Below are 288,358 nucleotides of genomic sequence, written 5' to 3'. Positions count from 1 at the left end.
TTCCAGGGGCTGTAGAAGGAGAATCAGGAGTAGTGCTGGGAGTCCCCAGGAGTGCTAATGCAGAGAGAAATGCCTGGGCCAACCTAGTTGGATGTAGCTCAGCGGCAGAGATTCTGTTCTGCGAAGATGCCCCCTTAGCTGCCCAAATCCACTGCTTGTTGGGACCCTCTGCATTCAGTCCCGTGGAAGGAGTCTCCTGGGAGCCACTACAAAGACTAAATGTGAAACATCAAATCAGTCTAATTCATATCAAAACTTCAGATCTTACAGAGAGCGATCTCTAACTTGGCTAAAAGAAATTTCTGGTCTGTTTGAATATTAACACTTATTCAGATTCCCTAAGGGCAGAAACTGTCTCATTCATTTTGTATTCTCAGTACCCAGCGCAAAATCAGTGCTTCATCATCATCATTCGTTGACAGAGCAGTTACTGAAGGCATTTTATTGTATTCCTCAATATGATATTCTACCCAATGCTGCTTTCCCAGTTTTTATAAGATATTAATGCATATGTAGCCTAGCAAAAATATACTATCTAGTTCTGATAGACTCAAAAACCTTATTTATAGAATTGCCTCTATTTGACCTATGTCATATGTAAAAGTGGCAATTCCATGTAATTCAACTTCAGAACTTAATTTAGTTTTATAGCATTTCTGTTTTTCAAGACATGTTCCTTCTAAAGAAGGAAAGAATTCTCCTCTACCCTCCTCAGGTCTCCAGCTGAGCCTAAGAATTAGACTGACATAAAACAGATTAACAGGAGCAAAGCATACAAATTCCATTAAATTTTTACATGTATGTGGGGACTTTCACAAGAGAATGAGACCCAAAGAAGTAACCAGAACAGGAGGCTTTTATACCTTTTCGACAAATAAACCATAAATTTGTGAACACTTGACAACACAAAGGCGTTTGGCCTGGGGTAGTAAATGATGAAGTAACTGGGAAGACACGAGCTTAACAAGGTTAGTTTGCACAGATTTCTTGGCCCCAAATTTCCCCATCTCCACTGATAAGAGTGTCTTCCTTCCCCACCAGAGTAGGGACGAAACCTTTCACTGGAGAATTTTACCTCTTACTTTCAGGAAGAAAATGGGCAATCAATGTCTTTTTTGCACCTACTGTTTCTTAAGTGCCTTTAATTCAAAATAATCACCATGTAAAAGTGGCATATATTAAGTTTCCTTCACCGCGTATATGTATAGTGCCTAATTTTCACTATGAGGTTGGTTAAAAGGAATATGCCCATTTTATGAGGAACTCCAGAGACGTGAGTTCCCTTCCCATGTTTACCAACATTGCTGACAAGGGTAAGGTTGAAATCAGCAATCTTGCCTCACTTAGCTCATTCCACCTTCCTACACTCTTAGAAGGAATAAATTATTTTTTTCTCCTTTCGTATGTGATTCTCTTTTAAAGATCATTAAATTCTGTGTGTTCATCAAGTTGGAAAGGACACTTGTCATTTTAAGACCTGATGGACCAAGATGCCATCTCAACACTGAAAATGCATATTTTCAAAAAGAGCACTAGGGCATGAAGTATTATAACCAAATAATCATTCAAGACTTTTAAGAGGATAAAAGTTCCAAATCCCAACCCCTAATGCCCCCCACTAAAAGTTGGAATAATTTTACAAGTGGTGACCAAGACTCGTGTTTTATGATTAGCCAGCCAAATAGTTGTTAGGTTTTAGAAATGACATTATAAAAAACTTTCTATACCAATCCTCTGGGAAAATTTCAACTGTCCAATTTTATTTCTTGCCCCCTCCAGAATTCAGTTAATTTACATAAAATATTCCTCTAAGCCACAAACCACTTAAACTTCTTTTTCCCAGAAGTAATCTTCCTATTACTATTTCTTATTTTAAAAAGAATTATGTTCATATGGAACAATTAATCTCAACAGCATCTGTTTTTTTTTTTCAGCAAGAAATTTAGTTCTTAAATAAGGATAACAATTATTCTCAGCTAAAAATCTGATTAAAGCTCATAGCAAAAAACAGTCTGTCATGGGAAAAAAAAAAAAAACTAAGTAAAATCTTTTTGGAAAAAAATACAGATAAACCTAAAACTAATGAACATTCCTTTGCATTTTACTTAAATTCTAAGCTAGTTTTATCCCTCAAAGATTTAAGTTAGTAATTACTTGAACTAAATTCTCCCAAACACTGAATTCAGATTTTATGTCAAAATCTATCAGGTTCTAACTTGTCTAAGGATTTTCAAATTGATTGCCCTATGATATTCAAAATCAAATTTTTATATTGTATTTTTCACAACAAACTTGAAATAGAGAATAGGAATGGGATGGATGAGGAATGGACCTATCTCATCCCTATTCTCTTCAGGGTCTTCCTACATGTAGACCCTACTCACTACCTCCTTTAAGGACACATATACAACCTCCTATCTATAAAATCCCTAGGAACAGATCATGTGTATGTAGGTATGTATGTTGGTTTCACTTGTCAATAAATATTTACTGAATATTATAAATATGTAGAACTATTTTAAGCAATGGAGATACAAGAATAAAAAAGAAAAACAAGGCTCCTGCTCTCATAGAGCTTATATTCTAGTAGGAGACAGATAAGCAAGAGGAAAAAAATAAGCAAGATGATCTTAGAGACTATCGTCAAGTCATTTAATTTATAAAGAGCAATCATTTTACCTACTCAGAAAAAATCTAACCCATAAATTATTTTGTATGTGATGAAATTATTTACATTTTTTAGAAATTTTAATTGAAGTAGAGTTGACATATAATATCATATTAACTCCAGATATACAACATAGTGATTCAGCAATGATATATACTATGTTTGCCATGATAAGTGTAGTCACCATCTGTCACCATACAAAGTTATTATAATATTATTAACAATATTCCCCATGATGAAATTTTCATCCCTGTGACATATTTATAACTGAAGTCTGTACCTCTTAATCCCCTTCACCTATTTTGCCTTTCCTCCATCCCCCTCTCCTCTGGTGACCACAAGTTTGTTCTCTACATGTAATGAAATTTTTATGAATACTAAATTTAAAAATTAATAAGGCTGACCTGTTACACTGAAGACACTTAAACTTATCTTTTACATTTTGCTGTTTCCCTTTTGTATTTTGGGGCCATTGATTGCTTTTTTCCAGTCACAGACATTTTTGTAGGCTGAAAGAGAGCCTAGAGCCTGGACACTGTGTTCATAGATCCCGGTGGATAAGGAGACTGTCCTTGTAGGCTATGTAAAGGTCTGTGTTGCATGCTGAGGGTGGGTAATGGGAAGATCTGCTGAACAGCAGGGGAGTCCACGTCCTGCTGCCCCACACAAAAGGACGCATGCTCCCATTAGCTACAGGGGCTCAATCCAGGGGCTATCTCTAACTCAGGGGCTTAGCAAAAAATTCTGAGTGGTTGGTGATTAGTAAGCTAAAGAGAAGCACATGAATGGAAACTGTGGAGTGGGGTCTATCCCCACTTTGAAATTACTGTAATATACATTTGTAGTGACTTTCATTAAAGTGTTTTTTTGCTTGCATGTTAATCAGTGTTAAAAGGTTAAATAGTTGGGGCACCTGGGTGGCTCAGTTAGTTAAGTGTCTGTCTTTGGCTCAGGTCATGATCCCATGGTCCTGTGATCAAGCCCCACACTGGGCTCCTTGCTCAGCCGGGAGCCTGCTTCTCCCTCTCCCTCTGTTGTTCCCCTTGCTTGTGCTCTCTTTCTCTCTAACAAATGAATAGTCTTTTTCTTAAAAAAGGAGGGGGGGTTAAATAGTAGCACCCTGAACTGTTGCCTCAGAAAGGGAGGTACAGTTAATGATGCTGCACAGGAAATGTCATGGCTGCCCTAGCACCATCAAGGAGAGAACTTATTTTCAGTTGTTCCCTTAATCAGGAAGTTACGTTTATCACACAAGATAGTTTTAACTCATTACTTACCAAGCTACCACTCAGAAAGCAAAGAGGGCACACCCCCAGGTAGAAACACAGAAAGTTGAAAAGGCTACAGGTTAGTTCAGGAAGACACCCCAGCTTTCTTATTCTATAAATCAGATGTGTGAGTCACACCCTAGCTGTGAAACCCTAGACAAGTTGGTCAGTATCTCTGAGCCTCATTTGCCTATCTATAAAATGGGATAATTATCATACATAATTTATGGGGTTGTGATCAGTAAGCAAAGTGACAAAGTGACACAATAAATGTTGACTGTTTTCAAAGAGAGAAGTAGCACCGTGCAGAAAATGAAATCTTTGAGCGACTAAAGAAGAAGTAGGCGCCTGGTGTTTTGCAGGTATATTATTTAGAAATTCTCATATAAAGGGGTTCCTGGGTGGCTCAGCTGGTTAGGACTCTGCCTCTGGCTCAGGTCATGATCCCAGGGTCCTGGGATCGAGTCCAGCATCATCAGGCCTTCTGCCCAGTGGCAAGTCTGACTCTCCCTCTGCCCCTCTTCACCACACGTGCATGCACACTCTCTCTCTCTCAAATAAATAAAATATATAAAAAATAAATTCTCGGGACGCCTGGGTGGCTCAGTTGGTTAAGCAGCTGCCTTCGGCTCAGGTCATGATCCCAGGGTCCTGGGATCGAGTCCCACATCGGGCTCCTTGCTCGGCAGGGAGCCTGCTTCTCCCTCTGCCTCTGCCTGCCTCTCTGTCTGCCTGTGCTCGCTCGCGCTCTCTCCCTCTGTCTCTGAAAAATAAATAAAATCTTAAAAAATAAATAAATAAATAAATAAATTCTCATTTCAGGGTCACCTGAGTGGCCCAGTCATTAAGCGTCTGCCTCTGGCTCAGGTCATGATCCCAGGGTCCTGGGATCGAGCCCCACATCAGGTTCCCTGCTCCACAAGAAGCCGGCTTCTCCCTCCCCCACTACCCCTGCTTACATTCCCCCTCTTGTTGTATCTTTATCTGTCAAATAAGTAAACAAAATCTTTAAAAAATAAATAAATAAATAAATAAAATACTTGAAAAAGAAATTCTCATATCAAAACTTTGTATTTGGAGGAAATTTTGAGCAATAATATAGAATCTGATAGTTTTATTCATAATTAGTAGTTAGATTTTGTTTTTTTTAAAAAGCAAGCCTCCAAATATCCTATCCCATTTCAGCACAGTTTGAATAACACTTATATCAGCAACTCAAAAATGACTTAAGTTTGAGAAAAGCAGGAAAAAGTGGAGTGCGGTTTCTTTTAGACCAATTCTTTATAGAGGAAAAATTGAAAATGGTTATTCAAACCATCAAGGTGTCAGAAACCCAATATTAGATGTTAAGTAATAGAACTGTAACCTGTACGGAGTTCTCATTCATTCTAGTGAACCCTTATGATGTATACTTAAAGTCTGATTGAAAGATTCCCTCAGATTACTGACATTGATGAAAACTTGGCCTGAATAAAGCCTTCTTGGTGCCCAGATGGCCCTGGCATCAACCAGGATAGGTTTTTTGTTTTTTTTTTTTTTTTTAAGATTTTATTTATTTCCAGGCTTCTAGTGGACTCTATTGCAATCTCGTTATTCTTCTATACTTGGTCCTGTTCCATGTGTTCCTTTTATGATAAAGAAACTTATATCTAGTAAAAGATCAACATTAAACATCAGCCTAGCAGAGCGTCGACAGAATGCTGGACTCATGATGGTTTCAGCAGACTTGACTGGCCTTCCCTGATTGACTCCAGGATAGGAAAGCAAACCTGACCAAGTCAGCACTGGATTTTCTTGTGGACCCAGTCTGGCTAGAACACAACTTCCAGCTACATGGGAAAATCGTGACTCTTGGAAAAGAGACTGCAAAAGCAGCATTTACTCAACCAACCTGAAAATGGATGCGTGCTTTTACAAAGGTTCTGAAAAGCTATCTAGATATTCATGTACATTTCTGTATAGTCAGCTGCTACATGGGTATTTTAAGAAGCAGTCTGGGAAGTCACAGCAGGAACCTGGCTTTTGTGTTTCAAAAGTACCAGCTTTCTTGAAGCTCAAACAGAAATAAAGGGGAAACAGCATCATTACCTGGCAGGTTTTTCAGAGTGACTCCAGCAGGAGTTCTCACTTTTCTAGCTCCAACATGCTTGCCTCCCCAGCCTTGTGGAATAGAATGCTATCTTGGCAGAACCTGAACCAAAAATAATGAAACGTGGTTTCAACATTTTCATGCCATTTTTACCAGGAAATGCTTTCACTGGGAGCATACTGGTCTCCTTAGAACATGTGTAACTCTTCTTTTGAGAACAGAACATTTCTTTATTCGGTGGCCTCAAGAGCCCTTTTACCTTCAGCTGGATGGAGGGAGGAAAGAAATGGAACTCCAGTGGAAAGGTAACTATACATCTCTGTCACACACTTTCTTGCTGAGCTACATAATGGTTTATAAGCTCTCAGCTGAGACTTACAAAAGTGTTCCCAATTGCTGGTTCAAGGTCTGTAGCCAGCTTAGAAATTGTTGAAATGTACAAAATAAATGAGGAGAAAAAAAAAAAAAAAACAGCAGGGAAGGAAATTCTAGGTCATGCTTTTAAGAGCTTCTGACCAGAAAAAAAAAAGAGGATGGGAACAATTTTAATTTTAATGTTCAGTTTTTTTGAGGGTCACAATACGTGCATCTCTGGGACAAATGATTCGATGATCGAGGAGGGTTTAAGTCTACATCTTACAAAATGCAAATACACTGAATGGTATGGAATCCTGCCAAATACCAATAATCCTCATTTGTGTGGCTCAGTTAAGCCTCTGTTGCCCTCTCTCTTGTAACAGCAGTTAAAAAAAGAAAAAGAATTTTGAGTTGAGGTCAAAGACAGGAGACAAAGTGATGGCACAGCAAGAATAGTATATTAAATTTTCAAGACAGTCCTAAAATACCTGAAAGGAACCTGAGAAAAATACTGCAGTGCCCTTTGGAAATGATATGCTCACGATGTCAGGTGAGGATACTCTGCTGTGCTAGGATATGGGATCATGGTTAGCATTTGTCATATGCACTATGGTTTTTCTATTAAGGGATTCAGAGCCTAAAGTTTGCCCAAACTGAAACATTCCTATCACACTGCATCTCTTCTCCCAACTCTAATCACCCAACTTTGATTAATTTCTATTCACCTCTCTGATCTTGGTTCAAACTTCACTTCCTTAGAGAAGCCTTCCCCAACTTGGCCTCAACAGAGTTGAGGGTCCCTATAATGTACTCTATCTCCAGAGAATACACTTCACAGTTGATTTTGTATTACGAATAAGGGATTAATGGCTGTTTCCCACCATCTCCTTAGAGTTCAACCTAGTGCCTGCCTTGGTAGCAGGTCTTCAACAGACATTGGTTAATGACTAAGTTTAGCGATGGATAGATAAATAAACTGAAAAAACAACAGAATGGAGGTGCTGAGGTAAATCGATCTCCTACCGAGAGAGAGAAGTCAACAGTCTTGACTCTGTTTCTAGACACAAACAGACCACCCTATGTTAACTTTTAAAATTTATATAGGAAATTCAGTAACATTATTTTCTCTCCCCACTCTATAGAATTTCTGAGGCATGTTACCACTTTTCTGCCCATCTTAACATTTAGCACAGTGCCCACCGTTAAAACACATCCATTCTATATGAAGAAATTTAAGTCTTATCTGCCATGTGGCATAATCATTCTGTACTTGGGATTGGTGGATCTCAGAGACAGAGAGACTTCAGAGAAAGGAGGCTGCTAAGGCAGATTTGGGACCTCCACATTTTCTTTTGTGGTATATGCCATGAGCGGCAATCACACAGCTCCTTGGTCATTTAACACCCTTGAGACACAGCACAGGACCTCTTCCTAAATGTGAATTAGCCCGGTTTTTTATTGTGCATTTTTTCAATGACCTATGGTAATGGATTCATGCAAAAACTAGTCATCTCTAAGGACTTATAGTTAGATGCTCAAAGCAGACCGCAAAACATAATTCTTCCTACCCTCACTCTTCTCCTTTCTGGTCATTACATAGCTGCGTAGAAGAAAGTACAACATTGAGGCAACTTCAGGGATGATCGTGGGGAGCAGTCTAACATCGTGGAATCCCAGGGATGCTAGTAAAAACAAACATGACTGAAGCCATAAGTCAACAGCGATAATTCTATAATGATCTAGCTTTCGAAATGGGAGATACTGGTATATCACTTATAATGGAGGTCTGATTCAATGCTAATTTAAGTGAACCACTTGGTCCTTACTTTGCTTTTGGGTTTCTGCAAAAAAATTTTTTGTAAAATGCAGGGCATACCATCATGATTCTCAAATTTTCAGACATATACAACCCTATTTTATGTGCAACTGTACAATTTGCATTGAAGTTATTATATACTACCTTCCCTTTTGCTCTTTTTTTCCCTACAGACAGAAACAGTCCTATGTGTTCCAAAGCCCTGTCTAAACAATTCACAGTAATGACGGTCTAAAATACTTTCAGAAAAAATATAAATAAATAAATAACTTTCAGAACCTCTTTATTCAAAAGGCAATTCACTCTCTATATTCTAAAATCACCATTAGACATAGAATTATCTTGACTTATCTGGAAAAAATATTTATAATACTTACTTGCTCATTTATTCATGTATCTAATAATTTTTATGGTAGAAATATACATTTTCTTCTAGGAATCAGTAGCCCCAAGTTTGAATTCTATTCTAGATGGTTCTATGATCTTTGAAATATAACTTAATAGCTCAGTAACTAAGTTACTGTAGAATTAAGGGTTTAGACTAATGCACTGTAAAGTTCCAGACCAGATTTGATATTTAAGATTAAGTAATTATAATAACTGTTGACAGAGATGGGGGCCAGGTATTCTGCTTAGTATCATATATTTTATCTCACTCAGTATCTCCAATAGTCCTATGACATAGGTACTATTATTATTATTGACATTTTACAAATGAAAAAAGGAGACACAGGGAGGTTATGTAACTTTCCTAAGATCATTCAGTGGGGCTGGAATGGAAATCCAGCTCTGACAAACTATTCTGCACAAATCAGAGGTCAGGGAGTGAAGATAAAATTAACTCAAATATTAAAGTCCGTCACTTCAGATAATCTCAGTGGTATCTCTGGTTATGAATATTATGGATTATTATGAATTATTCAATTACAGGGAGGATATTTTATGTCTCCAGCTCTGTATGACTCCTAGGTTATATTTGACCAACACAATTCCCATAGACTCTAGTCACCACAAGCCACCACATAGAAGTATGCACAGACTCATGTATGTATATGGACACACACACAGTTCTGGTTCAAGGATATTTACCTACTCTAAGTCTAGCTTACATTACATAACAGTTTTTTGTAAAGCAACCCTTACATAATAAGATTGATGTGTTTGAAATTTGATTTTTATAGAGGTACTAGTACTTTTCATTTAATTTCCACAGAAATACCTACAGATACAGCCACACACATACAGTCATTGGCCTGAAACTATTTAAAACAGTTTCTTATTACCAAAATTTTTTTTCTCTTCAAATTATTTTTGCTTAAGGAAGGAACAGACAAAAATCAAAAAGACTGAGAAATTATGATGACACAGAAGGAATCCAGAAATAGGAGTCAGAGGACTTAGATTTGACTTTCAAGCCATGTGACCGGAGCAAGTCCTCTTGTTGCTTCATGCCTCAGTTTTACCATTTGTAGCATGGGGACAATGACAGTATTTACCTCAACAGGTAGCTGGGGTCTTAATGAATTAAAAAATATTCTAAGAAAGCATATGTGAAGTTGCTTAGAGAGTAGATCTTAGTTCTCATCATAAACAAAAAGTTTAGGTTATAGGTTGAGTTTGGGTTAAGAGAATATATTTAATTTTGTTAATTAATCTTTAACTCATTTAAAGAAATTGTTGCTGGGAAGCCTGGATGGCTCAGTTGGTTAAGCCACTGCTTTCAGCTCAGGTCGTGATCCCAGGGTCCTGGGATCGAGCCCTGCATCAGGCTCTCTGCTCAGCAGGGTGCCTTCTCCACCCCCACCCCCCCACCTGCCTCTCTGCCTACTTGTGATTTCTGTCAAATAAATAAATAAATAAAATCTAAAAAAAAAAAAAATACCACATCAAGTGACCATCAGTTGAGATACACCATGGATGAAGAGATATAGGATGAGAGAAGACACCATGAATGACAGACAGTAAAAACAACAGTAGAAGGAGATCCACAGAGGTTCCATATATAAGAAGGATAAGTCATAGACTTTAAAATAACTGTTCTTACTATGCTCGAGGGCATAAGAAAAGCTATGGCAAGAATTAAAAACTATTAAAAAATTAAACAGCTGATGTGAAACAGAAGAAAAAGGGAACTCCATAACCAAAAATTGCAACAGAAATTAAGAACTCAGTGTTTGATTTCAACAAACTGAGCCGAAGAAACAATTAGTGAACTGGAAGATAGCTTAGAAAAAAAGGGGGGGGGGGCGCCTGGGTGGCTCAGTGGGTTAAGCCACTGCCTTCGGCTCAGGTCATGATCTCAGGGTCCTGGGATCGAGTCCCGCATCGGGCTCTCTGCTCAGCAGGGAGCCTGCTTCCTCCTCTCTCTCTCTGCCTGCCTCTCTGTCTACTTGTGATCTCTCTCTGTCAAATAAATAAATAAAATATTAAAAAAATATATGATAAAGCAAAAATGGAAAACTGAGAAAAGCAATTGTGAGACATAAAGGATATAGTGAAAACATTACTTACAATAATCAGAATTTCAAAAGGAAAGTAAAAAAAAAAAAAAAAAAGAATGGATCAGGTACTATATTTAGAGGTAATTCCTAAGAATTTTTCAAAAGTAATGAAACTGTTTAACTCACAGATTAAAGACCAATGGACTCCAAGGTGGATAAATTAAAAAATTTACATCTATGGTAGGCAAAATTCTGAGATGGCTTCCAAGACTCCTACCCCTTGGTGGATATACCCTGTATAATTCCCTCATACCCTGGCATATATAGCCTGTATAATCCCCTGTCATGATAAGACCTGTGAATATGATGGAATAATCCCTTGATTATAAGTTACAGAACATGGCAATGTTGACCAGATAGCTACTACCTGTAGTTATGCTAAATTATATGACTCACTAGTAACAAAATGAAGAAAGATTTTCCTGATGGATTTGAGTAAGTAAGCTGACATGTCAGATGGCCACATGCATAGGACCTGATGGCCTCTAGAACTGAGAGCATTCCCAGCTATTAGCCTGACACAAAATAGGGACCTCACTCTACTGCAAGTAATTGAACCCTGCCAAATCTAAATGACCTTGGGAGAGGATCCTGAGACTCAGATGAGATTGCAGCCCTGACTGAACCTTTCACTGCAATCTTGTGAGCCCCTAAGCAGAAGACCCAGTTAAATATGCCAAAATCATGGTTGTGTCTGTATTGTTGTAGGGTTTTACGTAACACTTTTCCTTTTCATTATTTTCTAAATTTTCTTCAATATTTTGTATTCGTTTTAGTATTTTAATTTTATTATTTCATACTTCAGTTTTCTGAAGATATTACAAATGGAATTTTTCTGAGTCAGGTTGGCATGAATTGGAAGTTTTCTTGAAAACATAGCTGCACCCTTTCTGATCTTTATTTTAAATATTCATTTCTAAATCTAATTGGAATCACTGATCTAATACCTTATCCATAGCTCATTTCACTTCAAATACAAAATACTTCTGGGCTTCTCCCCACAATCCACCACACTATTAAATGAGTACTTATTTCCTAACTCATTAAGTGACATATTGCTAGAAATATTACTCCAAATAGCAAATGGAAAATAAAACTCCCTTTGACCTTGTTTTGACTTTCATAAAGAAAAATGACAAATTTGAACATGCTTGTACCATATGACAATAATTAATTTCCTGGAAAGTGAAGTGCTCTTTGAAGATTAATGGTTCATTCATATAATAAAATTTATCAAATTTTTCTTTCATGGCTCCTGGATTTTGTTCACTGTTTAGAAAGTTTTGCCATGGGGGCGCCTGGGTGGCTCAGTGGGTTAAGCCGCTGCCTTCGGCTCAGGTCATGATCTCAGGGTCCTGGGATCGAGTCCCGCATCGGGCTCTCTGCTCAGCAGGGAGCCTGCTTCCTCCTCTCTCTCTCTGCCTGCCTCTCTGCCTACTGTGATCTCTCTATGTCAAATAAATAAATAAAATCTTTAAAAAAAAAAGAAAGTTTTGCCATGTAAAGATTATTTTTCTTTAATTTCTATATATATTCTTATATTATTTTTATGGTTTCAACTTATTTCCACATTTAAATTTGATCCACATGAAATTTGGTGGTAAAAATTAGTAAAAATCCACCTTTATTTTTTCCAATTTTCCTGACACAATTTATTGAATAATCCATCATTTTCTTAAAATGTATGTTTTATTATATTTTCATGTTTTCATTACATTTTCATATATTTCTATTTCTATATCTTGATTCTGTTTTATTTCATCAATCTTTATACCTATGTTTATTCTTATACCAACTGTCTTATTTACTGCAGCATAGTGCACAAGTTAAGAGCATCAGATTCTGGAGCCTGATTATTTGGGTTTGAAGCCTGGTTCTTCTACTTACAAGCTGTGAGACCTTAAGCAAATTACCTGACCTCTCTGTGCCTTGGTTTTCTTATCTGTAAAATGCAATAATAATAGCATGTTCTTAATAGGTTTGTTATAGAATCGCTACAGGATAGGGGCACCTGGGTGTCTCAGATGGTTAAGCGTCTGCCTTTGGCTCAGCTCATGATCCCAGGGGCCTAGGATTGAGTCCCACAGTGGGCTCTCTGCTCAGCTGGGAGCCTGCTTTTCCCTCTTCCACCCCTCCCTTCCCACACTTATTCCCTCTGAGTCTCTTTGTAAAATAAATAAAATCTTTAAAAAAAAAAAAAAAAACAAGAATTGCTACAGGATAACATTTAATATATATAAAGAACTTATAACCATGTATAGCATACAATAAATACTACCAAAAGTTTATTAAACACAATTTAACATCTATAACCATGTGCTGTTTTGTTTTGTATTATTTTCTGTAATTTTCTGAATATTCTTCTATGTTTATTTTCCACGTGAACTTTAAATGTCAAAGATTAATGTTTCATCTTTATTGGGTTCATATTAAACTTGTAATTTATATAGTATTGGTATTTTTACAATAATATCTTTCTCTCCAAGAACAAGGTATATATCACTACATTTGGTCAAGTTGTCCTGGGGGTCTTAGAAGCAATTTAAAATTTTCACAAAGATTTTACAAAATTCTCGAAGGTTTATTCATAGATTTTATATCTCTGGTTACTACTATAAATGTAATCTTTCCATTATGTTCTGGGTTTTTTGGTATTGTACAACCATTGCTTTTTGCATATTAACACAGTAATCGGCTACTTTAAGGAGTTCTTGTCTATTGCTTTTATTATTTTATCAGCTAATTAATTGGGGTTTCTCTATATATGGTTGTTAGGACTGAATTGTGTCCCCACAAAATATATGTGATGATATTTGGACATCGACCTTTGAGAAGTAATTAGGTTTAGATGAAGTCATGAGGGTAGTGTCCTTATGTCCTGGAGGGTCCCAGGCACCCCAAGAAGAATGAGAATATTATCTTGTCAAGACCGCTCAACCTGGGATGCCTGGATGGCTCAGTGGGTTAAGCCTCTGCCTTCAGCTAAGATCATGATCTCAGGGTCCTAGGATCAAGCCCCGCATTGGGCTCTCTCCTCAGCAGGGAGCCTGCTTCCCCCCTCTCTCTCTCTGCCTGCTGCTCTGCCCACTTGTGATCTCTGTCAAATGTATAAATAAAATCTTAAAAAAAAAAAAACAAACCACTCAACCTATGGTATTTTGTTGTGGTAACCTGAGCAGACAAAGATAATAGTCGAATCATTTCAAAATAATTGTCATTTGCCTCTTTCCTTCAATTTCCATACCTCATCTTTTTTTTTTTAACTCAATTGCATTAGCAAGAACGTCCAGAAAAATATTAAATATTAGTGATGACAGAACAGCTCTGGGGCACCTGCATGGCTCAGTGGGTTAAGCCTCTGCCTCTGGCTCAGGTCCTGATCTCAGGGTCCTGGGATCAAGCTCTGCATCAGGCTCTCTGCTCAGCAGGGAGCCTGCTTCCCTTCCTCTCTCTGCCTGCCTCTCTGCCTTCTTGTGAGCTCTCTCTCTCTGTCAAATAAATAAATAAAATCTTGGAAAAAAAAAAAAAGAACAGTCTAATACTTCTCTACTAAACATAATAATTAAGGCTTCATTTTCAGTTTTGCATAATGTCGCTAATAATTATTGAATACTTAGTGTATTCTGTGCCCTTCATATATACTGATTGAATTAATCCTCACATTAACACTATGAGGAGATCCTATTGTCTCCATTTTACAGATAAAGGAACTGAAGCACAGAGAAGTCATACAAAATGTCCGATATCCTCTTCCCAAAACAAGACTTGCACTAACTACAACATTATAGTTTTTGTTTTATGTATCTGTTTCCTCACTATTCTGTACTTGTGGAGGGTTGGCTTTCTTAAGACAAAGCCTGAATACATTACACATTCAGTAAATGTTTGCTTAGCAAAGGAATGAAGGAGTTGGTTTCTGAGAAAACAATGGATTCTGCTTTGGGGATATGACAAAAGTGAGTTGCCTGCAGAAAGTCTGGGCAATATCCTATAGACAGTTGAATGAACATCATGAGCTGGGAAAACATCTTGGCTAAAGCTAAGGTTTGCATTCTCAAATTCTATTTTAATTATGGGGCACCTGGGTGGCTCAGTGGGTTAAAGCCTCTGCCTTCAGCTCAGGTCATGATCCCAGGGTCCTGGGGTCCTGGGATTGAGCCCCGCATCGGGCTCTCTGCTCAGTGGGGAGCCTGCTTCCTCCTCTCTCTCTCTGCCTGCCTCTCCACCTACTTGTGATCTCTCTCTCTCTCTCTCTGTCAAATATATAAATAAAATCTTTTTTTAAAAATTCTATTTTAATTATGATTTTCTCATACTACCTAATATTAATTTTATATCTTATTATTAAAGATATTGAAATGCTAGTCAGTAGAGAATTCCATTTAATAGGAGCTTTGAAGTCATGAGAGTGGTTGAGAACACGCAAAGAGGACATGTAAAGTGAGCAAAAAAATGTGAGGAATAGGCACATCATGAAATTTCTCCCAGTACTGAGGATATGGCTAAACAATATGCCTAGGAAACAGGGAGGATAATTTCATGCCAACACATTTTCTTAACAGATTTTTCTCAAGAAAAAATGTATATATTTTTGAACTATTCTAGCCTGAACAAGAATACATTGTCTGGAAAAGAAATTTTTTCTCAGCTCCACAGGTACACTCTATTACCTTATCCTTCTCTTCAGTGATCCTTATTGTTTTTCCCACTGTTGGTTTTACTTAATCTACAGCAAATGCACTTACCTATCGCTTTATTTCCTGCTGCATTATCTAAATTTCCCCCCAGTGTCTTTACTATTCCTTCTGACACAGATAACCAATTCATATCTTAAAACCACTGACTCATCAGAATAACGTAAAACATGAAAAAAAAATTTGGCATTCAGTGGAGTTGCAGGCTCAGTGACGGAACCAGTTATTTTTGTTTTTGATTTAAAGATTTCATTTATTTATTTGACAGACAGATCACAAGTAGGGAGAGAGGCAAGCAGTGAGAGAGAGGGGGAAGCAGGCTCCCCACCTAGCAGAGACCCTGATGTCGGGCCTGATCCCAGGACCCTGGGATCATGACTGGAGCCAAAGCAGAGGCTTTAACCCACCTAGGTGCCCCTTGATGGAACCAGTTTTAATGAGAGCTACCAACGCAAGGTACAAGCCAGATGCCGGGGCCTAGGAAGTTTAGGTGAGTCAAGATCAAAGGAAACTCAGGCACAATGACAGAGTAAGTTGGCAGAAGCTAGACTTCAGTGACCTGTGTCAATTTCTGCATCTCCCTGTCAATACTAAATGCCACAACCATGGCCTCCCTGGAATTCCCAGAAAACATGTTTGTTCAGAACTGAGTTTAGCCACAGAATAGGGTTAAGAAAATTCTACTGTCAAATTTAAAATGTAAATGAATAAATGAATGAATGAATGAATGAATAACAGACTACCTTCTTTATCTATACCCATAATGCCATTTTGTCTGTTGAGTGATTTTTGTTGCTGCTGTTTGGAGTGGGGTGTGCTTTTAGAAATTTTTGCTGGGAAAAAAAAAAAAAAAAACAGAAATGCCAGTCAAGACTAGGTTAAGCAATAAGGAAATTTTTTTTCTGTTACATAAAAGGAAGTCTAGAGATTGATTCAGCAGCCTGGTGATGTTAACAAGAATACAAGCTCTTGGGCTCGTGGGAGGCTCAGTCGGTTAAATGCCTGCCTTCTGCTCAGGGCAAGATCCCAGGGTCCTGGTAGCCCCGCCTCCAGCTCACCACTCTCAGCTGGGAATCTGCTTCTCCCTTTCCCTCTCCCCCTCCCCCCACTCATACTCTCTTTCTTCTTTCATAAATAAATGAAACTTTAAAAAATACAAAGAATAGGGCTCCTGGGTAGCTCAGTGGGTTAAGCCGCTGCCTTCGGCTCAGGTCATGATCTTGGGGTGCTGGGATCGAGTCCCGCATCGGGCTCTCTGCTCGGCGGGGAGCCTGCTTCCTCCTCTCTCTCTCTGCCTGCCTCTCTGCCTACTTGTGATCTCTCTCTGTCGAATAAATAAATAAAATCTTTAAAAAAAAATAAAATACAAAGAATACAAGCTCTTTCCATTTTTTTTACTCTACTGAGCTTGTTTTTCCCTACTCTCCGAGGCCAGTCTACCTCAAGGCTGTGGCTGCTAGCCAGCAGGAACTAGAACAATAAGTTCCCTTAATCACGTTACAACAGGAGATGAAGAAAACATCTCCCCCAGCTGGAGATTGTACGATGCTCATTCTGTCAAATTGGGCAAACCTAATAAGACACAATAAAAGCTACTGGGCATATTCTATGTACTCATCCTCACTCATACTAATCAAGATCCAGCCCTAGGGTTTCAGATGGGAAAGATTTATGAAAAAAGAGAGTTTTATTTGAAAAGAGGGGAGATGGGAAATTGAAACTAATGGGTCCTTTACATCCAATCAGAAAATCTGAGGTAGTAATTATAGGCACAAATTTTGCTGTGATTTTCCAACCTAGTATATTCTGTAAGTTTATTGCTATATAAAATATTTTTATTGTATCTTAAAATATCTTAGTTTATCTGAATATATTTTACAAAACTACAGATTTTCATTTAAGATAGAGTTGAATATGATTCCATTACATTTTAGAGTCATTTTTTGACCAGAAAAAAAAATACAACTAATTTTCCAAGGGGAAAATGTATAAACTAACAGAGATCCAGCAAGCAAAAAATACGAGCTTCTGCATTACAAAAAGTAGAAAAATAGAAACTCTTTAGAATAGTTACTACTTTCAGGGGTGCCTGGGTGGCTCAGTTGGTTGAGTAGCTGACTTCAGCGCAGGTCATGATCCCAGGATTCTGGGCTGGAGCTCTGAGCGGAGCCTAGCATACTGCTTGCCCCTCCGCCCCTCCCTCACTCACACACAAGCAAGCACTCGCCCTCTCTCTCTCTCCCAAATAAATAAATAAGTAAACTCGTTAAAAGTAATTAGTGACTACTTTCTGAGTCAATCAGTGGCATAATTTATTTATTTCCATATTTCTTGTAGCACCTATAACCATTATTGGTAGTTTTCAAAATGATGTTAGTGCAGAAACATCTTTTGCAAATGAAAGCTTGCAAGAAATGCCAGTGTATAAAACAAGCAAAAGTGGAATTTCTCTGACTGAAGCAGCATTTCCACCTACTTTGTCTCCTTTCACCTTCGTGGATATCAGCAGGGGTGGGGCTGGCAGTGCTGTGAAGCAGCTCAAACACAACTGACCTATATTATTGCCAAATATCATGGAAGGAAAAAAATGTAGAGGGCACTTGGAATTAAAATGACATGGCAATAATGCTAATTTTTCTCTGAAGATTCAGATTCACATCCTCCTTACATTAATTTTACATTTATTATTAAAGATGTAGACAGAATTCCATTTAATTATCCAGGGCATGCTATATTGTGAACAAATATAGTAAAAATGTCCATGTTAGAGTATATGATAATGAAACACAAATAAACTTCTTGTTGAAAAATAATGATTCTTTTGTGAATGCATCATTATATATATCGCTCTTATATGTGAGGCTTTTTTCTTACCACATCATCTTATCAATTATGTACTGCAGATCAATTTCCTTCTAGTTTAATTATGATTTTGCTCACACACTTGCTATTACCAAATCAATACAGGAAAATATAATGCATTATAAGAAAACATGCCATTATGTGGTTGGCACTGTAAAAAATTCCAAATAAGATATTTGTTGGAATCACCATAACTTTTCTTCAACATGATAGAGTTTAGTTTACCCCTATATTTAAGTATTGTGTGTGTAGGAATTGAGATGGCTTTTGAGATTTGTCATGATTTAAGGAGAGCAGGTCAAGACTTATTCCTACACACACACATGCACACACACACACACTCACACACCAATCCTAGTGACCAATCATTGGGTCTGGGTGTCCTCAAGAAGAAGGGTAGTATATAACCTTGAGTAAGATAGCTATTTCTGTTGAGGATATTTCTAGGGAAGGTTCAGCTGTGAGTCAGCAGCAGCCAACTGTCTCCCTACACACACACACACACACACACACACTCACATGCACCAATCCTAATGACCAGTCACTGGGTCTGGGAGTCTTCAGGGAGAAGGGTGGTACCTAACCTTGAGTAAGATAGCTATTTCTGTTGAGGATATTCCTAGGGAGGGTTCAGCTGTGAGTCAGCAGCTGCAAACCTTCTCCACAGCTGGTGAAATGAATGTCTTGATCCTTAAGAGAGAATGGTGATGTACCACCAAATCAACTCTGACTCCAGCTCTTTCTTCTGAAAATTGATCATTGAAGAGAAAAATTAAAAATCCTAAAAAAGACCACAGGCAGTAATTTCTCTGACATCAACCATAGCAACATTTTTCTAAATATGCCTCCTGAGAGGGGCGCCTGGGTGGCTCAGTGGGTTAAGCCTCTGCCTTTGGCTCAGGTCATGACCCCAGGGTCCTGGGATTGAGCCCCAAATTAGGCTCTCTGCTCGGCGGGGAGCCTGCACCCTTTCTCTGCCTGCCTCTCTGCCTACTTGTGATCTCTTTCTCTTCGTGTCAAATAAATAAATACAATCTTTTTTTTAAATTAAATAAATACGCCTTGTGAGGCAAGGGAAACAAAAGCAAAAATAAACTATTGCGACTACATCAAAATAAAAAGCTTCTGTACAGCAAAGGAAATAATCAATAAAACTAAACAAAACTAAAAGGTAACCTACAGAATGGAAGAGGATATTTGCAAAGAGTACAAAACACCATTATTCTATTTGTGAAGAAGAGATTATATCTGAGACTTCTTGCCCCAAAATGAGGCTATTTAAAATTCTAGCCCAATTTGCTTTTTTTAACTGAAACTCCCATTAAAATATGCAGGGGGAATTTCACTCTCATAGCCAACTTACTACAAGGTTGAATCCTCTAACTATATATTTATACTAATTTCTACAAATCTAGAGACTTGGTCAAATTGGAGCTAAGGTTAATATATGTTTGAACACTCAGAGTTTTTAGATAGAGTGTCATAGTATTGACTAGAAATATCACTGATATCAAATTTGGGGATACAGGGTGAAAGATGGAGAATACTGGGTATGATTGGAGTCAAGTGTTTGGGCAAAGGAAAGTGTCAGACTCCTGACATCACGAGCCTTTAAATGAAATAGGTTCTTTCATTAAGAAGGTGTTCACCATAATGGAGATAACTCAGAATCCTGATATTCTCCTTTACAAACCAAGGATGCATAAAGCAAGCCTTACTACCTCTCTTTCTTTCTGTCTATATTTCAGTGCAGCTCATACTATTGAACAAACACTAGTTGTGTCACATGAAGCATGCACCCTTTTCTCCAGATCTAGATTTTTGTGTTTCTATCTTAATCATACCATTTGTGATGTTCTCATTGTCATAATAAATGAGATTTTATAGGACAGTTCCTTAACTATTTGGGGGTTACAGGCTCCTCGGAGTATCTATATCACTCAGGGTTCTATTTGTAAGCAATGAAAGCCAATTCTGCCATGTTTAAGTGGAATATTGACTCACTGAAGGAATATTGACGGTTTCTAGAATGGAGGTTTCAATATGGGAGGTAAGCAAAACTATGAGTTCCAAGACAGATAAAGGAAAATTTAAAGGATAAATATCCAATACAAAATCTCTAATGAATGTAGATTGTTCCCAGAAAAAAATATACACATACAATGTTTTTATTCATTTCTGAAGGTTCTTGAATCTTTAAGACCCACCTGTTTGACTGCTAGAGAAAAAAAAAATGGGTCCTCTTGGTGGTGGCTGTCCTCATTGTTTGAGAAAATGAATCCTGCTATACAATATAAAGCCTCCTAGAGAGAATTAGTTCTAATTTTCTAAATAAAATATTCAAACTTATTTATATATCAAGTTGAATTCTAGATGAGGAGTGTGGGTATAGCTGCATGTTTAAAATGAACTTATATAAATTACCTCTTCCCTTATGAGTGTTATGTCCATAAAATTCCTCAATTATCATCATGCTAATGAAAAGAATTTTTATTATTATCAATGTAACCATAATATTAATCAGGGCCCCCTGTGTCCTATCAGCTTTGAATCCTTAGCTATAAGCTGCATCATATATATATATATATATATATATATATATATATATATATATATATGTATATATATACACATATATATATATATTCCAGCTCTCAAAACTAACTTCAAATTAATTCAATTTTTTTTAGTTGAATCTCTAAATAAATAATAGGGAGGATTTAACTCACAATCAATGACAATATCTATTAAAACTTCCTCTCCTATTCTTCCTTCCATCAGATTCTCATATACCCTAGTTTCTCAGGAGCAGTGCTATCCAATAAAGTAGCCACTAGCCATATATAGCTATTTAAATTTAAATTAATTAAAATGCAGTGAAATCTAGCATTCTGCAGTCACACTAGCCATATTCAAATATTCAATAGTCCCAGACATGTTAAAAACAGAATAATTCCATAACTGCAGAAAGTTCTATTGGAAAATACTGCTTGAGGGCCTCTCACCTGAACAAAGCACTAGCCTCTTCCTGATACCCACCCAAGTAGCCATCTGCACCCCCAAACGTCCTCAGCTCTTTGAAATGAAATGGCACTCTCTTTCAACCTTTTTTTTTTCCTTTCTTCTACTTTAGTTCACCTCCTTTTCTACTATATTTTTCTAATTTTATACCACAAAGAGATACAGGGACTGAGCTGACAACAGACAGAAAGCTCTCTAAGAGAAATGCTAGCAGGGAGTCAGGCAAGAAACATTTACGTGTTAAGATGCAATCACATCAATATAACAATTACTATCATTTACTAAATGTTTTCTGATGCACTCATCACTTCTAAGATTCCGGAAACCCTTCAGAAGTAAAAGTACTTCAATTTCATTTAAAGAACAAAAATTAGGCTTGGAGAACCAGAGATAGATACATTATTTCCTCCCTGTAAGGCCCATGTTCTCTCCTCTCTACCATATTGTAGCTCTCTGAAGATATAAAAATGGACATTCCCATAGCAACACAAGCAGACAAGGGTAAAATTCCCAAAGATCTCCCTTAGATAGGTTAAATGAAAAGCCTCTGACACAAATATATTTTTGGATAAACTCTTGGAGGATAGAAAAACCTCCTTGATCATGTCCCAGCACAGTCTGGACATAGACATTTTAAAAATTCACAATTCATTATAAAAATGACTAAAAAATGCTTTCCATTTTGGACTCCCACAACGCTTTCCAACTCTTCCAGTTTGGTCTTAAAAATAAGTACAAAATGTATAATCAAATAAGCAGATGGAATAATGCCAGTTTTATCCTCATTACTGACAGTCTATGCAAAACCATCTGATTTTAATCTTCCCACTTGATTTACCTCATGTTTTAAAAATTCATCCAGCCAGTGAGGAATAAATGCAAAACAAGTATAGTGTTGTGTTTTAAGGCTTGCCAGGAATTCAAATGTAAGCATTACCAGTTTGCTATAAAAATCAAGGTAAGGAATGTTTTAATTCCACAAGCAAAAGCAGAAAGGCACTTATTTCCCCTCAAAAATCATGTTAAGAAAAAAATACTTTCCTCTTGTGGAATTTACGGAGAATATAGTTTAGAAAAATAAAACAGAAGAGAAAAGGGGGAAGACGGACCTTGCTAATCTCGCCTTTCTCCTTTTCCTAGTTCTTCAACACATTTCCCTTTTGCCAATAGTAAAATTCGTTCTTTAGAGTACATATTGGACCAAATTCCTGCCCAGAATATTGGTATTTATCTCCTACTAACTAAGGAAGTGGATGTGTATCCAGACAGAATTTAACACATATTCTTTAATCAAGGAATACAACACTATCACATGCAAGGTGAATTGGGCCGATTATATTTACTAGTGTCTAGGAGCTCTTTACAAGCACCGTATGTGATTTTAAACATTAATAAGAACTGCTGAATGAGGATAATATGATTTTCAAATACCCTTGTAAAGTTGAGTTGTTGAGTAAAGAAAGTGTTTAGATTTTACTGAGTTTTGATAGACTATATATTGAGTTTATCCTACAAATTATCACAGAACTAACATAGAAGACTTCCAACAGTGGGAAGAGACCACCACAGCTACTTTCAGGTTGTACCTAAGTCTCAGCTCAGCTGTGGTTGCATCTGTAACCCTGTTTTTTCCCAGCCTATTCTATATTTTTTTAACCTAACTACGAACCTGAAATATTTTCCAACTCTAATGCCCTGGTTCTGCACTTGGCAAAGCACTAAATCCTCAGGATTTTTGAACAATATTTCTTATTAGTTTACAAACTAAGAAATGGTTCAATACTATTCTAGAATTAGCATTAATAGGATGTCAACAAACCAAAAGTCTTTGCACTCAACTTACCTCCATTCCCTTTCCAAGTCCCACTCAATATCATGTCATCTCTTCCCCAACATCCATGTTCAAAGTAGCCTCTCCTTCCCTCTATCTGCCACTATCACCTACATCAAGTCTAATAAAATCATGAAGAAAATGAGTTTATTCCATGCTAATGGCATAGGAACTGACTAGAAGTCTAGAGATTCATGTCCCAGCAGTCAAACAAAGTGACCAACTTAAGCCAAAGGGGTCAAAAACTTCATCAGCAATTTCAATTCTTAAGTCATACTCTGGAAGACAGTGAAGTGGGCATCCCCTGGTTCCTAAGATCATGCCTCAGCTAAAGAAATGCAGAGCACCTTGATTTATAGACCCCCCCCAAACTGCAAGGAAATGGTAATTCCAGAACCAGAATCAAGCACTGTCCTGAAAAAGGGGGAATGCATAATAGGCAAATGTCCACTGCACCATTCATTTGACAACGCATCAGGCTCTGCCTACAAATGTCCTCTGGTTTTCATTCTCAAATGTTATTTACATTCCTTTTTATTACATAACGTTTGATGAATTTCTTATATTTCATCTTTCCTACTAAATTGTTAGCACCTCAAAGGCAAAAATAACATGTGCTTAAACCACCTACAGTACCCTGTACAAAAATAGGTGGTCAATAATAGTTTATTAATTTAATACAAGAAGTTATAATTTCTTAAAGGTTGGCTTTACATCACAGTAAGTCACTTTTGAGGTTTTTCAATAATTTATTTTGGAATCTTCTTAAAAAGTAAGGTTCTTAATATCTGCAGCTGTTTTTTCTTTCAAAAATATTTGGTATTTCTTTGGCAAGAGAAGCTGCTGGAATAGTTGTTGAGTATGAAAAGAACATGTCAACAAATGAGAAGCTTAGCATTCACACAGGGTTTATTTAAATCTTAAATATTTACTTCACACTCTAAAGACATCAGTCATTGCCAAGTAGGGAAACTGTGTCCAACATACTACAGGATCTAGGCTCCAAGAGTCAAATAATCTCTGACCACTTTCGCTTCTCCACAGAAAAACTGCCAATAAGACAAATTATAACCATCTATAAGGAACAAAAGTCTCTGCACAAGTGGTTATCAAACAGAACCCCAGAGGCATATTCCCTACAGCTGTCCTGTGTAGAAAAAGTGGCCTATGATGGAAATGTGATGCTTCCCTTTCCATTAACTGGCTGTTTCACCCTGGGTATTATTCTCTCCCTTTCATCTTGAGCTTCCTCTCATATAAAACAAAAATGCTAGATTAGGATATCTCACCCAACTCTACTGTTCTCTGTATCTGTTTCTAGGCCTTTCATCTTCAAATGAGCCCCAAATCATACTTTCCACTTAATAATAATAATAATGACTAACATTTATTGAGTTCACACTATGAACTAGCCTGAAAGTTCTACATAGTAGTTACTCTCATTTACCACAATCTTCACAGGCAACAATTATACCCATTTTATATAAGAAAAAACTAAGGTTGCAACTAAGTAGTAACTAACCTAAGTTCACAAAATGAAGAAGTTTTAGGGTCAGGATTCATATCCAGTTCCATCTCCCTGCAGAGCTGCAGCTATTAGTACACCTACAGCTTTGTAAATATCCTCTGTCACCATACATTAAGCCATATTAAATAAGTAGACTTGGTAGTATCAACTTAAGCTACTAACTACAGGCATAGTTTCAGTGCTCTAGCATAGATCAGTGAAATATCCACAAGTATTTTAATACTAGAACATGAATCTTTTCTTTTTTTTTACCATAGTAGTACATTATCATTTCTCCATCGTAACTCCTTCACTCAACAACACAACATTCAAATGTCCACACTGTGAAAGACAAGCAGGTGAGAAACTAACACAAAAACCATCATCATGCATAGAATGTCTATTTCCATGGGTTGTATCCATATGACGTGAGGCAGGAGACTTCAATCTCAATTACTTGAAAGTAGTAGCTGTGAAAATAATCTCAACATAATAAAGGCCTTATATGAAAAACCCACAACCAATATCATACTCAATGGTGAAAAACTGAGAGCTTTTACCATAAGGTCAGGAACAACAAAAGAATGCCCAATCTCACCACATTATTCAACATGATACTGGGACTACTAGCCCCAGCAGTCAGACAACAAAAAGAAATAACCAAATTAGTAAGGAGGAACTAAAACCCTCACTATTTGCAGAGGGCATGATACTATATCTAGAAAACCCTAAAGATTTTACTAAATAAATAAATAAATAAAACTAGTGGGACTTATAAATGAATTCAGTAAAGTCACGGGATACAAAATCAATGTACAGATCTGTTGCATTCCTATACACTACGAAGCAGCAGAATGTGAAATTAAGAAAACAATCCCATTTATAATTCCACCAAAAACAATAAATATCTAGGAATAAGCATAACCAAAGAGGTGAAAGACCTGTATTCTGAAAACTATAAAACACTGAAGAAAGAAATTCAAGACAGCGCAAAGAAATGGAAAGACATTCCATCCTTAAGGGTTGGAAAACAAATTATATTAAAATGTCTATACTACCAGAAGCAATCTGCACATTTAATGTAATCCTATCAAAATACCAACAGCATTTTTCACAGAACTAGAAAAACAATCCTAAAATTTGTATGGAAACAAAAAAGACCCCAAATACCCAAAGCACTCTTGAAGAAGAAAAATGAAACTGGAGTTACCACAATTCCAGATTTCAAGTTACATTACAAAGTGGTAGTAATTAAAGCAGTATAGTGTTGGCATAAAAATAGACACACAGATCAAAAGAACCCAGAAATAAACTATAATTTATCTTCAACAAAGAAGGAATTTGTATACAATGGGAAAAAGAGAGTCTCTTCAACAAATGGTGTTGGGAAAACTGGATAGCCACACACACAACAATGAAACTGAAGCATTCTCTTTTATCATATACAAAAATTAACTCAAAAGGAATTAAAGACCTAAATATGAGACCTGAAACCATAAAAATACTTAGAGAGAGTACAGGCAGTAATCTCTGACATCAGCCATAGCAATATTTTTCGAGATACATCTCCAAGGAAAGGAAAATAAAAGCAAAAATAAGCCATTGGGGGTGCCTCGGTGGTTCAGTGGGTTAAGCCTCTGCCTTTGGCTCAGGTCATGATCTCAGGGTCCTGAGATCCAGACCTGCATCAGTCTCTCTGCTCAGCAGGGAGCCTGCTTCGCCCCTCTCTCTGCCTGCCTCTCTGCCAGCTTGTGATTTCAATCTCTCTCTCCCCTTCTTTGTCAAATAAATAAATAAATAAATAAATCTAAAAATAAAAAAATAAGCTATTGGGACTTCATTAAAATAAAAAGCTTCTGCATAGCAAAGGAAACGATCAACAGAGCTAAAAGACAACTACCCAATGGGAGAGATATTTGCAAACAACACAGCTGATAAAGGGTTACTATTCAAAATACATAAAACACTGATACAATTCAATACCTCCAAAAACCAAATAATCCAATTAAAAAATATACAGAGATATGAACAGACATTTCTCCAAAGAAGACATACAGATGGCCAATAGACACATGAAAAGATGTTCAACATCAATCATCATCAGGGAAATGCAAATCAAAACCTCAATGATATATCACCTCACACCCATCAGAATGACTAAAATCAAAAACATAAGAAACCAGTGTTGGCCAAGATGTGGAGAAAAAGGTATCCTTATGCACTGTTAGTGGGAATGCAAACCAGTATAGTCATTGTGGAAAACAGTATGGAAGATCCTCAAAAAATTAAAAATGGAACTACCCTATAATCTATGAATTGCACTACTGGGCATTTACCCAAAAAATATAAAAACACTAATTCAAAGGAATGTATGCACCCCTATGTTTATTGCAGAATTATTCACAATAGCCAAGACATGAAAGCAGCCCAAGTGTCCATCAACCAATGAACAGATACCAAAGATGTGTACACACACACATATATACATATAGTAGTATATTATTCCGCCAAAAAAAAATGAAATTTGCCATTTGCAACAATATGGATAGAACTACAGAGTATAATACTAAGTGAAATAAATCAGCCCATGAAAGACAAATACCATCTGATCTCACTCATGTGGAATTTAAGAAATAAAACAAATAAGCAAAGGGAAAAGAGAGAGAGAAGGAAACCAAGAAACAAACTTTATAAAGAACAAAGAGTTGGTTACTAGAGGGGAGCTGGGATGGGGGGATGGGGAAAATAGAGATAGAGATTAAAGAGTACACTTATCATGATGAAAAAATAAAATAAAATTATTTTTTAAAAGTACTGGTTAGTTTTTATAAGCGATGTCTCTGGAAGGGAAGATGAAATCTGTGTTTGATTGTTTTTTAAGTTGAAGCAGGAGCTTTGCCTCAAACAAAATTGCACAAAAATTACTGTCACTCTCATTCTCTCAATACTGCCCATAGTTCCCTCGTTCAGTAATGCTTCTCTCTTTTCAGGCTTTATACTTCTGTCCTTTCTCTTTTTTAAAACCTTTCTTGAAAACTCCTGGGACACATAAATGTCTCAAGGTATTCAAGAATGAAAACAATTAAAAGATATGAGGGCTGAGGCCATCTGGCTGTTAAAATGGCTTAATTAAGAATATAGACTAGCTATGTCAACATAAATTAGTTGTTCCTTTCAGGAAACTTTGCCTGGGAAAGATAAAGCTGTAAACCAATTGGGGGGTGGGGGAAAAAGAAAAAAATCTTTGCTGCTTGCTTCAGGAAATTCCCACTGATCAATTGTCAGAGACAAGCATCTGCTCACCCTGCCAAACACTTGGTTATCATACCACGTTTACTTATCAGGGCTTATTTTAAGATCCTCAGTCACTAAGTCCATTAATCACAAACTATAGTATCACAAACTTTGCCCAATTCAAATCAATTCCTCATCTTGAAAGACCTACCTCAAGCCATTTGAGCTCTAACATGAAAGCCCTAAAATTATACCACTTCTGACTTCATCCTTCTGAGACACTTTTAGGACTGGTGAGATTGTGAACTACCTTGCAGCGAGTTCTAACAAATTTAGCTTTGCTTTATTAATAGTTCAACTGGTGATTTGGGGAGGAATCCAATAGCACTGTATATAAGGTGATATAACCCATGTTTCTCTAGATCACCGAAATCTGGCAATAAAACTTTCAAGAAATAATATTTCTATGACAAATAGCTAGTTGCTAAAACAGGAACCAAATATGCCCATCTAATCTGAATTGAGGGACTTCAAGTTCTCCAAAAAAACTATGCAACTGTTTCTAGAAGATGCCATGTGTGTCTCAACTTTAATTTTGAACAAGTTTTCTCAGTATCTACTCACTCCTGAGACTTCTGCTGCATTAAAAGTTAAGTGAAAGAAATGGCACTGTAGGGAGCCCAGCTTCTGCCTTGGCTGTAAAACTATTGGCATCCCCTAAAGTCACTGCCTTACTGCCTTACTGCCGACCATTTAGATCACCACGGTTTTAGCCTTCTGTAGCTGTTCCTGTGTTGAAAGCTGACCAAAATCAGTGCTGCACATATCACTGCTTCTAGAGCTGAAGTTAGGGAGTATTCACAGTGAGAGATGCTTCAAAAACTACAAGGCTACACTATGTAAGCCATTACCTGCCCCACATATGTATATGATCAACGGGAGGCCACACATCCTCATTATTGTTGAGCATTTGGACCATCAGGGAAACAAGCAGGATGCAAAGAACAAATGATATTTTACTCATTGATTCCATCTTTCATGCATACAACAAGCATTTGAGTGTCTTGTTACAAAAAGGAATTCATGAAGGGTCTTAAAGTGCTGGTATCCATCCAGTAGTTTTGGCATCCATTCACCACTCACTCCGTATTTACTGAGCACCTTCTATGTGTCACAGGCAGTGCAGCACTGACGATTAAATGGACAAAAACAAAAACAAAACAAACAAACAAACAAAAACAGAGAGTCCTCACCAAGCCTAAAGGTGGAATGGGAAAATAGATAATGAAAAACTAAAACAATAGAATGAGGGGCACCTGGGTGGCTCAGTGAGTTGGGCCTCTGCCTTCGGCTCAGATTGTGGTTTCAGGGTCCTGGGATCAAGTCCCGCGTCGGGCTCTCTGCTTGGTGGGGAGCCTGCTTCTTCCTCTCTCTCTGCCTGCCTCTCTGCCTGCTTGTGATCTCCGTCTGTCAAATAAATAAATGAAATCTTTAAAACAATAAAATAAAATATAGAATGACGAATTCAATGTAGGAGTAGATGGTAATGCAAGAGCAGAAAAAAGGACCTCACAACTAAAGATGCATACAGACTAAAAGTGAAGGGATGGAAAAAGTCATAAAGATGAAAGTTAAAAAAAAAAAAAAGCCAGGACAGCAATATTTATATCAGATAAAATAGACTTTAAAACTAAGACTATAACAAGGCACAGAGCAGGGCATTACATAATGATAAAGGGATCAACCCAACAAGAGGATATAACAATTTTTTTAAAATTTTTATTTATTTATTAGAAAGAGACACAGGGAGAGAGGGAACACAAGCAGGGGGAGTGAGAAAGGGAAAAGCAGGTTTCCCGCCGAGCAGGAGCCCGATGTAGTGCTCGATGTGGGGCTCGATCCCAGGACCCTGGGATCATGACCTGAGCCAAAGGCAGACACTTAATGCCTGAGCCACCAGGTGCCCCAACATTTTAAATGTCTATGCAGCCAACACTGGAGCATCTAAATACATTTATAAAGCAAATATTAACAAGCATAAAGAAAGAAATTGACGGTAATAAAATAATATTAGGGGACTTTTAGCATTCCACTTACATCAGTGGATAGATCATTCAGACAGAAAATCAATAAAGAAACAATATATTTGAATAACACATTGCACCAGATGAACGTAACAGTATATACAAAACTTTCCATCCAAAAATTAAAGAATACATATTCTTCTCAACCACACATAGAACGTTCTCCACAACAGATCACAGATTAGGCCATAAAACAACCCTCAATAAATTTAAGAAAGTTGAAATCATATCATGCATCTTACTGGTCATAATAGTAAATAAATCACAAGGAAAAAAATTGGAAAAAAAATAGAAATACATGATACTAAACAACCAATGGGTCAATAAATCAAAGAAGAGCTCAAAAAATAAATGGAGACAAATAAAAATGAAAACACAAAAATACAAAATCTCTGGGACACAGCGAAAGTGGTTTTAAAAGGGAAGTATATAGCAATATACCTCAAGAAACTGGAAAACTGCCTCAAGAAACAAGGGGGAAAAAATCAAATAAACAGTCTTACCTTATACTTAAAGGAACTGGAAAAAGAACAACAAAAATCCCAAGGGGTGTAGAAGAAAGTCAATAATAAAGATCAGAGCAGAAACAAGTAACATAAAGACTTTAAAAAAGGTGTGGGGGGGGTAAAATCAGTGAAACCAAGAGCTGATTCTCTGAGAATATAAACAAAATTGATAAACACTTAACCAGACTCATCAAGAAAAAGAGAAAGGATCCAAATAAAATCAAAAACAAGAAGAGAAATAACAACTGACACCACAGAAATACAAAGAATTGAAAAACAATACTAAGAAAGATTATATGCCAACAAACTGAACAACCTAGAAGAAAAGCATATAATCTTTCAAAACTGAGCTGGAAATACATAGAAAATCTGAATAGATGGATTACAAGTAACAAAATTGAATTAATAACTAAAACTACCAAAAAATAAAAACCCTAAATCAAATGGTTTCACGAGTGAATTCTACCAGACATCTAAAGAAGATTTACTACCTGTAATTCTCAAACTATTCCAAAAAATAGAAGAGGAAGAAAAGCCTCCAAATATATCCTATGAGCCCAGCATTACGCTGATAACAAAACTAGTCAAAGATACCAAAATAAAAGAGATCTACAGGACAATATACCTGATGAACATAAATGCAAAAATTGTCAACAAAATATTAACAAACCACATAGAAGAACATATTAAAAAGACTGTTCACCATGATCAGGTGGGACTTATTCCTGGTATGCAAGGGTGGTTCAAGATGTACAAATCAATGAATTTCATACACCATATCAACAAAACAAAGGATCTAAATCATAGGAGTATCCTAATCAATGCAGACAGAGTTTTTGACAAGACTTAACAACAATTCTTGATAAAAACTCTCAATAAAATGGGGCTAGAGAGAACATACTGCAACATCGTCCAAGCCATAGATGGAAAACCCACAGCTAACATCGCACTGAATGGTGAAAAAATGAGTTTTCCCTCTAAGGCCAGGAACAAGGCAAGGATGACCATTCTCGCCACTTTTACTCAACATATATAGTACTGGAAGTCCTAGACACAGCAATCAGACAAGAAAAAGAAAGAAGAGGCGTCCATATCAATGAAGAAGAGATTAAACTGTCACCATTTGCAAACAATATGATATTATACACAGAAAATTTTAAAGATTCTACCCAAAAACTGCTAGAAGTAATAAATGAATTTAGTAAAGTGACAGGATACAAAATTAATACCCAGAAATCAGTAGTGAAAAAATAATACCATTTACAACTGTACCAAAAAGAATAAAATACTTAGGAGTAAACTTAACCAAAGAGGTGAAAAACTTCTACTCTGAAAACCACAAAACACCGATGGAAGAACCCGAAGGTAACACAAACAAATGGAAAGACTGGAAGAAATATCATCAAAATGTCCATATTATCCAAGCAATCTACAAATTCAATGCAGTCACTATCAAAATACCAGTAGCATTTTTTCACAGAGATAGAACAAATAATACTATATATGGAACCACAGAAAACTGTGAAAAGCCAAAGTAATCCTAAGAAAGAACAAAGTTGGTGGTATCACAATTCCAGATTTCAAGATACACTACACAAAGCTGTAGTAATCAAATCAGTATGGAACTGGCACAAAAAAAGACACATAGATCAGCCCAGAGACCTCAGAAATAAACCCACATTTATGTGATCAATTAATTTATAATAAAGGAGGCAAGAATATACACTGGGGGAAGGATAGTCTTTTTAAATAAATGATGCTGAGAAAAGTGGACAGCTACATGTAAACGAATGAAATTAGACTACTTTCTAGCACCATACACAAAAATAAATTCAAAATGGATTAAGGGCCTAAATCCTAGAAGACAACATAGGCAGTAATTTCTCTGACATTAGCCATAGCAGTATTTTCTAGATACAACATCTAAGACAAGGGGGAGAAAAAGCAAAAATAAACTATTGGGACCACATCAAAATAAAAAGCCTCTCTATAGCAAAGGAAACCATCAAGAAAACAAAAAGACAGCCTATTGAAGGGGAGAAGATATTATCAGATACAGTTGATAAGGGATTACTACTTAAAATAGAAGTACCTGGATAGCTTAGGCAATTAAGTGTCTGATTCTTAATTTCAGCTCAGGTTGTGATCTCAGGGTTCTGACATCAAGCCCCACATGGGCTCAGCGGTGAATCTGCTTGAGATTCTGTCTCTCCCTGTTCCCTGTCCCCCTCTCCCTCCCCCTACTCACGCTTCCTTGCTCTCACTCTCTCTCACTCTCTCAATAAATAAAATATTTTTTAAATATATCCAAAATACACAAAGCACATACACAACTGAATATCAAAAAACTCCCAAACAATCCAATTAAACATTGGGCAGAGGACCTGAATAGAGATTTTTTCCAAAGAAGATGTACAGATGGCCAATAGACACATGAAAAGATGCTCAACATCACTAATCACCAGGGAAATGCAAATCAAAACCACAATGAAATATCACCTCACACTTGTTAGAGTCACTAAATTCAGGACGATAAGAAATGACAAGTACAAATGAGGGTATGAAGAAAAAGGAAGCCTCATGTACTGCTGGGTGGGAATGTAAATTGGTACAGCCACAGTGGGAAATAGTATAGAAGCTCCTCAAAAAATTAAAAACAGAAATACCATATAATCCAATAATTCCACTATTGGGTATTTACCCAAGGACAGTGAAAACACTAACTCAAGAAGTTAATATGCATTCCTACTGCAGTATTACTGACAGTAGCCAAGATATGGCAGCAAACTAAAGGTCCATCAATAGAGAAATGAAAAAGGAAAACGTGGTGTACACACACTCCTCCACACCCCACACACATCCACATACAATGGAATATTAGACATCCATAAAAAGGTAAGATTGTGCCATTTGAGAAAACATGGATGGACCTAGATGGTATTATGATAAGTGAATTAAGTCAGATGGAGAAAGATGAACACCATATGACTCCACTCATAAATGAAATCTTAAAAAATGAATAAAGAAACAGCAGAATTAGAACTATAAATACAGGGAAAAACTTGATGGCTCCAGAAGAGAGGAGTATGAGGGTTGGGCAAAAGAGGAGAAAGGAGAGAAGGGGATACAGTCTCCAGTTATGGAATAAGTAAGTAACAGGAATAAAAAGCAGAGCCTAAGGAATACAGTCAATCATATCGTAACAGTGATGTTATAAGTCAGATGGTAGCTATACTTGTGGTGAACACAGCATAATGAATAAATTTGTCAAGCCACTAATTGTACATCTGAAACTAATGTAACATTGACAACTGGACTCAAATAAAAAACAGTAAAACTTAATTTAATTTTTATTTTATTTTTTTTTTAAATATTTTACTTTTTATTTGAGAGAGAGACAGTGAGAGAGAGCATATGCGAGGAGAAGGTCAGAGAGAGAAGCAGACTCCCCACGGAGCTGGGAGCCCGATGCGGGACTCGATCTCGGGACTCCGGGATCATGACCTGAGCCGAAGGCAGTCGTCCAACCAACTGAGCCACCCAGGCGTCCCTTAATTTAATTTTTAAAAAGGAACAGAAAGAAGGTGAATCAATCAAGATTTTTAAAATCAGGAAAGAGTTCCTGGATTAAATGATCTCTGAAGGTTCAGAAGCAAAAAAGAGTATTATGTATTCAAGGAACAAAAGTTCAGTATGGGCAGAGCATACCATGTGAATTAGGAGGATAGGGATACATTAGGCTGCGTCCTGGGAAATACTAGGAAACAGACCACGAAAGTCATATTGAGGAGTCTGGGATTTATTCTCAGGGGGAAAAAAGACTATTGATGGCTTGAACTAGAGGTGTAAATATATCAGATTTTCAGACTGATTAGTAACACCATAGACACTGAATTAGAAGGAAGCAAACAGGAGGCAAGAAGACCTAGTAAGAAGCTTAGAAATGACTCAAGTAAAAATTAAGGTCTCCTGAACTAGTGTGGTAACAATGATCATGAGACAGGGGGAAAAAATATGGGACAGATCTAAGAAATAGGGTGGAAATAGAATTGATAGCCATAGTGATTGACTGTAGGGGTGAAAAAGATAGAATGCAATCTTTCTCAATGGATGAGTCAGGTGACGTCACTCCTAAGCTCAAAACCTCACAGTGGTACCTGTATCACTGAAAACGAAAGCTAAGATCTTTACAACGGTCTATAAGGTTGACGAAGACTATACCACACATACCCCTCCCAGAGCACCATTGCCTCACTGATTTCACCTCCTACTGCCCTCCTACAACCTTGTTCTACCTCTTGAAAATCAACCAATGTTACAGGCCCAAGTCAGTAAGACAGTGCATCAATATAGATCAGTAAGATAACCCTATTCCTGTACTGTTCAGCATGGCACAAGGCATTTGTCAAAATAAAGACAAATATGTTTTAGGGATTCTATTAGAAATCTTACATAGGGGCGCCTGGGTGGCTCAGTGGGTTGGGCCACTGCCTTTGGCTCGAGTTGTGATCCCAGAATCGTGGGATCGAGTCCTGTATCAGGCTCTCTGCTTTGGCGGGGAGGCTGCTTCCCCCCCTCGCCCCCTACCTGCTTCTCTGCCTACTTGTGCTGTCTGTCAAATAAATAAATAAAATCTTAAAAAAAATTTTTTTTAAGTATTCATACATAAATAGGGGTGCCTGGATGGCTCAGTGAGTTAAAGCCTCTGCCTTCAGCTCAGGTCATAATCTCAGGGTCCTGGGATCGAGCCCCACATTGGGCTCTCTGCTTGGTGGGGAGCCTGCTTCCTCCTCTCTCTTTCTGCCTGCCTCTCTGGCTACTTGTGATATCTCTCTCTGTCAAATAAATAAATAAAACCTTTAGAAAAAGAAAAAAGAAGTCTTATATAAATAGACAAAGGATTGGCAAACAATCATAGACACATACGGTTGTAATTTACTCAACTTTTCTTCTAGCAAGGGTTAACACTTTTTCCCCAAACTGCAAGTCAGTTATCAAATAAGAGAGAGGCTAACGGAGAATAATACAGGTTTTATAACAAGAAAGTGCTAGTAAGAGGCAGTTAAATTCTTGGTACCTAAACCTATTTTCCTTTGTATCTTTAACAATTTAGAAAACTCAATCAATTCTAAATAGTGTTTTGCAGTCCAACTGAGAACAAGTTTTCTCAAACTTTAACATGCATCAGAATCACTCTGTTAATCAGGCTTGTTATTGCTGGTGACCAGGCCCCAAATTGGATTCAGTAGGTCTTGAGTGGACCCCAAGAATTTGCATTCCTAACTAATTCTAGGTAACATAAATACCGCTGGTTTAGGGACCACACTTTAAAAACCATTATAGGTAGGGCACCTGGGTGGTTCAGTTGGTTAGGCAACTGCCTTTGGCTCAGGTCATGATCCTGGAGTCCCAGGATGGAGTCCCACATCAGGCTCCCTGCTCGGCAGGGATTCTACTTCTCCCGCTGACCTCTCTCCTCTCATGCTCTTTCTCCCTCACTCTCTCTCTCTCTCAAATAACTAAATAAAATCTTTTAAAAATAATAATAATAATAAATTTTAAAAAATTAAAACCATGATAGGTCAATAAGACTTTTCTGAACCAGTCTGTGACCAGTTTGACCATTTCAACTGGGATCTCCAGGACTCCCAACTGAAGTTGGTAGAATTAAATACCTGAACGCAGAATCACTGAAAGGTATAAAAATAATTCAAATTATTTTTAAAACTTCCTTTAACTTAATTCTGACATTTTTCACAATATAGTCTGTCAGCCATCCCTTTCTTTTAATTTTTGATTAAAGGAGCATTTACATTTACATGATTGTATAAATGTTGTTCATTACTAAACAAAGCATTATGTGCATTCTGTTTCCTCTTTTATATAACTTTTTATTTTCTCTTAAAGTTAGTAATTGCTTCATTTTTAATTTGCTTAGTTTTCTATGACATCACTATACGTGATAGATCTTTCAAATACTTAGTGATAATATTTTCCAAATGATCAAATCCATTGGATTATCAAAGAGTACAAGTTTTTTCCCCTGGAGACCCCACTCCATCTTCCTGTTCCAGTCTGGCAGATAGTTTCCCAGGCTTGCTGCACAATCATTATCCTAGAAGTCCCTTTACCATCTTCCTGTGTTGGATCCACTATTTCCTAATCCCATACTTATTATTTTTTTATTTATTTTCTTACACTGTTGAAACATATACTCTAGTTGTATCAAAAGAAAGGAGATAGGTGAGGTAAATTTTGTGTTGTTGCATACCTCAGGATTTCTGCATTTTAGATTAGCTGGGTACCATTATTTTCAGCTAATTTTTCTCACTTTAATTTTGAAGGCTGTGCTTTATTGCTTTCTAACTTCCATTGTTGCTAATGAGAATTCTGATGCTATTATAATGTTTTTTTTCCTTTGTATGTGACTTTTGACTTTTCTCTCTTGAACTCTTAGAATCTTCTCTTTCATCAGGTATTCTGAACTTTCACACTAATGTGTCTTTTCTCATGGGTCTCTTTTCATGGGCTGGGCCCTGAGTGGACTATTTTGGTTGAGGGACTCACACCTTTCAAACTCTGAGACATATTCTTATACTGTTTACTTGACAATCTCCTCTAAGTGTCCAAGGAACTCCTATCAAGTAGATTTTAGAGGTCTTGTATGAATCCTTCCAATTTCTTACAAATTCTTTCCAATTTCCAAACTATTCATTTTGATTTTTTGTTTTTTTTTTAATTTTAAAGATTTTATTTATTTATTTGACACAGAGAGAGAGATCACAAGTAGGCAGAGAGGCAGGCAGAGAGAGAGGGAGAAGCAGGCTCCCCGCTGAGCAGAGAGCCCCATGTGGGGCTCGATCCCAGGACCCTGAGATCATGACCTGAGCCGAAGGCAGAGGCTTAACCCACTGAGCCACCCAGGCGCCCCTTGTTTTGTTTTTTAAGTTGCCTTTTTCAGGGCACCTGGGTGTCTCAGTCAGTTAAACATCTGCCTTTGGCTCAGGTGGTGATCCTGGGGTCCTGGGATAGACCTGCCCTGCACCAGGTTCCCTGCTCAGCGGGAAGCCTGCTTCTCCCTCTCCCTCTGCTTGCTGCTTCCCCTGCTTGTGCACACATGCTCGCCCTCTCTCTCTCTCTCTCTCTTCCTGTCAAATGAATAAATAAAATCTTTTAAAATTAAAAAAATAAAGTTGCTTTTTTCAACTTTATCTTTAAACCTTTCTATCAAATTTGGTTTTGTTCTTGTTTTTTATTAACATAATTCTATCAAATTTTTTAAATTATTTTCTTATATTTTACATACAATTTTATTTTAATTAATTATTCTAATCAAATATTTGTTATATATATATATTGAAAGGAGTTATATATATTGAAAGGAGTTCCTTCTTAATTTCTTTCAGAATATTCTTTAATCTTTGTCATCATAAGTATAGTTTCTTGGATTTTTATTAACATAATTCTATCAAATTTTTAAAATTATTTTCTTATATTTTACATACAATTTTATTTTAATTAATTTAATTATTCAATATATATATTGAAAGGAGTTATATATATTGAAAGGAGTTCCTTCTTAATTTCTTTCAGAATATTCTTTAATCTTTGTCATCATAAGTATAGTTTCTTGGATTTTCTCTGCTGCTTTCCTGTATTATTTTTTTAATTCAGCTTTTTTTTCATAATTTGATTTCTCTCTTTCATTTGGAAGCTACTTCTCTATGTCAGCAGATCTAAATATTAACCAACATCAGAATCATCTGAAAGCTTATTAAAACGCAGATTGTAAGGTCCCATCCCCAGAGTTTCTGATTCAGTAGGTCTGGGGTGGGTTCAAAGAATTTGCACTTCCAATGAGTACCCAGGGGCTACTGATGCTACTTATCCAGAAACCAAACTTTTGTTCAGGGTGACTGGGGTTGTATACCTTGAAGAGTAAAGATGACTCATGTCTATAAAGTTGAATGACCTGATCTAGGCATTCTGTCTAGACTCTTCCTCAGAACCCCTGAGGCTGTGATTTTAACTAAACCCCAAAATTCAGTGCTTTGTAGAATGGGCTCAGAATTGACTCTGGATGGTTGACCTAAAATTTTTAACATATTTCACATCTTGGTACAAAATTACTGTGCAGATAAAACATACAAATACATAACAATATCACACTACTGTAATTCCAAAATTTGTGCTTGTAAAATAGAGTTTTCATAGAAAAGAAAAGAGAATAAATTAACAGGAAGTTTCCAGGAAAAGTTTAGGATTTAGGATGTCGCTCTGACTTTAGCTACTAAAGAATGAGTAAATTGAATAATACATCCTGATTATTCTTTACTAGCTATTGAAGTTTCCCTGTAAGTGGAAGTGTGAAATTGAGTTGCAGCTTCTAAACAATCTGGAAATGATGTACTACCATCAGAAAAAGGGCACGAAGTATATACTTTAGGAGTGTCTCTCATAAAAGATATCATTTATAGTTTTCTCTTTTTATTGACTCCAATTCTCTAGCAAATCCTGAACACTCCAAGGTCAAAAATAAGACAAACAGCTCTGTCTAGTGGCAGATTTGATCATTGCAGCCAAAGTCAAGAACAGCACTCAAGTCAGACTCTAAAAATCTGTCTAAAACTTGGCAAGCAATCTTGACAGGAGGTGGCTCTTTTATCCCTGCTCAAAAGACACAATGGATAAATACTTAAAGCCATCAGTCATGTCATCTTCATTCGGGATTCTCTCAGTAGTTAAGAGGGACAGGTGCAAAACCCAGCTCAGTAATTTAATTTAAAAGGAAAATACTTCTATTTGTGAAATTGTGCTTTTTAGATAACTTTGTCCAAAACATAAGTTCACACCTTAGCCTGCTCTTATCGTCACTCTCCTTCCCCCCACCCCTTTCTCCTTTAATAGAAATCTGGAACTGAACTGTAATTCAAAACCTTGTCATCCTTCATATGGCAAATCTGAGCTACCCCATGGCAGCTGAGGTGTCCTGACTTTGACAACTGTTTCCACAAAGCCCTCCAGAATGTGAATAGAACATCGCATGGAGGAAAGGAAGAACAGCAGCTATTTGCTCCTGGTTCCATCATAAAGCATTCAGAAAATGATTTTTTTTTTTAAGCACTGGCATATCAGGGCAAAACTTAACCACTTTCCATACCTTTCTACTTTGAAAAATAATGTTAAGAATCTTATAATTTTTTTAAAAAGGAATAAATAAAGTCATAAATTTAAAAAAAAAAAAAAAGTAAGGGGTGCTTGGGTGGCTCAGTGGGTTAAGCCTCTGCCTTCAGCTCAGGTCATGGTCTCAGGGTCCTGGGATCGAGCCCCGCATTAGGCTCTCTGCTCAGTAGGCAGCCTACTTGGCCTCTCTCTTTTTCCCTGCTGCTCTGACTACTTGTGATCTCTCTCTCTGTGTGTCAAATAAATAAATAAAATCTTAAAAAAAAAAAGAGTAAGAAAATCAAGTTAAAACAAACAAACAAACAAACAAACAAAAAACAGGAGATGAGGAATCCAACTTTGGACTAAGACTGGGTCCATCGGATTTCTGGGTATGAGATGGAGAGGTTATTTGGTGAAATGAATTAAAATGTATTAAACACAGAGAATGAAAACTTGGTAGCTTTTTAATACATAGTAGTTACAAGATATTAAGCTCATGGTTGTACCCCCAAAGGAAAATGATCAACGGCTAAAATCCTGCATGTTTTCTAAAAACAATATTCAAGAGCATAATTAATGTTGAAGAAGTCAATTAGAAAACTGTAGTTTAACATATATTCAAGAAAGATTCCTGGATTATTTATCTAAAGATAAATGTAACAAAATGCATATTATTAAGACAAACAAAGAAACTTACAATACCAAAACACCACGAAGAAGGTAAAAATTACCCATAATACAAGGTTTACAGATGGGCACTATCAACATTTAGTGTACATCTTTTACAATTTTATTCTTGTAGGAAAAGAAGCTACTTGCATTCTGAGGAGAGCGATTATACTTTTGAATGCATTAATATGTATGGGGGGAACACTCATGGTAAACATAAAAAAGAAAAAGCTAGCTGATCCAATAGGAAAAGTAGATAGGTCTTTTTTTAATTTTTTTAAGTGTAATTTAAAAGATTTTTTTGAATTTTTTATTTGAATTCCAGTTAGATGACACACAATGCAATATTATTTTCAGGTGTACAATACGGTGATCCAGCACTTCCATATGACACCCAGTGCTCATCACAAGTGCTCTCCTTAACCCCTTCACCAATTTAACCATCTAGCACCCAGCTCCCTTCTGAAGCAAATTATTTTTTAAATGTATCAAAAGGATGAACTTGTGTAAACAGTCCACATTGTGAAGTCAAAAAAGATAAATTTCAAGACCCCCAAAATGGCAGTGATACACATGCTTTAGATTTTGACATATTCAGGTTGGAAGGAGAAGATATATATATTCTATCAAACCTCCCCTCAGTGGCAATAAGTTACAAAATGATGACCATATCATATAAGCAAAAAGGCATGAAATCTAAGAATCCTGCCCATGATTTAGTGTTATAATTGAATAAAACCCATCACAAGGCTACTCTGACACATACGTAAAGACGGCATAATCACTGTAGCATTACACAGCAATCTGGCATAAATGGCAAAGTATTACATAAATGACTGAAATTAGCATGACTTTCACACAGACAAATCAAACATTTCTGGAGTTGGCTGGAGAGACGGATGACAAGACAGACTGAAAAAATGCTTTAAGACCCTGCCAAAGAAGACCAGGCAGCTTCCCCCTCATTCTCTGGTGGAAGCACAGGATTGAGGGAGGGAAAGCAGTAAGGTGGGGTGGGTCTTACCAAGGAATCGGGGAAGTACAGCTTCTGGCTGCTCGCTACTTTCTCTTGGTTTTCCTCATCTGAGGGCTCCTAGAAAACTCAAGACAATGTGAACTTCCTTGCCACATCAATGGTAGCACCCTCCAACCTCCAGACTTCTGGACTTAAAAACAAAAGCGTTGGGACCCCCGGGTTGCTCAGTCGGTTAGGGGGCTGCCTTCGACTCAGGTCATGATCCCAGGATCCTGGGATTGAGGCCCGCATTGGGCTCTCTGCTCAGTGGGGAGCCTGCCTCTCTCTCAGCCTGCCACTCCCCCGACTTGTGATCTCTCGCTCTTTCTCTCTCTCTCTGACAAATGAAAAATTAAATCTTAAAAAAAAAAAAAAGCCCTTGAAGCTAATTTCTGCACTTACTGCTACTGTCACACTCATCATCACCACCAAGCAGAACCCCTATTTAGTCTGAAATGCCAGCCACTTCTCCCAGTTATTAATAAACAGCCTTGGGATGGTTAACAAGTGTACTGCTGGACATTCATGCTTATAGCTGGAGCACTGGGTGTTTGGGTTGTTGGAAAGGGAATTATAAGAGGGAAAAATAAAGACAGCACAGAAATGAGAGTGAGAAAGAAAAGACAAAAATTTTACCAGAATTATTTCTGCCTAGACACACCGTCTTTGAGGTGATTCGTGGTGGACGTTTTGAGGGCAGCTGACCTGCAGCCTGCGCGTCCCGGACCGCCTCCCATGGAAGCCTGAGCCGGCCGTGTAGCTTTCTCCCTTTGTCTCATAACCATGTCCACCAACGAGAATGCTAATTCACCAGCTGCCCGCCTTAACAGATTCAAGAACAAGGGGAAAGACAGTACAGAAATGAGGCGGCGTCGAATAGAAGTTAATGTGGAGCTGAGGAAAGCAAAGAAGGATGACCAGATGCTGAAAAGGAGAAATGTAAGCTCGTTTCCCGATGATGCTACCTCTCCACTGCAGGAAAACCGCAACAACCAGGGCACTGTAAATTGGTCAGTTGATGACATTGTCAAGGGCATAAATAGCAACAATTTGGAAAGCCAGCTCCAGGCTACTCAAGCTGCTAGGAAACTGCTTTCTCGGGAAAAGCAGCCCCCCATGGACAACATAATCCGGGCTGGTTTGATTCCAAAATTTGTGTCCTTCTTGGGCAGAACTGATTGTAGTCCCATTCAGTTTGAATCCGCTTGGGCTCTCACCAACATTGCTTCCGGGACCTCAGAACAGACCAAGGCTGTGGTCGATGGAGGCGCGATCCCAGCGTTCATTTCCCTGTTGGCATCTTCCCATGCCCACATCAGCGAACAGGCTGTGTGGGCTCTAGGAAACATTGCAGGGGATGGTTCCGTTTTTCGAGACTTGGTTATCAAGTACGGTGCGGTTGATCCGCTTCTGGCTCTCCTCGGGGTTCCTGATATGTCATCATTAGCATGTGGCTACTTGCGTAACCTTACTTGGACACTTTCAAACCTTTGTCGCAACAAGAACCCCACACCCCCGCTAGATGCCGTCGAGCAGATTCTTCCTACCTTAGTTCGTCTCCTGCATCACGATGATCCAGAGGTCTTGGCAGATACCTGCTGGGCCATCTCCTACCTGACGGATGGTCCAAACGAACGGATTGAAATGGTTGTGAAAACAGGAGTTGTGCCGCAGCTTGTGAAGCTTCTAGGAGCTACTGAATTGCCCATTGTGACTCCTGCGCTAAGAGCCATAGGAGATATTGTCACTGGGACAGATGAAGAGACTCAGGTTGTAATAGATGCAGGAGCGCTTGCTATCTTTCCCAGCCTGCTAACAAACCCCAAAACTAATATTCAGAAGGAAGCCACGTGGACAATGTCAAACATCACAGCTGGCCGCCAGGACCAGATACAGCAAGTTGTGAATCATGGATTAGTCCCGTTCCTCGTTGGTGTTCTCTCTAAGGCAGACTTTAAGACACAAAAGGAAGCTGTCTGGGCTGTGACCAACTATACAAGTGGTGGGACAGTTGAACAGATTGTGTACCTCGTCCATTGTGGCATAATAGAACCATTGATGAACCTCTTAACTGCAAAGGATACCAAAATTATTCTGGTCATTCTGGATGCCATTTCCAACATCTTTCAGGCTGCTGAGAAACTAGGTGAAACCGAGAAACTTAGTATAATGATTGAAGAATGTGGAGGTTTGGACAAAATCGAGGCTCTACAAAACCATGAAAATGAGTCTGTGTACAAAGCTTCATTAAACTTGATTGAGAAGTATTTCTCTGTAGAGGAAGAGGAAGATCAGAATGTTGTGCCAGAAACTACCTCTGAAGGCTATACGTTCCAGGTTCAGGATGGCACTGCTGGGACCTTTAACTTTTAGCTTGTACAGCCGATGCAGAAAGTTGTTTGTGGTGTGCTTTGTTTGGTAGAAGTTTGTCTTACTGTTTCTCTACTAAGAACTCTTTTTAAATGTGTTTTGTTATTGTAGCACTTTTTACAACAAAACTCTACTTGACCAGTTCCAAACTGTAAAAACTGTATGAAGCTCCTCCTGCCAGTGGGTTTCTTATTTCTATGTGGACTCTCCTCTCTTGCAGTGTCCTATAAATAAAGATTAAATTCCACCCTTTTCTTTAAAAAAAAAAAAGAATTATTTCTGCCTATTAAGGCATCAAAAATAATAAAAGGAACATAATCCTTTTTTTTTTAATTTTATGTATTTATTTGAGAGAGCAAGAGAGCACGGAAGCACAAGTAAGGGTAGAATCAGAAGCAGAGGGAGAAGCAGACGCCCCCACTGAGCAGGGAGCCCAACGTGGGACTCTATCCCTGGACCTTGGGATCATGACCTGAACCCGAGGCAGACGTTTAACCAACTGAGCCACCTAGGCACCCAAAAAGAACATAGAATTTGAAGTTAGACTTTAAAAAGTTGAGATCATGGTTGTACAACAGCAGAGTGAGCTTGGAAAAATTATTTAACTTCTCTGAGTCTTGCTCTCTTTATATGAAAAACATAAATAAGAAAAGTATACCTTCCTGATTCACAGAAAAATTCAAAAGATTAGTTAGCATATATCATGCTTCTCACATGCTTTCACCAAAGAGCTTACCTTAGTCTGCCCTGCTGTATCAGAATACAATAGCCTGGGTAGGTTAAAAAATAAACATTTATTTCTCCTGGTTCTGGAGAATAGAAAGTCCAAGATCAGGGTGCTGGCATATTCAGTGTCTGGTGAGAACCCTCTTCCCGGTTTGCAGATGTCTTCACATGGGAAAAGCAAAAAGAGAAAAAGCAAACTCTCTCATGTCTCTTCTTATGAGGACACTGATCTCATTCATGGGATTCAGGACTCCAACTTCATGACCTAATTATCTCCCAACAGCCCTACCTCCTAACACCATCACACTGAGGATTAGTCTTCAACATAGGAAATCTGAGGGGATATAAATTCAGACTGAATAATCCACAGAACTCAACAGCAGTTGAGAGTGCTTTCATGCCTGTGGAGATCCTGGGGGCAGAGCAGTCCTGAGGGACAAAACTGGCTGCAAAAGTATTTGAGATTTCATACTTTAATTTCACTTTTTATACACACTTTATATTTTACACTTTATGCATGTTTTTTAATATAAAAATAAATGTTTTAAATATTTACATCAAAGAAAATGCATACCATAATGTTTAACTTCTGATGCAGCATAGCACTGGCCCACACTCCAGTTTGGGAAGTCCAAGTTCATGTAAAAGCAAAAACAGAGTGCATCTAGGACACAACAAATAATTCCTCCCCTGTCTTCCCCTCTCCTCTTGTCTCTGAAGCCAAGAGCAACTATCTTTAACCTTCAACAGGTTTCTCTCTCCCTCTTCCTGCCTAAAACGCAGAGATGAAAGAAGAAAATGCACCAGCTACTGGGTAGTTTTCAATCGGGAGTGATTTTGACCACTGGGGGCCATTTGGCAATGTCTGGAGACATTTCTCACTGTCACACCTGGGGAAAGGAGGTACAAGAAGATGAGATCTAATGGAGGAGGCCAGGGTTGCTGCTAAACTTCCTGCAATGCCCAAGACAGCTCCCACAACAAAGAACTAGTCGGCCTAAAATGTCCCTAGTGCTGAGGTTGAGAAACACTGAGCTAACCAGCCCCACTGTAACCATCACCACCAGAGACCCAGGCTAATTGAGCTATGTGGGAGTGTTTTATGTTTTGCCAGGCTGTAGACACTCCCATGCTTCAGGGGACCTAAATTTAAACTTGAGCTGTTGAAAACTGGTTCAGAGTCTTTACTAGATTCTGATTTTGTTCAGATACATGAAAGGCTCATGTATCCAAGAAATACATGTCTGGAGTATAACTTTTGCCAAATAGTCTGAAGTATAACTTTCTTCATCATATATTTCATATTCCCCTGCCGGCACAGAAAAACCTATAAGCTAATCCACTTATGTTCTAAGGGCACCTGGTATTCTAACCTTAAGCTTTCTGCAAAAAGTGTGAAGGATCGAAACATTGTTTGATACCAAGTCTTGATTCAGAAACACATACGGACTCATAAGCTCTTCAGAAAATTTTAAAAAATTCTTAAAGAGCTTTTTTTTGTTTTGTTTTGTTTTTAAAGATTCTTATTGCACTGGGTGTTATACACAAACAATGAATCATGGAACACTACATCAAAACTAATGAAATACTGTATGGTGATTAACATAACACAACTAATTAATCAGTTAATTAATTAATTTTAAAAATGCCCATCATCCTCAGACACGAAGTGGGATGTGATATTTTATGATATGGTTGCTGAAGAATGATCTTCTGCATGTATCTGCCATCTCCATTCCCCTAATTTCTCGATCTGGCACTTGAGATCAGCTCATTGACATAATCCCCATGCTGTGAGGTGTTCAGAAGCATCAGGCCTGAGCTGAGAAGCAATTCAAAAATGATGATACTCTCAAGGGGCAAAGAGATGTGAAAACTAATGAACGAGACAAGTCTTAACGGAAATTATATAACTACACATTTACCTGATAAGAATGACAAAATGTGTATCCAGCTACACAAATTATATCTGTACACACTAAGGAACGCTGCAACCCAGGCTTCATATGTGTCTGAGTACAGATTTCCTTTAAAGCCTGATCAATCTGTTTGTATTGCCTCCTTCTCATCTCTGGGCACAGCAAACATTCAACGTGATGGTCAGCAGGTGGAAACCAAGGGGAAAAAAGCCTTTGGAATCCAATGTAAGTCAAACATAGCCAGAAAAGTTGAGAGTCAACAAATGAAATACCTGTGCTTTCCATAGAACTTTGCTGTGACAGAAATTAATTTTTTCTTCCTCTTACTATAAGAATTCCTGGTTTCACTCTACAGAATTTAGAAACAAGAACTACCTTTAGATTTGGGCAAGAACACCCTCTCCTTATCCCCATGCTGTAAAGGCATTCATTTTTCCTCCTCTCTGGTCTTCCCTGTTCTGAGGCGTAAGGAATCATCTGCCCATAGACCATGCTCTGGGTACACAGGACCTGAGTTCCTTTTCCAAAGACCTCAAACACTTCCATGAGCTACAAAAGTCTTTCCTCAGATCTTTCTTTCTTCCTAAGAAGGACCTAGGCCTAAGAAGCAAAGAAGACCTAGGCCTAGGAGCAAAGGGTACTATCTCAGAAGGGGTAGAGAATGGAGCTTAGGCATATGAGCCAGAGAGTCCACAGTCTTAGCAGGTCAGGCCTTATGGTCCAGGACAGGGTGAGAGATGGAAGGGCTGCGTGGTTGGGTGAGCAGAGTACAGGCGAAAGCCCCGGGGAAATGGGTCAGCTTTCCAAATACTGACACAGGCTGGCTGACTCCAAGTCCAAGAATTTGAAATGTGAAGTGGCCTTCAAAGTCTTTGGGAACGTGTATTTGTCAAGGTAGTGAACAGAACATTTTATTTGACAGCTTACTAGCTTGATTTGTAAGTTTTAAAATATTTATGCATGCGGGATATGGGCTTCTGTTTGATCTCTTGCCCCTGGCCCCAGGTGTTTTCACCCCACTCCTCACCCCATCCTACCTCCCGTGCTAGCCTCTGTCTTATTTGGTTCAGTGAACATGGGTTTGGTCTTAATGCTACTGTATCTCACCTGGCTATTTCCCCTGCCTCTCAGAGTTTAGATGATGGCATGTGGTTTAATTTGCTGGCATTTTTCATCTACAATCTTCTCCTTGGAAATCTGCTGAGCAGTTCCTTGTCTCAAGGCAGCTTCTCCAACTAGCTTTGAACTTGTATTTTGAAGCTGCTGTGTTTTGACCCTTTCTTTCCTCTCCTCACCCTCCTCTGTCCCAGGGCCCACACGGGTGCATGCCTATTCCTCCCTGACAACTCTTTTTACAGTGTCTAACTCACTCCAGGCCCTTCGTGTTCCTTTCTGGCTCCATTGATTGTAACTCCCTGCCAATTTCCTGCAATCTTTGTCTGCTCCTCTGCTCAGCATACTTTCTGGCTGCTTCTCCCTTCTCATTCTTTAGCAATTTCAATAGCTTTTCCAGGGAGCACTTCCCTCCTCCCTCTGCTTCTATGTGTCTTTATAGGAAATAGGGAATTAATCATTCTACTCCCATTTGGGGCACTCTCCCTCCTTCTACCCCCCAGATACTGAGTCCCCACCCCACTGAAGGGGAAAAATTATAATAATAAAACTAGCTTTTAGTCCAAGACTGACTGGTTCACACTGGCTTTGAAAGTAGGGTACTGGGGTACGTGGGTAGCTCAGGCAGTTAAGTACCTGCCTTTGGCTCAGGTCACGACCCCAGCGTCCTGGGATCACGCCTCATGTCAGGCTCCTTGCTCAGTGGGGAGCCTGCTTCTCCTCCTCCTCCTGCTTGTGTTGTCCCTCTCTGACAATTTTTTTTTTAATCTATTAAAAATAAATAAATAAAGTAGGGTATTGCCATATTCACCTATGATTTTCTAGTCATTGCTCCATTTTCATTTCCTTTCCACTTCCTATTTTTCTCCCTTTAATGAAAGTTGCCAAACAGCTTTCCAACTGGAAACGTACCAAAATTAAGATCAGTTTTTGCTTCAGACCACTTTACATACCTAAACATGAATTACTGCGATGGCTGAAGGGCTCCCCTGTATTCATGCTTATGCTTTCTACTTCACATGGAAAACTGTTCTTTTTCAAGGCTGCCAAAATGACATGAGACTTTTTGTAAATGTATCTTGGAATTTCAAGACGAGCTGTGGTGGAAAGAACCTCAGAGTTTATCCAGCTCCAATCCCTTATTTACACATAGAGAGATTTGGAACAGAGAATTTGACAGAGAAGTGGTTTGACAAATAATAAATCATAGCTATTATTTATAGTTTATGTGCTAAAGACCTCAGTCAATACTCAAAGCAAATCTGTTCTAGAGTAAATATACTATTTTTTGGTGAAACTTTAGAAAGAGTCCAATTAAAGTCAGGAACAAAACAATGACAGCTGTTATCATTGTCACCCTGACATTGTTCCACAGGGCTCACTAACCCAACAAAACCAGGGGGAAAAAAAAGTTTTCAATGTATAAAAAAAGAACACTTAGAAAATAGTCTTAAGATCCATAAGGTGAAAGACTGACAGATTTAAACCACATGAAAAGAAGTAAAACTTTTTTATTTTAGAAAAAGGACAACATAAGCAAAGTTAGATAACACGTGAGAGACAGAGGGATATACTTTGAATCCATGTTGAAACAAAAAAATTAATATCTATAATATACAAATCAGTTAAAAAGAATGAAACTCCCAAGAGAAAAATGAGAAAAAAATATAAATAGCTAATATATAGAAGAGGATATTGAAATGGCCAATAAATATAAAAGACAGGCTCGACTTCAGTTTGAGATTTCATCAATATTTGTCCATTTCCACTCTCATTCCCATGAGGTGGTTTTTGTTTGTTTGTTTTGTAGTAATGCTACCTTGAAGGTGCTGGATTAATATGGTAACATTCTGAGTCTGATCCCACTTTTGGTCATGCACTAACAATACTGGAATCTATCCCAGTGGTAGATACAGGAGGTCTCCACACTACCAAGCAACTCAATTCTGACTCTGTCTACCTGGAGCTAGCATCAGACCCCACAGGTTAAGGGCTCAGTCCTACAAGACTGCGTTCCCCTACACACATTTCAGATACCAGTCACAAGTCCAGGCTGTCCCTTGTGCTTCTGACCAACTGGCTACAGAGGGGACGTTCCAAGGACCCCATCTATGGGTTTGATTAATTTTCCAGAGAGGGTCACAGAACTCACAGAAATATTTTGTTTGGTAGATCACCAGTTTGTTGTAAAGGACATAACTCAGGAACAGTTAGGAAGAAAAGATACAAAGCACAAAGTATGCAGAAAGGTTGCAAAGCTTCCATGCCCTCTCCAGGTACACCATTCTCCCCACATCTCCACATGTGCACCGACCTGGAAGCTCCCTGAATCCCTTTCTCCAATTATAGTCACATTCAGGGTTGTACTCAGGGTTTAGGACTTCGACATATAAATTTTAGGGGTTTGACACAATCTCAGTCCATAACAATAGCAAAAATAAGCAGTGTCATATCTTAACTATAATACAAAAGGAAAATATAAGGAAAGAAATTTATGATGAAATCATGTGTATTTCAAAGTGTAAATTCTTGAGCATCACTGTAACAGAAGATACAATGAAACAGTAAGATGCTTGCATCCACTTATAATGAAAACATTTAGATTTAAGAAAAGTAAAATGATCAGAAGCCAATTCTATCAAGTAGATGGAAGAAAAAAAGAACAGTGGCATGAGTAGTACTGGAGTAAAACCTATTAAGATGATGTTATAATGGACCAGAATTTTTTTTGTACATGGTAAGGCAGAGAGGAAAATAGCGCCTTGGATGAAGCAGGGATAAATGCCAAGATTAATTACATACTGTAAAAGTGGAAAAAATGAGTAACATAATCTCACAAATGAGCTGGACCATATTTATAAGTATAGTGTTAAAATAATCATCTTATTATGACATGGCAAGAAACGGCACAAAAACCTCTTCTGAAATATCTCCATATGTTGGAGTGTACATTTAATCTCAGAATTTAGAAATGGACAGAATTTACAATTTTCTAGGCTACCTAGAAGTCATAACCTTTGAAAGGTGATGGAGAATAGACTGTGGTTTTCAAAAAGGAACTTCATGCAAAAGACTTAAGAGAATCAGTAACGTGGGCCTCTGACAAGAGTATCAGAGTAACATTGAAAAGCAATGGGCAGTGAGGTCCTGGGATTGAGCCACGCATCGGGCTCTCTGCTCCGCGGGGAGGCTGCTTCCCCCTCTCTCTCTCTGCCTGCCTCTCTGCCTACTTGTGGTCTCTGTCAAATAAATGAGTAAAATCTTAAAAAAAAAAAAAAATTTTAAAAAAGAAAAGCAATGGGCAGTCCAAAATAATATCTAATTCCGTTATGTAATTTTCAAAATATATATTTATCATTTTTAAACACACATAAAAATAAAAGTATATGGAATGCTATGAAATTCTTTAATGAAACAGCTCACTGGTAAAATGTAATGAGATTCTCATATTTCATGTGATTCCATCAGTTAAATGATATTTAGTTCTGAGTCTGCTCAAAACAATTTCTTATTTTCTCTATTACACATGACAGTTAGACATGACAAAATAGTCCAGATTTCTGATTTTGGAGATTTGTGTAGCATAAGTGCTGTTACTGTCAATAAGTTGATTTTCTGAAACGGTGAATAATCCTTGATTAAGTAAAAAACAAAATAAACTATGTTTCTGTGAATTAACCTAACAGTTGTATCTTGGAAAATTCAGTGTATGGTAAAATTTTGTGGAAAAAAAAAACTTAGTAGTAACTAGCATAAAATATGTTCTTCACTTATATAATTTTAAATAAGTGTTTCACTCACATGACTGGGATATTAGAAAACAGTTCAGGACATAGTATAGTCCTTCAGTGTACAAGACTGTTCTGCAACCATAGTTGGCTCCCACCTACTATCAGAAGCTCTCCCTCATCTGTCACCACCAAAAATACTACCATCAATTTCAAAAATATCCCCTAGGCGGCGGTATAGCTCTGTTGGGAACCCTGTTCCATCTCTACTTGGATACCGTTTTCTAAATATTTGTAATGTATCCTTCTTTCCCCTATTATTCCTGTCACAAACCATTCTTTATCTTTTTTCCTGGAATCCCTCAGAACGAAACTCCTGTATCAGGCCTCAATGCCCTTTAATTCACTACACACTCATTCCAGACTTAATTTTCTAAAATATAAATCTGGATTTCTGGTCAGGATGGTCTGTGATTTCACAGGAAAAACCAATCTTCCACCACCCACCTCCACCCCAAAATAGCAAAGACATAATACAAGAAAATACACAAACATATAGTCATCCTCACAAAGAAATACCTCCATAAGGAGAGGAAAAAATAGAACAAATATTAAGAATGTAAGCAGTGGCTGTGAGACCCAAAACAGGCAGAAAAATTTTACCTCTGCTATGGTAGATGGGCTTTAAATCCTCAGTAACTGTGGGGAGCAGAGCAAACAGACCTACTACATCAATCCTGATTATCCTTCCAAAGTCAGTGTTACCTCTTCTGCAGAGGCTGTTGAGGAGTCATTGGCTAAGTACTCAAGAAGGAGCAATAAGATGTGGACCAAATTTCTGAAGTTGATTTGTGGTATCTGTTCACACAAAAGTCCTGACCCACCAACATAAGACTACTGGAGGATCTTGCTGAGACCAGTGGAAGCAACTGTAAATCTACCAGATACCAAGAAGCAGCAAAATAGCAGGAAAGGGGGTAAAGTGAGAAGGAGACACAACAAAGAGGAACTTGCAAACTAAAATTCTAGAGCACATACAATTCTAGAGCACAAACTAAAATTCTAGATAACAGTAAACAAAATAATTTAAAATCGTCCAATAAATGGGAAGATTCTAAGTAAATGCAAAATTTAATTAAATCAATTTTAAATAAATGCAAAAATAGAAAAGTCTTCTAGAAAAATTAAGTCCTCAAAAAATTTTAAAGGAAAAACTTCCCCCTGGAAAAAAGCTAAAATAAAAACTATGCAACAAAACAAGATGCTATATATTGAGGACAACAGAGATTTTTGAAAAAGCAGGAGGGAGTAAGAAAAGGAGGAGAGAATATGAATGACAGAAACAACACTTAGAAATCCTAGGACTTAAAATTTTAGTTGTTATTATTAATTACATAAATCTTTAAAATTAATGGATTACATAAATCCTAGCCAAAGAACTGTTAAGAAATTGGAAGACAGTATAGGAAAAATGAACCAGAAGTTGTACAAAGATATGAAGAGCTTTTTTTTTTTTTTTAATTTAAATTCAATTTAGTTAACATATAGTCTATCATTAGTTTCGGGGGTAGAATTTATTATTTCTCAGGTGCATACAACACTTCGTGTTCATTATATCAAGTGTCCTCCTTACTACCCATAATCCATTTAGCCCATCCCCCCACCCACTCTCCTCCAGCAATCCTGTTTGTTTCCAATAATTAAGAGTCTCTTATGGTTTGCATCCTTCTGTTTTTATCTTATTTTTATTTTTCCTTCCTTTCACCCATGTTCATCTGTTTTGTTTCTTAAATTTCACATGTGTGAAATCATATGGCACTTGTCTTCCTCTGACTGACTTATTTCACTTAGCATAATACCCTCTAGTTCCATCCATATTATTGTAAATGGCAAGATTTCTTTCTTTTTGATGGCTGAGTAATATTCCTGTGTGTGTGTGTGTGTGCATGTGTGTGTGTTTGTGTGGGTTCTTCTTTATCCGTGCATCTATTGATGGACATCTGGGCTCTCCATAATTTGGTTATTGTTGACAATGCTGCATAAACATCCGGGTGCATGTGGCCCTTTGAATCTCTATTTTTGTATCCTTTGGATAAATTCCTCCAAGTGCAATTGCTGGGTCATGGGGTAGTTCTATTTTTAACTTTCTCCACACTGTTTTCCAGAGTGGCTATACCAGCTCACATTCCCACCAACGGTATGAGAGGGTTGTCCTTTCTCAGCAACCTTGCCAACATCCATTGTTTCCTTAGTTGTTCATTTTAGCCATTCTGACTGGTGTGAGGTAGTATCTCATTGTGGTTTTGATTTGTATTTCCCCAATGCTGAATGACGTTGAGCATTTTTTTCATGTGTCTGGTGGGCCATCTGTATGTCTTCTTTGAAGAAATGTCTGTTCGTGTCTTCTGCCCATTTCTTGATTGGATTTTTGCTTTTTGGGTGTTGAGTTTAATAAGTCCTTTATAGATTTATAAATGAGAATGAGTAAGAAGCAACAACTGAAAATACAATGCTGATAATTTTCTGAATTGCAAAAAAATATAATTCTTACATACAATGTACACAGTAATTCTTGAGTAGCACAGCATAAATAAAAGTAAATCCACACTTGAGCACAGCTGGTATAAAGACAGACAAACAGAGCAGTAAAACAGATAAAGAGTGTCCTCAAACAGTTCCATTCCTATATGGGCAAATAGTATGTGCCCATTGGGAGTGGTACAAATCAGCCAATTATTTTCAGTCTTGATATTTTAGCAACAGTTCTGTGAAAAGAGGAACTCCCCTTCCATATTTTAATACATGTGTATTCAGAGCTTTTTGGAGATGAAAAGAAGTGAAAATAAATAGCACTCTCACTTTCCTACAGCTTTCCTGTAATACTCATTATGAGATACTTTTAAATACTTTATGAAATCGCCACTCTAAAAGTCAAAACAATTTTCACATCACTAAAACCCTTTGATCTATCTGAGGAAATGTCTCCTATTTATCTAAATAATGATCAAATAAAGGGTATGATGCCTGGACACAACTAAGGGACTAGCAGCAGAATATCTTAACTCTATGTAAAAAAGATAAAACCCAATGTACGTTTCATTAAAGGTTATTATACTTTCTAAAAAAGAAAGATAATCTACATGGAGAAAATTTAAGTCCCAATTAAAATAATTAGAGCATCAAATGATCCTAACTAATGAATAATTATTTTCATTATACATCTACTCTAACTAATGAAGCAGTAATCCTAAAAGCTAAAACAAATAATAAATTTCCTTAAATGGGACCAGAATTAAACTAACAGTGAGTATAGAAACATCATTACTATACTAGATAAGAGCAATATTTAAAAAGAGAAAGTTATAGACCAACTATACTCATGAATAAAGATGTAAAAATCATTTTAAAATGTAGCAAACAAGTGAATTCAGCAGTGTTTGTTTTTTGGTTTTGATTTTTTTTTTTTTTTTCCTAATCATGAACAGGGTCACCTGGGTGGCTCAGTGGGTTAAAGCCTCTGCCTTCAGCTTGGGTCATGATCCCGAGGTCCTGGGATGAAGCCCAGCATTGAGCTCTCTGCTCGGCAGGGATCCTGCTTCCCCTTGCCCCGCCTGCTTCTCTGTCTGTCAAATAAATAAATAAAATCCTTTAAAAAAATTAAAAAATTTAAAATTTTAAAAAATTTTAAAAATCATGAACAAATAGAATTACCCAAGGAATGCAAAGACAGTTTATCTTCAAGAAGCTTACTAAATTTAATACACCATATTAACAAAACAAGGTACATAGAACAAAGAACAAAACACAAGTAACATATACACCTCGCAATAGTTGCTCATATACAGCAACTCAATACCAAAATGCATTTGGTAAACATAATGCTCACTCTGTTATTAAGACAAAACAAAACAAGTAAACAAAACCATTGGAAAAACAAGAATTGACTGGAACTTTACTAACCTGATGTATTAGTCAGAGTACAGTCAGAACTATAGTCCTATTTAAGGAATTTAAAGAACTAGATACAATGATGTGGGAAGAACTGAAAGTCAAAAAGGTGACAGAAATTCGTGAAGTTGTAAGTTATTACATAGCTAGTGGAGGAACAAAAGGAAGAAGTGTGTGCATCCAAGACCTAAGGCCAGCAAGCAGCTGGATCTACATGGAAACTATCTAGTATAAACTATATAAACTAGCCCCCACAAAACAAGGGGCTGTCTAGTAGGCGGTGGTAACATGGAGTAGATGGAGCTATGGTACACCAAGAGATGAGGAGAAACTCCCTGACTCCTCTCTTCCTTCCATTCTAGTCTCCTTCCAGTATATTCTATTGCCCCCAAATATCCAAAATAGTGAGGAGTATCTGGGAGATGCAGTTTACAGGAAAGCAGCAGAGATCTGAAAACAAAGACACAAATGACCAACATACCAGATGTGTATCAACAACCTAAACAAACTTTAAAGACCTTCCTTTAATGTCAGAAACAAGACCAGAAAACACTCATCAACATTTCTATTCAACATCGTATTGACACCTAGAAAAAGAATTGAGAACGTAATAATAGGAAAGTAGTATGCAAAACAGTTATCTGCTGACAATATGATTTTCTATATAGACAATCCAAGAGAGAGGCACTTGGGTGGCTCAGTAGGTTAAGCATCTGCCTTCGCTCAGGTCATGATCCCAGTTCCCTGTGATCGGGCCCCACATTGGGCTCCCTGCTCAGTGGAGAGTCTGCTTCTCCCTCTCCCTCTGCCTCCCCAAGCTTGTGCTTGTGCTCTCTCTTTCTCTCAAATAAATAAAATATTTTTTTAAAAAAAGAAAAGAAAAGGAAATCTAAGAGGAGTGGCTGGTTGGCTCTGTCAGTTGAACTTACTTTGTTATTAAGACAAAACAAAACAAGCAAACAAAACCATTAGAAAAATAAGAATGGGTTGGAACTTTACTAACCTGATCTATTAGGGTACAGTCAGAAACACAGCAAGAAAATCTAAAAGATATCAAAAGGGTGCCTGGGTGGCTCAGTTGGTTAAGCTTCTGCCTTCGGCTTGGGTAGTGATCTCAGGGTCCCGTGATCAAGCCCTGTGTTGGGCTCTCTGCTGGGCGGAGAGCCTGCTTCCCCCTCTGTCTCTGCCTGCCTTTCTGCCTACTTGTGATTTCTGTCAAATAAGCAAATGAAATCTTAAAAAATAAATAAATAAAAATAAAACTGACAAAATTTGTGCAAGATCTTTATGAAGAAAGTTGGAAGATATTATTAAAGATCTGAATAAAAGAATAGCAATTCTATATTTGTGGGTGCCAAGGCTTAAGACCTAAAAAGTATTAAATATCCCCAAAATAAAATTTTATTTAATATGCTGATACCGAAACCATATGAAAAAATCAAAGGAGGAAGAATAAAAAAGAAAATTTTGAAGAATAAGGAGTACAGGGCTAATATTAAGATATACATTTTTTAGGGACACCTGGGTGGCTCAACCGGTTAAGCATCTGCCTTCAGCTCAGTTCATTATCCCAAGGTTCTGGGATCAAGTTCCGCATCAGGCTCCTTGCTCAGTGGGGAGACTGCTTCTCCCTCTGCCTGCTGTTCCCCCTGCTTGTGCTCGCTGATAAATAAATATATAAAATCTTTAAAAAAAAGATAAATAGTTTTTATCCTATCCTTCAAGTTAGAAGAGCATTAACACAGGGAAAAGCTAAGAGACCAGGAACAGAATATAGTTTAGAAACAGATAGAGAAATATATGGACTTGATATATGATAGAGGTGGCATTGCAAATAATTCAAAAAATGGGACTAAAACAATTGCTTATCCAAAGGGAAAAAATGAAACCATATGCCCACCTTACATCATATATAAAAATGAACCCAAAAGGATTAAAAACCAAAATATTAAAAATAAAATTTCTAAACATTTGAAAGAAACTATAAAATATTTTTATGACCATATTATAAGAAAATATTCCTTAAATAACACATATATTGCACAAATCAAGGGTACCTGGTTGACTCAGTTGGTTAAGCATCTGCTTTCAGCTCAGGTTATGATCCCAGGGTCCTGGGATTGGAACGCCCACATGGGGCTAGCTGCTCAGTGGGGAGTCTGCTTCTCCTTCTCCCTCTGCCTCTCCATCCCCCACCCACATGCATGTTCCCTCTCTCTCTTAAACAAATAAAATCTTCAATAAATAAATAAATTGCACAAGTCATAAAGTTATGAATAAATAAGCAAAAATTAAAAACTAGAAGATATATATCAGCAATACATATAGCTAAAAAAAACTGGTATCCAGAATAAATACAAGAATTCCTAAAAATTAAAAAATAACATTAATAATCAAGCCTAAAAATTGGTAAAAAATTAGAACAGATACTAGTCACAGAATAGGAAATCTAAATGGCCAACAAACATGTGAAAAGATAACCAAACGGACAGAGAATGCAAATTAAACAACTATAGAAATAATCTCTTAAAGTATAGTCTTAGAGAATGCAAATTAAAACAGTAAGCTTAAACAAAGCTTGTTAATCATCCATCAAATTAACAAAAATTGTAACAATGTACCAATAACAAGGTTTGGCAAGTATGTTGAGAACCCAGTCAGAGGACCGTAAAAGTGGTACAAACACCCTGAGAAGAAATCTGGTAATAAAGTTAGTGTAATAAAGCTACACAATAAAGTTTGTCTTGTATTAGTTAGCTATCATATTATAAGGCTGTATAACGAACCACCCCAATAGCCAGTGGTATAAAGCAGTAATTATCCTCATGCTCGTGGCTCAGCGAGAGAATAGATGAATGATACAGTACATTCATAGAACAGCCTAGTACATGACAGTTTAAATGAACTAAAGCTACATGTATCAATATAAATAAATGTCTATCCCACAATGTGGACCGAAAGAAGCAAGTTAGAAAAGAAGAGCATTTAATATAATATCACTTATATTTAATGAAATTTTAAATTCAAACCAAATATGGCAAAAGTGTTTTCATGGCCCCGTGTGTTTATTACAACAGTCTGTCAGAAAAGTAGATTAGCTGACACGGAAATACCGCTTTGAGGGAAGTTATTTTGAGAAAGCTCATGGATATTCCGATGGTTTCAAATTCCACATGTAGTCCCTCTAGACCGTTAATCTGCAACATATTTTATGTCATTCTTTTAGGCATCTGTGCTAGAACCTGCAGGAAGCCAACAGTCTGTTTGCTTTTATAAAGACCTAAGTACTAGTTTGAGGTCATGTTGGGAAAACTGAGAGTCAATAAACTGCAGCCCCACTGTACTTATGTCATAGCCTCCAGATGATTGCACTGGTCTCTAGCGCCATTTACAGTCCAACTGTACAGCAGACACATGAGAAAACACCGCAAACCTAAAAATACCCACACTGTTATGTGTTTTCTTATGACACAGTCACCACACTTGAAGAGCTGACCATATTGCAAAGAGGAGACTGCTTGGTTTGAGACAAGAGCTGGGTGTTCCCCGTGGTACCAGGCTGTTACCAGATGGGAAGCCATGCTTGACTTCAACAAAAAAATTTGTCTGGAGTTAGCAGAACCCTCGCCACAGACTGACATTCAAGGGCATAGCTCATAGTAAGGGAAACAAGAAAAAGCCAGGACACAGAAGAAGAAAAATTGAACCCCAGACAGTCTTTAAGGCAGAAGAGGGGGCCCAGGTTTCAAGGTACTCAGGCATCAATCAGCCATCTCACAGCCCTTGACAGAGGGTCCACTGTGTCAGGCTCTGTGCTGGAAGCCAGGCACAAGGGCCAGCTCTCATTTCTACTTGGGCCTAAGAATTCCCATACTTGTATATGCACATATTATTATTGAAAGTCTACAGGTTACTGGTAAGAGAGACTATAACTGGCGAATGAAAGGTAAGAACTGGGGACTAAAGAATCAAGTATTTTACCTTTGCAATTTTCATACAACTTGAGTTTATTATGATGAGCTTATTTTAATAATCTATAGTCATATCATTTCTTAAAAATAAAGTAATAGAAAGACTATTCTATAATCAGCTTTACAGATGTATAAATTGAGGCTCAGAGACATTAAGTGACTTATACAAATTCATGTGTCGAAATAGCACTAGTGCCAGTGACCAAATTTAGGTCTCTCATGTTTCAGTAAGTGTTTTTGTTCTGTTTTATGCTACACTTTCTGATCAGGATATATATTTACACATACTTACTTAACTGGACATAGCCAGAATTCTAAGAAACTTTAAGTGTCTTAAGTTTTGAGAGTTAGTGGAAGAAACAACTTGGTTGATAAGTCTGATAAACAACTTTTAATGCATATTTTCATAATGTTCTCTTTGACAGCCAAAAATCTGCCTTGGTTTTATTAATCATACTGCTATCTAAATTCTATAAATAGTCCAAAATAATGGGAACAGCACAGAGCTAATATTACAAGAACATGGTATTTAAGATTTGATAGGCAGCTCTGATTTTATAAGAAAAACATAAAGCAGCAACATAAAAGTCCAGTTCACTAAAAATTTTTTCCAAGTTGTTTCAAAAATTATCTCTTAAAATGACACAAACAAGCCTAGCTTACCAAGTCTTGATTCTAGCTTGGATTTTGTACCATTTTTTTCCTGACTTATTCTTCCTGAACCATATCAACCTTCACAGTTTCCCACTGTACTTTCCACTCTACTACCTCTGCTGATTTCAGTCAATAACTATTGCATTCAAGAAACTCTGCCCACATTAGGCTCTTGGTAATAGCTATTGATTTGAGATTCTTATTTCTGCCTTAGCTTTACATTTTCAGTCTTAATTCATCTACTCTCTTATCGTCTATCTCATCTTATTTCTTGATTAGCACATTTAGCCAGATGAGATTATAATTTTGATAATCTATATTTAACACCCACAAAAATACCATCACATTTTTCTCTTACTCAATATTGGTCAAAATTAAAGGGATATTAGAAATGACTAGAATGTATAAACTGTTTGTTCCAGGGCCAGGCAATCAGAAAACTCTCAGCAGAGAGCAGGGGATGAACCAGGAGAGCATGGCAGGAGGCAACAAGTGGGAAATCTGGAAAGGAGATAAATTTCAGTATTAGAATTTGGTAGCAGGAAACAGAATGAGCAGAAATCTAGAAAGACAGGACGTCAGAGAGATCCAGCAGCTATTACACCGAAGATATGAGAATACAATATAACGAATGATGATTGTCAAACCTGGCTGCCTACCCAATACCCATTTGTACCACTTTCTTTACAACAAAATAAGTGCGGTAGGGGTGGAGAAGAGAAGAGAAAAGCAAAGGGAGAGGAGGGGAAAGAAGAAGAGAGTGAGAAGGGAAAAAAGAGAGAAGAAAAAAGCAAGGAAGTAAAGAAATAAGTGTAATTTCAATGTCAATGTATCCAGCTAAATGCTTTTATTGTCCAGCCCAACTTCTAGCTAGGAACACCCTGGCATCTTTCTATCAGTGGAAAATTCCATTAAAGGCTCCAAACCCATGATTCACTTTGGCCAATAAAATGATCTTTGTCAATACTCAAGGCAAGAGTCCTTGAATATATTTGCTTGCTTACCCTTACACTTCTGTCCTACATGTGATAGTTCACTAGTTCCACAAAGAGGAAAATAAACCAGTGATGTCAAGCCTAGAGAACAGCACCTCCCGCCCCCACTCCACCCCGCCCACCTACAAATGTATAAGTGAGCTCAGCAAAACTTAGCAGAATCACCCAAATGAGCCCAGCAGTCCTGGTTTGCTAAACCCCACAGCATGATATATATGTGTATGTATTCATTGTTGTATGTCATCAAGGTTCTGTAGTTACTTGTTATGCACCAAAAACCAATATACTAATCAGGGAGACATATGTTACTATCTGAAGGCAGGGGAAGGAGAAGCACTGAGAAAGCTTTTGCTTTCCTAAAACAGCAATACCTCGTTTACTTTCCTCCCTGCTTCAAGCTTAAAATGAATATAGGAAAGTACGGCAGCCATCTTGCAACCAAGTGAATAAACAAAAACATGCACAAGGTGCCCAAACAAAAGGACAGAAAAGACCTAAATGTCTAACGGCATCGTTAAGCAACATGGCAGTCCCAGATTGCCTCACTGTGGACTTCTTGTTAGGTGAGGCATGCAAGATGTACGAAAATCTCCTAATTTTTAAGCCATTGTATTCAGAATTTCTGTTATAAATAGTCAAAATTATTCTTCATCCTAGAACTGAAGACTGACCCAGTTTCTAGAATTGGACATCTGGGAGAAGCAAAGGGTAGGAGTCCAGCTAGTGGAAATAAAGACCAAGTCAGGATGGAGTAAGAAGCAGGACTGACCTGACACCAGACCCTTGCTATCGTCCAGCAGAATTTATCACTCCCAGTTTACAATAATGGGATTAAAGCCAAGAAAGAAAGGAGCTGAGTGAAAATGCTTAGAATCCTGCAGAGATAAGGATCCAAACAAATAGAAGCAATGACATTTTGATGTTTAATTTGACCCACTGGCCACATGTTTAAGTCCCTAGACTATTTGGGGGCGTGAAACTCTTCCATTTTCTTTTTCAAAAACATTTCATTACTCTTTCTTTTCTAGTAGTCTTCCTTTTCCTATTTTTTTTTTTTGATATCTATACACCTTTGAATTGGCAAAAACATTCACTTCTGCCTTGAAATATATTTTTTATCCAGCATGATTTAATTTTTTTTGGGGGGGGGATTTAATTTTTTAAGTCAAACCATAATAGCACAACTTGTTTCTATGTTAAGTTGTTAAAAGGACATACTAACTTACGATAACCAAAGAAAAGACACATTCTTTTGAAAAGCAGCTAAAATTTCACATAATCTTTGTATAATTTATAGCACAAATGAGTAATGAGTATCTTGAAAGCAATCTTAAGAAATCATCAATGTGGTGTGAATGTGTGAAAATACAAGTCAAATATGGAGAAATATCTGAGAAATGCCACAATATAAGGAAAGCCTTGCCTGCCCCTTTTGCAAATATACTTTCCTGCAACTGGCTTGCCCTGGGCTACTAGACAAATAGTTCCAACTTTCAAATGCAATACTGGCTTTTCAAATGCCAGATGATTTAATAATTCCCTTCCAAACATGGTTAATATACAAAAAACATGGAGTTATCCTCCATGTCTTTTTGTTGGTGATAGCCAAACCTAAAATTTGAGATTTCATTAACACAAAAAATTAAATTTATTAAATATTCTCTATGTGTTAGCTTTTAAGCACTGATCGGTTATATCAAAACAAGTACTTGGGGCGGGGGGGTGGAAACTTGACAAAGTCCAGCTGAATTCTTACTGCCTTGGGACACTGGGGCCTTTGAGGATAGTAACATGATAAATACAGGACACCTTCAGTGGATATAGAATTGAATTTAATTTTTATACAGTTAAATGAATTTATCAATTAGGATTCTTTGACTGCAAGCGAAGGAAAAGTAACTCTTGGTAACCTGAAGGGCAAAAAAAGAAATATGCTGAAAGCCTATAGGGATAGTTCAGATTGAAGGAAAAGCTGAAGAACAGGCTTTAAGGAAAGGCAGGAACCACGGAGGCTCCAGCGATCTCAGCAGCAACCATTACTAGGCTGTTTCTTAACAGCATCAGTTCTGGGAATAAATCAATCTCAACTGGTTTTTGTCTAGGAAGAGAGTATCTGATGCCTAGAGGAAGACTAAAACACTAGCTAAAGGGTATGAGGGAGAACCCCAAGGGAAACGTAATAATTGTTGTGAAAGGAACAGGTCATACATGTTGGGGAAAGTCAAAAAATAGCCACCATAATGATGAAATTACAAAGTCCGAGGTTCCATTTCCCTGTGAAGAATAAGGCACCAATAAGGGGAATTAAATATTACAAAGAGACTCAGGGTTGAAACAGAGCTTGCATTCTACTCAACAGATTCATCTACCTTACTTCTCCTAATATAATATGGATAGGAAGCAAAAGAGATAAGAGAATTTCCACTTTCTAAATTAGCATAAACCATCTCTAGAGAGCAAAGGGTAAAAAATTAGGTTTCTACAATTGTTCTTCCTTAAAAAGTAAACTACTACTTTTTAAAAAATTTTGTCCTTTGCATACAAGTGGTCATATAACTCACATTGGAAATGGTTAATACTAATATTACATCTATATCATCACACTTTTTCTGAACCTTTATTTTTCATGAGTGTAAGTTAAAATGCAAAGTGGTTACATTTTATAAAAGCAAAGTTATTTCATTTCATTAAACAAATGGGAGGGGATTAAATGCAAAGATTAACACAATCATAATCAATTAATATTTGCTTAATGCCCTTCTGGATACATACAGGGGCACCTGGGTGGCTCAGGGGGTTAAAGCCTCTGCCTTCAGCTCGGATCATGATCCCGGGGTCCTGGGATTGAGCCCTGCATTGGGCTCTCTGCTCAGCGGGGAGCCTGCTTCCTCCTCTCTCTGTCTCTGCCTGCCTCTCTGCCTACTTGTGATCTCTGTCTGCCAAATAAATAAATAAAATCTTTTTAAAAAAAGTCCTTCTGGATACAAATCAGAATTTCCATCTAATAATATAACACAAGTACAATCATGTATTAAATGGCAAGTCAATTAATCATGTTAAAAGTGCTGATTTAAATGCCAAAAGAATTAACATGACCTTTTATTATCAAGAACTACTGGCATTTTGAAAAGAAAAGATTTAGAAATTCATTTTTGTGCATACTTCAAGACCCTCAATAACCTTCTGAGCTTATTTCTTTCAATGACAGTCCTATCCTCAAATGTAATATTATAAAAAAGAGCTAAAAGTTTCTATAAAGCAAGATTTAAGCATTCCTCTACATGAAAGAATCATACTAACACTCAAAAGCTCTTTTGAAATATGTACCCATCTTAATATACGTGAAGTATACATCTCAGCTGCAGCAGAATATGAAATCCTGATATGTATGGACAAATTTTCAAGCCAGAGGGGGAGAGTCCACCAGAAACGTATGCTTCAGGAGATTCTGAAAGCTAACTCATCCTAACGGCAGCAAAATGAAGTAAAAATGAGTGGGACTATGATAGGCGTGACTCTTTTTTTTTTTTTTAAGATTTTTATTAATTTATTTGATAGAAGATGCAGTGAGAGAGGGAACACAAGCAGGAAAAGTGGAGAGGGAGAAGCAGGCTTCCTGCTGAGCAGGGAGCCCAATGCAGGCCTCGATTCCAGGACCCTCGGATCATGACCTGAGCCAAAGGCAGATGCTAAATGACTGAGCCACCCAGGAGCTCCAATAGTCATGATTCTAAGATGTCTCCTGAGGACCGCAGGACCTAATCTTCACACCTATAAATGTGATGAGCTAACACATCTGCTGTTATGTTATCTTATGTGGCAAAGGAATCTTGCAGTTACTAGCCAGCTGACTTTGAGTTAATCAAAACTGAGGTGAACTACATGGGCCCTATACACTCCTATAAACCTTTAAAGGTAGAAAAGTTTGTCGGTGTTGGGGTCCATTATCAAATGAACAAGACTGAGACAAAGTGAAAGTCATGCAAAGCCTTATTCTATCCCAAGCATTAGAAGTTAGACTGACCGGCCAGGGCACCTCCGAAAAGAGCGACCCCCTCCTGATCTCACAGGCTGGTTTTATAGGGCATAACCGCAGACCCAAGGTACCTGACTTCTATTGTTAAGGCATTTACTCCTGGAATCGATACCCGGAACCATACCAGGAACTATGGAGGCGTTTACTCCCAGAATGAAGTCCGTGGATGTAAACAACAGTATGGCTACCTAGGCAATATGGAGTTGCTCTGGCTAAGCAGGCCCTAATAGTTAAACAGGTTTTGACATTAAATTGGCCCTAACAGTCTGCTGGTGGTAAAAGAGAAAGTCAGAGAGATTCAAAGCACAAGAAGGGTTTTAAGCAATACTGATAGCTGTAAAGATGGAAAGGACCATGGTCGAGGTCCAGAGAGAAGCCCCAGGAGGGAGAATGGCCCCGAGCTGACAGGCACCAAGCCAATATGGACCCCAGTGCTACAGTTACAAGCTACTGAGTTCTGCCAACAACCTGGATGATCTGGAAGCAGATTCCTCCTCACAGCTTCTGGGTAAGAGCCCAGATTGCCTGATACCTTATAAACAGAGCACTTATACTCACAGGGTGAAAGGGAATCTCAAGTACAAAGATTAGCTTTTTTTTTCTTTTTTTAAATCAACTATTGAAGTGAGGCATCAAAAAAAAAAAGTAGAAGAAATAGTATCTGATGCAGTGAAGTTAATAAAAAAAAAAAGAAAAAATTTACATGAAGTATAACATTCTAAAATGAATATGAGATGATACCATTTCCATGAGAAAATAATATTCATTATAAAAACATAATTATTCCAAAATAACAAAAATATACATATTTTAATGATATTTCTCTTTTGGGGATACATAATTATGCACAATAGGAAAAGCAAAAGAAGTTAAGCTAACTGAAGTTTGCTGGGGGGCGGGGGGTAGGGAGAGGGTGGCTGGGTTATGGACACTGGGAAGAGTATGTGCTATGGTGAGTGCTGTGAACTGTGTAAGCCTGATGATTCACAGACCTGTACCCCTGGGGCAAATAATACATTACATTTTAATAAAAAAGAAGAAGTTCTGCTAATAGAATTAATAATTGAGATTTTAGTAGATTGGAAAATAAAATCAAATAATTAAGTAAAAACTCTGCAATATTCTGCTAAATAATGCAGTAAAAATCCCTTTTAAACTGGAAATATCAGTAGGTACATATTTTTTAGCTCTGTGTAATTACAGACATGGAAGCAATGATGAACCAATAGCAAGAATATTCCTAATAGCAGATTGTCTCTAAACTGGACCTTTTCCCACCAAAAGAAATCAAGGTTACTTGAATTATGCCCAGTATAAACCTGGGCAGAAAACACACTACTTAAGCCTGGGACATCCTGCTGTGCTAGAAAGAAAGGCAGCTATCAGGGATGACTCATGCTATTTTAAAAAGACACAAAGCCCGGGGTGTCAGGGTGGCTCAGTGGATTAAGCCTCTGCCTTCAGCTCAGGTCATGGTCTCACGGTCCTGGAATCGAACCCCGCATCCGGCTCTTCTGCTCAGCGAGAGGGAGCCTGCTTTTCCCCCTCTCTCTCTTCATGCCTCTCTGCTTATTTGTGATCTCTCTGTCAAATAAATAAATAAAATCTAAAAAAAAAAAAAAAAAAAAAAAAAGACACAAAGCCGGTTCTGAATCCCATTGGCTAAAGAATAGAAATTTGAGTATCAAAGATGAATCATGAGGGGTACTTGAGTGGCTAGGCCTTCAGCTCAGGTCTTGGGATCCAGCCCAGCATGAGGTTCTCTGCTCAGCAGGGAGCCTGATTCTAGTCTCCCCCTCCCTGATGCTCTGCCTACTTGTACTCTCTCTCTGTGTCAAATAAATAAATAAAATATTCAAAAGAAAGAATCATGACTATAATAGAAACACATCAAATACATAAGAATCCATGAGTTCATAATAAAACGCCAAAATTCTATGTTTAACGACCTGTGAACTTTGTTAGGACACCATTTTTTAAATTCTAAAAGATGAAAAATAAGGTGAATTAATTAGTATTTATCTTATTTTTTCAGAACAAACTATTTCAGGGTAACTTAAACTTAATGAGGGAAAGTTCTCCCTTGTAGAATAATCACTTCTATTAGAAAAATCAACATTTTTCTGCCCCTAATAATGGTTAATTCAACATTCATTAATGTCTGCTAAAAATACTAGGTAATACATTGATAAGGATCTTTATAATGGATGGATCAGGCAAACAATTCCTGAACCCACTGACTGACCTTAACATCACTAAGAGAGAACACACTTTTTTTTTTAAGGATTTTATTTATTTATTTGAGAGAGAGAGAATAAGAGAGAGAAAGCATGAGAAGGGGGAGGGTCAGAAGAAGAAGAAGGGAGTCTGATGCGGGACTCAATCCCCTGACTCTAGAATCATGACCTGAGCTGAAGGCAGCTGCTTAACCACCTGAGCCACCCAGGTGCCCCAACCACAAGATCTTTGCATACATATCTAATAAGATTTATGCATTAATCTTGTCACAAATTGAATCTAAATCTCACCAAGTAGCTATATCAAAATGTTAATTTATACGAAATTCAGGTGAAGGAAAAACATATTAATACCACAAAGATACAATCCACGAAACTCAAAATATAGGAAGTTCTTCAGGACAAAAATCTTCATTTCTTCTATTAAAAACATAGCATTTTAGGGGCGCCTGGGTGGCTCAGTGGGTTAAAGCCTCTGCCTTTGGCTCAGATCATGGTCTCGGGGTCCTGGGATTGAGCCCCACATCGGGCTCCCTGCTCAGCAGGGAGCCTGCTTCCTCCTCTCTCTCTGCCTGCCTCTCTGCCTACCTGTGATCTCTGTCTGTCAAATAAATAAATAAAATCTTTTTAAAAAATAGCATTTTAAAAATCAGGTGGGGGGCACCCAGGTGGCTCAGTCCTTACATGTCTGCCTTCAGATCAGGTCATGATCCTGGGGTCCTGGGATCAAGCCTGCCATTGGGCTCCCTGCTCATTGGGAAGCCTGATTCTCCCCCTCCCACTACCCCTACTTCTGTTCCCTCTCTTGCTGTGTGTCTCTCTGCCAAATAAATAAATAAAATCTTTCTAAATAAATAAATAAATGAGTGGGGACTGTTATAGAATAAAAAGCCTAAGATACTTCCAAAGGTGGCAGGGTAGGAGACCACCAGGCTCCTCTCCTCCCATGGATAAAACTACATGCCACTCACTGGTGCAAATAATCCAGCACAACAAACAGCCCAGGGAGATACAGCAGACACAAAAGAGTTGAAAGATGCCTGGGGAATACTGGAGGTAGAGTTATTTACTAATCTCAGAGCATGTCCTGGAGTGACAGAAAACACTGGGGAACTCCTCCAAAAACAAAGGAATTGACAACCACCATTTCTCTCCCCCACTCCCCAGCTTTAGTGTGGCAACCTGCAGGACTCCTTCCTAACTACCTAGCACTGTCACCTCCACTACCCTGCAGCCATCCCCCAGCACCAAGCTGCCCCCCCACCCCCATCCATGCTATTTTCTCCAATCCACCCCTTGGAAAGCCTACCTCAGTCCAGCAACTGCAGAGTCCCTCCCACAGAAGACAAGTGTCATGAGCAGCTTCCCAACCCACTGCATTGCTCCCTGCACTGTGCTTCCAGGGACCTACCCCTCCAGATGGCCTGCCTCAGTCCTGGCACTGTAGAGCATCTCCAGCATAGGACCAATGGCATCCAAAGCCTGCTAGCACCCTAGCCCCACCAAACAGCCCCACCACTATGCTTTGGCAGATCCATCCTCTCCACCAGGCTCTGGCAGTGTGCAAGTAGCCCCTACAGTGGCCAGCACTGCTCTAAAGAGATTCCTATCCCAGAAAGAGGGAAAGATAACCACACACACCAGTGAGGCAGAGGCCCTAGCAGTGGACTGGGGCCAGACACCTGGTCTAACTGCAGACTCCACCCACCCCAAAGGAAGCTTCTCAGGGGACAACACAGAGAAAGTGCCCTGCAGTTTGGCACTACTACATCTCTGGCAAATGACTGGTCTGACTCAACTCAAACCCAAGACATCCCCAGACTGGCCCACTAACACTATAGGGACCTAACCCTGTCCACACCAGGCAAAGAGACATACTGCAGATGATTGGACTAAAGGAAAGTGCAACCTAGCCACAACAACAGAGCACACACATCACACATAGGAGTCATTCCTGAAGTGCCAGGTTCTAGTGAACAGGGCACATGGCACAACAGGAGAGCACTGGATCTATTTTTTATATCTTTCAAATGCAGGAGATACAGCTGTCTTTCCCAACACAGAGATATAGACACAGAGAGACAAAATGAAAAGACAGAGGACTGTGTCCCAAAAGAATGAAGAAGAAAAAAATCACAGGAAGATCCTTAAATGAAATAGAGATATAAGTAATATAACTGACAGAGAATTTAAAGTAATGATCATAATTATATTAATTGAACTTTAGAAAAGAGTGAAGACATCTGTGAGACCCTAAACAATGAAATGAAAGAGAACAAATCAGAGATAAGGAATTCAATAACTGAAATTAAAATGCAATAGATGGAATAAATAATAGACCAGATGAAGCAGAAGAATGAATCAGCCACCTGAAGAACAGAGTATTGGAAAAGTAATCAAGCTGAGCTGGTGAGAGAAAAAAAATAGATATATACAAAATGAGAAAAGATTTAGGAAACTCAGCAACACCATCAAGCATAATAACATTTACATTATAGGTATCCCAGAGGAGAAGAGAAAGAAAAGTGGAAGAAAAGTTATCTGAAGCAATAATAGCTGAAAACTCCCCAAATCTGGGGAAGGAAACAGGAATCCATAATTCAGGAAGCACAGAGAGCCCCCCAAAAAATCAATACCAGAAAGTCCACACTAAGACATGTAGTAATTAAGATGTAAAAACTAGTGATAAAGAGAGAATTTTTAAAGCAGCAAGAGAAAAGAAAGCAGAACATAAAAGGGAAACCCCATAAGGCCATGAGCTGACTTTTCAGCAGAAATGTTGCAGACCAGAAGAGAGTAGCATAATATATTCAAAGAGCTAAAAGGAAAAAAATCTGCAACCAAGAAAACTCTATCCAGCAAGGCTACCATTAAGAATAGAAAGAGAGATAAAGAGTTTTCCATGGGCGGGGGGTGGAGGGGGGGGAGTTAAAGGAATTCATGACCACTAAACCAGTCCTATAAGAAATGTTAAAGGGGAATTTCTGAATGGAAAGAAAAGACCATAAGCAGAAGTAAGGAAAGTAGGAAGCCAAAAGCAGTAAAAATAAGTATTTCTGTACAAATCAGTCAAAGGATTCACAAAATAAAAAGATGTAAAGTATGACACTATATCCCTAAAATATTAAAGGAAGAAAAGTAAAAAATCGGCTCAAAATTAAGTGACTATCAACTTAACATAGACTGCTATATACTGAAGATATTATACATAAACTAAATGTTAGCCAGAATTCAAAAACCAATAATAGATGGGAAAAAATAAAGAGAAAAAGCCCAAGTATATCACTAAAGAAAGCCAATTTGTGTTGAGAGAAGAGAGCAAGAAAAGAAAGAAATGGAAGAAGACTACAAAAACCATAAAATAAGTAACAAAATGGCAATAAATATAGACTTATCAATAATTACTTTGAATGTAAATGGACTAAATGCTCCAATCAAAAGAAATAGGATGATGGAATGTATTAAAAAAAAAAAAAAGACCCATCTATACGCTGCGTACAAGAGATTCATTTTAGACCTAACAACATGCAGATTGTAAGTGAAAGGATGAAGAAGAATTTATCATATAAATGGTTGTGAAAAGGAAGTTGGGATAGCAATAATTCTATCAGAGAAAATAGACTTTGAAACAAAGACTGTAATAAAAGACAAAGAATGACACTATAGAATGATAAAGGACAATTCAACAAGAGGATATAACAATTATAAATATTTATGCACCCAACATGGGAGACCCAAATTATAAAACAGTTAATAACAAACATAAGGGAAATCATCAGTAGCAATATAATAGTAGGGGTCTTTTAACATGCCACTTGCATCAAAGGGCAGATCATCCAGATAGAAAATCAACAAAACAGTGGCTATGAATAACAAACTGAACCAGACGGATTAGCAGACATATTTGGAACATTCCATCCTATCTTTTCAAATTCACATGGAATATTCTCCAAACTAGATCACATATTGGGCCACAAAACAAGTCTCAACAAATTTAAAAAAATCAAAGTCCTATCCTGCATCTTTTCTAACCACAACACTATGAAACTAGAAATCAACCGCAAGAAAAAAATCTTGAAAGAACACAAATACATGGAGGTTAAGTAATATGCTACTGAACAATGAATGGGTCAACTAAGAAATGAAAGGAAATTAAAAATTACATGGAAACAAATGAAAACACAACAAAATCCTTTTGGACTGTTGGGATGCAGAAAAAAATGATTCTAAAAAGGAAATCTATAGTAATAAAAGTCTACCTCAAAAAGTAAGAAAAATCTCAAATAAATAACTTAAATACCTAAAGGGCTAGAAAAAGAAAAAGCAGCAAAAGGAAGAAAATTATAAAGATTAGAACAGAAATAAGTGATATTGATACTAAAATAAATAAATAAATAAATAAATAAATAAATACAGATCAATGAAACCAGAAGCTTGTTCTTTGAAAAGATCAACAAAATTGATAAACCTCTAGCAGGACTCATAAAAAAAAAAAAAAAAAAAAAGGACTGAGAGAGAGAGGACCCAAATACACAAAATTACTAATGCAAAAGGAGTACAACCAACACCACAGAAATACAAGCAATTGCAACAGTATTATGAAAACCTACATGCCAATAAATTGGAAAACCTGGAAGAAATGGATACAATTCCTAGAAACATATAACCTATCAAAACTAAATCAGGAAGAAAGAAAATTTGAACAGAACAATTACCAGTAATGGAACTGAATCAGTTAAAAAAAAAAAAAAATTTCAAACAGACCAAAGTCCTGGCTCAGGGTGCCTACGTGGCTCAGTGGGTTAAGCAACTTCCTTTGGCTCAGGTCATAATCTCAGGTCCTGGGATCAAGTCCTGCATCGGGCTCCCTGCTCATCAGGGAGTCTGCTTCTCCCTCTGTCCCTCCCCCTGCTCGTGCTCTCTCTCCCTCTCTCTCTAATAAATAAATAAAATATTTTTTAAAAAATAAGGTAAATAAAATGGTAGTATAGACTACCCAAAGCAATCTACACATTTAATGTGATCCCTATCAAATTACCAACATTTTTCACAGAACTAGAATAAACAATCCTAAAAATTTTATGGGGAAAAAAAAAAGACCTTGAATATCAGAAATAATCTTGGAAAAGAAAAGTAAAACTGGAGCTATCACAATTCCAGTTATATTAATTCAAGTTATATTAATTAAAATAGTATATAGTACTGGCATAAAGATACATAGATCAATAGAATAGAACAGAAAACCCAGAAATAAACCCACATTTATATGGTTGATTATTTTTTTACAAAACAGAAAAGAATATACAATGGGAAAATAAGAGTCTCCTCAAAAGTGTTGGGAAAACTGGGCAGCAACATGCAAAAGAATGAAACTGGACCATTTTCTTTTACCACACACAAAAATAAACTCAAAATGGATTAAAGACCTGAATGTGAGACTTGAAACCATAAACATCCCTGAAGAGAGGACAGGCAATAATCTCTCTGACATCAGTGACAGTAAGATTTTTCTAGATATGTCTTCAGAGGAAAGGAAATAAAAGCAAAAATAAACCACTGGGACTGAATCAAAGATAAGAAGTTTCTGCAAAGCAAAGGAAACAATCGACAAAACTAAAAGGCAACCTACTGATTGGGATAAAATATTTGCAAATGGCATATCCAATAAAGGGTTATTACCCAAAATACATAAAAAACTGATACAACTCAATACCCAAAAAACAAATAATCCAATTAAAAATGGACAAAGACATGAACAGACATTTCTCCAGGGAAGACATACAGATGGCCAACAGACAGATGAAGAGATGCTCAACAACACTCATCATTAGGGAGATGCAAGTCAAAAACACAATGAGCTATCACCACACACTGTCAGAATAGTTAAAATCAAAAACATAGGAAACAAGTGTTGGTGAGGATGTGAAGAAAAAAAAGAATCCTTTTACACTGTTGGTGGGAATGCAAAGTACATATACCACTATAGAAGGAAATTCCTCAAAAAATTAAAAATGGAACTATCCTACAATCTTGTAATCGCACTACTGGGTATTTACCCAAAGAATACAAAAACACTAATTGGAAAGGATATTTGTACCCCTATGTTTATTGCAGCATCATTTACAATAGCCAGATTATGGAAGCAATGTCCATTATGTCCACTGATGGATGGATAAAGAAGATGGGGTGTGTGTATGCATATATATACCATGTATATAATGATGTAAATATAGTATATATAATGTTATAATAGGACAGTATGCAGCAACAAGAAAGAATGAAATCTTTCCATTTGTAACAACATGGATGGAGCTAGAGAATACAATGCAAAGTAAAATAAGTCAGGCAGAGAAAGACAAATACAATATGATTTCAATCATGTGGAACTTAAGAAACAAAACAAATAAGGAAAAAAGAGAGAAAAAGAGAGACAAAACCAAAAAACAGGCTCTTACCTACAGAGAACAAACTGATGGTTACCAGAGGGGAGACAGGTGGAGCGATGAATGAAATATGTGAAAAGAAGTGAGAATATACTTACCATGATAAGCACTGAGTAATACACAGTATTGCTGAGTCACTGGTTTATACACCCGACACTAATATAACACTGTAAGTTAACTGCACTGGAATTAACATTGAACACTTAATAAAATTTTTAAAAATAGAGATTTAAAAGACAAATCAACCAAATGCTATATGTAGACTCATTTGAACATATTCATATAGATACTCAGAGAAAACTGGCCATGAACTAGGTGTTCGGTACAATGAATCATTGGTAATTCTCTTAAGAGTGATAATAGTACTGTAGTTAAATGGAAAGAAAAGTCCTAATCTATTAGAAATACTTAAGTACTTACTGGGACAGCTGTGTGACCCAGTTGTTTACACATCTAACTCTTGATTTCGGCTCAGGTCATGATCTTAGGGTCATGAGAGTAAGCCTCAAGCAGGTTCCATGCTGGGCATAGAACCTGCTTAAGATTCCCTGTCTCCTGGGGCACCTGGGTGGCTCCATTGGTTAAGCGTCTGCCTTTGGCTCTGGTTGTGATCCCTGGGTCCTGCAATTGCCCCACACTAGGCTCCTCCGGGAGCATATTTCTCCTTCTCCCTTGGCCTGTCCCTCCCCCTGCCTGTGCATGCTCTCCCTGTCTATCAAATAAGCAAATAACAATATTAAAAAAAGAAAAGGTTCCTCCTATCCCTTTCCTGCTGCCCCCTCCCCATGCTTGTGTGCTCTCTCTCTCTCTCTCTGTCTTTCTAAAAATAAAGAGAAGAAAAGAAAATAAATATTTAAGTACTTACTGATAAAATAATATGATGTCTTGAATTTACTTAAAATACTTCAGAAAAATACATATTTTATACATATATATACACATATGGAATATTCAAAGGAATAGATAAAAGTGGAAAATGTGGATAGTTATTGAGATTAATAATGGATATGGGAGGCTTCAATATATGCATGCAAAAACATTCACATGCAAAAACATACATAAACACACACACAATTTTACTATTTTATTTAGAATGCAGCACAAAAGGGCCATAAAGAAAAAAGATTAAAGCTCAAAAATCTCACTGGAAATGCAAATGGGAGGACCAAGAGGAAAAAGGTTTGCAATTTTTGTGTTAATACAGAATTTTAAAAAGGCAGGAATGTTTAAGTTCATGGTAGAATAAATGAAAAAGATCCATTCTCTAGACACATAAACATGAAATTTCGGGACATCAAAAAATTCTAAAAAACCTTCAGAGAGGAAAAAGGATATCTTATTAAGGAGTAAGAACTAAAATGACCCATAACTTCTCAATGGTAAAAATGAATACACAGCAATGTAAAAATATCTTCAATAATTTATAAAAGAAATACTTTATTTCAGCTTTTTGAGATATAATTGTCAAAATTTTAAGATATTTAAGTTGTACAAAATGATGATTTGATAATCATAGATATTGTGAAATGATTCCTCCATCTAGTTATTAACACATCTATAATCTCACATATTTACCCTACCCCCCTTGTTTGTGTTAGAGAACATTTAGGTTCTACTTTCTCAGCAGATTTCAATTACAGAATACAGCATTATCAACTACAGTTGCCATGTTATACATTTAGGTCTTCATCCTTATTCACCTTATAACTGAAACTGTGTACTTTTTTACCAAGCTTTTCTTAAGAAGAGGAATTTTTTAAAAAAGAGAAATAATTTTGATTCTAGAATTTCATATCATTTACATGAAAAGGCAAAATAAAGATAGTTTCTGTTATTTAAAATGTAATTCTCAAAAACCTTGAAAGATTAACTAGGGAATTTAAGAAAAAAATCGATAATGAAACAAAAGCAGAATAGTAATTGTTAAGTACTGTTTACAAGGAGTATTATTAATAAAAAACATGTAACTAAACAAGTAACTAAAAACATGTAACTATATAAAATATTTTTAAAAATCAATAAAATTTTCAAAATTTAGGAAAATTAGGGAGTCCCTAAAAAATATAACTTATTCTTTTTTAAGTGTAGAACTTCCAAACTATGGATGGCAATGAAAATAGAATAACTGATCAACCTAAAAATAGGTAGAAAAGGAAACATCAAGGAATAAAAAGCATGGCAAGTAGAGTATAAAACATGATGTGGCAAAGATAAATACAAACTTTATAGTAATCAAAAAAAGTGAGTAGTTTAAATTCTCATCTCAAAAAAGAGATTCTCGGGACACCTGGGTGGCTCAGTTGCTTAAGCGGCTGCCTTCGGCTCAGGTCATGATCCCAGCGTCCTGGGATCGAGTCCCACATCGGGCTCCTTGGGAGCCTGCTTCTCCCTCTGCCTCTGCCTGCCATTCTGTCTGCCTGTGCTTGCTCTCTCCCCCTCTCTCTCTCTGATAAATAAATAAAAATCTTTAAAAAAAAAAAGTTTAAATAAAAAATAAAATAAATAAATAAAAATAAAAAAAGAGATTCTCAGATATAATTGCTTTATTTATTTTTTTTTTAAAGATTTTATTTATTTGTCAGAGAGAGAGCACAAGCAGGGCGAGTGGCAGGCAGAGCAGGCGGAGGGAGAAGCAGGCTCCTCCCCAAGCAAGGAGCCTGATTTGGGACTCAATCTCAGGACCCCGCGATCATGACCTGACCTGAACACAACTGTTTAACCAACTGAGCTATCCAGGAGTCCCGATAAGTCAGTTTTAAATCTAGTTTATATGATTTATAAAAGACCCATTTAAGCAAGATGACACAAAAGATTTGAGATAGTAGATGAAAAAAGTCTGTAACACGTAAACATTACAAAGGAGACCTGCTATATTAGTACATAGTAGCAAAAGAGATTTTAAGGCATTAAGTAGGACATTGATATTTCAGACTTCTTAAAGGAAATAATTCATCAAGAAGTAAAAATAGTCAAGTATGTCTTCAAAATAAAAAAAATCAATAGAGAAAATGACAAGACCATAATCATATGAGGAAAACTTAATATGGGCTCTGTCAAATACAAAATATGCACTCTGTTCAAAAATGAATGGAACATTTACAAAATGTAATTATATACTACATAATTTTATTTCAAATCCTGTAAAATCAAATTTAAAAACCCTTTACTAAAGATAAGAAGACAAATTATCATATAATTATAGGTGGCTATCTCAATCATGAGTGAAAAATTTATTACCATAATAATTATTTTTTTCTCCTATAACTACAATCTGGTTTATGAAAAATAAAATTATACAAGACCATGATGAAGGTCTAGTTACTGTTGCTCAAGGCAGTATGTGTGAAAAACAAATAATGTTTGAATGAACAGAAGAATGACCTAAATCTTACAAGTTTTCTTAATAAGTAGTCTTGTGATAGAATCTTGGACTGCACTGGTCTGCATATCAATCTATTAAGTCTCTAACATCAAAAACTTTTAACATGGGAACTCTGGGTCAGAAGAGAGGAATCTCCATATTACATTTTGAAGGTTCTTTAGGGAGAATAGATGCCAATGTCAGCTAATTCACACAGTGTTGTTGCACCTAACTGTCAGGGCAGCAAATGTGTTCAGCTCTTAGTACTACGACCAATATTGACTCTCTACTTTCCTTGTGTGTGCAGTACATTAGTACAATAAAGGCCCTTATAACTGGAACAATATAAGCAACAGTATTTGGAACAGAGTGCCTTGAGGCTAATTCTATACTGGCAAAATAGCACTACAATTATCATGCTTTGCCAAGAAACATCGCCTCACATTAAATAGGAACTGAGTCTAAGTTTGGGTTCCTTTTTGAGGCAAGAAGAATCTTATAAGAAATTTCCCTGAAAAAAAGACAGTTGCTCAGCTGTAAATGGGGCCCTTGTCTAAGATAATAAACCAGTTATTCATTTTCACTGAACATGTTTTCAGTCAGAGAGAAAATCTAGAACTGTATGTTCTAATACCAATTTATAAATTTTCTATGAGACATTCATCTTTTGTCCAGTCTTCATCTTTTTTTCCAAAGAATATATTTGATTCACAATTTATCAGAGAATCTTAATAGTCAGCTGAATATTAATCATTGAATTTTTTTACCCCTACCATACAAATTCTGTGTGTATGTACATGTGTGTGTATTTGTGTAGTACACTTACAGGTAATGGTATATTGGTTAATGTTTAAGAACTGGCCCATCTTTGAGGGAGAAGAAGTCTTGGTTTGTAATCTTTGCTGGTTTCCATGGTATAAATACTCCCTCCATGATCAATGTCAAGCTACACCGACTCCTGAAAATGTAACAATCGACTCTGACAAGCCAGAGCAAGCCAGTTCCAACACTCTAGGGGGCCAGAAATGCTTTTGAACCATCAAAACAATTGGTGACAGTATCTGTATCTTGCTATTCACAGTGTGTAGTTTAGGGTATATGACTTTTGGTAAATGTTAACTTTGATGCTGTACTCAATTATACTTTTACTTACGCAAAAATTCTGCAGCACAAATATTATCAACTACCAAAGAGATGGTTGAATATACTAGCACAAGAAAAAAATTAATGTTTAGTAGTAGGTAACACTGCAGAATAAAAGCAGATTTTAAAGAAATATTTGAAGGGCTCTTTAAAGTACAACCTAAAGACAATAAATAGGTCTTTGTACTGATTTGTTTCATTTTTTAAAATGTGAGGTAGTTAATAACCTTCCTGCTCTCTTCAGCCCTGAGAAGAGATTTTCAAGCTATATTTCAGAAATGCAACATTAAAGTCATGCTGAGAGCTTTTTCTTTAAAAGCAGACAACAGCTTTTATAGATGTGAGAAGTCATTCAGCTGCATTCCTGACTCTTGGCCTATGTGACTCTGAAAAGCTTTGTATGATTTTCACATAGGAGAAATGATCTTAGTGACATTTTCTCCCAACCTCGAAATGGGCTCCTTTTAATTGGAAAACTAGAGAGCATGAAGTCTCATTTTTTCCCCTAAGTTAATGTATTGTCTAATTGTTATTCAAATTTTTGAAATTAGACATCACTTTCCAAACATCAGTAAATTTGCTCTATTTAATTTTATCCATTATACCAAAACACACACATACACACACAGACACACACATTTTAGAATTCTTTCTATTCACATGAACTCTCCAAAGAAATTGCAGTACTTAAACAATTTTAAGAATGAAAGGAATTCACATGATGCTTCAAACATTAATCAGCACTGCCAGTTCAATTGACACAGCCATGGAAATTCTGTCATTAGGATAATATTCCCCCCATGAAAAGAACAAAACAAGCTAGGGGGTAATAAGCACAGCAAAAGATAACTAACACTAAACACTTCTACATATTAATTCCCTTAATGGTTTTTAGACTATATTTTATGAAGCTAATTAATTAAGGTTATGTTTCACCAGTAAGAATATGCCACAGTATTGGCAATATAAACTATCCAAATGAAATAAAACTGCTTATAGGTAATAGGTATTAAGCTTTTGCTACCAGTAGGCCCTTTTATTCCATTTGTTTGTCATCATGTTATAACACCTTTCATGTCCATCTATAAAAAGAGTTATTTTCATGAAAGTGATTTTTTTCAAATACCCATGACCATAATTTCAAGTAATTAATGCCTGAGGATCTATTTTGCACTTTTAATCAATTCATCAAATGTTTAAAAGCTTCTACCATGTGTCAAATGCTAAGTCTGGGAGAAATCTTAGGCTACAGCATCAAAAATACTTGGGTTAGGTGTCATGAAACATTGTTTATATCCCTTTTTTGTGATGAATGACCTGAAAGTGAGTTTTTGGTACAATACTGCACCAAATAGTAATTCCCAATTATAATACTGTGTTCTCTCAGTAGTAAAATACATGAGTTGATTACTCAATTAATTATCAATTACTTGATATATTAACTATAAATATGTAAAGATGTACAATGAAGTTGCAAATGAACCATAAGGAATTTTATCAAAGGGCTCTAATTTGCTTAAATATGTTTAACTTAATATCAATGACATCTTTAATATCATTAAAATATCAATTTCCAAACAAATGATCAGCACTGTTTTTTTTCCTTATTTCTGAGCTTAATAATTTTTATTGTATTTTGTTTCTACCACAGTCAAAATGTTATCCATAAATAAATAATAATAGAAATAATATTTAAGAATGTACATAGCAAGATGATTTACAACAGCTGTTTTCAGACTAGGATATAGTAGCTCCGAGGCAATACCTTCCAGTGAAGTATAAGAACAAAAAATAGGTTTTTTGTTTTGTTTTGTTTTGTTATTTATTTATTTATTTTGAACGATTTTATTTATTTATTTGACAGAGAGAGAGATCACAAGTAGGCAGAGAGGCAGGCAGAAAGAGAGGAAGGGAAGTAGGCTCCCTGCTGAGCAGATAGCCTGATGCGGGGCTCGATCCCAGGACCCTGGGATCAAGACCTGAGCCGAAGGCGAGGCTTTAACCCACTGAGCCAACCCAGCGCCCCAAGAACAAAAAATAGTTTTACATAAATCCATTTAAAATGGGTCTCCAAAAAATAAATATATAAATAAATAATATAATAAAATGGGTCACCAACACCAAAAAAAAATGAATAATCTGATTAAAAATGGGCAAAGAACCTAAATACACATTTTTCCAAAGATATACAGGTGGCCAACAGACACAAGAAAAAACATTCAACATCACTAATCATCATGGAAATGCAAATCAAAACCATAATGAGTTACATCTTATACCTGTGAGAATGGCTAAAATCAAAGACAAGAAATAACAAGTGCTGGCAAGGATGTGGAGAAAAAGGAACTCTCATGCACCGCTGGAGAGAATGCAAATTGGTAAAGCCACTGTGGAAAACACTATGAAGATTCCTCAAAAAATTAAAAATAGAAATACCATATGATCCAATAATTCCACTACTGGGTATTTACCATGACCACCACCCCCAAAAAATACTAATTTGAAAAGATAAATGCACCCCTATGTTTACTGCAGCATTATTTACAATTACAAGATTTGGAAATATCCCAAGGATCCACTGATAGATGATTGGATAAAGAAGTTGTTACACACACACACACACATACACACACACACACACACAATGGAATAATAATCAGCCATAAAAAAGGATAATATCTTGCCATTTGCAATAACATGGATGGACCTACAGGGTATTATGCTAAATGAAATAAGTCTGACAGAGAAAGACCAACACCATATGGTTTCAGTCATATGTGGAATCTAAAAAACAAAACAAATGAATAAAGAAACAAAAAGTAGAATCAGATCTATAAATACAGAGAACAAACTGATGTCTGCCAGAGGGGACAGGGGTAGGGGGATGGACAAAATGGGTAAAGGAAGGTGGGAGACAGAGAGTTCAAGTTAGGGAATCAATACGTGACAGAAATAAAAAGTACAATGTAGGGAATATAGTCAATGGTATTATAATAGCATTGTTGGTGACAGATGATGGCTATACTTGTGAGCCCAGCACAACATATGGAGCTGTTGAATCACTATGTTGTACACCTGAAACTAATATAACATTGTGTCAGCTACACTCAAAAAAATTAAATTAAAAGATTTTCTTTAATAATTGTCCTCCTCTGCTTCACCATAACATTGCCTTCGGGATGTAATAACCTCTGGAGCACCAAAGACACTATTTGAAATATTGGTGTAGATGTTGAGAAAACTAAGAAGTAGATACAAAATCATTTTCTTTTCTTTTTTCTTTCTCTCTTTTTTTTTTTTTTGCAATTAATGAGTATTCAATTCTTTGCCTTGAAAAAATTTAAAAAACTAAATCAACTGCCAAATGATAAGGGATTAAAAATATTTTTGATAAGAGATTGTGAGTCAGGGTCCTCCAGAGAAACAGAATCAATGGAATCAAACTGAGTGACACTGCCATAACAAAATTTCCATTCCTATTTAAATAGACATTATCTTTCCATCTGTAAATATAAAAATTAGAACAGAATTAATATTCAATCCTGTCTCATTCTACTAGTAAGTAATATCCATCTATGTCTACATAAAGTCATTTGTAAAAACTTCCATCTCCCTAAGAAACGTATTTCCTTAATTATTATTTGTCAAAACTTATAATATATTTGCATTTAGTTTGATTATATTATGATAATTGTAATAAAAACTCACTTCAAAAATTTTTCATAGATCCTTAGGGACACAAATCTTTTAAAAAAAATCTCCAAATAGCATACATACTTTTATTAAAAGGTAATCTACTATGGTGAGTGCTGTGAAGTGTGTAAGCCTGATGATTCACAGACCTGTACCCCTGGGGCAAATAATACATTATATGTTAATAAAAAAATTTTTTAAGGTAATCTAATGATTAATAAAAGATGTTGAAGCATAAATATAATTTAGGATAAAATTCTGTTGAGGAATAGAATAGAACTGTAAATACAAAGCAAAATAAAAATGAAGTTGTTGGTTTGAAAAATTCATTCACAAATTTTGGGGGGAATGGGGCAGAGGGAGAAGGAAAGAGAATGTTCAGCAGGCAACACATCCAGCACAGAGCCTGATGTGGGGCTCAATCACACAACCCTGGGATCGTGACCTAAGCTGAAATCAAGAGTCAGGCACTATACTGAGCCACTCAGGTGTCCCTATTCACCAATTTTTAAACGAATTATAGTTAACAACACACTGCTGTAGCTTTTAGGTAATACTGAGTGCTTTTTAAAGAGGTCAATATTTACATTATCCTGAAATTATACCCTTTGTGACTATTTATAATTATGATAAGAAATTTTAAAAGTACACTTAGATGGCAAATGAATATGTAGTTTTTCCAACATTCTTTCAGCAGATTTGAGAGAAAAACTATTAGAAGACTAGTGTCATAAATCCAGCATCCTTTCCTGATTAAAACGCTTCAAAGTATAGGGATAGAGAGAACATTCCTGAACTTCATAAAATCTATCTATGAAAGACCCACAGCAAATATCATCCTGGGAAAAAGCTTGCAGCCTTCCTGTTGAGATCAGGAACACGACAAGGATGCCCACTCTCACCACTCTTGTTCAACATAGTATTAGAAGTCCTCGCAACAGCAATCAGACAACAAAGAGAAATAAGAGGTATCCAAATTGGCAAGGAAGAAGTCAAACTCTCTCTCTTCGCAGATGACATGATTCTTTATATGGAAAACCCAAAAGACTCCACCCTCAAACTACTAGAACTCATACAGCAATTCAGCAACGTGGCAGGATACAAAGTCAATGTACAGAAATCAGTGGCTTTCTTATACACTAACAATGAAAATACAGAAAGGGAAATTAGAGAATCGATTCCATTTACTATAGCACCAAGAACCATAAGATACCTGGGAATAAACCTAACCAAAGAGGTAAAGGATCTGTACTCGAGGAACTACAGAACACTCATGAAAGAAATTGAAGAAGACACAAGAAGATGGAAGTTCCATGCCCTTGGATCCGAAGAATAAACATTGTTAAAATGTCTATACTGCCTAGAGCAATCTATACTTTTAATACCATTCTGATCAAAATTCCACCAGCATTTTTCAAAGAGCTGGAGCAAATAATCCCAAAATTTGTATGGAATCAGTAGAGACCCCGAATCGCTAAGGAAATGTTGAAAAACAAAAATAAAACTGGGGGCATCACGTTACCTGATTTCAAGCTTTACTACAAAGCTGTGATCACCAAGACAGCATGGTATTGGCATAAAAACAGACACACAGACCAGTGGAACAGAGTAGAGAGCCCAGATATGGACCTCTAACTCTACGGTCAAATAATCTTTGACAAAACAGGAAAAAATATACAGTGGAAAAAAGTCTCTTCAATAAATGGTGCTGGGAAAATTGGACAGCTATATGTAGAAGAATGAAACTCGACCATTCTCTTACACCGTACACAAAGATAAACTCGAAATGGATAAAAGACCTCAATGTGAGACAGGAATCCATCAGAATCCTAGAGGAAAACATAGGCAGTAACCTCTTCGATATCAGCCACAGCAACTTCTTTCAAGATATGTCTCCAAAGGCAAAGGAAACAAAAGCGAAGATAAACTTTTGGGACTTCATCAAGATTAAAAGCTTCTGCACAGCAAAGGAAACAGTCAACAAAACAAATAGGCAACCCACAGAATGGGAGAAGATATTTGCCAATGACAGTACAGACAAAAGGTTGATATCCAGGATCTATAATGAACTCCTCAAACTCAACACACACAAAACAGACAATCATATCAAAAAATGGGCAGGAGATATGATCAGACACTTCTCCAATGAAGACACACAAATGGCTATCAGACACATGAAAAAATGTTCATCATCACTAGCCATCAGGGATATTCAAATTAAAACCACATTGAGATACCACCTTACACCAGTTAGAATGGCCAAAATTAGCAAGACAGGAAACAACAAGTGTTGAAGAGGATGTGGAGAAAGGGGAACCCTCTTACACTGTTGGTGGGAATGCAAGTTAGTGCAGCCACTTTGGAAAACAGTGTGGAGATTCCTCAAGAAATTAAAAATAGAGCTTCCCTATGACCCTGTAATTGCACTCTTGGGTATTTACCCCAAAGATACAGATGTAGTGAAAAGAAGGGCCATCTGTACCCCAATGTTTATAGCAGCAATGGCCACAGTCGCCAAACTGTGGAAAGAACCAAGATGCCCTTCAATGGACAAATGGATAAGAAGATGTGGTCCGTATACACTATGGAGTATTATGCCTCCATTAGAAAGGATGAATACCCAACTTTTGTAGCAACATGGACAGGACTGGAAGAGATTATGCTGAGTGAAATAAGTCAAGCTGAGAGAGTCAGTTATCAGATGGTTTCACTTATTTGTGGAGCATAACAAATAGCACGGAGGACAAAGGGAGATGGAGAGGAGAAGGGAGTTGAGGGAAATTGGAAGGGGAGGTGAACCATGAGAGACTATGGACTCTGAAAAACAATCTGAGGGTTTTGAAGGGGCGGGGCGGGGGGAGATTGGGGGAACCAGGTGGTGGGTATTAGAGAGGGCACGGATTGCATAAAGCACTGGGTGTGGTGCAAAAACAATGAATACTGTTATGCTGAAAAGAAATTTAAAAATATATATATATATATAGTTTCATTTTGGCATAGCTTATTATGAGCAATAGCTGACTGATTCAATAATCAATGTAAATAGAACTGAGATAAATAAATAAATAAATAAATAAATAAATAAGAGAATATTAAGAATAAAAGAAAAAGAAGACTAGTGTCATGGCTTGAGAACACGAAAGGCATTTCTGCCTAAAAATAACAGTATTATTGTTACATCGGGCAGACAACTTGCTCTTTTTGTGTCTCCATTTCTTTAAAATGAGAGATTTGTACTAGATGACTTTTCTAGTACCTTCAAGTTCTAAAAAAAAATCCTTTGATATGTGGCATAACAAAAAAAGGCAAAGTGAAATTTTAATTTCAATGTTTCCAGTCACAACCACATCCTGTATGTTTGAATTAATGGTAACAACTGTATGTTAAGGAAACATTCTGTGGTATTAATATTTATTTATATATTCAGCATATAAAAGCACCACAACTTACATCAGATCCTTGCTTTAAAGAAGCACATATTAAGGCAGTGAAATGGATATATATCTATATATGTGTATTTTCTCAATAGTTTTAGGTATTTATATGGAAGGATATATGTCATTTATAACTGGATAACATTAATGTAGGTATGTAGGGTTTCTGGAAAAACAGGGAAGTACTTGAAGGAGAGTTACACCTGTACTATATTAATCTATTAATGGTAGCAAAGTACCTAGGCAGGGATTTATTAGAGATAAGAGAAGTGCTAAAGAAAAAAAGTAGAGTTAAACTCAGGAGGTAGCATTGTGAAATCCTTTGGACTAAACAACCTTAATATGAGAATAAAATTAAAGGGAAAGTTCTTTTTTTCCTCTCTCTCTTTTAAGATTTTATTTATTTATTTGACAGAGAGAGACAGCAAGAGAGGGAACACAAGCAGGGGGAGTGGGAGAAGGAATTCCCGCTAAGCAGGGAGCCTGATGGAGAGCTCAATCCCAGGATCCTGGATCATGACCTGAGCCAAAGGCACACCCAAAAACAGTCACCCAGGCGCCCCTAACGGGAAATTTCTTAATGAAATGAACAGAAAAAAAGGGGAAATATTGTTAAGAGGAGGCCATGTGGATGAGAACAATCTCAGAAATCCTGCCTAAGCTCTAGGTGTAGCCATTCATCCCTGCTGGTCCATCTGGAGGGCCATCTTACCACTCCGGAACTTGGACCCCTCACCTACAGAGGGAGAAATGACTAACTCTCCTACCTCTCTTACAGGTATATTGTAAGGGCCAAACGAACCCACAAAAGCAAAAATGCTTTGCTGCGGTGTGTCAGATCCCATAGCCTGCTGATGGCTCAAGAGACACTTAAGGAAGGATGAGAAAGAGAAAAAGGCGTTGCTTCTACAGGTGGTGATACAGTGGTAGGATTAACACTATGCCTCCTGAAGACCATGATGTAAATGAGGTGCTGTGTAGGCCATCCTTTGTGTTTCTGTTAACTGATTTAATCCTGGTATGGACAAATAAAGGTTTTACTTATATGTAAATAAATTAATTAATTAAAAGGAACTGTATTAAATCAAGAAAACTTCAGGTTCTCAACTCTACATAATACATTGCTAAAATAGGACTGAACCCTAGAAATCATCTAAGGTTCCAGTAATTTAGTTTCATTATTATAAATGAAAAAACTGAATCCTAAAAAGGTCGTAAGAGGGTTTCTCGACCTACTCTAGTATCTTTGACTACGTTATGTAGAGATGTCTTGACAAAGCCATTTGGCACATCATCTTGCTCTTTGGACAATAAAGTAGAAGAAGCAAATATACAATATAATATTAAATATATGAAAAATACGAACATTATGATGGTACCTCATTAAGAAATTACATTTACTCAGTATTTTCAAGATTATCCTTTTTCCTAAGAATAAATTTAGACTTTTACTCTGGGTTTTCAGAATTTAACAGCCATTAACATGAATTTGTTTGACAATCTGACATATAAACTCTTGAACCATATAAAATAGCTACTAAATAATCATTCACCTTGGATTCCAAATGCCCTGAGAGCCAGTGTGTTACTGTGAAAGGAGAATTTGTGTGTTTTTTCTGAGATAAAGTGTCAATATAATAATTACTAGGTTTTTATTAAGCAAAAACATGGACACAAAATAACCAAAACAGTATCATATTTGTCTATGGCAATTTATATCAGGATAATACTATTTTCAAAAGGATTTCCTTTTCCTTTTTTTTCAGAATTTTCTACAATGTGGTATTATTGCTTTTAGAATGGCATTCTCTTTTCAGAAGTGCTCAGAGAATATACACTGCTGTAGGTTCACTTGATCTTAGCCAAAAGGCCGAGAAGTGATACACTGCTCTAGGTTCACATCTTTAGAGCTTAGATAAAAGCCCAATATTGGGAAGAAGAAGACAGATTTTTAGAGTTTAAAACAGAGCTGCACTAAGGGATATAAGGCATGGCAAGAAATAAATAAATACTGAATGCATTTATGTTTTCAGTCTTCAGTTTTACTTAATGCAATTATTTCATACCGTCAATTGAAGAAGAGGTAAGTCTAACTCTGTTGGGTTATAATGCATAAGAGTTAGCCCTAGAGTAGCATCTGTTAAGATTCTCAGTCCAAACTTGCAAAAAGAGGCTTAAGTGGAATTCTATTGCTTAGTTAAAACCTATGTCTCTGTCTGCCCCCAGTCTTTGGAAAGCAGAGACTCAAACTCTTTTGCTGGGTTCCCCGCCTTCTCATGGTAGTGATGGATGTTAGGTGGGATAGAACAGTGAAAGTGGGTTGGGAATTAACAAGATTCTTGAATAGTTTTTGGCTCAGCTGAGCCCATTCAAGTTTACCTTTAGAAAAGACAAACACTAAATGTCTGCTCACCAAAACATAATGAATGCATTTTACTCATCATTTTTGCAACAAAAATCAAAAGTTGCAGCGAACACTCACTTCCTAAAAAGTGGTGCTAATTGGGGCGCCTGGGTGGCTCAGTGGGTTAAGCCGCTGCCTTCAGTTCAGGTCATGATCTCAGGGTCCTGGGATCGAGCCCCGCATCGGGCTCTCTGCTCAGCAGGGAGCCTGCTTCCTCCTCTCTCTGTGCCTGCCTCTCTGCCTGCTTGTCATCTCTCTCTGTCAAATAAATAAATAAAATCTTTTAAAAAAATAAATAAATAAATAAATAAATAAATAAAAATAAAAAGTGGTGCTAATAAAAACAAAATCCCATAGTCTCTGAAGCTCTATAAAGTGTGCACCTTGGGAGAAGTGTGTGTTGATGTGCACATGCAATGTGTCAGAATCACCTACTACAGGAACATAGATACAGAAGCCTATGGAGATGAGGATGCCCTTGGAAAAATCCAGCAGCACCAGCCATAGGCTCTTCCTCACCTTTGCTTGGCCAATCTGTCTTTCAGCCTCTGCAACTCAGATGCCTCTTGCTCATGATCAATCACTTTTATTTCATAAAATGGCCTCTTAGAGTATCTTTCATCTAGGCATGACAGTCCCCTGGATCACACCCATATCTTGAAGGCAAAAGCACCTGCTGAGTGGTTCTCAGCCTCCCGGATGACACCACTGCCTGACCCCTGCCTCTGCTGCTCGGGAGCAAAGAGCAAACCAATTTACAGTGATTTTTTAAAAATTTCACAATAACAAATAAATATTAAAATATTTTTAAAGCAATTTTTATCTTCCATATAAATGATCTATGTATATAAAACCCATGACTTTTTTTATTTTATTTTTTTAAGATTTTATTTATTTATTTGACAGACAGAGCTCATAAGTAGGCAGAGAGGCAGGCAGAGAGAGGGAGGTGGAAGCAGGCCCCCTGCTGGGCAGAGAGCCCAATGCGGGGCTCGATCCCAGGACCCTGGGATCATGACCTGAGCTGAAGGCAGAGGCTTTAACCCACTGAGCCACCCAGGCTCCCCGCCCATGACTTATTTTTAAAGGAATGAAGAGAATATATGAAAGAGGAGGTAGTTCTGGAGAGAACAATACTGGCGAGGCATTCTGCAAATTGGTCCCTTGACCAAAATAGAGTCCTTTGGTCCACCTAAAGCCATTGGGGATACTTTCAGGTTAGTATACATACCTTCCCTCAAAGTACACACAATCTTGGAGTATTATTTTTAAATCAGATGACTATTCTACTAAAGTGTGCTTAAGAAGAGTTTCAGAAAAAACTGGATTTTATTTGAGAGGTCTGAAGAATCTGAGTAGGGAAGAAATAGTCAAAAGTGGACAAGTAGGCCTTCCATGAGAAAGATAAGATAAAAAACTATGGTCAGGAACCTAGGAGGTACTTTAGAGAGGTCCTCAAGATGTTGAAAAGTAGCATAGATAGGGAGGTATGATACAAAAGATATTTTGTGAGCATTATAGCTTTGCCTAGGGTCAGTGTTTTGCCCAGGGTAAAAGGAGGAAATGCCTTCCAGCACTGAGTATCAGATCCTCTCCATGGACTAGCTCTCCTTTCTGCCTGGTATCTATTCAGTTATTCATTTATGCAGTATTTATTCATAGCCCTGTTTATACAGCACAAGAAAAGTTAACTGGGGTGTTTTTGGACTGGTCCGTCAGCTAACCATCATTTCATAGCCACACTTCATAGGGAAATGCACACCAAGTACCTAAAAATATGAACTCAACTTGTTTTAAAAAATATAGGGAAAAAAACTTAAGACTCTTTATAGAGAACATGAAGAAAAAAAAACATTATAAGGAGCTAAGTAGAATGCATAATGTGATTGTCCTATTCAAACAACATCGTCAATTAGTCATTTATACAATAATGCAAAGTAGTTAAATCTGATTGTTTTCCTCCTGATTATTAGCTGACACCACTGCCAGGAAAGGGAATTTGTCTTTGGGGATAAAATATAGGTAAAAGACAACACTATTTTGCAACATGTATCACTTTTGGGGGTCTTATAGGCCATGATACAGAAAGGCAGGAAAAAAAAAAGTTGGAGTCATATAAATCATAAGGGTCTGCTGAAGACCCAGTAGGAATTAGATCATTTTTTTTTTTTTTTAATTTGAGAGAGAGAGAGAGAATGAGCCTGACGAGGGGCAGAGGGTGAGGGAGAAGCAGGCTCCCTACTGAGCAGGAAGTCTGATGTGGGGCTCTATCCCAGTACCCTGAGGTTATGACCTGAGTGGAAGGCAAATGCTTAACCGACTGAGCCACCCAGGTGCCCCATCGATCATGTTTTAGACAAATAACCTATATGTGAATAACTCAGGAGTTAAATGTTAAGTGCTGAGATGATCCCTCTCATTTATATTTATTAGGAACTATTCTATACAAAAAGGGAAAGAACATTTAAGGGAAAGGAGGATTGCCAGTTGGCAAGTTTGAGGAAAAGGTGTAACAGAATGTTGTGGAAAAGAACAGGTATGGGATGTCCTGCCTGATGCATTAACCCAGACAGGGCAAAAGGAGCAGACAGAGGTGAGAGGGTTTTTACAGAGTTGTATTTCTTAAGTAATTCAGTGCAGGTATTAAGGCCTTAAAGGATCTTGTTCTTAAAGAGAATGAGAAGCTGAGTTGCAAAATGACTTAACAAAACACATCTCACACCTTTGAACTAGGCCTTCTATTTTAGACAAGTTGTATACTGCTCGGTTTGTTTCCATTTATAGACAGAAGAACACACTGAATTAGGTCATTAACAAGACACACCCAATGTAGTGCCTCCTCATTACATAAAAACATGAAAATTCTTTCTGGTAAAAGTAACCCTGTCCTTCGACATTTTGGTTGCTGGACGTTGTACTGGATTAGATTGCAAAGATTACATAATCTCTCTGAGGGCTGCAGGCCTTTCATCCTCTCAGCTGGCATAAAAACAGCTCAGCACTGTCAAACAGCCCTGGAAGAAATATGTGGGTATGTTCTATCACTTCATTTATACCACAAATTCTTGGCTTTTAAAACATGAAGTTGATTTATCCTTCCTCTGAGTAATGCTCCATCATGATCCAAGACTGAGGAAAGTAGGTTCTGATTTCAAGAGTTTTTAATCCCTTGAAAGAAGAATTCTTCAACAGGATCAGGATTGTAGACTATCAGACTTCAATAGATCTTAGAGCTTGTCTAGTCAAAGTCCCACCTTCTATAGATAAAGCCACTAAAGACCAGAAAACTACTTGTCCAAGATCACACACCTAGCTAATGGAAAAGGAGAGATCACATCCTGGCCTTTTGAGTCTCCGGTCTGCATACATGTAAACTAAAACTAAAATTAACTTAAGCTAAGGCGTCATGTGTCTCAAATCTGGCTAATGCAATGGAATCACCAGAAGAAATGTTTTTTTCCCCTTAGGGAAATTCTCAGACCCCACCATAGACAATCCAATCAAAATCCGTGGGTAGAAAGATAGGGCTTCTATTTTTCGATAGTTTGTTTGAATTTTCCCAGACAAATTCAATGTTTGAAAACTACTAGTCTCGAGAAAGAGCCAATCATCTTTGGCTAGAATGACCACATATACCCCCCTTTCCCCAAAATGTTCTTGGTGTGCTACTGTTGTTCCAGATCTAGTTATTAGTAGAAGCTACTTTCATTTGTAAAAGTGTCTCAGAGAGGCGCCTGTGTGGCTCAGTTAAGTGTCTGCCTTTCGCTCAGGTCATGATATCAGGGTCCTGGGATAGAGCCCCGAGTCAGGGTCCCAACCAGCAGGGAGCCTCCTTCTCCCTCCCCCTCTCCCTCTGCTCTTCTCCCTGTTCATCCTCTCTCTCATATAAAAGATAAAATCTTAAAAAAAAAAAAAATGTGTTCCAGAATGTATGACAAGCTAACATTATCTTTAATTCACCTGACTTGTAAGCACTGAAATAATATCTCCAATGGCAAATGCAAAATTCCCCCTAAAGTACTAAAAGCTAGAGCTAGAAATCATGGGGCTACCCCAGAAGAAAAAACCTGTTCAGCCACTCTGGAATTTACCCCTTAAAAAAGAGACATATCCATCTCCATAATGATTTTTGGCTTCCTAAGCTAATGGTGACAGTGTGGCCAAGTTATGAAAGACTTTAGGAAGGCTGTTTTTCTGGGATCTCCCTAAATTAATACTATAAGAGTTCCCTATATCTCTAATCAAGATATGGCAATTTATTAATGTCAGATACAGGAGGAGCTAATAGCATCCTGACAGAAAACCAACTTATTAAAAAATAAAAAAAATACTTAGGCCTGCAACATATCCAAAAAAAAAAAAAAAAAAAAAACTCTTATGTAATTCAAGGGATTACTAAATTGTTGCTTTTAAAAAAAAAAAAAAAAATCCCCATTTCTGTTTGTTGCTGCTTATTTTAGCCTGGACATTTTCAGTTACAGTAAGAGAAACCCAATTCAACTAGCTTAAGTAAAAAAAAAGAAAAAAAATTATTGACTTATATACCTGGGGAAGGAAGGAGTGGCTCCAGCAAGCATAAATAAATCTGGGACAAGGTCATCAAGATCCTTTCTCAGATGTCTCAACTCTGCTTCCAACTAAAGAGACAGGAGCCTCATTTTCTCCTATTGTTTGCAGATTCCATCAACATTATAAGCAGGGTAGTTGCCAGTGGTCTAAACTTCATACCCTTCAAGCAAAGGGACCATAAAAACAAGAGACAATTTTCTACCCTTGTCCCAACAGAAATATACCAAGGAGTCTGAATGGTTGTCTGAAGTCATTAAATTACTTTCTGAACAAATCTATTACCCAAGGAAATGGGTGCTCCAATTAAACAAGACTGTGCCTCATAATTATCCACTAATATCACAGTGAATAAAGAAAGGGTTCATTATATAAAATTGGGAAGGGCACAAGAGAAAACTACCATTTAACTAAAAACTATAATAATCCTCGTAAACCCTCAAAAAGTAGATGCTTCAATTCAATAGATCAGTAGAGAAAATCCTACAACAGTTTTGGGAAAAGACCCATGCATTTTAAAATTAAAATAAGAGGGTATGCTGAGTGAAAAATATAAACCTTATTCTTCTAAATGTCTAATTCCAAATTCGACATGCAGCAAGAATGACCTTTCTTCACAAAAGCACCTGCATCTCTATTGGGAAGTTGCTATTAGAAACGCAGTTACATACCAATGAAAGAGAGTGACTGAAATATCTCCTTTATCTTAATAGGACACTGAGTGCAGTTGGAGAAGCACAAAATTACACAGGAAGTCTAGAAAAGAATGAAATCCAGACCCAGGATGTCCTAACCCTTCACTGACCCCTAAAAACAAAATCTTTGCAATCAACACTTTAATGCTTTATATTCAAGTATCAGGTGGTAGCAAAATTTGTAGATTATTGAAATGAAGACTGAAGAAAACAGGTAAACAGAAAATAGTCATGAGATTAGGTGGTTAATTTTCTCTCTGATCAATTTTAGAATGTATTTCTTAGCTCTCTGTCTCCAAGTTGGGACCACATTCAAATGTGAAAAGAAATAAATATTGATTGAACACAGATGGTGAGCATGTTAATACTGCAAGTCCAAGAGAATAAAAGTATGCTCCCATGAGCTCCTCTCCAATGTAATCTCTATTTATTATCAGATGTTCTAATGTATTCAGTTCTGCTGCAGGAATACACCTTCTGCACTTTGTAAACATGAAACAGTAATGTGAGTCCATAATTAATTCACAAAGAAGAAAATTAAAGCATGAAGAAGTTGGGCTTTTTCTGGAAATCCTAGTAAATTATTACAGAGGTTAGAAACTGGATGCTGAAAAAGATGCACTAGTCAGTGTAATCACAATGGTCAGAGAGGAAAATGTTTTCCATATTCAACTACTAACTTCTCAATGTTATGCTTCAGGAGCTAAACTGCTATTCTTCAGACCAAGGTTTCTCCGAGTTTGAGATATTAGTGTAAAATGCACATGACTGGGTATTACTTCACCCTTGGTGACTCAGAATCTATGAAGAAAGGGAGTGACCAGGAACTTTTATTTAATTAAGCATCCTCAGGTAATTCTTCAGAAGCTAAACTTTTAAAACTTCTGCTTTACTCTTTATTAATTACTACTGTAATATTCACCAGCTGCTATAGATTACTGCTTTTTTTCCTTTATACTAGAATCTTAATAAAAACAATACATAATCAGTCTTGACTTATATTTTCTAAGTAAATTAGAAAAGCATTCCTTAAACAGAGTTGAACTTATGATCAGCCTAAGGAACGTGGTCAAAGTTCCCCTATCATCCCTTCAACAAATATTTATTGAGTATTTATTATGTGACAAGCTCTACTTTCTGTGTTGAGGGTAGAAAAATGAGCACAATAGAAAAATTCTTGCTTCCACGGACCTTACATTTTAGGTGAAAGAGAGCCATTTATTAAGACTTTTTTTTTTTAATGAAATATACGGTTTAGATAATGATACTTGCTAAGAAAAGAGATGAAACAGACTACAGCAAAAGGCAGTATACCAAATAAGAGGGAAACCATGTTCAAAAATTTAACAACTGACTCCCCAAGTGAAACAATGAAAGCTTGAAGAGTAAAGTATCTTTAACTCACTGAGAGAAAAAACAACGGCCAATGTAGAACTGTATACACAGTGACACTGCTCTTTAAAAACAAATGTAAATAAATGCATTTTCAGATAATAAAAAATTGAGAGTATTCAAATTAATGCAAGATCAACTTCCAATAATGGTGGAAGAAAGAGTAGTCCCATAAACCTGCAGCAGGTAAGAATGATAAAATATGGGGAAACATTTTTAATAAAAATATTTAAATTCACTAAGAATTATCTAAACATACAAATAAACTCAAAGACCTATATTGGATGGGCACCTGGGTGGCTCAGTGGTTTTAGCCTCTGCCTCTGGCTCAGGTCATGATCTCAGTGTCCTCGGAATGAGCCCCACATCGGGCTCTCTGCTTGCTCATCAGGGGGCCTGCTCTCCTCCCCCCCGCCACCTGCCTCTCTGCCTGCTTGTGATCTCTGTCTGTCAAATAAATAAATAAAATCTTTAAAAAAAAAAAAACTATATTGGAAAGGCTAAGAATTTTCAATTCACAGCATGAAAACAACAGAGCCAAATTCAGAACCTAAATGCCCTAAATTCGGACAGATAGCTAAACTATGTATTATGGGACACTACAGAGAAGCAGGTAGGAAGCAGACAGAAATCTATTTTTGAAAAAAAGGAGTAATGCAGAGCTGGGTAAGTGAATTTGAGACTGTCCTTAAAGGAGTACATTCCAGAGCACCTGGGTGGCTCAGTTGGTTAAGCAACTGTCTTGGGCTCAGATCATAATCCCAGGTCCTACTGTGCGGACCCTGCTTCTCCCTCTCCCTCTGCCTGCTACTCGCCGGCTTGTGTGCTCTCTCTCTGTCAAATTAATAAATAAAATCTTTAAAAAAAAAATGTTCTAACCTGGGGGAAAATCCAGTAGCAGAAAATCTGAAGGTCAGAATACAAAGCCCAAAGTAAACAAACCAGGAGGTAATTACCTGTATCCTTAGAAGCCTTCCTTGCTTTTTTGCCTTGTTTTTATGTCTGTTTTGCTTTTTAAACCTGGTCCTCTGTGAGTTTCCCCTATACCTAAAAAAATTTAGCAGTGAGCCAAGTACTTAAGCATGTATGAGGCTCACCACAGTGAGGCTTATCTTGTCTACAAATACGTTCAAATTGAAAAAAATATATATGGTATCAATGAATAAACAGATACTCAATCTCACCCAAAAATAAATATTATTTTTAATCGATAATTCTAAATCTGAAGAATATAAATATTAAAGTTATAAAATCCCTAACTGAGCACTACAATAGACTGGAGATGGCAGAAAAACAAGGAAAATCTAAGACAGCTATTGAAATTACTCAATTAGAAAAAAAAAAGAAAAAACAAGACAGAAGAAAAGTAAACAGAACCAAAAGAACTTATGGAACAATAAAAAGCAGACTAACACATGAGTAGCTGGAATCATAGGAAAAGAGAAATAGGCAGAAAAAAAAAAATATTTGAAGAAGTAAGGGGTGTTAGAGAGGAGAAGGGAGTTGGGGTAAATTGGAAGGGGAGGTGAATCATGAGAGACTATGGACTCTGAAAAACAATCTGAGGGGTTTGAAGTGGCCGTGGGGTGGGAGGTCGGGGTACCAGGTGGTGGGTATTATAGAGGGCACGGATTGCATGGAGCACTGGGTGTGGTGAAAAAATAATGAATACTGTTTTTCTGAAAATAAATAAATAAATTTAATTTAAAAAAAAAAGAAGTAATGGTTGAAAACTTTGAAAATTTGATGAAAAGCTTTAATTTACATATCTAAGAAACTCAACAAGAAAACACAAAGAAATCCACTCCAAGATAAATCACAGTCAAATTGCTGAAAGTCAAAGATAAAGAAGAAATCCTGAAAGCAATCATAGAAAATCAACCCCTTAAACAGGATAATAGTAGTAGTAAGACTAAGAGCTGACTTCTCAGAAACCATGAAAACCAAAAGACAATGGGATGACCTATTCAAAGGGCTGAAGAAAAATGCTATTAACCAAGAATTTTAAGTTTAGTGAAGTTTTTCTTTAAAACTGCAGGTTAAAAACAATAGAAATATCTCAATCATTCAAAAAAAAAAATAGAAACACTTTGATAAACATCACTACCCAATAACAATTTTTTTAAAAATCTTGGCAAAGTAAAAATAGAAGATGATGTCTTTCATCACATATAGAAAACACTGTACGTAACGGGAAAGAGGTCATGTTAAGAACTCAGTACTCTGTCATACTCCAAAATGGTTCTTTCTCCCTCCCCTGCTGGAAACATGAGGTGATTTTTCTCTGACATTTACTGTGAAAACCTGTGTGAGTTCCCAGAGATAAAACCACAAAAGTATGCCCTCCCAACTATGACGGAGTCCCCTGGAGTTTCTGACTCTCAGATTTGTCCACACCTAGCCACCAGCAATTCACCAATTATAGTTCAGGTTTTCCTTCCACATCCCTGGTTCCCACAGAGATTTCTGCTCTGGTATGCTGTGATTCTCTGTATTCCTTTGTCTCTTCAATCTGGGGCAGAGTTATTTGCCTTGTGGCTTTCCTTTTCTTACAGATCTAAGAAGAGCTGTCAATTTTTCAGTTTGTTCAGCTTTTTACCTGTTGATAGGACAGAGCGGTGACCTCTAAGATCTTTACATGTGGAATTAAAAGTACAGTTTCTTTTTGAAATTGAGAACAAGACAAAGATATCTGCCATCACTGCTTCTATTTAACATTATTTGAGTTGATCCAAAGTTAAATAAGGAAAGAGAAATGAATAAAAAGAATAAAATTGATAAACGAAGGACTCCTGTTGACTTAAAAAAAAAAAAGAAAGAAAGAAAACACCATTAAAGACTGAAAATGCAAGTCACAGAATGATAGAAAACGCATAATTGTAACCAAGGACTCAGATCCAGAATACATTGATTCTGCAAATCAATATGAAAGAGATGACCACAGTAGAAAAAATGAACAGGAGACGAACAAAAATTTAAAAATAAATAAATAAACAAAAAGTAAATTAGATTAAAAAGTTTTAAAAAGGACATCCAAGTGTCCAGTAAATAGAAGAAAGTTTCTCAATCTCATTGGTAATCAGAGAAAGGGAAATTAAAAATCACAGTAGTTTCTCACTACATATTTATCAGAATGGCTAGAATAAAATTAACGGAAATCCTTACATTCCATCAATGCGAATATAAATCAATCAACAATCTGAAAAATCATTTGACATTATCTAAGTTGTGTATACATATATCTTGTCACTTAGAAATTCCACTTTTAGATAGGCTACCTACATGTAATTCAAGAGACATGTGCCAAATGTTCATAGAAACATTATTCATAATGGAAACATTATTCATAAACATTCACTCAAGAATATAATAACTCAATAGCTTGAGTTATTGAAGTAACTCATGTCCATAAACAGTAAATGGATGAATAAGTTGTATTATATTCATTCAGTTGAATACCAACAAACAACGAAAATGAAGAACTAACAATTAGGACTGGATGAACTAAAATTCCAAAGACAGAAGAGTCCTTCCTAGGAGACATGTCGATCATGGTCATTAGCTATTTTCTGCTCTGGGGGTTTTGCCAAATCCTGGTAGAAGCTGAGAGCAAAGTCTGATTCAAGCAGAGAGTCTCTACTAGCAAAGATATTGAGCGAGAAGTCAGAAAAGGTCCAAGGGTCTTAAAGAGCTCCTGCAACAGATGAAAAACTATAGGAGCCCAATTTTTAGCGCTTGATATTTTTTAAGATATATCCAACTTGAATGTGTTCTTGTATTTCTATGTTTTTCACTTTGCTGGATTCTGTTTGCTGGAGTTTGTTCAGGAGTTTTTGAACATGTATTCTTGAATGAGACTGTCCTATAATTTTCTTTCATTATAACATCCTAGTCTGGTTTTAGTTTCAGAGTTTACTAGGCTCAAAAAATGAGTTGAGGAGTGTTCACTCTTTTCATATTCTCTAGAAAAGTTTTTTTTTTAAGATTGTATTTATTTATTTGACAGACAAAGATCACAAGTAGGCAGAGAGGCAGGCAGAGAGAGAGAGAGAGGAGGAAGCAGGCTCCCCACTGAGCAGAGAGCCCAATGCAAGGCTCAATCCCAGGACTCCAGGATCATGACCCAAGCCGAAGGCAGAGGCTTTAACCCACTGAGCCACCCAGATGCCCCATATTCTCTAGAAAAGTTTTAAATTGCATTTAAATTACATCATTACAAAAGGGTTTTAAATTATACTATAATTGACTCCGCCATGAAAACTTGATAGAATTCACTAGTAAAAGTGTTAGTGTCTAGTATTTTCTTTGTGGCAGTATTTTTAACTATTCCTTCAATATTTGAATAGTTATATACTAAGGTCTTATTAAAATTACTGAGTTTTGCTGAGTTATGTTTTGTTTTCTCAAAAATTATTTATTTTGCCTGTAACTTTTTTATTCACTGGCATAGATTTGTTCACAGAAATCTCTTTACATTTTAAATATGTCATTCTTGGGGCGCCTGGGTGGCTCAGTCAGTTGGGCATCTGCCTTCAGCTTGGGTCATGATCCTGGGGTCCTGGGATCAAGTCCCGCATTGGGTTCCCTGCTCAGTAGGGAGACTGCTTCTCCCTCTCCCTCTACCCCCTTCCCCACTTGTGTTCTCTCTCTCGCTCTATCTCAAATAAATAAATAAATATTTTAAAAATATATATATATGTCATTCTTCCAATGGTATCCTTTTTTCTTTGATTTGCCTTTTTATTATGAACATTTTCAAACATACACAAAAGCAAAAATATTGGTACAAACTAGAATAAGTCACCTTATAGTTGTTTCTGTACTTTCATTTTGAACTTCTTGTGTCTTTTGGCTTTTGAGAGTACCCTTGGAGACAGCATTATTAGACTTTTTCTTTTTTAAACTTGCCCTCCCAACTATGACCTGACAATCTCTGCCTTGTAAAGGAAAATTTAGCCGCCACTTTTGTAAGTTTAATTTTTAATTCTACTTTTTACAGTTTTGAAAAGTATATACGCTATTTCTATTAATTTGTTAACCTTAAGATTTTAATATGAAAATTTATGTTAACATCTAAATTTTTTTCAGTATTTAAAACCTTCTCCCAAACACAAATATTTTACATTTAACTCCTATCACATCCCTCCCATCTTACATGTTAATTTTGCTGAATATTTATGTTCTATCTTAACTACCCAAATCAACTATTAATATTTATACCACAGAGTTGTGTTTTCTTGATTTACCCATGTGTTTCCCAAGTTCCTTGCCCATCTGTCCTTCTTGCATTTCAGAATTCCTTCAAGGACAATTACTTTCTTCTTCAAGAACATCATATATATCAGCTTTAATGAGCTCTAATTCACAGAGAGGATTAGTTTCCTAGGGCTGCTATAACAAATTACCATAAATTTAGTGACTTAAAACAATAGAAATTTATTCTCTCACAGCTGCAGAGGCCAGAAGTCTGAAGACAGAGTTGGTAGAGCCACGCTCTCTTCAAAGGCAGAAGAGGAGAATCCTTGCTCATTTCTTCCAGCTTCTGATGGCTTCCAGGATTCCGTGGCTTGTGGTAATGTAACTCATTGTCTGCCTCATGGTCTTCTCTCTGTGTCTCTGCTGCCTTCTCCTCTTTTTCTTAAGACATCAGTCATTGAATGTGGGGCTCCTCTTAAATCCAGAATGATTTCAGCTTGAATTCTTTAATTACATCTACAAAAACCCTATTCCCAAATAGCCATCTTCTGAAGAGCCAGGTAGTCATGAATTTGGGCTAGGCACTATACAATTCTCTACACATACCATACGATTTACCCATTTGTACACAGTATAAGACAATGGTTTTTAGAAAATAGTTGTGCAATCACCACAATCGACTTTAGAACATTTCCATCAACCCCCAGCCAAAAGGAATACTGTACTCCCGAGCACATAATATAAATCTTCCTTTAATACCTAATGGTTACAATTGTTTTCAGTTTGTTTTTGAATTTTTTCTTATGTCTGAAAGTGTCTTTACTTTATATTCATTCTTTAAAATTTACCAAAGATTAAAATTCTAGATGAACATTTATTTTCTCTCGTTTAAATAAACTATTCCATCATTTTTTGAATCTTTTACTATTGTTGAGAAGACTGCTATTAGAATGATTGTCATTTCTCTGTGCGATCTGTGGTTCTGTTTTGAAAATCTTCTCCTTATTTTTAGACTTCTGTAGTTCCACTGTATCCAAGTATGATTGGAATTTGTTGTAATTATTAAATTTGTAAATTTCTATATTTCATCACCTCTAAGAGATTATCAACCATCACCTTTTTATATAGTGATTCTTTCTTATTCTTTATACTCTGCCCTTCAAGAGACTTACATCAGAGGGAAAAATTAACTTCCAGTTAGTTCAAAAGACTGCTGTGATCTGGTCCCTTTTTTAGTAGAAAGCCTTTCAGGGACAGCATTATAACCAATGGCCAACTCACAGATATGTAAGGTTAGTCACAGGAGAAGCTGCAGGGAAACATGAAGTTCTCAATATGAAGTCATTTCCACACCCATCTGAGGAAAAACTCAAAGCCATTCACCGAGAATGGTGAGTATATTAAGAATCATTTCATATTAAGGACTATGTTGCTAATCCATAAGCGAAGAGAAGTACATTAATTATAAAAGAAGAATAGAAATAATTGCCTGGTTCATAGATAAATATTTGAGCTTAGAAACTGATCTCTATTATTTCCATAAATGTTCCAGAGTAAAGGTGCTACAGAAATCTAATCAGTCATACTTGCAGTTTTCAAAGAAAACACATAATACCAACTGAGCAATGACTGTAGCCAATATCCTAGTATATAATTCCAGTTAATTACAGTTTGTGACAATACTTTTCTTTCAGTGAGCAAAACTTAGGCTCTGAGTAAGACATTATCTTATTCATTATGCCAGAAATGAATTCCTAAAATAGATGATGAAAATAAACTACTACAAATCCAACTGTCTAAATGGAAGTTATATCTTTGTCATAAAACTTACTCAGGATATTTGGAAACTATAATTTGAAAAACAGAAATCAAATATGTCCAAGGGCAACTGCACATTTATTGGAATATTTCCATATACATACTTTAATTGGCTCTCCTACATGGTATAATATACTTATATATGTTTGGCAGAAGTTATTGCTGCATAAACGTGAGTTTTTTCTTCTGTATTTTCCCTTCCCCCTGTCCAAGAAGGTAGACAGGCTCTTTTTTAATATTCTTCCCTCAGTGTGGTAGCCACTGCCAGGCCTGCCCACAGAAAGTCCTTAAACAGACTTAAATGACAAATTCAGATAAGGAGAGAAAAGTTCCCATGCTGGCAAAGTAGCAATTTCAAGACCTGGAACCCAGGGTTTTTTTTTTTCCCCCTCTGGTTCACATGGCTTCCTGGAGAAGCTGAAGGATGGCCTTTTATGGTAATAGATTATTTCAGGGTGCTGATGTGGCTGGAAATATAAAGGGTAGTGAGCCTACCTCCCACCTGGTGGACATTTCCCTTTTCCCATTTCTCTTTTCAGGGATTGCCAAGACCCCAGAGACTAGGTGCATAACTGTTAGATACAAGGGAGGCAAGGAAGAGTACACCTATACACTTCTATCTCTGTATTTATATGTTTATACTCTGCTTTTATTCTGCTTCAGGAGGAAACAGAGTCCGTATTATACTCCTTACCTATCCTTAAACCTGACCAGACTCCATGGGGATATTTGCAGAAGCAAAACTATTGGAAGGCAATCTTTTGTAAACATCTACACTTGTCAGATATATTATGCTAGTTCTGGAGTCCCTTTGAAGTATGAGTCTGTGTCTGTGTTGATGGGTGGGGCATGGATTTTGGAGGGGTAGCCTGGAAGGAGAGAGAGTCTAGAAGATCTACATCCTGCTCCCTAGGGCAAGTGACAAGCCTATAGATGAGTTCTGTCCAACATATGGCATGGAAGAAAAGAACTGCTGAATTTCAAGGGTTCAAGGGCTTGGGTCATGAAGGTATCAGCAGCAGCAACATCAGATTAGAGAATCAAGACCCTGCCTTTGTTTCTAAGCCCTATATGAGCCTCTAGATTCCCAGGTAATCCTGGGGAGGGGAGAGAATTGCCATCAGGATGGATACCACATTCCCCAGCAACTTCTCAGAATGGAGAAACCAGGTTAGGGTCTAAGTTGATTTAAAGGAAATAAAGTAATGCATTATTTCTGACTATGTGACTTAATATTAATACCTACTATATATGGTATATATCTATAACTTACCTTTCAAACTGACAAAATTTCAAAGATACCATCTATCATTTTGTTATAAAACACATAAGCACACCCACCCAAAGGCATATACACACACGGACACACTCACGTGCACAGTCCCCTTATTCTTCTTCTCTTTCATAGGTGTGTGTGTGTGTGTGTGTATTACTTTTATATATTTCCCACTTTCCACAGTATCAGATTTAGTGTAACTGTGATTCTCCTGTCTACCTTTTTCTCTTTGGTTGGAATCCAATCCTTACAAACTCTTTGCAGATGCATTTTATCCACCCTTCATCCCCCCTTTATCTCCACCTCCTTCAGCTACCAGGACCACTGAACCACTGAACCACTGGCTCCAATGGCTTCCGCTCTGGCAGAGGCACAGTGAGAATTGCTCTGTCTTTAAAATGTTAATTTCTTTAAGATTTTATTTATTTCCTTGAGAAAGAATGTGAGTGGGCGGGAGGGGCGGGATGGGGGGGGAATCTGAAGCAGACTTGGCACTGGGTGTGGAGCCCCATGCAGGGCTCGATCCCACGACCTCTGAGATCATGATCTGAGCTGAAACCAAGAGTTGGACGCTTAACTGACTGAACCACTTAATTAATTTTTTTTAAAAAATTGCTCCTGCATCATTTTCTTTTTATTTGAAGTGTTACATTTTTTTCTTCCCTGCTCTAAAACTCTAAATACTTAACCTGTGGATGGAATAAACTCTGACTTCTTTTGTAAGAACCTTAGTAGAGAAATGAAAAGAATAAAAAAGTATAGTTCGTTACAAAAGCAAATAGAGGGATGAGATATTTTCAACATAAGACAGACATAGAAGTGATTCTCCTCAGAAGGAAAAAAGTCAGAAGAGTAGAAGGAGGCCCTGAATATGTGAGAAAGAAATGGAAAAAGAAGCAATTGCTACATGAGACAAGAGAGAGTGGCAAGAGGGCAGCTGGGTGGCTCAGTGGGTTAAGCCTCTGCCTTCAGCTGAGGTCATGATCCCAGGGTCCTGGGATTAAGCCTGACATGCAGCTCCCTGCTCAGCGGGGAGTCTGCCTCTCCCTCTCCCTCTGCCCCTCCCCCCACTGGCATTCTCTCCTTGCTCTGCTCTCTCTCCTTCTCTCTAAAATAAATAAATCTTAAAAAAGAGAGAGAATGGCATCAAGGGTACCCAAAAAAAGAAGAGGTTTTCAGGGACATCTTATAATTAGAATAAAGAAGGGAGACAATTAATAAAACCACATTTAGCATTTTCATAACAGTCCTCTTTCCTCAGAGGTTACCACAGTCCCTACTTTTTTTTTTTTTAAAGACTTTATTTACTTATTTGCCAGAGAGAGAGAGAGAGGGAGAGAGAGAGCACGCGCAAGCGAGCACAGGCAGACAGAGTGGCAGCAGAGGCAGCGGGAGAAGCAGGCTCCCGGCCGAGCAAGGAGCCCGATGTGGGACTGGATCCCAGGATGCTGGGATCATGACCTGAGCCGAAGGCAGCTGCTTAACCAACTGAGCCACCCAGGCATCCCAGTCCCTACTTTTAAAAAAAGACACTCGAATATGCCTTCCTCCACTCCAAGAGTCAATACTTGACAGGTAAGTAATTTTTTGAGCCACAGTAAAAGAGTATTTAACCCTCAATTTTTCCTGCCCTAAAATGATATCTATCTTGCTCCTCTGGCCTTGCCATAGTTATTTTATTCAAACTGGTATCCCATTATCCTTGGCAGTTCTGATTTTTTTAAGTAGGCCCTAGCATCTTCTATATTTAGAACTTCCTTCTCAAAGATAAAGAACAATGTTCACACTTGGTTGATGAAGTGAATTGCCTTATAAATCCTCTAGCATACTGTAATTCCCAAACTCCTGAAACCAGAGGGGAAAAATATGAATCTGGACTGTGACCCATTTGTGCGTGCTTCCCTGTGCTCTGACAGACTACTTCTCAGCTGAGTCTGTGGAAGATTCAAGATGACCTCAAAGTCTCTGATACATTTTTTGGTCAAAACATTGGATCTATGTACCCACCCCTTGAATGTGGGAAGATTCTGTGATTGCTCTGACTAAATAAAATATGGTAGGACTACTGCTTTGGTCACTTGTGGGACCAGGTCCTAAGAGACTAACAGCTTCTATTTCTTCTCTCTTAGAAGACTCACATATGACACCCTAAGCACATTATGTGAAAAAAACTGATTGCCTTGATGAAGAGACCAAACAGAAAGACTTGAGGGCACAAAGAAAAGAAAGACTCAACTGGGCATCACTTTCCTGCCATTACTAAGGCCCCAGGCATGTTACTAGAGCCTCTGGGCCAGACCACAAACCCCCTGTATAACACTGAATAACCCCAGTGAACACCATGTGGAGCAGAAGAATCACCCAGCCAGAGCTTGCCTAAATCTCCAAACCGCAAAGACATGAATATATTAAAATTATTATTGTCTGAAGCCACAGAATTTGGGGGTAATTTGTTATGTGGTAATAAATAAACAAGGTCTATGTGGGCACACCCAAAGGAATACCACTCATGCATAAATAGATGACCCTCATTTGTTCCTCAGTATATCCACATTTTACAGACAGGAGAAAAAACAGCAGTGCTACTGTTGTAGTCAGTAGAGTATGCGGTTAAGATTGTGGACTCTGGAATCAGACTATCTGGTGTCAAAGTCACCTTTGTCACTTACCAGTTATGTACACTTCTGAAGCAAACTGAGCCTTAGTGAGTGTCCAAATAAGCTTGTTACAATGAATTATAGAACATTTAAAGTAGAAGTGATCTTGGGATCATCTAGTCCAGTGGCTTCCAAACCATGGTGTTGGGAACCCCTCAAGAAAAAGATGGAAGGATGGGAGGTAAATATTGACCAAAGTAACTATCCAATCTGTGTTAGGCTTCCAGACAGAATTTCCTTAAAAACAAAAACAAAAACAAAAACAAAAAAAACCACACACACACACACACACACACACACAAAACAACCTGCTGCTAAAATAAAATACTAAAACACACACATATATTCTATACAAACTCCTAAACCCCCAGATTCAAAGAGAAATTCTCAATTTGTCAGAATCTCCAAATGGCAGCAAAAATGTTATTTGCTTAGTTATAATAACAACTTCCAGGGTTTATCTACTCTTTTTTTCTGAATTTTAACAAACATATGTTTGTAGCCCATGATGTTTAGAATGAGGTCATTTTCATTAAGCTGAAAGTATATCTTAAGTCTCGTACTTGATATTTTTTCAAGCATGGCTGAACATCTTTCCACAACAGCTTATGTTAAATTTGCCTGTAAGCTTTATGCATAGGCATTACGTACATAGGTGAGGATAGTAGAATATGTCAACTATTATGAATAATAATATTTTTATTTGTTTTAATGTGCTAATGTGCCCTGTCATTTCATCCCAACTCTGTGACTTTCCATGCTATCATATGGTCTTGTGAGTGCCACACAGGATGTGGCAAAGGTCGGGATTTGCAATGAAAGGCCCAGACTGGGAAGTCTGATAGATCAGAGGAGGCCTGATAGAATTTGGAGTAGGCAAGTCGTACAACCCAGTGAGTCTCAGCTACTACAGTGCAGTCAGGAAGCAGACACCCGGGCTGAGTCCAGAGTCCAGGTCATGGGGTAAACAACAATAGAACTGTTAACCAGGATCGTAATTTCTGATCCAAATCATAGACTATGTTGTTTCCATTCTGTAGAGGTGGCCTTGGGCCTATAGGATTTCACCATCAGAAAAAGCTCTAACAGCATAAAAAGATGATTTTATCCCCAAGTATAAAATTTCTAAGAAACTGAAGAATTTGGAATTAAAATCTTTCAGGTTTGAATTTTAATCCAGCTCTAAATTTCACTTCTGCACTCTTACATGTTAAAACTCCTTTGTATATACCTAAATTTTGGCATCTGCATCACCCACATGAAACTGGTTTTATTTTTTTTTAAAGATTTTATTTATTTATTTGAGAGAGAGAGACAGTGAGAGAGAGCATGAGCGAGGAGAAGGTCAGAGGGAGAAGCAGACTCCCCATGGAGCTGGGAGCCCGATGCGGGACTCGATCCCGGGACTCCGGGATCATGACCTGAGCCGAAGGCAGTCGTCCAACCAACTGAGCCACCCAGGCATCCCATGAAACTGGTTTTAAAACAGTTAAACTCCTGAGCTTCTCTGCATCCAGGAAGAATGTTTAACAAACTAAGACTGGAATTACAATGGCATTATGCTTCTTGCCCAATGGGGATCTTTTCCAGCTCAGACTCATACTGCAAAATACTTTCCCTCACAAAATAAGTAAAATAAATCTCATATTGCAACATGCAGGTAGAACATAAAGGCAATAGAGAATATTCAAAAAGAAGCCAAAAGTTGCAATGCAACAAACGAAAAAATAAGCCATTTTCAGGAAAATAAGCAGAATTACCAGAAGGCATTTAGCAGAAATGCCTGGATAGAAGCCATCCTCTTTAAAAATAGTTAATAGGACTTCTATACTTAAAGTAAACCTAAAGTAATAATACTTAAAACACACACACACACACACACACACACACACACACACACACACTTTCTCTACTCAGTAATTAAGGCACAGACTCAAGAATATAACTTCCCTAGCACAGTCAGGCACATACAAGAGATGTATGACAGAACAACAAAGACAACTCAAGAAAACAAAACAAGATCAAGGATAAATGTATGACTTCATTTGTTAAAATTTTCAGCAGTAAATTTTTTAAAAATAGGAGTATTATTTTCAGCATTAGTTCATTATTCATGTTTTATCATTAACTCAACAGAACACTTAGAGAGTCCTCATTCCAAAATATAGGCTTGGTCATTTTCAAATGCTGCTTTCTGCTGCTAGAAGTTCCAAGTCAAGAACCATCTAATCATTGGTATAGATACTGATTAGGACTAAATGTACCCACTTCTTTATTTTGGTTGAGACACTGCTGCCCAGAGCCGGATAAGGTAAGCAAGCAGTCAGTCACCTAATCATACATGTTGGGCCACCATGGTGGGCAATGGAGAACACAACACATTTCAGGTAATTCTGGTATATGTGTAAATCTCTCCCATTACACACCATACACTGGAACTACAGCAACTAAACTAACTCCAGTCTCCACTAAATGCTGATCTTGAGGTTATGAATATACTTCTTGACCTGATTAAGGATTTCTGTGTTGTGTTTTTTTTAACTCTCCTTTAAGCCCATATTCACCTCCAGCTACTTTCCTATGACTATTTTCCTTTATGCAAAATGTTGGTAAACTGCTAGATTGGAGTAGACTGAAGAATATATGGGAGATGCAGAGAGGGTACACACAAGACATTTTCCATATAGGGGAGCATTAAAGCCAATCCGCCGTGCTATGATTTGACAGTGGCTATAATCTTCTCTGGAGGCCACACAACATGTGGCCTTAAGACTCACCAGTGCTGGGGCACCTGGGTGGCTCAGTGAGTTGGGCCTCTGCCTTCAGCTCAGGTCATGATCTCGGGGTCCTGGGGTCAAGCTCCGCATTGGGCTCTCTGCTCGGCGGGGAACCTATTTCCCCTTCCCTCTCTCTGCCTGCCTCTCTGCCTACTTGTGAAACAGATATCTCTCTCTCTCTTTCTTTCTCTCTCTCTGTCTAATAAATAAATAATCTTTAAAAAAAACTCACCAATGCTTCAATATTTACTCTCTTTGCCTTTCATATACTCTTCAACACACTCTATTATAAAAACTGCAGACATGGGCGCCTGGGTGGCTCAGTGGGTTAAGCCGCTGCCTTCGGCTCAGGTCATGATCTCAGGGTCCTGGGATCGAGTCCCGCATCGGGTTCTCTGCTCCACGGGGAGCCTGCTTCCTCCTCTCTCTCTCTCTGCCTGCCTCTCTGCCTACTTGTGATCTCTCTGTGTCAAATGAATAAATAAAATCTTTAAAAAAAAAAAAAAACTGCAGACATTAGAAGAATGAAGCTACCATAAAACTACAGCATAAAGGAAGGGAGCCAGGGAAATGTATCTGACCTCTCTCGCAGAGGCTGAGTCCACCATCAAGCCAGGGTCAAGGGAGTCTGGATTATACAGCTCCTAGAAATGAACTTCCCATGGCACAGAGTGGCATGCAGAAAGGCAGAAAGACAAATGGAGAAATTCCAGTAAGCTATTCTCTCTTGGTTTTGTCTTCATATCTCTGACCACCCTACTCAATTTCATGATTGCGTTTTCTTCTGTCTGACCACTAGATGTTTGAATAGCACAGTCTTCACTCCTAGGCCCCCTTGTCTAATTTACTTCACACTGTCTCCTCAGGAAAGCTCAGCTGCACTTACGGATGCATTTACCACCAGGGATCCATATAGGTAGTATTCTTTTCCAGATCACTCCCTGGAAACTAAAACTTCAATTTTCAAATGCCTTCTGGACATCTCCAGTTACATGTCTCAAACTCAAAATGTCCACAACTGCCTTCACAATCTTCTCCTTTACATGACCATCTTCCAGTTCTCCCTTTCTGTGAATGACTGCACTAATGAGAAAGTTCTACAACCCCAGAATCCTCTCCTTCACATTCCACATGCAATATATTACTAAGCCCAATGGATTTGCCTTGCAAAGTCTCTCAAGTCTACCCATGACTATTTATACCCACCATCACTAAGGCCCAGATATCTTCATCCACACCAAGACCACTATCACCCATCTCACTTCTGTCTATACTCTAATCCACTTTCAATACAGTATAACCTAGTGATCTTTTAAAATATTCATAACTGTGATCCTTCCACTGTCATGCTTTAATTTTTTTAAGTAACCCCTACCCCAATCATGGGGCTCAAACTCAAGACCCCAAGATCAAGAGTCACATGCTCCACCAACTGATCCAGCCAGGTGCCCTTCCACTGTCAGGCTGTGAAGGCTTCATTCATTTCTCTTAGCCTACTGAGGAGAATCTTAATCATAATCTACAAGGTTTTGTTTAGATCCTCTCCCACCCTGTTCCTTCTCATTCTCCAGGCTCTTGTCTACATTCCTGGGCAATGCTGACCCTCCTCCTGCCAGAGGGGCTTTGTGCATGCCCCCATCCCTATGAAATCCTCTGCTTACCCCCACCTCACTCCTTTAGCAACACAACTCCAACTCATCTCAGAAAAGCTTGAATTTTTCTGGGAGAAAGCCTTGCTGCTGATCCTCCCCACTCCCCAACCTGGTATCCTCTACCATAGCAGCCTCTACCTTTTCTCCATAGAACTTGGCTCATTCTTAATTGATTGGGACTGATTATCCCTTACCCTCAGTAGACTGTAAGATCTGTGTGAACAAGACTGTGTCTCCGTTTGCTTACCACTGTATTCACAGCACCATGCCCAGTATATAGGACAAAACTGTCTTAGTTTGAAATGCTGTAACAGGATACTATGGACTAAGTAGTTTATAAACAACAAATATTTCGTTCTTATAGTTCTTGAGGAGAGATTCGATATCTAAGGAGAGCCCTCTTCCCATTTCATAGACTTTTTACTGTGTCCACAAACAGTAGAAGGTGCTAAGGAGCTCTCTAGGGTTTCTTTATAAGGACACTGATCCCATTTATGAGGGTTCTGCCCTCATGACCTAATCCTAAAAAAGGCCCACTCCCAAATACCACCACACAGGGAATTAGGTTTCAACACATGAATTTTAGGGTGATATAAACATTGAGTCTGGAGCAATGACTAACAAATAAAATTGGTTAAATGAAGATATGGATAGACAACTGGATGGATGAATAAATAAATGAATGAATGCTAAGCCTGCAGCTGGGAAGCACTACGATTCCAGCTGGGAGGTCTTGGGTGGAGACTAATAGTACAAGTCTGAGACATGAAATAGAATGTGGAAACCGGATTTTTAATGATTTCAAGATCTGTGTAAATTAGAAAGTCTATTTAGCAATCCCTTGGGTGGGCCCTGCCTCAAGGCATTCTGGGATCTCAGCACTGGAGGCCAGGAGACAAGGGGAGGTACCTCCCTTCTGCATACGTTAACGTAGGGCCTGGGGGAGGTGAGGAGCTCAGGAACACAGTTCAGCCTTCTTGGATTAACGCTCGGGTGCTCAGAGTTGACAGAGAGGTGAACACAGAGCTCAGTTTCTGTTACAAAGAGCTGTCCTGCAGGGGTTTGCCATACCTGTCAGTCAGTGGCAAAGACTTTCCAATCAGATAACACACATGAGAGCCTGGCAAGTTGAAAACTGGTCAGACTGGCTGTCTGGTCAAACCTGCTGTCTTTACATGGCCGAGTGCTCTCGTTTCAAGGAAACCATTTTGTGTATCTTGATGCTCCCTGCATCGATGCCAACACTCCTTTTTTCCACTTCCAAAATGTTTTTTAGCTGTCATGTAAACCCGGCCTCTGTGATTCAAAATAATCACCAAAATTATTTTTGGAAAGAAATACACTGTTCATTGTTTAACCCAAAGTGAATGAAAATACTTAAGAAACCTGTTTTGGAACTAGCACATCTTTGTGTCTGAATATAACATACTACCACGGTGAGAAACAAAAATCCACAACTAACAACTGTAATACATAAGGCTGAATTCTTAGCCTGAGGAGTTACCAAGGATGTATGGAATTTGAAATTTTTAAGTACCAGGAAAACTGGTCTTCTTCAACATCAGATAAATGGTGCCTTATCCAACTTCAGAAAATATCAAGTCTCAGACTCCCTGGCAGGCTGGGTTTTGTTTGTTTGGTGTTTGTTTAACTTGTAAAGCATTTCTCCATTTTTTAATATATGCAGTATTCCCACTTTGATACAGTCTTTTCAGTTATTTGTAGAGCCTGACTGGACACACACAGCATGCATACAAAGAATGAAGGGAAGAAAGAACAGACCCAGGAAATGCCTTCCCGTAGAGGCATACTAATGCCAAGGCTCAGACTTGACTTTACAGTTTTCCAAACTTGTCTCTGTTTCCAATGGCAACTGTGAAATACAACCAGCAGAGTGTTTCACATTTAGATTGCTTTTGTCAGTAGGTTGCATAATTAGATTGAATGTGCTTAATCTCTCTTAGAGCTAAAACATGGAAAGATTTCATTTGGTGAAAGAAAAAAAAAAAAAAAGCAGTGGAAAGTATTTGAAACCAAAGCATTTGTGGATTTCTAACATTAATATATAGTGTCCTTTCCTGGTTTGGTGGCAGATGTTGCACCCTGGAACTCTACATCTAAATGTAGAGTTTTACAGAAAAATTTGTTGTGGTTGCTTCTTACAATCAGAGCCAGAATGAAGAAGGATTGCATCATATCTCTTATTATTGGGTTAGGGAGAGAAAACAAAATTATCCCTCTCAACAAACCTTTTTTGAGGACCTATGATGCCAAGGCATTGGGTTTGGCCTGCTGGGGAAGATACAAAGTCCTGCCTCTGTGAGTTCGCAGCCAATTAAGGAGAACTGCACTGTTAAAAATGATAAATAATATAACAGTGACTATTTTGCATGTCTTAAAATTGTCAAAGTCCTCTATGCTGATGTGATCAAAGACTTCTTGGGAGAAAATGTCAGTTGAGCTGAGCCTTAAATGAGCAAATGCATGGAACCAAGACTCACATAACGCCATACAATCCCTTCCCCAGTCTAAAACTCCACTGAAACAATGATCAAAGCACACATTTTGAAAATAGCAAGCAGCTTTAAACTTTCACGTTTATCTCCAAGGACTGCCAGACAGGCTCTCTCTCCCTCTCTCTCTCTCATTCATTCTTTTTTCCCCCCAAATAAATTTACATAGCAGAACTGGCCCTACCAGAACTCTGGAAATCACCTAAACTAATACAAATATTCCCATCCTTCAAGACGAGTAGAGAGCCTGGATTTGGTTTGGTTTGGTTTTTAACTTCACAATTACATAGACATATTTGCAACCTCAGGTAAGGCTTAGATTAGGCTCAAAAATGTGTTTTAAAAGCTTTACTGGTCAAACTTTCATCCATCTCCACTATCCCAACACCTCAAACATTTCCTCTTCCACTACCTCAAATGTAGTGACCTCCTACCAGATCCATTTCTGCCAGGAAACTGAGGCCCTTACTCTCTTCAGATTTGTGTTTCCTACATACGTAGCCATTCCTACATACACACACACACACACACACACACACACACACACACCCCACACGCAGCATGCATAGAGGCATCATGGGAGGAAGAAATAAATTCTGTCCTTTTATATCTCCTCATTGTCATGAAACTATCTCCTGAAAGCCCAAAGAAAAATGCATTTTAAAGAGGGAATGTGTTAACTTCACATAGTTATGATAAGCTCACTTATAAAACCAATTCCTAATGACTGGCTCAGAAATACATACATAACACATGCAGTTGATATATATACAGTCATATAAACGGGGGGGGGGGGGTGCTAGATAGCTGCCCAGTCTCTCTTTGAGTACCTCAGAATGGAGAAGTCAGTGCATCGCAAAATAAGTCTTTTGGCAAAGGCTACTTTATTCAACTAGCTGTCATTCAAAAAATAACAAAATCCATTGTGAAATCATACTTTTCATTTTTTTTTTATATTTTATTTATTTATTTGACAGAGAGAAATCACAAGTAGTCAGAGAGGCAGGCAGAGAGAGAGGAGGAAGCAGGCTCCCTGCTGAGCAGAGAGCCCGATGCGGGACTCGATCCCAGGACCCTGAGATCATGACCTGAGCCGAAGGCAGCGGCTTAACCCACTGAGCCACCCAGGCGCCCCCATACTTTTCATTTTAAAGCAATAGTGTATACACTCTTTTTTTTATATCATATTTATTTATAGTATTTTTTTTTTACTTTTACCACTTTACTTCTTTAGTACAAATATATCGGACATTTTAGAAGCTACAACTAAGCAAAAAGAATAAGAAATCTCAGGGTGCCTGGGTGGCCCAGTGGATTAAGCCTCTGCCTTTGGCTCAGGTCATGATCCCAGGGTCCTGGAATTGGTCCCCCATTGGTCTCTCTGCTTGGCGGGGAGCCTGCTTCCCCCTCTTTCTCTCTGCCTGCCCCGCTGCCTCCTTGTGATCTCTCTCTGTCAAATAAATAAATAAAATCTTTAAAAGAAAATAAAGAGAATAAGAAATCTCCTACAATCCAGCCATCTCTTTCCATTGTAAAATAGTCTGTGAATGCCTTTTTATCTTCAATTACAATTCCCCTGAGTCTTAAAAACATATCCTATTTATCTGTTTAGCCTTCACATTCATTGCACATAGCTGGGAGTTTGTAAATAAAGCACAAGTTTCAACTTGGCTGGAGGGAAGGTATAGAGAATCACACAGGAAGCTCTTCCCAAATCACACAGACTGCTACAGGTCCCTCATCCACCATACCACTCTTTCCTGGGAGATTCTAGAACAGTGATCTGCAACCTTAACTGCACACTAGAATCACCAGGCCAAACCCTAGAGCAGGGTTTCTCAACTTTGGCCATGCCGCCATTTTTCCCTGGGTAATTATTTGTTGGGGAGCTGTGCTGTGTGTTGTTTAATAGCATCACCAGAAGCACCCCTCTCCCTAGCTGCGAGAATCAGAATGTCTCCAGACATTTTGTCCCTGAGGAACAAAATCTCCCCAACTCCATTTTGAGCCAGGGCTCTAAACCACTTAAATGAGATTCTCTAGGGGTGAGACCTGGGAGCGTCAAGATTTTCAAAGCCCTCTGGGATATTCTAATGTACATCCATGGAGGCTCTAATACAATGGGACCACATCTGCCATTCCATCTTGTTCACTGCTCTACCAGCAGGGCCTATGCCTGGTAATGGCAGGTTTTTTAAAAAGTAACATTAATCAAGTGGTGATTAATTAAAATAGTACATGACTAATTAATAGTACTTAATTAACGCAACAGAAAAAAATCTCAGTAGAGAAGGAAAAATAATTTAAAATATCTCCGAATATAATCCTGATGACATTATCAACATGGACTACTGGACTGGTACAGCTGAGAATCACTAGGTTGGACTATACAATGTTAGAACTAGAAGGGCCTTAGAGATCATTTAGTCATTGCTGTCAGGCTGTGCTCTGCGAACCTCTTTAAGTTCCTTGATGGGTCTTCAAGGGCAGCTCAGGAGGATAAGGGAAACGCTAAGCAAGAGCGGGGTACAGACTCCATGGCATCCCTGCCACACAGAAGTTCTTTTATTCATTTACCCAGCAACTATTTGCTGGACACATATATTTTGCCAAATATATGGCAATGCTACAGACACAAGAATGAGAATAATAATTAACCTTCCTGGGGCGCCTGGGTGGCTCAGTGGGTTAAGCCGCTGCCTTCGGCTCAGGTCATGATCTCAGGGTCCTGGGATCGAGTCCCATATCGGGCTCTCTGCTCAGCACGGAGCCTGCTTCCTCCTCTCTCTCTCTGCCTGCCTCTCTGCCTACTTGTGATCTCTCTCTCTGTCAAATAAATAAATAAAATCTTTAAAAAAAAAAAAAAATAATAATTAACCTTCCTGCAACTTATAATTATTTATCTTACTTGTTGGGTTCCACAAAGAATTTCTTTGAAAAAGGGTTCTGCTTCAATACACAGATAGGTAAAGAACATGGTAAAAGCCTAATTGCTCATTTTGTAGATAAAGACATTAAGGTCAAGTGAATTACACAATTAACTTAATCAAAAATTATCAGAACAGACTAAAACTTACCTTCCCTAATAGAAAACCCAATGATCTATCCATATAGATAGATATACTACTTCTACATTCTAGATGTAGTGATTTCATGAAAGAGCTGAAATTATACACAAAAACAGATCTCCCAGCACTTCTAGTCACCTCATGGAGCTCTTTTGTAAAAACTGAATTACCTGGGGAACCTGACTATCTCAGCTGGTTAAGCATCTAATTTCAGCTCAGGTCATGATCTCAGGGTCCTGGGATGAAGCCCCCTGTTGGGCTCTGTGCTCAACGGGAATTCCGCTTCTTCCTCTGCCCACCCACCACCCACCCCCTCTCATGCTATCTCTCAATTAAATAAAAAATAATAATAAAATAAAATCTTTTTAAAAAATGGAATTACCTGAAGTTCAATGTATTTGTCAGAGTGACTTTAGTTGCAAGTAACTAAAATTCCAACTCAAACTGGATTAAACAATACAGGGAATGTATCGGCTCACGTAATTGAAAAGTCCAGAGCAGGTCTTGTCTCAGAAGAAGCTTAATCCAGTGATTAAAACAACGTGACTGGAATGTAGTTGCTGCCTCTCATTCTTCAGCAGTATTTCCTTTGTGGTTGTTCCATTCCCAGCAGGCACTCCCCTTGAAGTTTCAAGAAGGTCCCAGGCTACATGTTTTTAGCAGAAAAGAGAAAGTCTGCTTTCCACAACTGGTATCCCAGAACATTGGATTTTGGGGTCTGATTGGCCTCACTCACCAGTACCCTACTGAGCTCATAGGCTGACTGGTTTATGGTGACCTAGAGCCACTAAAACCAACACAGGTATAGGATATTTGAAATATTTTTAGAAGAAAGGGAGGAATGATGGAAGGAAGCAACCAACAAATAAACACACTTCACTGGCTATTCCAAGGTATTGTATGTGAATCAAACTGTGTAGCCCAGTAAGCAAATGAGAATACTAATGAGAGATAAACTTTTAGTTTAACAAACATTCAAATGAGGATGTACAAATACTAATGGTGGTAAAGATTCAGGTTATGTCTATCTTTATTACCATACTCTATATTGTTAGAATTATTTATAAAGTAATATTTAAATCATTAGAATGAAATACATGACAATGCATGACTAACTCCAGTCCACCCAAATGCACTTTGGTTATGCAAATAAGTGGCAAATAAAAATCGTTGGCTTATTTACAGCATTGCTTCAGAAGAAAAGTAAACTTGATCTATTTGCTCCTGAGTACTGAAAGCCACAACCAAAATATGCTGTTTTTTTTGCTTTAAAGTACAATTGATAGGGTCACTGGCTGGCTCCGTTGGAAAAGCATACGACTCTTGATCTTGGGCTCCTAAATTCAAATCCAACATTGGGTATAGAGATTACTAAAAATAAATAAATAAGCTCTACAAAAAGGTACTACTGAGTTACTCCTATACATGGTATAGATATTTAGTTTTTGCTTTTAATTAAAATATTCATATTTCAGATTATATTTTTATAATGTGTTGACCTGATACAAAAGTAATTTGCCTTCATAAGGCTAAAATTTAGCCTACGCTGATTCCACTGACAGCATCTGCCATGTCTTCTTACTTCTGAAATTATATCTGAAATTATATAAATTGGTAGAAATTATTTTATATGTGTGTACAATAATAAGCAAGGTTTTTGGGTGGGTTTTTTTGTTTGTTTGTTTCTTTTTTTTTTAAGATTTTGTTTCTTCTTTTGAGAGAGAGACAGAGAGACGAAGAGGGAAATGCAGACTTCCCACTGAGCAGGGAGCCCAGCACTGGGCTTGAAGGCAGACACTTAACTAAGCCACCCAGGCACCCTAATTGATTTTTAAATTTTATTTACTCCATTTTATTTCCTAGACAATTAAGAGAAATGTTTCCTAAGCCAGTGTTTTGAGTTTGCAGGAAAATCAGTATCTTTGGCTCTTCATAAATCTTGAGAATACTTAAAATAACGGAAATTATGAACAAGATAACAAATCCTTATTTTCTATTGCTTCCTATCCAACCACTTTTTTTATGGATTTATTTGTCTGGCATTGCCAGATAATAACAAAAGAAGTACGTTTTATGATCCTCCTCCCTGATGAATGGGTGAATGATACAGGAGTATCTAGGGAGGGCTAGCGCAGTTTAGTGGAAGAATGTACCCAGGAATGTTCACTATTTAGTACACTCTACGACGATATAATAATAACAGTTAACATTGCAAACATAATGTACTTTGCAAGTCTTAACACACTGAAATCCTCACGACAAGCTTATGAAGTATTATATAATTTCATGAATAATTACATAACACAAGGAGATTAAGTAATTTTTTCCTCAAGATTATTCCAAACATCAGCCCTTATTCTTATCTATCCAGTATGATTCTCTCAGATTATAGGAAATTGGTTCTCAATTCCTCCTGACCAGATACATGAATTTGTTTTACTATTGATAATCCTGTAACCAGCTATTTGATGAGGACGTAGAGCAACCGGAATTCCCATATACTGCAGGTAGGAATGTAAACTGATACAACTGCTTTAGGAAAAACAATTTAATCTAGTAAATTACTGCCCTAGAAGTAACTGCTAGATGGCCTTCACTGTCTTGGTTTTCACTTGTTTGATTCGTGGATAATATCTGACTCTGAACGACAATTTGAAGCTATCAGATTCACTCCTGCCGACATCCCAGAAAACTGGGTTTTGAATCCTCCTCTATTTTCATAGTTAACATTCACTCTTTTGATCCAACTTCTTCCCAGTCCTCCCTGATTTCATCTCAAAACTAATTTCCTGTTTACTTCCCTAAGCGTCTCCAGACCTGATGCTCAGCCCCAGTGCGACTTCCCTTTCCTCCTTAACTATTACTTGTGCTTCCACTGTTCCTGGTAAACATTCCTCCTATCCCCCTTCCTTGACACAACCCACAGTGGGGAAGGTTTACCTGAGATAAATGTGCCCCTGGCAGTGGGACTGAAATATCAGGTTGTCTATCCCGTGGTTTCAGATTTGCCTTCTCAAAATTCAATTCCAGGAAAGACAGAGGAGTTTCACAGTAATTTCTTGGTATTCTCCAGTAACAAGAATCATCTGCCATGCTCTACATGAGAGCTGGATATGCAGCATATTATTTTGGGTCTAGCACAATCCCTGGACACAAGAATTACTCAAAAGTTTGTAAAACTGCATTAAACTTCATACTTTCTCATCAGAATCTAACATAAAGTCAATTTCTTATGCTTTCTCAAAAACGATTTGCTGTTTTTACAAGATTGTACGTGTGTGTGTGTGTGTATACACACATAAATTAGCTCGAAGCTATTTTTCAATTTGAACAAGTATCATGAAAGTGTCAAACAGAAAATTAAGCAGTAAATAAACAGGGTTTTATAGGCGCATACTGAGAGAAGTATAGGAATTTTCTATTTAACGAAAGAAAAAATAAAATAAAAAGGCCTCATAATGTAGGTAACAATATCCTCAAGCTATTTACTTTTAAACTTGTTCCCAATAGTCAGTTAAAGCAAAAAGAAGAGGAAAAAGCAGGAGTGTTTATCTAAAGATGTCACCGTGAAGTATTACATCATAATTTTAAGGTGATAAATACATAGTAAAACTCTTTAAAACATCTTTAAACACACAAAACCAAGGACACATTGCTGATACAAATCATTCTTGATGGACTCAGGCAACCAACCCTCAGTGCTTTGACGTCCTAATTAAAACTTGTATATAAACCCACCTTTCTATGTGCTAGACCCAGAATCTCCTAAAGGGATTTGCTTTTCTGTAGACCACAATACTCATGTCATTTTCCTCTATCCGTTTTCTCTATCCCTAGACCAGAGGTAAGATTATTTTCTCCCCAGTTGTTACTTTTCCATTAGTATAGATGACATACAAATGACATACAGATGATGTACAAATGGTTCATTTCAGGATTCTCAGCCTCCTAGAATCTAACGCTTGCCAACTATTCAGCACGTTGTAGAATAAAATATATAAAGAGAAACATGTATAATATTTATAAAGTATATTGGTTAATACTATTTTGGTTGTGAGAGAAATTAATTCAATGTAGCAGATGCAAAGAAAAAAAAAAAAAACGAGTAAGGCAGGGAGTAGAGTGGAAACTGATTTCTTCAGTGGACTGGGTAGGTCAGGAGTATTTTCCTGACAGAGGCAGGTCAGCCTTATACAATGACTTCATCTAAAAAAAAAAAAAAATCAGTCTTGTCTGTAATGTTTCTCTCCACTCCTTAGTTTTGCTTCTCTCTATTGTACTGGCTTCATTCTCTCCTACTATAGAAGACCTCCTCCTTGCAGTAAGGGAAGAAGCATGGCTACAGACAACTCTAGGTTTATATAATTCAGCCAATGAACCCAGAGGAAAGAGAGATCTTCTGTTCCTCTTAGTGTCCTAGAATATAAAATTCTAGGGCAGTAAGATGGAATCCAGCAGCCAGCGACTGGCACACCAGATATGTGTGGAGTGGGGGAGCATTCGTTTACCAAAAGAAGGGCAGATGCCATGATCCAAAGTGGGTAAGAAATATTGACCGGATAAAAACAGATATCCTGATTATCAGTGTGGCAAATGCTCTTAGTGTCCACCCCATATCCTCTTGGCATGCCTCTGTGTTCCCCTGTAGCTATGACAGATGGTTTCTGGCATAATGCCAGCCCCCCAAATCAAATTCCTGACTCTCCCTCATTCTTCTCCCCAAGGGCTTTCTCCACTCTGTGGTAGCTTGCACCACTGCAGAGAAGCACAATAGAAAGAAGTACTGGCAAGTTAACCTCTCAGCATGCAGTCAAGCCTTTATCTAGTGGAGAATGGGGTATGGAAGATTAAGTCCTTGCTTTCCCGTTGTCCCAGGAAACAATTCTGAGTCGTGTTCTACAGGGTTTCTCAGAATGTCCCCACTGAGACAGAACTCCTGCTGTCTACAATGATACCTGGCTTATGAACACACCTTTTCTTGGTTCTTCTCCTTCCCTGGCTCACTTTCCTACTCTCTTGCTTGACTGCCTAAGTTCACATCCCAAATACACCATGTCTTTCCAAATCCTTACGTCAAAGTCAGCTTTCAGGGAATCCATAGGTAGACAACTAGGTTATCCACTCAGTTTGCCAAACAATAACTGTACTAGATCCTAGGAATATAAGACTAAATTAGATATCCTCTGGGAGAGGATAGCAAAGAAATTTATCCTCTAACTACAACTGTCAACGTATTATTCTCATGTGCATTCTTGGTGCCAATTAAAATAAAGAAAATAATTACATAGCTTTGTCTCACTTATTGGTATAGACATTGGCTATAAAAAGTATTCAATTAATTAATATATTTATATGCATTTATGTTTTCCTTTGCCCTAGCCCTTATAAAATAAAAGTTCAGGTCCTACTCAAAAATTTAGTCCCCAATTCTAAGAAAAAATCAAATTTAAAAGTGCTATAAATGGACTCAGCCCCAGGCTATTTCTTAGCCCATCTTCGTCCTATCATCAAACTTGTTGCCATCTGCACGTTCAACTTTCACTTTAAATTTTGGAATCAATCCTAATCTTCAATAAAAAACATTTAAATAGCTTTTGCCCCATCCTTTGGGATTCAACAGCTGGTCACCTCTAACTTCAAGTCACCCAAATCATAAGACTTTGGTCTTCTTCCTGAAAATTGGTGCTCAACCCTAACAACTGGGTTTCTTTACTCCCCGTCAGCATCTAATGTATCAGATATCAACCACAAGTGAAAGAACCCAGGTAACTGCAACAATAAAGGAGTGGCTTGGTCCAAGCAACTAAAAGGTACTAGGGTAATGCTGTCTTCAGACATCAAACGATTCAAGGTTTACCGTATGCTGAGGGTTTTGGATTCATTTCCCTGCCAATTTCCAGCTCTGCCCATCTGCTTCTATCAACTTCTCCTTCAATACGGCTCCCCACATGATACTAGAACTGGCAGCAACAGTGCCACAGAGAGTAGAGCAGATCTGCATTCTAGCATTCTTAGTAGAATTTCACTATGATTGATACAGTTCATGTCATGGATAATATGCCTCTTGGCTTAAACTATTCAGGGCTCACCCCAGGACCAGGGTGGGGTCAATTCCATGCTTACCATCTGGCTGGTTTCCCAAAGGAACACTGTGGTAGGAAAAAAGAAAATGGAAGCTGGGCCCTGCGTTGATGACACTAGAATGACACTGAAGAACCTTTCATGTTCCTTCCAAATGAGACAGGATTCAGAATAGGTTTAAATAATTTGCACATGGCTTATCTGTTTAAGTTCACACTCCTAAAGTGTTTGAGAGCAGCTTGTTCTTTTTTCATCTTAAGCATCTCATCTGTAGATTCCTTTCTAATAGTAAGCTGCTTTAAAAAATCCTTTCACCCTCTTTTAAATGGTTCAAAAACAAATTTTACCCTATGTCACAGCTGTTTTATTACAAACTGCTAATTAGCCAAAGCCAAAATTACTAACATTTTATTGTACCAGAAACTAACTCTGTAAGTCGCTAAAGCAAGTAAGGTGGATTACCAGTCCCAAAGATGGTTTCTCCCCTTCAAGGAAAGTATTCCTTTCTAAAATGTCACTCTCTTAGATCTTTTACCAAAAGAAAGAAAAATAAACAGAATTTAAAATAATATACTATAGTAACTGACTTAAAACAATGTGATCCTTCCATTTCAGATCCTCTGCCCTGTGCACATTAGTGACTGATAAAATGATAACTAAACAAATTTAGCATGTTTTTGATCACCCATTTATTCAGGTTTCATTTTAATGGGGTATACCAGTGTCTAGAACAAAATGTTGTCTTTTTCATAAAGAACAAAAAAGAAAACAGAATTTCAGATTTCAAAAAGAACTTGAAAATTTTCAAATGCAACCATCTACCTAAACTACTTTCAAGGGTATTTCCAGAGTATTTAATTATTTCACTGCTGAAGTATGCATATAAAAGTTCTTTATTATCTCCAGAGGACAAAAATCTGTGTTTCTTACTAAAGAAAAGGCAATTTTACCACCATATTTTCCAAATCTGAGAAGCACATAAGAAAATATGTCAATCCCCTTTAATATTGGCTGAATAAGTACTCTTATTATTTTGAAATAATTTTTCCTGTCAGATGATGTGGTTATTTTCTAAGGAAATAAAATATTTCACTATTTGACAATATTTTTCTGGTTGCCCATTTTTACTACTAAGTGGAAATATTGGTGCATTTATTTTTTTTCATAGCATGAAGCTGAATAAGGTATAGAATTACTATATGTTTCTGTAAATTTCGGTATTTACTTTAACCACTTTAAACAACATAGAAAAATATGATAGAGCAAATGTTGAAAAGAAACAAAACATATGTCTGACCTTCTCAGGTTTGGTTTTGTTTTAATTACTGTTTAGCTTAGAGCTGGGTCACCTTCTCCAAGACTTTTTGGATGTAGGTTCCCTCCTGAATTAGTTACCTTACTTCTGCTCTCTCATGGTATCTTGGACACATCTCCATCATTGAATTTATCACACTGTATTATAATTATATGCTCATGTGTCTGTCTCCCATCTAGATTGTAAGGGAAGGATCATTTTACTGATATCTGAGCCTGTAAGGCACTATTAATACTGAGTATATAGATATAAATAAGATATGGCATCTGTATTATGGGAAATCACAGCTTTATAATCTGGCCTCTTGCCCTCCCAGTCCTCAAAAGATGGCAAATAAACAACCATGGCTTTCGAGAGGCCTTTAGATATGTTTTCTTTGACTCACATAATAGAAAAATTTGAACCAACTTTAAAATGTGGGTGATTTCATACAAATCTCAGGATTTCAGTTACTCTTCAAATATCAGAAAATAGGGTAGAATTTGGCCTGATGTCTCATATGGCATTTTTCAACTGCTGCTGATCAATAGTTATTCTTTTTTTTTTTTTTAATATTTCACTTATTCATTTGACAGACAGAGATCACAAGCAGGCAGAGAAGTAAGCAGAGAGAGGAGGAAGCAGGCTCCCCGCTGAGCAGAGAGCCCCATACGGAGCTGGATCCCAGGACCCTGGGATCACGACCTGAGCCAAAAGGCAGAGGCTTTAACCCACTGAGCCACCCAGGTGCCCCAATAGTTATTCTTTTACAGGGCATACAGTCTCCTGTTTCCCTCAATCCCTACTGCTCCCTTTTATTCCCTGATGTCCAGACTGAGAATCAGTAGCCATTAATACTTGCACTGAAACTCTTTTGGATGCAGAAATATTTTTCCATACCAATGTGGTTCGTTTTTGCTATTGTTGTTGTTATTGTTGTCAATTTAACCAAAAAAGTAAAGAAAAAAAAAAAAAGAAAACCAAAGACAGAGCTAGAGGACTACCTGATTTTTAAAAATATACCAATCTTCTTTATTTACCTGCTCACTTTAAATATTTCAATAGCCTTTTGATTAAACCATTCAATACATTCAAATGTGTGCTCCTGGATCTAAGCAGGCTTCCCATATCCACTTTCTCCCTCATTCTAACCCATCATATGTTCTCTTAGCATGCTATTACTCCCTTCTACAATCTTTAGTAGTAGTGGGAGAAGTAGTAACAACAACAATAATTAATACCTACTAATGCTAATGATAACTAGCTGTCCTGCCTTGTTCTATGTACTTTACTTACATTCACATTTAATTCTTATGTCAACCATGATAAGTCGGTAATATTATTACCACCTCTGCATGGACTCTGGCCAGTTCCACACAGACAGCACTCAATAGTGGCTGACTTTGTGCCTGTACCATGCACCTCTCCTCTGCCGGAGGCTTCCTTGTGGTTACTGACACTGTGGACTCCCTAAGCAACCATGTGGTGCAACTCAGAGGAGCACAGCATCAATGCCCGTCAGGCATATCTTTGACATTTAGGAAATAGGAGTCAGTGGATAAATTCCTCCCCTTGGAAGTTAGAAAAATCATTGTTACTGAATATTAAGTGACCTCCAGCTCAATACCACATCCTCATTGTACCCTTCTCCTCTCCTCTCTCTCTCTCTTTCCTCTCTCATGCCTGCCCAGCAGGGCTGCACTAATAAATAGTAATACTGTTGCACCTTCCCCAGGCTCTGCTTTCTCAGAAACCTAGACTGAGAGATACTTTCATACATCCTCTTTCCTTTTTTAAAAAACTTAAGTTTATGATAATTGTCTTTCTCTGATTGACTTATTTCACTTAGCAAAAGAGCCTCTAGTTATCACATGATCTCATATCAATATCAATTATCACATGATCTCACTGATATGTGGAATTTCAAGACACAAGACAGAGGATCACAGGGGAAGAGAGGAAAAAAATGAAACAAGATGAAACCAGAGAGGAAGGCAAAACATACAAGACTCTTAATCATAGGAAACAAAGTAAGGGTTGCTGGAGTGGAGTGGGGTTGGACGGATGAGTAACTGCCTGATAGACGTTGGGGAGAGTATGTGTTGTACTGAGCACTGGGTATTATATAAGACTGATGAATCACACACTGTACCCCTGAAACAAATAATACGTTATATGTTAATTAATTGACCCTAAATTCTAAATAAAAAACTTAAATTTATATTGTCTTCAAAATCCACCTCATCATTTTGCTCCCCCTCCCCACCCTCCCTCTTTCTCATCTTGGCTCTAATCAGCACATCAGTATCAACTTAATTTTCTCTCTGGTCCAGCTTCCTCCACATGGAGAGGGCCATGGTGTGTGAGAATTCCCGACAGAAATTTCCCACAGCTCCTACACATCCAGTGTGATTGCTTCTGTTCCTTAAAATTCCTTTTGAGAATTCTCAAAAGAGATCGCCAGATGACTTGACTTAGGATGGGACATTAGAAAGAGAGGGAAGGAAGGTCACAGAGCACTGGTATCAAGAGGAAACTTCATGGGGCAGGACTACACTATAAACAACGTCTGTAAGGCTCAGCCCCAATGTTACTACCCGCATGAGCCTCCTTGATCCTGAAAGGCACCACGTGGTTTTGTGTGTGTGTGTGTGTGTGTGTGTGTAAGATTATTTATTTATTTGACAGAGAAATCACAAGTAGGCAGAGAGGCAGGCAGAGAGAGAGGAGGAAGCAGGCTCCCTGCTGAGCAGAGAGCCTGATGCGGGGTTCGATCCTAGGACCCTGGGACCCTGGGGCCATGACCCCAGTCGAAGGCAGAGGCTTTAACCCACTGAGCCATCCAGGCGCCCCTACTATGTGGTTATTTTAAAAGCCCCATAATAGTATGCCGGAGGTCCCCCTCGGATCTGTCTCGAGCTTCAACACTATTCCGGCGGAACAGACCCAGGGACGCGCCTTTTCGCAGCCTCCCACCACCCTCCAACCCCTCTTCCAGTCGCCGCCTTTGGAACCGTGCTCTCAGCCATCCTCGTCCTCGAGGACCAGCCAGCGCCGTCCTCTGAGCAGCGCTCCTCCCTGCCATCAAGCACCGCCCCCCAGATTCCCCACAGCGGCTGCGCGCAGGTGAGTCCCGACAACCGTCGGGTCAACATGCGACTGCGGCCTCCGCACCTACCTCTCCCTGGGCCGCCGTTTCTCTGCGAAGACGTAGCTCGCTGTGGCCGGGCAGTGGGGGCGGCGGAGGCCCCCTTCTTCCAGCAGGGCTGAGGGGCAGCCGGAGGGCTGAGGGTCCCCGGAAGACGCAGAACCAGCGCGGGGCTGTGCCCTCTTCCAGGACGCACAGAAGCCCTCCCAGGGTCTTGGGATATCCCTGGATGCCAGGGAGCCGCCGTTGCTCTGGACAAGAGCCTGCAGCAGGCCCTTCCGGAGCTGCACGCCCTGGGGTCCGCCCGCGCACACGCCCGCTCTGTGACTTCCTGGAGAGCCGCTTCCTGGAGGAGGAGGCGCAACTCCAAGGAGATGGCGACCACCTGACTACATGCGCAGGCTGCGGCCCGGTCCTGCTGGGCCAGTGTCTCCTCAGTGTCTCTTCACACCTTCATGCTCCCCCAAGAGCCTCCGCAGCCCAGCAGTCTTTGAGGGGCCCTCTAGCATCTCCCCCTTGGTGCCCACGCTTCTGCCCGAACCTCTCCTGCAGCCACTCTTAAGCACCCTGGAGGCGTCTGGACCCCTCCCACCCAAACCCTGGGCCAAGGGGAAACAATAAAGCTTCTTGCCGCAAAAACAGAGAGGGCGAGCCCCACAAGCCGTACATGTCCAGCTCAAAGTGACAGCTCTGAGGTCTCCACATGCAAACCCTTCTGAGCCTCAGTTCCATCACATGTGAGGTAGGTATAATAATCCCCTTCTTTGTGAGAGAAATGATTTTTTTAAACACCTAGCATGCAGTAAGTATTCAGTAAATGCCCTGAGACAAAAATCTCCCTTTAATAAATTTACACACATAATAAATCTCTATCACTCTGTGCCTTTGTCACTATTTTCTATTGTACCTCCCTTATTTGATCAAATATTCCCTAAGAGCAAGGAATGTCTTATTCCTCTTCTTAACTGTGTTAGCCCTGGTACACTCCAGCACATTCCAGGCAAAGAATAAACATTTGTTAATAGAGTAACTTCAACTGTGCTCAATAAAATGATCTGGTTTTTATTTGTGGATTTTTACCACTTTTTGAAAATGATTAGTTCTTCCACAGATTCAGGCAGCTAAGCCTTTTCCCAACTGTTTTATGAGGAAAAACTTTTCCTTCCTCTCTCAAAAATGTACCAAATGCCTTTTGTGTAGCAAGCACTGTTGGAAGTACTAAGAATTGAAAAATGAATAAAACCATCTCTGCCCTCGAGGAGTTGAATATTAACTTGTTGATGTAGTTATTTAACTTTCAGATGTATATTTCTATATAGTTAATTCCACATGTTCCTCATATGCCGAAAAAAATAAACATCCTTAAATTTGGCTTCTTCCCTATTCCATGTTGCCTTTGAATCCATGCCTATGATGCAAGTGGAAACTGTTCATGTGTATTTGATTACATGAAAATAGCTTATGTATTTCCTTCTATTAATTAGAGTGACTCTAAAATTTATAAACTATTTCCTTCTCCATCCCATTTGCCATATTCTCACAATATTAGTTACACATCCTTGATTTAATGTAGCACAAAAATATTTGAGATGTATAAATATGGGGCTTTAGTCACATTAATTTTCTAAGTCTTATGTATGAATCTTTTTTCTCAAAATTTTTTAAGGTTTTGTTTATATGAACAATTTAAAGAACTCCTATTCTAAGTAAAAATGAAGAAGTTTAGCTTTTCTCTCAAACTAAATGAAACAGATTATTCTGTTACAGCCTATTTAACTCTTTAAGGCTTAAACCATGTTTTCTTTGACTACTTCAGTGAAGCTACTGAAATTTAGCCAGTTTTGTGTAGTTGAAGGCACTGGATAAAGTAAAGAATAACACCCACTCAGAACACCCAAAACCAAATGAACAGAACCATTCCAGACATCTGGTCTGGACATCACTGACCTCCCTTGGGCCTCAGTCAACTGCAGAGTTTCCCAACATAGAAACACGTACCTGTAGAGCTGGACGAAGCAATTGAGATCAAAAAATCCAGGCCCTTTGCTTTGCAAGTGAGGATAAAACTCTGGTGAGATAAATGTTGACACAAATGGAGTGACTTGCCCAAGTGTACATATAAATTACTGAGGGAACCTTGTAGAAGGACCACATATTTTTATGTGGTCCTTCTACATAGGAGGACTAACTAACCTCTAAGGGCCAGCTCTCTTTGATTCCTTATTACTCCTTCCCCAGTGTAAAATACTGAAGTGAAAATATATATATATATCTTAGGGACTTAGTTCCACTCTTCCCTAAGTGCTTTCATGCACCCCACATTCAAGCAGGCCCGCTTTTCAGGTGCACAAAAAATTCACTTTCTTTCTTTTCAACCATCAGAACCCCTTTCTTTTCCAGCCTTCCTAACCCCATTGGTCAAACCAATCCATCCTTCACTGTACATAATTGATTTAATCCTTTCTGGAGGGCTTGCTTATTGAAAGAGTTTTGTTAGCCCCGAAGAACAACTCTAATGATAGCACCAGAACAAGTTCAGGGTCAGGGCTTGGCAACAGCTTTAAAACTTCTGTAAAATGAATTTAGGTGGTGGCTGCTCCAGAATTTTTATGTAAGAGGCACTCGGAGGAGTGTTCTTGTTGGAAGGGGGTATTGTGGGGCTTTTGGTGAACCTGCATTTGCCTAGCAAACCCACTATTTTTACATGGATTTTCCAGGAAATTTATTTATTGTGGCTTTGGGAACAATGATGGAAATTCAGGCCAAGTCATCCCTTGAATACATCAACTGATTATAGCACTTTTCCAAACTGGTAGTATTTGGCATAGGAGATGACCTAAAATCTTGTCTCACTTTCTTGGAAATTCCTGCCTTCCCCATGCTGGTCACAGTTGTCTTAACCTTTCCTGAAGTAAAAAAAAACTGCAGAAGCCATGAGTACTGCCCTAAAAACGCTCTATGTACTTTTAAAAGCAGTTTTAACTGAAGTAGTGAATAGGGCCAGTTTATGAAGAACTGGCTCAACCATTTTCCATTTTACAAATTGATTAGAAAAACAGCAATCAATATCATAACTTACACATATTTTGCACACTGTAAAAGAAGGGAGTGAAAGATACTGCTTAATGTATCAGACTGGAGATCTGATGCCAGCTCAGGGCTCTGCCCAATTTCATCCTGACATATGGCCTATCGTAGCAGGTAAATAAGAGAAGATACTGTGGGGCAGTCGATCAATCCATACTTTGGAGTAGGAGATTATCCACCTCAAAACAGCCAAACAGACAAAAAACATTTGTCAGTAGCTGTCACCAGGCCTCAGATTCCTGGAGCAAATTATAAATTCCTTGAAGTCTACAATGAATCTTAATCATATCATCTTTTTCTCTCTGCCTCCCACCCAAATCCAAGCAAGCGTTTAATAAATGATACCTAAGTGGAAAAATAAAATAGAATTCTGAACTTAGTTTATTATCAACTTTTCCAAAAACATATAGCAGATAAGCTGCTTCTCTAAGACGTATTTCACTTGGCCCAGGTATTATAAAAGACTATACTTCCCATTTAAATATATGCTCCATTTGCCTCTTATGATTACATAATTTTTAGATCATTTTCTGTACTATTTTTTCACAAAAAGAATAAAAAAATGTTAGAAAAAAGGAAAATTTTGATAAAGAAGGAAAATGCTTACATGTATGTTTTAGGAAAAATAGGCCACTTGTGGTTTTACTTTTAAGCTTTTTCATAGGTCATAAGTTCCTTAAGACAAATGTACATTTTTCCATATTTTATTAAAATGCATTATACATTTTAGATATCCAGCAATTTAAAATAGTACAATTTAAAATAATAAGCCTTCCGTGAGCTTCATTGCCCAGTAGCACTCTGAATAGTTTTGTACAAACAACTCATCACCATAGTTGTAAACTTGATTTGATGGATATACAGCAATATTTCACCTCCCCAACCTCTAGTGCAGAACATAATTTTGTACTCACAGCTTTTTTTCTAGAAAAAAAAAAGGCTAGTGCTTGTCTACTTTTACTATGCTACCCTTCCCCCACTTCAAGATGTCACTCTGGCTTCTATTTCCCCCTTAATTCTGAAATCTTTTTCAAAAAATTTCTCATCCCATCTCTTAATCCCATCTCATTACCACTAGGACTACCTTGCATCCTTCCTGCTGGTCTAACAACTGGCACAGAGAGATACAATGGCTGATGATTTTCTACCTACCAGAGTAGGAAGTATAGTGATCATCTTCACCACCCCCCTTCAGGCCATGATCACTGATAATCATTCTCTTGTGCACCTAGAAACAAGTAGGCTTTTCCCAAAATTCACTGAACTTCTCATTGCAGAACTTAATGACTAGAAGCCTTCGCTCCAGGGTCAGATCGTTGGGTTCAAATCCTGGATTACCGCTTAGTCATCTATGACCTTGGGCAAATCAGCGTCTTTAGGCCTTTGTTTCTCACTTGTCACATGGGGATAATAATTTTGAGGCCAAGGGTTGTTTTGAAGATTAAATGAGATCATGTACATAAAGCATTTAGAATATTGTACACAAAATAAGCTACTAAACCTATGTATTATTGTGACAAACTCTGTATGAGAATTACAGATTAACAAGATTTACAAATGGAAGAAACTGGAAAATCATACAGTCCAGGGCTAAAAATATCCAAATGCCAACAGGGTCTGGACAGGTGATCTGATTGATACGACTGAAGCAAATGTACATGATGGGAGGGTTGGGGAGGCAAGATCTGGGTGATCTTGCTGGAGGGACGGCTGCTACTGGGTGAAGTACATTGCTGTCATATGAGATCAGACTAGTCTTACCAGTGCTTCTAGTTTTTCAAGAAAAGCCAGTAATACAGATTTTTATTGTATTGTAATCTCATTGTTCAGATGTTAATGGTTAATTCAAATTTTTAGAAAATTCTTTATTGGTTTCTTTTTTAAAAAAATACAATAAAAGATGGTAGCTTCTAATTTAGAGCCTCTAATCCAATCTAATTACATGTCATTTGAAAAATGGAAAAAAAAAAAAAACAGGATTAAGAAGAAAAATGTCACACACTTAGTTGTGTGTCATAGGTACACAGAACTAATTGAATAGCAAAACTCTAACAAAGCTCCAGAAGATTCTGACATCCTTCCACATGATGCTTTACCTTCCTTATATCTACTTCTAATCTGTCACTAAACACTGTTATTCTATACTTTCCAGTCCATTTTCATGGCCATCAATGCTTTCTGGGCCCCTCAAAATCTCTTCACTAAAGTGTCTCCTAATCTGATACACACTGCCTGTTTGCTAAAATCACACTGACCTTCTTACTATTTGATCACATCCCTGCCCTAAGTCCTTCAAAAGTCTTTGTCACCCACTGCATTAGAGCCAAGTGCACCGGCCTGTAATTCACTCATCCAGCCTCAGACTGACTGCCTTTTGCTAGCCTGCTTCCTGGTTCCTCCATGAACAATCTGTGTTGCCTTAGGTGGATTAGTCACTTTACGTCAGGATTTCTCTAACTAAGCTCAAAAATGATAGCAAAGTATAATGATAGCACTAGCCTCACAACGTTGTTGTAGATATTAAATGAGTTAGCCCCCCTAAAGTACTTCATATAGAGCAAGCACTCTAAAATGCTGATTGTTGACGCATGTACCTTCATGTATCTCTGCTACCAGATTCTAAGTGTCTCCAGAGCAGAATCTTTGTCTATTTGGCTCTTCCCACCCAAATATGAAGCAGAATCTATGTCTAATGTGTTCTTCCCACCCAAATAGTAAGCGCATACTATGTACTCATTAAATATTTTTTCACAGATAGAATGAATACAGAAGTAAATGAAGAATCTGTACAATCAGATAAACATGTCCATGTACCAGAAACGAAGCAGAAATGAGAAGCAGTGGGTGTATTTAAGGTCCGCTGGACTCCAGGGACAGAAGCAGGCAATGATTGTGGGAAATTTGTCTTCTGCCAGGTAATGGTGACTTAAAAAGTTTCACTTAAGTGATGAGCCAGGCTCTCTGCTTGAATGAAGGCCATAGATGTGGCCCCTTTGCTTGTAAAAGGAGGCTTAAGAAAGTTGTCTTGCTGCCTAAGATTACAGCTTACCTGGACCAGGGTGATGAGAGAATAGAGGCACGGCCTTATGGCTGGGAACAGAACCAAGCCACTGGCTCTTTCTGTGGCTGGACCTTTGGTGTTTGTCAGAGCACTAAGGAGGAGTCCTACATCACCATCACAAAACCGAGCTCTGGATCTTGGGCACTGGGAAGCCACTGGAGGTTTGAAACAGAAGCATGCCATCATCTGATCCATATCTAAAGACTTTTTCATTGTCTTTTGTTTTCAGAAGTTTAATTATGATGTGTCTTGGAGTACGTTTCTTTGCATTTATCGTATTTATGTTTGATTCACCTTCTTGAGTCATTTTGACATCGTTCGCCAACTGTGGAAAGTTTTCAGCCATTATTTCTTTAGATACTTTTCAGTCTCTCTCTCTCTCTCTCTCTCCTCTCATTTTGGGACTCCAATAATATAAATATTAGTCTTTTTTTATTTTTTTTTATTTAAAGCCAATAAATTTTTATTTAAGGAGTTTTTATATGTGATTACTTCCACTGCCAGTCACTGCTCATCACCATAGTTCCTCCAAAGTTAGAATCATAATCTTCAAAACAGCCCTTTTAAAAAGAACTTGATCAATCCACAGTTGTCACTGTCACTCCAGAGTTCTTTCAGCTGGGTTTCTTGCATCTCCATTTGAATACGGACATACTTTAAGAACTCCCCACCTGTAATCTTTGGGATCCAATGTCTTTACTTCAGGGCCCTGTTTAGGGTCTGAATGTGGATCTGTCTGGTTCTCAATTTCAAACACCCTAGAAAAGGAGAAGCATTACTTCCTCTTGAAAATTATCTCAAGCTGAGCAGTATGAAAAACCGTTACGAATACTGTTTCAATAAAAATACCAGGTTTAACATGCACGAAGCCAAGAAAACCAACGATGCCAGATACTGAGTTTCTATTGCACTGTCCTTTGAACACCCAGCAGGAATGAGCTGCTGAGTATAAATATTAGTCGTTTGTTATTCTCCCACAGGTCTCTGAGACTCTGCTCATTGTGGGGTTTTTTGGTTTTTTTTTTTTTTCAGTCTATCTTCTTTCTGATATTCAAATTGGGTAAGTTCTATTAGCTGTCCTCAATTTCACTGATTTTATCCTCTGCCGTCTCCAATTTACTATGGAGCCCATCTACAGAGTTTTTCTGACTTATTATATTTTCCCATTGATAATTTCCATCTGGTTCTTTTTTTAGGACTTTTTTTGCTGATATTTTCCATTTTTCATTTGTTTCAAGAGAATTTGGGATTGTTTATTAAGACATTTTTATGACGGCTGCTTTAAAATCTGTGTCAGATCATTCCAACACCTAATTCATCTTGGTATATGCATCTGTTAATTTTCTTTGCTCATTCAAGTTGTAATTTGTTGGTATGACAAGTGATTTTCATTTTTAATTATATCCTGGATATTTGGGGTAATATAGTATGAGACTCATGATCCTATTTAATCCTCTTTTTTAACCAGCAGTCACCCTGTTGGGATGTAGTGTAATGACAGAGTGGTTATGCATGCTTAGCTTTCTCTTGCGCCCTGCCAACAGCACCCCAGCAAAGGTGGAACACCCACTTACACTGCCTTGTTGCAGATGGGGAGGTGGAAATTCAGCTCCCCCATCAGCCTCATTGACATCTTCCCACTTAAAGCAAGGTACCAATGAGTTTTGTCTCATTGCATCTAAGTGGGAATATAAGTTTAACTTCTTTTATTTAGTTTTTTAAAAAGAGTTTATTTATTTATTTGACAGACAGAGATCACAAGTAGGTAGAGAGGCAGGCAGATGGGGGGGAGGAAGGAGGCTCCCTGCTGAGCAGAGAGCCCGATGCGGGGCTCAATCCCAGGACCCTGGGACCATGACCTGACCCAAAGACAGAGGCTTTAACCCACTGAGCCACCCAGGTGCCCTGGTTTAACTCCGGTTAGGCCCTGCTGATAGCAGGGAGAGGAAAAGCAGAAGACTGAGTCACACTGCTTTGAACTGCAGCAACTGGGCAGAAGCTTGGTCCCCCACTAAGCCTTGTTGATACTCATGGGTGGGGGATAATGAAGTCCTGACTCATTCAGTCTCTTGCCCAAGGGGCATGGGAAGTGCAGCTTGCCACTGGACCTCCCCGATACTACCTTGGCAGGAGAATTGGAGCCATGCCTGCTTCTGGTGAAAAGATTAGCTCCTCGTTGAGTCTTGCCGATGCAACCCAGACAGGGGAATCAGAGCACAACTGCTTCTGCTGAGTGGGAGATAGAAGATCATATCCCCACTCATTTTCCCCAACTTTACCCCTGCAGAAGAATCGGAGCATCCCCACCTGTTTTGGGGGGGTAGGGGTGATGACAGGGACAAAGGAGGGACGGAAGATCAGCTTCCTGTTGGGCCCACTGAAACGACAGGAAGACAGGCAGTTTTTCTGTTGGTGTTTGACTAGAATAGGGCAGGCGTTACCAGAAAGATTTTCTGTTGTGAGGCTTTCCTTTTCCTGATCCTTTGGTTATGGGAACAGGTTCTTCTTGGAGCTTTTTTGTCCATGCCCATTGACAGTTCCAGGTTGGAGGCAACAACCTGTCTGGAACATAGGAGAGGCAAGAAAGAAACTCCGGGAACTCATCACTATGTCCTTCCTCAAGTCCTGAGGTCCCTAGACCATCTGCCTTCCTCTTTCTACCTTTTGGAGTCTTCCTATGCTTGTTTGGTTTGTTATCTCCAGGGCTTTTTTAACTTGTAAAAGGAAGGACTTGGAGCGAATGGGCCTCTCTTATTTTGAACACGGTCCATGTTTTTAAACAATTAACATAACAAGCAAACAATGTAAGGGGACATTTTTGAGACAAATTGGAACATGGACTGAGGATTAGATGATATTGAGAAATGACTTTTAATTTGGTTTTATTTGGCTAGCTGTGATAATGGCATTATGGCTATAGAAGGAAATATTCTTTATTTCTTCAGATGTTTTTTGAAATATTTAGGGTTGAAATTATACAATACCAGGAATTTCCCATTAAAAATACATTCACAAAAATAGAGAAGGGAGTGAAGGAGGAAGGAATGAAAGAAAGGAAGAAGGAGAAAAGGAGGAAAGTAATGAGGGAGCATGGAAAAAAGGAAAGATTAAGCAAGTGTGGCAAGATGCTGGTAACTGTTGAACCTGTCTGATGAGTATATGGGAGTCATTATTCTATTTTTTCTACCCTTTGATGTACGACTAAAATCATCTATAATAAAAAGCTGTTTATGTAAAGAAGCACCCTGGCTGTATTGTGGATAATGGGTTAGAAGGGGCAATATAAAATAAGAATTGGAGAAAGCATTTAGGGGCCAACACAATCAACCAGGAGAGAGATAATGGAAGTGTTGACTAGAATGATGGTAAATAAATGAGAAAGAAAGACGACAGAAACAGTAAGCAGAAGATAGGAGAATTTGTGGTGATGATTTGGGAAAAACGTATTTATTTATTTATTTATTTATTTATTTATTTATTTTTAAAGATTTTATTTATTCATTTGACACAGAGAGATCACAAGTAGGCAGAGAGGCAGGCAGAGAGAGAGAGAGGAGGAAGCAGGCTCCCCGCGGAGCAGAGAACCCGATGTGGGACTCCATCCCAGGACCCTGAGATCATGACCTGAGCCGAAGGCAGTGGCTTAACCCACTGAGCCACCCAGGCGCCCGGGAAAAACGTATTTAAAAGGAGATTAAGTACGACTGCCTGGTTTGGGTTAGGCCACCTACCTATGACAGAAGAGATGGAAGAAGGTGAGTTTGGAGTGGAAGTAGCTAAGTGGGAGGATTAAAAATTGGTTTTGAATCAGTAAAACAGCAAGTGGAGGTTTATAGGTAGCATGTGATATAAAATCTGAATTGGAGAAGGGAGGTCTAGTTGGAAAACCTCAATAGAAAAAACTTAGTAGAAACCTAGTGTTGGAAATTGGGAAAGAGGTGGTCTGCAAAACCAGGGTTGAGAGACTGGAAGGTGAAGAGGCTGAGGGACTTGGGACAGAGCTCTAGGGAACTGAAGCATCAGTCTATATGTGGGGCAGAGGAGAGCTTTCTTAAAAGTGGCCGAACAACAGGAATGGCTAGCAACCAAGAGCTTGGTTTCTAAATACTATTCATTCCTTCATTTCTTAAGTTAATAAGTAGGGTGACCCCTTAATTCAATAGGACCAGTGTCCTTAGAAGAGAAGAGATACAGACATACAGGAAGAACACCATGTGAAGACAGAGGCAGAGGGTAGAGTTAGGCAGCTGAGAGCCGAGCAACACCAAGGATTGCTAGCAATTACCTGAAGCTGGGAAGAGGCATGCTCTAGAGCCTTCAGATAAAGCACAGCCCTGCCAACACCTTAGCATCTGGAGCTGCAAGACAATACATTTCTGCAGCTTTAAACCAGTCTGCTTGTGGTAATTTGTTACTGCAGTCTTAGGGAAAAAATACACCATTCATTTGCTCAAACACAGTTAAAGAAAATAGAGAAAAGCACTTTCCCTTCTTCTTTCCTTTCCTGAAATTTCAGTCCTAAAGCTCTAGGGACCATTAGTGATCCCCTTAACAACTACAGGGTATGGGAACCCCAGCTGGTGTGAGGAAGGCATCACTGCATGGGGGAGAGGGGGAGTTTGGAACAGGTGTCCAAACCTGATCAAGGTGAGCAGTGCTTGCCCTCAAGGGGACAGCTCTAAATGGGAAATCAGAGCATCACTGGGGGAAGAAGGTATTCATACATGGGGTCAGTCCCCCATGGGGTATCAGATCTGGAGTAAGGAAAGCAAACATGGAGTACCAGGCAGATACAGAGTGTCAGAGCCTGAATGGGATGGCAGGGGAAATGTAAATTGTCAACTTTTAGGTAAACTGATTAAGTAAATATATTGAAGAAGACAAGGACTAAGTTTCTCACTCTCAGAGAGGGGAATTACAACAAAGAAAAAAGAGAAATCAAACTGTGACAGACTGGAATTGGAGGTATTAGTATGAAATCATGGTTTTGGATAAATAGGGAAGTGTGTGTGTGTGTGTTACATGTACATACATCTAGTCCTTAGCTCAGTTTTCCAGGAGGGCAACAAGAATGCCTAGTGCTCAGATGGGTTTCTGAATACCATTCTCTACTAGAAAGATCCAAGAATTCCTTGGAAAATGATGGATTCCATGGCTGGTTTTTAGGGTAAGTGTCAGATGACCAATATTAACACACACAAAAAAAAAACAAAAATTCAACAGAAACATGTCAAAAGGACACAGAAGTCAATTATGAGGTGCTTCCATTGGCCAAATTAGGGAAACTTTGAACAACAACAAAAAAATGGTATTAAAGGACCACCGAATAAAATGAGTTCAGTTGAATTAAATCTAAACCATGAATCTAAAGACATACATAAATGAGTAAATTGGAAGTTTGATGAAAAATGGAATATTTGCATAACCTGAAAGAACTCCCAACATAGTCCTTATAAATTACAAGAGTGACAAGAGTAACTTTTCAGCAGAGAAACATGACAGGCATTACTTTAATTAAGTAATGAAAAGTGACCATCATTGATAATACAGCAAACTGAAATCATATGTCACCTGACAGGATGCAGTGAGAATACAGCATCTCCTCTGTGATGTTCCCACCAGTGATTTGTAACCTACATCTAATTCTAAGGAACCATCAGGAACTGAGGGACATTCTACCAAATAACTGGCTGGCTAATCATCAAAAGTCATCAAAGTGAAAAAAGGTGGAAAAACTGTTTCAGAATGAAAGAGACCAAAGAGGGGCGCCTGGGTGGCTCAATTGTTAAGCGACTGCTTTGGGCTCAGGTCATGATCCCAGGGTCCTCGGATTGAGCCCTGCTGCATCTGGGCTCCATGTTCAGCAGGAAGTCTGCTTCTCCCTCTCCCACTCTCCTGCTTGTGTTCCCTCTCTCACTGTGTCTATCGCTGTCAAATAAATAAATAAAATCTTTAAAAAAAAAAAAAGAAAGAAAGAAAAAAAGAGACCAAAGAGAAACAAGTAAATGCAGCACATAATCCTGAAATGGATCCTTTTGCTATACAGGACTTTATTGGGACAATCAGCAAAAACTGAATGAGCTCTAAGGTTTGGTTTAGTAATATAACAATGCTAATTTTTTTTATGGCATTGGGGTTATGTAGGAGAATGTCTTTATTTGTAGGGAATACACATTAAAATATTCAGTGAAGATGGGGCATTATATCAGCAACTTTTCCTTAAGTGGTCCAGGAAAACAAAACAAAACCTAATTACTACTTTTCTCTAAGCTTACGACTGTTCCCAAAATACTGTTTTAAACCTTCTGTATTTAAGACATATTTAGAGATACGGTGCAAAATACCAAGTTCTAGAAGACACAAAGAATTTACAACTGAGCAAAGAAGTTGAGACACCTGCATATATACTCCTGGTAAAATTATACTGAGCCAAGCGTATTATGACTGAAAATTCCTCCACCCTGACAGAGTGCTTGCCAAATCATGTATCACAACAAGGAAGGTTAATACCCCTTTTAAAAAATGGTTGCCCTAACTTGATCCAACTTATTTGCAATGTTATATCTGTGAGGAATTCTTTACGCTTAAATCCAATCCTCTGGTAATTGGTTAGTGTGGGACTGAAGAGAGCACTTTCACTAATGACCCAAATTTATAAAGGAAGTTGTAAGTGAAGAAAAATGGAGCTCCAGAGACCAAAATAAAGAACTTTTTGTTTTATATTCATTATACCTGTTTCCTAGTAACATTAATCTCCAGAGTTGCAATCATCCCCCACAGAAAGCTAATTTCTGAGATAGAAGAGGCTACCACAGTAAATTTGTCACAGTGTTTTTCAATCTCCTAATAAAGCAACAGGACCCCGTGATCACTAGAGGGCACAGCTGGGTTGTTCTCAGGCATGTGTAAAGGAAGGAATTTCTTCAATTTCATATCTAAAAGGAATTTATGCTATCACTTCACCTTTGAAACACAGTAGATAAGTGAGTTCATTTCCAAGTAGGTGGCTTGTCTAATACAGATGATTTAGTGGCAGAGGAAAAAAATGCTTTGAGCAAATTAAAACACTCTCTCATTTCTGGGTTTTAATGTCATTTAAGTTTTTTTCTGGTTCTCATATCTGTTACTTTGTAGCATTTAAAACAGAACAATATGTCTACTCTCCTGTGATTTGTTTCATTGTGAAAGCAGCTTTGCTTTCCATAACTTCTGTCGGCACTGCAGACACCATCTTCTTGCTGACACCTTTCCAATTGTTTTACCTTTCAACTTTGTACTGGGAATTCATCTTGAAGAAGATTTTTAAAGACTTCCTCAGGGTGTCTGGGTGGCTCCGTGGGTTAAGCCTTTGCCTCCGGCTCAGGTCATGATCTCGGGGGCCTGGGATCGAGTACTGGCTATCAGGCTCTCTGCTCAGCCTGGAGCCTGCTTCCCTCCCTCCCTCCCTCTCTGCCTACCTCTCTGCCTAGTTGTGATCTCCCTCTCTGTGTCAATTAAATTTAAAAAACAAAAACAAAAAACAGAACAAAAAAACCTTAAAAAAAAAAGACTTCCTCAGTAACTCAGAGTGATCACTTCTTTACCATTCTCACTACCGAGTAACAGAGCTTTTAAATCCTACTCTCTACTACTCTATGGAAGCTTCTATTTTCAATTAGATTCTCCTGTTATGTTAATCAAGCAATTGGGAACAAGAGTTTCTCCATGGCTACTTAGTACCAGGCTTAGCAGCCTATGCTGTGTGGTGTGTGGAAAGCCAGCTGAGGACAGGCTCGCCATTAGTGCTACGTACACCATTCCTACATCCCACATCCCCACCACACCATACAGCTTTTCCTGCTCCATCCCAAACATAACCCAGCCAAAAACACTTGCTAAGCATCTAAGCAAGGGAAAGAAAGATTGAAAAAAATAATCATGGACCCAGACCTTAGAATCTAGCTAGAAAGACAAAGCACAAAGCTAGGGAAAACGTCAATAATACAAGGCTATCTAATAATAATTGTTTAGTTCTAAATGTTCCAGAACTGCATCAACTTATAATATTCTGATGCACTGTCACTTCATGTGCTAAGATAGATCTCAGCCCTTAGTATTCAGCTCTACCAGCACTGAGGAGTCCGAAGACATAGATTAGAATGGGAACTTTGCCATTTATTGTGGGACTTGGGGCACTCTATTTCTCGGCACTTCAGATTCTTCATCTGTAAAATGGGAAAAGTAGGAGGAAACCTAGAGTTAATACGAGCATTTCATTTTCTGGAACAACAAGCAGCACGTGTCTCCCTACAAAGGACAATTTTATCATCATCATGTGTGAAAATGTAAGTTCAGAATTTCTCATTTGAGAACCAATAGCATGTATCAGGTACAGCACTGAACACTAGAAAAAGATGACACACAGCCACTGCCCTCAAGGGGCTTACTGCCTGATGTTAATATTAACTTTAGCATTAGAAACATGTAACAAGTATGTTTATATTATAAGTACACACATATATACATACATATATATTTATGCATATGAAAGTATAAATAAATTAAAATACACATGGAGGAGGCTGCCCCCAGAGTTTTGGGCAATAGGTGGTGCATGATAGGCAAAGCTGAGACACCATTGACAGGTCCATTAACAACTAATCACTGTCATGAGTTAAAAAAATTCTGCAGAGGGCGTGTGAATTAAGTGTAATAAGAGCTCAGAGATGCATGATAAATCTCAATAGTCTTAAGTATGGCTGGGAATTCACCAGCCAGAACAATACGGAGAGGAAAGTTCAGGCAGAGGCGATACTTGTGGACTGTGAGTAAGCAAAGCTGTGTTGGAACACGGACTCCATTACTTTCCATCTGTGTGAACTTTGTTTCCTCAGTGTGGATATGGGGATAGTACCACCTACCCCAGGGCTGCCTGAGGATCCCTTGTTTTCTCATTAAGTGAAATAATCCTCATGAGTTTATGCAGTTCCCTCACTCGATGTCTCCTCCTTCTCTCAGGAGAGTACTCCTGACTAGACTTGTCCACACATGCCAGGCAGGTAAAGGACATAAGGGTTACTGGGGTTCTGGATTTTTTGTTATTGTAGGTCAACCATTTGTCTGTGGTTCGTGCCTGCATTTTAGCCCTTATGACTCTCACTCTGTGTGGGTTTCTGGGACCTGCTGTCTTTCATCCTGAACTTCTGACCCTCTGTCTGGCTTTGACATGGAACTCACTATAGTGGACATTTCTTATTTTGTGTCCACCCACATGTTTTCTCCCTACTACTGGCAGCAGCATTCTGCATCCTTCAGCAACACACCTATTTCTCTTTTAGTTCGTATGGTTCCAGGGGTTCAAGTCAGTCACAACAACTTATCCACCTGGCTAGAGCAGTTGGGTTCAACGTGGAACACAATATAAGTCAAAGAGAGCCAGGCTTTCATTGGAACTTGGCAGGAGAGATTTTCTCTTCCATATGTGGAGCTCAGTTGCCAGGGGCCACTATTAAAGAAATACCTGTTTGAGAATGAAGTAAGTATAATAAAGTATAACCAAAAGATAGAAAGAAAAAAACATTTTTTTGAGCACCTGGATCCAAAAGTTCCTGAAGCCAATAGATCTACTATTGAATCTTTTCCTGTGTGAGCCAATATATTCTCCCTTCCTTTAGCCTGGTTTTGATTCTGTGTCACCTGTCACTGAAAGGGTTCTACTATCTCTGAAATTTGTCAGCCAATCCAGTCTTCTGACTCACTTCTTTTAATATTGGCTGCCTCCCTAGACCAAGTTTCCAGCTTCACTGCCATCATTGGTAGTTGAGCTTATTATGAACTACAGAATAAACCCCGCTGCTTTCTTAGATCTGTTATATTTATGGTAATCGTAGCAATTTGCCTTGTGTTTGTGGACTACTTCCACACTTTGAAGCATATGGTAAGCTCCAAATAAGTTTCATCTCCTACTTCTCTCCTGCTTTTAAAGGGCACTGCCTTTAACCAGCTCCTCTCACAGTTTCGGTGCTACTACCAATAACAATAATGACAATAATAACAACAGCAAGAAGAATAACTGCCACTTATTGAGTATCTAGTAAGTACCAGGCATGATACTATTAGTGGGTTATGTTTGGTGGGCTATACCCATCATTAAAAAAAATAAAATGGAATAGAATAAAGTAGATCAGAAATGAATGGAAAGGAATTGTCCAGAAAATAAGTATTCAGGATGCATACAATTTGTAAGAATAAATGTTCATGTGCAAATTTTTCTCTCCATTATATTGTGTCTGTGTGTGCATGTGAGTACTGATTTGCAATATTTTAAAACATACATTTTTAATGTGGGTCGTGATGAAAAAAATAACTTACTGAAAGTCGCATGATTAGTAACACAGCCAGCTTTGAATCCAGACATGTGGCTCGCCACTGACTGTCTCAAGCATATGGCATGTATAGATAAGGAAATGAAGTTCAGAGAAGTTAAGTAATATAAGAAAAATGATAACGCCTCCCATATAGAATGGTAAAGATTAAATCAGATAATACAACTGACTGGTATATACTAGAGCAAAATAAAAGTTAGCTAACATTAAGCCATTTTGGAAGTAATTTTTTCATGTAACATTATATTATGAACAGATTTCCATTTCTTTAAATACTCTTTTACAACAACATTGTAGATGTCTGCACTGCATTCCTTTGTTTGTATCTGTAATGATGTCTTTGCTTTCCCAGTCTTATATCTTCAGACATTTAGGTTGTTTCCGTGTTCTTGCTATTTATAACAGCTGTTAATAGTTTAAAGCACAATTTCAACATATAAATATTTCCTTAGGACAAATCTTGAGAGGAGGAATGGCTAAGTCAAAGGGCATACACATTGCAAACTTCAGAAAGTTTAAACCAATTTGCACTTTCTCCTAGCAAATTGCTCTAATCTGGCATCAGTAAAAATGGGGTATTATTTTCAGGAGCTTTCTAATAACTTAAAAACCCATTTGTGGGACACGTTACTGCAGCCATGGTAACGCCAGCCAAGCAGGTTTTGTGCAGAGCTCATCAAAGCATCCCCATGCCTGTCTCCAGCTGCCATCCCCCTCGTGTCGTACAGCCTTATGTCTCTCCTCAGAGTACTCTGTTTCTTCACATTCATAATGATTCCCGGGGCGTCTGGGTGGCTCAGTGGGTTAAACCCTCTGCCTTCGGCTCAGGTCGTGATCCCAGGGTCCTGGGATCAAGCCCCGTGTCTGGCTCTCTGCCCAGCAGGGAGCCTGCTTCCTACTCTCTCTCTCTCTCTCTCTCTCTGCCTGCCTCTCTGCCTACTTGTGATCTCTGTCTAATAAATAAATTAAATCTTTTTTAAAAAATTAAAAAAATAAAAATATAAAAAATAAATAATATAAAAATATATAATAATATAATATATAAATATATTTATATATTTATATATATATAAATATATATATATATATATTTCCCTTCCTGACCATCACTGGGTACACTCACCTGGACCTCAACCTGTCTCCTAAATGCACAGGAACTGAGCAGGATCCTATTTTATTTCCCAAACATAATCATACTTGGGTACAACAATATTGGTTGCATAATTACTTCGGTAAAGTCTTATAACTATTACTTGTAAATAACAAAAAATAATACTCTTGCCCATCCCTGTTCCTTTTTTTAAAGATTTTATTTATTTATTTGAGAGACAGAGAGAGAGAGAGAGAGAGCATGAGAAGGGGGAGGGTCACAGGGAGAAGCAGACTCCCTGCAGGACTTGATCCTGGGACCCCAGAATCATGACCTGAGCCGAAGGCAGTCACTTAACCAACTGAGCCACCCAGGTATGCCCTATTCTTCTTTCAAAAGCATCCTACTTCTTTCCCACTTGTTTCTTTTAAGGTACACCTCCCCAACTCTGTGTCCTAGTGAGGGCTTTTAGCACAGTAACTCATCCTTCCTGTCGGCAGGGGTGGAAACAAGATCCAATCTGGACCTGGATAATAGTAGTAGTTTTGTTTTCTGGATAGTAGGTCCCAGAGGCAGACACAGGACACAAAGAGGGCCGATGACAGCCTCTCTCAAAGACTGCTATACAAAGTTGAAGAGAAGGTACTTCTCTCACTGTGGTTACAAAATTATGATTGGGTAAGCATGGTGCTGCTGGCAGCCATCTTCCCAAGTGGCACAGAGGAATCTGTTGGGTCCAGAAGAAAAACAGATCAGCACACTAAGAGACCAAGAGACCTGAGCCCCTGCATCCAGCAGGGCCTAAGGTCAGGGGCCTTCTGGGTTTAAAAGAAAAATGTTTTGGCTAAGGCATGTTTGATTAATTTTTGTTTGCTTGTTGCTTGTTTGTTTTTGCTTCTAGTAATCAAAAGAGTCTTGACTGACATAGTTGTAAAATGAGTGGCGTTAACCTGTATCTTGAGTTCAGAGAAGGGAGGCATACAGCAATGAAATATGGTAATTGTAGACATTAGGTGGAGTAATAAAAGTATATAAATAAGAAGAGTTACAAGAGAATGGTCAATGCAAAATACCTCAAAGAAAGTTATTTATAAAGGTAACAACATAATGACTTTAAATAGAAGAGTGTAGAGTGAGGAGACTGGTTATGGTCTCCAATTTACCTCTACACAGCTACACGTCCTGACCAAATCACATCCATCAGGGTTTAATTTTCTTGTCTGGAAATACGTGGACAGAACTGGTTGAGCTCTAAGCTCTTCCACTGTAAAATCTGTAAACCTCGTCCTGGAAAGTCACTGTCGTTTGGTCCCTGTGTCTAGGAGATGCTGTGTGCTGATTGGCCCCGGCCTGGGTTACTGACTATTGATGTGGGCAAGGAGGATGCTATATGCTGGAGGGGGACAGTGGGGACTGGCCCACTCAAGCCACCTGTTTTTTACGCATTAGGGGAGGGGCAAGGTAGGTACTGAGGATACGATCACTATGATCATGCAGTGCCTTTAAGAGGCATCTCTGTTGCATCCCCGAATAAACCACTGTGATGGACAATGAAGCTGTTGAGGATTTCATGAAATTATTCTGGGCTGTGAGTGAGTAAACTTCAATTTACCACCACCCTCTCTGAATGTCTGGCCTCCTCTGGAACAACTCTTAGGGCAAAGGTTACAAACTGGTAGGCCACAGATGGGTTTTGTTAGGACCACACAATATCTGTCCACATAGTATTTTTAAAATTTAGAATTAATTGCCAACATTTTTAAAAAATTGGGAGATTTGCATAAGAAATCTGGATTTCTGGCTTCTCTTGAATCAGAAGCTCTCTTTGGCAGTGCTGAGCCCACATTCCCACGTGGCAACAATAGACTGGGGCTGAGTAGCAGCTGTTCCTTTTAGACAAGGCAAGCATTTTCCAGGTTTCCACAGATTGCTGTGGACTATTTTGTACAGGTAGGTTACTTTTGGCCTCTGTAGACTTGTTAATCTGTTATCATTGTGTCAAAGCCTGGTAATGAAATTGCCCACCCACTATGCTGGTGCTCTCAATATGGTAATAATCGAGCTTACCCTGGTACTGACCCTGGACTCCATATGGCAAAACTGCTCTAAATTGTGGCTGAGAAATAACTAGTTCGTCAAGAACAAATTCCCAGAATCTCCATCTGCAGAGTCAACCGAATACCCAGTCTAGCACAGAAAAATGGAAAATTCCACCTTCCCCTCTATTATAATATTTAACATGACAAACTTTTTTTTAATTGGCAAATTCTAATCTGAGACTCTCTAAGTATGAGTAGAAAAAAAATCAATAATCAAATAAAGAGACCAAAAGTTCAAAGGAAATGGATTATTCTGAAGAATCATAACAAATATTCATTAGGAAGTAAATTTACTCTAAGAATCCAAAATTTATTTATTTATTTATTTATTTGTTTATTTAAGATTTTATTTATTTATTTGTCAGAGAGCGAGAGCGAGCACAGGCAGACAGAGTGGAAGGCAGAGTCAGAGGGAGAAGCAGGCTCCCTGCGGAGCAAGGAGCCCGATGTGGGACTCGATCCCAGGACACTGGGATCATGACCTGAGCCGAAGGCAGCTGCTTAACCAACTGAGCCACCCAGGCGTCCCAGAATCCAAAATTTAAAAGAAAATCTAATTCATAATCTCTGTAAGGGTCAAAAAGACATTGTCTCTCTAAGTACGTTATGAAATAAGGAAAAGTTTTAACAGATGGAAAATCATTTTCTGTATTGTTTTTAAAGGCAGGTTTATTAAGGTATAATTTACACAGTAAAATTCAGCTTTTTAAAATGTACAGTCTTCATGAATTTTGACAGCTACATAAGGACCACAATCAAGTTATTGGAAATTTACATCACCCCAAACAGTTCCTTCCAGCAACTGATGCCTATTGATGTGGGCAAGGAGGATGCTATATGCTGGAGGGGGACAGTGGGGACTGGCCCACACTGATGCCTCTAGCAACAACTGATCTTTCTTCTGTCTTTATAGGTTTGCCTGTTCAACAGTGTAAAGCCTTTTTGTTTTTGGCTTCTTTCACTGAATATAATGATTTTGAGATTCATCCCATGTTGTTACATGTAAAAGTAGTTTGTTCTACCTCATTGTGTGAATGCACTACAATTTGTTTATTCATTCATTGGTTGATGGAAATTTGGATTGTTTCCAGTTTGTAGCTATTATGAGTAAAGGTATTATAAATGTTCATATAAAGGTCTTTGCAGGAACATATGTTTTCATTCCTCTTTATTAAATACTTAGGAGTGATATAGCTAGGTCATACAGCAAGTGTGTACTTAACTGTATGAGAAACTGCCAAACTGATTTCCATCAGCAATTTATGAGGGTTTCAGTTGCTTGCAACCTTGTCAGCACTTGGTATTGTCATTCTTTTTAATTATAGCCATCCCAGTAAGTGTGTAGTAGTAGCTTGCCATGGTTTAAACTTGCATTTCCCTAATAGCTAATGGTGTAGAACATCTTTTTATGTGTATTTGCCAACTGTACATTTTTTTTCTGGTTAAGCGTCTGTTCATATCTTTTGCTCATGTTTTTACTGAGTGTCTTTACACAATAGTAATTTATATATGCTAGATACAAGTCCTTTATCAGACATGTGTTTTGCAAATATGTATGGATGCAATCTGATGGCAGAAAAAGCTTCTATATATTCAAAAACAGGCATCCAATTTTAAAATACTGTGTCAGTAATGAAAAAATCTATTAGATATTGCAAAAAATATAGTGATTTAGAAGGTTAAGAAACTCTCATTTTACTATGAAAAATTTCAAGCAAGAAAAAAAGAAAAATAATAGTATTTATTCTCATGTATCATCATCCAACTTTAGTAATTGTTGACATTTTTTGCTAATCTTGTCATCTCTTACATATACTTTTTTTGGCTAACATATTTTAAAGCTTATTTTAAGTAATATCAATGATAAGATATTGATGCTAATAAACAACTTAGCATGCGAAATTAAAAAAAAAAATTAAGGCCATCATTAGATAAGTATTTATTGATTATCTGCTATGTGCCAGGTTTCTAGGCAAATATACTATGACAAAAATTGGATATGTTCTTCTAATCTACATTAATGAGTGTCTATGTGTCAAGCAACATAGCATAAAACCATACAAGGGGCGCCTGGGTGGTTCAGTTGGTTAAACATGTGACTCTAGATTTTGGCTCAGGTCTCCATCTTGGATTCCTAGGATTGATACCCGTGTTTGGCCCCCTACTTAGCAAGGAGTGTGCTTCTCTCCCTCTCAGAGCCTCTGCCCCTGTCTCCCTCCTCACTTGTGTGCACAGGCAGTCTCTCTGTCAAAAAAATAAGTAAATCTTTAAAAAATATATATACAAAATAAAATCTATAAGAAATCGGAGTAACAAACTGAAAAATTAGAGACATTAATCTCTCAGTTTTGTACAGACCAAGTTAACAAATATACATTATATAATTTTAAGGCTTAATTAGTATGTGTATTGAACTTTTTAACATATAGACATATATTCTTTTCATAAACCCATGCAGCATTTACAAAATGCTGTAAAGCAAACCTTAATAAATCTCAAATGGTATAACTAGTAAAGGCACATTTTTATTGCAATGCGATAAGTCAATATTTGTACAGCAGGAAAACATAAATAATAAATAAAATCCACCTATTACCTAAAAATAGAATGTACGTGACTACTGAGTCACAGAAAATGAAAGCATCAATAACATTCTAATTAGAAAACAGCAGTAACATGTAGACATGACAACCCCAAATTTAAAGAGAATCCCATACATCTGCACTCAGAACAAAACAGGTATCTTTAAAATGCTTTTATTGTTCAGTAAGAATTAATGACACCGTGTGAGCTAGTTAGGGATTGATTACCTCATCTCAAGATTTATCCTTTCTGACTGCTCTGTGAAAATGGACCTGAGCCCTTTAAATATCCTTTGCTAGCTGGCATTGCAACTCTATTGCTGGAGAACTGGATAGACATTGCAGAAAGAAAGGATTTGCTTCCTGCTTCTGATGTCCTTGTTATTAGGCAGGCTCCTATGGTGTATAGTGGGTGGTTTTCTTAGCGCCAGACTCCTGCAGCACCTACAGCTTCTTGAGCTCTCAGCTTCTGTGGTGCCTGGAGGCCAACAGCACCTAGATCCGATTTAGTATTGTGACAACAACAGCAGCCAGAGGTCAGCAGCTCCCTGCTCCATCCCTTATCCCTCATGCACTCTTCCTTCTAAGTTTTGTGCCTACAGGATTTTCTGTCTCCTGCAGGGTTGTTAGCTTCTCCAGCACTAGGTTCCTGCATTACTCTCAGCTTCTCCAATGCTCAGCTCCTGCAATGTACAATTGACATCGGCACCCCATTGCCAGATGCTTGCCCTAGCACCTCCCTTGGGTAGTTTTGTAGCAAGGTGCCTCCAGTAAGGCACCTCCTTATGAAAAGATTTTTCTGACACACTAGAGGGCAGATTTCCAGCAAGATTCACCAACACAGTAAGGCAATGACTTCTCTGCCCTCCAGGGAGCCAGGGTAGCACCCTTTCCAAGCAGATCTGGATCTCAGCACCACCACCACTCTGGCTGTCAGTGTCCCAGAAGAAAACACGAGTAATCATGTTTTAGGTTTTTTATAATCATAGAATGGGACAGGCCTTTCCAAGTTTGACATAAAAGAAAATACTGAAACATTTTTAGATTTTTTTATAGCAAGGGACACAGAGTCAAAAGACAACAAACTGGCAGAACATATAATCAGCAAAGGGCTATTTTTCTAGATAGGCCAGGAGCTCAGATTCAATAAGGAAAGAATCAACCACCCAACATAAAAATCATGAAATATGTATATATGTGTATATATACACATACACATTAGAGTTTAAGCCAGGAAATCTTTTTTTGCTTATTCAAATTCTATTTATCATGCCCTCAAGAAAGCTCTCCAGTCTTCCAAAAGAAGGTCCCTCCCTATTCTCAATATTAACCCATCCCATTCATCTGGAAATACTAAGAACTTCTTTGAACAAATAATATATGCATACAAAACAGTTAACATTACGCAAAGTGAAACCAACATTTTCTTAAAGTGAGGTCAAAGGGTTACGTGCATCAGAATCACCTGGACATTTTATAAACCACAATTCCATGGGTCCTGCTGCAGACGGCAGAATAAGAATCTCCAGAGAGCCCAAGTGGCCGAGGCAGGTGCTGATGATCTTGGATGTGTTGAAAATTCTCAGGTGACTCCTACATTGACTTGGCTTTGAGAACCTTGCCCCTGTGAATCAATAGTAAAATATCCACCTTTGTTTTGTAGAATTCAGAGGATTTTCCATTAAGTACTTTTTAATTATACACCCAATCCTGGTGACTGTCAGACATTAACCCCACTTAAAAATAAGGAAAAAAAAAAAAGAAATAAAATTCAGGGAGATGGAGGGACTTGCTTCAAGACTCACCTAGAAAATGGTGGAGCTCTGATTTGATTATCTTTTCACAAGGGCAAACTCCAGCTCCACCCCACTTACATAAACCTCCTAAAATTCACGTTTCTTCATGTTTATATAGCAAATTTGCGGTGGTTCAAAACAAGCTGATAATCACAGGCAGAAATAGCAGAAGCAGAGATGAAAGCACCTGGGGAACTCATGGCTCTATGATGTGGGAACTGAGGGCCAGAAAGGTGCATAATCAGAAGGCAGGGCCAGGAACACACCACTAAACAGGAGACAGCAATAGGAGTTAGAGGCACTTTGAGAAGATGATAGCCAACTTATAAAGAAAGGGAGCTCAGGGATGCCTGCGTGGCGCAGTGGGTTAAGTCTCTGCCTTCTGCCCAGGTCATGATCTCAGGGTCCTGGGATCAAGCCCTGCATCTGGCTCTCTGCTGAGCAGGGAGCCCACTTCCCCCTCTCTCTGCCTGCCTCTCTGCATACTTGTGATCTCTGTCTGTCAAATAAATAAACAAAATCTTAAAAAAAAAAAAAAAAGAAGAAGAAAAAGAAAGAAAGAAAGGGAGCTCAACCTGAGTTGAGCTCAAGTTCAGATGAGGTTCAAGAACAGCTGGGCAGAAGACACTCAGCAGCAGAAGCGATAGCAGTCCTAAGAACAGCAACAAGGACCCCAGGCTAGAGGCTAGGAGCCAGTCATGTCACCCAGAACCTCTGCATTGATTGATTCCTTAGTCTGAGGGACCACAGGTTTCTGCACCCCCTTTCTAGATGCTTGAGATGCCTGAGAATCTCTCCGCCCATAGCAGAACCAGCCCTCTTGATCCGCAGCTGGGCCTGGGAGCCCCGGTACACAGACCCCAGTAGAGGTTCTGGTAACCTCAGCCCAAGACTTGCTTTCTGATCTCTGATACCTACTTTATGGCATTGTCTGAATGTTTCCCTGGCTTCGCAGTCTACGTTTCACCCACAAACCCCTTTAGTGACTCTATATGTCCTTCTTCCCGCAACCCCTGTGACCCTGCAGCCCTCCAGTGAAGCAGGCTGTCTAGGTGGGAATATCCCAGTGCTGGGACAGTTCTGAATTGCTAGAAGAGTCCATCCACTGAAATGAGCTGAGGATCCCCTAAGGAAATCCTAACAAAACTCTATGGCAGCTATCTGTTGGTGGGTTTTATTCTGAAGATGCTGTTTTTTCATTTTCATCACTGTAGAATTCTGTAGTGGGGCTATATGACATTTTTAAATCCATTCCTGTGTTGGTAGATAACTGGGTATTTTCCAGGTTGGGCATGTTACAAATACTGCTGCTATGTTAACGCATTTCTCTTCGATACTGAGGAGTGGAATTGCTATGTATCGTAGCTTTATTTTTTATTTTTTTATTTTTTTAAAGATTTTATTTATTTATTTGTCAGGCATAGAGGGAGAGCGAGCGAGTGAGCACAGGCAGACAGAGAGGCAAGCAGAGGCAGAGGGAGAAGCAGGCTCCCTGCCGAGCAAGGAGCCCGATGCGGGACTTGATCCCAGGACACTGGGATCATGACCTGAGCCGAAGGCAGCCGCTTAACCAACTGAGCCACCCAGGCGTCCCTGTATCGTAGCTTTAAAAGATAATGCGAAGGAGGGATCTTTACTGGATTAACCAGTTTTCTCACTCACAGACAATATATGAGAGTTCTTGTTGCTCAGGATCCTTACCGACATTTGGTACTGTGACACCTCAACATTTTTTCCAATTTCTATGTAGTTTTCTTTTCAAAAATAATTAATTAATTAATTAATTAATTAATTTGACAGACAGAGATCACAAGTAGGCAGAGAGGCAGGCAGAGAGGGAGAGAGGAGGAAGCAGGATCCCCACAGAGCAGAGAGCCCGATGCAGGGCTGGATCCCAGGACCCTGAGATCATGACCCGAGCCGAAGGCAGAGGCTTTAACTCACTGAGCCACCCAGGCGCCCCTGCGTAGTTTTCATTTTCATTTCTCTCATGACTAAATGAGAGAGTGCTTTTCATAGGGTTTTGATCATTAGGAGTTACCCTTATATAAAGTGTGTTCAGTGGCACCTGGGTGGCTCAGTCATTAAGCATCTGCCTTCAGCTCAGATCATGGTCCCAGAGTCCTAGGAACAAGCCCTGGCTTCCTGCTCAGTGGGGAATTTGCTTTTCTCTCTCCCACTCCTCCTGCTTGAATTGCCTCTCTTGATGTCTCTTTCTGTCAAATAAATAAAATCTTTAAAAAAATAAATAAAATGTGTGTTAAGTATTTTGCCAGATTTTCTAATTGATTGGCCTGAGTTCTTTACATACTATAGATATTAGTCCTTTGCCAGTTATGCAAGTCACAGATATCTTCTTGCATTCTGTTGTGTTCTTTTCACTCTTTATGGTACCATTTAACTAATTATTTTATAAAAACGTATTTATAATGAAACTTTTACTCTTTAAGAAATAAACTTTTTTTTCTTTTAAGAGACTGAAGTAAGCGATTATTGGGAGGAAAGAGATTAAAGAAGATTATACATCCTGTATTGTGTTTTTCTGTAATGTTTGAATTTTTCTAGTGGTCATGTACACCTTTGTTCAATTGAGCACATAAAATGTGCCAAGAACTAATTTAGAAATCCATTACTGAACAAAAGAGACAAAGATCCTTGACCTAATGGAATTTACAAGATAAATTTACAGGGTAAATTTTTTATTTTAAAAAATATAACCCCCCCAAAAAAAAATATATATATATAAAAACCCTTTATTTAGTTTCTCTCAGACTTTCATTTTGAGCTTTTAAATGCCTATACATAAAAACATGACACAGAACTCAGAGTAAACATTTAAAAATATAAGCAAAACCTTTTGGTCAAGGGTTGCCATTGATTTGCCATTGATTTCAGCAGCTAATTTTCCAGAAATCATGCTGGAATGTCAGAAACCAGTCCTCTCTAATAGATACAAATTGTGCAACATAATATAAAGAAATTTATTTTCAAACACCTTATTGTAATGAGCCATTTTATTTTATTTTATTTTTTTAGAGGGAGAGGGAAAGAGAGAATCTCAGACAGTTTTCATGCTGGGCCCTAGTATGGAGCCTGATGCAGGGCTTAATCTCAGGACCCTGAGATCGGTTGTCAGCTGAAATCAAGAGTCAGATACTTAACTGACTGACACCCAGGGGCCCATAATGAAACATTTTAAATCAGAGATACAAGTAATTTAAATGTAAGTCAGATTCTGGACTGAATTTGTCATAGTCATTTAAATTTTTATTTAATTATTTTTATTTTTATTTTTATTTTATTATTTATTTAAATATAATAACTAGTAATACACAGCAAAATAAATCAATGAGTACATAAGATATGTGAGCAAATACACCTTACTGCATTCCCAACCCACCCACTCCAAACCTCTTCAACACTCCCTTTCCCTGTACCCCTGCATTCCCTCCTCCTCCATAGTTAGCAGCCTCTTGTTTGTCCTTCTGGAGATGTTCAGTTGTGTGCAAACACATAGGGATTACCTATGCATTCTGTGTTTTGTACTTCAGTTGTGTGCAAACACATAGGGATTACCTATGCATTCTGTGTTTTGTACTGTGTTTTGTAGGTTGGTTCCAAGCAGCAGATTTCAGGGTTGGGTATGAAGAGCAATGATCCAGATTGAAGACAATGTAACAGAACTGGGCCAGGTGAAGTTGGAAGGCAGGGTTAGGACTAAACCTCTGCAGTCCCAGGCTGGCTCTCCATGCTATTGCAAGCGGCCTGAAATTGAATACTGCCTGGAGGTAGAAGTGCCCGCTGTGGGATCCCCAGGTTGCACCCCTCCCACCTCAGCCCAAGCTTCAGAGTGCATATTTACTTAGAAGGCTTTACTTCCTCTCCTTCCTCCTCTAAGAAACAAAATGAATGCGAACTGGTGTGGCCAGAGGGGACGGGGGTGGGTGAAATAGATAAAGGGGATTAAGAGGTACAAACTTCTCATTATAAAATAAATAAATCACAGAGATGAAAAGTACAGCATAAGGAATACAGTCAATAATACTGTAATAACATTCTATGGTGACAGAGGATAACTACACTTAACATGGGAAGGATTTCATTGTGTCTATGCTGGTTGAATCACTATGTTGCACACTTGAAACTAATATAATATTGTATGCCAACTATACTTCAATTAAAATATAAAATAACATCAGGCGCCTAGGTGGCTCAGTCTGCCTTTGGCTCAGGTCATGATCCCAGGGTCTTCCCAGGGTCTTGGGATCAAGCAGAGCCCAGCATCGGGCTCCCTGCTTGGTGGGAAGCCTGCTATTCCCTCTCCCACGCCCCCTGCTTGTGTTTCCTCTCGCTGTCTCACTCTCTGTCAAATAAATAAATAAATCTTTAAAAAATTAAAAGAAATAAAATACATGCTGATAGGCCACTTCTGTCTCCTCCCAGATTTCTAGACAGTTCCCTCTCCTCATCACACAGCAGTACACTCTGTTGTACATACATGTCTGTTCCTGCACTACCAACCCCTTCTTTTATCTGTCCTCCCCTCCTTTTCAGTTTTCCTGATGCAACCTTAGGATGATTCTCTTGTTCCTTTCTGTCAGGTTCTGCCCTGCCCACACCTGTGCTTCAGGCTTCTTTGGAGGCCCACTAGTCAGTGACCTGGATAAGAGGTTTTAGATCCAGAAAGTTGGCAGCCTTGAGGATCAAGTCACTATATCTGATGTATATTTTATAGATACTTCTCGGCTTTGCACTACAAGTCTCCCCCAAATTGGGTTACCAGATTTAACAAATAAATATACAAGGATGCCCAGTTAAATTTGAACTTCAGATAATTAACAAATAATTTTTGAATATCAGTCTGCCTGATGTGATCTTTAATCTGTATTTAATCCGCCAACCCTATTCCAAAACCCAGTTGAGCAGTTAAGTTAAACAGTCTTTCTAATCTGCATGTCTTTGCCCTGAAAACAAAGTTCTAATCCTCCCTTCAGTGACTGTGGCCTATGCACAGCAAAACACCCCACCAATTTTAAAATTGGGCATTTTGAGTAGTCTCCAGCCAGCGCAGGAAGCATTTCAAAGTGGTTGCTAGGTGGCAGATCTCAATTCTCGAAAGCATTTTTCAAATTCTATTAGTCCTGTTTGGTGAGAGGAGCTTGGTAATGAGCCCAAATGTATTTGGTTTACCATTTTTCTTCCAATTTAAAATCTATGGCAAGACCGAGTTTAAATAACACTTCTAAAAAGCTTTGCCTTTTGAACCAAATGCCAGAATGTCTAGGTAAACACAGAATTCAGTAATCATGGGCTTAATTTATTTCAGCTATTTTTTCCTGCTGAATTTTTGAGATTGGTAAGACTGGATTTCTTCCAAACAAATCTGGGCAGAAGAAAACTTGAAAGTATCGGCTAGTTTTAAGTGTCCCCACATGATTCCTGATACAGTTTTACCTGAAAAATGGAGTGTACCCAACAGATTTTTTTTTTTAAATCTCAAGTTCTTTCGCAAACACCAAGTTCTTCACACAAAAGGAACACTGTGGCCCATGCAGATATCTCTTGTTCAAATTACTTAAAAAACTTTAAGAAATAAGAGTTGTGATTCTACATTCTGTTTTGATGATCTAGAGAACGAGCAGGGTCCAGGAAAGGACAGAAAAGGGAAACAGACACTGAGAATTTATCACCAAAGGAAATTAGTGAGTGATGATGGCACCTGTAATCCAATTTCCCCAAAAAGGAATAGAACTCTGCTTAGAGCACGTTCTCCATATTTCACCATTAAGATTTACAAAAGAACAGATTCCAAATTACACATAATAGAATTCAACCATACCTACATCGTTGTTCAATAAAGTGTTCTCTTTTACTTCCCTGCCTATTCCAGACATTGAAGAATGGGAACAAAGCAAGGAATTATGGAAATTTAGAGCTAGAAAGAAACTTTTTTTTTGGTTATTGGTGCTCAGGTTTTGCAAAAAAAAAAAAAAATGATTTAAATATTTATCAACAGAAAATTTGCTTACCAATTACATAATATTAGATGGAACCATATGAAGTCACTGGTATATGACTGCTTTTGGCTTACAAAAATGACAATTCTGTTTGATTCTACCTAAGGCTATGCAGACATTAAGAAATACATGATAGTTCTAGAAGTACTGGAATGATATGGTATGGAATGATATCTAAGGTAAATTACAAGGCACAGAATGTTGTGTTCCAGCATATTTGTGTATGTGTGTCTACTGTATGTGGGGGTATATATATGCTTACATTTCACCATAAATCTGAAAATTTATAAAATACAACAAACCTTTCACAGCGGATACCTCTGGAAGGCCAAGTAGGAAACTTTTTTACTTTGTACAATTTTTACCCCATAAACATATTCAAATTTTAAAGATGAAGTGGAAGGAAAAAGCCAAACCACCAAGGAAAGTACTGTATAAAGAAGGGAAGAGTCTGTTCAGGCCAGGCAGTGACCCCAGACTAGAACCCATTCAAAGTGGCTGCCCAATCGCTTATCTCATTCCTACACTTCAAAGAACAAAACAAAAGCTGCTGGAGCCTCACCAGTTCTGACAATCACTCTCCACACTGACCTTGTGGCTTACCTGGGATTTTAATCTCTCTAGTTCAATGAAGACCCTCACTGGAGGGTCAATATATTATGTCTGAATCGTTCTCATTGTAATCATGGATTAGCTGATTGGATGCTGTCTTCGAGGACTAGGAGCAGGAAAGCTTTCTTTCTGGAGCACGTCTTCCTACCATTTCCTTGGACCCTGTTAAGAAGAGTCCTCAGAGCCATTTTCACCAAGTTCTAAACTAGCCGAAACCTTTTTCTTATTACGATCTTTGTTTGTTTGTTTGTTTAACTCTAGAGTTAGAAAACAGAATTTTATTCTGATTAGCTGCTGTTCAAGATAAGGGGCAAGTTAATTAGGAGTTAGTTTTCATACAATTATCTGCCCAGGCCCCCCTACAATCCCCACTCCACCTCCATGTCACCCTTCCCCCCAACCGTCAGATGGACCACATCCAAATCATTCTGTCTATACCAGTGTTTTCCAAATTCTACTGAGGAGGAAAAGCAACTTCAATTTATACTTGAAGGAACTGGGAGCTTAGAGATTAAGTGACTTGTAAGAAAGTGGCAGGCACAAACTGAGACCCAGCTTTCTGACTTCCAGTCAGGTGCCCCAGTCTCGAAATAAAACTGCTTGTTTCTCCTTTTCCCTCACCTGATTGTCCTTTCTTCCCTTCCCTTTTACAGTCAAAATGCCCCGCACTTGCAGTTAAGGGCCTGTGGTCTTTCCTGATAGGCTGTTAGCAGACTCTGGCGGGGGGCTTTCTTCACTACTCTTTATCTATAGCCAGCCCAGGGCCTGGCATTAATCGGGAGCCAGATAAATACTAGTTCATGACCAGTACTACCGATTTGACTTCCGTGGCTGAAACCCTCCCTTTCTAAGGCTTTTGTGTTTTCCTAACCAGACGGTGTCTTGACGGCGTGCTGACCACACCGACTCCATCGTGGGCCCTCCTTCTTGTCGGTGAGTGCGCAATGACCTCCCTCGGGGCTCCGCGCTCCCCGCTCCGTGGGGATTCATGTGCCCTGATCAGAATGCAGGAAGGCTTGTTCAGATCTTCCCTAAAGGGGCCCACTAAAGGTACGGTTTTAGGTGAGTAGCAGACGTGATTGGTACACAGAAGCCCCGGCTGTAGCTAACTGGTAGAGACCGGCTGGTGCACAGACGGTGCTCCTTGACATAACTGTGCTTTGACCTCACCACCACGCCCTTCGCTCTGTAAAACCTGTGCATGAAAGTTTGAATGGGGGTGGAGAATGCGGGCATAGCGCCATGGATTCCCCGTCTGTTTGGTCCTTCTATCAGTGAGTTACCCTGAGTACCCCGCACAGGGTAGGGAGAGGCTTGCTTCGTTTTTCCATCTCAAACTTGGTTTCTCTGGAGGATAATTTGCTGACCCTGCCCCACCTTCTCACAGCCCTCTTCCTCTGCCTCCTCTTTTTATGGACGTTGTCCTCAATTAATCAATCTGTCCATTACTGAAGAACTATAGGAGATAGAGAACCAGTCTGACATTGGGGTGCTTACATTTTGTGTGAGAAAATGTGGATATAAATGAATAATGGAGTCACAAACAGTATAAAAATGGAGTAATAGTTGTGAGCCAGATTGGAGCTAGTCCACTGGGACTTAGCCTCTCTGTGCTATAGTTGCCTCATTTATAAAATGGAGGTAGTGGCAGTTTCTAATTCATAAGGTTAGTGTGAAGATTAAGTTATTTAATACATTTGAAGCCCTTCTGCATTTGAAGCCCTTCTGCAAGGACCTGGTATATCCTAAGTGCTCAAAAGATGTTTTTAAAAACACACAAGGTAATATATAAGTCATCATTATAAGTGCTGTAGAAAGTCTCCTTTTAAGAACTTTTTATCCAGGGATGCCTGGGTGGCTCAGTGGTTTAAGCCTCTGCCTTCCGCTGGGGTCCTGGGATCCAGCCCTGCATCAGGCTCTCTGCTCAGCGGGGAGCCTGGTTCCCTCTCTCTCTCTGCCTGCCTCTATGCCTGCTTGTGATCTCTCTCTCTGTCAGATAAATAAATAAAATCGCAAAAACCAAAAATAATCCCCTCTTTTTCCAGTGAGAACTCTTCAGTTCTCAAAACTTCCTTTTCACATATCCTTTCCAAACTTTCCTTTGTCATTTTGACTTTATCTTTTCATTGTACCAGCTACTAAGCCAGGCCAGGTTGTCTTAAGGTCCGAGAAAGAGACAATTGAGGAGCCCCAGATAACAGTCAGCCCCAACCGGCAGGTATGTGAATGAGGCTGTCGGTGTCCTTCTGATCCAGCCCATCCCATGGCTGGTGGGAGAGCCCAGGGAAATCAGTAGAAAACCCAAGCACCAGCCCACAGGATGGTGAAAAGCCATAAATAAGAAGTTGTATTTTTTTTTTTAATGGAACTGGTTTCTTGTTTGTTTTAAATATTTTATTTATTTGAAAGAGAGATACACAGCAAGAGAGGGAACACAAGCAGGGCGAGTGGGAGAGGGAGAAGCAGGGTTCCTGCCGAGCGGGGAGCCAGATGTGGGGCTCCATCCCAGGACACTGGGATCATGACCCGAGCCAAAGGCAGATGCTGAATGATTGAGCCACCCAGTTGCCCTTAACAGTTGCTTTTTAAGGCACTAGGTGGTAAGGTGGTGTGTTTCACAACATCGCATAATAGAAATTTTGCTGTCCAGGGGTGACTGGGTGGCTCAGGTGGTCCAGAGGTAAATATGCTAACATTTTAAGTATGCCAAATCCAGATATGAAGTCTATACACATAGGTATTTGCATTTTTAAAAACACAGAGTAGGACATTGTGTATGATGTGTTTAAAAGCTATTTTTCCCTACATATTTTGAATTTTTTAATGAATAATTCTATATCTGTACTAATCATTTTTTGGGGGGTTGCATTGTACATCATGATTTATTAATGAATTTCCTATCGATGAACACTTGGTGTGGTTCTAACTTTTTGGCATAGTAAGAAATGTTTTGATGAACATCCTTGAGCATACTTCTTTGCACACCTTGAGGGTTATCTCCTCAGCATTATATCCTACATAATGGAATTAATACATCAAACATTGGTCAGTTTACAGGATTTTGAGTATGTATCATCTGATTCCTTTCCAGAAAAGTTGTACCAATTTACATTCTTACTGTAAATGGGTCAGAACTCTCTCTTACCTGCACTTTTACCAACAGTGGATTTTTAAAAAAAGATCTTTGTTGACCTAATGGATGAAGACCTATGATCTCATTACTATTTTAATTGTATTTTTACTGTTGAGACTGAAAATATATATATATATATATATAAAGATTTTATTTATTTATTTGAAAGAGAGACACAGCGAGAAAGGGAACACAAGCAGGGGGAGTTAGAGAGGGAGAAGCATGATAGAGAAGGAGAAGCAGGCTTCAAGCTGAGCAGACCCCAATGCAGGGCTCTATCCCAGCACCCTGGGATCATGACCTGAGCCGAAGGCAGATGCCAAACGACTGAACCACACAGGCACCCTGAGGCTGAATATATTTTCATGTGTGGTGGGCATTTGTGTCTTCTCTAAAAGCTGCATTCTCACTCTGGTCATTTTTCTGTTGTTACCTTTTTCTTACTGATTTGTGAATGTTACGGATATTAATACTTTGCCTATTCTGTGTGTGTGTGTGTGTGTGTGTGTATAAATAGATAGAGATAAATTAGAGAAAAATATTACGATATATATCTCTAAGATTCCCCTCAGAGTTTATGGGCTTAGGTGGATTTCTTTTAAACCCACAAACAAATCTGTTTATTTTTATTTCTGAGACGAGTGTTGACAGATTTATTGTTGTTGTTGTTGTTTTTTAAAGATTTTATTTATTTATTTGACAGAGAGAGATCACATGTAGGCAGAGAGGCAGGCAGAGAGAGAGGGGGAAGCAGGCTCCCTGTTGAGCAGAGAGCCTGATATGGGGCTGGATCTCGGGACTCCGAGATCATGACCTGAGCTGAAGGCAGAGGCTTAACCCACTGAACCATCCAGGTGCTCCATCAGATTTATTGTTTTAAACAATTGTGAAGTTTACATCCTTTCAGAGAGTGTCAGATACCATCCAGGTAATACCCAGGTCCCTCAGTTTAGGACACATACTACATTCTGTTCTCACCATATATAGCCACATGAATCTCTTGCTACTTCCAACTACAAACTCTCAGTTCTTGTGAATTTAGTTTCTGGTATGTGGTGCTTGTGGGCTCCGAAGTCTGAGTCTAACAGATCTGAGTCTGAGTTAGGATTCTGACTCAGCCACTCACCAACAGTATAAGAGCTTTTTGAACCTCGACACTTCATATTTAAGGGGAGACAGGATTAATGAGAGTTTGAATAATATGTAATGAATGCAATGTTTGACGTACAGTTGGCACTAAATAAATGTTTTCCAGTCATCCCCCCCATGTTTTTGCTCATGCTGAGACATGTTTCTGGGGTATGCTTCTCTTGTCCTCCACCTCCCAATATTTTACCTATTCTTCTGACCTAGTTCTACCCAGACTTCTTTACAAAGGTGTACAGAGAACAGAGAGCCTACCATGCATCTTATTCAGGTTGGGTTCTTATTGTATCATTTCAATATTTTAGATCTTGGTACCTAACAAATGACACTTAAAAATAGCCTAATTATTATGTGAGTCATATCATTAGGGATTAATGCAAATTGGTTTAGTAAATAGAGCAAAAATTGGTCTCTCAGCCTCTGGTATCTTATACCATTGAATATATTAATGTCTTTGGGCAAAGGAGGGAAAGTGGTCAAAAGGGGCAAACCTGGGAGTTATAAGTAAATTTTTGGGATCTAAAGCATAGCATCATGATCATAGTAAATACTTTATTGTCTATTTGAAAGTTGTAAAGAGCAAATTGAGAAAGTTCTCATCACACACATAAATTATAACTGAGGTAATGTCTGCTAACTAACTTGTAATCATTTTGAAATATATACATATATCAAATCATTATGCTGCACACCTTAAACTAGTACAATGTAGGTCAATAGAACTGGAAAAATTAATTTTTAAAAATTAAAAAAATACATATATACCATTGGAATATATAATTCCTCATTAACTCAATATATACATCTCCCCAGTTCTAAGAAGTGTTTATACATTTTAATGTATCTGAAACTGGGATATGTCTTACTTAAGAAAGAGACCTTGGCCCAATGGCAGTCATGATATCGTTGGCATTGGCTCTGTATTTGTGAAAATGGTCATAACTGTTCTAACTGTCATCATTTCACTGAGTTTTATGCAATTTAATTCTATACACATCAAAGTCATATGATAAAAGATGCTACTGAAGGCAAAAGAAATCACCAAGTGTGTTAGATTAGGTAAAAAAAATTCTAAAGCAACAAGAGGCTGATGTAAGCATCTGATGTATTATACAGGACTATAGTTAAAGCATGGAATTTAATCTGTCAGAAACTTCTTTGTGGCCATTAACAGAGAAGCTGCAGAGTTTATGGTGGCATAGGGTTCAGCTGAAAAAGAAAACTATGCTTTTGATCAAATAGGATAGCACCAGCATCAAACTTGCAGAATGACTGTCAGTGGCTAGGAAGCAAATTCCAGAGATCAGACTAGGGTATTTTAAGAAATACTGTCCTATCAATGATATTGTGCAGAAAAACAAACATATTGATTCTTTGTGTGAAAAGGGATTCAGAAGAGTTAGATTTAGTGTACAGAATTTTTAGAAATTCTTTACTCAATTTATTTTGCTTATATTTCCCTTTGCCCTGTATGCACATTACTGTAAAAAATCTATGTCTAAGTCTAAAAGCACTCTTTAAATAAGTAGAAAACAAAAGTCCTGTATGACAACATGTGTCATAGTTTAATTGGCAACTCTTTCTTGGTGGCACATACTATTGATGATGGCTTCAATTTGGATATGATAAAGTGAATGGAGTCTAAACTATGCCGTATGTCTGTGAGTTTCCAGACTTCCCCTAGTGAAGGAAGGAGTTTGGTGTCTTGCTGTTCTTGTTTTGGTGGATATGATGTAGTTGCCTAGGAATGAGGTAGGAAGATCCTGTGATTTCCTTGACAGTCTTTTGCTACACTTGTTTGCAGACCCAACAGAGGTTGAAGAGATTATCACCATTTATAACGTTTTAACATAAGTCACAGATTGCATTCTGAATCAGGTAACACTTCATTTATCATTAGTTAAGCATTTTTAAATTATACTTTCCCAGTATAAAAGTATTATATTAGTATGGAAAACATTCTGTGTTAAAAAGGGGGTATGTATGAGTATGTAATTAGCTATATTTCTTCTTTAAATTTCTTAAAATTTTTTAAATTTAATTTTTTTAAACGATTTTATTTGACAGGAGAAAGCGAGAGAGGAAATAGAAGCAGGGAGAGTGGGAGAGGGAGAAGCACTCTTCCTGCTGTGTAGGGAGCCTAATGCTGGGCTTGATTCCAAGATCCCAGGATCATGACCTCAGCCAAAGGCAGATGCTTAACGACGGAGCCACACAGGTACCCCTAAATTTCTTAAAATCTTTAAAAAAAATTCTTGGGGAGGGGGGCGCCTGGGTGGCTCAGTGGGTTAAAGCCTCTGCCTTCAGCTCAGGTCATGATCCCCAGCGTCCTGGGATCTCTGCTCAGCAGGGAGCCTGCTTCCCTTCCTCTCTCTCTGCCTGCCTCTCTGCCTACTTGCGATCTCTGTCACATAAATAAATAAAATCTTTTTTTTTTAAAAGATTTTATTTATTTATGTGACAGAGATCGCAAGAAGGTAGAGAGGCAGGCAGAGAGAGAGAGAGAGAGAGAGAGAGAGAAGCAGGCTCCCCGCTGAGCAGAGAGCCCGATGCGGGGCTTGATCCCAGGATCCTGAGATCATGACCGGAGCCAAAGGCAGAGGTTTTAACCCACTGAGCCACCCAGGTGTCCCAATAAATAAAATCTTAAAAAAAAAAAAAATTCTTGGGGCGCCTGTGTGGCTCAGTGGGTTAAGCCTCTGCCTTCTGCTGGAGTCATGATCTCAGGGCCCTGGGATAGAGCCCCACATAGGGCTCTCTGCTTAGCAGGGAGCATGCTCCCCCCACCCCCCTGCCTCTCTGCCTACTTGTGATCTCTGTCGAATAAATAAAATATTTTTAAAAATTTTAAAAAATTTCTTGATGCCATTTCTCCTTTACAGAAGTGTCTCTGATCAAAGTAATATATACTTAACGTACAGCATTTGGTAATACAGAAAAGTACAAAACACAAAAATCCTCATGCTTCATCTCACAACCCAGAGCTTGCCTCTCACTATTTTGACCATTACATTCAATGTATGTAGGGCAAAAATGAGTAGCTTAAGTTGCACACAGTGGATGTGCACTGTATCTCTGCTGAATGAATGCATGAATGCTGAATGAGAACTTGGAGAACAGCCCACAAGTCTTGCTGATAGAATTAATTACATAGATCTTACGGTCATTTGTCCTCTCAAGTTGGCCTTATTCTTCTCACATAACAGGAACTTGGCCAGGATACAACCAACTTTCTACTATTTGGCAATGGAGCACTCTGGAAAGATGGTCACTGTCCTTACTTCATTCCTCTCACAAATTCATTCAACAAATACTAAGTACCCACTGCGGGCCTGGAATACAGAGGGGCAATAAATCAACATGGCTTCTGCCCTCTTGATGCTTACGGTCCAAAGAAGACAAAACAGATAGTAAACATAAACACAAAAATAAATGTGTATATATGTAAATAGTCATTAAATGTAGAAAAGAAAGAGAACAGGTGGCTGGGGGAATATAACAGGGCTATGACTGTTTGATTCAGTAGGGGTCAGGGATATCTCTGATGGTGTAACACCTCAGAAGGTCAAGGAGAACAAAAGGGCAGGTTCTGGGGAGGTCGAAATTGAAGTAGCTGTGGCCCAAGAATAATGAAGAAAAAAATGTTGGGAGAAAAGACTGTTGCAGAGGTAGGCAGATCCTGCAAGGCCTTGTAAGTTATAGAGTTTGGGGGGGAAAAAAAAATATATATATATATATATTTGTAACTTAATTTACATTTATCTTTTACATGGTAAAATCCAGGATTCAAAACAAAATGTTCTGGGCATCTGTGTGATTCAGTTGGTTGGGCCTCGATTTCCTCAGAGTCACGATCTCAAGGTCTGTGAGATTCAGCCCCAGAGCGGCTGGCGCTGGGGGTGGAGTTCCCTTAAGATTTTCTTTCTCTCCCTCTGCCTCTCCCCCTTTCTAAAAACAACCACGACAAAAACAAAAACAAAAACAAAAACAAAAAAACACAAAGCATAAAAGATCCAAGATCTTTTGAAAGAAAATTCCCGCTCCCACCAGTTTCCTAGGTACCCAGTCCCACCGTGCTCCGCCCCCCGCCCCCCGCAGCTGCCTGCACACAAGCCTCTGGAAATACTCGAAGCACAAGCAAGGGCATCTATCAGTCTCTATTATAAAGTATTTTAAGCCGGGGAGTTAGGGGATCAGATTTGTGTTTTAAGACCACCCCAGCGCTGAGAGGGCACTGACTCCCAGCGTTTAGAGCTACGCCTCCCATCTCACGCATTTCACAGACCCTCCTCGCCCCGGACTACCCCCCCCCCAACCCCCTCAGCACCACCCCCCAACCCTGCCCCCAGGGCTTTCTAAATTGCAGTTCGGCCTGGCTCCCACGCTCGTTCTCACGCTGTGCTCCTGGCAAGCACTTAGCGCGCCCACAGCTCCCGGCACGGAACCCTGAAGTTCCGCACCCAGCCCACGTGTGCGCCAGTGTTTCAAAGCGAGACGGCAGGAGACGGAAGGTACGCCAAGGCGGGAAGGCAGGCTCTGAGCTACTGCGACAGAGGCGGGTGGGAGGGTGGCTAAGGCTGGGGCGGGGCTAAGGCCGGGGCGGGGCTAAGGCTGGGGGCTGGACCAAGCTTGAGGGCGGAGCCGACGGCTCGGGTCGGCCGCTGTGCTCTCCAGAGCTCCCCGGCTGCTGCGATTCCGTCCGAGACCCGGGCCACCCAAGGGCCGGTGGACGCTCGCTGGCCCTGGGCTCTGTAAAGCCCCGAAGGTAAATCCGCCTAGGAGCCGGGCGGCTCGAGCGAGAGGGGGCCAACGACCGGGCTGGGCAGCTGGATGGCGGCGGAGGGGAGCGTCGCGCGGCGGCAAGTTTCTCCAAAAAGCTGAACTCGTCGCAAAGTTTCCTGTGCATCAGCTTGCACCCTGCGTACTGGTGGCGGGCTTTTTCCGTGCGGGTGGTCTTTGGGCGCTGGAGGGACGCGGAGGTAATTGGATTTTTCCGCCTCGTCACAGCCCAGATTTCTCTCACGGACCGCGCGTTGCGGAGGGCGCAGATTTTTGCCCTAGCAGAGGGGGGTAGTCGACACGCAGTTGGGTCGCGCACAGCAGTCCGGTGACCGCCAGGCTTGGAGCGCGTCTGCAAGGCGTGCCTGCTTGTCCCGAGGCAAAGTTCCATGATTTCTTTCCTCTTTAGGCAACTGGGTGCTGTTCCTTCCCGGGCTGACCTCGGAGTCTCCGCTATGGACAGCGAGAGTGAAGTGGATTTTTCTAGCAACAGCTTAACCCCTTTGTGGCGGAGGCGGTCAACTCCTCAGCCTCAGTTGCTGGGCCGGAGCAAGCCGAGGCCCCAATCCTACCAGAGCCCCAGCGGGTTGCTGATCACGGATTTCCCCGTGGAGGACCGAGGGACGCCCCCCGCCATGCAGGCTCCCACCCAGGGACCCACCGCTTCGGAGGGCAGGACGGTCCAGGGGAACCCACAGCTTCTGTGTGCCCATAGGAGGGTGGTGACCAATGGGAGGACGATCTCCCCGGAATATAGATCTGTCTCTCCTCGGCTGCGACGGCCCAACTCTCCCCAGGCTCCCAAAGCAGTGTCAGGGGTCTCCTCGAAATCCCCAGCGAATGGCACTGTGACCTCGCCCCTACCGCAGCCTGTGTGCCCCCAGCGGACTACCAAGTCGCCCCCCTGCTGCAGCTGGGAGGTAGACCTGACCGCATCGACTACGAGCCCCCTGCCTTCAACCGCTGCAAATGGGCTTTTCCCTGAAATCGACTCCCCAGGCTCTGGTTCGCGATCTGGCCAGGCAACTAAGGACCCTGAGCCAGAACCCACGAAACTCTCTCCTGCGCCCCAGAAAAGTTCTTCGGAACACAAACTCCCCCTCCAAAGGCTGCCCTCCCAGGAGAACGAGCTTCCAGAGAATCCTTCAGTGGTTTTGAGCACCAACAGCCCCGCCGCCCTCAAAGTGGGGAAACAGCAAATCATTCCGAAGAGCCTGGCCTCGGAAATTAAACTAAGTAAGTCCAACAGTCAGAATGTGGAGCCCCACAGGAGACTCTTCAAGGTGCGCAGCATGGTGGAGGGCCTCGGAGCGTCTCTGGGCCCCTCAGAGGATGAGGGCGACGCGGAGAACGACGTGGACAGCCCAGGGTCTCTGCGGCGAGGCTTGCGATCCACATCCTATCGCAGGGCGGTGGTCAGTGGCTTTGATTTTGACAGTCCTACCACTTCAAAGAAGAAGAACAGAATGTCCCAGCCTGTTCTGAAAGCGGTGATGGAAGACAAGGAGAAGTTCTCCAGTCTGGGAAGGATAAAGGTAAGAGTGGGCAGGAGTGTCGCTGGCGAAGCCAGGCGTTCACCAAGCCAAAAGTAAAGGTGTTGGGGGTGGGGAGGAGGAGCACGGAGGAAACCAGAAGTTATTGTTTTCTTTCAATTCTCTTGTTGATCAGACCACATGTCTCTTGGCCATGCTGTTTCTGGCAGTCACAGCCAGGTTAATGCAACTTTGTGGGAGGAAGTAAAACTCTTATCAGGGTTTTAACTTTTTAATCTCAGTCAAAATGTGGAGGCCTACCTAATGTGAAATAGAAATGCCGGCAATTAGGTATGGGCTGAATCCTGAACACTTTTAATACAGGAAACTGAACAGAGGGTGGAGAGCAGGCATGGTACTCTTGACTGTACGGTCAACTGTCTGGAGCTGGTCTAGAGGTGTCAGTTAGGGGTTGCTGATTCATCACCCGGTGATACAGGAAACTCCTCATTTCTTTTGAGCATGTTGATTATTTTAGTTACTGGAAGTAATTGATTTATGTTAATTAATTAGAATGACTTTTTGAGTGGTGATAACCTTCTAAGTACCATTCAGGTAAAATGTGAATTTAAAAAATGATTGTCAGAATTACAGAAGATACAAATAGTTTGTCATCTTTGTTGTTGCTTCTTTCTGTCACCACGGTCTGTGGTTGTGTTTTATTCCCATGTTGTACCCATTTATTCTTAAACTTGAGTGCATCTAACTAGTTACTAGCTCAGAACTTAAGGTTCGAGTGAACTGTGTGTATTGCTCCCTGATAAAGGCCTGGGAGTTGCATGTGTTAAAATATTGCCAAACATGACCTAAAGAGATAGAGGAAAACTAAAGAAGGATATTTTGGAGTGTGCATCTGCTGCTTTCTCTGGGAACAAGGCAGATCTCAGCAGAAATTCGTTTGGGCAGCCACAACTTTTCTTGATTAATCAGAGAACTGGAACCAGTTATATGAAGGTCAATATGTAATATACTAGGAAGGCTATTTTATTTTTTATGTCATGGCCTTAAAGAAATTACATAACACTTTAGGTGTCTACCGGTCCCCCAAGTATGGCAAAGTTCAATTTAACAGTGCTGGTGTATCTTGAGTAGTGAAATGAGCTGAACTACTGGTCATCTCAGGGTTCTCAAGCTCTTTTGCTGGGTGTGGGGGACATTGTACATTTCATTTCACCATTTTATTGGATTATGATAATCAGATAAGTGAACTACTTGAGGGATCATCTGCTATCTGCTTTTGGAAATCTAATGAATGTAACAACAAGAAGTAATACTTTTTCTTAAAATAGCTGTATTTTCTATTTGGCTCATTCATACATCGTTTGCTTTGCTTTTTCCTTTTTTGCTTTTCTTGTTTCTTAGAAAAAAATGCTGAAAGGACAAGGAACATTTGATGGGGAAGGTAAGCATTTGATTTTCCAGACTTTTATTGCTGTTTCAATGTGGAATATCAATTATAAGTTGAAATCCAGCTGCAGTAACAAAAACACTTAAGATGAGAAAAATGTCCAACTTCTTCCCAAATTATACAGTACAAAACTCTGCACTGAGCTGAATTTTCATCCAGTAATACCAGCAGTTAATGGAATTAATAACATTTTTTGTAAGTTGATGGCTTTGTCAGCCAATGTCCTGGATTTTTACTTCTTATCTACTCTGCCTCACCTCCCTCGAAAAAATGGAGACAGAGTAAGAGCTAGTCCAGCTTTTTAGTTAAAAATCCTGAGTTTGGGATACCTGGGTGGCTCAGTTGGTTAAGTGACTGCCTTCAGCTCAAGGCATGATCCTGGAGTCTTGGGATTGAGTCCTGCATTGGGGTCCCGGCTCCATGCGGAGTCTGCGTCTCTCTCTGACCTTCTCCCTTTTCATGTTCTCTCTCACCCTCTCAAATAAATAAATAATATCTTAAAAAAAAAAAATCCTGAGTTTGGCATTTAGATCTTAAGTCTTACTTCCTTTGACTTAATATTCTTTTCCCATATTTCCACATTTTAGTGTTACTTCTGACTTCCTGTTTGCTTATCAAGTTTCAATTTTGGGGAATTCTAACTCTCCTGGCTGCTAGAAATATATTCCTAACAATCTGTAATCCGTATAGAAAAGCTGCTTCGGCCAGGTGTTCAAACCCTAATCAGATTAGCAGACTTTGGTAAACAGATGGGTCAAGTGTCCACCAACTGGAAGGGCACAAAGTGAGTGAGGAGCCCCACCTGCAGCCTTGCAGGTCTGGGGAGCATGGTGAAGGTGAACGTAGTTCCTTGCTGTCGTATTTTGAAATGTTAAGATTTTTTCTAACGTTTGAAGAGTCATGAAGAAGAGTATACCTCTCTGTAAGTAAATCTAATGTAAAATCACCCAGCGTTATAAAATACATAATCTTAGGTGATTATAAACTATTTCCCTATACATTTCTTATAAAAATCAGCTCCTTTGGAGGATTGCAACAGGACCAGTTTAAAAAAAAAAAAAGTTTTCATTGCACGAATCTTAGGAAACTGCTCTGTATGGAGAAGAAACCCAGATACAGTATTTTAGTTGGTTTGGACAAATTCATCTCCCTGGTTTTATAGTTGAGGAAACTGGGAGCTCAGGGAGGTTTAGTGCCTTGCCCACTGTCACACTGGGGTAGTAGGACAGATAACTGGTTCTTAGTCCATTTGGCTTCCTCTTGTACAACTCTTTGTGACCATCAAGTGAACAGAGTGTCTGCCTAATATGTATTTAGAGATGTTTTGCATCTTCTTGAATTTAACATTAATTTTGGGACCTATGTCTTAAAGGGTTAGAAATTGTGGCGCTTTTTTTTTTTTTTAAAGATTTTATTTACTTATTTGACAAACAGATCACAAGTAGGCAGAGAGGCAGGCAGAGAGAAAGGGGGAAGCAGGCTCCCTGCTGAGCAGAGAGCCTGATGTGGGGCTCGATCCCAGGACCCTGAGATCACTACCTGAGCCGAAGGCAGAGGCTTTAACCCACTGAGCCACCGAGGCGCCCCACGCTTTTTTTTTTTTTTTTTTAAGTCAGAGGACACAACTTTTTTATAGTTCTATGTTGTTTTCCTTTTTTTTTTTTTTTTAAAGATTATTTATTTATTTATTTGACAGAGAGACATCACAAGTAGGCAGAGAGGCAGGCAGAGAGAGAGAGAGAAGGAAGCAGGCTCCCTGCTGAGCAGAGAGCCCAATGCGGGACTCGATTCCAGGACCCTGAGATCATGACCTGAGCCGAAGGCAGCGACTTAACCCACTGAGCCACCCAGGCGCCCCTGTTGTTTTCCTTTTATATGGAGCTTTTCTATGCGTTCACTTGTGTCTTCTCAAATATGATGACCTGGAAATTGCTCTTACATACATGTACATGAGGAATACAGAATTCTTACCGATAATGACTAACAAGACTGTAAGTCAGGATGAGGTGCAGGAGAGTGGTAAGAACCTGTCTTGGTGGAGTCAGGGACCTGGGTTACTCTCCTACTGCTTCTGTTCATCAGCTGAGTGACGCTGAGCAAGCATCGTAACCTCACCAAGCCTTAGTTCCATCATGTTTGAGAACTCTTACTGCCTTTGTTATGATGTTATGCTGAGAACGAATGAGAAATCTTATCAACTGTGTGCATATGTTTTGGGTCAGCCTCTAAGTACTTTAAAGAGCACTACAGACGTGTGGTAACCCAGTCTTTACCCTCACCATCAGTTTCACATGTGTAAGACAATCCGCGAACAGGAAAATCTTGCATTGAGTCCAGTATTATTTTAGTCACGGTGCCTACAGAACATGCAGCAGTTGCTGAGAGAGGGGGCAGACGTTTGCCAGCTTTGGTAGGTGGGAAGGGCAGGGCAAGCTCAATGCGTCCCAAGCCAAATTCAGTCTTTCCCTCTGCCCGCTGTATCTTTTCGGGTGTTGCCATCTCCTCCTGTGCTGTTGTTGGGACCTAAGGACCTAGGAAACATCCTGATCACCTCCCTTTCTCTGCCCCACATCTCCAACGCATCCCCAGGAACCCAGGTGATCATTCTCCCATAGCATCCTAATTAGTCTCCTACACAGTCAGTATTTTCTCCAACAACAGAATCCAGTTTTTCCTTTCAGTGGATTCACACTGCAATCAGGATAAAATGCAGTCTTTGCAGTGTGAAAGAAATTCAGTCGTTTTGGATGTGGGATAAAAATCTAGTTCTTTAACATTGCCTGCAAACCTCCGCATGATTTAGACTTTCTGGCTCATCTCCCTAAACTCACCTTATACCTTTGCCCACTAGACACCCGTGCTCTACACGTGGACTTTTCCTTTTTTCTTTTAAGGTATTACGTTTCTTCTTGCCTCAGGGCTTTTTTAATATGCTTTCTCCTTACCTCTGTGACTTCTCATCTGTCATCTTAGATTTTTTCCTTAGAAACACTGTCTGACCCCCAGACTGGGTCATTCCCTGCTGAGAGACTCTTGTTCTCAGAGCACCTGTATATAAATTATCCAGGTTGTAGGTATGTTTATATACAAGATTATTGTGTCCTCAAGCCAACAATGACTTGCCTTCTTACTTGGAGTGAAAACCAGAGTCCTTTAGTGGCATGGAAGCAGGGGCCTGCATGATCTGCCTCCTGTTCATCCTCAGCCCCCCTTCTTAAGCTTTCTCCCTTTCCTTACCCCATTTCAGCTGTACAGCCTTCCCTGCTGGTCTTTGTACATGCAGATGTACAAAACAGACTCCTGACCCAGGACCTTTGTACTTGCTCTTCCCTCTGATGGTCTGTTCTTTCCCTGGCTGTAAGGTGGCTTGCTTTCTCACCTCTTTTAGGTCTTTGCTTAAATGTCATCTTGGTGAGGCCTCCCTAAATCACCCTATTTAAAAAATACAACCCCCTTTGTAACACTCCCTTCCTTTCCCTGTTTTATTTTTCTCCATGACACTTACCAGCATCTGACATACGCGAAGAGTTACTTATTTATTGTCATTCTTTGCTCACTTTGATGTCTACTCTATGAAGATCGAGATTTTCATCTTTTTTGTTCATTGTTGTATCCCTGTTGCTCAACAGTTGTTGGCATCTAGTAGGCCTTTTCCAGATATCAGTTGAATGAACAAATGAGTGAAGGACTTGGACTATTTTCTCTTCCTATTTTTAGCTCATGAAGGCACAGGAAGTGTCTTTTATTTTCCATTTACTCCCAGCTCTTGGCACATTGTAGATATATAGTACATGTTTGTTAAATAGGTAAATGAATGGTGATGGACTTTGAAGGAAAAGAAGGATATGAATTCAGTTTACCACCTCCCCCCACAAAAACCCCAGTGATTTAATAGGCCTGGCTATCCTCCAAGAGGGGTGGACAGAGATGTGGAAACTTTGCTTCAGTGGGTATTTTATGCATGGATCCTTTCCCTTCCTGTGCATGAATTTGGGACAGAGCTGTGAGAGTGAGAAAATCACTTTTTGGTAATTTTTCTTCCGTGACAAAATCCATTTGCTTCTTTGTTGTTTATTAAACTAGAGACCAAACACTTTATAAATCTGGATGTTTGTTTAGAACAAGTAGCATAATGATGGGAGACATTAGTGACATGTAGGGTTTGTGTTTCTTGCAGAAAATGCTGTCCTGTATCAGAACTACAAAGAAAAGGCTCTTGACATTGACTCTGATGAAGAGTCGGAGCCCAAAGAACAGAAGTCAGATGAAAAAATTGTGATTCACCACAAGCCACTGAGGTCCACGTGGAGCCAGCTGTCTGCGGTAAGTGTTTACCTTTTTCTTCCCAATGTGTGGCCCTGAAAAAACCAAGTTGTGGAAATTAGGTTTGGATGTGGTTTAAATTTTTTCTGCCAATGATCCTGTAACCTGAAAGAGAAAGACTCTTCTTTTTAGATTGTGAGATGTTTCTTGAAACCCTCCAGACACTAGTGAGAATGTTGATTTTGATTCTTCTGATCAAGAAAATTAGGTTTTGATTAAATAAGGTATCTTGACAATGATATACTCTACTCTGGAAGCTTCTTTTCCTGCTTGGTCTCTCTTTTTTTTTTTTTTTTTTTTTTTTTTTTTAAACATAGTGTGTATATGCAGAGGTAACTTAATCTATCCTGAACTTTATCATAATTATGACTATATGTATAAATATATGTGTGTGTATCTATGCACAATAGGGAGTTTATGACAGTTCTTCCGTGGAAACTTCATTTGATTTAGACACTTTTATATGTTCTTGCAGCTGATTAATGAGTGGCAGTCTGTTTCCTTTCCCTCTGTGCATCTTTTGTGTGAGTGTGTCTGACAATTATGTTGTATTGATGAGTAATTTCTCCTCTCTGCATCAAACATCTTTTGTTTGTAGCTATAATTTCTCTTCCTCTTGGCTTAACAAATGTCACAGTGTGCTGCTTAGTTTACTTGATATGAGTTTGAGCTCAGTATCTGTGGGCCTCTGATGCATTACCAAGTAGAAAGGAATTCCCATGGCTGGTTTGGGTGGTGGGAGCATTGCATTGAAAACAAGCCAGTACACCTCTGTGAGTCCCTTAGGCAACACGGGAGCAGAAGCTATTCCCTCTTAAGCTGAAATGGGCATTGTTCAGAGTCCTGAATCTCATGTGTTCAGGGGACACGCTGACCTAAGAAAAGGAGTTGTGTACGTTGGAGCTCATCAACAGGCCATGGGAATGGATGTATGGTAATGATGGGAATGACTTCGGTCATGTTCTTCCTTCTTTCTTCTAGTCTGTGTTGGAATTCAGAATTCTAGAAACCGAGCCCTTTCTCTCTGTCTCCCTCCCAACCTCTAATTCTGCTCTAAGGAGAATTTATTTATTTCCAGTGCCTCCAAGCTGCGGCACCCTTAATATGTGCCATGGGCTAAAATGCCTACAAGGGCACAGCAAGCAACATTAAGGGGAGGCTGGTGAGTGTGGCGGTTGAGGCCTGTGGGGATTATGGTGAACAGCCCTGATATAACTTCAGTCGCCGCCACTTAGCTCACACCAGCCCAGTGTTGCTGGTGTTCCTTCCGATGTTTAGGAAATGTTCCTTCTGACATTTAGGAAAGAGAACGCAGCAATCCAGAGTTTTATGAGTATTATCCCAGTTCAAGTGTTAGAGAAATGATGTGTAAGGCCAACAAAGTATCTATGGGCCAGTCTTGTCTCCTCTGCTGACAGTTTGGAACTTCTAGGATATTTCTATGATTTTTGCCTGTGCTCAGGTGATAATACCTACTCACAGAACTGACATTTGGTAACCTTATACCCTAATTCAATGATCTCATGATATTCTATCCCACGTGCACATGTGGAGAAACTGGTGACAAGGCCCATGGAGGCCATGTTGACTCTAAATGGCTTTCATTCCATTCTGGTGTGGACCATTTGGTAGAGGACTCTTGAAAAGAAGCTGTGGATTTTTTGAGTTCTTCCTCCGTGGTAACAGCTGCATTTGTTAGCCCAGGCATGAATCTTGCCATTGTTCTCTGAATGCTGAACAGCGATGTGTACTGATGTATCACACTCTGATCCTACCTATTCTGAGTACTGAAAAGCAAGCTGCCATACTTAGGCCTCCAAAAGTTTGGCTTTCAGCTAGATTAACAAACACACATTAAAATAATACTACACATCCTTCTGCACAACTGCAAATATGGGCATGCATTTCATTTGGCCAAGGATACGTGTACCCATGTGCCTTTTGTTAACAAGATCTCTATCAAAAGACTGGTGACAAAATGTAAAACTATAAAGTGGGTTCTAACTTCAGTGTGTGTTATCTTGGGTTTTAGTGTTCCCAGGAGGCTTGTGTGTATTTACTGTGTTGCTTGGCAATTACATTTAATCAAAGCAACATTGGACTTTGCCACCTCCCATTCTTAGACTTCAGCCCGTGATTTCTTTGTGCATTTTGTGTCTCCTTTTCACATTTAAAATATTTTACTTTAAAAAAAAAATTATAAAGTACTTCAGGGGTGCCTGGGTGGCTCAGTGGGTTAAAGCCTCTGCCTTCAGCTGGGGTCAGGCTCTCTGCTCAGCAGGGAGCCTGCTTCCTCCTCTCTCTCTGCCTGCTTCTCTGCCTACTTGTGATCTCTGTCAAATACATAAATAAAATCTTTAAAAAAAATTATAAAGTACTTCAAACATGCAGAAAAACTTAAAAATGAGTATGTGTAAGAGATTTCTGGGTACCTGCCACCCACATTGAACAAATGCTAACATTTTAACATATTTACTGCGGATCTCTCTTTTTTGGGCAGATCCAGTTCACCACCCTCCTCTCCAGTACTTTTCTCCTTTCTGCCATCCCAAAATAATCACTGTCCTGAGGTTCTCTTCTATACTTCCCACATGGGTTTTCTATCCACTAAAAAGATGCAGCCAGCTCTGGCTTTTAGGAAAGTGGATATTTCAATGAAAAAGTGGTCATTTCTTTTTCAGAAGCTTAGCAGTTGTTAGGTCCAAGTTGCCATTAGGATCCTAAAGAAAGGAAGCTTTTGTGAATTATGAGCATTGTCAGGATGTCTCCGTAGGGATCAGCACCTCCATTTCTCTGTCTGATCTCATGCCCCAATCCTTCCTTGAAGACGGGCCACAGGGGTTAGTGCTGGTCTCAGAAACATCTGCTCTTCCCATGCTTACCTTTAATGTGCCAAATTGACACGGTAGCTGCCATCTCATCATGCATACATCACTTTAATACAAAATTCTTTTTTGAGTATGGTCTTGATCCCAGAAAGAGGGTAGGGCGGGTGGTTTTCTGTGTGTGAGGGTTTGCATGAGCACATATGTGCATTAGCTGTTGTTGGTTGTTTTATTGTCTTAAAATCTCTTTGTTGCAAACACCTGCCTGCCTCTTGGGATGATGAAACTTTGCTTATCAGTTGACAGTAAGAAGAATTCAGTATGCAAAAGGCTCAGTTTGCAGTGATATACAGTTGTTGCATAGGTCTTCAAGTTTTCAGTCTGTAGTATAATGTTTTAGTGTGCTTGTCTCTATGTCTCCTTTGGTTCCGTTGGACAATCACACAGGTGACAGGTGCCCCCCCCACTCCCCCTTAACATTAAACCTTAGTAGGACAGGTTTTTTTTTTAATTTAATTTTTTATTTGAATTTTTTTTTTTAATTTATTTGAGAGAGAGTAAGAGAGAGTATGAGAGGGGAGAAAATCAGAGGGAGAAGCAGGCTCCCTGTGGAGCTGGGAGCCCAGTGCGGGACTCAGTCCTCTGAGATCATGACCTGAGCCGAAGACAGTCGCTTAACCAACTGAGCCATCCAGGTGCCCTAGCAGGACAGGTTTTAACTGTAATGTTGTGATTATCTAACAATAAGGGAGAATTAGAACTGTATAAGAAACATTTACTTGTTCCTCAATAGAAGGGAAAATCTAGCTGCCCAGACTTCTTGAGTCAGCTTAAAGTAAGCAAATGCGGATGTACTTAGCAATGGTGCCTCTGCCAATGGGTTCTCCGTGCAGCAGTGGCTATTCTCCTATAGTCAGAAATACAACCTGGGCTCCTTAGTCTCATAAGAGGGTGACAGGTTTACTTTTTATTCCCTTGATCATAGAAGGAGGTAGAACTCTTCGAGTATATACAGAGTAGGTAGGTAGGTGTAGGATGTCTTCATTCCAGGAATTATAACTTTTCAGGCCTGGGAGAACACTGGTATATGAGAAATAATTTAAAATCATTATGGTTCGTGGATTTGAGGCTTGACATTGGAAAGTCATTTCTGATTTCTAAAGATCTGTGCCGAGAGACCCAGAACCTGCCACACACACAGGTCAGGTGCCCAGTGACTCACCTAAAATGGCAGCATGAGGATGAAGCCAGTAGTTCTCGGACCTCTGGGAAGAGCTTGTGGGTTTGAAGAAAAACATCAATATTATTAGTTGGGGATGGAACACTAAGTCCTTGGTATAGTGACTGCCAGGTAACCCGTTGAGTCTTGGGTACAAAGAGAGCTTTAGGATTTCCCTACAGTTCATCCTTTAATGGGATTCTGGAAGCATTTGCAGTATCACAGAAAATAAAGGATAAATCTTGACTGGAGTCTTTTTGTTTTTCCTCCTAACCACACCTCCCTGCCCCGAGCTCACATACTGTGCATGTCCTGAAAAATGATGGTTGTGAAACCAGTGTTTGTTTTTTCAAGATCAGTGACAGCACCGAAGCCACACTCACCAGCCGTGCCCTGACCCCATTTATTTGCTATGGGGTGTGTTTGTGTAATTTCCATCACCTTGACATGCCAGGTACCTTTGAAAAGGGTGTTTAGGCTCTAGAGGCACAAACAAGCACGCAGGCGGACTTCCCGCTGGGATTCAGCACCTAATATAGTCGTCCCCTGCTCTCCTCTTCCTTTGCACTTGCTGACGGCGGTTTATCAGTCATCTTCGGTCGTTTGGGTCTCTTCAGTTTGTTCAGAAATGTTAAAGTCTCTAGTTAGGAACCAGTTTTTCCATTTTCCTCAGAGTATTCCTTCCGCTGTGCAGAGTGGGGCTAATGGTTTAACGGGAGGTCTGATGTCAGGACCTCAGCCTCTGAGTCCTGGCTCTGCTCTTCAAGCTCACATCGTTTGCCACTGGATGACTTTCTGAACTGCCAGGAGAGGAAGGAGGATTTGAAAAATGGTCATTTTGTATACGTATAATTCCATCCAGTTGACTATATAACAGACACCTTGGTGACTTAGCAGTTTGATCTGATGGGACTTACCCTTCCAGAATTTACACCATGTTTGTTGTGAAAGGTCTGTTTTCTATAAAAACTAGAGCTCAACAGATGTAATAAACCTGAATATCATCCTGTTTGCAGAAAATGTTTTATACATTCAGAGATCATAGAGAAATGCGTTCTTTTTTCCTTAAATTTTCATACTTGTCTGAATTAATTTTCAGCTGTTCAGTAACTTGCTCCTTAAAATAATCTCTTCAGTCATATAATTTTCCATTCATATTTTGCAACATTGCAGTCTCATAAAATTATTTTTTACCTTAGATGATTAATGCCTTTTACCATATCTATCTTTTCTGTTTAAAAATTTTTTTAAAAAATGCTCATTTTTCATGCCTGGCTTGGTTTTAGCGCTTAGTGGAAATTGTCAGAGCTTTAGATATGTACTTCTCCACACTTTTAAATTGGGCAGTAGTTCTCCTGGAATGTTTGTATTTTTGTAAACAGAAATAGAGATCCATGTGCTTATGTCTGAGAGGTACTCAGAGATTCTGTTCTAGTCAAGAGGGCTAGAGCTGGGGGCCCGCCTAGCTGTCAGTGCAATTAGATGATGCTGTTCTTTTAATGTTTTTGAAAATTAATTTTGATTTATATTAAGCAACATATAATACGTTCTCCATGTAAAAAATAAATGAACATTTCAGGTAAGACTAAAATCTCTTTCATCACGTCTGCAATCCCAATCTCTTTCCCCTTCTCTAGAGGAATGCTATTCTCAATTTGATAACATTCTCAAAATCCACGTATATACATTGAAGAGAAATATAAAGATTGCATGTGTTTACTTAAATATATACTCTGTGGCTTTTACAGTTTGCTTTTTTTCTGAACCATGTGTCTTATAAATCCTTTCATGTCTATACATGATGATCTTCAGTACTCTTTCTAGCTTCGGCATTATTTTGTAGGATGGATATCAGTTTTGCTTCTTTCCCTTTGAAAGGTTATACATGCTTTGAGAATGAAAACTTTGAGGCATGGCTTTTCAGAAAATGCACACACAAGTATATAAATATTTGTTTATAATTTTTTTCTGTTTCTTTATTTCAGTTTGAGGTTTTAAAAGATTTTATTCACTTATTGGACAGAGAGAGAGGGAGAGAAAGAGTGGGGGAGCAGAGGGAGAGGGACAAGCAGAGTCCTTGCTGAGCGCAGAACCTGATGCCCATGATCTCCCTGTCATGATCTCCCATGACCCCGAGATCCTGACCTGAGCTGAAATCAAGAGCTGGATGCTCAACCGACTGAGCCACCCGGGTGCCCTTGGAGCTCTCTATGTATTAAGTATAGTTCCCATGTTATTCATATCACATTTAGAAGTTTTTCTTTTTCTGAATTGTAGCAGATTTGGAACTTGAGCTGTGTAACCCTTTCTGAAGAATATATGTAGTCTTCAGAAAATGAAAAAACTTTTCCAGCTGGAGCTGAGTAATGAAAGGGCAATTGAATAGTAGATATGGCAATGTTTATGTTCTTAATTCTCCCAAGAGAACAATAGGGTGTGAAATGTGGGTATGTGTGCGCCATGCCCCTAGGGAGGCAGAGTGCAAGAGACAGGTGCTCCAACCAAGTGGGAGGAGATGAGAACAGGGATATTAAATTTTGATTGGCATAACTACAAAAAGGCATTTCAGTCAGAAACCTAGACTTGGGACCCAATACAAAAAGGGTCTTATTATTTCATTGAGCACAAAACCAACAAGAGAGGCTGGCGAAAGATTCCTTCATTCATCTAGAGTTAATGGAGAGCCAGCTCTGTGCTAGATGCTCAGAGACAGACTCCACCTTGGTTCACTTCCTTACAGACACCCTTCATGGTGACACAGATATCAAATAATCACACAAATCAATGACAGAATTAAAATTGTATGAATGCCACGAAGGACGTGTTTGTGCTGCTCTGAGATCCTACGGGGGAGGGCACCTGTCTGGGCAAGGTGCTGTCAACTGATAGATGGTGGCAAAGGAAGAGACATGAGCCGCTATCAGTGGCGTGTCAAGACAGGTGTCTGGGTGAAGTTGGTGTGGGGCCCAGGGACTGAACTGAGGAGTCCCAGGCAGGGAAACTGTCCTGTATGTAGATCCTCAGGGGTAATGGTGGGTGAGAGGAGTGAAAACAAAATTACTGCAGCTGGAGCTTCATGCTCTGGTTGGTGGCACTTACTTCCTCACTCCTCCCATCTCTAAATGTTCCAGGCTCCCTAGGCTCCATCTCTGGGGCTCTTACCTGTGCTCGGTTGGTGATCCCCTCCAATCATTTTTTTTTTTTTTAAGATTTTATTTATTTATTTGACACAAAGAGAGAGAGAGAGATCACAAGCAGGCAGAGAGGCAGGCAGAGAGAGAGGGGGAAACAGGCTCCCCACTGAGCAGATCCCAGGCAGAGGCTTAACCCACTGAGCTACCCAGGCGCCCTGGTGTTCTCCTCCAATCTTGTGAATTTAAATACATCATATACTCTGGTGACTTCGGAGTTTCTATTTCTAGGCCAGACGTTTCCCTGAGTTTTCAAAAAAGGGTATCCAGATTCTTTTCTGATATAATGGGCCTCTCAAAGTTAATCTGTCTAAAAGTTTACGTCTGCTGATTTTCTTCTCTCCTGCCCAGACCTGCTTTTCCCACAATATATATATATTTTTATTTTCCTAAGCAAATAACAGCTTCATCTTCCTAGTTGCCAAGGTGAAAAAACCTTGGAATCATTCCTCAGTCTTCTTTTTCTTCCATAACCTTTTCCAGTTTGGTACAAAACTGGTTTGCTGCCTTCACCTTCAAAAGTGGATTATCCCCACTGCTTTCCAGCTCAACTCCTGTATCTCCTGGGATCCCTTTACATCTCCTCTCCATGTGGCAACATGGAATTATATTGATTATTTTTTATGCTGTTAAAATATGCTGAGATACTGTCTCGTTCTTTGACTCCCTTAGGTGTTCTCGAGTCCACTTAGAGTAAAGGCCAAGTCTTACAGTGGCCTGGGAGGCTGTGTGATCTGGCTTGATTTCCTTCCTGGACTGATCTCCTGGTTCCTCCTCCATATTGCCCAATGCTCAGTCACACTGATGTTCCTAGAATATAAGGTGTACTCTGCCCCAGGGCCTTTGCATTTGTGGTCTGCCCAGCATATAGTAGCTCTTCCTCCAGAGAGCCACATGGTTTTCTTCCTCATCTTCTCCCTAGCACCCCTTTAATATTTTTTATCCTCTTCATGACATTAACTGTCACATACTGTGTGATTTACTTTCTTGGTTAATTGTCCAACTACTCTGCTGAAATAAAAGCTGCATAAAGGCAGAGGTTTTTGTCCATTTTGTTTCCTCCTATTTCCCTAGGACATGAAACAGTGCTTGACTTACAGTAAGCTTGCAGAAACTATTGGGTGAGTTTATGAATGAATGTATAAATAAATGAATACATGTAGACATCTAATCCCAGAAGTGAAAGTAGTAGAAAGTTACTCAGCAGTGAAAGCAGTGAGGAAGTTTCCTACTCAGGGACCTTTTGGAGGCTGTTTTTTATTTTTATTAAAAAAAAAATCTTGATCATTGGTTGGCTACATCCTGGATTTAATACATGTCTTTGATACATTGGGGAATTTGGCATCTTCATAGTTTAAAACTGTGTTAGCCCATGGTAGGTATTGGCTGTTGTGAAATCAAATCCAGTAGTAACCTAATTTTTTACTTGGTATTTCTTCTGGGGAGGTCAATGGGAGGCATTCAAGAATGATAGCCTTCTATAGGAATACAGTGCAATTAGGTCAAAGGAGGGAAGGCTGAGTTACTTTGAGCAGTTCTGAATGTGCAAAAAAAGTCTAGAATACTGAGCTTCGGATTGTGGAAATCATCTATCAGATTCTTGTTTTTACCCTCTTCATATTAAGATGTGCCCGTGTGGCATCTCCAGGCCTTTAGTCCAGTGAGGGGACTGTTCCTCAAGGCCACATCCACAGAGTGATTTGTTTCCATGATGATTTGAGAAGTCATCACTATAGAAACTATTATTAAATCTTTAAATGCTGGACTTAACGTTTAAAATTTCGTTTCTCAATTTTTTTTTTGATTTATCCAGAATGCTGATAGCCTGTTGATTTTCTACTTTAGTCTGTGCTCTTATGATTATTACTGCATTCATTATCTGAATATCTATTATTTGAAGAGGTGAAGACTACAGAGCCAATGGATAGCTTCTACAGAAGAAGTAGTATTGCCAGTGAAAGGAAATGGCAGATTATTTTCCCTTTTGGTGTAAGGGATCAACACAGCCACCCATTCAACTGAAATAACACAAAAATGGAGTGGTTCCCATTTTGAAGCAGCAGGAAATTCTGCTTCAGGTAGTGATATGCGAAGGAGTAAGATTGTTGTTCGCTCAGCTGAGCAAGAGGGATCCCCTATATCCTCATGGGTTCAAGGTCTCGCTAGGAGCAGGCAGTGCAGGGGCTGACTTGCAGAGCTGTAGCTCAGGGACCTGCCTTTAGATCATTATGCTTTTAATTTGTTGACATGCAATTAAATTGTTGGCCACATATTTGCAGAGGACCTACTGTGCACCAGGGGTTATACTAGGTGATTTCACTACAGTTTATGTGGCCCTTAGAACAATAGCAGGATACCTTGTCTACTTTGTATCAAGGCAGTTGAGACTACACCAGGTTAAATATGGTTTCTCTCCAGCTATTTTTGTTAGGGTTTTGAGATTACCTAGAATGGAGCCGTGGGCTCTGGAAAAGCAGGAATGGTATTTCTCTCTGGTACCTGGCCGATAATGTGTCTTAGCAAGTGTTTGCCTGGTGGCTCTCATCTTGCCATGAATTCATTTTCCTTTTTGCTATATCTGTCTTTTCTCCTGCGAGCTCCTGCACATTCTGTTTCTGAGTTCTTGTAACATAGACTTACGGTTACCTTGCGTGGTCCTACTCACCTCATGTGTTCCTGTCAGCTTCCCTATGTAAGTACCCAGTTCAGTTTCTTGAGAGAATCCTGTCAGATCAGAGCAGCTCAGCACTTTCCCCCCATTTAATAGGCCACTTAACCAATCTTTGTTGTTTGGCCAGGTGCCTAACTAGCTCTATTCCAGTCAGCTTTAGCCTCCATTATTCAATATTGTGAGAGATGTGGCCCCCTTGGTTGGTTTGTTTTGTGGAGGCCTGAGTAGAACGGTGTTCCTTATAGGGATCTGTGAGACTGTTTAGCAACACAACTGACCTATCTAGTGTGAATTTGCACCTGGTGGCTGGGGTGTCTGGATGGCTCAGTCCGGTAAGTGTCTGCCTTCAGCTTAGGTCATGATGTCAGGGTCCTGGGATTGCCTGACATTGGGCTCTTTGCTCAGGGGGAGCCTGGTTTTCTCTCTCCCTCTGCTGCTTCCCTTGCTAATGCTTTCTCTCTATCTCAAATAAATAAGTAAAATCTTTAAGAAAAATTTACACATGGTGGAGTTGGTGTTGCAAACACTGTGTTTATCAAAGGCTTAGCAAATGAGAAGCACATTTTACCTTGTAGTCTTTTGTGTGTATATGCATGTGTGTGTGTATCTCAAACAAAAGTTAGAAGTTACCCTTAATACTTGCATTACACTATGATATTTCTGTCTTTTCTGTTTTGTTACATTTCAATAGGTGTTGACCAGAAATTCATGGACTTTATTGTGTAATTCACTTGTAGTTTAGAAAACACTGGTGTCTGATTCGTAAATTCATTGGTATTACACTGCATCGTGGTGGATGTGGCAAACAAAGCAAGCCTAAATCCCAGTACCTGCCCTGTAGGAACTTAGAAGCTGGTTCAGAAGACAATAGAAATGAAACAGCTAAATGGTGGTTCTGAAAGAAGGTAGGGTACAGTGCCAAAATGAATGACATAGATAGAAATCACAAAGAGCCGTAAAGATCACAGAAGCTTTCTTTAGGGAGGGCGACTAAAACAAGGTGGGCAGAAGAGTAGGAAATAAAAGCATTGAAAGTATGAAGTATGGCTTGAGTGAAGTTCGATGTCTCGGTCAGTGGAAGAACAACAGTGGTAAGTCTTGCCAGTGTCTCAGATCTCCTCCATACGATAAGATAATCCCTGTCTGATGAAAACTTTGCATGCTTTGTGCATCTAATGTTAAATATCAATTCGCTTTTGGGGCTCAGTCCTTAAAGTGTCTGTCTTTGCCTCAGGTCATGATCCTGGGATCCATTGGGCTAGGATCCCGGGATCCATTGGGCTAGGATCCTGGGATCCATTGGGCTAGGATCCTGGGATCCATTGGGCTAGGATCCTGGGATCTGTTGGGCTAGGATCCTGGGATCCATTGGGCTCCCTGCTCTATTGGGAGCCTGCGTCTCCCTATCTGACTTCCTCTGCTTGTGTTCCCTCTCTCACTGTCTCTCTCCGTCAGATAAGTAAATATTAAAATATATATATATATATATATATATATATATCAGTTTGCTTTCTTACCCAATTTTCCAGGACAGGTTTTCCTCAGGTTAGGTTTTTATTGCAAATCTAGGAATTAACTTTGTTGTCAGTGTTGTTTTAAGTAACTGACTGGTTTGGAGTTGATCATTCCTCTCCATCTGCCACTTGACAAAAACCACAAATAAAAATGGAGTAGCATCCAGACACCCGCATCACGTTCACGAACAGGAACTCCTCTCCTACAAGGGGGGGCATCTCAGCCCTGTTCTGCCCTTGTCAGACCTTGTTGATGTAGACCTTCAGTAAGTCAGGGGTGCCGAGCTCATTTACCCCAGTTCTAGCCCAGTCCCCGTTGCCATCACATTTGCACACCTGCCTGGTCTCACCTCATTTTCATCACTGCCTTAGAAGCCCCTGTGTGGTTTGGGCTTGACTGAAATCTTGCTTTCTTTTTTTTTTTTTTTTTTTGTTAAAGATTTTTTTTTTTTTATTTATTTATTGACAGAGAGAAATCACAAGTAGATGGAGAGGCAGGCAGAGAGAGAGAGAGAGAGAGGGAAGCAGGCTCCCTGCTGAGCAGAGAGCCCGATGCGGGACTCGATCCTAGGACCCCGAGATCATGACCCGAGCCGAAGGCAGCGGCTTAACCCACTGAGCCACCCAGGCGCCCGAAATCTTGCTTTCTTATTGCCTCCCTTTCCCTGCTTTACTTCCTTTTTCTGCTGGTGGTCCCCTGCCATGTCCCTAGCTTTCCTTGTGGACAACAACAAAGAAATGCAGGTATTATTGCCATGTTTAAACAATTCCATGTGTTTGCCCTGCTTGCTTTATTCCTTTCTTGAGAAAGGACTTTGAAACCAATTTTAGTTTTTATTAAAAATGAGGCTTTGATTACAAAGCCGAGACATGTTTACTAAGCAAAAATAGTTACCAATAAACATAAAGAATAAAATAAAAATTAGTTGAAATTTCTTCCTCTCCCCATCACTGTTGACATTTTGGTATAGAGCTTTTCAGACAAGGGTGTGTGTGTGTGCGTGTCTGTGTGTGTACAGAGGTTTTTTTTTTTTAATGTGTGTACATATGGAGGTTTTTTTAAGCAAAAATTCAATAATATAATATTGTCTTATTACACATATTTTCCCCTTAGCAGTGTTGTCAATATCCTTTCATGCCATTAAACCTGGTGTTTTATAGCACATCTTTTTTTCTCTTACCCATGTTGTGAAGTGACTGTTCATGTCATTAAACTTTCTTCATAAGAACTTTTTAAAACCCATATTGTATTTCATCAAATAAGTGGGTGTTTGGTTCTTTTATCCAACTCCCTATTCAGTTTTCAATTTAAAACCCTTAATTTAAAGGTGGTTAAATTCTTTAAAACAATCTTTTTGAATTACAGAAGTAAAACAGATAGGTTGTCCTTACTACAACATTAAACACACCAGTTAAGACTGAAATCTGCTTTGGTTTTACCACAATTCCCAATCTCTTCCCCTGTGAACCACTATCAACACTGCTCCTCAGTATTTTATTAAGTGTTCCATTTATTTTTTAATTTTTTTATTTTTATTTATTTTTGTTTTAAAGATTTTTTATTTATTTATTTGACAGAGAGAGATCACAAGTAGGCAGAGAGGCAGGCAGAGAGAGAGAGAGAGAGGAGGAAGCAGGCTCCCTGCTGAGCAGAGAGCCTGATGCGGGGCTGGATCCCAGGACCCTGAGTTCATGACCTGAGCCGAAGGCAGCGGCTTAACCCACTGAGCCACCCAGGCGCCCTAAGTGTTCCACTTTTTAAAACTGCTCATCTTTTATTAAATACTTGTAGAGAACTGTCCATCGCTTCTAAAGCCGGTTTCCTTTTCATCCCTTCCACTCCATGTCATTGGCTTTTCATGCCTTTCCTAACTTCATTTTCTTCTCTTTAATTGTTGATAGATAAAGGAAAGCTGCTTCTCTTGCTTATCTGGAGGGGGAGAGGGTGAGGACGTTGGAGTCTGGGCTCAGTAGCCCCACAGGGGAGTGAGGCCGGTAAGAGCCACAAGTGAAAGAGAGAAATGTGCTTAGCAGGAGTAAGGTCAGGACTAATGAACGGGTTAAATCCCAGGGCACCCCACGGACAGTTTAGCTTTCACAGTAGCAGAAGCTGGGAACCCAGTGGGAGATGAAGTGTCTGGGGTATTCAGGAGGAGGGCCACAGTTTAGGGGAAGAATAGCTGCAGATCGCAATTCACAAGTATTAAAAGGCAGTCCTGCCGGGATGGTTAAGAGCTCACAGCCTCTGGGGTGGGGAGCAGGCAGGCCTGGGTTGGAGCCCCAGTTTTACTACTTTGTAGGGCTAATGCTTTAACTCTTCCGTGACTCTGTGTTTTATCTGTAGAGCAGGGATACTGCCAGCTTCCTTGCGGGGTTGCTAAAAGGTTCTGCTGCATGGTAAGCATTTGAAGCAGGGGTAGTTTGAAAAATAAATAAATGAAAGACTGGCAAGAACTCTGTGTCAGGAATTGGCTGATACGGAGAGCTAGCTCTAGCCATAGAGAGGGCTGATTACAATGAAGTAATGCATGCTTATCTCCTAAATTGTACAAAGGACAACAGTTTATTCTTGTACTTTTAATTACCTGTCTGCTTGTGGTTTGTACTCTCAGCCTCCTATCTGTATTGAAATAATTTGGGTTCATTCAGAAATCCTGGCTCTGTCTGTAGAAGGTGATGCAGGGCATAGGGGAGCAAAAGCCTCAAGCCCCAGCCTGCCCTATTTGAGTTTGCCATTGGTTTAGCAGACCTGAGGTTACCTCCAGGAGGCTGAGAGGGCTGGCTGCTTCTTAAGATCCAAGAACTTTGGCGAGGATTGCAGAATTATTATGAAAGATCTATTATTATATAGATCAAAGAAGGGATCAGTTTTTAGAACAAACAAATTAAGGGATCCCTGGCACAGTAGGTGAGATATTTTTAAAATGATTTTATTAAATGGGACATTGTCTTCTACCTCTCCATTTTTTTTTTTAAAGAGTATTTTATCTGTTTACCCATCCCTTCCTGAAAGTATGATACTGTCCTCCTCTTGATCTCATTTATCTGATCTTTGGTGACACAGATCTCTGATCCTTTAGACTCCTGTCCCAAGGAAGCTCATAGCTTAGGAGTGATGTCTCAGGATCTCCTGCCATGGTTGAGTGGGCCTGGAGAGAGCCTACAGGCCTGGTTACAAGGACACTGTTTCTAGATTCTGGCAGATTTTTCATTTTAGGAACTTCAGACATACTCTCGGAGAGTGGCTGTTCCCATGTTATTTGCAGTGAAAGGACTCTAGCTCATTTGTAATTCAGGGACTATGTGGGTTGTATTAAGTCTATAGAAAGGACCTTGGAGTGATTGTGTCTCATGGTATAATTTTGCTTGGCAATTCATTCCCTTACCACTTTTGAACTCTTGAGAACAAAAGCCTGGGAATAGGGAATCACCAGAAAGCATGAATAACCAGCTGATTTCAGCAAGTGGGTAAACTTCAGCAAGTTTAAGGGTCTTAGCTCAAATTGAGTATTCTGTGTACATTAGTGATTTATGGAGCCGGAGTGACCTTGGATTATAAATATCTGATCTAATTTTTAACTAGCTATATTTCGGAGCCTTTTGGGATGGTCAGTCTTTTGGGGCCCTCCCATTCTGGTTTCCCTGGCTGGTGGGGAATCATGGAAAGAGTGTGCTACCCACCTGATCTAGAAACGGTATCAGTTCACAGAGGGCCTGAGAATATACCCCACGGAAAATGGTCATCTGCTCGACCCAGAGACTGGTGTCATTAATGTTGGCTCCCTCCCCAGATACTGGACTGGCTCTATTCCATAGATAGAGCCCCAGGTTCTGTAGAAATGTCAGTACTGGGCCTCTGTTTGGGCCTAGAGAACAGGCTCATAACCTATTCCAGAGAGTGAAGTCAAAGGCAAGGAATAACTATGCAAAGTTTATGGATGTCCTGACACAATTCTCTGCAAGGTGAAAAATCCCGTAGCTGAGCTGAATGCAGGAATGGAATTCACTGTCAAAAACCTGCCTGTTCCCTCATAGGGTAGTCCTCTAAGAAGCTCAGACTTGCAACGTATCAAGAAGCAGCCAGGCGTGAACTGTGGATGGAGTAGTAGCTAATAATTAACTTCTGGCTTTATACGTTTAAGGAGTTTACCCTTTTATCAATTTCAAAAATTTTAGCTCTAACCAGACAATATCATTTCCATAGATGAAGTATCTTATACAGTTCTTTATTAATTTTAGCCAGTTGTCAGTCTCCCTCCTGTTTGGTTATGCAAAATATATCCATTACAAAGATCATGAGTGAACAGTTTCAGTACTGATTACAGCAGTACATATATAAGTGTGTGTGTATATATATAATCTATAATTATGAATGTAAAACTATTATAGCATTAGTGAGTTCTCTGCATTCACTGTTTGATAAGCCACATATATGTTTATATTTTTAACTTATGTTAAAACTATTTAGATTTGGGCTCAGTTCTGATGTTGTACTTGAATTAACTTTTATCCACTTAAAATGTTGAAGATAGCAACATGCATCATACTTTCTCTTTAGAGTCTAGAATCTTCCATGGTAGAATTTGAGCACTTTTGTGAGTTGGTTAGGTGATACAGAATCAAGAACCCGAAATTGAATCCAGTTCTTAGTGCTTCATTAAACTACTTCTGCAGTTCTACTCACTGATGACATTGTTAAGTAAGAAATTTAAATCCGTGAGGAATAAGAAAACTTGAGTGAAGTCCAAAGAGACCTCTAGAGGCATGTTGCTCTGGCCGTCCATGTGTTCCCAGTTGACCAGAGCTGCCAATATGAAATAGAGGTTATTAAAATATAGAAGGAGCCTATACAAGTTTAATTTTTTTCATTTAAGGTAGCAAATAGGAATCAGGTGTTAGAAACTGCTGTACTATTTCTTTTTTCTTTTCCACACGTGGAAACAAGAGGAACAGTTGATGAAGTGTGATAAACTTGATAATTTTTCAGATTCTCGTAGCAAACATGTGCAAACTGCAAAAAGCAGGTAAACTTTAAAATTATAGGTGTAAACATATGCTTTCATGCTTTTTTTCCCCCCTTGGAGAGAAAAAAAAAAAGCCTGAGCCTTCCAGTGAGTTAAGTTTACTGATAAGGTTTGCTGTTTTTGAATTAGAAAATTTCTAGAGGTATTTGCTTTTCTTTTTTTTTTTTGAGAGTGAGTGAGCCTGGGAGCAGGGATGGGGGTGGGGAGGGGGGGAGGGCAGAGAGAGACTCTTCAGCAGGCTTCAGGTTTAGCACACAGCCCAACATGGGGCTCGATCTCAGGATCCTGAGATCATACCGAAATCAAGAGCTGATGCTTAACCAATTAAGCCACCCAGGTACCCTTAGAGGTATTTACCATTAAAAACTTGGCACAGTTTCCTTTTTTTTTTTTTTCCTTCCCTTTCCACCCCCCCCATCTCTCCTTTCCTTCCTTGTTTTTTTCTGCTTGATATTTTGCTCCACTGTGTTTATTCTACCCTAATATTCTGTTCTCTGCCTTTTCACCAGCCTCCCTGGGGGCCCTCCTTTGTATCCTTCTACCCCTCTCTTTCTCTGGTTTCGTTTCTCTAAACCGCTCAGTCTCTAAAAGCATCTGGCCTGTTCATGACCTTCTCCATCCGGGCATCTGCTCTCAGGTACTACTTAATTTCGAGTTGAATGTGGACAGAAGTCTCAGGTGGACGTAATGACTCCTCTTGGCTCAGGAGGGAGAAGCTGTCCAGCCTGCCCCGTACAGGGGACAGAAGGGCCGGGAGAGAAGGACGGGCGCTGGAGCCGTGGCGTGGCAGCCGGCCAGCAGGGGCTGGTCTGTCCTAACTCTCCACAGCCAACGTGCCGTCTCCTCCATTGTTCTGCACATCAGTGTTCTTAGTTATGATCCAAGAACGCTCCTTTCTTTTTCTTTTCTGTCTCTGTAGTTTTATATGGGTTGCTGGTTTCTTATGGGTGACTTTTCGGTCAAAGGAGTATTTTATCATTGTTTGTATCAGTATTAATGAAATATGATAATTCTGGGAGTTAGCAATTTGTCTTTTTCAGAACTACCTTCCCCCCCCCTCAAAAAAGAAATTATTTTGTCTGGGGATTTTTTTTTTTCCTTCTTCTTCTTAATGGGATAAAGTACTCTTAATCCCTCAGTAAACTCCCTGTCACTTGTGTAGGTCTCTAAGTCCACATGGCCCATTGTCTTTCTCATAAGATTTCTGGGTCTGAACTCATTAGTAACTCTGGATGACAAGGCCAGTGCAAGGAAATTCTTGCTGGTGATCTCACCTGCAGAGATCGTGGGCATGGCGCCTGGGTATCAATCTGCCAGGACTGTGTGTCAGGAAGGAAATCTGTGAAATTCCTGTTCAGGGTTAACCAAATGGGAGTAGTTCTGAACAGTTTCATTCTTCTGGCTGGTCCCCTCCCTTATTAAAATGGATGAAGAGGCCTTTTTAGCCATGATCTCTTGCTGACAGGCTCACCCCGGGTCAGGATGGTAGGTAAGACTAAGAACATTCCACAGTATGGGTGGATGAAAAAGAACATATGGAGACTTGATACAGGCCTGGCATTAGAAGGTGTTTTAGTAATGATTGCCCAACCCTAGAAATGGAGTGCCTCTTGCAGAGAACAGGGCTCCCTCAGCCACCTGCAGTTGGCTGGGGTTCCGACTCCTGCTTTCAGCTCAGGTCATAGTCTCAGGGTCATGGGATCAGGCGCTGCATGGGGCTCTGTGCACAGTGGGGAGTCTGCTTAGGACTCTGTCTCCTTCTCCCTCTGTCTCTGCCCCCACTCTCTTTTTCTCTAAAGTATATAAACCTTAGAGAGAGAGTGTGTATGGGCTCTGGAGTTAGATAGGCATAGATGCAAATCCTTCCCTCGCTACTTGTTAGCTGTGTGATCTTAGATCTTAAGCCTCACTTATTATCCCCACCTGAATTGGGGTAAGGATAGTATTGACTTTCGTGAGTTTTTAGTAGGATTCAATGGGAAAGGGGATGTAAAAATACTTACCACACATTTAGGCACACAGTAAATGTTCCATAAATGATCTCTGATTTTACCACTGATTTAGGACTCTTTCTACACTACTGTACTACTTTCTGTTCTTTTCCGAAAGTTAGGTTAGAGACCATGTCATATATCCTCATTTCCATGACAGCACGATGTAGGGCCCTATGCTCCTACGGTCTTCAAACTAAGGTTTACACCACAGGGGGTTCATGAAGACCATGCAAAGTGGACAGGGATCATTTTAAGGATACATTTTTTCAATCTTTATGTTCCGGGTAGCTTCCTTTCCAAAACTGAGACTGCGTCTGCTCAGTGTTACCCCCAGAGTTTTTTCCAGTCTCCTCTTATATTTGTCCTTTTTACAGTTTTACTGAAGAAAGATGTTCCTCTTACCCATCTCAAATCTTAGTGCGGTGCCTTGTTTCAAGGTGCCAGTCCACTGGGGTACAAGATATGGGGGGTCAATTTAAAATACTGGTTTCCATGAAGCCTCTTAACAAAGCCACTACAACCCTTCACCTTACTAGAGTTTTCATTCTTAGTAAAATTTACTTTTAGAGACTGATGCATTAAAATCTGAAGTTATTGTGTTATTTTGGTCACAGTTTATTAATGATATTCGTGGTGATCATATAATCCAGAAGAGTCTCTTTTATACTTAGCTCAGTAGTCACAGGAAATTTTAGAAAATTGAGTTAAAAAATATATTTTGCATCAGGGTATGTTAGGGTGATTAACAAGATACCCTAACAGATAGAATTACATTAGGAAATTTTGGAGGAAAATTTTGACATAGAAATGTGATTTCTAAGGAGAAAGAAGAGGAATCTCCAGCTGTTATGGGAAGCATATTTATTTTTAAATGGAGGATGGTAGATACCAGATCGCTGTGCCTTTTTTTTTTTTTTTAAAAGATTTTTATTTATTTATTTTGAAAGAGAGAGAGACACAGTGAGAGAGAGCACAAGAGGGGAGGTCAGAGGGAGAAGCAGACTCACCATGAAGCTGAGAGCCTGATGTGGGGGACTCAATCCCAGAAGTCTGGGACCATGACCTGAGCTGAAGGCAGACGCTCAACCAACTGAGCCACCCAGGCGCCCAGATCGCTGTGCTTTTTAAAAGTGTTTGAAGACCTGCATTATATTTTATTGTTATTAGTTTCTTACAAAAGGGGAGAACTCTCCCCTTTCATGCTGTTCTGTTAAGCACAGAATTTAATCGGTCAGTATTTTATGTATGCCTTACCTTCTGCTAATTTAATCTTCAGCTGAAAAACAGGAGTATCTTTCATGTGCCAGACTCAGTGCCAGGTATACCAGAAGACACACCAGACCCTGCCTTCATGGAGTTCATGGAGCCTCCACTCTGGTTTAGAAGCTGAATCATGTGCAGCACCTGGATGTCTTAGTCGGTCAAGCATCTGCCTCCGACTTGGGTCATGATGCCAGGGTCCTGGAATCGAGTACCACATCAGGCTCCCTGCTCAGTAGGGAGTCTGCTCCTTATCTCCCTCTGCCCCTCCCCCAGCTTGTGTGTCTGTGCATGCGCACTCTCTCTCTCACAAATGAATAAAATCTTAAAAAAAAAAAAGTTGAATAATGGTAGGCACTGCAGTAATCAAATAAAAATGTGTGGTAATTTAGTTAGAGCTTGCAGTGATTCAGCCAGTGGTCCAACTGTGTTACTACAAGTATGGTACTGGTGTTCTTGGTTCTTGTGGGTATTGGTGTTTCTCCAAAGACTATCAGGTTAACATCCTTCTTTGCCAAATTGATCAATTAATTTTGAGAGAGAGAGAGCATGAGAGCCAGTGTGGGAGGCAGAGGGAAAGGGAGAGAGAGAATCTCAAGCAGACTCCTGGCTGAGTGCAGAATCTGATACAGGGCTCAGGACCCTGAGATCATGACCTGAGCAGAAATCAAGAGTCCTTCTGGTGTTCAAAGGACTGAACCACCCAGGCGTTCTCTTCTTTGTCAGTTGTCACTGTACTGAAAAGAATGCTGAAACTGGGACAAAGGGGTCTTTTTTTCCTGTTTGCTTGGGTTGCTATGGCAAGCACAGGTATTCCATGGAGTCTGGGTGAAAAATAGTGTGATCCAATGTGTGATCCAGGGCAGTAAACTCTCAGGAGGGGTGGCTTTACTTTCTTTATTGTTAGATTCCTTCATTTATGGTTTGGGAAATTAATTTGATAAGCATTTTAGAAATATCTAGACCTAAGACTAGGACAGATTAGCACAACCCGACGAGATAATGTTCTAGACACTTTGCAGTTCTTTTGTGTTGATGCTAATTTATTATTGTGATTAAATATTATTTGAGGGGCCCCCAAATTAGTATGTGCTGAATTCACACATTTTGCATAATTTCCTATAATTCATTTCTCAAAGGGCATGGAGTTATGTGTTATATAATAAGTTGTTGAAGTAAATGAGCTCAACTTTATTTTGCTTTTTCCTCTAGGTGAAAAGAAATGGATTATCACAGACAGTTAGTCAAGAGGAAAGAAAGAGGCAGGAGGTATGTTTTCTACTGAGCAGATACTTTTAAAGCTCCAAAGAGTGAGTGTTTTCACCTACTGTGTGCACTGGGTCAGGGTTTTCTTTTGAAAACTTACTCATTTTGTTCTTTTTGCATAAGAGGTATGTGTTCATTGTCAAATAAAACTACATCTAAGAACCAGGAAAGAAAACTTAAAACACCTTAATGTCATTTTAGCTTAAACAACAAAGCCCCTAGTCGAGGTGTTGAAACTGGAAGAAATACGTTGAAAAATGAAAGAGATATTAGATCCCAGATTGAAACAGGATATTAGTGGGAAAACTGGTGAAATCTGAGTACAGTATGTACGTTTGTCTACAGATAAAATGTAATGTACCATGGTTATGTCATGTGCCCTGGTTAGGGGAAGCTGGATGAAGAAATAAGAGCTCTGTTCCCTCTTTGCAAGATTTCAATAAATCTTAAATTATACCAAAATAAAGGTATACCTAATAAAAAATAAAACAGATAGGAATAGGATTATACAACTGGAAGTTTAAATAAATGCTGTTTAGGGAAATTACTCATTGTAATAAGGTAGTGAAATTCTAAAAACACTTTTCTCCTGTTTGCATATTACTACGTTTATGTGTATACATGCCTGTAAATTGCATGAAGGACATGCACTATATTTTTATTTTATTGGCATGAAATAACAAAAAAATAAGGGGAACTTATACTGTCATTTTTTGTTTAAGTTTAAAAAAACAGAATAGTATATAATATTGGTGTACCCATCACTGAGAATTAACAAATGTATTACATTTATAATTTTTTCCTCATATTTTTTAAAGAAAACAAGACTTTCAGTAAAGTAGAAGTCCTATGTTCTCCTTGGTGCTTTTTCCTTCCTTACCTCCTCAGAGACAACTATAATTATGAATTGATGTGTACCTGTCCAATCTGTGTTGTTGTTGTTTTTTTTTTTAAGGTTTTATTTATATATTTGAGGGAGAGAGAGAGAGAATGCACAAGTGGCAGGGAGGGGCAGGGGGAGAAGCAGAACCCTACTGAGCAGGGAGCCTGATGCAGGGCTCAATCCCAGGTCCCTGAGATCATGACCTGAGCCAAAGGCAGACACTTAATCGACTGAGCCACCCAGGCGCCCCTCAATCTGTGCTTTAAAATTATGTATTACATATATTTATGTACATATTTTTGTGTGGATATGTGAGCATTAAAATGTAGATGAGTGATGATTCTGAGTATATTTTTTCTTTACTTTTGCCACTCAGCCGTTTTGGGATTTATCTATGTTAATATATATTAATCCAGATCATTCATTCAGCCCACCATATAGTATTCCACCTTAAATACCACCTTAAAAAAATCTTTTGTCCAAATTTTACACAGTAGGTGGTGTGTTTTTTTCTTCATTGTTAACACTGCAGCATAAATAATGTTTGTGGACCAATTCAAGAGCTACTCCAGGGTCCTAATCCCTGTATTCTTTTAAACCTTTTCTATTTGAGCATACTCATTTCCTTTATATTTTGGAAATATTCAGATTTGTGATATTAAAAAATACTAATAACGGCAGCAAATCAAACTTTATGGTTCCTTTCTATTCCTGTATAGCTGTTTTTAGAAAGTTAGACTCAATTTGCTTTTAAGTAGTTGACGGCTCTATTTTAGGATGCTTTAACAGTTATTACAGTTAAATCTATTAATTTAAACTACTACTTAATCATTTTTTCATGTGATCTGTTCTATGTAGTTCTTGCAGTCTTTCTGTTTAAGTCTTAGTGTTTTGCATTTGATTACAAAAGCCTTTGCTTTTGAAAATATTTTGTCATTCGGGGTGTCATAACTGTCAACAACGTGACATCCACTGTTTTTGGTCAGGAAGCCACCGTTTCCTTCAGTTTGCACTACATTTCCCAGGGATAATTGTGTTTATTGGATAGAATTATACAAGATACAGGTCAAGTGAGACTCTTCATGTTCTTACCCTGTACTCATTAGATGATTACATCATTTAAGTCCCTGGAACATGACTGAGGCTAGACTAGCACATTTAAGTAAGACTTCCTTTAAAGCTTGTGGATGCTGAAATGGAGATGAACATTGAGACTGGCACCATTAACCTGACCTTCAAAATATGGACCACTTACTAGCAGCTAGGGGGTCCACTTGGCTGTGCCTGCTTGCCCCCACCCAGCTTCAGCCATAGCACTGGGACTTATGGGAAGAATCTCCTGTGCCTTCTGGGCCAAGGGCTTGAGCGGGGAGGAGACCTGGAGGCGAAGGGGAAGATCACAGTGTTACCAGGAAGAGATCTAGGAAGGATGTGGCTCTCCGGCCTGCGAGGGTATTGACCATGTCTGCCTGAAGAGGAATCCCTGTCTTGCCATTCTTGGAGGATTTGAAGTTGAATCTGTTAGGGAGCTAGGTGAATTCCTTACACAGGGCGTTGGTGCCTACATATGTGGGTTGGCTTTTTATCTTTTTTTTTTTTTTTAAAGATTTTATTTATTTATTTGACAGACAGAGATCACAAGTAGGCAGAGAGACAGGCAGAGAGAGAGAGAGAGGGGGAAGCAGGCTCCCCGCTGAGTAGAGAGCCTTGATGCAGGGCTCGATCCCAGGACGCTGGGATCATGACCTGAGCTGAAGACAGAGGCTTTAACCTACTGAGCTACCCGGGTGCCCCAGGTTTTTTAACATTAATGAACACTTATCAGGTAAATGACTGTGTGCCTGACACCACGCATTTCTGCAGAGGGTCCTTCACTCCTTGAGATAGTGACGGGAGCAGAGCAGGTGTCTTGTTAAATGAACAGAATCACTTTCAGTTGTATGAGTTTAATGTAAAAAAATTCCTGTGCCTGATAACCTTTTGAGGGTAGATACAGTCAGGCTCTTCTGCTACACCCAGACTCTTTGCTATAATTGACTGCAAATTTGTTGGATTAAAATATGGGTTAGAGAAGGGGAGCCCGCTTAGGACGAGAGCGAAGAAATGTATTTGTGAAAATGTTCTTGGGATTCCAAGTGATGTCTATAAATCCTTCGTGTCCCAGAGCAGCATACTTTGAAAACAGACCTGGAAGAGATGACCTCAAAGGTTAATTAATGTCACAGTAAGATTTTATGACGTTCTCTAGCTTTCCTTCCATATATTCTACCCCTTGACAAAGCATGACCTCAGGATGCAGTCTAAGGTCACCGAAATGCTTTCGCTTTTTCATTTTTACACTGTGGACAGTGACTCTATTTCTTGAGGTTTATGTGCCTTAGATGAAAAAGATAGTAGTTTGGTGAGGCATTTTTCTTCATGCTTATCTTTTTGTTCTTTTCAAGATATGTTATTTTTATAGGAGAATTATGAAAGCTACATTTAGTTCTTCAATCACAGTAATTAATAATACATTTCTTTTTCCTTCATACCAGGCTATCTTTGAAGTCATATCCTCTGAACATTCCTATTTACTCAGCTTGGAGATTTTGATACGAATGTTTAAAAATTCTAAAGAACTGAGTGAAACAATGACCAAAACAGAGAGTCACCATCTTTTCTCCAACATTACAGATGTCTGTGAGGCAAGCAAAAAGTAAGTTCATCTTAGTTGGCCTTTGGTCATGCTGAGACCTTCCTTACTAACAAACATCTATGTTATCTCAAAGGGAAGACCCTTAGAAATATGAGGTCTCTCATTGATTTGGTTGGATTTTGTCTTGATCCCTTGAAATAAAGTTCAAGATATGTTTTGGGTTGTTGATGTATAGACGGATGGCAAGTGTGTAATGAATTGTCACCACAGTTACATCTGAGGTCTCTCACTCCTTCTGTGTCCCTGCCTCTTCTCCTCACACTTGTCCTCTTCTTCCTTTTAAATTATTTGGGTTTTAGAGGGGAAGGGGTCAGGGGGATGAGTGAACCTGGTGGTGGGTTTTAAGGAGGGCACGTATTGCATGGAGCACTGGAAACAATGAATCTTGGAACACTACATCAAAAACTAATTATGTACTGTATGGTGACTTACATAACATAATAAAAGAAGAGTAAAAAAATAAAATAAAAAAATAAAAAATATATGGATAATAGAACAACCCTTGGTTGTGAGGGAAAATAACTCATGGTATTTAAAATAACTCATTGTATTCAAATACAAAAATTATTTTTGTTTAAATTTTCATATTTTTTGTTCATCTATGTAAATATTATTTTGAAAATGTAGTTACAGTGACTATCATGGTTACCTTAGGTTTTCCCTATCTAGCATTCCATAAGTACCATTTGAGGTGAATTTTCATTATCAGTTTTAATAAGTGTAGGAATCTCAGTTTATATACCAGTAGTGAGCTCTTATATTCTTCTGAGTGAACCACAGAGCCAATATGGGAACCCTTTGCCATCAGTGTGATCCATCTAAGTTGCTATTTTGGTAGAACAAAGTAGTCGAATATTGGCAATTTTATATCATTGGGTCAAAGTTGCCTTTACCATATAATCAGTGAAGCTTAAGCTTCAAGGTTTCTCACTTGCAAAGGTACCTCTTAAATATTTGCTTTTGTGCCTCATTTCTTTCTTGGTGGGCCTGCATATTGTACAAGCCCTACGGCCACGAAAATTGGATCTGTCCCAGAGGTGAGTAGCTAGAAGTATTTTGCAAATTTGGACCTTGCTTATTTGTCACATGAGGGCAGAGCCAAGCAGTCAGGAATGATAACATATTCCTGCCTGCTGGCTCCATCACCGTGTGCAGGTAGACCTTCCTTTTGAACTTACAAGATGGAACATTCATGGCAAACATGTTAACATGTCAGTTGAGGCTACTTCAGAGAGCGGGGGTTTGTGGTCAGATCAACGAGATCTTCAAATTTCCACGAAGCCAGCTTCCACTACAGGAGGAGATACTGGCAATCTTGATATTGACATGGATACTTAAAAATACATGGTCAGAGGACCCACTGGGCCTTTGGGAACACTGGTGGCCCATACCACCACTTGGGATTCCTTGTTTAGAAGCTGGGTTGTTCCTTGTGTTCAGCCTACTGGTCATTTTGGTACCAGTCTTTCTAGTTTCAGTAAGAGAAATGAAAATCTCTTTTCTCCCTCCGTGAAGAGGTCAGAGCAAGAGTCTTCAATGATATGTCCCTTTTTGAAATGTATTCTGATTTCAGAAGGAGTCTCTTTCGTTTTAACTTGTACTTTGGTTGACCTACAGAAACAAAGCTCTGTATCAGATACACAGCTTTCAAGAATTTTTACTGTTTTGATAACTATAAAATGTAAGTCATGATTTTAATGAGAATATGTTTTCAAAAAACCACAGTGGCGTGTTTTTCCGCTGCTACGAAATTGTGCTTTGAATTGTGTGCGCATGTCAGCTTCTTACAGTGTACACATGACTCCAGAGAAGGCCTTTCATTAATTCCATTGTAACGTAACCACAGTTCTTGAACAGAGGCTGACTTGGGTCCTTAAGGCTTTGGGCCCTGACAGCACGGCTTGTCCATCAGTGTGGTTCATGGGTGCATGGCCTTGAACAGTCACTTCTTCTTTTGGTAGTTGGTTGATCTTGAGCAGGTTGCTAACCCTTACCCCCTGAAGTATTTACCAAATAGGGATTGAAAAAATCCATGCCTGGTTAACCTTGAAATAACTAATTTAAATTATAGATTAAAATTTTATGATCTTAATTGTAATCTTTTACAAAATTCAGAAGACTCTCAAAATTCAGGAGACTCTCAAGTGATAACTACTTGATGTGCTGCCCCCAAAAAGAATTTCCAGTCAGAAGAAAATGCCACATAAAATGTTGAATAAAGCAAATGATGGGTGTTTAAATTAGTGATTACAGGGGCGCCTGGGTGGCTCAGTGGGTTAAAGCCTCTGCCTTCGGCTCAGGTCATGATCCCAGGATCCTGGGATAGAGCTCTGCATGGGCTCTCTGCTCAGCAGGGAGCCTGCTTCCTCCTCTCTCTCTGCCTGCCTCTCTGTCTATTTGTGACCTCTCTCTCTGTCAAAAAAAAAAACCTTTAAATTAGTGATTACAGAGGCATTAGCATGGCATTGTTCAAGGTGGCATAGTGAAGACTACGTTCATTGTTGTACTTTCCCCTAAGGAAAAACTAGCCAGAAAGGATGGGATATTTAGAATAGAGTGAGGTCAGAAAACGCTCGATATTCAGCTTTGTGGATTCAACAGTGTGACATCTGGTCCCCTTTATAGTGGCTCGGGGTCTTCACTGCTTGCTGATGAATAACATTGAGAAGCCTTTCTGTGTAAGAAGACATTATATGAAAGCAGCAGAAGACATTATATGAAAGTGTGCGAGATCATTCTAATGCTGGGTGTGAGTGCTTATCAGTGGTGTGTCCCTACTAAATTCTTTTCTTTATAAAGAATTGCTCACTTTAGTCAACACTTGTGGAACCTTTGATTCTTCAAGACGCCTGGGTTCTAGAGCATTTCTGATGGCGTCCACACAGTGACTGTTGGTCCTCAGGGATGGGTGCTTGCTGGTGGAACATCCTCGGCATGTGTGCAGAGGAATCCTCTAGCACATATGGGTCACTGAAATGCACGGGTATGAGTCGCTCTGGAGATTGTGGGCTTAAGGATCCCTGTGAGAATTGAAGGAGAGGGTTAGAACAGATGACACAGGCCTTTGTGTGCTCTGCTGAGGTGTTTTTATGGTTTCCTGAAGGCTGTGTGGAAACCTTAAGTGATCCAGTAGGAGATGGCCGTGGTGGTCCAGGAGATGACAGCATGGTGTTTGCATTAGAGAGGAGGTGAAGGGGCGCCTCAATGGTGGCTCAGTTGGTTAAGTAACTGCCTTCAGCTCAGGTCACGATCCTGGAGTCCCTGGATTGAGTCCCGCATCGGGCTCTCTTCTCAGTGGGGAGTCTGCTTCTCCAACCCTTACCCCTCTCATATTCTCTCTCTCAAATAAATAAATAAAACCTTAAAAAAAGAAAAAAGAGAGAGAGAGAGGAGGTGAAGATGCTGACAGATTTGACGTGACAGCAATGTAGCCAGACCCAAAGGGAAACTGGGGGTGGGTCTGAGAGCGAGGACTTGAGGAGTATTTGGAACATGGAGTCTTGAGGACTTGGTGAGAAAGAGTTTTGTTTCCCTCCCAGGTGTCTGCTAAAGAACTTTGCAACATGCTTTTTTTCTTCCCATTGCAAAGTTGAAACAGCATATTTCTTTAGGAAGGAATTTTAAAGCTAAAACTCTGCTGTCTTCAATTTCTGCAGAGTAAAATAAAAATATCCATCAATGTGCTTTTGTGTCCTAAGGAACTGAATTTGTTCCCAACCTGTCATGAGCAGCTGATGCCAAACTTTTCAGTTTCTGCCTTGCGTGGAAGAGTAAATAATAAAAATGATAAACGTATAAAATAATACCTAGCATTTGTTCCCCCAGAAGATTCTTTTTCCTGATTTTAATCAGATTATATTGAAATTAAAGTATCATGTGACACTAAATACCGTTCTAATGCATATGCTTTCATGTTATTCTGTGAGATAACTTTTTATTTCAAAAACCGACATTTGACTCAAATAATGCTACAGTATATCTGCATTGTGAAGTGTGTTTCCTACTTGGTAATTAAAAATTCTAAGCTTTAATGAGTTAACAGGAAACTTTGGATAGAATTTTGTCTTTCCCGACTAAGTTTTAAGGCTAAATTTTAAAAGAAAAACATTAAATTTAACTAGGCCAGAGAGTATGGAATTCTTCATGTTGTAGAACCTTAAATATTGGCTGTTGACACTGTTTTTTGTTAACAGATGCTCTTGTCTTACTCAGTAGGCAACAGAAGTTTTTTTTTTTTTTTTTTAAGATTTTATTTATTTATTTGACAGAGATCACAAGTAGGCAGGGAGGCAGGCGGAGAAGGGACAGGGGAAGCAGGCTCCCCACTGAGCAGAGAGCCCGATGTGGGGCTTGATCCCAGGACCCTGGGATCATGACCCGAGCCAAAAGGCAGAGGCTTTCACCCACTGAGCCACCCAGGTACCCCAGTAGGTAACAGAAATTTACCACAGACTCTTTGGTAAATAAAGCAATTGCCCTATTTCTCTTCATGTAACAGAAAAACTTCCTTTTTAAAACCAAACTTCTCCGGCTGGTCGTTGAAAGACAGTGACCCTCAGAAGCCACTTTTTATGACATGCTTTGACTTTTTCTTTGTCCTGAGATAAATGAAGAAGTTCATTTGAAATTCATGAATATTTTAGTCCACATTGTTCAGCCTTTATCAATAACTGGTATCTGGGGTAACAGTAAAAGAAATACGCAGTTTTATTTAAGTATCCTTTCAAGTGGGGGAAGAAGGACAGCAGCTGTCTGAATAATAGTCCCGTCCTTTCAGGTAAGACTGTGGAAGAGCAGTGGGTCTGAAGTCTTTATAAAAGTCTTTGTAACTGGGCGCCTGGGTGGCTCAGTGGGTTAAGCCACTGCCTTCAGCTCAGGTCATGATCCCAGGGTCCTGGGATCGAGTCCCGCATCGGGCTCTCTGCTCAGCAGGGAGCCTGCTTCCTCCTCTTTCTCTCTGCCTGCCTCTCTGCGTACATGTAATCTCTCTCTGTCAAATAAATAAATAAAATCTTTAAAAAAAAAAAAAAAGTCTTTGTAACTGATGCCACCCGTTTAAGATGACTGCTGAGACACATGCCCTTCAGTTCATTCCCTTTTGAAATCCCACAAAAACGATAGGATAGTCAATGCATAAACCCCCAAGGATTAAACAACAACGACAACAATGACAGCCACAGGAAAAGAGACAAGAGCAGCCGTGTTTTGGTCCCTGAAAACAGATGGACTCTTAGCAATGATTTCAGGCAATCTGGGAAGGCTAACTCTAAGCTGGTACTAAGGAAAGCCAAGAAAGAACCAGATTTAAACCCTAGAACCTCTGGAAGGTGCAGGAAGTGATGACGTTGGAGTAAAGGTATGACTAAAAACAAAATTTTTGTGAAATCCGGTGTGAGAAGTGGATCCCCGACATACACCCCGCCCCCACCGCCCTTCAGCACTACACAGCTGGATGGTACCCTGCTTCACCCAGTATAGGACTCCAGACCAAGAGAGCCAGGCCCAAGTGAGGGTGGGGACTGTAGCATAGGAAACCAGGTGAGAGCTGACACCTGGAAGCCCCACTCTCCTTTTGGGATACTGGTCACCAGGTGCATGGATAGCCTTCACTCTGTTTTTGTCAGATGGCAATTGGCATTAGTTTGAGTTAAGTAATATTTAAAAATTTTTATGAACACTATTTTTGTTTATTTTTTATTTTTAAAAATTTTATTGTGTTTAAATACATTATTACTACAATTACCATTATTAAGATTTGTAGGAAGCCTCAAGTTGAAGATTACAGCACAAATATGTAAAGCCTCAAGCTTTGAAGACTATCTTTTTAGCACTGTGGTAGGCAAATACTCTCTCTCAATCTTAGTTCTTCCTCTCTCTAATGGGGACCATAGCTTATCTAGCCTCTTAGGGCTGGTATGAGAGTTAAAGGAGATAATACTTAGCACCACAGTAGGTAAGCTCTCAAGGGGCAGTGATTTTGTTGATAATATCACTGTGCTTTTGATTCTCTTTGCCTGGCATTCTGAAGAAATGTGTCTGGATTTTTTATGTAATGACTTTTGAATGATGTCGCCTCTATATTTGCCTTTGCTGGCATTGTTCCAGGACTAGGTTAAAGGACAGGTCTTGTCTTACAGTATTTGCACAGTGGTTTGCGTGGGTTTGTTTTTAAAGGTGGTGGCCGCGTGTCTTAACGACATTCTAAGAACCCCCTTGGTTTTGACATTGAATGAAGTCTAGATAAATGGATTCCTCCCTCACCATAAAGCGTGAGCTGTTTGCTTCCCCTGAGCCTGGGGCTTGCCTTGCAAGCAGTCGATTCCTTGAACCAGTACTTCCCAACAGGCCCTGACATGCTGCAGCTGCCAATGAGGCCGTTTTCCTGGTTAGTTTTTGCAGACATTTGGGGCTACTACATGCTTTTTTCCTTCTTGCATTGCTTTTGCAAGTTCCAAGAGTCTGTGGATTCTGAGTTGTCACATGGAGATTTAAACTTGGGCAATGCTCCTGCTTGGGACAGATGAAAGTGTTACCAAGCTTAGTCATTAGCTGTTATCAATCTTAAAGGAGGGTAGAACTTTGGAAAAAGAAACAATGGCTGGGGTTTAGTTGCAGTATTTCATCTGCATTGCATTTACAGCTGGAGATTTTGAAACATTACATGGATTTTTGACTCTGCCAGTTGTGAGTTAAACAAGCAGGACCACACAGTTTTTCTGGCCGATGGAAAAGATTTTAATGTAAACTTTGTGATCAAGCCAAGTTAAATCTAGCACTTGATTTAAGCATGAGGAGGATGGTTGATGAATTAAATTTCAAAAGCAAGCTCCGTTAAGCTTGCTGATTGCTCGTTTATTGTGGGATGTTGCCTTTAAATGCTGTGTGTTAATTATTAGCACCTAGGCATCAATTCTGTGTTTTTACAGGGCTTTTCTTATTTCAGCTGAGTTAATCTCTTATAGTGTCCTGGGGAGTGCTGTCATTTCTCTGCTGCAGGTAAGGGGATTGAGATCCAAATCACGTGAATTGGCTTAAGGTCATTCACGTTTTTAAATGGAATTGAAACCAGTGACTTTATTTATTTATTTAAGATTCTACAGTTTACATTCCCCAGGACCACTGTTTTCAAAACTACACATACATTTTAAGTGCAGTTGAGGTTTCAGTCTAAAGAACTAAATTTCGGTTTAGGCCTCTGCTAGGGATTCCCTATCTGGAAAATAATTAGGATTTGCTCTTTTTGGTGTCTACCAGTAGACATAGAATGTGTTTAGACTCTTATCTCATATTTGAATGTCTTTGACCTCTTAGAATGTAGAGACCTTAAAAGCAAAGAGCATCTGGTTTTCTGACACTGCTCAGTGCATGGCCCATCATAGCAGTCATCTTGTCCTTTCCCTGTGGTCATCGTTCCAATAAAGATATTGTCCAGTGTCTTGACCAGAGTCTCTGAATGTGGCTCGTGGTTGATGTGTTGACAGTATGAGCTAACTGATTATGAAAGTGTCCTATAACTTATATCTTATCAGAAGCCCTAACGTGCAGCTATACAATAAAATTAAAAAGACATCCAAATTGTTTATGTTAAAGTCCCAAACTGCTTTCACTATGATTTGGGGAAGAAAATGAAATACATGTTTGGAAAGTGCTGTCTAAATTCAGATTTAAAAAAAAAAAAGAAGAACTAAATAAATTCAGATTATTTGCTGCTGCTTTGTGGAAAGTCTAATGTTTTCAAAGTAAACTTTCATAGAAAATGAGTTTGCAAGTCCTTCTTGGGACTTAAATGAAAGAATTCTTTGTTCCTTAGGTGGTAATATAAATACTGAGCAACCTTGCAGGAAAATATTTTAATTTTTAAAATGTCAACTTTGTGTAAAAGCTGTGAAAATATGATTTTATTAAAAAATCTGAAATCACTTTCTATATACTAAGTAGACAGGTGAATACTGTCTTAAATATTAATTCAGTATATTATTACCATATTCTTAGCCTATTTTTAAAGGATGTGGATTAAGTCATACAACCCTTGCGATTTTAGATTTTATAAGCGTGTTTATAGAAAAATTTCTTGAGGAAAATGTGTATCATGAATGGTATTTGTTAAAGGACCTAACTGATACTTTATCTATACAGTGTTTTCTTTGGATTTCAAAAAGGTTTCGGGAAATGATTTGAGTTTAGAAAAAAATTTGGTGGAAAGGTTCCATAGAAATGTCAAGATTGGCTAAGATTGACCTTGTCACTTGTGGGGGTTGCAAACAAAGGTCCCTTTGTAGCAAGAAAACTGTCTCTGTATCGGGAGTTCATTGGAATTTCTTTTCGAGCACAGAAAAGTGATATGAACGAGCAGAACAGGGCACAATAGCAGTGTTTGTGTTTATCTGCTGGAGTTGTCCTGTCCTGGAGCTCCTACTTCTGATTCTCTAGCATCGTGTGTATAGTCGATGGACAATGCTTTGTCATACATATTTCTGTATATATTTGTGCAATATATAGTTGTGCCATTTCTGTATATGTTTGTGTATGTATGTAGACAGCTTTGAAAAATCTGCTAAGAAGAAGATATTCTCCAGGACATCTTTGATAACCACTCTCATAAGTTGAAATTTTACTTGAGGTCTGTTCTATTGAAAAGAGAGCAGAAATGATTAAGCCATGAAATTATTCGCTAGGATTTCAGTAAGTAATGTGAAGTGAAAAGATCATTAAGAAAACTGTTTTTTAGAAGTCTCTAGTACAGATTTAGCGGCCTTTTCTCTAATTTTTGGAGCATCTGGTAGGGCCATTTGAGAATTCATGTTTTGCAGGTTTTAAACCATACTAAATATCAGTGAAGAGTTTGGTTTGCTTTGTGTCTGTGCCATCTGTAGGGAATCACTGTATTAAAATGCCTTCGGTTGGACCCTTGCCCATCCCTTAATTTTTATTTTTCAGTCATTCTAGCCTATATCCAGTTTACTAAGACAAAACTATCTTTGTTATCAGAATATAGTTTAAGTTAGAACATCAGAATATCAGTTATTAATAAATCCATAGATCAGGATGTCATTTTATTAACATTTCTGGATGGTATACACTAGGTGGTTCTGCTTTTTTGCTTATTAAGTATCCTTTCCAACTGAGAAAAACTGTTAAAACTGTGTTTAAACTGAAAATACTCTTCCCTTGCATATTTTTGAATAAAACATATTCCTTTGGACTCTTTGAAGACCCCTATGTTTGGAAGCTCAGAGGTTCAAACTGGAGAAATTTTGGCTTGCCTTTGTCTGTTTTATTGCAGACCTTCTTGGCGTGAACGGATTCCTAATTTTGAAGATCAGTTCTTGCTGATCACACTTCTCTCTCCTGAGACTGGAGTAAGGAATGCTAATCTCATCTGTAGGCAGATCACTTCATCCTTCCACATGTCAGCTGTTAAGTGAGTTTTCCATCAGCATGGAGCTCATGTTTATCAGACTAACTAAGGAATCTAAAGCTGGGGCCCTGAGGTCCTTGTCTGCTTGGGAGTCTGTTATCACCAACTCACACTTGGAGAATTACTTATTCCTACCAGTGCTTTTGCTAGACGGTATATTCTTCTTGTGGTATGAATTTAGGAAAGTTGGTCTCACGAGGGTGAGCTTTGCAAACATTCCCTTAGGCTCAGGAGTCTGACTTCCATTAGGGCCTGGCTGTGGTAAAAGCCTTTCGGGGATGGTATGAAAAAATGTAGCTGTACGCATTGCCAGTATTTTGTTTTTTAATGTGGGAAAGATTGACTAGAAGAAGTAAAGATGTGAATAACCTGCTAATAAGATAATATGTGAAAACGGTTTTCTGAGCATCAGCATCCAAGCTATGAAAAACAGATGGGGCAGAGGGCCTTCTAAGCATAACTGCTTTCCTTTCCTCTGCAAACTGTTGAACACCGTATTTGACGAAAACGTGGCATAACATTTTGATTATCTTAGTGGATGTATTTCTTCTAACAAGCCTGGAATTCAGTTGTAGGCAAAGTGTGCCGAGATAAAAGTTTAATTTGTCTAGAACTGCTTAGATCCATTTGAAATAACTGCTTTTTCCCTGTGAACTGTGTATGCCCTTGAGAAGGGCTGGCTAGATGTGGATCCATCTGGAGGAGGCTGAGAGGTTCCCCCCCCCCAATAATATGTATATATGGTGAAAAATTTAAATTCTGCCAATGGGTTTGTTGTAGCTTCCAGAAATGTTCTTTGCACATACAAATATGATTTTTTTTAATAGGATGATAGCTTACTACACATGCCATTATGCACCAGTACACATTTTCTTTTCTTTTAGTTTGTCAAACAGCCAGAGTCTTAACTGAAGAATAGGACTAGGTATTTTCTTTTTTTCTTCCCATACTGCCCAAATTAACCAGGGCTTCCTCTCTTTTTTTCTACTTTAAATGAATGGTTCCATATGAGTTAATGGAATTTATTTTCTTGGGGAAATAGTTATTTCTGTGAATTTGAGATTTTTAAGCATTACATCTTCCTCTTTAATAACATTTTTTATCAAAATATTGCTATGATGAGATCTTTTTTTCCCCCAGCATAATTTATAGAGCACCTACTATGTACCAGCTTTTGGGCTAGGCATTGGAAATGTAACAATAGATAGGTCAGGCACAATTCCTGTCCTGGTGATCTGATGAGGTAAACACACATGGAACACACACCTGAGAAACAGAAACCTGAGAACCCCTCAAAGCAGGACTCAGGACGGCCCATGAGCCAGCGAAGTGACTTTTCTAACTGTTAGTTACTCTTCCTTCCTCCTGCTCCCTTATTAATCTCCTAAGATTAATAGTCTTTAATAGATGTTTTAATTCACATATAATTCAATTTTGTCTTTAACTATATGTAGAAATACCATACTAGTCATATGTTGTTAATTATTTAATATTTGCAAGTAACTTCATTAAATGGGCAACTGATATGTATAGAATGGGGCTTAGGAAACCAACATTCTGTAATGTTATAAATTGATCATTTAACTACAGTATGAAGATTAAAAGAGAGCCTGGGTTGTCTCTGTCACAGTTTAAAATACTAAATATGCTTCTAGTTTGAATATATCATTCTTCATTTTCCTTACTTCTAAGTGATTTATAGATCTGGGGGATTTGGATACTGTCGGTTTATCTAGCTTAAGGAAAAGTCATCTGATTTATGCTTTATTAGAAACCCCTTTTAGGGACGCCTGGGTGGCTCAGTTGGTTAAGCAGCTGCCTTCGGCTCAGGTCATGATCCCAGCGTCCTGGGATCGAGTCCCGCGTCGGGCTCCTTGCTCAGCAGGGAGCCTGCTTCTCCCTCTGCCTCTGCCTGCCATTCTGTCTGCCTGTGCTCGCTCTCTCCCCCTCTCTCTCTCTGATAAATAAATAAAATCTTTAAAAAAAAAAAAAAAAAAAAAAAAGAAACCCCTTTTATATCATGTTCTTAGATAATGTTCAGTTTTGTTAAGATTTCTGTAATTCTTTTTTTTTTAATATTTTATTTATTTATTTGACACAGAGAGAGAGGTCACAAGCAGGCAGAGCAGCAGGCAGAGATAGAGGGGGAAGCAGGTTCCCTGCCAAGCAGAGAGTCTGATGCGGGGCTTGATCCCAGGACCCCGAGACCACAACCCAAACCAAAGGTAGAGGCCCAACACACTGAGCCACCTGTTTTTTTAAACATCTAGATTATTTATTTGAAGTAGGAAATAGACATTGTAAAACCTACCAATCATGTTTGATAATTAGCTTTACTAAGATCTAGGCTCACTTGTATTAATCTGTGCCTTGTAGTAAATGCTGACGTACCAGTGAGTTTGAGTAACACTATTACTTTGTTTTGCGATTAATAAACGATTTCCCTGGACTTTTGGGCTTGAGGGTAAGCTTAGAGGCCATCTATCCCCGTCTGTAACTTAGAGTTTCCTAGGCCTCAGAACTGATAAGAATCAGAGCTAAGTCTAGAACCCAGATTCTGCCCTCGCTTGACTCATTGTTTTATAGGAGAGGCTATTTCATTGTGTTTTTAATAAGTCATATATGCACACGACTTAAAAGTGCAAACAATGTCAGTGGTATAGACTTATGTACTGAAATGTCCTCCATGACCTCCTATCCCCATTGATCCTCTTACCCCCAACCCTCTTTTGCTGTGAAGGATGTCTTGTTTCTCCTGCCAGCATTTCTGCAAGCAAGTATAGGCAAATACGAGTGGTTTCTTGCTGTCCCTCTTTTCCTAAGAGGTAGCATATTGACAAGATATACTGTCCTGCATCCTTTTTTCCTCTCTTTAGGGTTTAGATTTAGGCTCTCTGAGAAGAGTCACTGTGCCTACCAATCCCGCTACATTTGCAGTTAGATCAGAACCAGGTTCCTATATTTAGCCTGACTCCATAGCATATGAGAAATTTGGGGGCTTAGCTCTGTAAAGACCATGTAGTGAAAAATTATTAGAAATGGAAAATAAAATTCAAGATGAAAAGTTACTAAAATTACTATTATGTGACCCAAGGATGAGAAGGCTTGGTGAGTATGTATAAAGTACCTGAGTACTTTACAGATAAGAAGAGAAGGCTTAGCAGGAGGTAAGTTACTGCAGTCACCCAACCATTTGGTGTCTGGCTGGGGATTTGCACTCAGATTTGCCCGTCAGTAGCAGAATCTCTGTACTCTTGGCTGCTGTGGGAGCTTGGTATCTTTGTGAGTGACATGTTCAGTTGATACTCATTATTTGTGGATTCCATATTGACAGATTGGCCTGCTACTCACTAAAATGTATTTGTAATCTAGAATTAATACTTGCTGTGCTTTTGCAGTCATTCAGACATTCAGTCTATTTAATGTCACTTTTTTTTTTTTTTTTGCATTTTTGTGGGCCTTTTGCTTGGCGATCTTTCTGTTTAAAATGTCATCCCCCCGCCCCTCCCGAGATAAAGTGTGCAATTGCTGCCTGGAGTTTCTAGGTTCAAGAAGGCTGTCCTGTGCCTTATGGAGAAAATGCATGCGGTAGATAAGCTTTGTCAGGCATGAGTTGTGGTGCTATTGGCCACAAGTTCAATGCTAGGGAATTAGTAATATTAAATGAAACATCTTTAAACAAAGACATACACCAAACAAGGTTATGTATTGATCAAATGATGAAAATGCAGTGACCAGAGGCTTAGAGGAAGCTAAGCCTGTATTTCCATGAGGAACAGTGTTTCAGTATTTGCAAACTCAGTGTTCACAGTAACTTTGCAGAACATAACTACCATGAATAATGAGAATCGACAATACACATAAAACCTAAGTGGCCAGCTCCTTGCCAGCTCTAGTTGGGCTTATCTTTTCTCATCCTACCCTAAGTACATCAGGAGTAATTTCAATTGGATGTAAAAGAAAGGAAATTACACAGTAAAGAAATAATTCAGAACTACCAAGAACTGTGATTAAGATTTAATTGCTTGTTCTAAAGCACTGTGAAGAGTGAGACTTCTAGAATGTCGCTAAAGTCCTCCTACGGTATGGCATGGTGACTAACCATGAGTGTCAGTGGTTGGCCCGGGTTCCAGTTCCTGTTCTACCTCTGTGTGTGTGTCCTGTGTGACCTTGTGCAAGCTTTTTAACATCATGGTGCCTCAGGAGTCACATACATAAAATGGAGATAACAGTACCTGGTTCCTTGGGTTGTTGTGGAAATTAAGTTAGTCAGTACATGAAAAGCACTTAGAATAGTCGCTGGTATTCAGGGAGTGGTCTTTAAATTATTAGGATAATTGAGCCTTCTCATCTGCCTAGGATAATTTCAGTTGTTCAGAAGTAATTATTAATTGCCCCATTTCACTCTCAAAAGGTTTCTCAATTTGGAGGATAAATTATGCATTGATGCTAGCCAGCTGTGAGGGTGATTCTTCATTATCAGATAATCCCTAATCAGTGGCTACTTCTGTAAATACAAGCTGGGATGATTATTTTCTTTTTTCCTCCTCAAGAGCTAGGGTGAAAACTTCCGTCTTCTAGTTTTGGAGGGCTGCTAGGGGGAGAAGAATTGGAAGAGGAGCATGGTGAGTATTCAGGTGTGGGCAGGAAGGTGTGTGACTTTTACTCATTTTGCTTCCTGCTCTCTGAAAAAGAGTAGCCTGGAGTCTAGTTTTGATTAGAGAGTGAGGTCTTTCCCACGGGTCAGCTCTTTCTCCAGGAGCCAGGAAGGACTTGGGGGAAACACGATCTGTCAAGGGATCTAAGAGATCAGGGTGGGTTAAGAAGCTTGCATAAAACTCATCTTAACTTTTTTTTTTTTTTTTAAGATTTTATTTATTTATTTGACAGACAGAGATCACAAGTAGGCAGATAGGCAGGCAGAGAGAGGAGGGAAACCAGGCTCCTTGCTGAGCAGAGAGCCCGATGTGGGGCTCGATCCCAGGACCCTGGGATCATGGCCTGAGCCGAAGGCAGTGGCTTTAACCCACTGAGCCACCCAGGCGCCCCTCATCTTAACTTTTAACCATGTGAGAAGAGTCAGGGTGCCTGTGGACTCCATTGATGGAAGTATGAACCAGGGGCTGATGTCAGTGCTCCTGAAGGTTGATGCCAAGGACCCTCCTTCCTCTGGAGATCTTTAGAAAAAGCATTATGAACCCTTCTAGCTAGGATACTGTAAATATACCCTGAAATGCATGAATAGAGATTGAGTGATAAGCTTTCGGGAGTCCCTCTTCACTTAGCTCATTCACTGCTGTTGTTTTAAAGTACTTTATTTTTTAGAATAATTTTAGGTTACAGCAAAATTGAGTGGAAAGGACAGAGATTTCCCAGGTACTCCCTGACCTCCCACAAACCCAGCCTCCCTCAACATCAATACCTTCCTCTAGAGTGGTACCCTTGTGACTGTCCAACCTTTCCTTGACCCATCATTTCACTGAAAATCTTAGTTTATTTTTATTTTTTTTTAAAGATTTTATTTATTTACTTGACAGGTGGAGACAAAAATCACAGGTAGGCAGAGAGGCAGGCAGAGAGAGGAGGAAGCCGGCTTTCCACTGAGCAGAGAGCCCAACACAGGGCTCGATCCCAGGACCCCAGGATCATGACCTGAGCTGAAGGCAGAGGCTTTAACCCACTGAGCCACCCAGGCGCTCCTGAAAATCTTAGTTTACATTAGGGTTCATTCTTGGTGTTGCATGATCTATGGGTTTTGACAGATGTTTAAGGATGCACATCCACCATTATAGTATCATATAGGTTAATTTCACTGGCCCAGAAATCCCCTGTGTTCTATGTGTTCATCCCTTCCTCTCTCTCTCTCCAAGCCCCTGGCAACCACTAATCTTTTTGCTGTCTCCATAATTTTGCCTTTCACTGTAGTGTTGAGTTTTTAAGTGGTTAGTTGTCCCACATGCCCTGTACCTTTTGAAGTGGCTGTAAGATCTGGAGAGGCACTGGTGAATAGACAGTTAGGTATGTAAGTCTGGATTTGGCACATTGATGCTTGGAAACATATTTGGGAGTGGTTGGCATTTAGATGAAATTTCAGACAAGGGTGGCTGGGTGAGGTTACTGGGGAGAGGATGGAGGTAGAGAGGTGAATGCCGGGCACCAAGCCCTGGGACCTTCCAACGCTGAGACTGGGAAGATGGGAGAGGGGCCAGCAAAGGAGACTGAGAAGGAGCAGCTGGTGGGGATAGAAGGAGACCCAGGGGAATGGTATACTCCAGAAGCCAAGTGGCACCTAGCTTATTTTTTTTTTTCTTTCTATATTTATAAAGGAAACAAATCAACATACCTTAAGAATGACTTCAACCTTGTGGTATCCTTTTGGGGATCCATATTTTGTACTGTGTCTGTGAGTTGCCAAGTTCTATACCAGAAGCACTGGCTGTAGGGTTACCTCACCGTATGAGCCGTGCGTGAAGGTTGCACCTTCAGAACCCATTAGTCTCAGCATGGCTTTTTGGAGGATTATCAGAGTAATTGGCATTCCTGCCAAGTGGAGAAAGGAGGGATTGAGCCCTTCATTCAGAATGGCAAGATGCCCTTAAAGTTTCTCTGGGACAGTCGGACATAGTGTTTCTTCCTGGTTTCATTTGTTTTCTGAATGCAAAGACAGGTCTTTAAAGACAGGCCAGCCTAAGATCCGGACACGGAGAACAGAGATCTTCCAAATGGGAATGTTTTCATCCCCAAACTGCTTTTTTTACAGAATGAACCATCCAGTGTTTTTTGTTTGTTTGGTCATTTGTTAGTGATTTGATTTACAAGACAAATTAGCTTTATAGAAGCATCTGTTGCAGAAATAAGATACCTGTTTTTATAACTTCAGGTGTTGTTGTGTTAGGGATAGGCCCTGTTTTACTAATATTGACTTTGAAGTAAAGTGCTCATAAGGATCATAATTTAGCCCTTCTTTATATCAATTTTCACATACACAGTAGCCAAAATCAACATTTGAGAAAAATGGTTAAGGCTTCACGACACCGTTTACTTACCCTCAGAATGTCATGTGTTCAGCCAGGTGGTATTAATACCTAAATATGCCAGCGCAAGAGAATTTATTACTGAAGTTTCCATGGATTCCTTTTGCCTCCTTGCCCAGCCCCTCTAAAAATTCATTATAGTCCTGCCTTGGACTTTTGCCAGCATGCTATAAATAATTGGATTTAGCTTCTCATCTGCTTTCTTCTGGTTCACATTATGAATATAAGTTGACAAGACTTTCCTACTAATTCTTGCTCACTAAGATTGCATTAAGGTTATGAAGAGATGGCTGAGTATAATTTTTCTTCCTTTCTTCCTTCTGTAATTGAAGTGTAAAAGTCCCCAATTAATTAGAGTTCTTTCAGAAATTTCTGTTACTGCAATTTGCAAACTCCAAAGCCTTGATAATGTGGGACAAACATTTTATAACCATATATTTGTTAAAATTTGATGCTAATTGCAGGAATTAATTCTTCCTCACAGTTTAAATAATATTTTAAGGGTTAATAAAAGCTTGATTTCTTTCTTTTATGTTACTAGGAGAAACTTTCAGCTATAGGGAACAATCCATATATGTATAAAATGTTTAAGATTTTATTTATTTGAGAGAGAGAGAGGCTGGGAGATGATGAGTGGGGGAGGGGCAGAGGGAGAATCAGGGAGCTCAAAAGGGAGCCTCATGTGGGCTCTGTCATAGGATGCCTCTTGACCTGAGAATGCTGGGATCATGACCTGAGCTGAAGGCAGATGCTTAACTGACTGAGCCTCCCAGGTGCCCCCTATAGAACTATTTCTGATGAACAGTATATTGCTTTTCTTAGGAACTGAAAGAAAACCAGAGGTTGCAGAGGTTTTTATATTTTTCTACATATGTGGCCCTTGCAGTTTCCTGACAATAAGTCCCTAAAAACTTAGCTTTTAATCACCCATAAATTTGAGGCTCTAGAAATGGTGATATCAGAAACCTTTTTGACCTGGATGGAAATTAGCATCTTCTCAAGTATCCTTTGGATGCTCTGTCATTTGGTGATGATGACACTAACCACCGGTTATTCCGTCCCATGTGCCAGGTGCTGCTGTGCTGAGTCCTTTCTCTATTTTGTGTTAAGTGATCCTTGGACACTCTGTGTGGCAGATAGTATTATATCCTTTTTAGCAGGTGATAGAGAGGTTAAGTAAATTGCCAGAGTGGTAAGTACTCAGATACTAAGTGATAAGCCAGAAATCAGACCAGAATCTGATTCTGGAGCCCTCTCGACAAGCGGGAAATTCAACTCCCTGCCTTGGCAGCCAGATGGCATGGCTGAATACAGCAGGATGGGTATGAGATGGTTCTCGGTAGTGATGGAGTCACTGCCGACAGCCACTGGGACTGCTGTGGGAATTTGAGCTCAGTGTTGTGATCTGGTATTTCGAGGAGAGTGCGAAATCTGGATGTGTAGGTGCAGTCTTTTGATTTTTAAATATTGGGAGCTAATTCTGGTTTTTTAAATACACATGTGTAGGACAGCTTCAACCCATCGGCCACCCGTCTGAGAGCTCTGATGCACATTTTGTTGATTTAAATTAGCCTGATAAAATCATTTGGCCTTGTGCCCATGCACAAAGTCACACTCTTGGAGTTCCCCAGAGACCTTCTTCATAAATTTAGCAGCATTGGAGGACAGAGGAAAGGGAAATATGTTTCAGTGTATTAGGGTACATGCTGTCACCAGGACTTAGGGAGATTAAGCATAAAGAATTTCAAGTACGTTTCTGTCTAGTAGTATGTAATTTGAGGCATTAAGAAAACACACTTGTATAATTTTCAATAGCCCATGCTTATTGTTATTTTTCAGACTTTTACAATTCGATGGGCACTTGAAATAATACAACTTTGTCAAATTTTTGATAATAGAACGGTCGGGTAGACTTGCCTTTTTTATGGCATTAACTTAGAAGTAAGCACAGTGTCCATTGCCTTTCTTTTTAAAGAATAGGGAAATGTGTATACAGACATAGACACACACACACATAGTTGAGTCTTGCGGACCTGGACCTGTTGTGTTGAATCACTGGAGGCCCAAGATGTAGTGTAGATACCCACGGCATGCAAGTCACGACCTACCGGTGAAGGGTCTCCTACCTAGAGTGCTCTCAGCCTTTACTTTTCCAAGAATTGAATTTTACTACCATTATCAGAGAGGAGAGGGTAAAGTTCCGGTTCTGAAAATCTAAGAAACTGTGATGACATCCCTTTCACCTTGTTTTAAAGGTCACTAGAAAAGGTGATGGTTAGATTTTTTGACCCCTGTTCTTGCACCTGCAGCTACACTTAAACCATTTGAGTCTGACTTGGCTCAGCACATAGAGCTTGGGGTAGGGAAACTGTGGATCCGAAGGTTATGTCGCCTGTTGGAGAGGGAGGACAGGCATTCATTCATATGCCTGTTAACTTTCCCAGGCAATAAAATACTTCCCTCTTTTTCTTTGATCTTCAAGCTGACCTTAAACAAGAACAGAAATACTTGAGGAATTAATATACAGAGACCTGAACATTTGTAAAAGAAAAGCCTTCATGAAATTATATTTTTCAAAAGTCTTGAGTTCATTTAAAGTTCCTAGAGATAGAGGTGCCTGGGTGGCTGAATGGTTAAACCTCTGCCTTCGGCTCAGGTCATAATCTTGGGGTCCTGGGATGGAGCCTGGTATCGGGCTCTCTGCTCAGCAGGGAGCCTGCTTCCCCCTTCCCCCCTGCCTGCCTCTCTTGCCTACTTGTGATCTCTCTCTCTCTCTCTGTCAAATAAATAAATAAATAATCTTAGTAAATTTGGCATTGGTTATTTAACATATTGCCGATTGATAATAATAATAAAACCTCCAAATGATTTTTTTGTTTCAGAGACCACTTCTCATGGAACAATGTTCTATAGCCAAAAGATGGTTTTTTAGTTTGCCAAAAATATTTTTTTTTCTACCGTATGTTTTGTTTAGTTTTGTTTTAGAAAGAAGCCAGTGGGTAATTATTTTGCATAGCTATGATGAATTCTAAGGAAGGCCCCTAGAAAAGGTACAACAGCTTAATGGAAAGAATAAGACCAGTTGGAAACTGTGAAGCACTTAACTAGAAGGTTTAGTTAAGCTATCACTAGAAGGTGTGATAGCGGATGGTAATTCTGTAGTTGAAATTGATGTTGGCTTCATTAGCACAGGTGCTAAGGCATCTTCATTTTCTGATGCATTACAGAAACTAGAGAAGCTGCTGACAGCTTGTGTGGTGGGTCGCTTGCTGCAACAGGACCTGGGTCCTGATGTCCTGCTCTCCAGTTCTCCAGTAGCATACCCCATCCCTCCCATGAGGGTAGCCACTTGTATTCCTTTGGAGTAGAGACCATCACCCTACAAAAGGATCACAGTGCAGCTTTCCCTTGAGTAGACTACAAAGAGGCAGTTTCTTTAGCTTTTTTCTCAAATTCCTACAACTAGCTGAGAGCCGGCTCTGCTTCTGTGGCAGGAAGGAAGGATGGAGAGTACGGTTGGGTGCTCCTCTTTGATGGATGAGTGACCAAATGCAAGTATATGCGTATATTGGCTAAAGTCCAGATTAAGCTTTATGCAGGAGTTTCCACTATAGCTATTAAGATGTCAATAAAAGAGAAAGAAGGCTAGAGGATGACAGACTCCCTACAAACTGTAAGGGGTTAGCTTGCTCCGGTCCAGCCATTGGGTATGCTGGCGAATGACCTAGTTGTGGTGATCTTGGGTGAACATTCTTAGCAAGCGATGCAAGAAAATTTTGCAGTGACCTTGTCCTTCCACAGTATGTCGGTGGGTGCAGGCATGTAGGCTGGCTTTGTAGAGTGGCTCAGAGAGTTGTTTGGGAAGGAACCAAGAAGAGGTATGCATCCATGGCCATTCTTAGTGGGAGTTGTGTGGTTAGAAGCCAACAGTTAGAAATCTGGTTTGGACAGCTGGGTCCCATCAGTGGTTTAGAAGGAGATGATGGGACCAGAGTTTTTAGAAGGAATTTTGGTAGGTTCTTAAAAGTGGATTGAAGCCGGGGAAAAAAGAGAGGAGGGGAGGTACGGAGGTATCATGAAGAGGAAAATACCATTGCAGAAGTGTGTTTTGGGGCCAGCGATGTGGTAGGGAAATAAGAGGAGGGGGTGCATCCATAAAAGAGAACACAAACACTGGTGAAATGTGACTGCTCACAGTTTATAAATTACTGCCTGGCAGCAGCATATGTAGATTTAAGACGTGCACATACTATAGACATTTCTCTAAAGGAATAGATAATATGCCTTGTAATCCTCAATTTAGCACTATTAAAGAAAGTAAGTTATCTTGGTCGTGGTCAAATGCTAGGTAGAATTTTTGGAACATTTGGACTCTTCTGGATGAAACGCCATCACTGGACCTCTCTGAAAGCCTTATGGGAGGGTGTAAAAGCAAACCTTTCTTTGTTTTTTATAAATGAAACCATTATCCGCTCTCACTGCGCAGTCTTGTCTGGTGAGGGAACAGAAGGCTAACAGTTGTTACTTGGGTCAAAGGCCTGTGCAAGTGGGGCAGGACTGCTTTGGAATGGACATACTGTGGATATACTGTGTCCAACTGCCTGGTGTGGCTGGGGAGATTTTGGCTAGGTTCCCTCTCAGTGACCCTACAGAGATGCTTAACATTCCCACCTCTCTCAGCCCTTTGGATCTGTGGAGTGGTTTCAGATTGTGTTCCATGAGGTCTGGAATTCCTTGAAGGCACGTTAGGCTTGGCCAGTTTGGGTGTCAGGGAAACCAAACAACTGGACTCTGGGCGTCCGGACCCACCTCAACCAGGACAGCCCACTTATGTTGTTTAAATCCCGGAACTTTTCAGAAGAGTCACTTGAAAAGAGACCAAACACATACAGAATCACTCTCTGGGAAAGTAGGAAAAGACAGTGCTTTAGACATAAATGAAATTAATGGACATCAGCTTTTATCCCTTCTGTCCATTTCCCAGCTGTTGCCCCTTTCATTAAAGAGCTTTATTGAGAGAACAATTCACATACCATACAAATGATCTATTTGAGTTGTGTAATTTGGCGGTTTTCAGTACATTCACAGGCTGAACAAAGATCACCATAGTCCATTCTGCGACATTTTCATCACCTCAGAAAGAAAGGCTGTATCCACTAGCTCCCTACTGCCCATTTTCCCTCAGACTTCCTCATCTCTAGACAAGCGTTGATCACTTTCTGTTTCTGTGGATCTGACTCTTCTGGACACTCCCTATTAAAAGAATCATATAATATGTGGTCTTTTGTGACTGGCTTCTCTCACCTAATGTAATGTGTAATCTTTCTGTGTCCACTGTTTTCATTATACAAAGCCAGTGGTTCCAAAACTCCTCTGCATCATGGACTCCTTTAAAAGTCTACCATTCGCAAACTCTGGGGTCCACCACCACCGTCCCTGGGCACGGACTGCCAAGTTCCCATCTTTGCTCATACCATTCGTTCCCTCACTTGCCCATCTCCTGCCTCCTTTCTGGCAGTTACCTAATCCAAAGCTCTTACCTTTTGAAGTGTCTTTTGGGGGACTTAGAAGAGAAAGTGTTTTGTTCTGTTTTTCATCAGTGCTGCTACTACTTGCTTGAACAGTTCTCCAGTAGGCCCAGAAGGACTAGAGCAGGGAGAGCTCACCTCCCTAGGAGCTAGGGGATTTTTGTTGGAATTACCCTGGGCTGTGTGTTCTGTGGGTCTAAAGTAGAGCCTGACACATAATAGGTGTTCAGTGAATAGTTAATGAATGAGTAGGAGAGGGAGCTGGGTCTTGCACCTTCTACTTTCTGGAAGTGATGAAGCTCTGAAGTCAGGCCTGTGAGTAATAGAGGGGCCTTCGAACAGATATTGGATATTAGATATTGGAGAAGGAACAGAGATTAGGCCCTCTCTTCCATCTCTAAAGCCAACTGCATCGTGTTTTCTTTTCTCTCGGACTTCTGCTTCTGTCCTTACCTCTTCTATCTGATCCTATCTTCCTATCTTCTGCTTAGAGGGACCCTTATCATTGCACTGGGCCTGCCTGGATAAGCTAGGATGACTTCCCATTTCAAGAGCCTTAATCACATCTGCAAAGTCATTTTAGCATGGAAAGGGACATGGACATCTTCGGGGACCATGATTCAGCCTGCCACAGGGCGCCCTACACAGAAACACAGTGCCTTTTGTGTTTTTGCCAAGTATGCCTGTGCCTTGCCTAGCTTAAAGCCTCTTAATTGTGACATGATTTCTTACAGTGTAAAGTAAGTTTCTCAGTAGAAAATGGTTATTTTGCCCTGGTTTGTTGCTTTCCCCTTTATAACTCACGGAAAAGGTACCAAAGCATAGTAGGACCTCAAAAGGACCGATTAGATCCTCCTCTAATTTTGTCATTGCTAAGTACCTATTAAATTTTTTTTTTAAGTTATTGAGAACATGCATACCTGTGATTTTGAGACTTTTTGGTGGATGGCAGGATTAGATTATTCCTGCCCACCCACCCAGACTTAATTGATGGAAATATAGGAGCTGGGCTTATTGTCCTTGAACAGAGTGGACTGGAAAAGCAAGACCGCTTAATGGAATTATTTAAAAGATCTGTGAGTTCTAGGCATTCCTATTGGAGGGAAAGGCATTTGTTGCACTTTAAATGGTAATGTTAATGAACGTGTACCATGTGCCAGACCATGTTGTAACCACTTAACATGTTTTAATTCATTCAGTCATCATGAGAACCCGCATGAGGTCATACCATTATTATTCCCATTTTACAAATGAGGAAATGGGACTTACTGATGTTGGGCAAGTTGCCTGAGGTTATACCACTAATAAAAGAGAGAACCGGCATTTGAATCTCGGCCATTTGGCTCCTGAGCCTGCACACGTGTTCCAGAGGTGCATTGTGATGGTACACACTTAGCCTTGTTACAGTATATGCGGAATTGACTTTATCTGGAGGTGTACTCATTTACAGCTATTACTGTCTAATAGAGTTTACTCGTGAGATAAGAGATCATAGTTTCCCAATACTGGGAAAAAGCAGGAACCCAGGTCTTTGGTATTGAGATGGTGATTTGGAGGCTAATGATCTCACCATCAGTCTTTTTGTTCCTTCAAGCTCCCCTCCGTTTGGCCCCTCCCTTTTCCCTCCCCCTTCCCCCCACCCCGGAATGTTTCCCTCTTTGCTGTGTTGCTGGTGGTCTTTCTGGGGCTGATTACTGTGTGTGGCAGGACTGAAGATTGACCCCGTCTTCTCCATTCAGTTGTTGTTTTGTTTTAGTAAATGAAGAAACAGATTTATCATGATCTAAAATCAACTTACAGCCAGGATGACAATTTGTTTATCCCATAGATCCTCTTCTTTGGATATTTTGCTAACCAGTGCTAATACCATCTAAAAGGAAAGCATTTTAAAAGTCCTTGATGAAAGTTGGAGAGGGCTGTGGGAAGGGGGTGGGGGTGGGGACTGGAGCCAGCTACTGTATAAACTGGAACAGGTTTGAAAAATGTCAGAGAGGATACGAAATTCTATTTCCCTTGTATAGACAAGCAGCATGTTTCTTTTTCTAAATTGTGCCTTAACTGTTTTTCTTTTTGATGAAATTGGTGGGAGCCATAGGAAGTATCTCTTACTTGAGGAGGACAGCTTTTGGGGACATGGTTAATAAAGAAAAGCAGAGACGCAGAGATGTGGGGTTTACTTTAAATGTTCTTCTTTGCGGATTGAATTCTGATTGAAATACTGTGGGCACCACCTAAAAGGATCTGGAAATAGTGCCTGAAGAGAAATGTGTTCTTTTGTGTGCTGGTTTTATTCCAGAATGACCAACCCACAATAGGAAAGGGGGCTTCAGCACGAAGACTGTTTTGTTTTACTTGACTTTGTTCCAGTATTCTATAAATTTATTCTCGGTGCTTTTTCCCAGCAGCCACCAGAAATCCACGTTTTCCCGGTTTGTTTATAATTGATAATTTATATTCCCAACTGCATCCACAAAAGGCCCAAGGCAACTTACAGTAAAGGACATGTTTGAGTGGGAAATGAGTGTGGCCGTTTAAGTGGGAAACAGAAGACCGGGTAGTGAGGAGGAGAGCCCATGTGCTCAGGTACCTCTCCTGCTGGCATTACTAGGAGGGAGGGTTAAACACAGTAATCTTCTTCCAGGTGGCGACGGTAAAGGGGTCACAGAATTGGTTATGTAACTGTCATCTAATAAAAGGAAACAGTTCCTCAGAAGTCATAAATCTTGCCTAGTTTTCAAAGGATTTTTGCCAGGCCGTGGATTAGAGGAATTACCCCTGAAGTTACAAACCCAGGATCTCAGATGCTGTGTATAAAGCGTAAACACGCATGTGCCATGCAATATTTGCCGACCTGCAAAGCTGTTCGGAGCCACCTCGGCCCAACCCACCCATACCACGAGCACCCTGGTAGATTAATGTAGTTATTAAAGCACACCTGGTGGGTACTTGCTTCATATTGTTACAGGCTGTTGCTCTCCTTGGAAGGTGGCACTTTAACAAAGGGGGAAGGGCAGGCATCTAGTATTGATTCATTTGGCACATTTATTGAGTGCTTATTCTTTGCTAGGTTCCTGCAGATTCAGTGGTGAGCCAGGCTTACTTGATCTCCGTCCGCATGGCCATATATAAAATTGGGGGGTGATTTTCCATTGTGTGGAAATTAACAGTTGTGTTCAAATAAAACAAAAATTAAAAACTGTAAAGCAGTCCATAATAAGTCAGGACATCACAGGCCCATTCATACAGCAGCATTCGTCTCTTCTAAGGACCTTTGGATAAGAGTACTGGCTGATGCTTTCTGTCCTTCATTAGCATGTGACCCTCATTCTGGGAGAAGTACAATAGGGATGAATGCACGTGAGTAGCACCGAAACAAGATAATCTAGCATGCAGTCAGTTACCATGGGAACAAGCCCCTTTTCCTCCAATATATTTTTGTGAAGATTCAGATGATAACTACTTTAAATTCTCATTTTTAAGTGAAAATAGTCTAATGACATTAAAAATGCAGGAACTTTTAAAACACTGTTTTCCTATCTTGGTGTGGTCCTGTTTCTTTCCCTTTGAGTATGTACATTACCAGTGAGAGGAAGAACTAATTAAAGGGGAGCCTTAGGGGACATAGAGGAGCATTGGGGGCACTTAGCTCCCTAGTCTCTCTTTGCCTTTCTCTTCCCTGGTCCCCAGCTCCACCCTCCTTTTTTTGGGATTTGCTAGGTGCCTTGAGCTGAAGGTACCCAGGGGAGCAGGATTTAAACCCAAGCAAGCTCTGTGTTGTGTGGTATCTAGGGTAAGAAAACCCTTAGTTTCTTTCACCTTTCATAGGACAGTCTCTTCTGTCCTATGCCTAGGCCGATCTTAGATGTCTTGACAAAGACCATCCTGGAGATTTTAAGGATCCAGCAGGAGGTATCAGAATGGGAGTTAGGGCTCCCAGAACATTTTTGTTTAGGATTTTTTTCATCTCACATTCCCAACCACTCTTAATTTCAACCCTTATCCCTTACCCATTTAGAGAGAAAATTTCAGAAGGAAAGGCTAAATAGAACAGGGCAAGATACATCGTCTGCTGAGGAAGAAACAGCCTGAAACCTTGACCAGATTAGGATGTAGGGGAGTCTGACTGAGAAACAACAGCCTCTGTTTTTGTCAAATTAACATATTTTCCATGATTGCCAGTCTAGGGAAGCATTCATAGGTGAACTTCATCTTATTCATCGATTTTGACTGATCCCAAATGTCTGCTTGGAATGCAGACTCTGCCTCTGGGGAGAGGGCCACAGTTGGTTGGTGATGCCTACCGTGGGTCTGTGGTCGTACTCTTGTCCTGCACTGCTGTCCCCAGTCCAGTGCAGTCGTAAAAGAAATCAATGCCCATCTTTTAGTGTTGACACAACCACCAGCGCAAAGCCCCGAACAAGCCCCAGGTCTCACTTATCTACAGCAGAATATAAATTCATTTTTGGTAGAGTACAGAATGTTCTGTTGGTGCTCTGTTAGGAAAGTGTTTCCAGCAGCACATAGTTTGCTGCTACTTATCTGGAATATTTCTTTGTTTAGTGGAGCTATTTTATTATATAACAACAACTTAGACGTGTGAAACCTGCCTGGTATGTTACATGTCTCCAGCCCAAGTGAATATGACCCTCTCTGGTGGGAGACAGCAGCTGTTTCGATTGACAGCTTATTCAAGTGAGGTTGTAGTCCAAGAATGATTTGAGTTTGCTTTCTGGGCAGATGGATATTAATGAAGGAAAAGTACCTTGAAAGGATGCCATTCCAGGAAGGGCACATGATAGCGGTGATTATAACCAGATCCCTACTTTCTGGGCTCTCTTGCTAGAGTGCGGAGTGCTTCTTAGACCAACTAGAATCCTCTCTAAATTGGGTAGGGGGAGGGGCTGGTCCGGCAGGTTTTTTAGAGTGTGGCTGGCACTGAACAGACTTGGACTGCACCTGGTCTCATTTTGGTGACCCTACTTGACAGGACTGTAAAAGGCGCGTGTGTCTTCATCAGCTGGTGACCCTCACTGTACCTGGCATTGTTCTACGAATCCAGTCGTTAGTTTAAAAAAAAAAAAAACAAAAAACCTCGTTCACTTGATTTATCAGTGAGTAAAGCAAAGTAGAGACTGACCAATTTGTGGGTGTTACATGTTTGGTAAAAGACCCATAAAACAAAATTACTTGAACATGTTTTATCTTTAATTTTCTATTTCAAACACAAATTTGATTTGTCACATCACATATTTGATTAATATGTTTCAGGTACTGTGGCCAGGTTTTTTGGTCATACAATGGTTAGGGTCAGTACTTGAACAAAGAACACATGGTCCCTGTCCTGTAGACCTTGCTAAGAGAGACAAACATAAACACAATCATAATATAATTAGTTACGATGATAGTAGTGATACCAAAGGAGAAGTAGGTGTTTATAAAGACGTGGAATGACCCAGCCCAGAGGGCCAGGGAAAACTTCTTGAAGGAGATGGAATTTAATCCGAGACTTGAAAGATTGAGCCAGGGTTTGGTAGGGAAAGTGGAGCGCAGCTGGGCACAGGGGGGCAAGAAATGAATGACTCTGAGTTTTGCAGGGCACCTGTAAACCAGTGTTTGCTTCTGGTGCAACAGGCAGGACCAGAACACATCACTAGCTGTGGCCTTCCTGGTGGTCTCTCCTGGAGGCTGCCCCTGCCCCTGGGGTGGCCCACAGCTCTTCCACTGTCCTGTGGATCTGGCCACAGCATAAATCCACAGGGGTGGAGGGAGTCCTGACTACGCTGATGTGTGCGATTTATGTGCTGAGATGATTCAACAGCTGACGGTCTTCTTGGAAAATACTTTGGTGCTTTCTCAGCTCCAGCTGTAAGTCTTTTTGCTGGCTGTCTAGACTGAAGGATGGGCGGTGCTCAGAGGCAAGCTCAGTGGGCATCTGTTCGCAGAAGTGGTAGGTTTGAGCATGGGCGCTGGACTCAGGAAAGCCATGACTCTGGTTCAGATGGAGGCTCAGATGTTTTGAGTTTTGACTTAAGCTCTCTTAGCCTTGGTTTTGTCATCTCTAAAATGGGTCTAATAGTCATCTCAGGAAGTAGGCTTGAAGACTAAATTTAAAATGAGGCGGTATATCGCAAGCATGTAGCACTGGGCTTGGTAATCAGACGTATCGACTGTTTGCTCCTTGATGTCTACCGCAGCCTGTCACTTTAAGCTAGACACGTGTGAGGAGATTTCGCTGGTTAACTGATTGAATCACATTTGTTGTCTGTTTAATTCCTCTATATATTGGTAGATTTACCCTACAGTCCTCAAGAGCTATCAGGAATACTCCCGTTTGACATGCCAGTCACAGTGCCAATGAGCTTAATTCTTAATTCTTAATGATGGCTGTTAGTAAGGTATTGAGTATATGTATAGCTCAAATTTGTGTCTTTTCTACCCATTACAGAAGAAAGAAGGGGAAACTAACAAAAGGACATGTGCCAATTATATCAGAAACAGCTACCTCATTGGTGACTTTGTTTTTACCCCACAATGCAGTTCTGCATTTAAGACCATCACTTGCTAAAGCAGCCACAGAAAGCCTTGAGAATATGCAAAGAAGTCTTAGAAGGAAGTCTAGGAAGTCTTAGAGGAAAAAGAATACAGGCTATGATTAAGCTTTTCTACCATAGACTTGCTTTAAGTCATCTTGAAGTTCCAACTCCTGAGACGCCACCGTGGTGTCCTTGGTGTCTGACCATTCTCTGCACAACTGGGGAGCTACATGGGCAGGTCACAGTCATCTGAAACATGGGTGTGATAGTGCTGTGCCCTTGAGACAACAGTCAAAAAGGGCTAACTTGGGTTTCTGGTTAGGAGGTACTGTTTCCAGGAAGCCTCTTCTGGTACCTTAGAGGTTTCTCAAAATCTAGACTTTAATGATGAGAATAGAATTTTGGGGAGAAAAAAGAAAGAGCGAAAGATTGTGTAACATTGTTTATAAAACATGATCATCTTGGTAATGCTACAGAAATGAAATAATGAAGTATTGTCCCAGAAAACAAAACAAAACAAAACAAACATTCACAGTACTGAAATATATTTCCATTAAAATGTTGTCCTTCAAATAAGCCAAATTACTTAACGAACTCATTTAAATTTCATTGAGGGAACCAGAATGCTGTTACTCAGGTTTGATTTGGATCTCCAGCATCTTTGGTTATTGAAATAATATCTCATTCTTCAGTAATAACTTTTTTGGTCTTTTTGTAGCTCAGCTCACTTAGTAAAATATGCAAATTTGCCAAAATAACCAGTAGATAATTTCACATAGGAAGCTTTAAATTATGTCTTAATTATGCTAATGTCAAAATAAAAGATGGGTGGCTTGGTTTATATTATACTGAAGTAAGTAGCATAAACACATATTTCATTAGTGCTTTGTTTTTAATCTTGTACTTTGGCAAGGCTTTTACTGTGATAAATGAATTTTCCTTTTCATTGGGAAAAGCCAACTTACTGTTGTTTTTGGTTATGTAGTTGCATTCCTTCAGACTATAATAGTTAAAGTCAAGAAACGGATTAGGAATATTTGCCTCTGAAACATTCATTTCTTAGATTTACATGGTAATGACCTTATGAATGGTTTCTTATTTTTTCAGTTTTCTTTGAACATTTTCCTGAAAGGCACGTGGAGTTAAAATAATGAACAAATACTTTGCATTTATATGAAAACCAGCTAAAAGTGAACTAATCCTGACCACGTACTACCTAGATAGAACTCCTGTGGCTCTGAATTCTCACAGACATGTATTTTCTAGCTGTCCTTTTGATGTGTCCAAGGCAAAATTAAACTGTTCCTTCTCACATTCCCTCACTCCTAAATCCCTATCTTTGTGATCAATGGCCCCCCTTGCTGCTCAGCTGGAAATCTTGAATAGAAACCCCAGCATCTTCTTGACTTCCCATCTGATGATTTTTGTTGTTGTTGTTGTTTTGTGAACTTTTCCTCCAAATTGTTACCCCACTCTGTGTCTTCCCACACCCCCCCACCCACCCCCACTGCCAGGCTCGATGTGCACATTAGCCGTTTTGTTGGCCTGCTTGTGGTCTGTTCTCTCCCCACTTGGACTCCATCCCTTCTCTGCCCTCAGAATTCTCTGATCGAATAATTGGTTGTCTTCATCACCTCTAGTGGTTCTCATTGTCCACAGATGAAGACAAGCTCCTCAGCACACAGTCAAGCCTTTGCAGTCTGGCGCTGACCTACTTTTCAGTCCTCATTCTCTGCCTTTGGTCCTCCTGTGGTCAACACCTCAGCCCCACTGAATGCCAGCTTCCCGATTCGTGCCTGTAGCTACATTGTTTCCTGCCCCTTTGCTCCCCCTAATGTCATCCTCATACCTTTCCTCACTATCAGTCACCAGCCCTCTGGACTTTTCACTGGATGCCTCTGTTATAGGTCTTGTATTGTAATTAATGGGTGCCATGCTTCCCATGGGCTACTCATCTATGCGTGCTGGGAAGGAAAGGATCATTTTCTATTCAACTTTCACTTAATGAAATAATCTCTTCTTGGCTTATAGCTCAGTTTCTTCTGTACTGATTCTTGGTATTATACTATCACTTCCGGGTATATACTACTTTTGGCAGAGTCAGTGAGGTTAAAGTTCCACCTCTAGGTATATGACTCCAAAGACTTGGAAACAAGGACTCAGACGGATGCTTGTGTGCAAATGTCCATAGCAGAATCATTTATTCACAATGGCCAAAGGGTAGAAACAGCCTAAGTGTCCATCAGCTGATGAATGGATAAGTTTAATATGATATACATACACAATAGAGTATTATTCAGCCATAAAGGGAATAAAGTTCTGTTATATATGTCAGCATGGATTAACCTAGAAAACATTACCCACTAAATGTAATAAGCCAGACAAAAGGCACAAATAACTTATGATTCCACATATATGAGATATCTTGAGTAGGCAAATTTATAGAGATAGAAAGTAGATTAGAAGTAGTCAGAAGGCACCTAGGTGGCTCAGTTGGTTGTGTCTGACACTTGATTTCAGCTCAGGCCATGATCTCAGCATTGTGAGATTGAGCCCCATGTTAATGTTGGGCTCCATACTGGCTGTGGAACCTGCTTGGGATTCTCAATCCCCTTCCCTCTCAGCACCCCCACTCCCCACCAAAAAGAAGTGATTAGTGGCTGAGGAGAACAGAAATGGAGCATTATTACGTAAAGGGTATAACATTTCTGTTGGAGGTGATGAAAATATTTTGGGAATAATGGTGAAAGTTGTACAACATAACGAATATAATTAATGCCATTGAATTAAAAATGGTTAAAATGGCAAATTTTGTTACATATATTTTACCCCAATTAAAAACATACATAGTTCATGTAATTTAAAAAAAGATACTGACGCCACCACCCTTAGGCACATGTGTTCCAACATGTGGTTGTATGCAAACATGTTGTCTTTCTTTTTTTTTTTTTAATTATTTTTATTAACATATAATGTATTACTTGCTCCAGGGGTACAGGTCTGTGAATCATCAGTCTTACACATTTCACAGCACTCACCATAGCACATACCCTCCCCAGTGTCCATAACCCCATCACCCTCTCCAGACCCCCCTCCACCCAGCAACCTCAGTTTGTTTTGTGAGATTAAGAGTCTCTTATAGTTTGTCTCCTTCCCGATCCCATCTTGTTTCATTTTTTCCTTCCCTACCCCTCAAACCCCCCACTATATCCTCTATGTTTATCGTCCTTACCTTCACAATGTAACACGGATTTCTTGAAGTCAGGAACCCGTCTTTATAGAAAATATCTTTTAAGAAATGGCTTTTATTTTTTTTTTTTTTTTTTTTTTTTTTTTTAAAGATTTTATTTATTTATTTGACAGAGAGAAATCACAAGTAGATGGAGAGGCAGGCAGAGAGAGAGAGAGGGAAGCAGGCTCTCCGCTGAGCAGAGAGCCCGATGCGGGACTCGATCCCAGGACTCTGAGATCATGACCTGAGCCGAAGGCAGCGGCTTAACCCACTGAGCCACCCAGGCGCCCCAAGAAATGGCTTTTAAATATCCTTTAGCAAACAGAGGTTTGGAGTAGGTTGTTTTTGCAATTGCTGAAACTTTCAGGAGAGCATTTGATATTTTACGTGAATGTTAATATACTTAGCCTTGACAAAGTGATATGAAGTTGTTTTGGAACATAATTTGGTATTTCTGACTATTTAGGAATTGTGCATATTAACCCTGATACCTTTGGAAGGAAAGCCAAATAACCCAGCCAAGTGTGCTTTAAGTTTTTTCTTTTGCTCTTTTCAACAAAGGGCTTGGATAATTAGGCCGATTACAATCTATGGATAGGAGTCCTACTTATTATTTTCCCTAAATCCTCCTTAAAGGAAATAAAAAATTTTCTATACTTTGTCCAAGCATAAATAATTTTACTTTTCTCGGAGTTAAGGTGTATTTCTTCATCTTTTAAGATCCTATGGAAATGCTAAAAAATAAAATTGGTAATGATGACAAACTAATAGTTTATACTGCAGTGTGTTTAATGTACATGTAAATATGTGAAATCAAAACCTCTTAAAATCTAGATTGTTTTATTGCTGAGTGTCAGGATATTTTTTGAAAATAACTGAGACGTAAACGTGAGAAGATGTTAGCTCATACTTACTGTTACTCATCTTGTGAAAATTTCTGTTGTCTCATTCACTGTCAGCCTTGAGTTTTGTATTTGGAATCCACCCAGCAAACTAGTTAGGAGTGATGATGTGATGAATGCTAAAAAGGTTATTGACAACTGAATTTCTCATGGGGCGCCTGGGTGGCTTCCTCAGTTAAGCCTCTCCCTTCAGCTCAGGTCATGATGGGGGTGGGGTGCTGGGATTGAACCCTGCCTTGGGCTCCCTGCTCAGTGGGGAGTGTGCTTCTCCCCCTGCCCCTCTTCCTCCTCATGTGCTCTCTTTCTCTTGCTTTCAGATAAATAAAATAAAATAGAATAAAATAAAATAAAATTAAAAAAGAAAACTAAATTTCTCTCGTATGACTATTCCAGAGGTCAAAATTAGAAATCACTGTTAATTTCACTTTCATTACACTTTTTTTGGAAGGTGCTTTGGCCACATGGTAAAAGTGCTTTCTAACAGATTTTCCTATCCCTCCAAACATGGACAGTAAATGTGATCTAGGGAGTTTCATCTCAATTTTTACTGTGTATTTGAATTATCTGAAGATCTTGAAAAAATGCAGGTTCAGACTAGGGGGATGGACATGGGTGGTGAGATTCTGCATTTCTAGTAAGCTCTTAGATGCCTGGTCTGTGGACTGCAATTTTGAGCAGCAATGCTCTGGGTGGAAACTTATTTCAAATATCTGATTTTGATGTTCTGTTAAAATTGGCTGCCCTCCAGGGTTGCTAGATAAAATACAGGGTGCTTGCTCAAGACGTCCCATTTACTATTTTTGCACATATCGTGTACTACAAAATAATTCATTTATCTGAAATTTAATTTTCACTGGACTGGACACCAGATAGATAGATATAAATATACCCCAAATCTGGCAATTATAAAATGTGATCTTAATAATTTCTGAATACAGTTAAATATCAGCATATTATTAGATATAAAATAATATGATTATTTTCAGAGAAAGGATGCAGAATTAGGTTTATTTCAGACTTTTTTTTTCTTTTTTTGAGAGAGAAAGAGAGAGAGAGATCGTGATTAAGCAGGAGAGGGGAAGTGGGAGAGGGAGAGAGAGAATCTTTTTTTTTTCATTTAAAGATTTTATTTATTTATTTGATTGATAGAGATCACAAGTAGGCAGAGAGGCAGGCAGAGAGAGAGCGAAGAGGAAGCAGGCTCCCTGCTGAGCAGACAGCCCAATGTGGGGCTCGATCCCAGGACCCCGGGATCATGACCTGAGCCAAAGGCAGAGGCTTTAACCCACTGAGCCACCCAGGCGCCCAAGAGAGAGAGAATCTTAAGCAGGCTCCATGCTCAGTAGCATGGAGCCAGACACAGGACTCTATCTCAAGACTGTGAGATCATGATCTGAACCGAAATCAACAGTTGGGCACTTACCTGCCTGAGCCACTCAGTTGCCCCTCTGACTTGTTTTTTCAGTACTTATTTAGATATTTTGCTCATAGGCTTTTCAATACAATCAAATATGGAAACATGACTGCACCCCCTCCAGTATCTAGGAAATTCTTGGAAAAAGAGTGAAATCTGTACATTCTAAAATATATCTGATAGCACAGAAGTACCTGTTATCAATATTTTCAGTTGAACACTTGAAATAATAAGATGTTAATATGATAAATTTGAATTTAGACAATCTTTATAGTTTTTTTCTTGTTATGTCTTTAAGTTGGTATTGTGTACTCCTGGTACTTTCAAATTCTGTGTATAATAACATTACATGAGAATGGTCTTTCATTTTCTTCAAGTGTATGTAAGAAAATGTAAATGCTTTTCTTTGTTTTTCCAGATTCTTTACAGAGTTGGAAGCAAGACATCAGAGTAATATCTTCATAGATGACATAAGTGACATTGTGGAAAAGCACACAGCCTCCACATTTGACCCATATGTGAAGTACTGCACAAACGAAGTCTACCAGCAACGCACACTACAGAAATTGTTGTAAGAGATGTTATTGAACGTTACGGTGACTAGCCTAACCTCGTTTTAATTAGGTCACATTGATTGAAATTAATTGATCTCTTACATCGTATTTAGAAACGCCTTCTGATAAGCTGTTTCCCAGTACTGCTTTCAGGGTGAGGGTGTTTGAATAGAAATATCTAGTCTGTGGACAACTTTCTCTCTAAAGCAATTATGAAATTATGGCTTCTGTTACTGTTTTCGTTGTTGTTGTTTTAAATTGCTGTAAGACACAGAGTGACCATTATTCTAAAACTTCCGTTTTCCAAGCCATTAACTGGCCATTGAGTAATTTGCCTGAGGCCAAGAGAGTATTTGAGTTGAACTAGTGGCTAGGATCCAGATTCTCTGCTCTTCTAATCTTCCTCCATTCAGGTGACAACTCCATTAATTTTTTTTTTAATAGGAATTGCTGATTTTTCCCTTCTGGGTACTTAGAAGTGAAGAGAGAAGGGAAGGTCTGAAGGAAAGCAAAAGAAACAAATGTTCTTAAAGACTTTAATTTGTACAACAACAAAAAAATGATGCTTTAAAAATCCTTCCTCACCTTTTTCCCTTTGTCCTATTTAGGTTACTGAGAGTTTTGATGTGATGTATATGGCTTTAGCCTTAAAACTCAGTGATTGTCTGTAATGTCTTGTTTTATTTCGGAAGACCCTGCTTATCTCACATAGCTCTCTGTTCTCTAGCACAGTGTGCATTGCCATTAACTCAGCTTGGGGGCTGAAGGCTATTATCAATCACTACCCCCCCCCCCCCCCCAGTGGGCTGTGACATTTACCGCCACAGCCTGGAGCTCTGGTCAGCTGCTACGCAATGTGTGAGCCCCTGTGGAGGGATTGGGGTTGGTGCAGAGAGAAACAGTGCACTGAAGTTTCCAAATCCTTGGGAAGGGCTGATTGTGCCCCTTCTCTCTCCACAACCTCCTGAAACTCTTGTGTGGGCAGGGGGGAAAACCAACAGCGGGCAACCCCGAATGAGGTTTTTAAGTGCAAAACCAGTGTTGTTGGCACTGTTGACATTTGGTCTGGATAAGCGTTTGCTGTGGGTGCTGTCCTGTGCTTTGTAGCAGGTTTGATAGCATCTCTGGCCTCTGTGCACGAGATGCCCCTCACTCCAGTTGTGACAACCAAGGATGTTTCTAGATGTTGCCAGATGTTCTTAGCGGCTTTTCTTAATCCCACACCCGTTCCGGAATCACTGGTAACTGTAGAAGATGCAAATTACATGTTTGAAAACAAAGCCTTGAGTTAGAGCTAAATTTCATTTTGTTTTCACTTTATTTTTCCGGGTTTAGGAATGGTGACTAGGTGCTCCTGTAACTCTATACCATTGCCTCTTCATTCATTTACTTCCCACTTCTGTAAATTTGTAGCTCATATGTTTTTCATTGTTCATATTGATATCTTCATTGCCTATCTTATATCCAGTTGTCACTATAAAAGGTAGACAAGCCATCTGTGTCTATGTCATTGTTTGTTGATTTATATATTCAAAGATCCAGTATATGAATTTATCAGAACATTTTATACAGGCATACCTAGTTTCATTGTGCTTCACTTACCTCACTTTTAACAGAAGGTTGTGGCAACCCTGCGTCGAACTAGTCTGTCGGTGCCATTTTTCCAACAATGTTTACTCACTTGGTGTCCCTGTCACATTTTAGTACTTTTCACAATATTTCAGACATTTTCTTTATTATCGTAGTTGTTACAGTGATCTGTGGTCAATGATTACAACTCACTGAGAGCTCAAGTGATGGTTAGCATTTTTTAGTCATAAAGCATGTTTTAATTAAGGTATGTGCATTATCTTTAAGATATAATGCTCTTGCACATTTAATAGACTACATGACTTTTATACACACTGGGAAACCAAAAATTCCTTTGACTGGCTTTATTGCAATATTTGCTTTATCGTAGTGGTCTGGAACCAGATCCACCATATCTTTGAGGTAGGCCTGGGATATATTTTTACTTCTTAACTTGAGGAGGAAGTATTTTGAGTTTCTTCTTTCTTTGTTTCTTTTCAGAGCCACTAACCCATCTTTTAAGGAAGTACTGTCACGAATTGAGTCCCACGAAGACTGCAGGAACTTACCCATGATCTCCTTCCTCATTCTCCCCATGCAGAGGGTGACTCGCCTGCCCCTGCTCATGGACGTAAGACATGACCTAATGGCTCTTCCTCTGTGGGTAGCTGTGCTATCAATCTGGTTAAGAAAATTATTCTTACTTCACTTAAGTCAATGTACTATAGCTCTTCTTCAAATTCCTCCAACTAAATGTAAGTGTTGGAAAGTCTCACTGTGTCTGATATCTTTGGAAATTACCTTCAACTTAGGCTTGTGTGGGCGCTCTGAAGATTTCAGATTATATCACTCACTTAACATTTTTTGAAATGGGAAAGATATCAGCTTATTGAAGACAAGGGGCTTGGATTCTGTTTCCAGCTGAGCCACTAAGCATGTGAGCTTGAGCAAGTCACTTAACATCTTCACTTTTCTCAGATTGATCACCAAGATCCCTTCCCTGGAGGGTTCCCAGAGGCTGTGGTGCTTCTGCTGTATGTGGGGATGAGACACACTTAAGCACTAGAAAGGGTGGCTCAGTCGTTGAGCCTCTGCCTTTGGCTCGGGTCATGATCTTGGGGTCCTGGGATCCAGCCCCGCATCTGGCTCCATGCTTGGCAGGAAGCCTGCTTTTCCCTCTCCTACCCCCCTCCCCCCCGCTTGTGTTCCCTCTCTTGCTGTGTGTCTCTGTCAAATGAATAAATAAAAATCTTAAAAAAAAAAAAAAAAGAAGACATGCACTCGCCCTCATTTTTTATTGTACAAAGGAGGGTGAGGAAAGGCCAGTGTCCTTATTTTAGGAAACATTCATGAAGAAAACAGGGATTTGATTTTGAATGGTGGCAAGACATGCCTGGGGGCGTCGAGTAGAGACTGTCTGGTCTGAAATGCAGCTGGGAGGACAGCCCACAGCAGCAAAGACTGAGAGAAGAACCAGGTGGCCCGGCACAGCTCCCATCCGGCTGGTGGGCCAAATTGTGTCTTTTTGATCAAGTTAAAATATTTTGCCGTAGTTTTACTTTAAAATTGGATCGTGATGTAAATGTCAGTTTTAAATGTATTTGAGTTTTGCATGTCAAAACACAGGATAAAACAGCAAAGAATTATGATTGAGTAAAGTTACAAGATAAATTCCATTTTCCATATTCTGTTATAAATTCACAAAGATTTCCTTAAAGCACTGACATTTTGCCGTGAGTAAAAGCATGTGATCCCAGTCACTTTGTTGGCTCTGCTGGCTGGTTGGGGGTGGGGGGCTGGTTGTTTCAGGATTCCCAACACCCCGCTGCTCTCCAGCTTCATCTCAATTTACTACCTTCCTGCGTTTCCTTTGTGATTTTGGAACTTCTCTCCTTGCTAATATTGGGAAACTTGCAGAATTTTGAAAACTTAGTTCTCTGATTTTTTTTTTTTTTTAATTTTATTCGTTTGACAGACAGAGATCACAAGTAGGCAGAGAGGCAGGCAGAGAGAAGGGGGAAGCAGGCTCCCTGCTTAGCAGAGAGCCCGATGCGGGACTCAATCCCAGGACCCTGAGATCATGACCTGAGCCGAAGGCAGAGGCTTTAACCCACTGAACCACCCAGGTGCCCTGATTTTTTTTTTTTTTTTTAATCACATTTCTCATGTTTAAGGATGGAATGCAGCCAAGTTATCAAAACCAAATTTTGGCTTAAAAAAGGATTATTTGTAGGTTCCCTCCACACTCGTTCCCTGACTTTCCCACTCTGCATCTTCACATTGTTGTTGGCTGTCACTTCTCAGCTTTGTGACTAAAACAAGCATGTCTTTCAGGCACTAGTTCTAATGATCCTTCTTTCACGAAGCCTTCCTCATTGCCCTTCTGAGCAGATTGTCTTTTTCCCCATCTGAACACTCACAGCACCTTGAGAGAAGGGACTCTGATTAGGTAAACTTGGTGTGCGAGAAACCATGTGGCTTTTGGAGAAAGACAGATCTGGGCACAAATTCTGGCTCTCCCACTTACAGTATGATCGCTGGCAAACTGCCTAATTTCATCTGAAGCATAAGTGTAATAAGTTCTGGAGGGATTGGCATGGAAATGAATGAAGTAGTAAATGTTAAGCCTGACAGTAATAGGCAATCAGTGTTTCTTAACTAAATTCATGTATGTAGTGTTCAGGCTTGTCCTGAGTCATGTAAATATGGTGAGTTTTTCAAAGATACATTTGAGGAGCAGCTACTGTACTTTCTTCCATAAAATTTTATCAGCAGTAAAATGTCATTAAGAAAGTTTTATTTTATGAGATTTCTAACATTTTCATAAAAATATGAAACTTTGATCTAGAGAAATATTTCAAATTTTGCTATTTTTTAAAAATGAGAAATGGGTACATTTCTTGCAATGTTATGAATGTTTAAGGTTCTTTTTCTTCTGATAATGTATTTTAGCCACATTTCTTTAGATTCTGTTTATGCTGTGATCTCTCAACGTTCTGTATTTTCTCTGTTTAAGTTTGAGAAAATTGCTTGAATAGATTGGGACTCATAGAATCTAACATACTGTGTTTTACCATGTTGGAGGTTAATGCTGTGAATGGCCAGTGGGCTCAGAAGTCTTTTGGGTCAGAGACCCTTCTGAGATTGTGAATAAAGCTAGAGTCATTCTCCCTAGAAAATTCAGTAGACACAAAATTTTACATAAAATTGAAGTGTGCAAAGACAGCTTAGGACTCAGGATGCCAGCTTTTAGGGACGTAAACCAGTATTTTTCATACTGCTTCTGTACACATTAGTGGGTCATGAAATTGATTTTTGAACCATAACCAGTATTTATTAAAAAAGTGGAACAGAGGGACACCTGGGTGGCTCAGTCCTTTGAGCGTCTGCCTTTAGCTCAGTGGGGAGCCTGCTTCTCCCTTTCCTCCCTGGTTCTGCTCTCTCACTATCTCTACTGCTGTCTGTGTCTCTTTCTCTCAAATAAATAAATATAATATTTTAAAAAGTGAAATAGAATAGAATGTATGGAATGTGATGTATACACAGTTCATAATGTGATTAAATATTTTATAAAAGACCTTTTTTCATTTTTATGTTCACATGTCCTGGTTGCTAATGTAAATGGATTTCTTACAGTGGGTCATAGTAAAAAATGTGAGAACCATTGACAAAAGTCCACAGGTGGGACACTCTGCTTCTCACATAGCATTATGTAATAATCCTGACACCTGACTTCCAGCTTTGTATGTCTGGTACTCACGTACATTTAAGGTACCAGTTCCAAACTTACCTTTCATCTCTGTTTGATTCCTATTGCTGTAATCAGTTTCCTCAAATGTGAGAATCTGGCCACCTGGGCAGAATCTAAATGTACTTAAAGCATCATCTCTTCAATTTTGCTTCATTTGGAGAGTTAGTTAAACGTGTTGAGATGAACATTTTTAACAATTGAAATGATTCCATTGGCTTTGAATGGATATGGTTTCAAAGATTATCTGTATTCCCATTTACCTTGAATTAGCCCTCTTTGAAGTCAATTTTAGCATCACAAAAATTGCAGTATAGCTATATCAAGAGAAAGAGAAGATCCAGCAGCCTGTTTTTCTTTATCTTTTTATTCAGTGATAGTATCTACAAACATAGTTACTTTGAGTAATGATGATGATGGTAATAATTAGTTTTACCATTCATTGAGGGCCTACTGTATGATAGGCACTCATAAAGAGCTGTATGTGTATTGTCATTTAATCCTGGCAATAGCATTGTGACATAGTTGGCTTTATTCCCATTTTACAGATGAGGAAACTGAGTCTTCTAGAGGTAGGGTTGGTGACTTGCCCACAGTCAAATAGCTAGTAAGGGACAGAACTTGGATTTGAAACCTGGTTCCTCCACCTCTGAAGCCCATTCTCTTATGTAATCATTCCCTGGATTTACTTAGATCTTGTGCATTTAAAGACTGTTTCCTAGTTTTGTCATCAGATTTTAATGTAATCTTTATAGTCTTCCATAATGTCATGTTCAGCATTGTTAAGTTTGCTAAGAGGTTGTGGCTGGACCTTGATTTTATTTTACTTAATAAAATAAATTGATTTTTTTTTTTCTTTTCATTTACTTCACTGCAGACTATCTGTCAGAAAACACCGAAGGACTCTCCGAAGTATGAGGTCTGCAAAAGAGCCCTAAAGGAAGTGAGCAAGGTAACTATTGAAATCTACCTTGTCCCTCAGTAAACCCTTCAGTTTCTCAGAGGAGCACACATCTGGGTTTGATGCTGAGCATTGAGAGTTCTCAAAGCCATTCACATGGCATTCTTTAGGGAGCTGAGAAACAAAATAATGTTTGCTGTTCTCAAATGAAGTGAGTATTTTTATTATTTTACACGGTCTTGCTATAAGGGCCAATAGAGATTTCATTTTCTTTTGTTGTCTGGGTAGTCGTTTATTCATTCTTTCATTCATTAAACAGCTGTTTACTGAGTATCAACTACTGTGCCAGGCATGATGCCAATCCCTGAAAATATGGTGATGTAGACTAGACGTAAGACAGTTGTGGTTAATGTCCTCATGCAGTGTGCTGTGTAAAGGGGAAAGCAGGTGTTAAGTAGGAATTACAATAAAGAATGGGGAGTGACACGGTAGGGAAGGACATAGTGATGTTTTAGCTGAAACCTAAAGCAAGCTGAGCTCTGAACCAGGGCTTGGTGGGGAAAAGAGTGTCTTGAGTATGTGTAGAAACCCAAAGGCAAGAAAAATACTTGGGGCATTTGAAGAATTGACATGTTCTTCATGAGGTTATAGAGCCCAGTCTAGGAAACAATACTGGGGAGCCAATGTTAGGGAAGTGTGGACCTTGTCTTATGACGATGCAGAAGGTATAAATTCATGTGTTTTAATGGTGGCAGTGGGGGTGGGACCATTTTGAGGCTTTTGTATTGATTAGGCTAGAGGTGACAGTGGCCTTTATGGATGTATAGTAGGCTGTAGAGAAGCGATGTATAATATTGGGGAGGTGGGCACAAAGATTGATTGGCTAAGTGTATTTAAGATCATGGAATATCAAGGAGTCAAGGAGTATGGTTGCTGGCTTGGGCAGCTAGATGGATGCTCTTATTTACCTTCACAATAGAAATATAGGGAGAAGTTGATGGGTTCCATTTTGGATATGTGACAATAAAAGTTAAAAAAAATTCTATCAAAGTATAGAATATTCAAGTTGGCTGAATAAACAGGCCAGGAGCTCATTGGAGAGACTGGAATTGGAGACGTGGATTTGGGAATCATGGGCATGTGATGATTTCTGAAGCCGGGAGAGGAGATGAGATCACCCAGAAAGAGTGTATAAAGTAAGAAGAGTAGTGACACAACCATGAAGACCACCACCACCATTCATCTTGTTTAGGGGAATGGTACCTAGAGAGAAGACTTAAAAAACAAAACATACCAAAGAAGGAGGAAAACCATAATGGCCTGGCGAATGGCAGATGATTTGGTGGAAGGACGGTCAGCTTGGTTGAGTGCTCCTGTAAGATAAAGTGAAAAATGAGTCAAGTATTTATGGGTTTATCATCAGGTGAATTGTGTCCTGGCGCTGGTGGGCGTGGAAGCTGGATTGCCGTGTGTTGAGGAACGAGTGGGAGATGTGGAGATGCTGCTGGCCAGCAAATGTAGCTGCTGCTTCAACACTGGGGCTGTGCATGGAGAGAGAGAGCTGCAGCTAGAAGGAAGTGTGGGAATGCCTTTTTGTTTGTCCAAAGATTAGAGAAAACGTGGGTGCATTTCAATGCCAATAGAAATGTTGAGCTGAGAGCAAGTAGTAGGTGTAGGAGTCAGTGAAGATACTGTGTGAGCTAGGCAAAGGGGGCAGAGACAGTGGTAGTGCCAGAAGTTTCCCAAACCACTTGTAGCTACCATACCACCTTCAAGTCTGGCACTTTTTTTTTTTTTTTTTTAAGATTTTATTTATTTATTTGACAAAGAGAGAGAGATCACAAGTAGGCATAGAGACAGGCAGAGAGAGAGCGGGGAAGCAGACTTCCAGCCGAGCAGAGAGCCCGATGTGGGGCTCGATCCCAAGACTCTGAGAGCATGACGTGAGCTGAAGGCAGAGGCTTAACCCACTGAGCCACCCAGGTTCCCCAAGTCTGATACACTTTTGTGCCAGTTTCTGTGAGGTAGTTTTTCTTTCTTTCTCTTTTTCTTTCTTTCTTTCTTTCTTTCTTTCTTTCTTTCTTTCTAGACTTATTTATTTATTTTAGACTGAAAGTGAGTTGTAGGGACGGAGGGAGAGGGAGAGAGAATGCTCCTGCAGACTCCTTGCTGAGCATGGAGCCCAGTGTGGGGACTCAATCCCAACACCCTGAGATCATGACACGAGCCGAAATCAAGAGTCGGCTGCTTAACCGAGTGAGCCACCCAGTGCCCCTGTACTTTTGATCAACTCTGAGGTGACTCTGTTTTATGTATTCTCATCCTTGCCAGTAGTACCTACAAAATCATGGGTTTGGTGAGATAGTTATTATTCTAATATACATTTTTTTTAAAGACTTTATTTATTTATTTATTTGTCAGAGAGAGAGAAAGAGAGAGAGCGAGTGAGCGCACAAGTAGGCAGAGAGGCAGGCAGAGGCAGAGGCAGAGGGAGAAGCAGGCTCCCTGCCCAGCAAGGAGCCCGATGTGGGACTGGATCCGAGGACTCTGGGATCATGACCTGAGCCAAAGGCAGCGGCTAAACCCACTGAGCCACCCACGCATCCCCTACTGTACATCTTTATATTAAAAGTAAGTTTATCTGTGTCTTAGTTCATTCAGGCTGCTGTAACAAAATACCACAGACCAGGTGTGTTATAAGCAACAGAAATTTATTTCTCCTAGTCCTGGTGGTTGAAGAGTCCAAGATCAAGGTTGGGTGAGGGGTCCTCTGGTGGGCGGCAGATTTCTTCTTGTAGCCTTACGGTAAAGGGGCTGAGGGCTTGGTAGAGCCTCTTTTATAGCACTAACCATATCATTAGGGCTCTATCCTCCTCATGCCTTTTTTTTTTTTTTTTAAGATTTTATTTATTTGTATAACAGAGAGAGACACAGCGAGAGAGGGAACACAAGCAGGGGGAGTGGAAGAGAGAGAGAAGCAGGCTTCCTGCTAAGCAGGGAGCCCGATGTGGGGCTTGATCCCAGGACCCTGGGATCATGACCTGAGCTGAAGGCAGATGCTTAACAACTGAGCCACCCAGGTGCCCCTACCCTCATGACTTTTAAAGCACCTCCCAAATATCCCACTTCCGAATACCATCATCTTTGGGGTTTAGGATTTCACTATATGAATTGGAGGGATACAAAAATGAAACCATAACAATCTGTCAACTGCTAAAATTCACCTCTTGCCCCATCAGTGGTGTGCACATCCCACTTCAGGAAACACTAAGAGAAGAAACAGCCTGACAAATGTGAGGTGACCTTAGGTCCCACCACCAGTGGGTCTCTTCTCCAGGACCCCGTATCCTGTGCTGCCTTCCTGGAGGCAGTAGGTAGATGGTCTTTAGGAGATGCTACTAATGAACTTCTAGCATTGGACTTGGAAGAAATTTTGTCAGATTTTACTTGGTTGTTACTGAGAAGTTGAAAAAGAATTCACACAGAAGAGGAAAGAGGAAGGCTGTAGTAATTGTTGAATTGAACTAGGAATGATATTTAGTGTTTTTCAAGAATTTCACACCGCAGTTAAAATAAACCACTACATTCCTTCAGGCATCTCTTGTTCACTGGATTTGACACTGGTAGTTGTAGGAAAGGCGGGCAAAAATGTAATGGATCAGTGAATTGCCTTAATCTGATATTATAAACATATAAAAGGCTCTCTGTGAAGAAATGCCCTTCTTGTGACTTGTTTCTCTGCATTTCTTTCTCTCTCTTGAGCACAAGTTATGAACATCAGAATTATTTCTCGAGTCTCCTAGTGGTGTATGGTAGCTAAAACCACTAATACAGCCAACTCAGGAATTAACTTCTTTTTCATCTGTCAAGGTTACTGATGGGGTTTAAAGATTCTGGGAGAACAGTAATCAGTACTTTCAACAAAAAGAGTGTATAAATAGAGCATTTGTTGTTCAAAATTAAAATGCAGAAATTTTACTTGTTTGCTTTAGTTGAAAAGAAAATAAAGTAGGAGTTTCCAGTATTTATTTTAGAGAGTGACACTTGGTATATCAGGGTCCAAGTTTTTAGAAGGAGACTACCTAAAGCCCTTGGGCAAGTGTCTCTACATAGTTACTCATTCTTGGAAAAAATGAGTAATATCTTTTCTGGTAATTAAAATACTAATGAAATTTATTTGCGTAGTATGAATAATATGTCACTGAAATTCCTCGTACACGTTGCTGAAGTGAGTGTAAGTGCTTACTGAATTTGGGGCCTTAGAAAGACTTAGTGGCCTCATTGAACAACTCAAAAACAAGAAAGATATTTCTGTTAAATAAAAATGTGTTTACTTCCCGATTTTCTGTTCACATGCTGGGGTGGGGCTACGGGGTGGATGGTTGCCCGGTGCAGAGTGGTGTCTGACGTTCAAGGAGTGGGAGGTTGGAGGGTGGGTTTCTTGTTTCAGGGAAGTCTTTCCTGCCCTCTTCTTGCATTTACTCTCCTGAAGGGACTAACTGCTTTCATTCTCTCCTCATAAAGATGATTCTTCTGTTTGGAGATCTGTTAAGGTATAAGCTTTTCTCCCGGTAGTGGAATAGCCAATTCTCTTTAATCTTCTTCTGTAGCTTACTGGTTCTACCATTTGCAGAAAGGTAGGCATACATATCTGTTTCCCTGGAAAGATCCCTAAGCTATATCGTTACGCAAAGAACATTAAGTTGCAGAGCAATACAGATGGTGTAGTGACATCTAGATAATCAAGTGTGTTGATGCTTGTATGTATGTTAGCGGTGTAGAGTAACCGGTGTATAGAAATCGTCCCAGAATCATACACATCGAACTTTGAACTGTGTGGAAGGGAAAGATTCACAAGGTTTCTATTTTCACTCTAAGTACTGCTTTAAGGTTTACAAAGGTATACTCTGAAAATAAATAGTAAGTGTACATTATAGAAAACTTGGAAAATTTAGGTAAGAGAAAATAAAATATATTGGTACTTTTGTCAAAAGTAATGACTGTTGGGTCACTTGGGTGACTTATTTGATTAAGCATTTGCCTTCCGTTCAGGTTCTGATCCCACGGTCCTGGGATGGAGCCTGACATTGGCCTCCCTGCTCAGTGGGGAGTCTGCTTCTCCCTCTCCCTCTCCACACCTCCCCCCCCCCACCACAGCCCCATTCTCTCTCTTGCTATCTGTCTCTCAAATAAATAAATAAAATCTTAAAAAAAATAAAAGAGGGGCGCCTGGGTGGCTCAGTGGGTTAAGCCGCTGCCTTCGGCTCAGGTCATGATCTCAGGGTTCTGGGATCGAGTCCCGCATCGGGCTCTCTGCGCAGCAGGGAGCCTGCTTCCTCCTCTCTCTCTGCCTGCCTCTCTGCCTACTTGTGATCTCTCTCTGTCAAATAAATAAATAAAATCTTAAAAAAAAAAAAAAGAGTAATGACTGCTGTCATTCTACTACATATACTTCCAATGGGATGTCTAATCCAATACCAATATATGGTATAAATGTACCCAGAGAAATTGATTCTTATGGTACCCATTTCACTTACTATTCTACTAGTACTGCCTGGAACATTGTCTTACATAAATGATTGTGCTTATCTCATTATTTCTAAAGACCAGTTTCTAGAAGTGGGTTTATTGGGACAAAATTTAGGTATTTTTAAAGGCCCCCAAGTGCCTTCAAGAAAGGTTGCTCCCAAGTCCATGGCCACCAAAAGATATGTAAATGTCTGTCTTTCTGCACACCTCCCAGCATCAAATACTCGTTTAATCTTTGTGAATGTGGGGTGTCTGGGTGGCTCAGTGGGTTAAATCCTCTGCCTTCAGAGCGGGTTTTGGGCTCTCTGCTTAGCAGGGAGCCTGTTCCCCCCGCCTTGTAATCTTTGTCTTTCAAATAAATAAACTCTTAAACAAAAATCTTTGTGAATGCAATAGATTGAAAATATTTTAAATTTATATTTCTTTGTTAGAAGGTTTGAGCTTTTTTTAAAAAATAAATTTGGCTTAAAAAAAGCGAGTTGAATTTAATAAAGCTTTGACAGCTGCTGAAGGAAGGCATTATTTTAATATGCTGAGCCTGATTTTAATAAAAACACCAGAGCACACATTTGCAAACGAGTTCTTGTCCCTTTGAAATAGTCATTAAAATGGGCTCCACTGATGAGACCATTGCTTAAGACATTTGGGGAATTTTCTTGTTTTTAATATGCTCTCTGAAACCTTGTCTTCTGTTGTGGTGGCTGACTCCATGGACTTTTGGTGATGGAATCAATATTTGGAAGTTTAGGAAGTGTGATGATAACCCAGACTTAATAATGCCATTTTCCCTTCTCATTTTAAAATAGGATAATTATAAAGGAACTGCTCCTCTACCCTGACCCCACCCCCTTTTTTTAAAGTGACTTAGAAACTGTCTCTGAAGGCTGTTTACACAGAAACATTTGCTGAGTGTTCCTTGTGTTTTTAGGTGCTGGGCTGTGGGCACTAGGCTGACAAATATGGAAATCTCACAATCTCTGCTCTCCATTCTCTTTGGAGAGAAACTGTCCCAGATAAGTCCTGAGAGATAGGTAGGGGGTTATAAATCTAGATAAGAAGGAATCGGTTGGACAGAGTGGACTGAAGAGTGTTCGGGCAGAGGGAATCACACATGCAAAAGGGCAAAGGCAAGATGGAATGTGGTGCTTTGACCAGAAATTTTGTAGGGCTGAGGTCCAGGATAAGAGCAGTTGCCAGATCATGGTGTTGCTAAGACCTAATTCTGAAAGCTCAGGGGAGCCTACTAGGGATTTTATAGCCCAGGCATTTCATGATCAGATTTGAACTTACAAGGATTGATAGTGTTATCATCAGGATGTGTAAGGGTAGGGTAGGATCAATGGATGACAGAGAATTAGTAGGCCAGTAATCCAGGGAAGAGGGGGTTTGGGCCCGAGTTCTGGGCACAAGGCAAAGGGAGGGAAATGTTACAGAGGACAAAGGAGAAGGAGGCGACTGAGAACAGTGAGGGCCAGGGTTTTGGACTGGGAAGGTGGATGATGCTAGAACTAACTAGTCACTGGCCTAGAGGACACGGGACCACAGGGAGGGGGTGATGAAGGGGGTGTGTAGGTTTGGTCATTCTCATTTTAGAGTTCGAGCTGCCTGTGGGCCATATAGGTAGTTGGTAGTTGGTGGTAGAACCCAGGGGACAGACCAAATTCAGGAACATAGATACGGGAGCTGTGAACATATTCCTCAAGAGAATTTGTGAAAATGTCTGGAGCCTTGGCCGCCTGGTTAAATTCCCTTTCAGCATACTTAATCCTTTCAGCATACTGCAGTTTCAGATTGCCCCTAATCCTACGCTGGGTGTTTTTGGCCCTTGTTTGTGACCGGGTGTAGCCATCCATCCCTGCATCGGTGGACTCCAGGTTCAGACTGAAATATAAGCTGTAACTGAAGATAGGGGTACCCCCCAAATCTAGAAATCTGTTAAGCAATTGGAAATCATTTAAGCGTCCATCAGTAGGGAATTGAACAAACACATTGGGGAAAGCCTGTGATTGTAGCATAAATTGCATCCTCTCTCTCCCCTGCTGAAAGCCTGTGAGTAATGCTTCTCTTTGCACTCGGAATGCAGTCCAGATGCGTTAAGAACTTGTGTGCTTTGACCCTGGCCTCTGTCCCTTCATCTTGTGCCATCTTCCTTGTGTCAGGCTCTTTTCCTTTTTCAGGCACAGAATCACTTTACCATGATCAGCCCTTTGCTTGTGGTGTTCACTGTGCCCAGACCAACGCCAGGACCAGGTCTGAAAGGGTCTCGAGCCCAGAGCTTCTGTCTCCATGGAGTGTGAGGTTCACCAGCCCCCCAGCACACAGATGTGTTCTTGTACACCAACTTGGAAGCTCTCTGAAATTCACAGTCTGGGAATTTTTAATGGAGGTTTCATTCTGTAGGCATGATTGATTCCATCATTGACGATTAGTGGTCAAGCCAATCGCCAGCCTACTCCCGTCCCCAAAAGTCTGGTTGGGGAGGGTCTAGTGGGGCTGAAAGTTACAACCCTCTCTGTAATCACTTGGTTGGCTCCTCTGACAACCAGCCTTATCCTTAGGGGGTTTCTACAAGCTACCTCACTAAGGTAAATTCAGATGTGGTTGAAAGGGGCTTGTTAGGAATAGGAAGACACTCATTTCAGCATTATGGCCTTGGAGCTTTCAGGAACTGGGAACAGAACTACATATTATAACTAAAGATGCCCCCCTGGCTCTTATATAGGAAGTTACAAGGGCTGAAGGGACTGTGTGCTGGGAACTAAAAACCAAGACCAAATGAATTTTTTATTATAAATTACAGGCCCCCATTAAACGTCTTGGAATACATTCAGTTCCTAGGTAGTTCAGTAGTTCTAGTTAAACTGAATTTCCCTTAGGTTGGCCATCCTTGAAAAATCATCGATCCTTGGGTTCTACCCAGAGCCTTCCCTCTTTTGGCACCCTGTTCACATGCTTTGCAGGTAGGACTCTGCTTAAAATTTGCCTTTGCAATTGATAGTCTGATTTGGAAGTGGGGAGAGAGGAAAAGCTTGCCCTGAGGCTGGCTGAGGTTTCCCTGGGGAAGGAGAGGAGGGAGGACAAAGGAAAGGAGCCAGAAGGTCAGAGACCAGACTGTGGGAGAGCCCTCAGAGCACATGTGTCCCGGAGACTTTTCAGGACTTTTTTTCCCCTCTGTCTTCACATCTTAATGACACCATCTATAACTGGGTACAATGTCTTCACTGTGTAAGACTGTGAGTTCTTTAACTGTCTGAAGTGAGTCTCTGGAGCTTCCCAAGTGCAGCTTATTTCCTGCGAGAGATCTGCATTTGAGATGGAGGTTTCTCTCCTTGACCTCTTAACCGTCCTTCTTCTTCTTTGTTCTCAGCTGGTTCGACTGTGCAATGAAGGAGCTCGGAAGATGGAAAGGACTGAAATGATGTACACAATTAACTCCCAGCTCGAATTTAAAATTAAGGTATTCTCGTGTTTCTTCATAAACAGATTTATTGCTGCTCTTGCTTAAATCTTATGTAAATAGAGACAGATAGTTGAGGGCAACAAAGTGCATAGGAATTTGCTTTTCAAAGAAGGGCCATAAATTGACTGGAGAGGAACTGCACCGGCTGAGGGCATCGCAGAAGCTCCAGGCAGCTCTGCTCCTGCTTATGGTCACCAGATAAAGTTGCCTTTCTCCAGGCCACAAGGTTAGGTTTATCTAAATAGCACATTCCCTCACCCTGCCTCCCTAAATTTAGGAAAAAGGGTAGTTTAAAAAAAAAAAAAAAAAAAGAATTTTAGAATGGATAGGTGATGTCATGACTATTCTCAAAGCGTCCTGCAAAACAAACAAAATCCATAAATTGTAGCGCGTGTTCTCCTCAATTAGGTAAAGATATTCCTCTTCCATTCTGAAAAGAAAAGAAAAGAAAAAGATTGTTAGTGGAGTGTTCTTTTCAAATTTGTTTTTCTTCCATAATTCTTTTTTGGGTATGTGCTGCCTCTCCCTGCTTGTCGATACTGTTTAGGAGTGGATGACAGGATGTGTAAAGAAGAAAATGACTGTTAATGGCAAATCTGGGTCATAGTCCTTTGTTGGCTCACAACTGAGTTCTGCATGGATGCGGGATCACACGATTGTGATTCTGTTGTATTTGTAACTTGTAACTTTAATTAAGCAACTTAAAGGGACTAGTCGTATTTTTTCATAGTAAAAGTGCTCCTAAATTGCGTGGTAGGTATCTGTGAAAGGGATCAGCATTTCATGGTCTTGTGCGGAGAGGAGATTCTCTGCCTTGCTGTTATGGCTGGAGGACCACTGGTTCAGTAGAGCTGTATGCTTTTATTTTATAAATGAGGAATATAAAGCCCAGAGAATACTTAATTGTTAAAGGGATCACTGGGCTAGTGGTGATGGAATCAGGCGGAGGGGCCTGTGTCTTGACTTGAAGATCAGTGTAAACTCTCACCAGAACATCCTGACTACAACGGTTGAGAGGCAGGAACGTGACACATAATTCTTAGAACGGAAGATGATGTGTACTTGTGAAAAACAAATGCACATATGCAGTTTGTCATCATGGCCTTCTACAGAAATGTATAGCCATTTCCAAACCCATCTTTCCTCCATCCCTCAAAGAGAAACTTGTCCTTCTCCGTAATTCGTTTCTAAGTATTTTAGAAAATATACCTAGACATCAAAAGCTTTATCTCATCCTTTCTGAAGATTATAAATTCCTAACCATTTCGATTTTTAAAGATGATAAATCCCTTCCCTGATCATTTTTCTTTACTGAAAATCTGTTGGCTTGAGATATCTTTAAGCTCTGTTTCTCTAGAGCCCCAAATTAATTTGTAATTGAAAAATGCTTACCCCACGGATCCTTAAAAATATATGGTTAACATCAATTGAGTTCATGAATTTGGGGTTTTTTGTTTTCTTTTGGTTCAATGATTAAAATATTTGCAAGCCTAAAGGAAGATATTCTGTGTTTCGATTTACAATAAGACCCTTAATTCAGACTACTTAGGAATACATAAAAGCTGAGGATCTTATTTCCATAGCACTTTATGGGCAACAGTGGACATTTTTATTCCGTTCATTTTAAAGAGGAGAAGCTATAGCTGTTTGAAGAAGTCAAATGATTTGTCCAAGCATATGTGTTGCTTCAACAAATTTTGTGAGCACTTTCTCTGTGGAAGGCAGCCAGAAAACCAAAACCGGATCCCTGCCCTCAGGAAACTTAACAGTCTACTAGAAGACCCCTGAAGTACACAGGAGTCTGCAACGTCTGCTGCTGTCTCTGTGGATGGAAGACAATTGAGAACCTCTCTCCTTTCTTTAAAAAAATTTGTTTTAGAATAGTGATTCATCACTTACATACAACACCCAGTGCTCATCATAACAAGTGCCCTCCTTAATGCCCATCCCCCATCTAGCCCATTCCCCCCACCCACCTCCCCTCCAGCAACCCTCAGTTTGTTCTCTATAGTTAAGAGTGAATTTTATGGTTTGATTCCTCCCCGCACATTTTTTTTTTTGGGTGGGGGGAGAACACTCTCAATGGGAAGGGGTGGTCAGCCCTACCCATGAGACATACTGGGCCACGTGGGGAGCTAGTCGCAGTCAGGCAAGGCTTCATACCTGAGGTACCTTTGAGCTGAATCTTGAAAGGTGAGTTAGGAAGGGTCTTACAGAAGTAAAAAGGAGGAACAAATGCACAGGGCATGGCTTCAGCTGCTTTAGCCCAGCAGTTGTATGCATCCAGTGTGGGTAGGCATGGGGTGCAGGGGGAGAAGGCAGAGTCAAGCAGTACACAGCAGCTCACGTTGGGGGGCCTTATGTGCCAAGAGGAACAGCTGAGCAAGGTCATCTGGGAGCCACTGAAAAGTTCTAAGCAGGGAAGCGACACTTCAGGAACATGGGAAAGGCCTTTTGAACTTATTCTAAATCCAGAAGTCATTAAAAAAATTGGTAAGTTCATATATATAAAAAAATTTTAAAAATTTTTCTATAGAAGAGAAAAATAAGACTTAAAAAAATAGAGAAATAGCAAACTGGAAAAATATTTGCAACTCACATATAGACAAGAAGTATCTTCAGTGTATAAGCTCAGAGAGATAAGAAAAAGTTAAGGGGAAAAAAAAATTAGGAAATTGCAAATTAGAAAATAACTCCAGCAGCTACTAGCTCTGTGAGTTTGGGCATTACTTTATGTCTCAGTTTTCTGAACCTTAAAATGGGACTGATGATAGTTACTTTCCCTTAGGGAGTTATTGTGAGGATTAAATTCATTATATAAAGGACTTGGAACAGATCTGATTGACAGTAAGCAAGAGGTAAATATTCAGATTCTTTGTCAGAATAGTTTCATAGTATGGACTCTGGGAAACAAGTGGGAGATTTTAGAAGGGAGGGGAGTTGGGGGCAATGGGTGAGCCCAGTGATGGGTATTAAGGAGGGTACCTATTGCATGGAACACTGGGTGTTATATGCAAACAATGAATCATGGAGCACTACATCAAAAACTAATGATGTACTGCATGGTGACTAACTTAACATTAAAAAAGAAAGAATAGTTTCATAGGCCTGGTAGGCATGTTGCAGAGGGATGAAGAGTGAATAAGATGTGAAACTGTTTAAACAGATTAGACTTTCCATCCAAGAACCCTGGCAGTAGGAAGGAAATGAGGGTTCTGGAGAAAAACTTGGTCACCAGTTAAGATCAGACACCAGTTTGTACCTTAGATCCGAGTGTTTTTTCCTCTAGATCCCAGCTTTCTCCAAAAGTTGCCTCCTCAGAGTTGGGGAGGAATATTTTTTTGTCTTGTAATGGAAAGTTTGGCCTTATGAATAAGCACATGGGGAAGTTGAGGATGCCGGGCTAGACCATGAAACATAAATTAAGTGCAATGGAGTGGGGTGGTGTATTGGTGGGTGGATAGGTTTCCTGGTCATTATTTGGGGACTTGGCTTATAACTAGAAGTCCAAGATATAGTGGACAAATGCAGAAGTCTGAGGTATTAAAAAGTCTGTGCATTACAGAAGATAGGTGGCTTCTCAAAAAGTTAAAGTAGGAGTACCGTATGGCCCAGCAATTCCACTGCTTGGTAAATACTCAGGAGAATTGAAGACAGTCATTCAAATGAAAGGTTTTATGTGAATGTTCATGGCAGCATTAGTCATAATAGCCAAAAAAGTGGAATTGACCCCAATGTTCGTCAAGAAAATAGGTGAACTGGGGCGCCTGGGTGGCTCAGTGGGTTAAGCCGCTGCCTTCGGCTCAGGTCGTGATCTCAGGGTCCTGGGATCGAGTCCCGCATCGGGCTCTCTGCTCAGTAGGGAGCCTGCTTCCTTCTCTCTCTCTCTCTCTGCCTGCCTCTCAGTGTACTTGTAATTTCTCTCTGTCAAATAAATAAATAAAAATCTTTAATTAAAAAAAAAAAGAAAATAGATGAACTGACGAATAAAATGTGCTACATTCATAAAGTGAAGTAGTGTTTAGCCATAAAAAAGGATTAAAGTTCTGATACATGCCAACATTGAAGGTCCTGTATTCAATAATTCTGTTGATATGGACTATCCGGAATAGGCAAATTTATGGGGTTAGAAGGTAGATTACTGGCTCCCAGGGCCTGGGTAGGAGAGAGAGGGCAGTATGGAGAGTGACCGCTTACTGCATATAGGGGTTTATTTAGTTAGTTATTTATTTAAATTCAATTAGCCTACATATAGTACATCACTAGTTTCAGATGAGGAGTTCAATAATTCCTCGGCCGGTGCTCATCACATCACGTGCCCTTCTTAATTCCCATCGCCCTGTTACCCCATCCCTCCACAAGTAACCCTCAGTTTGTTTCCTATAGTTAAAAATTCTCTCTTGGTTTTTCTCCCTCTCCAATTACTTACCATTCAAGTAATGAGAATGTTCTGAAATTAGGTGGTGATGAGTATTGCATTGCACTGTGAATGTGCTAAAAGTTACCGAATTACATGTACACTTTAAAATGCTTAAATGGAGGTGCCTGGATGGCTCAGTGGGTTAAACCTCTGCTTTTTGGCTCAGGTCATGATCTTAGATTCCTGGGATCGAGCCCTGCATCAGGCTTTCTGCTCAGTGGGGAGCCTGCTTCCCCCTCTCTCTCTGCCTGCTGCTCTGCCTACTTGTAAGATCTCTTTCTCTCTCTCTCTCTCTCTCTGTCAAATAAATAATAAATAAATCTTTAAAATGCTTAAATGATTAATTTTATCTTGACTAAAAAGTTATTCTTCAGCAACTCTTCTTTGTCTTGCTGGCCTATAAAATTGTTAAATTTTACGCAGAAGCTAGTTTTCTAAGATGCTGCTTAAAACCAAAAAGAATGAAAAGTCTTTTCTCCATAGAAATTACTTCAGGACTTTTAAGGAAATATTTTTGTTCATGTATTTCTTTTCTAGTGTTAGTCCTAGTCAGAGTTTCTTAACTAGGGTCATTCATTTATTCTACCATGGATTGTCTGGATTCTCTTCTTTGGTCATTTTAGTAGTTTCTTCTTTAAAAACAAAAACAAAAACAAAAAACCCCCAAAACTATTGAAATGAGTTTAATCTCCTAATAGTAAATTTGGAAACAAACAACACTTATAATGCCAGATTTTTGCTTTCAAAAAAGCATTGACATCTTGAAAACTGCTGCTGATTTTAGATCTTAATTTTTGCCTCATGGAATGTGAGGAGTCCATAAAAATCAATCTGTTTTTAAAACTATATAGAATAAAAGATATTCTTCCCTTGTTTCCTGAACCAAGAACCGCTCTCGGGTGGCATATACACTGGACCTGAGCCGAAGAACTCCCTCAGTGTATCCTGTAGGCTTACACGTGCTAGCAAGTTAGCTCTGTGTTCTCCACAACTGCAGCCCTTTCATGGGACCAAACTCGACATGTGATCCCTTGTGGTGACCTCTGGGGTGGGATGGTAGGGTCCTCCTGAGTTGTCTAAGCATCTCTCTGTTATTGCCTTTTAAGTCTCAGCCATTCCAGTTGGATAATTGTTTGATTTGCGATTTGGGGGCTGGAAACTCCATGAACTCCCTTAATAGCCAACTTCGAAAGTTTGAGGTCAACCATGATCTTTCATCTTCCTTTCTAAACCTTCAGGAAAATAGTCTGTAACTGATGAGCAACCTCCTTACAAAGGTCCCTTTATAAAATTAAAAAATACATATATGAACGTGTGTGTGTGTGTGTGTGTGTGTGTGTGTGTGTATGAAATCCTTTCTTAGCTTTCTTATTTCTTCTCTATACCCTCAGTTTTCTCTAGCTATTTTAAAATCACTGTTCCCTGAAAAGGATGGCCTTTGGAACTATTACAGCTATGTATGTGTCCAAGACCTTTTGCTTATTCTCTGGGTACAGTTTTCAAAATCAGATTTTTGACAATAAGCATTTCTGATAACTCAAAAAAAAAAAAAAGAACTCAAGGATAAGGATTATTCTGTAGTTTTGAGAGTTTTTCAGTTGGAAACTGGGCACTGAATAAAGAAAAAGCAGTATGTAATTCCTTGGATACAGCCTTTTCTATGAGATGAAGATGGATTATTTTGAAAGAACATAGTTTGCATAATGAGAAAGTGGCCTGATGCTGTCAGGGATGAATTTCTATGAGGAAAACTACTATAAACTTAAGAACAGGTGTTCTCCAGACTATGACTAAGTAAATATCAGTAGACAAAACATAGTTTGTAGGGTTTTTCCTGTTGAATAAAATCCTTTTAGTTGATAAAGTGAATATAGACTTTTTTGTTTTTTGTAACTATAGTTATCAGGTTCTGTTCTGTGATATTTAAAATAGCAGCAGTTTGGTACTGATAGATTTCCTTTTGATGCTTTTCCATTTTAAGTGACTCCCTGTCCATCTTTTGAGAGTTACAGAAGGGTAATAATTTGGGGCTGACCCAATAATATTTTCTCATTGAGTTTTAGTTGTCCTATAAGCAAGTTAATAGTTTTTTTCTATTGGGAAATAATTGTTCTTCTTTCATTTTCTCTTGGAGAATATACTGTACTTCTCTAATTATATTTCACTGTTATATACTTATAAAGTAATGATGTATACCAGGATATGTATTGTTTGTTTAGATGGGAGTTTAACTTCCCCTTCAATAATCTTAAAAGGACTTTCATTTGGCTTCATACACTGAGTTTTTCTCCTTCTGTAGCCTTTTCCTTTAGTCTCCTCTTCCCGGTGGTTGGTCAAAAGAGGTGAGTTGACAGCCTACGTAGAAGACACCGTGCTTTTCTCAAGAAGGACATCTAAACAGCAAGTCTACTTCTTTCTCTTTAATGACGTGCTCATTATCACCAAGAAGAAAAGGTAAGCCCTTTTGTGATGTTGCTGGCCATACGTCTGGTTTTAAAGCTCTGTAATTCAATTGTCCTTTAGGGTTGATTATCCTTTAAAAGCTTGTGATGTTAGACTTACAGTTTCCCCGTGTGGCATCATAGTAGCATCCATGTTTCATTTTCTTTAAATTTCATACCCAGTCGAGACTCAGATCATCCCTGCCAACCTCTGTCTAGCTTTTCCAGTGCGCGAGCCGTAGTTCTGAGCATTTTACACATTTTATCATTGGATTCTCATGACATCCCTGGGGAGGTAGCACTTGCATTATTCACTATCAGTGTTTTTCACACTTCTTTTGTCATAGAATTTCTGTAGAAAACACATCAAAGTTGCCCCAGTTGAGAACAAGCTGGGACACAATTCGAGTGTTTGTAACTTAATTTGAAACCCACTGCTCTTAATGGCTACTGGTCTAGGAATTCTCCCTGTGACTGGAGAATGAGAGCAGTACGCCAGTACTTCCTTCTGAAGGGGATAAAGTCAGTCAGCTTGGGGAGTGTTTCACACACACACACACACACACACACACACACTCCCCTCAGCTCTGTCTTTTTTAAGATTTTATTTATTCATCTGAAACAGAGTGACAGAGAGAGCACAAATGGAAGGGAGCTGCAGGCAGAGGCAGAGGGAGAAGCAGACTCCCCACGGAGCAGGGAGCCTGATGCAGGACTCGATGCCAGGACCCCGAGTTCGTGACCTGAGCCAAAGGCAGATGCTTAACCGTCTGAGCCATCCAGGGGCCCCAACTCTGTCTTTCTTTAGGGAACATTCTTCATCAAGTGTACTCAGTGTCTTGAGGGATTGCAAAGTATTTTTTTACTGGTCCTTTGTAAATACTCCATCTTTTCTAGAATGTGAACTTAGAGAAACAACATAAATCTGTGGTATTTTTTCACATAGGAAGGCAATGATGGTGGGCTGAACTGTTGGCATAAAATAGGTGTAAGTGTCATTCATGGGAGACAGTTTAGATAGACAAGGGGAAAGAGAAACCTGGTAACAGTCCTCTATAAATGTATAAAATAAAAGTGCAGGTTTATCATGAGATAGTTTAAATTCTACCTCTGAGTTGCTGATATTTCAGCTTGAAAATTCAAGCTAAATTGAAACAGAGTATGAGCTTTTCTTTTTGCTTCTTTTAATTTGCCTGTATTATAAATTATTTCAGCTGCTGCTTGGTGTCCAGCTGAAATGAAAATTATGTACAGTCTATCCTGAAAAGCCGTACTATGACTATGATAAATACTTAAAGATGCTACTTACTGTTTTTCATACTTAGGAAAATACTGTTGCCATAACTTCAGGAAGAAATTATTTCTCTTACCTGGGACAGTTTCAGTAGTCCCGATAGCTAGGTAAATTTGATAAATAAAAATTGGGGCGGGATTATAATTTTGTATTTTTATGTTTATTTGGTTTCCTATGAGATAGCATGTTTTTTTGGCTTTCTTTGAGATGTTTTGTTTTTAGGAGAAAGTAATTATATATGACTCTTCAAATGCCATTATTCTGGACTTTTAACATCTTCCAGCTGTTGAAATATTTGTTCTGTCTCAGTGGACCAAAAGCTGGAACTAAACTTTTCATTTTCTTGATAAAATATACATTGACAGGACGAAGCTGATCTTAAATATAAATGTAGCTTTGATTATGATGTCTGCAGTGAGTTCATGAAAACATTAAGGGTATTTAAGCCAATATAGCACAACTTTTATTCTCAAACTTGCGTAGAACTACCCAGTAAATAGACTTTTGGAACTTGAGAATTAAGGTATACGCTCTTCTACTCAGCCATGTGCTTTGCCCTCCACGGCGGATTTTGTCGTTATGGCTGGTTTTGCCTCCACAGCTCTCCCACATGTATTTGCTCAGGTATGTTTGAACTTGTATTATTAGCAAGTGAAAGGAAAAAATATATACATATGGCTCCAACGAAGAGGGTAACCTTGGTACCTGTCTTTGCCTTTACCAAACTGGGATTTCTTTTTTCCCCTTCGCCATGAGCTCCTCATATTTCTAGGAGAATAGCACTGAAGGCTCAAGTTGTTTATGACCTGAATTCACGGTGACGGTGACAAGCAGACCTCAGAGACTTGATAAACAGGCTCGGTTAAAAATGTACAGTATGCGCAGCCGTATTTACCCTGTAGCTTCAAGGAGGCAACTACGAATGCTTTGCATGCCAGAGGCAGCAGCGAAGGAGATACGACAGCTTTGAAGACGGCAATAATTTAGACTTGGCTGCGAGGTACAGATAAAGGATAATTACCTGTGCCAACTCTGGAGGGCCGAGCCACCCACCCACTGCCTAATTGTAATTCCAGGGTTCAGCCAAGGGGCTTAGCTGCTGGGTCTTCTAGGGGTTTCAGCTTCAGGGAGGCTCCTGGCTACCGGGGGAGACCGCCTGGGAGAGCGGTTCCTCTTCCTCCTCTGACTCAGTCTGGCAGCTGGTTTACGCTGAGCACACTCCATAGATGGCAGTAGGTGCGGCCGCCTCGGCTCTGTGACCTGTGTGTCAGTGCCAGGCTTGCAGAGCTGGTAGTGACTGCAGGGCTGTCCTCCAGGGCAGGGGTTTTCACCTTTTTTTAGACAACTAGAGGAAGTTTCCATTAGCCCTGGGCTGGTTATGGGTCACTGTATTAATAGTCTCTTCGACCACATTTCTGAAGGATACGTGACCTGTTAGGCTCTTCTGGATGAGAAAGTGAATTTTTTGTAGTTGAAGCTCTGACTGCAGGTTATGTGGGTACTTCTAGAGCAGAGTTCTCACCTCAGTGCTCTTTTTTTTTTTTTTTTTTTTTTAAAGATTTATTTATTTGGGGCACCTGAGTGGCTCTGTGGGTTAAGCCTCTGCCTTTGGTCCAGGTCATGATCTTAGGATCCTGGGATTGAGCCCTGCATTGGGTTCTCTGCTCAGCAGGGAGCCTGCTTCCCTTCCTTTCTCTTGGCCTGACTCTCTGCCTACTTGGGATCTCTCACAAGCCAGGGTGGGGGGCGGGTAGGGAGAAGCAGACTCCCTGTGAAGCAGGGAGCCAGATCTGGGGCTCGATCCCAGGACCCTGGAATCATGACCTGAGCTAAAGGCAGATGCTTAGCAGACTGAGCCACCCAGGTGTCCCCTACATCAGCACTCTTGACTCTTGACAGTTCTTTGTTGTGGGGGCTGCTCTGTGCTTTGTAGGATGTTTTAGCAGCATCCCTGGTCTCTACGCACTACTTGTCAGTAGCCTCTCCTTCTCAGTTGGGACAACCAAAAATGTCCCAGACATTGTTGTATATCCCTGGGTGAAGGGTGCAAATTGCCGCCATTTGAGAACCGCTGAACCGCGGTGATGCCAGACTGTCAACGAGTACTGCCTTCATGATAGGGGGTGTGCAAATGTGTCCGACCTGACACAGCACCAACAGTAATACTGTAATAGGGGAACAGACTGCCACGTTATATTCCTAGAGTATTGAATAATAACCTATTTATTATTATCCATTACGGTACACAGACCATCCCCATGTCCAGCCTCAGGGACCAAGTACTTTTATGTCCACATTTGAAATGTGAAAACTGACTCCAAGACCTAAATAGGTTCAGACTCGCAAAAGCCTTATTTTGTGAGGTAATTCACTGCCTTATTTTCCTTCGGTGCCTTCTCTCTGGCTTGAATCCCCTCCTCCGAATTTCTTCTGAAGTAAAAGCCGTTCCTTCTCTGTTAGTTCTTTTCAGCTGCTATAGCAGAGTCTCACAGACTGGACGGCTCAAGACATTAGGAATGGACTGTGTCCCAATTTTGGAGGCAGGGGTCCAAAATAAAAATATTTGCAGGGCCTTGCTCCCTCTGAAGTCTCTGTGGAGAATCCTGCCTCACTTCTTCCAGCTCCTTGTGGCTCCTGGGACTCCTTGGCGTGGAGTAGCATAACTCCACTCTCTGCCTGTCTTCATATGGCCTTCTCTCTGTGTCTCCGTGTGTCTTGAAATCTCTCTCTCCTTATAAGGACACCAGTTACTGGATTTAGGGCCTGCGCTACTCCAGGATGATCTCACCATAACTTGATTACATCTGCAAAGGCCATATTTCTAAATAAGGTCCCTTGGACAGGTACCAGGGGTTAGAACTTAAGCAGACTTTTGGAGGACACAGTTCAACTCCCTACACTCCCCCAGCCCATCACCACTGTTAGATTATGATCACATAATGAATAAATTGTGCTTAAGAATGATGTCTGAAGCCAGTTGTAGAACACACCTTTTTTTTTTTTTTAATTTTAACATTGACTGATGCCATTTTACATAATTTTGGAATGTCGTCTTGGTCATGTGACTCCAACACCTCCATTTGGAGGACTCATAGTTTACCTTTATCTATATCTTCTCCTTCAGACCTTTTCCTTCTCCAGGGTCTCTCCTCCTTTGTTAAAGCCACTCCCTGCCTCCAGTTGCTCCACAATTAACCCAGAAGATGACTTTGGCTCCGTGTCCTCATCGCATTCCCCTGTCCAGCCAATCACTTATCTCTTAAGCAGCCCGTGTAATGGCTTCTCTCCTCTCCTATTGCCAGTGCCCTTGTGGAGACACCTTGAATTCACCTATGAGACATCTAACTGGAACGCCACCATCCCCCCATCCACTTGACATTCTACGGAGGAATGTAAAAGTATGCTTTTTAAAGGACACATCTACTCAGTCCATCTCTTGCAAATGGCCCTTCTGTGGTCCTCCCTTGTTCTTAGACATACTCCACTACATTTCTAGCCACCAGGACCCGGCACAACTTTCTTTGCCCGACCTCTCTCCCTCCTCACTGATCCACTCCACCCAAGCCTTTTCTAGGCAAAGTCCTTTTTTATTCTTGAGGTCTTGAGATCTAGATGAATTGTCACACCCACTGGGAGTTCTTATCCAGTCCTTGGTAGTGGATTCATTTCTGTTGCTTTATGGTCCCATAAAACCCTGTACTATCTCTGGCCATAACATTTGTGTTATTATGTGTTCACGTCTGTCTTGCTGACCTTTGTATACTTAGTGGGTAGCCCAGTGACCAGGCCCATAATGATCATTTATAAATGTCTGTTAAATTTGAACTAATTGTGGAAATATAAACAGTTGGAGTGAATGCATTACTCCAGGGGCAGGTCCCCCTCATTCTACTCCCAAACTAAAATTACTTTGAATTCTTCTTTATTTTTATCTTTATTTTATTTTCTAAATGGATTTTATTTATTTATTTGACAGAGATCACAAGTAGGCAGAGAGGCTGGGGAAAGCAGGCTCCCTGCAGAGCAGAGAGCCCGATGCAGGGCTTGATCCCCAGGATCCTGAGATCATGACCTGAGCTGAAGGCAGAGGCTTAACCCACTGAGCCACCCAGGCACCCATGAATTCTCCTTTATTTTTAAAGGATGTGATTTTTGTATTCTGCTCCCTTAGATATTAATTTTTGATTAATTTTGACAAAAACAAATCTGGACCTCTGTTTATCATGTGGCTTATCATATCTCTGGGATTTTACCTTATAACCTCAATTTCAAAGACATTTAGGACTATGTTTGCAAAAGTGTGCTCTACAGAGGAAGTGTTTTTAGTACTGCTTTTCTTTTATCCTATCATATCAACTAATGTTTGAGCTGAAAGGAAAAGTGTTATCATACTAAAGGGTTTAAGGTAATAAAACTGGTGAATCATCACACACACACACACACACACACACAGCAAGTCAGGTGACCTTGGGAAACCCTCCATCTCCATTTCTCTTTGGGAGATTCACTGTTGGATCACTTAGGAAAGCTTTTGGCTGTGTGCAACAATTCTCAAATAACAGTGGTTCAGATCCTCTAGACAGTTCCTTCCCTCTGCAACATGTGGCAAAGTGGGGCAGTCTGGGCTCCGTGGTCACAAGTAACTCAGCCCTTGTCAGTTCTTCAGCTGTACTGTGCTCTCTCCACTTTTTGCCCCCAGGCAGATACCTTCACAGTCGCAGATGGCTTCTGCAGGTCCAAGCCTCATGATTTTGTTCGAAGACATAGGAGGGAGGCAAGGCTTAGAAATAGAGGCTGACCAGGGGGGCTCTTTACTCAAGAGGCTTTCTTTTTTTTTTTTTTTATCAGCAGAGGAAAACCTTCCCCAGACAATTCCCTGAAGACTTCTTATGTCTCATAGTTCAGTCATGGGTCCCAAGACTTATCATTAGACAGGAGGCTGGGAATGCTGGCATAGGACAAAGGTGAACGGGAGAGCCATGACTGTTTCAGTTCAGCTAGGATGCATCCCCTAGGGTTGGACACAGTGGGACGTGGTAATTGAGAAGCAGGGAAGGCTGACAGCTGATTAGATCGGACAGTTCCAGCCACAACATGGAAATCATCTTTTCCATGGGACACTAATTAACATACAAGGAGTTTGGGAAGCCTAAAGAATGCTGTAAAAGAACTCAGGCTTGCCTTTAGGATAACCACGGGGAAGGGAGTGTGGCCTTCAAGTCAAAGAAGCCGGAAGTGATTGGAGATCTAGAACCCACTTCTGTTTGGCTGTTGCTGCTTATCCGGCTGTGGTTCATGTGAGTGTCTTGTCGGTAGTGCCTTTTTGTTCCCATGGGCCGAGATGTGTCCTTCAGCACGTTTGGAGCGCAGGGATCCATGGGCCTGATGGGGGCAGGGAGAGGGCATTGGGCATCATACTGAGAGAATGCAGAAGTCCAGTCTAGTCTTGTCTGTAACAGTAAATGTATCAGGTTCTGATTTTTTTCATTCTTCTCTTGAATTCTCCACCCACAAACAATGTGACCATGGTGTTTTCAGGTATTTCCTGCAGTTAGAGGAGTAGCGATAGTAAGAGTGATCGTTATGATAAGAACCTGTATTATGGAGCATTAACAGTATACCAGCAGCAGTGCTCCAAGTGCATAGGGAACATAACACTGAGTTGTCAGAACAACCTAGGATTAGTACTATTTCCATTTGATGGCCGAGGACCCTGAGGCAGAGAGAGGGAGCGGCTCTCAGCAAAGCCAGGATTCTAATCAGAGTTTCTGACTCCACAGCCCCTCTCAGAACAATTTCTTGATGCCTATTCTTTTTAAAGATTTTAGTTGTTTGTCTGTCAGAGAGAGAGAGGGGGAGCACAAGCAGGGGGAGCAGCTGGCAGAGGGAGAGAGAAAAGCAGGCTTCCCGCTGAGCAGGGAGCTTGATGCGGGACTCGGTTCCAGGACCCTGGGATCATTCATGACCTGAGCCAAAGACAGATGCTTAACTGACTGAGCCACCCAGGTGTCCCTATGCTTGTTCTTTTTTAACTTCATTTTTCTAGACTATTTTCACTTTTCTGCCATCCTGTAACACCATTGGGAAAAATAACCTAGACACTTGGTACATTTCTTTGTTTGTTTTGATAAACACCCTTACTGATCTAGGAGAAAATTAGAACCAGTTCCAAATTGTACTTGTGAGCTTTCCTCTGCCTTTCGATAATCTAGCATCAAAGTGTAGGGAAGAGTTTCCTTTTCATGACATTTCCTTCCTGAAGACATTTAAGGCCGTGGATTTGTACTTTCTGATTCCTTGTTACATAAATCTTCTATATATTGACATAATTTGGACTCTAAGACACATGACAAATCCTCATGGTTTTAAAAAAGGATTGTCTATAAAAATTACTACCAGATCATTATCATAAGTTCAGGGACTTAAGTTAGAACTTGAGTTTCCCCAAGGAGTTTGAATGCCCAGTGGCTTACAGCTGCACAAACTCCCTGGAAAGGGTCATGGACTGCCTTGACCCCATTTTGAGTTTTTCTATTTTGAAGGCTTTCCTACCATAGAAAGCTGAAGTCACCTGACATTGTCTCTTCCTCCGCAGGGTAAACTTCTTCCCTGGAGATTAATTTTAAGAGAATCTTGAAAAGGCCATAAGATTCTCTTACTCAAAGCACTTGTCTTTCCGGAACATAAACCTTGGTTATTTCTGATGACTTGTGGTACCGGGTTCTAAATTCAGGATAGTGAGATAGAATAGGAGAGGTATGGGAGCCCTGTTTCTTTTCTTTTTATCCTCTTTTTCTCTGGCTGCCCCACATACCCTTGATTCCTCTAATGTCATGAATAGTTTGGGTATCAGTTCCTCTAGCCCATAGGAAGAGTTGACATTGCTATTCAATGCTAAAAGCTGTGGTGAACAAGAAGCAAGAAATCCATGTCTGGGATCAGGTAGACCTGGGCTCAAATCCTGGCCATGTGATCTTGGGCAAGTTACTGTTAATTTTTTAGAGCCTCAGTATCCTCATCTGTAAAATGGGTTTAACAGTTCATCTTCTTCATGGAATTTCTGTGAGAGTTAAATAAGATAATGCATGTAAAGCTCTTAAGACAGGGGCGCTTGGGTGGCACAGTCATTAAATGTCTGCCTTCGACTCAGATCATAAACCCAGGGTCCTGGAATTGAGCCCCACATCGGGCTCCCTGCTCAGTGGGAAGCCTGCTTCTCCCTCTCCCACTCCCCCTGCTGTGTTCCCTTTCATTGTCTCTCTCTGTCGAATAAATAAAAGCTTTAAAAAGAAAAAAAAAAAAAGCTCTTAAGGCAATGGACAGTCCCTGCTCAGTGGCTGAAACATGCTGAGTATCATTATTATTCCCAGTATCCTCTCTCTCCCTCTCTAAAGATCTTGGCACAAATCAAGTTACTGCCCTTCTGCTTCTAGATTATTTTATAATTAAAAAAAAAATGGTTTGATACCTTTAGCCAGTGTTTCACTTCTGAAAGTTGTGGGGCACTCTGTGGTCAGACCTGATTTATGGCTCCTGATATGTGATCTTAGGAACAAATGTGTTCAACCCAGTGCCTCTCCCTCTCCATCCATATCAGATGACAAGTGAATGAGCAATAACCATTGATCTATTTTTATTCTTTTATAAGTTGATGTGAATCGCTTGTACCATTTTGTAGTAGCGGTTCTCTTGCAACATCCCTTACGACTGATTAGAGATAGGATAACTTTGTGGCTGAAGAGAGTGAATTCAGTGTGTATTTTTTCCTTTCCTTCATAGAAGTCAGTGGAAGGAAACTTGAATGTGAGGATTACTTAGTTATTTGTAGTCACCCGGTTACCAAATTAAGAAGCTGCCTACCAGTCCTTCAGAGCTTGTTTCTGGTTCTGGTTATGCCAGCGAGAAAGCTTGAGTAAGGTGCTAACAACCTCTCAGCCCTGCCCGTCTCTCCTTTTTGAAGACCACAGGTTCAGGGCATCCTGTGGGCGCGCAGGGTCCTGGAGTGTAGAATCTGGAGATCTGTGGTGAGGGGAAGGAGGCCTCTAGTCCTGTGATGGGTAACTAGCCGTATTTTGGGGGGATGGTGATTCACATCAGATCCTTATCTTACCAACAAACACGGTCCTTATAACTATTTGTTATATGATGACAATGAAATAGGAAGCCTGCAACATGTTTGTTAGTCTTCAGAATAATTTTTGAGGAACTGAGCAAGTAAGTCTTTTTGAAATCATCTTCTGGATAAATATCGTGCATTGTTTTGCTGGGAGTGCTGCCACACCATGGATTTCTTGACCCAGGTGTTTAGTTCAAATCATCCTTAGTCTACTTGCCCGTTTGCAAAGTGCCTGTAATTATCAAGCTTTTAACAAAATGTCAGGCAATTAAAATGCGTGATCTGTCAGGAAAATTAAAAATAATAGCTAACGTTTACTGGTTGTGAGCCAGACATGATTCTAAGAGCTTTATGTGCAATAAGATATTAAATATATTATCTCTCTTAATCCTTACAACAATCTAAGGAGATTGGTATATTGTTCCCATTTTACAGATGAGAAAACACAGAGAGGGTCAGTAACTTGAAGATCACAGTGAATAAGTGATAGAATTGGGATTCTTACCAGACATTCTAAACCAAGTTTCAACTCCTACCTATTATACTGTAATTCATTAGTTGAAACTTGTACAGCACTTTAATCAAAACTTGTTTGTATCATTCTAGTGCTTGCTTCGGTGGCACATAAACTGAAATTGGAATGATACAGAGAAGATTAGCATGGCCCCTACGCAAGGATGACACGCAAATTCATGAAGCATTCCATATAAAAAACAAAAACAAAACAAACTTGTTTGTGTTATTCTAAAACCGAGCTTTAAAACTGAAATCAACATCCGTCTTCACTCAAAATAAGTTTCAGTATAGACCAATAGTCTTTGTCCCAGAAATATTAACTAGGGTAATCTTTATTCTCGTTAATAAGCACAAGATCAAATATGGGGATTTAGAAATCGTGTTTTCAGAAGGGGAAGAGAAACAAATTAAGATCTGCCCAGGAAGAATTCTTACATGTTTCTTGAAGGAAAGTAGGAGGAATCTCCTTTGATCTTATAAAAACCTCCTCAGATCGTGTGAATCAGCACACTGGGAGAATGGTGGAGCCATTATAAATCCCTGAGGGAAAAGCAGGGGACTAGGAGAGGATCTTGGAGAGTGACCGGAAATGAGGATGACTTAGAAATGTCACAGAGACATTAGAAGAGGAAGATAGAGTTTCAGGCTGTCGCAGGTGCTCGACATAATCAAATTTTGTAGATGTTAAGGAATGAAATTCAGGTCATTGGATTTGGTGGGGGTGCTGGGCCACGATGGCCTTGGGGAGCAATTCCTTCAGCGCATAGGGACAGAGTCTGAGAAAACAAAAAACGCAGGCAACTGCTAGCTCAGAAGACATTTATCTTGGCACTGGCCAAGTAAGTGTTTTTCAGAGCAGGGAACCTGAGAGTATGTTAAATGAATACACATCACTATTTTGATATATGCAGAAAAGCATGTTGGTTTGGACAATTCTTGATAGCATCTTTTCTTCTAAATTTAACTCTCTTTTTTTTTTTAAAGATTTTATTTGTTTATTTGCCAGAGAGAGAGAGAGAAAGAGAGCGAGCGAGCACAGGCAGGCAGAGTGGCAGCGGAGGCAGAGGGAGAAGCAGGCTCCCTGCCAAGCAAGGAGCCCCATGTGGGACTCGATCCCAGGATGCTGGGATCATGACCCGAGCCAAAGGCAGCTGCTTAACTGACTGAGCCACCTGGGCGTCCCTCTAAATTTAACTCTTATGAGAAGAAGAATTGCAGGTGCTGGTTGGGTTTCCACCTGTCAGATTTTAGCTATAAAAGAGAATTCCAGAACGACGCCATGGTCAAATGTGAGACGACTCACAGTTAGGGCTGGGGAGCAGTGGGTTGTGGGAAAGCAAGCCTTCACAATCCAACCCTTCCCACCACATTCCCCCCCACCCCCATCTTTCCTTTCCAATGTCTCGCTCCATCTTGGTCAACTAGCCTAATTCTTGTTCCTGGTCATCCTTATTAAACATTTGCTAAAAAGGTTTAAGATGGAAACTTTCCCGAAGGCATTTGCATGTTTAAAAGCACCTCCCCCAGGCACAAGGCAGGCCCTGATGGGTCTGTGCTCTGTTGCTTCCTTGTGACTCTTAATGTGCCCTGAGCTTGGGTCCAAGGAAATATCCTGGTTACTGAATGAGATGGGGATCCAAACCTTTTTTTATTTTTCAAATGTTTCAGTATTATTTGGTGACTAACCTATTAATTCCCCATAGATCTGAAATGTCACCTATACTATGTCCTAAATTCCCAAATGTGTTTGGGTCAATTTGTGAACCCACTATTCTGTTTCACTAATCCATCTGTCAACTACTGGCCCAGGCCCAGTCTTTGAATTATTGTAGTTTTACAGTATGCTTTCGATGTGTCCTAGGGCTGGATCACTCTCATTCTTTTTCATAATCCTTCTGACTGGGCTTACATGTTTATTTTTTGTATGGTTTAGAATCAGCTTCACTATTCCCCCTCTTCACCCAGAAATGCTGTGTGTACTTCATTGGGATTGTGATAAAATTATATTTTGATTTAGGAAGAATTGATACCTCTATAATATCAGACTTTCTTATCCATTTGGGCCTTCTTCTGAAGGAAGTGTCTGGAGGCTGTTTTCATATAGCAGAAACTGTTAGGTTTAATCCCAAACATTTTATGGGTCTTGTGGCTATTATAAATAAGATGACTTCTTCTATTTCATTTTCTAACTGACTATCATTCATACACAGGAAACCTTTTTTTTTTTCCACTCTCATTTTGCAGTATCTTTTTAGGCAATGATGTCATCTGCCAATAATCAGTTGTCTGTAGGGCAAAAAAAATTCCATCATGCAATAGTCACTTTAACTGTACCCTCACACATTCATTTATTTTATTATTTATTATTAATATATAATATATAATTATTCATTAGTATTTATTTTATTACTTGTTATTAATTTATTAATATATAAAGCATTTATTATTAAGTTTTTGTTTACAAGCTGGGCTTAGAAAGTATTTCAGATGTACAGAAAATTATCAAACACTGACGTACCTATCATCTAGATTGAAGCGATGCTTTTTGCCATATTGTTATCAGAGCACTCCTCTCTAAACAGAAAAACCTGAGGTAGTATTACAGATGCATTTACAGTGGAGCATCCCATCTCCGTCCTCCTCCTCCTCCCCAGAGCAAGTCCCACACTGAGGTTGGTGTCTGGCATCCTACGCTCGCTAACGCACGTGGATATATGTGCTTGTGGTGTTTTAAAAATGAGGGTATGTTGTCCGCTGTTGTCACATGCTGTCCTGATTGAAAAGTAATGAATATCGGCCCATTATGAAAAATTTCACCCTTTAGAGAAACTAATGTGTGAGAAAGTTCAAAGTGATCCATAATAATCTTTTTAAGAAGGCCAGTATTCACAGTAAGGTATATGGTGTTCTAACGCACGCGGCGAGGTAGCGTAGAGTAGGACCACACGCTGTCTGGGGTGCCTAACCAAAGAATGCCTTCCCGAGGGAGAAGAGTTGAGGTGTGTGTTTACCACCACATCCTGTTGCCTACAGATCGTTCTCTGTCTCGGTTCAAAGAAAAAGACAAGACAAGAATCTCAGCAGAGGTTACTAGAACTTTAAGGTAGGTTTCAACAGGGAATCAGATCGTTGTTTACACTACAGAGCTAGAGACTTCTATAGATTTGATGGCTGCACCTGATAGGGGCCGCTGCCTGCGCAGAGCAGACGGGCCTCCACGTGCAGCTGGCGAACTTGCAGCTCCTATCAGACAATCGGAGGAAGTCCACGTATAAACTTCTCCATGCAAGGAAAGGTGGTTTTTCCATTTGCCTTTTTCTGAGCAATTTAACTTCCTAATTACATGGTCCAAATTGTTTAGGAGACTATGTAAACCATATGTTTGTTAAATGATAGAGACAAACACGGGGAAGTCTGATTAGCATCAACTTCCCTCCGGAAAGGGGTATCTTTCCCAGCCCCGCTGAGGCTGTGTTATCCCGGACGTGGGGGAGGAAGCCGAGTGGAGCACTAGTTTGTCAGTCGCTGCCTCTGCCTGTGGATTCGCCCCTCTTCCTCCTGCTGAGGCACATATTTTAACCCAGAGTTATCCTTTTGGTAGCAGCATGTAAGGCACTGATGGACATGAGCAGAATGAATTTCATCCAGTGTTTAGCAGATTCTGAGAGGAGAAAATATGGTTATTTCGAACTTTCAGGAGGTTGAGTGTGTGAGCCTGGATGTGTGGGAGAAGACAGACATGCTAGCGAGATGGAGTTGCTTTTTAGTTTTTGTCCTGTTGGGTTTGAACAGTAGAAGGTGAGCATAAATAACTTATTTCACTACTGTTAAATGAAATGAAGGTTTTTTTTTTCCTAATATAAGTCTATTAAAAAAGAAGTAAAGAAGTTGTGTTATTTATTGTGTAATAAACAAGTTTACATGTCTAGAAGAAATAATGATATTGGATAATTGCTGTTGAATCCGTTAAAAAAAAAAAAAAACAACCACCACAAAGACATGTTTCCTGTGTCCTGTTTGGATGCAGAAGTCCGAACAGTGGGGCAGGTTCCCTGTTCGGTCATAATCAATGACACAGATGTGCAGATGCACAGAAGCGGGTTCCTCACAGAGCTGTAAAGTGGCCACAGTTCATCTTCCTGGGACAGCAGGCAGAAATGGGGTCATACAGTCACCTCAGCTCTTAATGCTGTTGTGATTGTCATTGCTTAAGAGAACAATAAAAAAAATAAAAAACAACCCACTCTTAATTTTTCTACTTTTTCTGGCCTTAATTGCCCCCAGAAGAAAGATTCAGAGCATTAATGAAACACACTAGTAGATATTGTTTGTATTTATATAAACACTGGGGAAAAGAGGAACTCAGAAAATCAAAAGGAGAAGAAAGACTGGACTAGTTTATTCATGCCTGTTTACATGGCCTTCCTGTGGCCTCTTGGTCTTGGATTCTAGTGGGGACTGCCGCATAGGGGGAACTTGAGTCATCTTGAATGATGGTTCCTTTGCCTTTTATTTCTTTGGAAATAGGAAGAATACCTGTGCAGTGTCATTGTTTAGGGCACTACCTGAATACCCATGCACACGCGTTAGGATGCTTGGATTTCTCAGAGCAAACAGAATTATTTTTAACTGGAAAGGGGTGTCTTTGCCTACCCGACCATCTTGTTTACCTTGTGAGTTGGACCAGAAGATTAAGAGGAACAGACAGAGCGTGGTAACAGTGAAGCCCTCATTTATCTCACCCTTTCTCTTGGTTTTGATGTTGTTGAGATTTTATTTTAGTTTTTTTGCTTTTATGTTTTGAGATTTGGTGTTTATCCTGAGTCCTGGGCTGTTAAGTCGATGTTTGAGATATCTAGACAACATTATAAACTTTCCCTGCACTGCCAAAAATTTACTGCTTTGTTTCTGGTAAAATGGCTTGTTAAAAATAGAACCTGGAGAACCTGGGTGACTCAGTTGGTTAATCAGCCAACTCCTGATTTCAGCTCAGGTCGTGATCTCAGGGTCATGGGATCAAGTCCACGTCAGACTCTGAACTCAGTGGGGAGCCATATATATATATGTATATATTTATATATTTATATATTTATATAACTTTATTTGTTTGTAAAGTATAGTATCCTGCTTTCTCTTTTTGTAAAAATCATATGAACTTTGTTAAACCTTACTCTGATGTGAGAACTATTTTTATATATCCTGACTATGGCTGTCTTGGTCTGTAGGCAGTTTCAGGAAAGCATTGGAAATGATCTTGCCATGGGAACTTTCAGTTAATACAGATGATTGCCCTAGCAACAAGTTAGACTTGATCAGAAGGTAGTATTTTGCTTTTATAGATAACTGCTTGCTGTCTTTTTGAGGGGGGTATCCATCAAACTAAATTTTGGTAAAGATTTTTAAAGTTGTCTATGGAGAGTTACAAGGAAAGGGTTGACAGGCAGATGTCCACGACTGAATGAGAGAAATTCTAAGAAATCTTGAGCAAAGTGGCCTATCCTGAAATTCCTAGTGTAGTTGATTAGGCGCAAGGGGTTTCCTTTTCTCTTAGTTCTTCTGAGTTCATACATTTGAAATTATTTTTAATTAAGGTAAATAGTCAGTTTTGTTCCTAGAATGTATTAGGATACACTACATAATCATCCATTTATTCAGCAGTTATTTCTAGAGCTCTCCTGCATTCAGCTGCAAGGATACACATACAGGCAGAGTAGAGGGAGAGTTGGATCTATCCAGGGTTGGGATTTGCCAAGGAGGTGAGCGTGTTTGCACAGAGTGATTATAACCACATACTGTAACTACAAGAGGTCCAAGCTGGGTAATTTAATAAGTATGAATGAGAGGGTGTGAATGGTTTAAGGACAGGGGAAAGGTGGTAGAGTCAGAGGGTAAAGAATGACTGGGGTTGAGGGTTAGAAGAAAGAAGGAAATTGGAGAGATGCTGGTGGAAGCGGGTGATTGACACTGGGATTACAGAGACGTTGCCGTTGATGGCAGTGACAAGGGCTGAGGTATGACAATGGTGGGGTAGCTGAAGGACAGAGGATAAGACGGTTGGTGAAGAGGAAGTCAAGGAACTGAGAAGGGAGAGTAATGGAAGTCCCCCCTCCATGGAAACTCAAGAAAGTCATGTTGGGGAGACATCAGAGCCAGCAACTAAACTCATAAGGGGCGATGACTCATAAGGAGTCTGTCCCTGACTGATTCTGAGGCAGAGCCAGACAGCATGAGCTTCTAAGCTAAAGACTTTTTGGGAAGGGGAAGTGATCATTTTCTGGCAGCAGCAACAAGAAGCAAGCTGGCAGGAGAACCTTCAGGGGAGGCCACATTTTCCAGGGACAGCCAAATTTCTCTTAAGGCCAGAAAGAGAGGGTTCAAGGACAAGGCTGAGGATTTGTTAAGATCTTGCTGGATTTCTTTCGTGAGGTCCATTTCCCGAGGACCCAGTAGAAGGGGTTCAGAAACCAGCTGAGGAGCTCAGGGAAGGTGGGGCCAGACCAGGCGTGTTCGCAGTGCTATGGGAATGAGAGTCCAGGGGAGTGAGGACTACTGTGGATCTTGGGCAAAACCAGGGATAGAGAAATCAGTGCTGATGGTTTCTGAAGCAGGTGGTAAGGCTGTGTGTGTTGGGAGAAGGACAGCTCAGGCAGACCTCTGACACTCTCCTTCTGCCCTGCGCCTAGTAGTTTGGAGGCTGGGAGTGAGCCCTTGTTACCCAGAGTGTGGGTAGGTTTGGGAGTCCCTCTTTATTCTGTGGACAGAGGGAAGACTAGGGAAGCATACCTGTCTGAGCATTACCACTATGTGTGTATGTCTCCCTTGTGACAACAGTTCCAGGATAATGTAAGATGAAAGCGAGAGTGTTTATAATTATTATTTTTTATTGTGTTATGTTAATTACTGTGCAGTATCTCATTAGTTTTTGATGTAATGTTCCAAGATTCATTGTTTACATATAACACCCAGTGTTCCTTCCTTAATGCCCACCACCAGGCTCTCCTAACCCCCCGCCCCCCTCCCCTCTAAAACCCTCCATTTCTTTCTCAGAGTCCACAGTCTCTCAAGCTTCATCTCCCCCCTGATTTCCCCCAACTCACTTCTCTCCATCTCCCCATGTCTTCTGTGTTATTCCTTATGCTCCACAAGTAAGTGAAACCATATGATAATTGACTTTCTCTGCTTGACTTATTTCACTCAGCATAATCTCTTCCAGTCCCATCCATGTTGATACAAAAGTTGGGTATTCATCCTTTCTGATGGAGGCATAATACTCCATAGTGTATATGGACTACATCTTCCTTATCCATTCGTCCATTGAAGGGCATGTTTACTATTGCTTTTTAAAACCTGAGATAGAATTAAGCATAATACAGAGAAATAGTAATTAACAGGCTTAATTTGGGAAGTGTATATTGATTCATAATCATTGTATAGATACAAAATTCAGATTCCAGCTCACATTTTAAAATAAATCATTCTCTCCTTATCCTTCCTTCCCCCGCCAACACCTTCTCCCCAAAGGCCACATGAAAACTGACCATGTCACAGTGCTATCCGCTGAATTGTTGACATGTTCTTTTCCCTTTTCCTCACAGTGAAGAAAGTTACAACGTCAATGATTATTCCTTAAGAGATCAGCTACTGGTGGAATCTTGTGACAACGAAGAGCTGAATTCCTCTCCAGGGAAGAACAGTTCCACAATGCTTTATTCAAGACAGAGCTCGGCCAACCACCTCTTCACTCTGACCATCCTTAGTAACCATGCGAGTGAGAAAGTGGAGATGCTGCTCGGGGCTGAGACGCAGTAAGTGTGTGCGGGGACAGGGTTGCAGCGTGTCTGCTCCCTGTCTTCCCTGCTTCCACGCCCTGTCTCAGACTCCCTAAAAAGAGTCAAGCGTAGCTACTGTATGCTTCTTGCTGAGTACCTGTTAGGCACCAAGCACTGGGTCTGGGGGCTTCATCAAGCTCATGTTTTCACTGTGATCCCCTCAATGTCTCGAGAGATGGACATGATTATTTCACCATCATGAATCCTAATGGATGCATTGTGCTTTAGGCGTGCTTTTATATTTAGAGAGTAGTTTAAAAATCCCTTTATTTTAATCATTGATAAAGATAGGACCCATGAGCCTTGGGTTAGATGACATCTGGTAGTTTGTGTCTCGGCCATAAGTTTTCCTAGATGAGGGACCTGAGGCCATTTTGCAGTCATTTACCATCAACCAGACAGCAAATACCCCATGATTTCTATCTAAAGAGATTCTCCATTTGGGAAAACATTAGTGAACCTACTTTCCCATCAGAGTTGATGCAGAGGCTAAATTAAATAAACAGTCCTGCTGTTTGTGGCTGCTGGTGCACGGTGGCTGAGGGGTTAGACAGCCTCACACCGGACGAAGGCAAGAGGGCTTCATCTCTGAGTCCACTCCTGTGATGTGGTCCATCTAGAGGTCGTGGACCTATTTATTTGTTTGGAAACTGGAAACATCCTCTTGAAACAGTCATCACAGGCAGGTGTTCTACTGGGCGGAGTGGGAGAGGAAGAGTCGGGGAAGTCCCTCACTCTTTGTCCTCAGGGATCCTCCACGTCCCTCCCACTCGAGTGGGCCAGGGTTCCCACGTGGTGCGATTAAAGTGCACCGACAGCTGGTGAATGACAACCCGAAGACTGTAACAAAAGCTCAGTGAAAATAAACCCAGGATGGTATCTCTCCTTCTTACGAGTATTTTAACAGTGGTTCTCAGATCATTCAAGAGAGACATCCGAGAAAGATTAAAATTATCAAGCATCCAACTAAAACGTTTTAAATGGTCATTTAAAGTAACTTCTCAAAGGCTAAAGAAGACCAAGAGGGACAGGTTGTTGTAAAATCTATTTGAGGTTTGAAAATGGCCCAAGTGGAGTATTCCGAATGAACTTGAGAGTTAGCACAGGGAATAAGAAAAGAAGCTTCTTCCTTTGTGTTGTTTATAAAACAAAGAAATGCCTTTTTCTAAGGTCCTAGAGCTCTTCCCTGAAATTGCTAGAGAGCACAGCCACATTCCAGGCTTGTTTGCTCCTCTGGGGGAGTGTGGTGCTAGCTGGTCTATACAGATGACCAGCAGAGACATATCCAAGACCCGGGCTCAGGAAAGCATTTCCTAACTTGGAAAGTGATTAAATCCCTCACAAGTGAAGACAGATCTAGCCTTCCTCTGTTTGGGGAAGCCTCTCTTAAAAAGAGAATTTTGTATGTCTGGGCTTTGGCTCTTATAGGACTTTTTTTTTTTTTTTTAAATAGTAGGCTCCATGCCCAGCGTGGAGTCCAATGTAGGGCTTGAATTCAGGACCCTGAGACCAAAACCTGAGCGAAGATCAAGAGTCGGACGCTGAAATGACTGAGCCACCCAGGTGCCCCCTTATTTGACTTTGAGGATGAAAAGTCTTAAAGGCTTTGGAGATGAGTGGTAGTCTAGACATTCTAGAGACATCTCAGAAACAGATTTTCACTTGTCAGTTTTCGTTTGTAATGGTGAAAGTGTTACTGGTTTTGCTTTGTGTTTTCCTTTTCTCTCTGTTTATAAGGGTTCTTCTTTATTCACGTCCTGCAACATTTCAGCAGAGCTTTTCCTGTTTCTTTCCAAATTTGTGTGACCTCCACCACTTGTTTTGAGATTATTCCAGAAGAGTAGGAAGTAAACTGACATGTCCAGTTCTTTGTATACCAAGGCTAGATCCTCTCTGGGGACGTTCTGTAGCATTTGTTCAACTCCCTTGCCGTTTGATCTTGCCATGGGCTGAATGTATATTTATTTCCTTAATCAGAAATGTTCTCAGAATATTAATTTGTGTCACCCATTAATGGTATGAGTCATGGGTCTGACTCAGATCTGTAATTCTTGAATGAGTGGTGAAAGAACATTCTGGAAGTTCTAGAGAGGCAGAAGTCTCCTTGCACACAGGAGCGACTCTCCCACTGCCTTCCCATCCAATACCAGCTCAGCTTTGGTTAAGAGGTAAATAAATGGACCCTTGGAAGCACCCAAGGCATAAAATAGCCTTGGTCCTGAAGGAAAATCTATTATAGCCAAGATGTATTTTCCTTAGAAAAAACATCTGTCTGCTAGGAAATTGTTATATGCCATGTTTGGAGAAGTGGAGGTCAGCCCTGGGCTTGCCTGGCTTTGGGCAATCAGAGTTTTGGTCTGTATAGACTGTTCTGTTTGCTTCTAAGATTTGCAAATTGTATACATGAATATGTGTGTTTTAAGTTTCCTCTCTTTTATGTTATATGTGGTTTATATGGTCTGTTAGCAAACTGATTCGGAAAACAAGGTTTTCACCCCGTTCTAGCCTTTTAATAATTGTAGAACATGAGACTCACGTAGGTCCTTTGACTACTTATTCTTTGGTTTGAAAAAGGAGGAGGTTCATACCTAAATATTTACCTTTTTGGAAAAACTGTTGTCAGTAGGAGGGGCATCGCTGTTTGACACAAGCACAGTTCAGTCTTTCTAGGATGGTGAAACTGTAGAATAGACCAGGAGTTTGGGCTACATAAAGCATGTAGGAGAGCTCCCAGAAAGGAAATGGGGTGAGCACTTACAGAGCACCTGGGATGTACCAGATGGAGCCAGCCCTGGAACATGACGAAGGTGAACGCCCATAGATGTTTCTAGAGAAGGGGGAACTTGGGAGCCGAGGTGAGGCGACATCCGTCTTGCTTTCCCCAGGATCAATATTATGTGTGTTGTGCTGGCAGAATTAAGAACAGCACCCACTTTGACTCTCAAAAGCGTCTTACTTAGGTAGTAGAATCGGTGGTGACCCTAATGATTAGTCTGTGCTCCATTTCCCTCCTTTCCTCTCCCCGATGTAAAATGAGATGAAGGTGACGTGATTTGCTTCAAGTCACACAGGAAGTGAGTTGCTGCCAAAGCTGGGACCAGGCCCTGACCCTCCTGAATCTAGTGTCCTTTCTGGTTACAAGTTTTAATTATCTTACTGAGCCTCCATTCAGGAGACTGCTCAGCCCTCCCTTGCCATGTGGCCCTGTTGGACATCTGGAAAGGGAAACTCCAGGAAGCCAGTTGCTATGAAATGGGAAAACCTACTAAAACGTGGATTGTTTGCTTCGGTTCATAGACTCTAAAAAGGAAAAATATTTGTGGAAACCCAGCTGGGCAATTTAGGGCCTCCCATTGTTTGAAATATTTAGTAATAAAATCCAGAATAGATGGTACAGGAAGACATCTCTGAGGTGACGTTTGGACCGAACCCTGAGTGATGAGGAGTCAACACATGGGAAAATGCAGGGCCGGAATGATCCAGGCGAAGGCAACAGCAGGTGCACAACTTCTAGGGAAACGGGTCTGATGTTGTCAAAAGTGGCTTGAACAGGTTGAAGGGGGCAAGGTCAGAATAAAGGAGGGAGAGAGTGGCGGTCAAGAGGCCATCAGAGGCCAGAGCATTGGAATTCCCGTGTGGTGGTTGGACCGTCCGTCCTCACACCGTCTCCGCCTGGGCATGAGGGAACGGGTTAAGAACTTACAACATTTTGACATGTTGGCAGCCTCAAGGCATGTGATTAACAGTAACTCACTTTTGTTGTGTTTCGAAGAACACTTGGTCCACAATGGACTGGGTGGGGTGGTGAGGACTGGCTTTGCACCACACACATTTTGAGAAGCATCATCTAGAGTTTAGTAAGCTATAGCAGAGTTCCCCGGCGAAGTCTGGAACAAAGGCAGAAGTTTCAGCAGGGAGAGCAAATAGGGTCCTGTTACGGCACCTGGGCGCTCATTCAGTTAAACATTTGCCTTTGGCTCAGGTCATGATCCCAGGGTCCTGGGATTGAGCCCTGTATCGGGCTCCTTGCTCAGTGGGGAGCCTGCTTCTCCCCTGCCGGCCCTTCTTCCTGCTTGTGCACCTCTCTGTCTCTCTCTCTCCCTCCCTGTGTGTCAAATACATAATCAAAATCTTAAAAAACAAAACAAAACAGGGTCCTGTTGCAGTAGTCAAGGGGAGTCCTGGATGTGGCCTGGGCCGGGGTCTGAGAGAGGAGATAGAACCAGTATTGTAGGGGGTTGGATGAGTTGGGGTGGCCATGCAGGAAAGAGAGGAATCGATGGTACCTTGGATTTTAGACTTGAGGAGCTAACACGGTATGCTCAGTTGCTCCTTCACGGTCTTGGGTGTGCCTTCTCTCCTGCCCTGTCGAGGCTGTTCCATGGAGAGTGTAGAGCAGCGGCTGCTGGTGACCCCAGCCGGCCGTCTTCCTTTCTCTCCCTTTCGTCTCATTTCATTCTGTTGACTGATCCGATCTCTCATCTTGACCCCCTTTTTGACATTTTCTTAATCTGTTATCTGTGCTCTTTTAGCTTTCCTTCCATTTCCTTCTTTCTTTCTTTTTCTTTCTTTTCTTTTTTCTTTCCTTCCTTCCTTCCTTCCTATACATTATTTATTTGGGAGAGAGAGGGCACAAGCAGGGGGAGCTTTCCTTCTATCTCTAGCCATTCCTCTTTGCATTCCCATCATAAATGCAGCCTGCCTGGACCAGTCAGCTACCCAGAGCTTTCCCCAAATGCACATTTCTGAAACTGGAACCGTTGGCACCATTTCACATTTATCCAGTCTGGAGACTTGGTGTCATTTGTGACGCTCCAGGTCTGCACAAATCCGTCATCTGCCAATTCTTGCTGTACAAAAAAGTCCATTGCATCTCTCCTCGTTTCCATGCCACTACCTCCCTCTGGGGACCACCCATGTATCACTTATCTTGTTTTTTTAAAGATTTATTTATAGGAGAGAGCGAGTGAGCAAGAGGGAGCAGGTGAGCAATGAGTGGGGGGTAGAAGGAGAGGGAAAGAGGGAATCTCTAGCAGACTCCCTGACGAGCGGGGAGCCCGACACAAGGCTCCATCCCATAGCCCTGAGATCATGACCTGAGCTGAAATCAGGAGTCGGATATTGAATCGACTGAGCCACCAGATGCCCCTGTATCACTTTTTGAGCCACCCTGTAATGGCCCCTAACCATCCCCCTGTACTCCAGTTAGTTGTGCATGGTTTTATGACTAATCCCTAAGCTCCGCTGTCTTTGTTTTTTTTTTTTTTTTTTTAAGATTTTATTTATTTGACAGAGATCACAAGTAGGCAGAGAGGCAGGCAGAGAGAGAGGGAAGCAGGCTCCCTGCTGAGCAGAGAGCCCGATGTGGGGCTCGATCCCAGGACCCTGGGATCATGACCTGAGCCAAAGGCAGAGGCTCCAACCCACTGAGCCACCCAGGCGCCCCCACTGTGTCTTTTTCTCACTTTGTACATGCAGGTGCCTAGTATGTATTTTTGGAATTGTTAGACAAGGTGGAATTGTGGCCTCTTGGAGGGAAATCATGCTTCCCTGTCACTGTCTGTCTGGATGGTCACTGTCCCTTTTGTGCTGCCGGAGCAAGTTTTCTCTAAATTCCACTTGTTTTTCCACATTTGCTACGAAGGCTGTGGTTAGCATTCCTGTAGGACGTACAATTAAGCCACGTATACTGGGTTCTCTCTGTCTGCCCGGGAAGGATCTTAAATCACGTTGTTCACAACACAGCAGTCTGTGAAAAGTATAAAAGCGTATCCTTTACAAAAGGACAACGAATGTTTTACTGCTGTCATTCTTATCCCTCTGGGCCTTTCTGGAGGAATGTGGGAGCCGGACAGCCCCCTTTGTCTGCCTTCATGAAGACGAAGCAGGGACAGCTGCAGCTGGCACGGCCGAGGGACAACAGCTAAGTGGCGTCCCCGGCTTCCTGGGTTTATGGTGGAATTTGTGTGGCATTTGGGCCCAGTGTGTGCGGTGGTGAGACATCCAGGCGTGTTCAGGGATGAACACACATTTTCTTTACCCTTTATGTTTAACTATAGGATATAATCACCTCAAACCATAATCAAAATTGAGATCGCTTGCAAAATTTCTCTCTCCCTGGAAGAACTAGAAGCCTTGCGGATGTGGTGGGTCCTGTCAGCCATCCAGACAACCAGTTCCCGGGCCTCCTGATAAAGGGGCATTGTTTGCTCGGAGTCTGTTGTGGCCTTCCTGCCTCTGTTAATGATTTAATTAACAACAGGAAGTAAATGGGATGGAAAAAAATTGTAAAGTATGTCTGACATACTCTTACCCTTCGTCCTCTAACAAAAATCCACAAGAGAGGGTAATTTATATGGGAAAAATGTGTTTATTAACAGGCTGTAGTATCCCCCGCTCAATGCATCTGGAATCCTCATCCAAGCCTGATCTCTTCCATCGTATAGTGCCCCTCAGATCACTTGATCCTTTGTGACACTGATGGCCAACCCTGAGGAAACAGGAGGGCAGGTGACGGTGTGGGTCTTTTATCATGGAGCAAAAACGGAATGGACCCACTTTCGGTTATTCCAGGGTTCCAGGCCCGACTCTTGTCTCATCAGCTGTTTGATAGGACACACAAGAAATAGTGGCTTTAATTATGTAACACGTCAAAAAATCTAAATTTTAGAACTCTTGTTGTGGGCGTCGGGAATTATTTTGCTTTGGTTCGATTTTTTAAATTCGGTGAGTTGAGCGTGTGTTCAGCTTTGTTAAATTCTGTTGTACAGCGTCTCGAAGACCCTTTGAACCTTTGGGCTTTCTTTCATGGAGCCGTTCATTGGACTCATCTGGTTGAACTGAATGTGGGAGAGAATGAACAAAGACCACCACCATCCTCACAATCCCACCCTTCACAGAGGCTCGAAGGACTTGTGCCCAAAGGCCATGGGGACAGGAGTTTGAAAAGGAAGTGTAGGTAAATTTGTAGACTGTGGGAAGGAGCACAGAAAGGACTTGGCCGGCTACCACTGGAAGACGCTGCAAGGGAGGGTAGAGAGCTGCCACCTGGGGCACCCGGGTGGCTCAGTGAAGTGTCTGCCTTCAGTCTGGGTCATGATCCCGGGGTCCTGGGAACACGTCCTGCCTTGGGCTCCCTGCTTAGTGACAAGTGTGCTTTTCCCTTTGCCCTCTCCTTCCGCCATCCCTCTCCGCTGTGATTGCTTTTGCTCTCTCTCAAATAAATAAATAAAATCTTAAAAAAAAAAAAAAAAAAGCCACCATGGGCTGGCTGCTGGTTAAAGCTCACTTCATGAAGTCCTCCGTGGACATGCCCCACGTTCTTCAGTCCCCAGATCTGTCTGTGGCCCTGTGTCTTTTGTTTCAGAGCCCAGTCTCTGTGCTCTTGGTACACATCTGTTTTCTAGCAGATGTCCGGTGGCCTGTGAGAAGTCCAGCTTTGTGTCTTTGACTTTTTTTTTTTTTTAAGATTTTATTTATTTATTTGACAGAGAAAGAGAGAGAACAGGTAGGCAGAGAGGCAGGCAGAGGGAGAGGGGGAAGCAGGCTCCCTGCTGAGCAGAGAGCCTGACATGGGGCTCAATCCCAGGACCCTGAGATCATGACCTGGGTCGAAGGCAGAGGCTTAACCCACTGACCACCTAGGTGCCCCGTGTCTTTGACTTTTGTGCGGTGAAGTTTAAGCCTACTGTGTGACCGCAGTTGGCTCCTGCGGAGGGAGCTGGGGGTGCCTGATGGTATGTCGTGCGTGGAGAACTTGGGTTTAGGAGAAGCCTCAAGTGCAGATACTTATGTCCTATGTCTCTTCTCACTCGGTCTTCTCTCTCTCTGCGGGCGTCAAGCGCCTTAAGCAGAATGTTCTACCACACATAGCCCGTCGCACACTGTGTTGGATTCTGTGTGTTTGTTTTCTTTCCTCTCTGCTCCTTCACGCTGGGGGCTGCTGAGAGCAAGAGACCCTGTTTTATTCACTTTGCAAGCCCATCCTAACACAGGGCTTGGCAGTTGGTGGTCCACGGAAGCAGTGGCCGGGCGTCTCGGAGGTGATGTGCCCACGTCCACACGAATGCAGTGCTCCTCATTCTCTCACTTTATTTGGGCAGAGGGAAAGGTCTATGAACAGAAGGTGGGGCGGGCTGTGAATTCACACGGATTGTTTCTTCCTGTCCCCAGAGAAAAGAGCATCTTCGGCTGAGCCCCACACTTTGTATCTCAGTTTAAGAATGGGTATGTCTCTGCCCCGGGTTCTCTTGTTCTTAGAATTCCCTCCTCTGTTGAGGGAGTCTCCTCCCTGCTTCAGGGATGCAGTGCTTTCTGCTTCCTAGTGGGAAGGAGCTCCTTGGCAGGGCTCTCGGAGGCCCCGGGGGGAAGTTGTGCGGTTTTGACGCATGTGGGGGGGGGGTCGGGGGGGTGGGGGACCGGCTCTATTGAAGCCATTTCAAGAAGCAGCTCCTTTCAGCGAAGGCAACAAGGAGTGTCTTGTTCTGTCCTCTCGAGGCTCTGTGAGGGGCCGCGGTGTCAAAGGGAGGCCATTAGCATCCAGGCAGCATGCCACGGGAGTGAGAGGTTTCATCTGGACTTCTGGAAACTGGCTGCAGGGTCAGGCTGTCCCTGAAAAGGGCCACCGGATGCCAGAAGTGGGCTGTGCCCAGGGCGGGACTCAAAGGGCCCCAGACGGGAGTCAGGGCCATGCAGAGGTGGGAGGCCAAGAGGAGGCCGACGTGGTCGGCTGTGGCGCACAGGGATGCACACGGTCACCTTTTGTTTCTCTTGGTGAATGGGTCTTCCATCTGGCAAGTAGGACTTCGTTTTCAGTTGCCTTTGTGCTTTGGAAGTTCCACATGAGCCTGAGTATAAAAATAGATCTTTTCCGACGAAGAGATGGTATCAAAGATGGAAGTGTTTGCGTGGGATCATTTTATTTTTTATTTATTTTTAAAGATTTTATTTATTTATTTGACAGAGATCACAAGTAGGCAGAGAGGCAGGCAGAGAGAGAGGGGGAAGCACGCTTCCTGCTGAGCAGAGAGCCTAATTCGGGACTCGATCCCAGGACCCTGGGACCACGACCTGAGCCGAAGGCAGAGGCTTAACCCATTGAGCCACCCAGGCGCCCCATGTGTGGGATCATTTGAAAGGAGGTTGTGCTTTATAAAGTAGTGCTTTATAAAAAGTTGTGCTTTATAAAGTTGTTCTTCATAAAACCTCCCCAAAGCCCTTTGTGGCCTGTAGCAGGGTTTCGAAGAGCAAGCGGTACCATCAGTGTCTCGGTAAACTGCGCACATCACTTACTCCTTGACGCACCGGTGTGACGGGGGCCCAGCCTCAGTTTCTTACCGGAGTCTGCCTTTCAGCACACTGCAGTTCCCACCCTCCCTGACTTCCTTCAGTGTTTTGTGAGCACCTGCTAGGGAGCACCGCCTTTTAGGCCTGGGACTCCCTGGCTTCTATGCTGCCTCTACCTCTTAGCCTTGTCTCTGGAAGCAAGTGCTTCTTAATCTTCCAGACCAGCTTTGTCCTCCGAACAACACAATGGAAATAATGATGTTGCTATTTAATTTCCATGATTGTTGTAAAGATGAAATTTGATGGGACTTGCAAAATACAAAACAGTACTGTCGCTGGCGCATCAGTGCTCCATAACGATTTAGAATAAGACCCAGTTCCTACCCTTCTGAGGCTAATGGCCTACAGGAGAAACAGATGAGTGAGGCCGTGGGGGGCGGTGCGTGATGACTGATTCCTTAGGTTAACGGCTGTTTTCAGGTCAGGCCTCGTTATGTGCTGGGCAGTGTTCTGGAGATGCAGCAGGGGACTGAACAGACAAGGTGCTTGCCTTCACGAGGCTTACAGCTGGCTGGCAGTGGGATAGGGCTGTGCAGGGGAGAGACTGGGAGCAGGACCGACAGACTGGTTGAGGATGGAGGTCTGGGCTTTGCATCTGAGGAGGTCACCTGGAGGAGGTGAGGCTTGCGTTTTCAGAACTGAGTGGACGTGCTGAACAAAAGTGGACGTGCTGTAGGATCCCATTTTCATAAAGCATAAGACAGGTGCAGCTAGTCTGTGGCGGTGGTTCCCTCTATGGGCAGTTACTGATGGGGAAGGGACAGGTGTCGGGTGCACCTATGAAACCACTCAAGGATCTGTATACACTGAAGATTAGTGCAGTGTTTTATGTATGTTCTTTGTTGATGAGGAGTGAGCTTAATGGGTAGAAACAGGACGAACGTCCTACTTGAGAGCAAGAAGGGCAGACAGGGGCACCTGGGTGGCTCAGTGGGTTAAAGCCTCTGCCTTCGGCTCAGGTCATGATCCCAGGGTCCTGGGATCGAGCCCCGCATCGGGCTCTCTGCTCAGCCGGGAGCCTGCTTCCCTCTCTCTCTCTGCCTGCCTGCCTGTCTGCTTGTGATCTCCGTCTGTCAAATAAAAAAATAATAATTAAAAAAAAAAAAAAGGGCAGGGAGGAAAGGGTGTGGGACAGCGTGTGCCTCAGGCCAGCAAGCAGTCTGTACCGCCCAGATGAAAAGATACCTGAGGGGTGGGGAAGGTGATGTAAGAGCAAGAAGCACCTTTAGGTACAGGCTGTTGCAGAAGAAAAAAAATTTTTTTTCAAGCCCTGGGGATAAAGGCATCCCTTGCTAAGAAGGCCGAGTGCAGAGTCCGAACTCACCTTGGTTTGGATCACTTGCCTCAGGACGTCCATGCAGCCTTCTCATCCTTTCAGCGGCCTTTTGGGGGATGATGTGAAATAATGGATGTCAAGTGCTTCATCTGCCATGTAGTATGGGTTTATTTTATTTTATTTTTTTAAGATTTTGAGAGAGAGCACAGAATGAGGGGAGGGCAGAGGGAGAGGAAGAAGCAGAGTCCCCACTAAGCAGGGAGTCTGATGTAGACTTGATCCCAGGACCCTGGGATCATGACCTGAGCCGCAGGTGCCCCTATAGTATGGGTTTGATCAGTGCTCCTGCTGCTGCTGCTTCTTTTTTTTTTTTTTAAAGATTTTATTTATTTTTTTGAGAGAGACATAGCAAGAGAGGGAACACAAGCAGGGGGAGTGGGAGAGGGACAAGCAGGCTTCCCAATGAGCAGGGAGCCCTGATGGGGGGGCTCGATCCCAGAACCCTGGTATCATGACCTGATCCGAAGGCAGGGGTTTAAATGGCTGAGCCACCCAGGCGTCCCTAATCCATGCTTCTTAAGAGACTTTAAAGTCTGTGTGTGTGCGTGCGTGCCTAATTTAATTAATTGCAATCTTGATACTTGACTTCCCAAATCAAAAAGTGGGGATAACTGTGTTATGGAATAATGCTTATCTCAGTCTTCTGATCCTTCAGTTAAATAATTATTTTGTTTCATGTAATTATAGGTTATTATTTAAAAAGTCTCAGTTGTATTTTTCCTTAAAAATTTTTTTGGCTCTGTTCATTAAGTCCTTTTAAGCATTTGGGAACAGTCTAAGAAAGTTCAAAGAATTTTTGTTTATTTTAGTAAGGCTCAAGTTTGGCAATCTCAGCCATAAGAGGAACTTTAAATATGTCTAGATTCACCTTTCCTGAAATACTTTGAGTGTAGGGGAGGAAGAGAGAATGGAGAGAGACTGACTTACTGGAATTTTTTTAAGTGAAATTTACTGTTTAGAAATGTTGAGTCAGACAGAGTAGTCTAAATATCTTTATGTGATTATGTGTTGGTGTAATCATCTCTTTATTAAATCTTAAACTGTTCTGTGAGAAATTCCACTTAATAAGTAGCCAAGTTCATTCAGAATCTTTTTAACGGCAATGACTAGCATTCAGCCTAGATTCCCCGGATTATCTTTCTTAACTAACTCATAACCCTGTTCTAAAGGCCAGCCCTATAACTCTCCAGGGAATCTCCCGTTTTCTGGAATGGCTTTGCTTGCTTTGTCCCAGCACCTTGAGTCTCTTAGGTGTATATACCTTCTCTGTTTAGGAGTGAGCGAGCCCGCTGGATAACCGCCCTGGGACACAGCAGCGGGAAGCAGCCTCTGGACCGAACCTGTAAGTACCTGGAGGGCAGCCAGCTCTGGAACATGGAGGGCCTGTGCCCCCTGCTGGACGCTGGGTTGTTAATGGTTCACCACCCCAATCCCTGCTCCGTGGTTCTTGTCCGAGCATTAGTTCCTGTGGCCCTGCATCACAGAACCCTGTGATCCCTGCTTTGGAAGCCAGCGGATCTGAATTCAAATCCAAGGTGCAGTTCTTTGTCATGTCAACGTGGCAAATCATTGCAAAACTTTCCTGAGCCTGTTTACTCTCCTGCGAGTTAGCTGCATTACTATATACAATACGGGATTATCGTCAGGATTAAGTTAAAGAGCTTATGTCGAAAGCCCTGCTTGTCCTGTAAAGCTCTTAGATTTTCCGCTCTTGTTAATGGACAAGAGTCTAATGTTTAAGCCTTCTCCATACGACAGTCTGAAGCTAAGCTGAAATGTATTTTTTAACCTAAAGAAAATTACTTTACATTACTTTTGGCCTTATTTATTTATTTATTTTTTATTTTTTATTTTTTAATTTATTTATTTTATTATTTTTTAAAGATTTTATTTATTTATTTGACAGACAGAAATCACAAGTAGGCAGAGAGGCAGGCAGAGAGAGAGGAGGAAGCAGGCTCCCTGCTGAGCAGAGAGCCCGATGTGGGGCTCGATCCCAGGACCCTGGGATCATGACCTGAGCTGAAGGCAGAGGCTTTAACCCACTGAGCCACCCAGATGCCCCGTTGGCCTTATTTATTAAAGTGATACTATTAAGAAAATGCATTTCGTTCTTCTAGGGCCATAGGAACGGATGCAGGAAAGGGCGGTGTCCTGTGCTTAATAGCGACTTAACTTTGATGTTAGGCATCTCTGGGTATTTCTAGCTGGAAGGTCAAATCAAAAGAACCAGGGCAGCAAAACTGGTTATCTTGGAGTGCTCAAAAACCACAACTTTAAGCTTAGAGCCAAAACTAAAGTGATTGGTTTGAAAGTTGTCTATAATAAAGTTTTCTATTATTAATAAAGAACAAATTAAGAACTCAAGTCAGTCAGTCCCAAGTCACTGAAGTTATAATGTTTGGTTCTGATTTAGCATTTTGGGGGAACTCTAAAATGTCCAACTTTTAGCTTGGAGCTCCTTTTTTTTCTGAACATCTTTGGCAGCTTTCCTGTGCCGACCGGCTAGGGAGCCCCGTGGATGGGAGCCGGGGGAATGGATGTTCTGCAGATGTTGGTGTCAGTTGCATGGCCTTGGCACGTTCATCTGTCTGGCCTCAGTTTCCCCTGTGCACAATGGGTGTTATCTGCTCTATTGTGTATAGCTTGTCCTGGCTCTATTTGAGGGAGTTTGTGCATCACAAAAGGCCTCTCACAATCCAGAGCTTCTAAAGTTCTAAGGCTCTAAGCCAAGTAAGACAGTTCCTGGAACAGAGTTTCTGTTTGGTAGACGCTTAACTTGTTTCTGCCAGCACGGGCCTTGAACTGCACAGAAAGATTGAGGAAACATACAGTATTGATTTGTACCTGTCTGGCTCTCGTCTGCTCAGCGTGTCCCCCCCTTTCCCTCGCAGCACTGACCCAGGTGGAAATCATTAGATCGTTCACTGCCAAACAGCCAGATGAACTCTCCCTGCAGGTGGCAGATGTGGCTCTCATCTATCAGCGGGTCAGCGATGGTGAGTGGGGGTTCTTACGGGCACACCCCACGCAGCTTTTGGGGTGCCAAAGAACAGAGGAGTCTGGTTTTGTTTCTGACGCTCACATTCCATATGCCTTTGGTTTTCTCATATGCACCTGCCTTTCCTCTATCAACACTATTGCTTTTCATGTTTTCGAATAGGAATGCAGTCACATGGTGTATGACTGAAAAGCAACCTTGAATGGTCGCCCTTCCTTCCTAGCCCCCAGTGACTTAAGTGCTCATCTCCAGAGGTTCTTTCTTCCTCACATAAAAAAAAAACAAAACAATTTCCTGCTGCCCCCCCTTTATGCGTAGCGTCCCCTTCCTCAGCTCAGCCCAACTCCTGGGCTCTTTTGCTCCCTTCGGGGCCCCTGGTGGTGTCCCACCTCTGGTAAGTCATTCATTCCTTCTTGAGGCACTTCCCTCTGTTGCCTTGTCTGCTGGCCTTCTGTCCTCAGTCACACACCAGCTGGGGTTAGCTGCTGCCTCTGAAGTTCGCTCACGTCCTCCCCGAGCCGGGCAGGGTTCCGGTTCCCCCACTGCCCCGTCATTTCATGGGGACTCTGCTCTCATTTGCAGGCTGGTATGAGGGGGAACGGCTGCGAGATGGAGAGAGGGGCTGGTTTCCTATGGAATGTGCCAAGGAGATAACCTGTCAGGCTACAATTGACAAGAACGTGGAGAGAATGGGACGCTTGCTAGGACTGGAAACCAACGTGTAGCCTCCCCGACGGCCTTCCACGAGCGCGCGAGATTTGCACTACATCCCGGCCGGCTGGTTGGTTCTGGGCCGGCTTGGTTGTTCATTTTAACGCAGCCCGTTTCATTAGAAGAATGGAAACACTTGCCTTTACGCTTGCCAGGTGGTTCTGCTCTCTCCGGAGAACAGCTACCAGATACAGTGAGTTCGCAAGTCTCAGTGGGAGCATACTGTCCACGTGCAGCCTTCCTGAGGCCCGCAGATAGAGGGGAGTCTGCTGCGGGGGCCAGGAGGCTGAAGCTCCGGCCGGGCTCACCCTTTTCTGGCCTGGAAAATGGATATTGGAGTCTGTGCCCTGGTTTTCTTTTTCCTCTTTCGCCGAGAATGTTACTGTCCCTCCTTTTAACTTCTCCTTTGTATGGTTCTCCCGGTCTTAGCAAGAGTCTGTGTGTTTAAGGAATGCCCAGTTTTGTAAATGTTTTTTCTGCCTCTTTTATTTTAGATCTGATTCTAATGCTAAGAGCATTTCACAAGGAACTTGTAGAGCTCAAAAGGTGAGCTGTTGAGTTTTTCTAAACCTCTTCCCGGGGAAAGGGAAACTGACACTTGAATTTTTGCCACCTCTTTCCTCATTAGGAGAGAAGCTTACTTTAGAGATTTTCTTTTTAAATCCATCTTACCCAGTATTGGTCTCCAATAAGTAGAGCCTAATGAAACCCTACTCAGGCTACTCAAATAAGATAGAATTTAGATGGTTCACATGAGTGAAAAAACCCTGAATATAGGAGAGGGTCCTACTTTTTTTTTTTTTTGAATGTTCCCAAATGAGCTGATAAACTGACATGAGGCTGCTTTGCCTTTAATAATTTTGCCTTTTATAATTTCTTTAATAAAGGTTTTGACTGTTGCTACTCCTGTTTCTAAACAGGAAATTGGCCAAAACACAATCTTAAGGTAAAATTAGAACCCTACCAAGGAATCAAGATGCCAACACGGCATCTAACTGAAACATTATATTTTGGTCTTAACGGGAATCCATTTTATATGCACTAAAGGTCTTGCTTGCTGCAGTTGGAGGATCTCTCCTCCATGGATGTCTGCAGAACTTTATTTCTTCCCTCTCCCGCTGGTGCAAGGAGAGAGGATTTTAATAGTTCGTTTCATAGAGAGGGAATGAGGGTTTGGAAGATGGAGGAGGCAAGGTGGTTTTTACTGGCAGGTAGGTTCCTCTCCATTCCATTTTCTTCTACAGAGTGATAAACCCTGGCAAAGGGTGCATTATTCAAGAACTCAGATCTGTGACACATTCCACCCACCGCCCGCCAACCAGGTACCCAAATCATTAGCAAAGCGGGCAAAGCAGAAGCTCAGGGTAGGAGCTGTGTGTTTGCCTCACACACCCCGTCTTGCCAGCTCAGCTGTGAGCCCGTCCAGTGCACCCGGGGCCTTCTCGTCCCTGGATCGCTCTCCTTGACTTACGCAGACATTTCTGGGTGTCAGAGACAGGCAATCCCCTGAGGGCCTTGAGGTTTGGGCCAGTCACTGAAGTAAGAGCAGTGGACACAGCACATTTCTCCAGGTTGGTATAACAAGGAGTCGATCTCTTGTTTTGTGTCACAGACCTTTTAGAGGAGAGGTTAAGAAATTGTACTCTAATCTCATGTGATGTTTGCATTTAAGAAGGTAAATGTTTTGCTTGCAAAGGGATCATTTTGTTATTTTTGCTAATATCCATTTGAAGCTAAAAAGCAACCGTATGAATCCTGTGAATTAATTTATAAGTAGAGATGTTAAACAGTCTTGGAAATACAGGTGTTTTATAAATCAAAGCCTCATCCAGCAAGCAGGTGAGTACTGTTACTGGGTTGTGTTGTTATACAGCGGGTGTGTAACATACCCAGTTTCATTTCCACCATGAATTGTCATTTTCATAGGACAGTACTGTTTTCCAACCTAGTTCAGTTTCTACGAATAACTTCTCAGAACTGTACAATGTATTCATTTAGTGACCTGGGGAGAACAAAAACACTCATTTTTGTCCCAACGAATCGATACTGCTTGTATACTTTTGGTGCAGTGAATTTATAAAGATTTTGTATATACTTGTTCTTTTGTATTTGTGTGCTTTAATTCACTATAGCATGTATTCATTTATATAATTTGCTAAATGTTTGGTCAACTCAGGCGTTCTACTCAGAAGGTTATCTACAGCTAACATAAAAGGGCACTGATCTTGTCAGGTACATGTTGCCATCAGCTGCCTTAGAAGGCTGGAGCATTTTTAAGAGCTGGGCCCTGATGTTTCTTCTAATTTCCACAAAACTGCACAACAAGAATAACTTAAGTAGTTGGTGGTTCCCTAACTGCTA

At 39.9% G+C, this 288,358-nt stretch overlaps 2 protein-coding genes and 2 non-coding genes across 6 annotated transcripts; 3 read left to right on the top strand and 1 right to left on the bottom strand.

Moving 5' to 3' along the window:
• Positions 1-41,952: 41,952 nt before the first annotated feature.
• Positions 41,953-43,899, top strand: LOC116591513 (importin subunit alpha-1-like). Its single transcript, XM_032344477.1, has one exon. It carries the CDS (start codon positions 42,071-42,073, stop codon positions 43,658-43,660), a length of 1,590 nt encoding a protein of 529 aa, XP_032200368.1. The 5' UTR covers positions 41,953-42,070; the 3' UTR covers positions 43,661-43,899.
• Positions 43,900-132,572: 88,673 nt separating this feature from the next.
• Positions 132,573-132,705, bottom strand: LOC116581769. Its single transcript, XR_004282217.1, has one exon. It is a non-coding gene; the product is annotated as a small nucleolar RNA SNORA8 (small nucleolar RNA).
• Positions 132,706-165,192: 32,487 nt separating this feature from the next.
• Positions 165,193-288,096, top strand: ARHGEF26 (Rho guanine nucleotide exchange factor 26). Of its 3 annotated transcripts, none has more exons than XM_032344463.1 (15): positions 165,193-165,347; positions 165,771-166,896; positions 168,256-168,295; positions 172,479-172,624; positions 193,535-193,591; positions 197,006-197,166; positions 231,646-231,798; positions 233,852-233,981; positions 237,976-238,050; positions 246,896-246,985; positions 253,708-253,862; positions 271,371-271,580; positions 283,560-283,627; positions 285,180-285,284; positions 285,869-288,096. In XM_032344463.1, exons 2-15 carry the CDS (start codon positions 165,817-165,819, stop codon positions 286,009-286,011), a joined length of 2,613 nt encoding a protein of 870 aa, XP_032200354.1. In that variant the 5' UTR covers positions 165,193-165,347; positions 165,771-165,816; the 3' UTR covers positions 286,012-288,096. The 3 variants fall into 3 exon arrangements, with proteins under 3 accessions (XP_032200354.1, XP_032200345.1, XP_032200334.1); XM_032344454.1 differs by having other exon boundaries at positions 165,193-165,648; XM_032344443.1 differs by having other exon boundaries at positions 165,193-166,896.
• LOC116581321 lies at positions 263,865-263,971 on the top strand. Its single transcript, XR_004282008.1, has one exon. It is a non-coding gene; the product is annotated as a U6 spliceosomal RNA (small nuclear RNA).
• Positions 288,097-288,358: the final 262 nt, after the last annotated feature.

Source organism: Mustela erminea, chromosome 1, assembly GCF_009829155.1.
Source record: "Mustela erminea isolate mMusErm1 chromosome 1, mMusErm1.Pri, whole genome shotgun sequence".
NCBI classification, from domain to species: domain Eukaryota; kingdom Metazoa; phylum Chordata; class Mammalia; order Carnivora; family Mustelidae; genus Mustela; species Mustela erminea.
This window is presented reverse-complemented; position numbering and strand designations above follow the sequence as displayed.

What these genes read in the sequence shown, in the direction of transcription:
- ARHGEF26 (XM_032344443.1), top strand. Translation starts at nt 165,751, where the DNA reads ATGATTTCTTTCCTCTTTAGGCAACTGGGTGCTGTTCCTTCCCGGGCT. An exon ending in CCAGTCTGGGAAGGATAAAG is followed by an intron (nt 166,897 to 168,255) that starts GTAAGAGTGGGC and finishes CTTGTTTCTTAG; the next exon opens with AAAAAAATGCTGAAAGGACA. An exon ending in AGGAACATTTGATGGGGAAG is followed by an intron (nt 168,296 to 172,478) that starts GTAAGCATTTGA and finishes TGTTTCTTGCAG; the next exon opens with AAAATGCTGTCCTGTATCAG.
- LOC116591513 (XM_032344477.1), top strand. Translation starts at nt 42,071, where the DNA reads ATGTCCACCAACGAGAATGCTAATTCACCAGCTGCCCGCCTTAACAGA.